The 286602-nt window shown below is 52.7% G+C and overlaps 2 protein-coding genes across 2 annotated transcripts in view; one reads left to right on the top strand and one right to left on the bottom strand.

Moving 5' to 3' along the window:
- The first annotated feature begins 71812 nt into the window (after positions 1–71812).
- On the top strand, positions 71813–214904 carry ppp1r16a (protein phosphatase 1, regulatory subunit 16A). The gene is made up of 11 exons (XM_072507943.1): positions 71813–71999; positions 129476–130657; positions 143217–143287; positions 144096–144241; positions 145492–145595; positions 146872–146996; positions 160333–160458; positions 163645–163720; positions 190163–190292; positions 209080–209251; positions 211749–214904. Exons 2-11 carry the CDS (start codon positions 130411–130413, stop codon positions 212214–212216), a joined length of 1665 nt encoding a protein of 554 aa, XP_072364044.1. The 5' UTR covers positions 71813–71999; positions 129476–130410; the 3' UTR covers positions 212217–214904.
- A 45130-nt stretch (positions 214905–260034) lies between these two features.
- Positions 260035–286602, bottom strand: part of wdr97 (WD repeat domain 97) — a 229449-nt gene continuing 202881 nt past the window's right edge. The window contains exons 23-24 of the mRNA XM_072507945.1: positions 270675–270730; positions 260035–260418 (exon numbers count right to left, since the gene is read on the bottom strand). Of these exons, the coding sequence (XP_072364046.1) occupies positions 260216–260418; positions 270675–270730 (259 nt within the window). The 3' untranslated portion in view covers positions 260035–260215. The remainder of the gene's footprint in view (positions 260419–270674; positions 270731–286602) is intronic.

The following is a 286602-nucleotide window of genomic DNA, read 5'->3' on the forward strand; positions in this document are numbered from 1 at the left end:
AGGTCTGGTTTGGGTGATGGTCAGTCCAGGTCTGGATTGGGCGATGGTCAATCCTGGTCTGGATGGGACGATGGTCAGTCCAGGTCTGGATTGGGCGATGGTCAGTCCAGATCTGGATTGGACGATGGTCAGTCCAGGTCTGGGTTGGGCGATGGTTAGTCCAGGTCTGGATTGGGCGATGGTCAGTCCTGGTCTGGATTGGACGATGGTCAGTCCAAGTCTTGGTTGGGCGATTGTCAGTCCAGGTCTGGATTGGGCGATGGTCAGTCGAGGTCTGGATTGAGCGTTGGTCAGTCCAGGTCTGGATTGTGTGATGGTCAGACCTGGTCTGGATTGGGCTATGGACAGTCCTGGTCTGGATTGGGCTATGGTCAGTCCAGGTCTGGGTTGGGCGATGGTCAGTCCAGGTCTGGATTGGGAGATGGTCAGTCCAGGTCTGGATTGGACGATGGTCAGTCCAGGTCTGGATTAGGGTGATGGTCATCCAGGTCTGGATTGGGTGACGGTCAGTCCAGGTCTGGATTGGACGATGGTCAGTCCAGATCTGGATTGGGCGATGGTCAGTCCAGATCCGGATTGGACAATGGTCAGTCCATGTCTGGATTGGGCGAAGATCAGTTCAGGTCTGGATTGGGCGATGGTCAGTCCAGGTCTGGTTTGGGCGATGGTCAGTCCCGGTCTGGATTGGGCGATGGTCAATCCTGGTCTGGATGGGACGATGGTCAGTCCAGGTCTGGATTGGGCGATGGTCAGTCCAGATCTGGATTGGACAATGGTCAGTCCAGGTCTGGGTTGGGCGATGGTCAGTCCAGGTCTGGATTGGGCGATGGTCAGTCCTGGTCTGGATTGGACGATGGTCAGTCCAGGTCTGGGTTGGGCGATTGTCAGTCCAGGTCTGGATTGGGCAATGGTCAGTCGAGGTCTGGATTGGGCGATGGTCAGTCCAGGTCTGGATTGGGTGATGGTCAGTCCAGGTCTGGATTGGACGATGGTCAGTCCAGGACTGGATTGGGCGATGGTCAGTTCTGGTCTGGATTTGGCGATGGTCAGTCCAGGTCTGGTTTGGGTGATGGTCAGTCCAGGTCTGGATTTGGCGATGGTCAATCCTAGTCTGGATGGGACGATGGTCAGTCCAGGTCTGGATTGGTCGATGGTCAGTCCAGATCTGGATTGGACGATAGTCAGTCCAGTTATTGGTTGGGCGATGGTCAGTCCAGGTCTGGATTGGGCGATGGTCAGTTCAGGTCTGGATTGGGCGATGGTCAGTCCAGGTCTGGTTTGGGTGATGGTCAGTCCAGGTCTGGATTGGGCGATGGTCAATCCTAGTCTGGATGGGACGATGGTCAGTCCAGGTCTGGATTGGTCGATGGTCAGTCCAGATCTGGATTGGACGATGGTCAGTCCAGGTCTGGGTTGGGCGATGGTCAGTCCAGGTCTGGATTGGGCGATGGTCAGTCCTGGTCTGGATTGGACAATGGTCAGTCCAGGTCTTGGTTGGGCGATTGTCAGTCCAGGTCTGGATTGGGCGATGGTCAGTTGAGGTCTGGATTGGGCGATGGTCAGTCCAGGTCTGGATTGTGTGATGGTCAGACCTGGTCTGGATTGGGCTATGGACAGTCCTGGTCTGGATTGGGCTATGGTCAGTCCAGTCCCAGATTGGGCGATGGTCAGTCCAGGTCTGGGTTGGGCGATCGTCAGTCCAGGTCTGGATTGGGCGATGGTCAGTCCTGGTCTGGATTGGACGATGGACAGTCCAGGTCTGGGTTGGGCGATTGTCAGTCCAGTTCTGGATTGGGCGATGGTCAGTCGAGGTCTGGATTGGGCGATGGTCAGTCCAGGTCTGGATTGGATGATGGTCAGTCCAGGTCTGGATTGGACGATGGTCAGTCCAGGTCTGGATTTGGCGATGGTCAGGCCAGGTCCGGATTGGACAATGGTCAGTCCAGGTTTGGATTGGGCGATGGTCAGTTCAGGTCTGGATTGGGCGATGGTCACTCCAGGTCTGGTTTGGGTGATGGTCAGTCCAGGTCTGGATTGGGCGATGGTCAATCCTAGACTGGATGGGACGATGGTCAGTCCAGGTCTGGATTGGTCGATGGTCAGTCCAGATCTGGATTGGACGATGGTCAGTCCAGGTCTGGGTTGGGCGATGGTCAGTCCAGGTCTGGATTGGGCGATGGTCAGTCCTGGTCTGGATTGGACGATGGTCAGTCCAGGTCTTGGTTGGGCGATTGTCAGTCCAGGTCTGGATTGGGCGATGGTCAGTCGAGGTCTGGATTGGGCGATGGTCAGTCCAGGTCTGGATTGTGTGATGGTCAGACCTGGTCTGGATTGGGCTATGGACAGTCCTGGTCTTGATTGGGCTATGGTCAGTCCAGTCCCAGATTGGGCGATGGTCAGTCCAGGTCTGGATTGGGAGATGGTCAGTCCAGGTCTGGATTGGGCGATGGTCAGTCCTGTTCTGGATTTGGCGATGGTCAGTCCAGGTCTTGGTTGGGCGATTGTCAGTCCAGGTCTGGATTGGGCGATGGTCAGTCGAGGTCTGGATTGGGCGATTGTCAGTCCAGGTCTGGATTGGGTGATGGTCAGTCCAGGTCTGGATTGGGCGATGGTCAGTCCAGGCCTGGATTGGGCGATGGTCAGTCCAAGTCTGGATTGGACGATTGTCAGTCCAGGTCTGGATTGGGCGACGGTCAGTCCAGGTCTGCGTTGGGCGATGGTCAGTCCAGGTCTGGATTGGACGATTGTCAGTCCAGGTCTGGATTGGGCGATGGTCAGTCCAGGCCTGGATTGGGCGATTGTCAGTCCCAGTCTGGATTGGACGATGGTCAGTCCAGGTCTGGATTGGGCGATGGTCAGTCCAGGTCTGGATTGGGTGATAGTCAGTCCAGGTCTGGATTGGGAGATGGTCAGTCCAGGTCTGGATTGGGCGTTGGTCAGTCCAGGTGTGGATTGTGAGATGGTCAGTCCAGGTCTGGATTGGGAGACGGTAAGTCCAGGTCTGGATTGGACGATGGTCAGTCCAGGTCTGGATTAGGGTGATGGTCATCCAGGTCTGGATTGGGTGATGGTCAGTCCAGGTCTGGATTGGACGATGGTCAGTCCAGGTCTGGATTGGGCGATGGTCAGTCCAGATTCGGATTGGACAATGGTCAGTCCAGGTCTGGATTGGGCGAAGATCAGTTCAGGTCTGGTTTGGGCGATGGTCAGTCCAGGTCTGGATTGGGTGATGGTCAATCCTGGTCTGGATGGGACGATGGTCAATCCTGGTCTGGACGGGACGATGGTCAGTCCAGGTCTGGATTGGGCGATGGTCAGTCCAGATCTGGATTGGACGATGGTCAGACCAGGTCTGGGTTGGGCGATGGTCAGTCCAGGTCTGGATTGGGCGATGGTCAGTCCTGGTCTGGATTGGACGATTGTCAGTCCAGGTCTGGATTGGGCGATGGTCAGTCCAGGCCTGGATTGGGCGATGGTTAGTCCAAGTCTGGATGGACGACGGTCAGTCCAGGTCTGGATTGGGCGATGGTCAGTCCAGGTCTGGATTCGGTGATGGTCAGTCCAGGTCTGGATTGGGAGATGGTCAGTCCAGGTCTGGATTGGGAGATGGTCAGTCCAGGTCTGGATTGGGAGATGGTCAGTCCAGGTCTGGATTGGGCGATGGTCCGTCCAGGTCTGGATTGGGCGATGGTCAATCCTAGACTGGATGGGACGATGGTCAGTCCAGGTCTGGATTGGTCGATGGTCAGTCCAGATCTGGATTGGACGATGGTCAGTCCAGGTCTGGGTTGGGCGATGGTCAGTCCAGGTCTGGATTGGGCGATGGTCAGTCCTGGTCTGGATTGGACGATGGTCAGTCCAGATCTGGATTGGACGATGGTCAGTCCAGGTCTGGGTTGGGCGATGGTCAGTCCAGGTCTGGATTGGGCGATGGTCAGTCCTGGTCTGGATTGGACGATGGTCAGTCCAGGTCTTGGTTGGGCGATTGTCAGTCCAGGTCTGGATTGGGCGATGGTCAGTCGAGGTCTGGATTGGGCGATGGTCAGTCCAGGTCTGGATTGTGTGATGGTCAGACCTGGTCTGGATTGGGCTATGGACAGTCCTGGTCTTGATTGGGCTATGGTCAGTCCAGTCCCAGATTGGGCGATGGTCAGTCCAGGTCTGGATTGGGCGATGGTCAGTCCAGGCCTGGATTGGGCGATGGTCAGTCCAAGTCTGGATTGGACGATTGTCAGTCCAGGTCTGGATTGGGCGACGGTCAGTCCAGGTCTGCGTTGGGCGATGGTCAGTCCAGGTCTGGATTGGACGATTGTCAGTCCAGGTCTGGATTGGGCGATGGTCAGTCCAGGCCTGGATTGGGCGATTGTCAGTCCCAGTCTGGATTGGACGACGGTCAGTCCAGGTCTGGATTGGGCGATGGTCAGTCCAGGTCTGGATTGGGTGATAGTCAGTCCAGGTCTGGATTGGGAGATGGTCAGTCCAGGTCTGGATTGGGCGTTGGTCAGTCCAGGTGTGGATTGTGAGATGGTCAGTCCAGGTCTGGATTGGGAGACGGTAAGTCCTGGTCTGGATTGGACGATGGTCAGTCCAGGTCTTGGTTGGGCGATTGTCAGTCCAGGTCTGGATTGGGCGATGGTCAGTCGAGGTCTGGATTGGGCGATGGTCAGTCCAGGTCTGGATTGTGTGATGGTCAGACCTGGTCTGGATTGGGCTATGGACAGTCCTGGTCTTGATTGGGCTATGGTCAGTCCAGTCCCAGATTGGGCGATGGTCAGTCCAGGTCTGGATTGGGAGATGGTCAGTCCAGGTCTGGATTGGGCGATGGTCAGTCCTGTTCTGGATTTGGCGATGGTCAGTCCAGGTCTTGGTTGGGCGATTGTCAGTCCAGGTCTGGATTGGGCGATGGTCAGTCGAGGTCTGGATTGGGCGATTGTCAGTCCAGGTCTGGATTGGGTGATGGTCAGTCCAGGTCTGGATTGGGCGATGGTCAGTCCAGGCCTGGATTGGGCGATGGTCAGTCCAAGTCTGGATTGGACGATTGTCAGTCCAGGTCTGGATTGGGCGACGGTCAGTCCAGGTCTGCGTTGGGCGATGGTCAGTCCAGGTCTGGATTGGACGATTGTCAGTCCAGGTCTGGATTGGGCGATGGTCAGTCCAGGCCTGGATTGGGCGATTGTCAGTCCCAGTCTGGATTGGACGATGGTCAGTCCAGGTCTGGATTGGGCGATGGTCAGTCCAGGTCTGGATTGGGTGATAGTCAGTCCAGGTCTGGATTGGGAGATGGTCAGTCCAGGTCTGGATTGGGCGTTGGTCAGTCCAGGTGTGGATTGTGAGATGGTCAGTCCAGGTCTGGATTGGGAGACGGTAAGTCCAGGTCTGGATTGGACGATGGTCAGTCCAGGTCTGGATTAGGGTGATGGTCATCCAGGTCTGGATTGGGTGATGGTCAGTCCAGGTCTGGATTGGACGATGGTCAGTCCAGGTCTGGATTGGGCGATGGTCAGTCCAGATTCGGATTGGACAATGGTCAGTCCAGGTCTGGATTGGGCGAAGATCAGTTCAGGTCTGGTTTGGGCGATGGTCAGTCCAGGTCTGGATTGGGTGATGGTCAATCCTGGTCTGGATGGGACGATGGTCAATCCTGGTCTGGACGGGACGATGGTCAGTCCAGGTCTGGATTGGGCGATGGTCAGTCCAGATCTGGATTGGACGATGGTCAGACCAGGTCTGGGTTGGGCGATGGTCAGTCCAGGTCTGGATTGGGCGATGGTCAGTCCTGGTCTGGATTGGACGATTGTCAGTCCAGGTCTGGATTGGGCGATGGTCAGTCCAGGCCTGGATTGGGCGATGGTTAGTCCAAGTCTGGATGGACGACGGTCAGTCCAGGTCTGGATTGGGCGATGGTCAGTCCAGGTCTGGATTCGGTGATGGTCAGTCCAGGTCTGGATTGGGAGATGGTCAGTCCAGGTCTGGATTGGGAGATGGTCAGTCCAGGTCTGGATTGGGAGATGGTCAGTCCAGGTCTGGATTGGGCGATGGTCCGTCCAGGTCTGGATTGGGCGATGGTCAATCCTAGACTGGATGGGACGATGGTCAGTCCAGGTCTGGATTCGTCGATGGTCAGTCCAGATCTGGATTGGACGATGGTCAGTCCAGGTCTGGGTTGGGCGATGGTCAGTCCAGGTCTGGATTGGGCGATGGTCAGTCCTGGTCTGGATTGGACGATGGTCAGTCCAGATCTGGATTGGACGATGGTCAGTCCAGGTCTGGGTTGGGCGATGGTCAGTCCAGGTCTGGATTGGGCGATGGTCAGTCCTGGTCTGGATTGGACGATGGTCAGTCCAGGTCTTGGTTGGGCGATTGTCAGTCCAGGTCTGGATTGGGCGATGGTCAGTCGAGGTCTGGATTGGGCGATGGTCAGTCCAGGTCTGGATTGTGTGATGGTCAGACCTGGTCTGGATTGGGCTATGGACAGTCCTGGTCTTGATTGGGCTATGGTCAGTCCAGTCCCAGATTGGGCGATGGTCAGTCCAGGTCTGGATTGGGCGATGGTCAGTCCAGGCCTGGATTGGGCGATGGTCAGTCCAAGTCTGGATTGGACGATTGTCAGTCCAGGTCTGGATTGGGCGACGGTCAGTCCAGGTCTGCGTTGGGCGATGGTCAGTCCAGGTCTGGATTGGACGATTGTCAGTCCAGGTCTGGATTGGGCGATGGTCAGTCCAGGCCTGGATTGGGCGATTGTCAGTCCCAGTCTGGATTGGACGACGGTCAGTCCAGGTCTGGATTGGGCGATGGTCAGTCCAGGTCTGGATTGGGTGATAGTCAGTCCAGGTCTGGATTGGGAGATGGTCAGTCCAGGTCTGGATTGGGCGTTGGTCAGTCCAGGTGTGGATTGTGAGATGGTCAGTCCAGGTCTGGATTGGGAGACGGTAAGTCCAGGTCTGGATTGGACGATGGTCAGTCCAGGTCTGGATTAGGGTGATGGTCATCCAGGTCTGGATTGGGTGATGGTCAGTCCAGGTCTGGATTGGACGATGGTCAGTCCAGGTCTGGATTGGGCGATGGTCAGTCCAGATCCGGATTGGACAATGGTCAGTCCAGGTCTGGATTGGGCGAAGATCAGTTCAGGTCTGGTTTGGGCGATGGTCAGTCCAGGTCTGGATTGGGTGATGGTCAATCCTGGTCTGGATGGGACGATGGTCAATCCTGGTCTGGACGGGACGATGGTCAGTCCAGGTCTGGATTGGGCGATGGTCAGTCCAGATCTGGATTGGACGATGGTCAGTCCAGGTCTGGGTTGGGCGATGGTCAGTCCAGGTCTGGATTGGGCGATGGTCAGTCCTGGTCTGGATTGGACGATTGTCAGTCCAGGTCTGGATTGGGCGATGGTCAGTCCAGGCCTGGATTGGGCGATGGTTAGTCCAAGTCTGGATTGGACGACGGTCAGTCCAGGTCTGGATTGGGCGATGGTCAGTCCAGGTCTGGATTCGGTGATGGTCAGTCCAGGTCTGGATTGGGAGATGGTCAGTCCAGGTCTGGATTGGGAGATGGTCAGTCCAGGTCTGGATTGGGAGATGGTCAGTCCAGGTCTGGATTGGGCGATGGTCCGTCCAGGTGTGGATTGTGAGATGGTCAGTCCAGGTCTGGATTGGGCGACGGTCAGTCCAGGTCTGGATTGGGAGATGGTCAGTCCAGGTCTGGATTGGGCGATGGTCCGTCCAGGTGTGGATTGTGAGATGGTCAGTCCAGGTCTGGATTGGGCGATGGTCAGTCCAGGTCTGGATTGGGAGACGGTCAGTCCAGGTCTGGATTGGACGATGGTCAGTCCAGGTCTGGATTGGGGTGATGGTCATCCAGGTCTGGATTGGGTGATGGTCAGTCCAGGTCTGGATTGGACGATGGTCAGTCCAGGTCTGGATTGGGCGATGGTCAGTCCTGATCCGGATTGGACAATGGTCAGTCCAGGTCTGGATTGGGCGAAGATCAGTTCGGGTCTGGATTGGGCGATGGTCAGTCCAGGTCTGGTTTGGGCAATGGTCAGTCCAGGTCTGGATTGGGCGATGGTCAGTCCTGGTCTGGATTGGACGATGGACAGTCCAGGTCTGGGTTGGGCGATTGTCAGTCCAGTTCTGGATTGGGCGATGGTCAGACGAGGTCTGGATTGGGCGATGGTCAGTCCAGGTCTGGATTGGATGATGGTCAGTCCAGGTCTGGATTGGACGATGGTCAGTCCAGGTCTGGATTTGGCGATGGTCAGGCCAGATACGGATTGGACAATGGTCAGTCCAGGTTTGGATTGGGCGATGGTCAGTTCAGGTCTGGATTGGGCGATGGTCAGTCCAGGTCTGGTTTGGGTGATGGTCAGTCCAGGTCTGGATTGGGCGATGGTCAATCCTAGACTGGATGGGACGATGGTCAGTCCAGGTCTGGATTGGTCGATGGTCAGTCCAGATCTGGATTGGACGATGGTCAGTCCAGGTCTGGGTTGGGCGATGGTCAGTCCAGGTCTGGATTGGGCGATGGTCAGTCCTGGTCTGGATTGGACGATGGTCAGTCCAGGTCTTGGTTGGGCGATTGTCAGTCCAGGTCTGGATTAGGCGATGGTCAGTCGAGGTCTGGATTGGGCGATGGTCAGTCCAGGTCTGGATTGTGTGATGGTCAGACCTGGTCTGGATTGGGCTATGGACAGTCCTGGTCTTGATTGGGCTATGGTCAGTCCAGTCCCAGATTGGGCGATGGTCAGTCCAGGTCTGGATTGGGAGATGGTCAGTCCAGGTCTGGATTGGGCGATGGTCAGTCCTGTTCTGGATTTGGCGATGGTCAGTCCAGGTGTGGATTGGGCGATGGTCAGTCGAGGTCTGGATTGGGCGACGGTCAGTCCAGGTCTGGATTGGGTGATGGTCAGTCCAGGTCTGGATTGGGCGATGGTCAGTCCAGGCCTGGATTGGGCGATGGTCAGTCCAAGTCTGGATTGGACGACGGTCAGCCCAGGTCTGCGTTGGGCGATGGTCAGTCCAGGTCTGGATTGGACGATTGTCAGTCCAGGTCTGGATTGGGCGATGGTCAGTCCAGGCCTGGATTGGGCGATTGTCAGTCCCAGTCTGGATTGGACGACGGTCAGTCCAGGTCTGGATTGGGCGATGGTCAGTCCAGGTCTGGATTGGGTAATAGTCAGTCCAGGTCTGGATTGGGAGATGGTCAGTCCAGGTCTGGATTGGGCGATGGTCAGTCCAGGTGTGGTTGTGAGATGGTCAGTCCAGGTCTGGATTGGGAGACGGTAAGTCCAGGTCTGGATTGGACGATGGTCAGTCCAGGTCTGGATTAGGGTGATGGTCATCCAGGTCTGGATTGGGTGATGGTCAGTCCAGGTCTGGATTGGACGATGGTCAGTCCAGGTCTGGATTGGGCGATGGTCGGTCCAGATCCGGATTGGACAATGGTCAGTCCAGGTCTGGATTGGGCGAAGATCAGTTCAGGTCTGGTTTGGGCGATGATCAGTCCAGGTCTGGATTGGGTGATGGTCAATCCTGGTCTGGATGGGACGATGGTCAATCCTGGTCTGGATTGGACGATGGTCAGTCCAGGTCTTGGTTGGGCGATTGTCAGTCCAGGTCTGGATTGGGCGATGGTCAGTCGAGGTCTGGATTGGGCGATGGTCAGTCCAGGTCTGGATTGTGTGATGGTCAGACCTGGTCTGGATTGGGCGATGGTCAATCTGGTCTGGATGGGACGATGGACAGTCCAGGTCTGGGTTGGGCGATTGTCAGTCCAGTTCTGGATTGGGCGATGGTCAGTCGAGGTCTGGATTGGGCGATGGTCAGTCCAGGTCTGGATTGGATGATGGTCAGTCCAGGTCTGGATTGGACGATGGTCAGTCCAGGTCTGGATTTGGCGATGGTCAGGCCAGATCCGGATTGGACAATGGTCAGTCCAGGTCTGGATTGAGCGATGGTCAGTCGAGGTCTGGATTGGGCGTTGGTCAGTTCAGGTCTGGATTGGGCGATGGTCAGTCCAGGTCTGGTTTGGGTGATGGTCAGTCCAGGTCTGGATTGGGCGATGGTCAATCCTGGTCTGGATGGGACGATGGTCAGTCCAGGTCTGGATTGGGCGATGGTCAGTCCAGATCTGGATTGGACGATGGTCAGTCCAGGTCTGGGTTGGGCGATGGTCAGTCCAGGTCTGGATTGGGCGATGGTCAGTCCTGGTCTGGATTGGACGATGGTCAGTCCAAGTCTTGGTTGGGCGATTGTCAGTCCAGGTCTGGATTGGGCGATGGTCAGTCGAGGTCTGGATTGAGCGTTGGTCAGTCCAGGTCTGGATTGTGTGATGGTCAGACCTGGTCTGGATTGGGCTATGGACAGTCCTGGTCTGGATTGGGCTATGGTCAGTCCAGGTCTGGGTTGGGCGATGGTCAGTCCAGGTCTGGATTGGGAGATGGTCAGTCCAGGTCTGGATTGGACGATGGTCAGTCCAGGTCTGGATTAGGGTGATGGTCATCCAGGTCTGGATTGGGTGACGGTCAGTCCAGGTCTGGATTGGACGATGGTCAGTCCAGGTCTGGATTGGGCGATGGTCAGTCCAGATCCGGATTGGACAATGGTCAGTCCATGTCTGGATTGGGCGAAGATCAGTTCAGGTCTGGATTGGGCGATGGTCAGTCCAGGTCTGGTTTGGGCGATGGTCAGTCCCGGTCTGGATTGGGCGATGGTCAATCCTGGTCTGGATGGGACGATGGTCAGTCCAGGTCTGGATTGGGCGATGGTCAGTCCAGATCTGGATTGGACAATGGTCAGTCCAGGTCTGGGTTGGGCGATGGTCAGTCCAGGTCTGGATTGGGCGATGGTCAGTCCTGGTCTGGATTGGACGATGGTCAGTCCAGGTCTGGGTTGGGCGATTGTCAGTCCAGGTCTGGATTGGGCAATGGTCAGTCGAGGTCTGGATTGGGCGATGGTCAGTCCAGGTCTGGATTGGGTGATGGTCAGTCCAGGTCTGGATTGGACGATAGTCAGTCCAGGACTGGATTGGGCGATGGTCAGTTCTGGTCTGGATTGGGCAATGGTCAGTCCAGGTCTGGTTTGGGTGATGGTCAGTCCAGGTCTGGATTTGGCGATGGTCAATCCTAGTCTGGATGGGACGATGGTCAGTCCAGGTCTGGATTGGTCGATGGTCAGTCCAGATCTGGATTGGACGATGGTCAGTCCAGTTCTTGGTTGGGCGATGGTCAGTCCAGGTCTGGATTGGGCGATGGTCAGTTCAGGTCTGGATTGGGCGATGGTCAGTCCAGGTCTGGATTGGGTGATGGTCAGTCCAGGTCTGGATTGGGCGATGGTCAATCCTAGTCTGGATGGGACGATGGTCAGTCCAGGTCTGGATTGGTCGATGGTCAGTCCAGATCTGGATTGGACGATGGTCAGTCCAGGTCTGGGTTGGGCGATGGTCAGTCCAGGTCTGGATTGGGCGATGGTCAGTCCTGGTCTGGATTGGACAATGGTCAGTCCAGGTCTTGGTTGGGCGATTGTCAGTCCAGGTCTGGATTGGGCGATGGTCAGTCGCGGTCTGGATTGGGCGATGGTCAGTCCAGGTCTGGATTGTGTGATGGTCAGACCTGGTCTGGATTGGGCTATGGACAGTCCTGGTCTGGATTGGGCTATGGTCAGTCCAGTCCCAGATTGGGCGATGGTCAGTCCAGGTCTGGGTTGGGCGATCGTCAGTCCAGGTCTGGATTGGGCGATGGTCAGTCCTGGTCTGGATTGGACGATGGACAGTCCAGGTCTGGGTTGGGCGATTGTCAGTCCAGTTCTGGATTGGGCGATGGTCAGTCGAGGTCTGGATTGGGCGATGGTCAGTCCAGGTCTGGATTGGATGATGGTCAGTCCAGGTCTGGATTGGACGATGGTCAGTCCAGGTCTGGATTTGGCGATGGTCAGGCCAGATCCGGATTGGACAATGGTCAGTCCAGGTTTGGATTGGGCGATGGTCAGTTCAGGTCTGGATTGGGCGATGGTCAGTCCAGGTCTGGTTTGGGTGATGGTCAGTCCAGGTCTGGATTGGGCGATGGTCAATCCTAGACTGGATGGGACGATGGTCAGTCCAGGTCTGGATTGGTCGATGGTCAGTCCAGATCTGGATTGGACGATGGTCAGTCCAGGTCTGGGTTGGGCGATGGTCAGTCCAGGTCTGGATTGGGCGATGGTCAGTCCTGGTCTGGATTGGACGATGGTCAGTCCAGGTCTTGGTTGGGCGATTGTCAGTCCAGGTCTGGATTGGGCGATGGTCAGTCGAGGTCTGGATTGGGCGATGGTCAGTCCAGGTCTGGATTGTGTGATGGTCAGACCTGGTCTGGATTGGGCTATGGACAGTCCTGGTCTTGATTGGGCTATGGTCAGTCCAGTCCCAGATTGGGCGATGGTCAGTCCAGGTCTGGATTGGGAGATGGTCAGTCCAGGTCTGGATTGGGCGATGGTCAGTCCTGTTCTGGATTTGGCGATGGTCAGTCCAGGTCTTGGTTGGGCGATTGTCAGTCCAGGTCTGGATTGGGCGATGGTCAGTCGAGGTCTGGATTGGGCGATTGTCAGTCCAGGTCTGGATTGGGTGATGGTCAGTCCAGGTCTGGATTGGGCGATGGTCAGTCCAGGCCTGGATTGGGCGATGGTCAGTCCAAGTCTGGATTGGACGATTGTCAGTCCAGGTCTGGATTGGGCGACGGTCAGTCCAGGTCTGCGTTGGGCGATGGTCAGTCCAGGTCTGGATTGGACGATTGTCAGTCCAGGTCTGGATTGGGCGATGGTCAGTCCAGGCCTGGATTGGGCGATTGTCAGTCCCAGTCTGGATTGGACGATGGTCAGTCCAGGTCTGGATTGGGCGAGGGTCAGTCCAGGTCTGGATTGGGTGATAGTCAGTCCAGGTCTGGATTGGGAGATGGTCAGTCCAGGTCTGGATTGGGCGTTGGTCAGTCCAGGTGTGGATTGTGAGATGGTCAGTCCAGGTCTGGATTGGGAGACGGTAAGTCCAGGTCTGGATTGGACGATGGTCAGTCCAGGTCTGGATTAGGGTGATGGTCATCCAGGTCTGGATTGGGTGATGGTCAGTCCAGGTCTGGATTGGACGATGGTCAGTCCAGGTCTGGATTGGGCGATGGTCAGTCCAGATTCGGATTGGACAATGGTCAGTCCAGGTCTGGATTGGGCGAAGATCAGTTCAGGTCTGGTTTGGGCGATGGTCAGTCCAGGTCTGGATTGGGTGATGGTCAATCCTGGTCTGGATGGGACGATGGTCAATCCTGGTCTGGACGGGACGATGGTCAGTCCAGGTCTGGATTGGGCGATGGTCAGTCCAGATCTGGATTGGACGATGGTCAGTCCAGGTCTGGGTTGGGCGATGGTCAGTCCAGGTCTGGATTGGGCGATGGTCAGTCCTGGTCTGGATTGGACGATTGTCAGTCCAGGTCTGGATTGGGCGATGGTCAGTCCAGGCCTGGATTGGGCGATGGTTAGTCCAAGTCTGGATTGGACGACGGTCAGTCCAGGTCTGGATTGGGCGATGGTCAGTCCAGGTCTGGATTCGGTGATGGTCAGTCCAGGTCTGGATTGGGAGATGGTCAGTCCAGGTCTGGATTGGGAGATGGTCAGTCCAGGTCTGGATTGGGAGATGGTCAGTCCAGGTCTGGATTGGGCGATGGTCCGTCCAGGTGTGGATTGTGAGATGGTCAGTCCAGGTCTGGATTGGGCGACGGTCAGTCCAGGTCTGGATTGGGAGATGGTCAGTCCAGGTCTGGATTGGGCGATGGTCCGTCCAGGTGTGGATTGTGAGATGGTCAGTCCAGGTCTGGATTGGGCGATGGTCAGTCCAGGTCTGGATTGGGAGACGGTCAGTCCAGGTCTGGATTGGACGATGGTCAGTCCAGGTCTGGATTGGGGTGATGGTCATCCAGGTCTGGATTGGGTGATGGTCAGTCCAGGTCTGGATTGGACGATGGTCAGTCCAGGTCTGGATTGGGCGATGGTCAGTCCTGATCCGGATTGGACAATGGTCAGTCCAGGTCTGGATTGGGCGAAGATCAGTTCGGGTCTGGATTGGGCGATGGTCAGTCCAGGTCTGGTTTGGGCAATGGTCAGTCCAGGTCTGGATTGGGCGATGGTCAGTCCTGGTCTGGATTGGACGATGGACAGTCCAGGTCTGGGTTGGGCGATTGTCAGTCCAGTTCTGGATTGGGCGATGGTCAGACGAGGTCTGGATTGGGCGATGGTCAGTCCAGGTCTGGATTGGATGATGGTCAGTCCAGGTCTGGATTGGACGATGGTCAGTCCAGGTCTGGATTTGGCGATGGTCAGGCCAGATCCGGATTGGACAATGGTCAGTCCAGGTTTGGATTGGGCGATGGTCAGTTCAGGTCTGGATTGGGCGATGGTCAGTCCAGGTCTGGTTTGGGTGATGGTCAGTCCAGGTCTGGATTGGGCGATGGTCAATCCTAGACTGGATGGGACGATGGTCAGTCCAGGTCTGGATTGGTCGATGGTCAGTCCAGATCTGGATTGGACGATGGTCAGTCCAGGTCTGGGTTGGGCGATGGTCAGTCCAGGTCTGGATTGGGCGATGGTCAGTCCTGGTCTGGATTGGACGATGGTCAGTCCAGGTCTTGGTTGGGCGATTGTCAGTCCAGGTCTGGATTGGGCGATGGTCAGTCGAGGTCTGGATTGGGCGATGGTCAGTCCAGGTCTGGATTGTGTGATGGTCAGACCTGGTCTGGATTGGGCTATGGACAGTCCTGGTCTTGATTGGGCTATGGTCAGTCCAGTCCCAGATTGGGCGATGGTCAGTCCAGGTCTGGATTGGGCGATGGTCAGTCCAGGCCTGGATTGGGCGATGGTCAGTCCAAGTCTGGATTGGACGATTGTCAGTCCAGGTCTGGATTGGGCGACGGTCAGTCCAGGTCTGCGTTGGGCGATGGTCAGTCCAGGTCTGGATTGGACGATTGTCAGTCCAGGTCTGGATTGGGCGATGGTCAGTCCAGGCCTGGATTGGGCGATTGTCAGTCCCAGTCTGGATTGGACGACGGTCAGTCCAGGTCTGGATTGGGCGATGGTCAGTCCAGGTCTGGATTGGGTGATAGTCAGTCCAGGTCTGGATTGGGAGATGGTCAGTCCAGGTCTGGATTGGGCGTTGGTCAGTCCAGGTGTGGATTGTGAGATGGTCAGTCCAGGTCTGGATTGGGAGACGGTAAGTCCAGGTCTGGATTGGACGATGGTCAGTCCAGGTCTGGATTAGGGTGATGGTCATCCAGGTCTGGATTGGGTGATGGTCAGTCCAGGTCTGGATTGGACGATGGTCAGTCCAGGTCTGGATTGGGCGATGGTCAGTCCAGATCCGGATTGGACAATGGTCAGTCCAGGTCTGGATTGGGCGAAGATCAGTTCAGGTCTGGTTTGGGCGATGGTCAGTCCAGGTCTGGATTGGGTGATGGTCAATCCTGGTCTGGATGGGACGATGGTCAATCCTGGTCTGGACGGGACGATGGTCAGTCCAGGTCTGGATTGGGCGATGGTCAGTCCAGATCTGGATTGGACGATGGTCAGTCCAGGTCTGGGTTGGGCGATGGTCAGTCCAGGTCTGGATTGGGCGATGGTCAGTCCTGGTCTGGATTGGACGATTGTCAGTCCAGGTCTGGATTGGGCGATGGTCAGTCCAGGCCTGGATTGGGCGATGGTTAGTCCAAGTCTGGATTGGACGACGGTCAGTCCAGGTCTGGATTGGGCGATGGTCAGTCCAGGTCTGGATTCGGTGATGGTCAGTCCAGGTCTGGATTGGGAGATGGTCAGCCCAGGTCTGGATTGGGAGATGGTCAGTCCAGGTCTGGATTGGGAGATGGTCAGTCCAGGTCTGGATTGGGCGATGGTCCGTCCAGGTGTGGATTGTGAGATGGTCAGTCCAGGTCTGGATTGGGCGACGGTCAGTCCAGGTCTGGATTGGGAGATGGTCAGTCCAGGTCTGGATTGGGCGATGGTCCGTCCAGGTGTGGATTGTGAGATGGTCAGTCCAGGTCTGGATTGGGCGATGGTCAGTCCAGGTCTGGATTGGGAGACGGTCAGTCCAGGTCTGGATTGGACGATGGTCAGTCCAGGTCTGGATTGGGGTGATGGTCATCCAGGTCTGGATTGGGTGATGGTCAGTCCAGGTCTGGATTGGACGATGGTCAGTCCAGGTCTGGATTGGGCGATGGTCAGTCCTGATCCGGATTGGACAATGGTCAGTCCAGGTCTGGATTGGGCGAAGATCAGTTCGGGTCTGGATTGGGCGATGGTCAGTCCAGGTCTGGTTTGGGCAATGGTCAGTCCAGGTCTGGATTGGGCGATGGTCAGTCCTGGTCTGGATTGGACGATGGACAGTCCAGGTCTGGGTTGGGCGATTGTCAGTCCAGTTCTGGATTGGGCGATGGTCAGACGAGGTCTGGATTGGGCGATGGTCAGTCCAGGTCTGGATTGGATGATGGTCAGTCCAGGTCTGGATTGGACGATGGTCAGTCCAGGTCTGGATTTGGCGATGGTCAGGCCAGATCCGGATTGGACAATGGTCAGTCCAGGTTTGGATTGGGCGATGGTCAGTTCAGGTCTGGATTGGGCGATGGTCAGTCCAGGTCTGGTTTGGGTGATGGTCAGTCCAGGTCTGGATTGGGCGATGGTCAATCCTAGACTGGATGGGACGATGGTCAGTCCAGGTCTGGATTGGTCGATGGTCAGTCCAGATCTGGATTGGACGATGGTCAGTCCAGGTCTGGGTTGGGCGATGGTCAGTCCAGGTCTGGATTGGGCGATGGTCAGTCCTGGTCTGGATTGGACGATGGTCAGTCCAGGTCTTGGTTGGGCGATTGTCAGTCCAGGTCTGGATTGGGCGATGGTCAGTCGAGGTCTGGATTGGGCGATGGTCAGTCCAGGTCTGGATTGTGTGATGGTCAGACCTGGTCTGGATTGGGCTATGGACAGTCCTGGTCTTGATTGGGCTATGGTCAGTCCAGTCCCAGATTGGGCGATGGTCAGTCCAGGTCTGGATTGGGAGATGGTCAGTCCAGGTCTGGATTGGGCGATGGTCAGTCCTGTTCTGGATTTGGCGATGGTCAGTCCAGGTGTGGATTGGGCGATGGTCAGTCGAGGTCTGGATTGGGCGACGGTCAGTCCAGGTCTGGATTGGGTGATGGTCAGTCCAGGTCTGGATTGGGCGATGGTCAGTCCAGGCCTGGATTGGGCGATGGTCAGTCCAAGTCTGGATTGGACGACGGTCAGCCCAGGTCTGCGTTGGGCGATGGTCAGTCCAGGTCTGGATTGGACGATTGTCAGTCCAGGTCTGGATTGGGCGATGGTCAGTCCAGGCCTGGATTGGGCGATTGTCAGTCCCAGTCTGGATTGGACGACGGTCAGTCCAGGTCTGGATTGGGCGATGGTCAGTCCAGGTCTGGATTGGGTAATAGTCAGTCCAGGTCTGGATTGGGAGATGGTCAGTCCAGGTCTGGATTGGGCGATGGTCAGTCCAGGTGTGGTTGTGAGATGGTCAGTCCAGGTCTGGATTGGGAGACGGTAAGTCCAGGTCTGGATTGGACGATGGTCAGTCCAGGTCTGGATTAGGGTGATGGTCATCCAGGTCTGGATTGGGTGATGGTCAGTCCAGGTCTGGATTGGACGATGGTCAGTCCAGGTCTGGATTGGGCGATGGTCAGTCCAGATCCGGATTGGACAATGGTCAGTCCAGGTCTGGATTGGGCGAAGATCAGTTCAGGTCTGGTTTGGGCGATGATCAGTCCAGGTCTGGATTGGGTGATGGTCAATCCTGGTCTGGATGGGACGATGGTCAATCCTGGTCTGGATTGGACGATGGTCAGTCCAGGTCTTGGTTGGGCGATTGTCAGTCCAGGTCTGGATTGGGCGATGGTCAGTCGAGGTCTGGATTGGGCGATGGTCAGTCCAGGTCTGGATTGTGTGATGGTCAGACCTGGTCTGGATTGGGCTATGGACAGTCCTGGTCTTGATTGGGCTATGGTCAGTCCAGTCCCAGATTGGGCGATGGTCAGTCCAGGTCTGGATTGGGAGATGGTCAGTCCAGGTCTGGATTGGGCGATGGTCAGTCCTGTTCTGGATTTGGCGATGGTCAGTCCAGGTCTTGGTTGGGCGATTGTCAGTCCAGGTCTGGATTGGGCGATGGTCAGTCGAGGTCTGGATTGGGCGATTGTCAGTCCAGGTCTGGATTGGGTGATGGTCAGTCCAGGTCTGGATTGGGTGATGGTCAGTCCAGGCCTGGATTGGGCGATGGTCAGTCCAAGTCTGGATTGGACGATTGTCAGTCCAGGTCTGGATTGGGCGATGGTCAGTCCAGGTCTGCGTTGGGCGATGGTCAGTCCAGGTCTGGATTGGACGATTGTCAGTCCAGGTCTGGATTGGGCGATGGTCAGTCCAGGCCTGGATTGGGCGATTGTCAGTCCCAGTCTGGATTGGACGACGGTCAGTCCAGGTCTGGATTGGGCGATGGTCAGTCCAGGTCTGGATTGGGTGATAGTCAGTCCAGGTCTGGATTGGGAGATGGTCAGTCCAGGTCTGGATTGGGCGTTGGTCAGTCCAGGTGTGGATTGTGAGATGGTCAGTCCAGGTCTGGATTGGGAGACGGTAAGTCCAGGTCTGGATTGGACGATGGTCAGTCCAGGTCTGGATTAGGGTGATGGTCATCCAGGTCTGGATTGGGTGATGGTCAGTCCAGGTCTGGATTGGACGATGGTCAGTCCAGGTCTGGATTGGGCGATGGTCAGTCCAGATCCGGATTGGACAATGGTCAGTCCAGGTCTGGATTGGGCGAAGATCAGTTCAGGTCTGGTTTGGGCGATGGTCAGTCCAGGTCTGGATTGGGTGATGGTCAATCCTGGTCTGGATGGGACGATGGTCAATCCTGGTCTGGATGGGACGATGGTCAGTCCAGGTCTGGATTGGGCGATGGTCAGTCCAGATCTGGATTGGACGATGGTCAGTCCAGGTCTGGGTTGGGCGATGGTCAGTCCAGGTCTGGATTGGGCGATGGTCAGTCCTGGTCTGGATTGGACGATTGTCAGTCCAGGTCTGGATTGGGCGATGGTCAGTCCAGGCCTGGATTGGGCGATGGTTAGTCCAAGTCTGGATTGGACGACGGTCAGTCCAGGTCTGGATTGGGCGATGGTCAGTCCAGGTCTGGATTCGGTGATGGTCAGTCCAGGTCTGGATTGGGAGATGGTCAGTCCAGGTCTGGATTGGGAGATGGTCAGTCCAGGTCTGGATTGGGAGATGGTCAGTCCAGGTCTGGATTGGGCGATGCTCAGTCCAGGTCTGGATTGGGCGACGGTCAGTCCAGGTCTGCGTTGGGCGATGGTCAGTCCAGGTCTGGATTGGACGATTGTCAGTCCAGGTCTGGATTGGGCGATGGTCAGTCCAGGCCTGGATTGGGCGATTGTCAGTCCCAGTCTGGATTGGACGACGGTCAGTCCAGGTCTGGATTGGGCGATGGTCAGTCCAGGTCTGGATTGGGTGATAGTCAGTCCAGGTCTGGATTGGGAGATGGTCAGTCCTGGTCTGGATTGGACGATTGTCAGTCCAGGTCTGGATTGGGCGATGGTCAGTCCAGGCCTGGATTGGGCGATGGTTAGTCCAAGTCTGGATTGGACGACGGTCAGTCCAGGTCTGGATTGGGCGATGGTCAGTCCAGGTCTGGATTCGGTGATGGACAGTCCAGGTCTGGATTGGGAGATGGTCAGTCCAGGTCTGGATTGGGAGATGGTCAGTCCAGGTCTGGATTGGGAGATGGTCAGTCCAGGTCTGGATTGGGCGATGGTCCGTCCAGGTGTGGATTGTGAGATGGTCAGTCCAGGTCTGGATTGGGCGACGGTCAGTCCAGGTCTGGATTGGGAGATGGTCAGTCCAGGTCTGGATTGGGCGATGGTCCGTCCAGGTGTGGATTGTGAGATGGTCAGTCCAGGTCTGGATTGGGCGATGGTCAGTCCAGGTCTGGATTGGGAGACGGTCAGTCCAGGTCTGGATTGGACGATGGTCAGTCCAGGTCTGGATTGGGGTGATGGTCATCCAGGTCTGGATTGGGTGATGGTCAGTCCAGGTCTGGATTGGATGATGGTCAGTCCAGGTCTGGATTGGGCGATGGTCAGTCCTGATCCGGATTGGACAATGGTCAGTCCAGGTCTGGATTGGGCGAAGATCAGTTCGGGTCTGGATTGGGCGATGGTCAGTCCAGGTCTGGTTTGGGCAATGGTCAGTCCAGGTCTGGATTGGGCGATGGTCAGTCCTGGTCTGGATTGGACGATGGACAGTCCAGGTCTGGGTTGGGCGATTGTCAGTCCAGTTCTGGATTGGGCGATGGTCAGACGAGGTCTGGATTGGGCGATGGTCAGTCCAGGTCTGGATTGGATGATGGTCAGTCCAGGTCTGGATTGGACGATGGTCAGTCCAGGTCTGGATTTGGCGATGGTCAGGCCAGATCCGGATTGGACAATGGTCAGTCCAGGTTTGGATTGGGCGATGGTCAGTTCAGGTCTGGATTGGGCGATGGTCAGTCCAGGTCTGGTTTGGGTGATGGTCAGTCCAGGTCTGGATTGGGCGATGGTCAATCCTAGACTGGATGGGACGATGGTCAGTCCAGGTCTGGATTGGTCGATGGTCAGTCCAGATCTGGATTGGACGATGGTCAGTCCAGGTCTGGGTTGGGCGATGGTCAGTCCAGGTCTGGATTGGGCGATGGTCAGTCCTGGTCTGGATTGGACGATGGTCAGTCCAGGTCTTGGTTGGGCGATTGTCAGTCCAGGTCTGGATTGGGCGATGGTCAGTCGAGGTCTGGATTGGGCGATGGTCAGTCCAGGTCTGGATTGTGTGATGGTCAGACCTGGTCTGGATTGGGCTATGGACAGTCCTGGTCTTGATTGGGCTATGGTCAGTCCAGTCCCAGATTGGGCGATGGTCAGTCCAGGTCTGGATTGGGAGATGGTCAGTCCAGGTCTGGATTGGGCGATGGTCAGTCCTGTTCTGGATTTGGCGATGGTCAGTCCAGGTGTGGATTGGGCGATGGTCAGTCGAGGTCTGGATTGGGCGACGGTCAGTCCAGGTCTGGATTGGGTGATGGTCAGTCCAGGTCTGGATTGGGCGATGGTCAGTCCAGGCCTGGATTGGGCGATGGTCAGTCCAAGTCTGGATTGGACGACGGTCAGCCCAGGTCTGCGTTGGGCGATGGTCAGTCCAGGTCTGGATTGGACGATTGTCAGTCCAGGTCTGGATTGGGCGATGGTCAGTCCAGGCCTGGATTGGGCGATTGTCAGTCCCAGTCTGGATTGGACGACGGTCAGTCCAGGTCTGGATTGGGCGATGGTCAGTCCAGGTCTGGATTGGGTAATAGTCAGTCCAGGTCTGGATTGGGAGATGGTCAGTCCAGGTCTGGATTGGGCGATGGTCAGTCCAGGTGTGGTTGTGAGATGGTCAGTCCAGGTCTGGATTGGGAGACGGTAAGTCCAGGTCTGGATTGGACGATGGTCAGTCCAGGTCTGGATTAGGGTGATGGTCATCCAGGTTTGGATTGGGTGATGGTCAGTCCAGGTCTGGATTGGACGATGGTCAGTCCAGGTCTGGATTGGGCGATGGTCAGTCCAGATCCGGATTGGACAATGGTCAGTCCAGGTCTGGATTGGGCGAAGATCAGTTCAGGTCTGGTTTGGGCGATGATCAGTCCAGGTCTGGATTGGGTGATGGTCAATCCTGGTCTGGATGGGACGATGGTCAATCCTGGTCTGGATTGGACGATGGTCAGTCCAGGTCTTGGTTGGGCGATTGTCAGTCCAGGTCTGGATTGGGCGATGGTCAGTCGAGGTCTGGATTGGGCGATGGTCAGTCCAGGTCTGGATTGTGTGATGGTCAGACCTGGTCTGGATTGGGCTATGGACAGTCCTGGTCTTGATTGGGCTTTGGTCAGTCCAGTCCCAGATTGGGCGATGGTCAGTCCAGGTCTGGATTGGGAGATGGTCAGTCCAGGTCTGGATTGGGCGATGGTCAGTCCTGTTCTGGATTTGGCGATGGTCAGTCCAGGTCTTGGTTGGGCGATTGTCAGTCCAGGTCTGGATTGGGCGATGGTCAGTCGAGGTCTGGATTGGGCGATTGTCAGTCCAGGTCTGGATTGGGTGATGGTCAGTCCAGGTCTGGATTGGGTGATGGTCAGTCCAGGCCTGGATTGGGCGATGGTCAGTCCAAGTCTGGATTGGACGATTGTCAGTCCAGGTCTGGATTGGGCGATGGTCAGTCCAGGTCTGCGTTGGGCGATGGTCAGTCCAGGTCTGGATTGGACGATTGTCAGTCCAGGTCTGGATTGGGCGATGGTCAGTCCAGGCCTGGATTGGGCGATTGTCAGTCCCAGTCTGGATTGGACGACGGTCAGTCCAGGTCTGGATTGGGCGATGGTCAGTCCAGGTCTGGATTGGGTGATAGTCAGTCCAGGTCTGGATTGGGAGTTGGTCAGTCCAGGTCTGGATTGGGCGTTGGTCAGTCCAGGTGTGGATTGTGAGATGGTCAGTCCAGGTCTGGATTGGGAGACGGTAAGTCCAGGTCTGGATTGGACGATGGTCAGTCCAGGTCTGGATTAGGGTGATGGTCATCCAGGTCTGGATTGGGTGATGGTCAGTCCAGGTCTGGATTGGACGATGGTCAGTCCAGGTCTGGATTGGGCGATGGTCAGTCCAGATCCGGATTGGACAATGGTCAGTCCAGGTCTGGATTGGGCGAAGATCAGTTCAGGTCTGGTTTGGGCGATGGTCAGTCCAGGTCTGGATTGGGTGATGGTCAATCCTGGTCTGGATGGGACGATGGTCAATCCTGGTCTGGATGGGACGATGGTCAGTCCAGGTCTGGATTGGGCGATGGTCAGTCCAGATCTGGATTGGACGATGGTCAGTCCAGGTCTGGGTTGGGCGATGGTCAGTCCAGGTCTGGATTGGGCGATGGTCAGTCCTGGTCTGGATTGGACGATTGTCAGTCCAGGTCTGGATTGGGCGATGGTCAGTCCAGGCCTGGATTGGGCGATGGTTAGTCCAAGTCTGGATTGGACGACGGTCAGTCCAGGTCTGGATTGGGCGATGGTCAGTCCAGGTCTGGATTCGGTGATGGTCAGTCCAGGTCTGGATTGGGAGATGGTCAGTCCAGGTCTGGATTGGGAGATGGTCAGTCCAGGTCTGGATTGGGAGATGGTCAGTCCAGGTCTGGATTGGGCGATGGTCCGTCCAGGTGTGGATTGTGAGATGGTCAGTCCAGGTCTGGATTGGGCGATGGTCAGTCCAGGTCTGGATTGGGAGACGGTCAGTCCAGGTCTGGATTGGACGATGGTCAGTCCAGGTCTGGATTGGGGTGATGGTCATCCAGGTCTGGATTGGGTGATGGTCAGTCCAGGTCTGGATTGGACGATGGTCAGTCCAGGTCTGGATTGGGCGATGGTCAGTCCTGATCCGGATTGGACAATGGTCAGTCCAGGTCTGGATTGGGCGAAGATCAGTTCGGGTCTGGATTGGGCGATGGTCAGTCCAGGTCTGGTTTGGGCAATGGTCAGTCCAGGTCTGGATTGGGCGATGGTCAGTCCTGGTCTGGGTTGGACGATGGACAGTCCAGGTCTGGGTTGGGCGATTGTCAGTCCAGTTCTGGATTGGGCGATGGTCAGACGAGGTCTGGATTGGGCGATGGTCAGTCCAGGTCTGGATTGGATGATGGTCAGTCCAGGTCTGGATTGGACGATGGTCAGTCCAGGTCTGGATTTGGCGATGGTCAGGCCAGATCCGGATTGGACAATGGTCAGTCCAGGTTTGGATTGGGCGATGGTCAGTTCAGGTCTGGATTGGGCGATGGTCAGTCCAGGTCTGGTTTGGGTGATGGTCAGTCCAGGTCTGGATTGGGCGATGGTCAATTCTAGACTGGATGGGACGATGGTCAGTCCAGGTCTGGATTGGTCGATGGTCAGTCCAGATCTGGATTGGACGATGGTCAGTCCAGGTCTGGGTTGGGCGATGGTCAGTCCAGGTCTGGATTGGGCGATGGTCAGTCCTGGTCTGGATTGGACGATGGTCAGTCCAGGTCTTGGTTGGGCGATTGTCAGTCCAGGTCTGGATTGGGCGATGGTCAGTCGAGGTCTGGATTGGGCGATGGTCAGTCCAGGTCTGGATTGTGTGATGGTCAGACCTGGTCTGGATTGGGCTATGGACAGTCCTGGTCTTGATTGGGCTATGGTCAGTCCAGTCCCAGATTGGGCGATGGTCAGTCCAGGTCTGGATTGGGAGATGGTCAGTCCAGGTCTGGATTGGGCGATGGTCAGTCCTGTTCTGGATTTGGCGAAGGTCAGTCCAGGTGTGGATTGGGCGATGGTCAGTCGAGGTCTGGATTGGGCGACGGTCAGTCCAGGTCTGGATTGGGTGATGGTCAGTCCAGGTCTGGATTGGGCGATGGTCAGTCCAGGCCTGGATTGGGCGATGGTCAGTCCAAGTCTGGATTGGACGACGGTCAGCCCAGGTCTGCGTTGGGCGATGGTCAGTCCAGGTCTGGATTGGACGATTGTCAGTCCAGGTCTGGATTGGGTGATGGTCAGTCCAGGCCTGGATTGGGCGATTGTCAGTCCCAGTCTGGATTGGACGACGGTCAGTCCAGGTCTGGATTGGGCGATGGTCAGTCCAGGTCTGGATTGGGTAATAGTCAGTCCAGGTCTGGATTGGGAGATGGTCAGTCCAGGTCTGGATTGGGCGATGGTCAGTCCAGGTGTGGTTGTGAGATGGTCAGTCCAGGTCTGGATTGGGAGACGGTAAGTCCAGGTCTGGATTGGACGATGGTCAGTCCAGGTCTGGATTAGGGTGATGGTCATCCAGGTCTGGATTGGGTGATGGTCAGTCCAGGTCTGGATTGGACGATGGTCAGTCCAGGTCTGGATTGGGCGATGGTCAGTCCAGATCCGGATTGGACAATGGTCAGTCCAGGTCTGGATTGGGCGAAGATCAGTTCAGGTCTGGTTTGTGCGATGATCAGTCCAGGTCTGGATTGGGTGATGGTCAATCCTGGTCTGGATGGGACGATGGTCAATCCTGGTCTGGATGGGACGATGGTCAGTCCAGGTCTGGATTGGGCGATGGTCAGTCCAGATCTGGATTGGACGATGGTCAGTCCAGGTCTGGGTTGGGCGATGGTCAGTCCAGGTCTGGATTGGGCGATGGTCAGTCCTGGTCTGGATTGGACGATTGTCAGTCCAGGTCTGGATTGGGCGATGGTCAGTCCAGGCCTGGATTGGGCGATGGTTAGTCCAAGTCTGGATTGGACGACGGTCAGTCCAGGTCTGGATTGGGCGATGGTCAGTCCAGGTCTGGATTGGGTGATGGTCAGTCCAGGTCTGGATTGGGAGATGGTCAGTCCAGGTCTGGATTGGGCGATGGTCCGTCCAGGTGTGGATTGTGAGATGGTCAGTCCAGGCCTGGATTGGGCGATGGTCAGTCCAGGTCTGGATTGGGAGACGGTCAGTCCAGGTCTTGATTGGACGATGGTCAGTCCAGGTCTGGATTGGGGTGATGGTCATCCAGGTCTGGATTGGGTGATGGTCAGTCCAGGTCTGGATTGGACGATGGTCAGTCCAGGTCTGGATTGGGCGATGGTCAGTCCTGATCCGGATTGGACAATGGTCAGTCCAGGTCTGGATTGGGCGAAGATCAGTTCGGGTCTGGATTGGGCGATGGTCAGTCCAGGACTGGTTTGGGCAATGGTCAGTCCAGGTCTGGATAGGGCGATGGTCAATCCTGGTCTGGATGGGACGATGGTCAGTCCAGGTCGGGATTCGACGATGGTCAGTCCAGGTCTGGATTGGGCGACGGTCAGTCCAGGTCTGGATTGGGTGATGGTCAGTCCAGGTCTGGATTGGGCGATGGTCAGTCCAGGCCTGGATTGGGCGATGGTCAGTCCAAGTCTGGATTGGACGACGGTCAGTCCAGGTCTGCGTTGGGCGATGGTCAGTCCAGGTCTGGATTGGACGATTGTCAGTCCAGGTCTGGATTGGGCGATGGTCAGTCCAGGCCTGGATTGGGCGATTGTCAGTCCCAGTCTGGATTGGACGACGGTCAGTCCAGGTCTGGATTGGGCGATGGTCAGTCCAGGTCTGGATTGGGTGATAGTCAGTCCAGGTCTGGATTGGGAGATGGTCAGTCCAGGTCTGGATTGGGCGATGGTCAGCCCAGGTGTGGATTGTGAGATGGTCAGTCCAGGTCTGGATTGGGAGACGGTAAGTCCAGGTCTGGATTGGACGATGGTCAGTCCAGGTCTGGATTAGGCTGATGGTCATCCAGGTCTGGATTGGGTGATGGTCAGTCCAGGTCTGGATTGGACGATGGTCAGTCCAGGTCTGGATTGGGCGATGGTCAGTCCAGATCCGGATTGGACAATGGTCAGTCCAGGTCTGGATTGGGCGAAGATCAGTTCAGGTCTGGTTTGGGCGATGGTCAGTCCAGGTCTGGATTGGGTGATGGTCAGTCCTGGTCTGGATGGGACGATGGTCAATCCTGGTCTGGATGGGACGATGGTCAGTCCAGGTCTGGATTGGGCGATGGTCAGTCCAGATCTGGATTGGACGATGGTCAGTCCAGGTCTGGGTTGGGCGATGGTCAGTCCAGGCCTGGATTGGGCGATGGTCAGTCCTGGTCTGGATTGGACGATTGTCAGTCCAGGTCTGGATTGGACGATTGTCAGTCCAGGTCTGGATTGGGCGATGGTCAGTCCAGGCCTGGATTGGGCGATGGTCAGTCCAGGTCTGGATTGGGCGATGGTCAGTCCAGGTCTGGATTGGACGATTGTCAGTCCAGGTCTGGATTGGGCGATGGTCAGTCCAGGCCTGGATTGGGCGATGGTCAGTCCAGGTCTGGATTGGGTAAAGGTCAGTCCAAGTCTGGATTGGACGACGGTCAGTCCAGGTCTGGATTGGGCGATGGTCAGTCCAGGTCTGGATTGGGTGATGGTCAGTCCAGGTCTTGATTGGGAGATGGTCAGTCCAGGTCTGGATTGGGCGATGGTCCGTCCAGGTGTGGATTGTGAGATGGTCAGTCCAGGTCTGGATTGGGCGATGGTCAGTCCAGGTCTGGATTGGGAGACGGTCAATCCAGGTCTGGATTGGACGATGGTCAGTCCAGGTCTGGATTGGGGTGATGGTCATCCAGGTCTGGATTGGGTGATGGTCAGTCCAGGTCTGGATTGGACGATGGTCAGTCCAGGTCTGGATTGGGCGATGGTCAGTCCTGATTCGATTTGGACAATGGTCAGTCCAGGTCTGGATTGGGCGAAGATCAGTTCGGGTCTGGATTGGGCGATGGTCAGTCCAGGTCTGGTTTCGGCAATGGTCAGTCCAGGTCTGGATTGGGCGATGGTCAATCCTGGTCTGGATGGGACGATGGCCAGTGCAGGTCTGGATTGGGCGATGGTCAGTCCAGATCTGGATTGGACGATGGTCAGTCCAGGTCTGGATTGGGCGATGGTCAGTCCTGGTCTGGATTGGACGATGGTCAGTTCAGGTCTTGGTTGGGCGATTGTCAGTCCAGGTCTGGATTGGGCGATGGTCAGTCGAGGTCTGGATTGGGCGATGGTCAGCCCAGGTCTGGATTGTGTGATGGACAGTCCTGGTTTGGATTGGGCTATGGTCAGTCCAGTCCCAGATTGGGCGATGGTCAGTCCAGGTCTGGATTGGGAGATGGTCAGTCCAGGTCTGGATTGGGCGATGGTCAGTCCTGTTCTGGATTTGGCGATGTCAGTCCAGGTCTGGATTGGACGATTGTCAGTCCAGGTCTGGATTGGGCGATGGTCAGTCCAGGTCTGGATTGGACGACGGTCAGTCCAGGTCTGGATTGGGCGATGGTCAGTCCAGGTCTGGATTGGGTGATGGTCAGTCCAGGTCTGGATTGGGAGATGGTCAGTCCAGGTCTGGATTGGGCAATGGTCAGTCCAGGTGTGGATTGTGAGATGGTCAGTCCAGGTCTGGATTGGGTGATGGTCAGTCCAGGTCTGGATTGGTAGATGGTCAGTCCAGGTCTGGATTGGACGATGGTCAGTCCAGGTCTGGATTAGGGTGATGGTCATCCAGGTCTGGATTGGGTGACGGTCAGTCCAGGTCTGGATTGGACGATGGTCAGTCCAGGTCTGGATTGGGCGATGGTCAGTCCAGATCCGGATTGGACAATGGTCAGTCCATGTCTGGATTGGGCGAAGATCAGTTCAGGTCTGGATTGGGCGATGGTCAGTCCAGGTCTGGTTTGGGCGATGGTCAGTCCCGGTCTGGATTGGGCGATGGTCAATCCTGGTCTGGATGGGACGATGGTCAGTCCAGGTCTGGATTGGGCGATGGTCAGTCCAGATCTGGATTGGACAATGGTCAGTCCAGGTCTGGGTTGGGCGATGGTCAGTCCAGGTCTGGATTGGGCGATGGTCAGTCCTGGTCTGGATTGGACGATGGTCAGTCCAGGTCTGGGTTGGGCGATTGTCAGTCCAGGTCTGGATTGTGCAATGGTCAGTCGATGTCTGGATTGGGCGATGGTCAGTCCAGGTCTGGATTGGGTGATGGTCAGTCCAGGTCTGGATTGGACGATGGTCAGTCCAGGACTGGATTGGGCGATGGTCAGTTCAGGTCTGGATTGGGCGATTGTCAGTCCAGGTCTGGTTTGGGTGATGGTCAGTCCAGGTCTGGATTTGGCGATGGTCAATCCTAGTCTGGATGGGACGATGGTCAGTCCAGGTCTGGATTGGTCGATGGTCAGTCCAGATCTGGATTGGACGATGGTCAGTCCAGTTCTGGGTTGGGCGATGGTCAGTCCAGGTCTGGATTGGTCGATGGTCAGTCCAGATCTGGATTGGACGATGGTCAGTCCAGGTCTGGGTTGGGCGATGGTCAGTCCAGGTCTGGATTGGGTGATGGTCAGTCCAGGTCTGGATTGGGCGATGGTCAATCCTAGTCTGGATGGGACGATGGTCAGTCCAGGTCTGGATTGGTCGATGGTCAGTCCAGATCTGGATTGGACGATGGTCAGTCCAGGTCTGGGTTGGGCGATGGTCAGTCCAGGTCTGGATTGGGCGATGGTCAGTCCTGGTCTGGATTGGACAATGGTCAGTCCAGGTCTTGGTTGGGCGATTGTCAGTCCAGGTCTGGATTGGGCGATGGTCAGTCGAGGTCTGGATTGGGCGATGGTCAGTCCAGGTCTGGATTGTGTGATGGTCAGACCTGGTCTGGATTGGGCTATGGACAGTCCTGGTCTGGATTGGGCTATGGTCAGTCCAGTCCCAGATTGGGCGATGGTCAGTCCAGGTCTGGGTTGGGCGATCGTCAGTCCAGGTCTGGATTGGGCGATGGTCAGTCCTGGTCTGGATTGGACGATGGACAGTCCAAGTCTGGGTTGGGCGATTGTCAGTCCAGTTCTGGATTGGGCGATGGTCAGTCGAGGTCTGGTTTGGGCGATGGTCAGTCCAGGTCTGGATTGGATGATGGTCAGTCCAGGTCTGGATTGGACGATGGTCAGTCCAGGTCTGGATTTGGCGACGGTCAGGCCAGATCTGGATTGGACAATGGTCAGTCCAGGTTTGGATTGGGCGATGGTCAGTTCAGGTCTGGATTGGGCGATGGTCAGTCCAGGTCTGGTTTGTGTGATGGTCAGTCCAGGTCTGGATTGGGCGATGGTCAATCCTAGACTGGATGGGACGATGGTCAGTCCAGGTCTGGATTGGTCGATGGTCAGTCCAGATCTGGATTGGACGATGGTCAGTCCAGGTCTGGGTTGGGCGATGGTCAGTCCAGGTCTGGATTGGGCGATGGTCAGTCCTGGTCTGGATTGGACGATGGTCAGTCCAGGTCTTGGTTGGGCGATTGTCAGTCCAGGTCTGGATTGGGCGATGGTCAGTCGAGGTCTGGATTGGGCGATGGTCAGTCCAGGTCTGGATTGTGTGATGGTCAGACCTGGTCTGGATTGGGCTATGGACAGTCCTGGTCTGGATTGGTCTATGGTCAGTCCAGTCCCAGATTGGGCGATGGTCAGTCCAGGTCTGGATTGGGAGATGGTCAGTCCAGGTCTGGATTGGGCGATGGTCAGTCCTGTTCTGGATTTGGCGATGGTCAGTCCAGGTCTTGGTTGGGCGATTGTCAGTCCAGGTCTGGATTGGGCGATGGTCAGTCCAGGTCTGGATTGGTCGATGGTCAGTCCAGATCTGGATTGGACGATGGTCAGTCCAGGTCTGGGTTGGGCGATGGTCAGTCCAGGTCTGGATTGGGCGATGGTCAGTCCTGGTCTGGATTGGACAATGGTCAGTCCAGGTCTTGGTTGGGCGATTGTCAGTCCAGGTCTGGATTGGGCGATGGTCAGTCGAGGTCTGGATTGGGCGATGGTCAGTCCAGGTCTGGATTGTGTGATGGTCAGACCTGGTCTGGATTGGGCTATGGACAGTCCTGGTCTGGATTGGGCTATGGTCAGTCCAGTCCCAGATTGGGCGATGGTCAGTCCAGGTCTGGGTTGGGCGATCGTCAGTCCAGGTCTGGATTGGGCGATGGTCAGTCCTGGTCTGGATTGGACGATGGACAGTCCAGGTCTGGGTTGGGCGATTGTCAGTCCAGTTCTGGATTGGGCGATGGTCAGTCGAGGTCTGGATTGGGCGATGGTCAGTCCAGGTCTGGATTGGATGATGGTCAGTCCAGGTCTGGATTGGACGATGGTCAGTCCAGGTATGGATTTGGCGATGGTCAGGCCAGATCCGGATTGGACAATGGTCAGTCCAGGTTTGGATTGGGCGATGGTCAGTTCAGGTCTGGATTGGGCGATGGTCAGTCCAGGTCTGGTTTGGGTGATGGTCAGTCCAGGTCTGGATTGGGCGATGGTCAATCCTAGACTGGATGGGACGATGGTCAGTCCAGGTCTGGATTGGGCGATGGTCAGTCCAGATCTGGATTGGACGATGGTCAGTCCAGGTCTGGGTTGGGCGATGGTCAGTCCAGGTCTGGATTGGGCGATGGTCAGTCCTGGTCTGGATTGGACGATGGTCAGTCCAGGTCTTGGTTGGGCGATTGTCAGTCCGGGTCTGGATTGGGCGATGGTCAGTCGAGGTCTGGATTGGGCGATGGTCAGTCCAGGTCTGGATTGTGTGATGGTCAGACCTGGTCTGGATTGGGCTATGGACAGTCCTCGTCTGGATTGGGCTATGGTCAGTCCAGTCCCAGATTGGGCGATGGTCAGTCCAGGTCTGGATTGGGAGATGGTCAGTTCAGGTCTGGATTGGCGATGGTCAGTCCTGTTCTGGATTTGGCGATGGTCAGTCCAGGTCTTGGTTGGGCGATTGTCAGTCCAGGTCTGGATTGGGCGATGGTCAGTCGAGGTCTGGATTGGGCGACGGTCAGTCCAGGTCTGGATTGGGTGATGGTCAGTCCAGGTCTGGATTGGGCGATGGTCAGTCCAGGCCTGGATTGGGCGATGGTCAGTCCAAGTCTGGATTGGACGACGGTCAGTCCAGGTCTGCGTTGGGCGATGGTCAGTCCAGGTCTGGATTGGACGATTGTCAGTCCAGGTCTGGATTGGGCGATGGTCAGTCCAGGCCTGGATTGGGCGATTCTCAGTCCAGGTCTGGATTGGGTGATAGTCAGTCCAGGTCTGGATTGGGAGATGGTCAGTCCAGGTCTGGATTGGACGACGGTCAGTCCAGGTCTGGATTGGGCGATGGTCAGTCCAGGTCTGGATTGGGTGATAGTCAGTCCAGGTCTGGATTGGGTGATAGTCAGTCCAGGTCTGGATTGGGAGATGGTCAGTCCAGGTCTGGATTGGGTGATAGTCAGTCCAGGTCTGGATTGGGAGATGGTCAGTCCAGGTCTGGATTGGACGATGGTCAGTCCAGGTCTGGATTGGGCGATGGTCAGTCCAGATCCGGATTGGACAATGGTCAGTCCAGGTCTGGATTGGGCGAAGATCAGTTCAGGTCTGGTTTGGTCGATGGTCAGTCCAGGTCTGGATTGGGCGATGGTCAATCCTGGTCTGGATGGGACGATGGTCAATCCTGGTCTGGATGGGACGATGGTCAGTCCAGGTCTGGATTGGGCGATGGTCAGTCCAGATCTGGATTGGACTATGGTCAGTCCAGGTCTGGGTTGGGCGATGGTCAGTCCAGGTCTGGATTGGGCGATGGTCAGTCCTGGTGTGGATTGGACGATCGTCAGTCCAGGTCTGGGTTGGCGATTGTCAGTCCAGGTCTTGATTGGGCGATGGTCAGTCGAGGTCTGGATTGGGCGTTGGTCAGTCCAGGTCTGGATTGCGTGATGGTCAGTCCTGGTCTGGATTGGGAGATGGTCAGTCCAGGTCTGGATTGGCGATGGTCAGTCCTGTTCTGGATTTGGCGATGGTCAGTCCAGGTCTTGGTTGGGCGATTGTCAGTCCAGGTCTGGATTGGGCGATGGTCAGTCGAGGTCTGGATTGGGCGACGGTCAGTCCAGGTCTGGATTGGGTGATGGTCAGTCCAGGTCTGGATTGGGCGATGGTCAGTCCAGGCCTGGATTGGGCGATGGTCAGTCCAAGTCTGGATTGGACGACGGTCAGTCCAGGTCTGCGTTGGGTGATGGTCAGTCCAGGTCTGGATTGGACGATTGTCAGTCCAGGTCTGGATTGGGCGATGGTCAGTCCAGGCCTGGATTGGGCGATTCTCAGTCCAGGTCTGGATTGGGTGATAGTCAGTCCAGGTCTGGATTGGGAGATGGTCAGTCCAGGTCTGGATTGGACGACGGTCAGTCCAGGTCTGGATTGGGCGATGGTCAGTCCAGGTCTGGATTGGGTGATAGTCAGTCCAGGTCTGGATTGGGTGATAGTCAGTCCAGGTCTGGATTGGGAGATGGTCAGTCCAGGTCTGGATTGGACGACGGTCAGTCCAGGTCTGGATTGGGCGATGGTCAGTCCAGGTCTGGATTGGGTGATAGTCAGTCCAGGTCTGGATTGGGTGATAGTCAGTCCAGGTCTGGATTGGGAGATGGTCAGTCCAGGTCTGGATTGGACGACGGTCAGTCCAAGTCTGGATTGGACGACGGTCAGTCCAGGTCTGGATTGGGCGATGGTCAGTCCAGGTCTGGATTGGGTGATAGTCAGTCCAGGTCTGGATTGGGAGATGGTCAGTCCAGGTCTGGATTGGGCGATGGTCAGTCCAGGTGTGGATTGTGAGATGGTCAGTCCATGTCTGGATTGGGAGACGGTAAGTCCAGGTCTGGATTGGACGATGGTCAGTCCAGGTCTGGATTGGGCGATGGTCAGTCCAGATCCGGATTGGACAATGGTCAGTCCAGGTCTGGATTGGGCGAAGATCAGTTCAGGTCTGGTTTGGGCGATGGTCAGTCCAGGTCTGGATTGGGCGATGGTCAATCCTGGTCTGGATGGGACGATGGTCAATCCTGGTCTGGATGGGACGATGGTCAGTCCAGGTCTGGATTGGGCGATGGTCAGTCCAGATCTGGATTGGACTATGGTCAGTCCAGGTCTGGGTTGGGCGATGGTCAGTCCAGGTCTGGATTGGGCGATGGTCAGTCCTGGTGTGGATTGGACGATCGTCAGTCCAGGTCTGGGTTGGCGATTGTCAGTCCAGGTCTTGATTGGGCGATGGTCAGTCGAGGTCTGGATTGGGCGTTGGTCAGTCCAGGTCTGGATTGCGTGATGGTCAGTCCTGGTCTGGATTGGGCTATGGACAATCCTGGTCTGGATTGGGCTATGCTCAGTCCAGTCCCAGACTGGGCGATGGTCAGTCCAGGTCTGGATTGGGAGATGGTCAGTCCAGGTCTGGATTGGGCGATGGTCAGTCCTGGTCTGGATTGGGCGATGGTCAGTCCAGGTCTGGATTGAGCGATGGTCAGTCGAGGTCTGGATTGGGCGTTGGTCAGTTCAGGTCTGGATTGGGCGATGGTCAGTCCAGGTCTGGTTGGGTGATGGTCAGTCCAGGTCTGGATTGGGCGATGGTCAATCCTGGTCTGGATGGGACGATGGTCAGTCCAGGTCTGGATTGGGCGATGGTCAGTCCAGATCTGGATTGGACGATGGTCAGTCCAGGTCTGGGTTGGGCGATGGTCAGTCCAGGTCTGGATTGGGCGATGGTCAGTCCTGGTCTGGATTGGACGATGGTCAGTCCAAGTCTTGGTTGGGCGATTGTCAGTCCAGATCCGGATTGGACAATGGTCAGTCCATGTCTGGATTGGGCGAAGATCAGTTCAGGTCTGGATTGGGCGATGGTCAGTCCAGGTCTGGTTTGGGCGATGGTCAGTCCCGGTCTGGATTGGGCGATGCTCAATCCTGGTCTGGATGGGACGATGGTCAGTCCAGGTCTGGATTGGGCGATGGTCAGTCCAGATCTGGATTGGACAATGGTCAGTCCAGGTCTGGGTTGGGCGATGGTCAGTCCAGGTCTGGATTGGGCGATGGTCAGTCCTGGTCTGGATTGGACGATGGTCAGTCCAGGTCTGGGATGGGCGATTGTCAGTCCAGGTCTGGATTGGGCAATGGTCAGTCGAGGTCTGGATTGGGCGATGGTCAGTCCAGGTCTGGATTGGGTGATGGTCAGTCCAGGTCTGGATTGGACGATGGTCAGTCCAGGACTGGATTGGGCGATGGTCAGTTCAGGTCTGGATTGGGCGATGGTCAGTCCAGGTCTGGTTTGGGTGATGGTCAGTCCAGGTCTGGATTTGGCGATGGTCAATCCTAGTCTGGATGGGACGATGGTCAGTCCAGGTCTGGATTGGTCGATGGTCAGTCCAGATCTGGATTGGACGATGGTCAGTCCAGTTCTGGGTTGGGCGATGGTCAGTCCAGGTCTGGATTGGGCGATGGTCAGTTCAGGTCTGGATTGGGCGATGGTCAGTCCAGGTCTGGTTTGGGTGATGGTCAGTCCAGGTCTGGATTGGGCGATGGTCAATCCTAGTCTGGATGGGACGATGGTCAGTCCAGGTCTGGATTGGTCGATGGTCAGTCCAGATCTGGATTGGACGATGGTCAGTCCAGGTCTGGGTTGGGCGATGGTCAGTCCAGGTCTGGATTGGGCGATGGTCAGTCCTGGTCTGGATTGGACAATGGTCAGTCCAGGTCTTGGTTGGGCGATTGTCAGTCCAGGTCTGGATTGGGCGATGGTCAGTCGAGGTCTGGATTGGGCGATGGTCTGTCCAGGTCTGGATTGTGTGATGGTCAGACCTGGTCTGGATTGGGCTATGGACAGTCCTGCTCTGGATTGGGCTATGGTCAGTCCAGTCCCAGATTGGGCGATGGTCAGTCCAGGTCTGGGTTGGGCGATCGTCAGTCCAGGTCTGGATTGGGCGATGGTCAGTCCTGGTCTGGATTGGACGATGGACAGTCCAGGTCTGGGTTGGGCGATTGTCAGTCCAGTTCTGGATTGGGCGATGGTCAGTCGAGGTCTGGATTGGGCGATGGTCAGTCCAGGTCTGGATTGGATGATGGTCAGTCCAGGTCTGGATTGGACGATGGTCAGTCCAGGTCTGGATTTGGCGATGGTCAGGCCAGATCCGGATTGGACAATGGTCAGTCCAGGTTTGGATTGGGCGATGGTCAGTTCAGGTCTGGATTGGGCGATGGTCAGTCCAGGTCTGGTTTGGGTGATGGTCAGTCCAGGTCTGGATTGGGCGATGGTCAATCTTAGACTGGATGGGACGATGGTCAGTCCAGGTCTGGATTGGTCGATGGTCAGTCCAGATCTGGATTGGACGATGGTCAGTCCAGGTCTGGGTTGGGCGATGGTCAGTCCAGGTCTGGATTGGACGATGGTCAGTCCTGGTCTGGATTGGACGATGGTCAGTCCAGGTCTTGGTTGGGCGATTGTCAGTCCAGGTCTGGATTGGGCGATGGTCAGTCGAGGTCTGGATTGGGCGATGGTCAGTCCAGGTCTGGATTGTGTGATGGTCAGACCTGGTCTGGATTGGGCTATGGACAGTCCTGGTCTGTATTGGGCTATGGTCAGTCCAGTCCCAGATTGGGCGATGGTCAGTCCAGGTCTGGATTGGGAGATGGTCAGTCCAGGTCTGGATTGGGCGATGGTCAGTCCTGTTCTGGATTTGGCGATGGTCAGTCCAGGTCTTGGTTGGGCGATTGTCAGTCCAGGTCTGGATTGGGCGATGGTCAGTCCAGGTCTGGATTGGTCGATGGTCAGTCCAGATCTGGATTGGACGATGGTCAGTCCAGGTCTGGGTTGGGCGATGCTCAGTCCAGGTCTGGATTGGGCGATGGTCAGTCCTGGTCTGGATTGGACAATGGTCAGTCCAGGTCTTGGTTGGGCGATTGTCAGTCCAGGTCTGGATTGGGCGATGGTCAGTCGAGGTCTGGATTGGGCGATGGTCAGTCCAGGTCTGGATTGTGTGATGGTCAGACCTGGTCTGGATTGGGCTATGGACAGTCCTGGTCTGGATTGGGCTATGGTCAGTCCAGTCCCAGATTGCGCGATGGTCAGTCCAGGTCTGGGTTGGGCGATCGTCAGTCCAGGTCTGGATTGGGCGATGGTCAGCCCTGGTCTGGATTGGACGATGGACAGTCCAGGTCTGGGTTGGGCGATTGTCAGTCCAGTTCTGGATTGGGCGATGGTCAGTCGAGGTCTGGATTGGGCGATGGTCAGTCCAGGTCTGGATTGGATGATGGTCAGTCCAGGTCTGGATTGGACGATGGTCAGTCCAGGTCTGGATTTGGCGATGGTCAGGCCAGATCCGGATTGGACAATGGTCAGTCCAGGTTTGGATTGGGCGATGGTCAGTTCAGGTCTGGATTGGGCGATGGTCAGTCCAGGTCTGGTTTGGGTGATGGTCAGTCCAGGTCTGGATTGGGCGATGGTCAATCCTAGACTGGATGGGACGATGGTCAGTCCAGGTCTGGATTGGTCGATGGTCAGTCCAGATCTGGATTGGACGATGGTCAGTCCAGGTCTGGGTTGGGCGATGGTCAGTCCAGGTCTGGATTGGGCGATGGTCAGTCCTGGTCTGGATTGGACGATGGTCAGTCCAGGTCTTGGTTGGGCGATTGTCAGTCCAGGTCTGGATTGGGCGATGGTCAGTCGAGGTCTGGATTGGGCGATGGTCAGTCCAGGTCTGGATTGTGTGATGGTCAGACCTGGTCTGGATTGGGCTATGGACAGTCCTGGTCTGGATTGGGCTATTGTCAGTCCAGTCCCAGATTGGGCGATGGTCAGTCCAGGTCTGGATTCGGAGATGGTCAGTCCAGGTCTGGATTGGGCGATGGTCAGTCCTGTTCTGGATTTGGCCATGGTCAGTCCAGGTCTTGGTTGGGCGATTGTCAGTCCAGGTCTGGATTGGGCGATGGTCAGTCGAGGTCTGGATTGGGCGACGGTCAGTCCAGGTCTGGATTGGGTGATGGTCAGTCCAGGCCTGGATTGGGCGATGGTCAGTCCAAGTCTGGATTGGACGACGGTCAGTCCAGGTCTGCGTTGGGCGATGGTCAGTCCAGGTCTGGATTGGACGATTGTCAGTCCAGGTCTGGATTGGGCGATGGTCAGTCCAGGCCTGGATTGGGCGATTGTCAGTCCAAGTCTGGATTGGACGACGGTCAGTCCAGGTCTGGATTGGGCGATGGTCAGTCCAGGTCTGGATTGGGTGATAGTCAGTCCAGGTCTGGATTGGGCGATGGTCAGTCCAGGTGTGGATTGTGAGTTGGTCAGTCCAGGTCTGGATTGGGAGACGGTAAGTCCAGGTCTGGATTGGACGATGGTCAGTCCAGGTCTGGATTAGGGTGATGGTCATCCAGGTCTGGATTGGGTGATGGTCAGTCCAGGTCTGGATTGGACGATGGTCAGTCCAGGTCTGGATTGGGCGATGGTCAGTCCAGATCCGGATTGGACAATGGTCAGTCCAGGTCTGGATTGGGCGAAGATCAGTTCAGGTCTGGTTTGGGCGATGGTCAGTCCAGGTCTGGATTGGGCGATGGTCAATCCTGGTCTGGATGGGACGATGGTCAATTCTGGTCTGGATGGGACGATGGTCAGTCCAGGTCTGGATTGGGCGATGGTCAGTCCAGGTCTGGGTTGGGCGATGGTCAGTCCAGGTCTGGATTGGGCGATGGTCAGTCCTGGTCTGGATTGGACGATCGTCAGTCCAGGTCTGGGTTGGCGATTGTCAGTCCAGGTCTTGATTGGGCGATGGTCAGTCGAGGTCTGGATTGGGCGTTGGTCAGTCCAGGTCTGGATTGCGTGATGGTCAGTCCTGGTCTGGATTGGGCTATGGACAGTCCTGGTCTGGATTGGGCTATGCTCAGTCCAGTCCCAGATTGGGCGATGGTCAGTCCAGGTCTGGATTGGGAGATGGTCAGTCCAGGTCTGGATTGGGCGATGGTCAGTCCTGGTCTGGATTGGGCGATGGTCAGTCCAGGTCTGGATTGAGCGATGGTCAGTCGAGGTCTGGATTGGGCGTTGGTCAGTTCAGGTCTGGATTGGGCGATGGTCAGTCCAGGTCTGGTTGGGTGATGGTCAGTCCAGGTCTGGATTGGGCGATGATCAATCCTGGTCTGGATGGGACGATGGTCAGTCCAGGTCTGGATTGGGCGATGGTCAGTCCAGGTCTGGATTGGACGATGGTCAGTCCAGGTCTGGATTGAGCGATGGTCAGTCCAGATCCGGATTGGACAATGGTCAGTCCAGGTCTGGATTGGGCGAAGATCAGTTCAGGTCTGCTTTGGGCGATGGTCAGTCCAGGTCTGGATTGGGCGATGGTCAATCCTGGTCTGGATGGGACGATGGTCAATCCTGGTCTGGATGGGACGATGGTCAGTCCAGGTCTGGATTGGGCGATGGTCAGTCCAGGTCTGGGTTGGGCGATGGTCAGTCCAGGTCTGGATTGGGCGATGGTCAGTCCTGGTCTTGATTGGACGATCGTCAGTCCAGGTCTGGGTTGGCGATTGTCAGTCCAGGTCTTGATTGGGCGATGGTCAGTCGAGGTCTGGATTGGGCGTTGGTCAGTCCAGGTCTGGATTGCGTGATGGTCAGTCCTGGTCTGGATTGGGCTATGGACAGTCCTGGTCTGGATTGGGCTATGCTCAGTCCAGTCCCAGATTGGGCGATGGTCAGTCCAGGTCTGGTTTGGGAGATGGTCAGTCCAGGTCTGGATTGGGCGATGGTCAGTCCTGGTCTGGATTGGGCGATGGTCAGTCCAGGTCTGGATTGAGCGATGGTCAGTCGAGGTCTGGATTGGGCGTTGGTCAGTTCAGGTCTGGATTGGGCGATGGTCAGTCCAGGTCTGGTTGGGTGATGGTCAGTCCAGGTCTGGATTGGGCGATGATCAATCCTGGTCTGGATGGGACGATGGTCAGTCCAGGTCTGGATTGGGCGATGGTCAGTCCAGATCTGGATTGGACGATGGTCAGTCCAGGTCTGGGTTGGGCGATGGTCAGTCCAGGTCTGGATTGGGCGATGGTCAGTCCTGGTCTGGATTGGACGATGGTCAGTCCAAGTCTTGGTTGGGCGATTGTCAGTCCAGGTCTGGATTGGGCGATGGTCAGTCGAGGTCTGGATTGGGCGATGGTCAGTCCAGGTCTGGATTGTGTGATGGTCATACCTGGTCTGGATTGGGCTATGGACAGTCCTGGTCTGGATTGGGCTATGGTCAGTCCAGTCCCAGATTGGGCGATGGTCAGTCCAGGTCTGGATTGGGAGATGGTCAGTCCAGGTCTGGATTGGGCGATGTTCAGTCCTGTTCTGGATTTGGCGATGGTCAGTCCAGGTCTGGATTGGGCGATGGTCAGTCCAGGCCTGGATTGGGCGATGGTCAGTCCAAGTCTGGATTGGGCGACGGTGAGTCCAGGTCTGCGTTGGGCGATGGTCAGTCCAGGTCTGGATTGGGCGATTGTCAGTCCAGGTCTGGATTGGGTGATGGTCAGTCCATGTCTGGATTGGGAGATGGTCAGTCCAGGTCTGGATTGGGCGATGGTCAGTCCAGGTCTGGATTGGGAGACGGTCAGTCCAGGTCTGGATTGGACGATGGTCAGTCCAGGTCTGGATTAGGGTGATGGTCATCTAGGTCTGGATTGGGTGATGGTCAGTCCAGGTCTGGATTGGGCGATGGTCAGTCCAGGTGTGGTTTGGGCAATGGTCAGTCCAGGTCTGGATTGGGCGATGGTCAGTCCAGGTCTTCATTGGGCGATGGTCAGTCGAGGTCTGGATTGGGCGATGGTCAGTCCTGGTCTGGATTGGACGATCATCAGTCCAGGTCTGGGTTGGGCGATTGTCAGTCCAGGTCTGGATTGGGCGATGGTCAGTCGAGGTCTGGATTGGGCGTTGGTCTGTCCAGGTCTTGATTGCGTGATGGTCAGTCCTGGTCTGGATTGGGCTATGGACAGTCCTGGTCTGGATTGGTCTATGCTCAGTCCAGTCCCAGATTGGGCGATGGTCAGTCCAGGTCTGGATTGGGAGATGGTCAGTCCAGGCCTGGATTGGGCGATGGTCAGTCCAAGTCTGGATTGGACGACGGTCAGTCCAGGTCTGGATTGGGCGATGGTCAGTCCAGGTCTGGATTGGGTGATGGTCAGTCCAGGTCTGGATTGGGAGATGGTCAGTCCAGGTCTGGATTGGGCAATGGTCAGTCCAAGTGTGGATTGTGAGATGGTCAGTCCAGGTCTGGATTGGGTGATGGTCAGTCCAGGTCTGGATTGGGAGATGGTCAGTCCAGGTCTGCATTCGGGTGATGGTCATCCAGGTCTGGATTGGTTGACGGTCAGTCCAGGTCTGGATTGGACGATGGTCAGTCCAGGTCTGGATTGGGCGATGGTCAGTCCAGATCCGGATTGGACAATGGTCAGTCCATGTCTGGATTGGGCGATGGTCAGTCCAGATCTGGATTGGACAATGGTCAGTACAGGTCTGGGTTGGGCGATGGTCAGTCCAGGTCTGGATTGGGCGATGGTCAGTCCAGGTCTGGATTTGGCAATCGTCAGGCCAGATCCGGATTGGACAATGGTCAGTCCAGGTTTGGATTGGGCGATGGTCAGTTCAGGTCTGGATTGGGCGATGGTCAGTCCAGGTCTGGTTTGGGTGATGGTCAGTCCAGGTCTGGATTGGGCGATGGTCAATCCTAGTCTGGATGGGACGATGGTCAGTCCAGGTCTGGATTGCTCGATGGTCAGTCCAGATCTGGATTGGACGATGGTCAGTCCAGGTCTGGGTTGGGCGATGGTCAGTCCAGGTCTGGATTGGGCGATGGTCAGTCCTGGTCTGGATTGGACGATGGTCAGTCCAGGTCTTGGTTGGGCGATTGTCAGTCCAGGTCTGGATTGGGCGATGGTCAGTCGAGGTCTGGATTGGGCGATGGTCAGTCCAGGTCTGGATTTACCAGGATGTTGCCTGGTATGGAGGAAAAAGATTTACCAGGATGTTGCCTGGTATGGAGGGAAAATCTTATGAGGAAAGGCTGACGGACTTGAGGTTGTTTTCGTTGGAGAGAAGAAGGTTAAGAGGAGACTTAATAGAGGCATACAAAATGATCAGGGAGTTGGATAGGGTGGACAGTGAGAGCCTTCTCCCGCGGATGGATATGGCTGGCACGAGGGGACATAACTTTAAACTGAGGGGTAATAGATATAGGACAGAGGTCAGAGGTAGGTTCTTTACGCAAAGAGTAGTGAGGCCGTGGAATGCCCTACCTGCTACAGTAGTGAACTCGCCAACATTGAGGGCATTTAAAAGTTTATTGGATAAACATATGGATGATAATGGCATAGTGTAGGTTAGATGGCTTTTGTTTCGGTGCAACATCGTGGGCCGAAGGGCCTGTACTGCGCTGTATTGTTCTATGTTCTATGTTCTATTGTGTGATGGTCAGACCTGGTCTGGATTGGGCTATGGACAGTCCTGGTCTTGATTGGGCTATGGTCAGTCCAGTCCCAGATTGGGCGATGGTCAGTCCAGGTCTGGGTTGGGCGATGGTCAGTCCAGGTCTGGATTGGGCGATGGTCAGTCCTGGTCTGGATTGGACGATGGTCAGTCCAGGTCTGGGTTGGGCGATTGTCAGTCCAGGTCTGGATTGGGCGATGGTCAGTCGAGGTCTGGATTGGGCGATGGTCAGTCCAGGTCTGGATTGGATGATGGTCAGTCCAGGTCTGGATTGGACAATGGTCAGTCCAGGTCTGGATTTGGCGATGGTCAGGCCAGATCCGGATTGGGTGATGGTCAGCCCAGGTCTGGATTGGACGATGGTCAGTTCAGGTCTGGATTGGGCGATGGTCAGTCCAGGTCTGGTTTGGGTGATGGTCAGTCCAGGTCTGGATTGGGCGATGGTCAATCCTAGTCTGGATGGGACGATGGTCAGTCCAGGTCTGGATTGGTCGATGGTCAGTCCAGATCTGGATTGGACGATGGTCAGTCCAGGTCTGGGTTGGGCGATGGTCAGTCCAGGTCTGGATTGGGCGATGGTCAGTCCTGGTCTGGATTGGACGATGGTCAGTCCAGGTCTTGGTTGGGCGATTGTCAGTCCAGGTCTGGATTGGGCGATGGTCAGTCGAGGTCTGGATTGGGCGATGGTCAGTCCAGGTCTGGATTGTGTGATGGTCAGACCTGGTCTGGATTGGGCTATGGACAGTCCTGGTCTGGATTGGGCTATGGTCAGTCCAGTCCCAGATTGGGCGATGGTCAGTCCAGGTCTGGATTGGGAGATGGTCAGTCCAGGTCTGGATTGGGCGATGGTCAGTCCTGTTCTGGATTTGGCGATGGTCAGTCCAGGTCTTGGTTGGGCGATTGTCAGTCCAGGTCTGGATTGGGCGATGGTCAGTCGAGGTCTGGATTGGGCGACGGTCAGTCCAGGTCTGGATTGGGTGATGGTCAGTCCAGGTCTGGATTGGGCGATGGTCAGTCCAGGCCTGGATTGGGCGATGGTCAGTCCAAGTCTGGATTGGACGACGGTCAGTCCAGGTCTGCGTTGGGCGATGGTCAGTCCAGGTCTGGATTGGACGATTGTCAGTCCAGGTCTGGATTGGGCGACGGTCAGTCCAGGTCTGGATTGGGTGATGGTCAGTCCAGGTCTGGATTGGGCGATGGTCAGTCCAGGCCTGGATTGGGCGATGGTCAGTCCAAGTCTGGATTGGACGACGGTCAGTCCAGGTCTGCGTTGGGCGATGGTCAGTCCAGGTCTGGATTGGGTGATAGTCAGTCCAGGTCTGGATTGGGAGATGGTCAGTCCAGGTCTGGATTGGGCGATGGTCAGTCCAGGTGTGGATTGTGAGATGGTCAGTCCAGGTCTGGATTGGGAGACGGTAAATCCAGGTCTGGATTGGACGATGGTCAGTCCAGGTCTGGATTAGGGTGATGGTCATCCAGGTCTGGATTGGGTGATGGTCAGTCCAGGTCTGGATTGGACGATGGTCAGTCCAGGTCTGGATTGGGCGATGGTCAGTCCAGATCCGGATTGGACAATGGTCAGTCCAGGTCTGGATTGGGCGAAGATCAGTTCAGGTCTGGTTTGGGCGATGGTCAGTCCAGGTCTGGATTGGGCGATGGTCAATCCTGGTCTGGATGGGACGATGGTCAATCCTGGTCTGGATGGGACGATGGTCAGTCCAGGTCTGGATTGGGCGATGGTCAGTCCAGATCTGGATTGGACGATGGTCAGTCCAGGTCTGGGTTGGGCGATGGTCAGTCCAGATGTGGATTGGGCGATGGTCAGTCCTGGTCTGGTTTGGGTGATGGTCAGTCCAGGTCTGGATTGGGCGATGGTCAATCCTAGTCTGGATGGGACGATGGTCAGTCCAGGTCTGGATTGGTCGATGGTCAGTCCAGATCTGGATTGGACGATGGTCAGTCCAGGTCTGGGTTGGGCGATGGTCAGTCCAGGTCTGGATTGGGCGATGGTCAGTCCTGGTCTGGATTGGACGATGGTCAGTCCAGGTCTTGGTTGGGCGATTGTCAGTCCAGGTCTGGATTGGGCGATGGTCAGTCGAGGTCTGGATTGGGCGATGGTCAGTCCAGGTCTGGATTTACCAGGATGTTGCCTGGTATGGAGGAAAAAGATTTACCAGGATGTTGCCTGGTATGGAGGGAAAATCTTATGAGGAAAGGCTGACGGACTTGAGGTTGTTTTCGTTGGAGAGAAGAAGGTTAAGAGGAGACTTAATAGAGGCATACAAAATGATCAGGGGGTTGGATAGGGTGGACAGTGAGAGCCTTCTCCCGCGGATGGATATGGCTGGCACGAGGGGACATAACTTTAAACTGAGGGGTAATAGATATAGGACAGAGGTCAGAGGTAGGTTCTTTACGCAAAGAGTAGTGAGGCCGTGGAATGCCCTACCTGCTACAGTAGTGAACTCGCCAACATTGAGGGCATTTAAAAGTTTATTGAATAAACATATGGATGATAATGGCATAGTGTAGGTTAGATGGCTTTTGTTTCGGTGCAACATCGTGGGCCGAAGGGCCTGTACTGCGCTGTATTGTTCTATGTTCTATGTTCTATTGTGTGATGGTCAGACCTGGTCTGGATTGGGCTATGGACAGTCCTGGTCTGGATTGGGCTATAGTCAGTCCAGTCCCAGATTGGGCGATGGTCAGTCCAGGTCTGGGTTGGGCGATGGTCAGTCCAGGTCTGGATTGGGCGATGGTCAGTCCTGGTCTGGATTGGACGATGGTCAGTCCAGGTCTGGGTTGGGCGATTGTCAGTCCAGGTCTGGATTGGGCGATGGTCAGTCGAGGTCTGGATTGGGCGATGGTCAGTCCAGGTCTGGATTGGATGATGGTCAGTCCAGGTCTGGATTGGACGATGGTCAGTCCAGGTCTGGATTTGGCGATGGTCAGGCCAGATCCGGATTGGGTGATGGTCAGTCCAGGTCTGGATTGGACGATGGTCAGTTCAGGTCTGGATTGGGCGATGGTCAGTCCAGGTCTGGTTTGGGTGATGGTCAGTCCAGGTCTGGATTGGGCGATGGTCAATCCTAGTCTGGATGGGACGATGGTCAGTCCAGGTCTGGATTGGTCGATGGTCAGTCCAGATCTGGATTGGACGATGGTCAGTCCAGGTCTGGGTTGGGCGATGGTCAGTCCAGGGCTCGATTGGGCGATGGTCAGTCCTGGTCTGGATTGGACGATGGTCAGCCCAGGTCTGGATTGGGCGATTGTCATTCCAGGTCTGGATTGGGCGATGGTCAGTCGAGGTCTGGATTGGGCGATGGTCAGTCCAGGTCTGGATTGTGTGATGGTCAGACCTGGTCTGGATTGGGCTATGGACAGTCCTGGTCTGGATTGGGCTATGGTCAGTCCAGTCCCAGATTGGGCGATGGTCAGTCCAGGTCTGGATTGGGAGATGGTCAGTCCAGGTCTGGATTGGGCGATGGTCAGTCCTGTTCTGGATTTGGCGATGGTCAGTCCAGGTCTTGGTTGGGCGATTGTCAGTCCAGGTCTGGATTGGGCGATGGTCAGTCGAGGTCTGGATTGGGCGACGGTCAGTCCAGGTCTGGATTTGGTGATGGTCAGTCCAGGTCTGGATTGGGCGATGGTCAGTCCAGGCCTGGATTGGGCGAAGGTCAGTCCAAGTCTGGATTGGACGACGGTCAGTCCAGGTCTGCGTTGGGCGATGGTCAGTCCAGGTCTGGATTGGACGATTGTCAGTCCAGGTCTGGATTGGGCGATGGTCAGTCCAGGCCTGGATTGGGCGATTGTCAGTCCAGGTCTGGATTGGACGATTGTCAGTCCAGGTCTGGATTGGGCGATGGTCAGTCCAGGTCTGGATTGGACGACGGTCAGTCCAGGTCTGGATTGGGCGATGGTCAGTCCAGGTCTGGATTGGGTGAAAGTCAGTCCAGGTCTGGATTGGGAGATGGTCAGTCCAGGTCTGGATTGGGCGATGGTCAGTCCAGGTGTGGATTGTGAGATGGTCAGTCCAGGTCTGGATTGGGAGACGGTAAGTCCAGGTCTGGATTGGACGATGGTCAGTCCAGGTCTGGATTAGGGTGATGGTCATCCAGGTCTGGATTGGGTGATGGTCAGTCCAGGTCTGGATTGGACGATGGTCAGTCCAGGTCTGGATTGGGCGATGGTCAGTCCAGATCCGGATTGGACAATGGTCAGTCCAGGTCTGGATTGGGCGAAGATCAGTTCAGGTCTGTTTTGGGCGATGGTCAGTCCAGGTCTGGATTGGGCGATGGTCAATCCTGGTCTGGATGGGACGATGGTCAATCCTGGTCTGGATGGGACGATGGTCTGTCCAGGTCTGGATTGGGCGATGGTCAGTCCAGATCTGGATTGGACGATGGTCAGTCCAGGTCTGGGTTGGGCGATGGTCAGTCCAGGTCTGGATTGGGCGATGGTCAGTCCTGGTCTGGATTGGACGATGGTCAGTCCAGATCTGGATTGGACGATGGTCAGTCCAGGTCTGGGTTGGGCGATGGTCAGTCCAGGTCTGGATTGGGCGATGGTCAGTCCAGGTCTGGGTTGGCGATTGTCAGTCCAGGTCTTGATTGGGCGATGGTCATTCGAGGTCTGGATTGGGCGTTGGTCAGTCCAGGTCTGGATTGCGTGATGGTCAGTCCTGGTCTGGATTGGGCTATGGACAGTCCTGGTCTGGATTGGGCTATGGTCAGTCCAGTCCCAGATTGGGCGATGGTCAGTCCAGGTCTGGATTGGGAGATGGTCAGTCCAGGTCTGGATTGGGCGATGGTCAGACCTGGTCTGGATTGGGCTATGGACAGTCCTGGTCTGGATTGGGCTATGGTCAGTCCAGTCCCAGATTGGGCGATGGTCAGTCCAGGTCTGGATTGGGAGATGGTCAGTCCAGGTCTGGATTGGGCGATGGTCAGACCTGGTCTGGATTGGGCTATGGACAGTCCTGGTCTGGATTGGGCTATGGTCAGTCCAGTCCCAGATTGGGCGATGGTCAGTCCAGGTCTGGATTGGGAGATGGTCAGTCCAGGTCTGGATTGGGCGATGGTCAGTCCTGTTCTGGATTTGGCGATGGTCAGTCCAGGTCTTGGTTGGGCGATTGTCAGTCCAGGTCTGGATTGGGCGATGGTCAGTCGAGGTCTGGATTGGGCGACGGTCAGTCCATGTCTGGATTGGGTGATGGTCAGTCCAGGTCTGGATTGGGCGATGGTCAGTCCAGGCCTGGATTGGGCGATGGTCAGTCCAAGTCTGCATTGGACGACGGTCAGTCCAGTTCTGCGTTGGGCGATGGTCAGTCCAGGTCTGGATTGGACGATTGTCAGTCCAGGTCTGGATTGGGCGATGGTCAGTCGAGGTCTGGATTGGGCGACGGTCAGTCCAGGTCTGGATTGGGTGATGGTCAGTCCAGGTCTGGATTGGGCGATGGTCAGTCCAGGCCTGGATTGGGCGATGCTCAGTCCAAGTCTGGATTGGACGACGGTCAGTCCAGGTCTGCGTTGGGCGATGGTCAGTCCAGGTCTGGATTGGACGATGGTCAGTCCAGGCCTGGATTGGGCGATTGTCAGTCCAAGTCTGGATTGGACGACGGTCAGTCCAGGTCTTGATTGGGCGATGGGCAGTCCAGGTCTGGATTGGGTGATAGTCAGTCCAGGTCTGGATTGGGAGATGGTCAGTCCAGGTCTGGATTGGGCAATGGTCAGTCCAGGTGTGGATTGTGAGATGGTCAGTCCAGGTCTGGATTGGGAGACGGTAAGTCCAGGTCTGGATTGGACGATGGTCAGTCCAGGTCTGGATTAGGGTGATGTTCATCCAGGTCTGGATTGGGTGATGGTCAGTCCAGGTCTGGATTGGACGATGGTCAGTCCAGGTCTGGATTGGGCGATGGTCAGTCCAGATCCGGATTGGACAATGGTCAGTCCAGATCTGGATTGGGCGAAGATCAGTTCAGGTCTGGTTTGGGCGATGGTCAGTCCAGGTCTGGATTGGGCGATGGTCAATCCTGGTCTGGATGGGACGATGGTCAATCCTGGTCTGGATGGGACGATGGTCCGTCCAGGTCTGGATTGGGCGATGGTCAGTCCAGATCTGGATTGGACGATGGTCAGTCCAGGTCTGGGTTGGGCGATGGTCAGTCCAGGTGTGGATTGGGCGATGGTCAGTCCTGGTCTGGATTGGATGATCGTCAGTCCAGGTCTGGGTTGGCGATTGTCAGTCCAGGTCTTGATTGGGCGATGGTCAGTCCAGGTCTGGATTGGGCGTTGGTCAGTCCAGGTCTGGATTGCGTGATGGTCAGTCCTGGTCTGGATTGGGCTATGGACAGTCCTGGTCTGGATTGGGCTATGCTCAGTCCAGTCCCAGATTGGGCGATGGTCAGTCCAGGTCTGGATTGGGAGATGGTCAGTCCAGGTCTGGATTGGGCGATGGTCAGTCCTGGTCTGGATTGGGCGATGGTCAGTCCAGGTCTGGATTGAGCGATGGTCAGTCGAGGTCTGGATTGGGCGTTGGTCAGTTCAGGTCTGGATTGGGCGATGGTCAGTCCAGGTCTGGTTCGGGTGATGGTCAGTCCAGGTCTGGATTGGGCGATGGTCAATCCTGGTCTGGATGGGACAATGGTCAGTCCAGGTCTGGATTGGGCGATGGTCAGTCCAGATGTGGATTGGACGATGGTCAGTCCAGGTCTGGGTTGGGCGATGGTCAGTCCAGGTCTGGATTGGGCGATGGTCAGTCCTGGTCTGGATTGGACGATGGTCAGTCCAAGTCTTGGTTGGGCGATTGTCAGTCCAGGTCTGGATTGGGCGATGGTCAGTCGAGGTCTGGATTGGGCGATGGTCAGTCCAGGTCTGGATTGTGTGATGGTCAGACCTGGTCTGGATTGGGCTATGGACAGTCCTGGTCTGGATTGGGCTATGGTCAGTCCAGTCCCAGATTGGGCGATGGTCAGTCCAGGTCTGGATTGGGCGATGATCAGTCCTGTTCTGGATTTGGCGATGGTCAGTCCAGGTCTGGATTGGGCGATGGTCAGTCCAGGCCTGGATTGGGCGATGGTCAGTCCAAGTCTGGATTGGACGACGGTCAGTCCAGGTCTGCGTTGGGCGATGGTCAGTCCAGGTCTGGATTGGACGATTGTCAGTCCAGGTCTGGATTGGGCGATGGTCAGTCCAGGCCTGGATTGGGCGATGGTTAGTCCAAGTCTGGATTGGACGACGGTCAGTCCAGGTCTGGATTGGGCGATGGTCTGTCCAGGTCTGGATTGGGTGATGGTCAGTCCAGGTCTGGATTGGGAGATGGTCAGTCCAGGACTGGATTGGGCGATGGTCAGTCCAGGTGTGGATTGTGAGATGGTCAGTCCAGGTCTGGATTGGGCGATGGTCAGTCCAGGTCTGGATTGGGAGACGGTCAGTCCAGGTCTGGATTGGACGATGGTCAGTCCAGGTCTGGATTAGGGTGATGGTCATCCAGGTCTGGATTGGGTGATGGTCAGTCCAGGTCTGGATTGGACGATGGTCAGTCCAGGTCTGGATTGGGCGATGGTCAGTCCTGATCCGGATTGGACAATGGTCAGTCCAGGTCTGGATTGGGCGAAGATCAGTTCGGGTCTGGATTGGGCGATGGTCAGTCCAGGTCTGGTTTGGGAAATGGTCAGTCCAGGTCTGGATTGGGCGATGGTCAATCCTGGTCTGGATGGGACGATGGTCAGTCCAGGTCTGGATTGGGCGATGGTCAGTCCAGATCTGGATTGGACGATGGTCAGTCCAGGTCTTGGTTGGGCGATGGTCAGTCCAGATCTGGATTGGGCGATGGTCAGTCCTGGTCTGGATTGGACGATCGTCAGTCCAGGTCTGGGTTGGGCGATTGTCAGTCCAGGTCTGGATTGGGCGATGGTCAGTCGAGGTCTGGATTGGGCGTTGGTCAGTCCAGGTCTTGATTGCGTGATGGTCAGTCCTGGTCTGGATTGGGCTATGGACATTCCTGGTCTGGATTGGGCTATGCTCAGTCCAGTCCCAGATTGGGCGATGGTCAGTCCAGGTCTGGATTGGGAGATGGTCAGTCCAGGTCTGGATTGGGCGATGGTCAGTCCTGGTCTGGATTGGGCGATGGTCAGTCCAGGTCTGCATTGGGCGATGGTCAGTCCAGGTCTGGATTCGACGATTGTCAGTCCAGGTCTGGATTGGGCGATGGTCAGTCCAGGTCTGGATTGGGCGATGGTCAGTCCAGGCCTGGATTGGGCGATGGTCAGTCCAAGTCTGGATTGGACGACGGTCAGTCAAGGTCTGGATTGGGCGATGGTCAGTCCAGGTCTGGGTTGGGAGATTGTCAGTCCAGGTCTGGATTGGGCAATGGTCAGTCCAGGTGTGGATTGTGAGATGGTTAGTCCAGGTCTGGATTGGGCGATGGTCAGTCCAGGTCTGGATTGGGAGACGGTCAGTCCAGGTCTGGTTTGGGAGAAGGTCAGTCCAGATCTGTATTGGCAGAAGGTCAGTCCTGGTCTGAATTGGGCGATGGTCAGTCCAGGTCTGGATTGGGTGATGGTCAGTCCAGGTCTGGATTGGGAGATTGTCAGTCCAGGTCTGGATTGGGCGATGGTCAGTCCAGGTCTGGATTGGGCGATGGTCAGTCCAGGTCTGGATTGGGTGATGGTCAGTCCAGGTCTGGATTGGGAGATTGTCAGTCCAGGTCTGGATTGGACGATGGTCAGTCCAGGTGTGGATTGTGAGATGGTCTGTCCAGGTCTGGATTGGGAGACGGTCAGTCCAGGTCTGTATTGGCAGAAGGTCAGTCCAGGTCTGGATTGGGAGACGGTCAGTCCAGATCTGTATTGGGAGAAGGTCAGTCCAGGTCTGGATTGGGCGATGGTCAGTCCAGGTCTGGATTGGGCGATGGTCAGTCCAGGTTTGGATTGGGCGATGGTCAGTCCAGGTCTGGATTGGGTGATGGTCAGTCCAGGTCTGGATTGGGGGACGGTCAGTCCATGTCTGGATTGGGCGAGGGTCAGTCCAGGTCTGGATTGGGAGACGGTCAGTCCAGGTCTGGATTGGGTGACGATCAATTCAGGTCTGGATTGGGTGATGGTCAGTCCAGGTCTGGATTGGGGGACGGTCAGTCCATGTCTGGATTGGGCGAGGGTCAGTCCAGGTCTGATTTGGATGATGGTCAGTCCAGGTCTGGATTGGGAGACGGTCAGTCCAGGTCTGGATTTGGCGATGGTCAGTCCAGGTCTGGATTTGGTGATGGTCAGTCCTGGTATTGATTGGGTGATGATCAGTCCAGGACTGGATTGGGAGATGATCAGTCCTGGTCTGGATTGAACGATGGTCAGTCCAGGTCTGGATTGGGCGATGGTCAGTCCAGGTCTGTATTGGACGATGGTCAGTCCACATCTGTATTGGGCGATGGTCAGCCCAGGTCTGGATTGGGAGACGGTCAGTCCAGGTCTGGATTTGGCGATGGTCAGTCCAGGTCTGGATTTGGTGATGGTCAGTCCTGGTATTGATTGGGAGAAGGTCAGTCCAGGTCTTGATTGGGAGACGGTCAGTCCAGGTCTGGATTGGGCGATGGTCAGTCCAGGTCTGGATTGGGCGACGGTCAGTCCAGGTCTGGATTGGGAGATGGTCAGTCCAGGTCTGGATTGGGAGAAGGTCAGTCCAGGTCTGGGTTGGGAGAAGGTCAGTCCAGGTCTGGATTGGGAGAAGGTCAGTCCAGGTCTGGGTTGGGAGAAGGTCAGTCCAGGTCTGGATTGGGAGACGGTCAGTCCAGGTCTGGATTGGGAGACGGTCAGTCCAGGTCTGGGTTGGGAGCCGGTCAGTCCAGGTCTGGATTGGGAGAAGGTCAGTCCAGGTCTGGGTTGGGAGAAGGTCAGTCCAGGTCTGGATTGGGCGATGGTCAGTCCAGGTCTGGATTAGGGTGATGGTCATCCAGGTCTGGATTGGGTGATGGTAAGTCCAGGTCTGGATTGGACGATGGTCAGTCCAGGTCTGGATTGGGCGATGGTCAGTCCTGATCCGGATTGGACAATGGTCAGTCCAGGTCTGGATTGGGCAAAGATCAGTTCGGGTCTGGATTGGGCGATGGTCAGTCCAGGTCTGGTTTGGGCAATGGTCAGTCCAGGTCTGGATTGGGCGATGGTCAATCCTGGTCTGGATGGGACGATGGTCAGTCCAGGTCTGGATTGGGCGATGGTCAGTCCAGATCTGGATTGGACGATGGTCAGTCCAGGTCTGGGTTGGGCGATGGTCAGTCCAGCTCTGGATTGGGCGATGGTCAGTCCTGGTCTGGATTGGACGATCGTCAGTCCAGGTCTGGGTTGGGCGATTGTCAGTCCAGGTCTGGATTGGGCGGTGGTCAGTCGAGGTCTGGATTGGGCGTTGGTCAGTCCAGGTCTTGATTGCGTGATGGTCAGTCCTGGTCTGGATTGGGCTATGGACAGTCCTGGTCTGGATTGGGCTATGCTCAGTCCAGTCCCAGATTGGGCGATGGTCAGTCCAGGTCTGGATTGGGAGATGGTCAGTCCAGGTCTGGATTGGGCGATGGTCAGTCCTGGTCTGGATTGGGCGATGGTCAGTCCAGGTCTTCATTGGGCGATGGTCAGTCCAGGTCTGGATTGGACGATTGTCAGTCCAGGTCTGGATTGGGCTATGGTCAGTCCAGGTCTGTATTGGACGATGGTCAGTCCACATCTGTATTGGGCGATGGTCAGCCCAGGTCTGGATTGGGAGACGGTCAGTCCAGGTCTGGATTTGGCGATGGTCAGTCCAGGTCTGGATTTGGTGATGGTCAGTCCTGGTATTGATTGGGTGATGATCAGTCCAGGACTGGATTGGAAGACGGTCAGTCCTGGTCTGGATTGAATGATGGTCTGTCCAGGTCTGGATTGGGCGTTGGTCAGTCCAGGTCTGGATTGGGAGACGGTCAGTCCAGGTCTGGATTGGGAGAAGGTCAGTCCAGGTCTGGGTTGGGAGAAGGTCAGTCCAGGTCTGGATTGGGAGACGGTCAGTCCAGGTTTGGATTGGGCGATGGTCAGTCCAGGTCTGGATTGGGCGACGGTCAGTCCAGGTCTGGATTGGGCGATGGTCAGTCCAGGTCTGGATTGGGCGACGGTCAGTCCAGGTCTGGATTGGGCGATGGTCAGTCCAGGTCTGGATTGGGAGACGGTCAGTCCAGGTCTGGATTGGGAGAAGGTCAGTCCAGGACTGGGTTGGGAGAAGGTCAGTCCAGGTCTGGATTGGGAGAAGGTCAGTCCAGGTCTGGGTTGGGAGAAGGTCAGTCCAGGTCTGGATTGGGAGACGGTCAGTCCAGGTCTGGATTGGGAGACGGTCAGTCCAGGTCTGGGTTGGGAGCCGGTCAGTCCAGATCTGTATTGGGAGAAGGTCAGTCAAGGTCTGGATTGGGCGATAGTCAGTCCAGGTCTGGATTGGATGATGGTCAGTCCAGGTCTGGATTAGGGTGATGGTCATCCAGGTCTGGATTGGGTGATGGTCAGTCCAGGTCTGGATTGGACGATGGTCAGTCCAGGTCTGCATTGGGCGATGGTCAGTCCTGATGCGAATTGGACAATGGTCAGTCCAGGTCTGGATTGGGCGAAGATCAGTTCGGGTCTGGATTGGGCGATGGTCAGTCCAGGTCTGGTTTGGGCAATGGTCAGTCCAGGTCTGGATTGGGCGATGGTCAGTCCAGATCTGGATTGGACGATGGTCAGTCCAGGTCTGGGTTGGGTGATGGTCAGTCCAGGTCTGGATTGGGCGATGGTCAGTCCTGGTCTGGATTGGACGATCGTCAGTCCAGGTCTGGGTTGGGCGATTGTCAGTCCAGGTCTGGATTGGGCGATGGTCAGTCGAGGTCTGGATTGGGCGTTGGTCAGTCCAGGTCTTGATTGCGTGATGGTCAGTCCTGGTCTGGATTGGGAGATTGTCAGTCCAGGTCTGGATTGGGCGATGGTCAGTCCTGGTCTGGATTGGACGATTGTCAGTCCAGGTCTGGATTGGGCGATGGTCAGTCCAGGCCTGGATTGGGCGATGGTCAGTCCAAGTCTGGATTGGACGACGGTCAGTCAAGGTCTGGATTGGGCGATGGTCAGTCCAGGTCTGGATTGGGTGATGGTCAGTCCAGGTCTGGGTTGGGAGATTGTCAGTCCAGGTCTGGATTGGGCAATGGTCAGTCCAGGTGTGGATTGTGAGATGGTCAGTCCAAGTCTGGATTGGGCGATGGTCAGTCCAAGTCTGGATTGGACGACGGTCAGTCCAGGTCTGGATTGGGCGATGGTTAGTCCAGGTCTGGATTGGGAGACGGTCAGTCCAGGTCTGGTTTGGGAGAAGGTCAGTCCAGGTCTGTATTGGCAGAAGGTCAGTCCAAGTCTGGGTTGGGAGACGGTCAGTCCAGATCTGGATTGGGCGATGGTCAGTCCAGGTCTGAATTGGGCGATGGTCAGTCCAGGTCTGAATTGGGCGATGGTCAGTCCAGGTCTGGATTGGGCGATGGTCAGTCCAGGTCTGGATTGGGTGATGGTCAGTCCAGGTCTGGATTGGGAGATTGTCAGTCCAGGTCTGGATTGGGCAATGGTCAGTCCTGGTCTGGATTGGACGATCGTCAGTCCAGGTCTGGGTTGGGCGATTGTCAGTTTAGGTCTGGATTGGGCGATGGTCAGTCGAGGTCTGGATTGGGCGTTGGTCAGTCCAGGTCTTGATTGCGTGATGGTCAGTCCTGGTCTGGATTGGGAGATTGTCAGTCCAGGTCTGGATTGGGCGATGGTCAGTCCTGGTCTGGATTGGACGATTGTCAGTCTAGGTCTGGATTGGGCGATGGTCAGTCCAGGCCTGGATTGGGCGATGGTCAGTCCAAGTCTGGATTGGACGACGGTCAGTCAAGGTCTGGATTGGGCGATGGTCAGTCCAGGTCTGGATTGGGTGATGGTCAGTCCAGGTCTGGGTTGGGAGATTGTCAGTCCAGGTCTGGATTGGGCAATGGTCAGTCCAGGTGTGGATTGTGAGATGGTCAGTCCAAGTCTGGATTGGGCGATGGTCAGTCCAAGTCTGGATTGGACGACGGTCAGTCCAGGTCTGGATTGGGCGATGGTTAGTCCAGGTCTGGATTGGGAGACGGTCAGTCCAGGTCTGGTTTGGGAGAAGGTCAGTCCAGGTCTGTATTGGCAGAAGGTCAGTCCAAGTCTGGGTTGGGAGACGGTCAGTCCAGATCTGGATTGGGCGATGGTCAGTCCAGGTCTGAATTGGGCGATGGTCAGTCCAGGTCTGAATTGGGCGATGGTCAGTCCAGGTCTGGATTGGGCGATGGTCAGTCCAGGTCTGGATTGGGTGATGGTCAGTCCAGGTCTGGATTGGGAGATTGTCAGTCCAGGTCTGGATTGGGCAATGGTCAGTCCAGGTCTGGATTGTGAGATGGTCTGTCCAGGTCTGGATTGGGAGACGGTCAGTCCAGGTCTGTATTGGCAGAAGGTCAGTCCAGGTCTGGGTTGGGAGACGGTCAGTCCAGTTCTGTATTGGGAGAAGGTCAGTCCAGGTCTGGATTGGGCGATGGTCAGTCCAGGTTTGGATTGGGCGATGGTCAGTCCAGGTCTGGATTCGGTGATGGTCAGTCCAGGTCTGGATTGGGGGACGGTCAGTCCATGTCTGGATTGGGCGAGGGTCAGTCCAGGTCTGGATTGGATGATGATCAGTCCAGGTCTGGATTGGGAGACGGTCAGTCCAGGTCTGGATTTGGCGATGGTCAGTCCTGGTATTGATTGGGTGATGATCAGTCCAGGACTGGATTGGGAGACGGTCAGTCCTGGTCTGGATTGAACGATGGTCAGTCCAGGTCTGGATTGGGCGATGGTCAGTCCAGGTCTGTATTGGACGATGGTCAGTCCACATCTGTATTGGGCGATGGTCAGCCCAGGTCTGGATTGGGAGACGGTCAGTCCAGGTCTGGATTTGGCGATGGTCAGTCCAGGTCTGGATTTGGTGATGGTCAGTCCTGGTATTGATTGGGTGATGATCAGTCCAGGACTGGATTGGGAGACGGTCAGTCCTGGTCTTGATTGAATGATGGTCTGTCCAGGTCTGGATTGGGCGTTGGTCAGTCCAGGTCTGGATTGGGAGATGGTCAGTCCAGGTCTGGATTGGGAGAAGGTCAGTCCAGGTCTGGGTTGGGAGAAGGTCAGTCCAGGTCTGGATTGGGCGTTGGTCAGTCCAGGTCTGGATTGGGCGATGGTCAGTCCAGGTCTGGATTGGGCGACGGTCAGTCCAGGTCTGGATTGGGCGATGGTCAGTCCAGGTCTGGATTGGGAGAAGGTCAGTCCAGGTCTGGGTTGGGAGAAGGTCAGTCCAGGTCGGGATTGGGTGACGGTCAGTGCAGGTCTGGATGGGAGACGGTCAGTCCAGGTCTGGATTGGGCGACGGTCAGTCCAGGTCTGGGTTGGGAGACGGTCAGTCCAGGTCGGGATTGGGTGACGGTCAGTGCAGGTCTGGATTGGGAGAAGGTCAGTCCAGGTCTGGGTTGGGAGACGGTCAGTCCAGGTCGGGATTGGGTGACGGTCAGTGCAGGTCTGGATTGGGAGACGGTCAGTCCAGGTCTCGATTGGGCGACGGTCAGTCCAGGTCTGGATTGGGCGAGGGTCAGTCCAGGTCTGGATTGGGAGACGGTAAGTCCAGGTCTGGATTTGGCGATGGTCAGTCCATGTCTGGATTGGACGATGGTCAGTCCAGGTCTGGATTGGGTGATGGTAAGTCCTGGTCTTGATTGGGTGATGATCAGTCCAGGTCTGGATTGGGCGATGGTCAGTCCAGGTCGGGATTGGACGATGGTCAGTCCAGGTCTGGATTGGGAGTTGGTCATTTCAGGTCTGGATTCGGAGATGGTCAGTCCGGGTCTGGTCTCTCCACATAGCCCTGTATCAATCCCAAACTAATCCCACTGCCCCACTCTCTCCCCATAGCCCTGTATCAATCCCAAACTAATCCCACTGCCCCGCGCTCTCCCCATAGCCCCGCATCAATCCCAAACTAATCCCACTGCCCCAATCTCTCCCCATCGCCCTGTATCAATCCCAAACTAATCCAATTTCCCCGCTCTCCCCCCATAGCCCTGTATCAATCTCAAACTAATCCCACTGTCCCGCGCTCTCCACATAGCCCTGTATGAATCCCAAACTAATCCCACTGCCCCGTTCGCTCTCCATTGCCCTGTATCAATCCCCAAACTAATCCCACTGCCCCGCTCTCTCCCCATAGCCCTGTATCAATCCCAAACTAATCCCACTGCCCCGCTCTCTCCCCATAGCCCTGTATCAATCCCAAACTAATCCCACTGCCCCGCTCTCTCCCCATAGCCCTGTATCAATCCCAAACTAATCCCACTGCCCCGCTCTCTCCCCATAGCCCTGTATCAATCCCAAACTAATCCCACTGCCCCGCTCTCTCCCCATAGCCCAGTATCAATCCCAAACTAATCCCACTGCCCCGTTTGCTCTCCATTGCCCTGTATCAATCCCAAACTAATCCCACTGCCCCGCTCTCTCCCCATAGCCCTGTATCAATCCCAAACTAATCCCACTGCCCCGTTCGCTCTCCCTTGCCCTGTATCAATCCCCAAATTTATCCCACTGCCCCGCTCTCTCCCCATAGCCCTGTATCAATCCCAATCTAATCCCACTGCCTCGCTCTCTCCTCATGGAACTGTATCAATCCCAAACTAATCCCACCGTCCAGCTCTCTTCCCATAGGCCTGTATCAATCCCAAATTAATCCCATTGACCCGCTCTCTCCCCATAGACCTGGATCAATCCCAAACTAGTTCCTCTACCTCGCTCTTTCCCCATAGCCCTGTATCAATCCAAACCTAATCCCACTGTCCCGCTCTCTCCCCATAGCACTGTATCAATCCCCAAACTAATCCCACTATTCCACTCTCTCCCCATAGCCCTGTATTAATTCCAAACTAATCGCACTACCCTGCTCTCTCCCCACATTCCTGTATCATTCCTAAACTAATCCCACTGCCATGCTCTCTCCCCATAGCCCTGTATCAATCCCAAACTAATCCCACTGCCCCGCTCTCTCCACGTAGCCCTGTATCAATCCCAAACTAATCCCACTGCCCCGCTCTCTCCACATAGCTCTGTATCAATCCCAAACTAATCCAACTGCCCCGTTCTCTCCACATAGCCCTGTATCAAACCCAAACTAGTCCCACTGTCCCGCTCTCTCCCCATAGCAGTGTATCAATCCCAAACTAATCCCACTGCCCCGCTCTCTCCCCATAGCCCTGTATCAATCCCCAAACTAATCCCACTGCCCTGCTCTCTCCACATAGCCTGTATCAATCCCAAACTAATCCAACTTCCCCGCTCTCTCCACAAAGCCCTGTATCAAACCCAAACTAATCCCAATGTCCCGCTCTCTCCCCATAGCACTGTATCAATCCCAAACTAATCCCACTGCCCCGCTCTCTCCCCATAGCCCTGTATCAATCCCAAACTAATCCCACTGCCCCGCTCTCTCCCCATAGCACTGTATCAATCCCAAAACTAATCCCACTGTATCGCTCTCTCCCCGTAGCCCTGTATCAATCCCAAACTAATTGCACTGTCCCGCGCTCTCCCCATAGCCCTGTATCAATCCCAAACTAATCCAACTGCCCCGCTCTCTCCCCATAGCCCTGTATTAATCCCAAACTAATCCCACTGCCCTGCTCTCTCCCCATAGCCCTGTATCAATCCCAAACTAATCCCACTGCCCCGCTCTCTACCCACAGCCCTGTATCAATCCCAAACTAATCCCATTGCCCCGCTCTCTCCCCATATTCCTGAATCAATCCCAAACTAATCCCACTGCCCCGCCCTCTCCCCATAGCCATGTATCAATCCGAAATTAATCCCACTGCTGCACTCACTCCCCATAGCCCTGTATCAATCCCCAAACTAACCCCACTGCCCCGCTCTCTCCCCATAGCACTGTATCAATCCCCAAACTAAACCCACTGCCCCACTCTCTCCCCATAGTCCTGTATCAATCCCAAACTAATCCCACTGCCCCGCTCTCACCCCATAGCCCTGTATCAATTCTAAACTAATTCCACTGCCCCGCTCTCTCCCCATAGCCCTGTATCTATCCCCAAACTAATCCCACTGCCCCGCTCTCTCCCCATAGCCCTGTATCAATCCCTAACTAATCCCACTGTCCCGCTCGCTCCCCATAGCCCTGTATCAATCCCAAACTAATCCCACTGCCCTGCTCTCTCCCCATTGCCCTCTATCAATCCCCAAACTATTCCCACTGCCTCGCTCTCACCCCATAGCCCTGTATCAATCCCCAAACTAATCCCACTGCCTCGCTCTCTCCCCATAGCCCTGTATCAATCCCTAGCTAATCCCCCTGTCCTGCTCGCTTTCCATAGCCCTGTATCAATCCCAAACTAATCCCACTGCCCTGCTCTCTCCCCATTGCCCTGTATCAATCCCCAAACTAATCCCACTGCCTCGCTCTCTCCCCATAGCCCTGTATTAATCCCAAACTAATCCCACTGCCCGCTCTCTCCCCATAGCCCTGTATCAATCCCCAAACTAATCCCACTGCCTCACTCTCTCCCCATAGCCCTGTATCAATCCCAAACTCATCCAACTGCCCCGTTCCCTCCACATAGCCCTGTATCAAACCCAAACTAATCCCATTGTCCCGCTCTCTCCCCATAGCAGTGTATCAATCCCAAACTAATCCCACTGCCCCGCTCTCTCCCCATAACCCTGTATCAATCCCAAACTAATCCCACTGCCCCGCTCTCTACCCATAGCCCTGTATCAATCTCAAACTAATCCCACTGCCCCGCTCTCTCCCCATAGCCCTGCACACATCCCAAACTAATCCCACTGCCCTGCTCTCTCCCCATAGCCCTGTATCAATCCCAAACTGATCCCACTGCCCCGCTCTCTCCACATAGCCCTGTATCAATTCCAAACTAATCCCACTGCCCCGCTCTCTCCACATAGCCCTGTATCAATTCCCAAACTAATCCCACTGCCCCGCTCTCTCCCCATAGCCCTGTATCAATCCCCAAACTAATCTCACTGCCCCGCTCTCTCCCCATAGCCCTGTGTCAATCCCAAACTAATTCCACTGCCCCACTCTCTCCGCATAGCCCTGTATCGATCCCAAACTAATCCCACTGCCCCGCTCTCTCCCCATAGCCCTGTATCAAACCGCAAACTAATCCCACTGCCCCGCTCTCTCCCCATAGCCCTGTATCAATTACAAACTAATCCCACTGCCCCGCTCTCTCCACATAGCCCTGTATCAATTCCAAACTAATCCCACTGCCCCGCTCTCTCCACATAGCCCTGTATCAACCCCAAACTAATTACACTACCCTGCTCTCTCCCCATAGCCCTGTATCAATCACAAACCAATTCCACTGCTCCACTCTCTCCCCATGGCACTGTATCAATCCCCAAACTAATCCCACTGTCCAGCTCTCTCCCCTTCGCCCTGTACCAATCCCAAACTAATCCCACTGCCCCGCTCTCTCCCCATAGCCCTGTATCAATCCCAAACCAATCCCACTGCCCCGTTCCCTCCCCTTAGCCCTGTATCAATCCCATACTAATCTCACTGCCCCACTCTCTCCCCATCGCCCTGTATCAATCTCAACCTAATCCCACTGCCCCACTCTCTCCCCATAGCCCTGTATCAATCCCCAAACTAATCCCACTGCCCCGCTCTCTCCCCATAGCACTGTCTCAATCCCAAACTAATCCCACTGCCCCGCTCTCTCCCCATAGCCCTGTATCAATACCAACCTAATCCCACTGCCCCGCTCTCTCCCCATAGCCCTGTATCAATCCCAACTAATCCCACTGCCCCGCTCTCTCCCCATAGCCCTGTATCAATTCCAAACTAATCCCACTGCCCCACTCTCTCCCCATAGCCCTGAATCAATCCCAATCAAATCCCACTGCCCCGCTCTCTCCACATAGCCCTGTATCAATCCCAAACTAATCCCACTGCCCCACTCTCTCCCCATAGCCCTGTATCAATCCCAAACTAATCCCACTGCCCCGCGCTCTCCCCATAGCCCCGTATCAATCCCAAACTAATCCCACTGCCCCACTCTCTCCCCATAGCCCTGTATCAATCCCAAACTAATCCAACTGCCCCGCTCTCCCCCCATAGCCCTGTATCAATCTCAAACTAATCGCACTGTCCCGCGCTCTCCACATACCCTGTATCAATCCCAAACTAATCCCACTGCCCCGCTCTCTCCCCATAGCCCTGGATCAATCCCAACTAATCCCACTGCCCCACTCTCTCCCCATAGCCCTGTATCAATCCCAAACTAATCCCACTGCCCCACTCTTTCGCCATAGCCCTGTATCAATCCCAAACTTATCCCATTGCACCGCTCTCCCCACATAGCCCTGTATCACTCCCAAACTAATCCCACTGTCCCGCGCTCCCCACATAGCCCTGTATCAATCCCAAACTAATCCCACTGCCCTGTTCACTCTCCATTGCCCTGTATCAATCCCAAACTAATCCCACTGCCCCGCTCTCTCCCCACAACCCTGTATCAATCCCCAAACTAATCCCACTGCCCCGCTCTCTCCCCATAGCCCTGTATCAGTCCCAAACTAATCCCACTGCCCCGCTCTCTCCCCATAGCCCTGTATCAATCCCAAACTAATCCCACTGCCCCGCTCTCTCCCCATAGCCCTGTATCAGTCCCAAACTAATCCCACTGCCCTGCTCTCTCCCCATAGCCCTGTATCAATCCCAAACTAATCCCACTGCCCCGCTCTCTCCCCATAGCCCTGTATCAATCCCACACTAATCCCACTGCCCCGCTCTCTCCCCATAGCCCAGTATCAATCCCAAACTAATCCCACTGCCCCGTTCGCTCTCCATTGCCCTGTATCAATCCCAAACTAATCCCACTGCCCCGCTCTCTCCCCATAGCCCTGTATCAATCCCAAACTAATCCCACTGCCCCGCTCTCTCCCCATAGCCCTGTATCAATCCCAATCTAATCCCACTGCCTCGCTCTCTCCCCATGGAACTGTATCAATCCCAAACTAATCCCACCGTCCAGCTCTCTCCCCATAGGCCTGTATCAATCCCAAATTAATCCCACTGCCCCGCTCTCTCCCCATAGACCTGGATCAATCCCAAACTAATCCAACTGCCCCGTTCTCTCCACATAGCCCTGTATCAAACCCAAACTAGTCCCACTGTCCCGCTCTCTCCCCATAGCAGTGTATCAATCCCAAACTAATCCCACTGCCCCGCTCTCTCCCCATAGCCCTGTATCAATCCCCAAACTAATCCCACTGCTCTGCTCTCTCCACATAGCCTGTATCAATCCCAAACTAATCCAACTTCCCCGCTCTCTCCACAAAGCCCTGTATCAAACCCAAACTAATCCCAATGTCCCGCTCTCTCCCCATAGCACTGTATCAATCCCAAACTAATCCCACTGCCCCGCTCTCTCCCCATAGCCCTGTATCAATCCCAAACTAATCCCACTGCCCCGCTCTCTCCCCATAGCACTGTATCAATCCCAAAACTAATCCCACTGTATCGCTCTCTCCCCGTAGCCCTGTATCAATCCCAAACTAATTGCACTGTCCCGCGCTCTCCCCATAGCCCTGTATCAATCCCAAACTAATCCAACTGCCCCGCTCTCTCCCCATAGCCCTGTATTAATCCCAAACTAATCCCACTTCCCTGCTCTCTCCCCATAGCCCTGTATCAATCCCAAACTAATCCCACTGCCCCGCTCTCTACCCACAGCCCTGTATCAATCCCAAACTAATCCCATTGCCCCGCTCTCTCCCCATAGTCCTGTATCAATCCCAAACTAATCCCACTGCCCCGCCCTCTCCCCATAGCCATGTATCAATCCGAAATTAATCCCACTGCTGCACTCACTCCCCATAGCCCTGTATCAATCCCCAAACTAATCCCACTGCCCCGCTCTCTCCCCATAGCACTGTATCAATCCCCAAACTAAACCCACTGCCCACTCTCTCCCCATAGTCCTGTATCAATCCCAAACTAATCCCACTGCCCCGCTCTCACCCCATAGCCCTGTATCAATTCTAAACTAATTCCACTGCCCCGCTCTCTCCCCATAGCCCTGTATCTATCCCCAAACTAATCCCACTGCCCCGCTCTCTCCCCATAGCCCTGTATCAATTCCTAACTAATCCCACTGTCCCGCTCGCTCCCCATAGCCCTGTATCAATCCCAAACTAATCCCACTGCCCTGCTCTCTCCCCATTGCCCTGTATCAATCCCCAAACTAATCCCACTGCCTCGCTCTCACCCCATAGCCCTGTATCAATCCCCAAACTAATCCCACTGCCTCGCTCTCTCCCCATAGCCCTGTATCAATCCCTAGCTAATCCCCCTGTCCTGCTCGCTTTCCATAGCCCTGTATCAATCCCCAAACTAATCCCACTGCCTCACTCTCTCCCCATAGCCCTGTATCAATCCCAAACTCATCCAACTGCCCCGTTCCCTCCACATAGCCCTGTATCAAACCCAAACTAATCCCATTGTCCCGCTCTCTCCCCATAGCAGTGTATCAATCCCAAACTAATCCCACTGCCCCGCTCTCTCCCCATAACCCTGTATCAATCCCAAACTAATCCCACTGCCCCGCTCTCTACCCATAGCCCTGTATCAATCTCAAACTAATCCCACTGCCCCGCTCTCTCCCCATAGCCCTGCACACATCCCAAACTAATCCCACTGCCCTGCTCTCTCCCCATAGCCCTGTATCAGTCCCAAACTGATCCCACTGCCCCGCTCTCTCCACATAGCCCTGTATCAATTCCAAACTAATCCCACTGCCCCGCTCTCTCCACATAGCCCTGTATCAATTCCCAAACTAATCCCACTGCCCCGCTCTCTCCCCATAGCACTGTATCAATCCCCAAACTAATCTCACTGCCCCGCTCTCTCCCCATAGCCCTGTGTCAATCCCAAACTAATTCCACTGCCCCACTCTCTCCGCATAGCCCTGTATCGATCCCAAACTAATCCCACTGCCCCGCTCTCTCCCCATAGCCCAGTATCAAACCGCAAACTAATCCCACTGCCCCGCTCTCTCCCCATAGCCCTGTATCAATTACAAACTAATCCCACTGCCCCGCTCTCTCCACATAGCCCTGTATCAATTCCAAACTAATCCCACTGCCCCGCTCTCTCCCCATAGCCCTGTATCAATCACAAACCAATTCCACTGCTCCACTCTCTCCCCATGGCACTGTATCAATCCCCAAACTAATCCCACTGTCCAGCTCTCTCCCCTTCGCCCTGTACCAATCCCAAACTAATCCCACTGCCCCGCTCTCTCCCCATAGCCCTGTATCAATCCCAAACCAATCCCACTGCCCCGTTCCCTCCCCTTAGCCCTGTATCAATCCCATACTAATCCCACTGCCCCACTCTCTCCCCATCGCCCTGTATCAATCTCAACCTAATCCCACTGCCCCACTCTCTCCCCATAGCCCTGTATCAATCCCCAAACTAATCCCACTGCCCCGCTCTCTCCCCATAGCCCTGTATCAATTCCAAACTAATCCCACTGCCCCACTCTCTCCCCATAGCCCTGTATCAATACCAACCTAATCCCACTGCCCCGCTCTCTCCCCATAGCCCTGTATCAATCCCAACTAATCCCACTGCCCCGCTCTCTCCCCATAGCCCTGTATCAATTCCAAACTAATCCCACTGCCCCACTCTCTCCCCATAGCCCTGAATCAATCCCAATCAAATCCCACTGCCCCGCTCTCTCCACATAGCCCTGTATCAATCCCAAACTAATCCCACTGCCCCACTCTCTCCCCATAGCCCTGTATCAATCCCAAACTAATCCCACTGCCCCGCGCTCTCCCCATAGCCCCGTATCAATCCCAAACTAATCCCACTGCCCCACTCTCTCCCCATAGCCCTGTATCAATCCCAAACTAATCCAACTGCCCCGCTCTCCCCCCATAGCCCTGTATCAATCTCAAACTAATCGCACTGTCTCGCGCTCTCCACATACCCTGTATCAATCCCAAACTAATCCCACTGCCCCGCTCTCTCCCCATAGCCCTGGATCAATCCCAACTAATCCCACTGCCCCACTCTCTCCCCATAGCCCTGTATCAATCCCAAACTAATCCCACTGCCCCACTCTTTCCCCATAGCCCTGTATCAATCCCAAACTTATCCCATTGCACCGCTCTCCCCACATAGCCCTGTATCACTCCCAAACTAATCCCACTGTCCCGCGCTCCCCACATAGCCCTGTATCAATCCCAAACTAATCCCACTGCCCTGTTCACTCTCCATTGCCCTGTATCAATCCCAAACTAATCCCACTGCCCCGCTCTCTCCCCACAGCCCTGTATCAATCCCCAAACTAATCCCACTGCCCCGCTCTCTCCCCATAGCCCTGTATCAGTCCCAAACTAATCCCACTGCCCCGCTCTCTCCCCATAGCCCTGTATCAATCCCAAACTAATCCCACTGCCCCGCTCTCTCCCCATAGCCCTGTATCAGTCCCAAACTAATCCCACTGCCCTGCTCTCTCCCCATAGCCCTGTATCAATCCCAAACTAATCCCACTGCCCCGCTCTCTCCCCATAGCCCTGTATCAATCCCAAACTAATCCCACTGCCCCGCTCTCTCCCCATAGCCCAGTATCAATCCCAAACTAATCCCACTGCCCCGTTCGCTCTCCATTGCCCTGTAACAATCCCAAACTAATCCCACTGCCCCGCTCTCTCCCCATAGCCCTGTATCAATCCCAAACTAATCCCACTGCCCCGCTCTCTCCCCATAGCCCTGTATCAATCCCAATCTAATCCCACTGCCTCGCTCTCTCCCCATGGAACTGTATCAATCCCAAACTAATCCCACCGTCCAGCTCTCTCCCCATAGGCCTGTATCAATCCCAAATTAATCCCACTGCCCCGCTCTCTCCCCATAGACCTGGATCAATCCCAAACTAATCCCACTGCCCCGCTCTTTCCCCATAGCCCTGTATCAATCCAAACCTAATCCCACTGTCCCGCTCTCTCCCAATAGCACTGTATCAATCCCCAAACTAATCCCACTATTCCACTCTCTCCCCATAGCCCTGTATTAATTCCAAACTAATCGCACTACCCTGCTCTCTCCCCACATCCCTGTATCAATCCTAAACTAATCCCACTGCCCCGCTCTCTCCCCATAGCCCTGTATCAATCCCAAACTAATCCCACTGCCCCGCTCTCTCCACATAGCCCTGTATCAATCCCAAACTAATCCCACTGCCCCGCTCTCTCCACATAGCCCTGTATCAATCCCAAACTAATCCAAATGCCCCGTTCTCTCCACATAGCCCTGTATCAAACCCAAACTAATCCCACTGTCCCGCTCTCTCCCCATATCAGTGTATCAATCCCAAACTAATCCCACTGCCCCGCTCTCCCCCATAGCCCTGTATCAATCCCAAAACTAATCCCACTGCCCCGCTCTCTCCACATAGCCCTGTATCAATCCCAAACTAATCCAACTGCCCCGCTCTCTCCACAAAGCCCTGTATCAAACCCAAACTAATCCCACTGCCCCGCTCTCCCCCATAGCCCTGTATCAATCCCAAAACTAATCCCACTGCCCCGCTCTCTCCACATAGCCCTGTATCAATCCCAAACTAATCCCACTGCCCCGTTCTCTCCACATAGCCCTGTATCAATCCCAAACTAATCCCACTGCCCCGCTCTCTCCCCATAGCCCTGTATCAAACCCAAACTAATCCCACTGCCCCGCTCTCTCCCCATAGCACTGTATCAATCCCAAACTAATCCCACTGCCCCGCTCTCTCCCCATAGCCCTGTATCAAACCCAAACTAATCCCACTGTCCCGCTCTCTCCCCATAGCACTGTATCAATCCCAAACTAATCCCACTGCCCTGCTCTCTCCCCATAGCCCTGTATCAATCCCAAACTAATCCCACTGCCCCACTCTCTCCCCATAGCACTGTATCAATCCCCAAGGTAATCCCACTGTACCGCTCTCTCCCCGTAGCCCTGTATCAATCCCAAACTAATTGCACTGTCCCGCGCTCCCCCATAGCCCTGTATCAATCCCAAACTAATCCCACTGCCCCGCTCTCTCCCCATAGCCCTGTATTAATCCCAAACTAATCCCACTGCCCTGCTCTCTCCCCATAGCCCTGAATCAATCCCAAACTAATCCCACTGCCCCGCTCTCTACCCACAGCCCTGTATCAATCCCAAACTAATCCCATTGCCCCGCTCTCTCCCCATAGCCCTGTACCAATCCCAAACTAATCCCACTGCCCCGCTCTCTCCCCATAGCCCTGTCTCAATCCCAAACTAATCACACTGCCCCGCTCTCTCCACATAGCCCTGAATCAATTCCAAACTAATCCCACTGCCCCGCTCTCTCCACATCGCCCTGTATCAATCCCAAACTAATCACGCTACCCCGCTCTCTCCCCATAGCCCTGTATCAATCTCAAACCAATTCCACTGCCCCACTCTCTCCCCATGGCACTGTATCAATCCCCAAACTAATTCCACTGTCCAGCTCTCTCCCCTTAACCCTGTATCAATCCCAAACTAATCCCACTGCCCCTCTCTCTCCCCATCGCCCTGTATCAATCCCAAAATAATCCCCCTGTCCCGCGCTCTCCCCATAGCCCTCTATCAATCCCGAAACTAATCCCACTGCCCCGCTCTCTCCCCATAGCCGTCTCAATCCCAAACTAATCCCACTGCCCCGCTCTCTCCCCATAGCCCTGTATCAATCCCAAACTAATCCCACTGCCCCGCTCTCACCCCATAGCCCTGTATCAATCCCAAACTCATTGCACTGTCCCGCGCTCTCCCCATAGCCCTGTATCAATCCCAAACTAATCCCACTGCCCCGCTCTCTCCCCATAGCCCTGTATTATTCCCAAACTAATCCCACTGCCCTGCTCTCTCCCCATAGCCCTGAATCAATCCCAAACTAATCCCACTGCCCCGCTCTCTACCCACAGCCCTGTATCAATACCAATCTAATCCCATTGCCCCGCTCTCTCCCCATAGCCCTGAATCAATCCCAAACTAATCACACTGCCCCGCTCTCTCCACATAGGCCTGAATCAATTCCAAACTAATCCCACTGCCCCGCTCTCTCCACATCGCCCTGTATCAATCCCAAACTAATCACGCTACCCCGCTCTCTCCCCATAGCCCTGTATCAATCTCAAACCAATTCCACTGCCCCACTCTCTCCCCATAACCCTGTATCAATCCCAAACTAATCCCACTGCCCCTCTCTCTCCCCATCGCCCTGTATCAATCCCAAAGTAATCCCCCTGTCCCGCGCTCTCCCCATAGCCCTCTATCAATCCCGAAACTAATCCCACTGCCCCGCTCTCTCCCCATAGCCGTCTCAATCCCAAACTAATCCCACTGCCCCGCTCTCTCCCCATAGCCCTGTATCAATCCCAAACTAATCCCACTGCCCCGCTCTCACCCCATAGCCCTGTATCAATCCTAAACTAATCCCACTGCCCCGCTCTCTCCCCATAGCCCTGTATCTATCCCCAAACTAATCCCACTGCCCCGCTCTCTCCCCATAGCCCTGTATCAATCCCTAACTAATCCCACTGTCCCGCTCGCTCCCCATAGCCCTCTATCAATCCCAAACTAATCCCACTGCCCTGCTCTCTCCCCATAGCCCTGTATCAATCCCCAAACTAATCCCACTGCCTCGCTCTCTCCTCATAGCCCTGTATCAATCCCCAAACTAATCCCACTGCCTCGCTCTCTCCCCATAGCCCTGTATCAATCCCTAGCTAATCCCCCTGTCCCGCTCGCTTTTCATAGCCCTGTATCAATCCCAAACGAATCCCACTGCCCTGCTCTCTCCCCATAGCCCTGTATCAATCCCCAAACTAATCCCACTGCCTCGCTCTCTCGCCATAGCCCTGTATTAATCCCAAACTAATCCCACTGCCCCGCTCTCTCCCCATAGCCCTGTATCAATCCCCAAACTAATCCCACTGCCTCACTCTCTCCCCATAGCCCTGTATCAATCCCAAACTAATCCCACAGACCCGCTCTCTCCCCATAGCCCTGTGTCAATCCCAAACTAATCCCACTGCCCCGCTCTCTACCCACAGCCCTGTATCAATACCAAACTAATCCCATTGCCCCGCTCTCTCCCCATAGCCCTGAATCAATCCCAAACTAATCACACTGCCCCGCTCTCTCCACATAGGCCTGAATCAATTCCAAACTAATCCCACTGCCCCGCTCTCTCCACATCGCCCTGTATCAATCCCAAACTAATCACGCTACCCCGCTCTCTCCCCATAGCCCTGTATCAATCTCAAACCAATTCCACTGCCCCACTCTCTCCCCATAACCCTGTATCAATCCCAAACTAATCCCACTGCCCCTCTCTCTCCCCATCGCCCTGTATCAATCCCAAAGTAATCCCCCTGTCCCGCGCTCTCCCCATAGCCCTCTATCAATCCCGAAACTAATCCCACTGCCCCGCTCTCTCCCCATAGCCGTCTCAATCCCAAACTAATCCCACTGCCCCGCTCTCTCCCCATAGCCCTGTATCAATCCCAAACTAATCCCACTGCCCCGCTCTCACCCCATAGCCCTGTATCAATCCTAAACTAATCCCACTGCCCCGCTCTCTCCCCATAGCCCTGTATCTATCCCCAAACTAATCCCACTGCCCCGCTCTCTCCCCATAGCCCTGTATCAATCCCTAACTAATCCCACTGTCCCGCTCGCTCCCCATAGCCCTCTATCAATCCCAAACTAATCCCACTGCCCTGCTCTCTCCCCATAGCCCTGTATCAATCCCCAAACTAATCCCACTGCCTCGCTCTCTCCTCATAGCCCTGTATCAATCCCCAAACTAATGCCACTGCCTCGCTCTCTCCCCATAGCCCTGTATCAATCCCTAGCTAATCCCCCTGTCCCGCTCGCTTTCCATAGCCCTGTATCAATCCCAAACGAATCCCACTGCCCTGCTCTCTCCCCATAGCCCTGTATCAATCCCCAAACTAATCCCACTGCCTCGCTCTCTCGCCATAGCCCTGTATTAATCCCAAACTAATCCCACTGCCCCGCTCTCTCCCCATAGCCCTGTATCAATCCCCAAACTAATCCCACTGCCTCACTCTCTCCCCATAGCCCTGTATCAATCCCAAACTAATCCCACAGACCCGCTCTCTCCCCATAGCCCTGTGTCAATCCCAAACTAATCCCACTGCCCCGCTCTCTCCCCATAGCCCTGTATCAATCCCAAACTAATCCCACTGCCCCGCTCTCTCCCCATAGCCCTGTATCAATCCCAAACTAATCCACTAACTTTAAGGGGAACAATCTAAATTCCTCAAGGTCTGCAGTCGCTTTTTCTAGTCCCATTTAACCCCTTGTTTTGCACAATTCGGTCAGGATTATACTTTACTCTGGTTGTGTGCAATCTTGTGAAAATAAGTCCTCCCCCAAAACCTCGAGCAGGCTATGTGCACACAAGCAGGTAATGTTTGCCACCGAGAGGCCAATTGAACACATTGTTACAGGAGGTTGTCAGGCTGAGTGACCAGGCAGTGTTTACATTACAGCTGCAATGTCATCCAGAGTGGGATCAGCTGCCTGGGCTGAATTAAAGTTTGAAAAGGTGCCTGGGGACTGAGGTTCATGTTTGAGTGTGCTGCCTTGACACTGTGTGCTGCTATTTATTTTCACGGTTCAGCATCCCTGTTGCTGTCCCCCTGAGGGAGTTAATCAGAAGCATCAGACCACATCCTCCCTGCGCCCTCCCTGTCAGCGCCTCCTTACCATCTGTTTTTTCATTTATAAATCTAGTGTACCCAATTCATTTTTTCCAATTACGGGGCAATTTAGTGTGGCCAATCCACCTACCCTGTGTCATGATATCCACATCAGTATATCATGGTGCAATCACACACACACTGACGGACAGGCAGTTGGACCAACCAACATACACACATCGCAGCCAATCACCAGTGAGAGCACACGCACTATAAAACAGGGAACACCACAGTTCCCGCTCATTCTAGCAGGAGGTAGCTCAGAGCACAGAGCTCACAGCGTGCCACTCAGACATAGTCCATGTGCTGAGTGCCTCACTAGGATAGTGATAGGGCTGGGTCCACAGGTTAGCTGGTGAAGCACGTACCCAAGCCAGCAGTTAGTTGTAACCGGTGTTAAGATAATAAAACAGAGTTGTACCATCTACAGCCGTATTGGATCATTTGTGCATCGGAACACCCAACACAGCACCCTGCACATCTTTGGGTCGTGGGGGTGAAACCCACGCAAACACGGGGAGAATGTGCAAACTCCACACGGGGCCTGCGGGTGCTGCGGTTTCCTGCCGCAGGCCGGGGACGGACAGGTTGGGGTTATGGGGATAGGGTGAGGGGCCAGGGGGGGTGCGGACTGGATGGGCTGAATGGCTTCCTACCGCACTGTTGGGCTCCTTTGGCCCAGTTGGAGGGAGCAGCTCCCATGTGACCGGCCCGAGCCATTGTGACGGTGCTGGGGGCGGGCCCGGCGGGCGTTGCTAGGTGACAGCGTGGGGGCTGGGCCAGGGCCAGTGGTGGTGGGGGGGGCCAGTGGTGGTGGGGGAGCCAGGGGCCAGGCCGGGCGGAGGTGGGGCCAGGAGCAGCGGGGCGGGGCCAGCAAGGGGCGGGGCCATGCGCCCTCGGGGGGCGGGGCCAGGACCTGCAGGGCCAGGGCTGGCGGGGGGTGGGGCCAGGGCGAACGGAGTTGGGGCCAAGAGCAGCAGGGCGGGGCCAGCAAGGGGCGGTGCCAGGCCCGGCGGGGGGCGGGGCCAGGAGCAGCAGGGCGGGGCCAGCAAGATGTGGGGCCAGGGGGCGGGGCCAGGGGCCGCCGGGGGGCGGGGCTAGAGGCTCCAACATGGCGGCGGTCGCCAGGCGACGGGAGTGAGGGAGGCCCGGCGGCGCTGCCGATTCTCAGCCTGACCCAGCCCGTCTCTGCCCCTCACCCAGTCCCCGCCCCGCTGCCCACACAGCCGCCGGCGGATGGCGGCTCCGCTCCCGGCCCGGATCCCCAGCGGAGCGCGGTGAGTATCAGAGGCGGCGGTCGGATCAGTAGCCCCCCCCCCCCCCCCCCCGGGATCAGGAGCCCCCCCCCCCCGGGATCAGGAGCCCCCCCCCCCCCCCCCGGGATCAGGAGCCCCCCCCCGGGATCAGGAGCCCCCCCCCCCCGGGATCAGGAGCCCCCCCCCCCCCCCCGGGATCAGGAGCCCCCCCTCCCCCGGGGATCAGGAGCCCCCTCCCCCGGGGATCAGGAGCACCCCCCCCCGGGGATCAGGAGCCCCCCCCCGGGATCAGGCCCCCCCCACCCCCGGGATCAGGAGCCCCCCCCCCCGCCCCGGGATCAGGGCCCCCCCCCCCCGGGATCAGGCCCCCCCCCCCCGGGATCAGGGCCCCCCCCCCCCGGGATCAGGGCCCCTCCCCCCGGGATCAGGCCCCCCCCCCCCCGGATCAGGCCCCCCCCCCCCCCGGGATCAGGCCCCCCCCCCCCCCCCCCCCCGGGATCAGGCCCCCCCGGGAACAGGAGCTTCCCCCCCCGGGATCAGGAGTAACCCCCCCCCCCCGGGATCAGGAGGCCCCCCCCCCCCCCCCCGGGATCAGGGCCCCACCCCCCGGTATCAGGGCCCAACCCTGGGATCAGGAGCCCCCCCCCCCCCCCGGATCAGGAGCCCCGCCCTGGGATCAGGAGCCCCCCCCCCGGATCAGGAGCCCCCCCCCCCCCCGGGATCAGGAGCCCCCCCCGGATCAGGCCCCCCCCCCCCCCCCCGGGATCAGGCCCCCCCCCCGGGATCAGGAGTAACCCCCCCGGGATCAGGCCCCCCCGGGAACAGGAGCTTCCCCCCCCGGGATCAGGAGTAACCCCCCCCCCCCGGGATCAGGACCCCACCCCCCGGTATCAGGGCCCAACCCTGGGATCAGGAGCCCCCCCTGGGATCAGAAGCCCCCCCCCGGGATCAGGAGCCCCCCCCCCCCCCTGGGATCAGGAGCCCCCCCCCCGGGATCAGGGCCCCACCCTGGGATCAGGAGCCCCCCCCCCCCCGGGATCAGGAGCCCCCCCCCCCCTGGGATCAGGAGCCCCCCCCGGGATCAGGAGCGCCCCCCCCCCTGGGATCAGGAGCCCCCCCCTGGGATCAGGAGCCCTCCCCCGGGATCAGGAGCCCCCCCCCCCGGGATCAGGAGCCCCCACCCCCCCCGGGATCAAGAGCCACCCCCCGGGATCAGGAGCCCCCCCCCCCCCCAGGATCAGGAGCGCCCCCCCCCTGGGATCAGGGCCCCCCCCTGGGTTCATGGCACCCCCCCGGGATCAGGAACACCCCTCCCTGGGATCAGGAGCCCCCCCCCCCCCGGGATCAGGAGCCCCCCCACCCCGGGATCAGGAACCCCCCCCCCCTGGATCAGGGCCCCCCCCCCCGGGATCAGGAGCCCCCCCCCCCCCGGGATCAGGAGCCCCCCCCCCCCGGGATCAGGAGCCCCCCCCCGTGGGATCAGGAGCCCCCCCCCGGGATCAGGGCCCCCCCTCCTGGGATAAGGAACCCCCCCCCTGGGATAAGGAACCCCCCCCTGGGATCAGGAGCCCCCCCCCCCGGGATCAGGCCACACACCCCCCGGATCAGGCCCCACCCCCCCTGGGATCAGGGGCCCCCCCCTTGGGATCAGGAGCCCCTCCCCCTGGGATCAGGAGCCCCCCCCGGGATCAGGGCCCCCCCCCTGGGATAAGGGCCCCCCCCCCCCTAGGGTCAGGAGCCCCCCCCCGGGATCAGGGCCCCCCCCCCCCCTGGGATCAGGAGCCCCCCCCCCCTGGGATCAGGAGCCCCCCCCCCCCGGGATCAGGGCCCCTCCCCCGGGATCAGGGCCCCCCCCCCCCCTCGGATCAGGGCCCCCCCCCCCGGGATCAGGAGCCTCCCCCCCCCCTGGGATCAGGAGCCCCCTCGGGATCATCTGGGGACATTGAGCCTCTTGGAGGGGGATATCGGAAGTCAGGGTGTATTGAGGGGCCGGCGGTATTGAAGGGTCAGGGGGGTATTGAGGGGTCGGTGGGGTATTGGGTCAGGGAGGTATTGAGGGGTCAGGGTGTATTGAGGGGTCAGGGGGGTATTGAGGGGTCAGGGGGTTATTGAGGGGTCTGGGGAGTATTGAGGGGTCGGGGGGGGTATTGAGGGGTCGGGGGGTATTGAGGGGTCTGGGGAGTATTGAGGGGTCTGGGGAGTATTGAGGGGTCAGGGGGGTATTGAGGGGTCTGGGGAGTATTGAGGGGTCGTGGGGAGTATTGAGGGGTCTGGGGAATATTGGGTCTGTGAGAGTATTGAGGAGTCGGGGTGTGTTGAGGGGTTTGGGGGGTATTGAGGGGTCTAGGGTGTGTTGGGTCTGGGGGGTATTGAGGGGTCTTGGGGGATATCAAGGTGTCTGCGAGTTTATCGATGGTCCGGGGGGGGGGGGGGGGAGGAGATTATTGATGGTCTGGTTTTATTGGTGGGCTATTGAGGGGTCCTGGTGGGAATTGAGGGATCTGGGGGTTTATTGAGGGTCTGGGGGGTTATCTGAGGTCTAGTGTATTGAGGGGGCTGGGGGTTTATTGAGGGGTCTTGGGTTTATTGAGGGGGCTGGGGGTTTATTGGGGGTATGGGGGTTTATTGAGGGGTATGGGGGGTATTGAGGGGTCTGGGGGTTTATCAGGAAGTATTGAGGGTTCTGGGAGGGATTGAAGGTTCTGGGGGGTTTTATGTGGTCTTGGGGGGGCATTGAGGGGTCTGGGGGTGTTCGGGGGTCGGGGGGGGTGTTTGGCAGTCGGGGGATTATTGAGGGATCTTGGGGATTACTGAGTGGTCTGAGGGTTTATTGTATTGAGGGGTCTGGGGGGCATTGATGGTTCTGGGTTTTTTTTGGGGGGGGTCTGGGGTTTTATTGTGGGTGTATCCAGAATTGGAGATAGCGAGGCGATATTGGGGGTATATTAGGGCGGTGTGCATCAAGGTGGACTTGGCGGGCATCAAGGAGGGTCTGGGTGACGTTGAGGGAGCCTGGGGAGTATCAAGGGTCTGGCAGTATTGAGCTCCTGGGGGTACCGAGGGGGTCTGGGGTATTGGGGTGTACCAGGGTCTGGTGGTATTGAGCCGCTGGGGGATATTGTGGGGTCTGGGGGCTATCGGAGGTTGGGGGTGTTGAACCTCTGGGGGTATCGGGTTAGATTGCCACCGCTATCTTTTTTGTTCTATTGTTTATAATCAACCCCCAATAACCCCCCCATATATCTTTGACCAGTCACACAGGATTACTGCAATAACCCCCCCATATATCTTTGACCAGTCACACAGGATTACTGCAATAATCCCCCATATATCTTTGACCAGTCACACAGGATTACTGCAATAACCCCCCCATATACCTTTGACCAGTCACACAGGATTACTGCAATAACCCCCCCATATATCTTTGACCAGTCACACAGGATTACTGCAATAACCCCCCCATATATCTTTGACCAGTCACACAGGATTACTGCAATAATCCCCCATATATCTTTGACCAGTCACACAGGATTACTGCAATAATCCCCCCATATATCTTTGACCAGTCACACAGGATTACTGCAATAATCCCCCCATATATCTTTGACCAGTCACACAGGATTACTGTAATGGGTAATTGTACAGTTAGAGCTATTTTTTCTTATGTGGCTGAGCATTAAATTGACTAAATTCTGTTGCGTTTTGGACCATTTTAAACATTAAAGATAATATGCAAAGTTGCTATATAAATGTATAATTGAATGATGTCCACGTGAAGGCACATTGAACTCTGACTGTAATCATTAATATATTTAACAGAATTTGAAGATAGTTGAACCATTGAATCATATTTGTACCTTGTACACTGTGATGATCATATTACTGTAATCATTAAAGCAATCTTACTGTAATGGTGTCAGTGACCTAACTTGCTGCACTGAATTCTCTTTGCCTCCTTGCTGCCGGGCATTTTTTTTGAGTATAAACTTATTTGTCCTTATTTTTAAAGGAGTGTTATCTGGAGGAAATTATTTGTTTGGGGAGTTCTCTGTGGGGAGAAATGGAAGTGTTGCAATGGGAAGAGTTGGGATCTGTTTGAGCAGGGTGCTGCTGGAAGGAAGTGCAGTTGAGGCTACAATCAGACCAAGATCCTGCTGTGATCTTGTGGAATGGCAGAGGTTGAGGGGCCGACTGGCTTGTTCCTGCTCCTGCTGTGTGTTCACAAAGGGCAGCACCCTTGGGATGAAACCTGTGCACGTCATCAGGGAACGGCCTCTGCGTGAGGAATTTGGAGAACCTCAAGGGGCTGTTTTTGTCTGAGGTAGAAGTCCTTGGCGAAGTTACGCCAACATGGGTTTGGACAGAGTTTGAAGATCTTTTCTCTCCATGAAACTGAACCGGTCATTCTGCAACATTTTGCCAACATTTCAGAAAGTGTTTTGATTGAGTATATAAGGAGAAAGTGTTTCCAGTGGCAGGAAGGTCAGTAACCAGAGGAACACAAATTGAAGAGAATTGGGAAAAGAAGCAGCCGGGGGGGAGATGAGAATGTTTGTTTACACAGCCATCTGGCACGCTCGGTGAAGCAGATTCAATAATAACTTTCTGGAAAGGAATTGGATAGGCACATGGAAAGGAGACAGTGTAAGAAAGGATGACGTGGATAGTCTGTGGCACAGGCACAACGCGGAGGCTGATTTTAATAGGATAAGGCAGGATCTGGCTAAAGTAGACGGGGAGCACAGCCACTTGTAGGAAACTCCACATCAGATCAATGGGAGTCATTCCAAAAGAGAGAGAGAGAGTACAGGGCCAATGTGGCACAGTGGTTAACACTGCTGCCTCACAGCGGCAGGGACCCAGGTTCGATTCCCCGCTGGGTCACTGTCTGTGCGGAGTCTGCACGTCCTCCCCGTGTCTGCGTGGGTTTCCTCCAGGTGCTCCGGTTTCCTCCCACAGTCCAAAGATGTGCAGGTTAGGTGGAGTGGCCATGATAAATTTCCCCGTTGTGTCTAGGGATGTGCACGTTAGGTAATGGGGTTACAGGGATAGGGGGAGTGGGGAAAGGGTTGGTGCAGACCCGATGGGCCAAATGGCCTCCTCCTGCACTCTAGGGATTCTATGATTCTTCGATTTAAGGTAATGGGCAGGAGATTCAGGGGGGATTTGAAGGCAACGTTTTCTCCCAGAGGGGGGTCAGACTTGGAACCCGCTGCCTGAGAGGGTGGTAGAACCTTCACAACATTTAAGAAACATTTAGATGAACACATGGCTCTTCTACGGAGGGTAGTTATTAGTGAACCACCGCTGGGGGGGTCAGGAGTCAAATGTAGGCCAGACCGGGTAAGGACGGCAGATTTCCCCTTCCCTAAAGGACATTAGTGAGCCAGATGGGTTTCATGTCACGTTTTCCCAAGACCAGCTTTGCATTTCCAGATTTTTCTTCGAATTCCCGAGTTTCTGTGGCGGGATTTGAACTCCCATTCTCTGGATTATTCATTCTGTAATGTGAGCACTACACTGCGATGCCCACAATCTGGTTTAAGGGTTAGCTGCAGCAGTTCTTGTGTTTCGAATGTAATAATAGCCCAGGACATGTTCTGTGCTCTGGAGGCATGCAGTCCAGAGTGATTTTGCGATTGTGAGATCAGGTTCCTGTTAATACTAATGACATTTTCTGGGTCAGTGTGTTAGATTTCACCTGAATCCTTGACTCGGATAAAGTGCCTCGCTCTCACTCAAATCTTACGGTTGGGTTGTGCTGATGTTTAACTGAACCGGGTAAACTGTTGTACTTTCATCAGTCGTAAACTGCAAAGTGTGTCTTTTATTTTTAAAATGAAGAAACGCAAGGTCCAAAGTCCCTCTCGCTGGTTTGGACAGTGCTGCGGACTTTCTGATACTTGTATCAAGATAAAAGTTGAATTTTGTTGAGCTTCTTTCCCCAGGAAGACATTGGGAGGAACTTTACCACAACTCAGTCACACAAAGATCTGTTTCCCAAACTCTGCCGGAATACCCAATCTCTGGAGACTCCCAACTCCCGTGCTGTCCTCTTGGGGTGATGTTGCAGTTTATGCAAGTGGCCATTATTCTACATGATCTTTGATGTGGAAGGTCAGTGACAGCAGCCCTGAGTCCGTCGTCCCCCTCCAGCCATCAGAAGCAGGAGAGATTCTGGCTAATGCCCCCTCTGTGAGCAGGCTCTTTATTTTGGGGTGAACCCTCTGTCCTCCGGCTCACCGGTTTCCTATCCCCCTCTCCTGATTTCATTATCTTCTACCTTTTGCTTTACTTCTGATTCCTGAAGCATAATTTCTCAGCGAGAAGCCATTCAGCCCATCATGTCTGTGCCAGCCTCGGTCAATGGTCAATACCATTGTCTTCCTCTCTGGACAGCTGCTCCACTCTGTTCCCTTCCTGGATGTACCTCCGATCTCTCTATTTATCTTTTCCATTAAGACTGGACCCAACCCACTTCTGGGCCAGCTCCTTCCTAACCCAGTACTGGTGCCAGTGTCCTACAGAATGGAACTCCTCTTTCCCCACGCCCAGTCCTGTGCTTCTCTCTCTAATCTCTTTATCCCTACAGTCATTTGCTCTGGAGAAAGCACAGGGAAGAGGATGTTGCCCAAATAGAGCAGATGTAACTGTCAGGAAACTGGTCGGAGGCGAGGCCTAATGAACGGATTAGGTCGGGTGAATGTGGAGAAATTGTTCCACTTGTGGGTAGGCCCAGAACAAGGCCTCACAAAAAAACCAGGGATGAGAAGGGATTTCTTCAGAGAGCGATATGAATGTTGAACTTTGCTCCTTCTGTGTTTTCAGGAGAGCATTGGCGGCACGATAGCACAGTGGTTAGCACGGTTGCTTCACAATGCCCGGGTTCGATCCCCGGCTTGGGTCACTGTCTGTGCGGAGTCTGCACGTTCTCCCCGTGGGTTTCCTCCGGGTGCTCCGGTTTCCTCCCAAAAGACGTGCTGTTAGGTGAATTGGACATTCTGACATCTCCCTCTGTGTACCCGAACAGGCGCCGGAATGTGGCGACGAGGGGATTTTCACAGTAACTTCATTGCAGTGTTAATGTAAACCTACTTGTGACAATAATAAAGATTATTATGTATTTAAGGAATACTTGATGTTTTATACGAGAGAGAAAGAATAGAGGGTATTAGAAGCAGAATGGGAGGGAGGCTTGTGTAGAATATAAACAACAATGTAAACCATTTGGACTGGGTAGTTAAAAAAAATTCTATTAATTCCCGGGATGTGATTAAGCGAAGCTTTTATTGTGTATCGGGGGACTGGAAGTTCCGGTGGTGACATGTCGGGGGAAGTCGCACGTAAGGTAGCTCCCGCTTGAGCCTCGGAGTGGAGAGCTGTTTGCAATAGGATGTCAAAAAACCCAAGAAGGTATATTGGGAAGAAGGGTGCAAATGTTAGTCCTCCGGCGGAGTCTAGCAAGGTGCGGAGTCCTTTGGCAGGGAAGATGGCGGACACAGGCTGATCGGCGGGGCCGCACCTATTATAGTGGAGGAGGAGGATCGGGAAGGGAGTGCTGGAGGCTGAGGAGGTTCGGACAGCGATTGGAAAAATGCAGGCTGGTAAGGTACGGGGCCAGATGGGTTCCCGGTGGAATTTTCTAAAACGTTTGCTGACCGGCTGGTAGTGTTGTTGGTGGAGATGTTTGAGGATTCAGTAGCACAGGGTCTCAGACACGATGATGCAGGCGTCCATTTCGCTTATCTTAAAGAAAGATAAGGACCTGGTGGTGTGCAGGTCATACTAACGGATTTCCTTACTGAATGTGGACTCTAGGATCTTAGCCAAGGTACTGCCCCATAGGTTGGGGGAGTACCTCCCTCAGGTTGTTGGGGAAGATCAGACAGGGTTTGTCCTCTAATGTGCGTTGGCTGTTAAATGTGGTACTGTCCCCGTTGGCAGGAGGGGAACAGGAGGTTATTGTCTCTTTAGATGCAGAGAAGGCTTTTGATGAGGTAGAATGGGGCTATTTGTTTGCGTTGTTGGACGGGTTTGGGATCGGGCCCAAATTGTGGCATAGGTTCGGTTACTATATAAGGCTGGTGCCTCGACGATCAGCATAAGTTTGAGACATTTTCAGCTACACAGGAGAATGATACCCCTGTGTCCCTCTCTTTTTCACGTTGGCGATTGAGCCTTTGGCCATCACTTTGAGGAATTTGGATCAGTGGAGGGGATAGTGAGGGGGGTAGGTGCAGATGTCCCTGCACGCTGATGATCTTCTGTATGTCACGGACACAGTCCCCCACAATGGGGGACGCAATGGTGTTGGTGAAGCGGTTTGCGGCTTTTTCAGGGTATATATAAATTGGGAGAAAAGTGAGTGTTTTTCGGTCCCTCCGCCGGGGAAGGGAACCAATCTGGGGGGGGATTCGGTTCCGGTTAACGGGCACTCATTTCAGATATTTCGGGTGCATAGCTTGGCATTGGGCCCGGCTTCGTAAGTTGAATTTTCCGAGCCTGGTGAGTAGGCCGACTTACAGAGATGGGCTAGCTTACCGCTGTCTGGCGGGTCGAGTTCAATTGGTATTCAGTATTCTGCCGAGGTTTCTGTTCCTATCCCAGTGTTTGGCAGTTTTCCTACCGAAAGTGGTCTTTGTGGAGAGATTGGTTTTGTCCTTCATTTGGGCAGGCAAGGGAGGAAGGATTCGGAAAATGTTCTCCAGAGGGACTGGCAATCAGGGGGTTTGGCCTTGCCGAATTTGATATATACTATTGGGCAGCGAATTCGGAGAAGGTATGAGGCTGGTGTGGGGGTCAGGAGCAGTTTGGGTGCAGGTGGAGTCAGCTTCGTGTAGGAGGTTGTGGCCGTGGGCATTGGTGACAGCCTCGCTTCCGTTCTCCCCTCCGAAAGTATTTGGGTGACCCGGTGGCGGTCTCCACATTGAGGATATGGAGGCAATTTCGGTAGCACTTTCAATTCGAGGCAGTCTCGAAGTTGGTGCTGATTTGTGAGAACCATATGTTTGAGCTGGCATGGGTTAGATGCCAAATTCCGAGGGTGGGAGGACAAGGGGGTGAGGGGGGCGATTTGCGAGCTTGGACGAGTTGCCGGAGACATTCGGGTTCTCGCAGCCAGAAACCTTTAGGTATTTTCAGGTTTGTGATTTCACGAGGAAGGTTTTCCCGGTGGAACAGCCATCGTTGTTGCTGGAGAGGGTGTTGTCACTTGCGGGATCGGAGGAGGGGCGTACCATAGGGATTTATGGGAGGATATGGCATCGCTGAAGGGGTTAAGACCAAGTGGGAGGTGGAGTTGGGGGTAGTATTGGATGATGGGTGTGGTGTGAGGTGCTGCGGAGTGTGTGAGACTTGGGCTAATACAGTTGAAGGTAGTGCACAGGACGCTCCTTTCCAGGTCCAGGATGGGTAGGTTGTTTGCGGGTGTGGAAGGTGGGTGTGAGCAGTGTGGGAGGGTTCTGGTCGTGTCCTACGCCTGTCAGATTCTGGGTCTCCCTCTTTGGCACCATGTCGGCGATTCTGCAAGTTGAAATGGAGCCTGGCAGAGCTGCAGGCTCCTTTTATTTGTTTTACTGTTGTAATGATCAAAAATGCTGAATAAAAATCTTTTGCAAAACAAATGTATTGCCCATCCCGAGCTGCCGTTGTGAAGGGGTTGCTGATGGTATGTAGCAACACACCAGTTCACGTTTCAATTGGAGACCCTTTGTTCGAGGAGTTGCTAATTTACAATTGGTTAAAGTTGTGGACTAAGTATTAGAAGAAAGAGTTTCTAACAATGTAAAGGAACATTTCCATTGAGTCATTTAATTGTCTGATCAATGATGACAAACAGTGCCACACCCTGGCTTAGCTCCCTCCGTTGTTGTTGACAGTGCAGACTCGTCACACACTCAGGAGTTGTGATGCGCCCAGTCAGGGGGCAGGCTCACCTGGAGACCAAACTGAAGCTCTCACCCCAGCAGTGTCCTTCCTCATCTCTGTCCAGGTAGGAGGCAGATCTTCAGGAGCTCTGCTCCAAAAGGGTGGTTTTCACTCGAGTGCAAGCTTTCTCAGCTTGTGTTTTCAGACCTCCATTGCCGTGTCATCTGACAGTGTGCGTGTTTGCACTGGCCTGGAGCTGCCTGCTCGCACACAGGTAGAGAGCGAGAGCCACAAATTGGAACAGGTGCTGCAGCGTTCTCCCAATGACCTGGCCAATCCCTCAACAAGCACCACTAAAAATCCCCATTGCCGTTTGCAGGACCTCGAGGTGCACAAATTGGCTCCCTAAATGACTACACTTGAGATACCTCGAGGCGTCACAGTGCCACTGCTGCCTCGTAGCTTCAGGATCCTGGGTTCAGTTCCGGCCTCAGGTGACTGTGTGAAGGTTGCACTTTCTCCCCGTGTCTACGTTAGGTGGATTGGCCATGATAAATTACCCCTTAGTGTCCAAAAGGTTAGGAGGGGTTACTGGGTTACGGAGATGTGGTGGAGGCGTGGTCTTAACTAGGGTGATCTTTCCAAGGGCCAGTGCAGACTCGATGGGCCAAATGGCCTCCTTCTGCACTGTAAATTCTATGATTCTAATATTTAATTAAACAACAAACCGGATAGTTGTGGCAATAGATTGATCTGCCATTCATTGACTCATGCTGATGGAGCTGTGACGATAAACATAGAGCAAGACACCAAAAAGAAAATGCTGCAAAATCTCAGCAGGTCAGGCAGCATCTGTCGGGAGAGAAAAGTCTTTTCCCTCCCTCCAGATGCTGCCAGACCTGCTGAGATTTTCCAGCCTTTTCTTTTTGGTTTCAGATTCCAGCATCCGCAGTAATTTGCTTTTATGCACAGAGCAAGTCTGGACATAATATTATCAACAACCTCCGACCACTAGGTGGCAGTGTAAACCCACCACATGACCCTGTGGCTGGGAGTAGGTCGTGCTAGGGCAGTGTTCTTCAAACTTTTTTTACCAACCGGCCGACCTTCGGGACCCAACCCGGCCGACCTTTGCGACCCACGCTGGCTGACCTTCGCGACCCACGCTGGCTGACCTTCGCGACCCACGCTGGCTGACCTTCGCGACCCACGCTGGCTGACCTTCGCGACCCACGGCGGTCGGCTGCGCGACCCACCGTTTTCTCTTACCTTGTTTGCTGCTGACAAAAATGGAGGAAATGGTTTTGGGTCCCTTTGGCCCTCATACATGCTCCTCCAATGGAACCTGTTGGACGAAGGTGAAGTCTCCCTCTGTCCAAAGTTCGGCATTTTTTTCTTGTAAAATTTTATCAAATAAAAATTAAATGAATAAAATAAATGAATAAAACCCCCCTGAACTTGTAAAACAAAAAGCTGCGACCGTTTTTAAAAAACCGGCCGCACTGCGCATGCCCGCACACGCGTGCGCAGTGTGGCCGCATGTTGTTTACATGTTCATGGCCATTTTGAAGGCCGCTTGCAGCCGCCGTTATTAACAGCCGGCTGTTGCGGGCGGATTTGCGCGATCGGGAGCGCCACGATGGACGGCTCCGCGGCCCTCCTGACAACCGCCCGCGACCCAGCCGCGGGTCGCGCCCCCGAGTTTGACGATGCCTGTGCTAGGGGTTAGACATATTTTGCAGTAGCTCTACAATAGTTAATTAGTGTTGGTAGTTTATTATATTATTTATCTTCATTATCTTTAGCACGCAGTTGTCTCATAATAAATTATTTAAGCTAGGTGTTCTGTAGTTCATCATTCACTTTGGCCAGACTACAGAACATGACAACCGTGGATCAGTAAAGGTATATACACGGATGAGCACTTGAAATGCCATAACAGTCAAGGCTATGGACCTAGTGCTGGAAAGTGGGATTAGTGTAGTTTGTCGTTGCAGGCTCAATGGGCCAAAGCACCAGCTGTGAACTGTGTGATTGACTCTATGACTCGATCCTGGACAAGGGATGATATGATTTTCAATTGTATTAGTGGAGTGAGCAGTTCTTCAGAGAGAGGAGAGCTTCTCTTGTGTGTCTGGAAGGGTGCAGCGAGCGATCAGCACTGGCTGGAAGCCTGTTGTCGTGGGAATCTTTAAGCTGGTGAGTTAGGATGGAAACACCTGGCGGCATTTGCTTTCTCCGAGTTCAGGCTTGTGTGCAGAAGCAGAGTACTCCTCGATGATAATCTTTATTAGTGTCACAAATAGGCTTACATTAACACTGCAATGAAGTTACTGTGAAAATCCCCTAATCGCCACATTCCGGCGCCTGTTCGGGGAGGCTGGTACGGGAATTGAACCCGTGCTGCTGGCCTGCCTTGGTCTACTTTCAAAGCCAGCGATTTAGCCCAGTGTGCTAAACCAGCCCCTGTACTGCGCTGTAATGTTCTATGTTCTAACCTAACTTGCAACCTAACTTCATATACCCACCTTTGCCCCATATCCCTTAATACCTTTCACTGGCAAGAATCTATCAATTTCAAATTCAGATTTGACCTAACATCAACTGCTGTTTGCCCCCCAAACCAACACGAAGTGTCCTCACAGGACACTGAGTTCAATCAAACTGCTAGGACTGGTTAATCCATGCTCGCCTTGCCTATATTTTGTTAAAGATGTCAATGACAGTGGTTAGCACTGCTGCCTCTCAGCACCAGGGACCCCGGTTCAATTCTGGCCTCGGGTGTCTGTGTGGAGTCTGCACGTTCTCCCTGTGTCTGCGTGGGTTTCCTCTGGGTGCTCCGGTTTCCTCCCACAGTCCAAAGATGTGCAGGTTAGGTGGATTGTCCGTGCTAAATTGTCCCTTAGTGTCCAGAGATTAGGTGGCGTTATAGGGAAGGGGCGGGGGAGTGGGCCCAGGGAGCGTGATGTTATGGAGGGTCAGTGTAGACTCGACGGGCCGAATGGCCACCTCCTACACTGTGGGGATTGTATGATATGTGTTGTATGGAGGCTGCATTCCTTTAATCACTGCATCAATACCTGGCACTCCTTCCTAAACCCCATGGACAGCAGGCGTTCACCTTGACTGGGTTGAATTCCGCTCAATGTGAAGGACAGCTGCCCTCACCTCTGTGCCTGGGCTGTACGGCTGCGGTAAGGCCTGGAGACGTGGTTCTGGCAGAACCTCAATGTGTCCCTGAGCAGGGTAATGGTGAGTGGGTGTCATTTAGTGACTCCTCCTGTGGCCTGACTGATAATTGGGAGGGTGGTAATTAGCTAAGTTTCTTTGGGCGGCATGGTAGCACAGTGGTTAGCACTGTTGCTTCACAGCGCCAGGGTCCCAGGTTCAATTCCTGGCTTGGGTCACTGTCTGTGCGGAGTCTGCACGTTCTCCCCGTGTGTGCGTGGGTTTCCTCCGGGTGCTCCGGTTTCCTCCCACAGTCCAAAGGTGTGCAGGGTAGGTGGATTGGCCACGCTAAATTGCCCCTTAGTGTCCAAATAGGTTAGGTGGAGTAACTGGGTTACGGGCATAGGGTAGAGGTGTGGGCTTAAGCAGGGTGTTCTTTCCAAGGGCCAATACAGCCTCGATGGGCCGAATGGCCTCCTTCTGCACTGTAAATTCTATGATTTGTGGGTGGGACAGAATAATTTTCCTGACTGGGAATATTTTAGGTGCATTGGTGCAGCAAGGCCGGAAGTCTTTCAGCACCAACACTGGGCACTTATCAGGCATGGTAACAAGCAGCTGCTTCAGAACGTCAACTCAAATGAATCCAGTTTTGGAGCTTCGGAAAGTGGCTCCCCCACTTGGGAAGAGTTTAGCCGAGCGTATAGCTGTGCCGTGAATGAGGAGTCTCTGTGAAGGACAGAACCCAAACAACACCTAAAGGATAGGAAGGAAACATAAATGTTTAGAGGTTACATTGGACTTTTCCCTTGATTTCCCCTCTTGCTTCATACACAGTGAGCGACTATGAAGTGCAGGATTCGGGTCCAGACCCAGTGACAGTACTCCGTAATACAACCCATTAAAGTACTCCCCAGAGTGACCCAGCAATGCTTGGGGCTCTGATCCCACACACAAAGCCTTATCGTTGATTCTGCCTGCTGCTTATGCAGTAGTTGGGCTGATTCCCTCAGGAATCTACTGTGCTAACACTTGCTGTGGTGGATTTAGAGGATTTGACACTGCCTCTGGGGGATTTATCCATGCAGAAGAATACGTAAGTGGATTACAAAGTCAATATGAGATAGGCTTGTCTTTTTAAAATAATGAAAACCTATTGTTTGTCATCAGAAATGTCAAATGTTGGACGGCGTGGGGGCGCAGTGGCTAGCACTGCTGCCTCACGGTGCTGTGGACCCGGGTTTGATCCCAGCCCCGAGACACTGTCTGTGTGGAGTTTGCACATTCTCCCCGTGTCTGCACGGGTCTCACTCCCACAACCCAAAGATGTGCAGGTTAGGTGGTTTGTCCACACGAAATTGCCCCTTAATTGGGGAAAAAAATAATTGGGTGTTCTAAATTTGTAAAAAAAAAGAAATCTCAAATGTAGCTTCAATAATATCGAGTGCAAATAAAACACAACTTGATTGTGAATGTAAATGGTGAGGATGATGGAGTGCTGGGCAGAAATGAGGCAGATTGCACCACTCTGTCCTTCGAACATTCTTCACGGACCAAATGTCACCAGTTTATGGTGCTCGTCTTGGGCAATCAGCGAGTGATGTGACAGGGAGCTGGTCTTTTTTTTAATTCATTTACATGATGTGGGCGACTGGTTGGACCCAGCATTTATTGCCCATCCCTAGTTGCCCTTCAGAAGGTGGTGGTGAGCTGCCTTCTTGAACCGCTGCAGGCCCTGAGGTGTGCATGCACCCACTGTGCTATTAGGGAGGGAGTTCCAGGATTTTGCCCCAGCGACAATGAAGGAATGATGATACATTTCCAAGTCAGGGCAGTGGTGATGGTGTTCCCAGGTATCTGCTGCTCTTGTCCTTCTAAACTAAAGATTTGGTCACTGACTTCAGGAAGCAAAGTGGCTTCCACACCCCTGACTGCATCAATGGTGCCGAGGTGAAGCCCAATGACCAGCTCTTTAGTTTTGCTGACATTGAGGGAGAGATTGTTGTCATTACACCACTCCACTGGGTTCTCTATCTCCCTCCTGTATTCGGACTCATCGTTGTCGAGAGTCGACCCACTACGGTTGTGTCATCAGCAAACTTGTAGATGGAATTGGAACCAAATTTTGCCACGCAGTTGTGTGTGTACAGGGAGTAGAGTAGGGGGCTAAGTACGCAGCCTTGCGGGACGACGGTATTGAGAACTATCGTGGAGGAGGTTTTGTTGTTGATCCTTACTGATTGTGGTCTATGGATCAGGAAGTCGAGGATCCAGTTGCAGAGGGAGGAGCCAAGTCCTAGGTTTTGGAGTTTTGATATGAGTTTGGCCGGGATTATGGGAAGGAGGCCATTCAGCCCATCGAGTCTGCACCGGTCGTTGAAAAGAGCACCCCACTTATGCCCATGCCTCCACCCATCCCCGTAACCCAGTAACCCCACCTAATCTATTGGACATTAAGGGGCAATTTATCACGGCCAATCCACCTAACCTGCACATCTTTGCACTGTGGGAGGAAACCGGAGCACCCGGAGGAAACCCACGCAGACACGGGGAGAAAGTGCAAACTCCACACAGACACCTGAGGCCAGAATTGAAGCCAGGTCCCTGGAGCTGTGAGGCAGCAGTGCTAACCACTGCGTCACTGTGCTGCCCATGATCGGTTTTTATGACAATCGACCTTTAATTCCAGATGTTTTTAATGAGATTTTATTAAATTCCACTGTGGTGGGATTCGTATCAGAGCATTACCCTGGAGTTCCCGTCCAGATGCAGTACCACCCATGCCGTCCCTACCTGTGCAGGTAATTTGATTAGCTGTTTAACTCGTTTTGGATCGCTGTCTCTAGTTGTGACAGCAAACACAAGAATTTCTCCCAAACATTTTTGGTAATACCATGAATCATATAATTTGTTTATAATTAATATTATATTGGTCTATAATTCAATTCATTTTCGTATGTTTACATTCACACAGTGAGCCTGTGTATTTGTGGCTTTACTAAGATAACCTTTATCACTCTTATTTAAATCCAGGAGATTGGTTTGTTCCTTTGTTTGATCTCCGTGTAGACCATTTCCTCCCCAAAGATGAAAATGTGTCAGCGAGATGTGACTGCGTTAAATGGACTGTGCTCTCTGGATAAGGGGGGGTTTATCGCACTGGACGTCCTTTCATTTGTTACTCTCGACCGACTATTCCAACACCCCCCTGGCCAGTCTCCCATCTTCCACCCACCATAAACTTAATCGCAATAAAAAACAAAGAATTATTGCTTCTCACAAGTGCCCGACACTGATTGAGGAAGAAATATTGACCAGGGTCACAGCCAGAACTCTCCTGCTATTTTTCAAAATGGCACCTGGAGGACTGTGTAAAGTCTTGTTCCCCTTACCTTGGCGGAGATATTATTGCCATCGAGGGAGTGCTACTTGTTCCGAGGATGGCAGGACTGTCCTATGAAGAGAGATTGTGGAAACTGGGCCTTAATTCTGTAGAGTTTTGAAGAATGAGAGGTGAAACCTACAAAATACAACGGGATGAACAGGGTAGATGCGGGGAAGATGTTTCCCCTGAATGGGCAGACAAGAACCAGGGAACACAATTTCAAAATAAGGAGGATACCACTTCGGACCGAGAGGTGAGGAGACGTGTTTTTACTCTGTGAATCTTCAGAATTCCCGACCGCAGAGAGCTCTGGAAGCTCAATAATTGAGAATGTTTAAAGCAGCGATTGTCAGATTTCTAAATGCCAATAACATGAAGGGACGTGGCGATAGTGTGGGGAAAATGGCATTGAAGTGCATGATCAGCATGATGGTATTGGATGGCGGACTGAATGGCCTCCTCCTGTTCCGATAGGATCTTTGACATCCACCTGAGCAAATAGATAAAGCCTCGATTTGACACCTCACCTGAAAGTTTGCACCTTCGACAGTGCAGCTCTCCCTGAGTACTACACTGGATTTTTGTGCTTGGGTACTGGAGTGGGACTTGAACCTGACACCTCGTGACGCGGACGAGAGTGCAACCAGCTGAGCCACAGCTTCCTAACTCACACCAAATCCAGCTCGTCTATCACTCCCCTACCTGCTTCCCCAGAGCAACACATTCAGTTGAAAAATTCTCATCGCCATTTTCAGATTTAGATTACGATTTATTGTCACGTGTACCGAGGTACAGTGAAAAGTATTGTTCTATGTGAAATACATAAATACACAATGTAAATTGGCAGCTTTGACAAAGGGTCATCTGAACTCGAAACGTTAGCTGCCAGACTTGCTGAGATTTTCCAGCATTTTCTCTTTGGTTTCAGATTCCAGCATCCGCAGTAATTTGCTTTTATAGACATCCAGTGAAGCACACGCAGTAGAGATGATGTGTGAAGAGATCAGTTCAGTCCATAAGACAGCCATTCATGGGTCTGGTAACAGCGGGGAAGAAGCTGTTTTTGAATCTGTTAGTGCGTGTTCCCAGACTTTTGTATCTCCTGCCCAATGCAAGAGGTTGGAAGAGTGAATAACCCAGGTGGGAGATGTTACCCGCTTTCCCCAGGCAGCGGGAGGTGCAGACAGAGTCGATGGATGGGAGGCGGGTTCGTGTGATGGACTGGGCGGTGTTCACGACTCTCTGAAGTTTCTTGCGGTCCTGGGCCGAGCAGTTGCCATACCAGGCTGTGATGCAGCCCGATAGGATGCTTTCTATGGTGCATCTGTAAAAGTTGGTAAGAGTCAATGTGGACATGCCGAATTTCCTTAGTTTCCTGAGGAAGCATAGGCGCTGTTGTGCTTTCTTGGTCGGAGTGTCGACATGGGTGGACCAGGACTGATTGTTAGTGATGTGCACAGCTAGGAATTTGAAGCTGTCAATTCTTCCAATCTCTGTAATTTCCTCAACCCTTCAAGACTTCTGTGTTGAGCCTCTTGCACAGCCTCAATTTTAATAATTGCACCATACAGCGTTGTGCCTTCAGATGCCTAGACTCTATTTTCTTTAGAATTCTCTCGCTGCACAGCTCTTTCATGCTTTAAGATGCTCTTTAACTAAGCTTTTGGTCCCCTGTCCTGATGTCTCCTTCCGTGGTTCTGTGGGGAGTTTTGTCTGACTACCAGTCAAGCACCATGGCTATTAGAATTGCTATGTAAATAAATGCAAGTTGTTGGCTTATTATTGGGTGGACTTGTTTTCTGAGCAGTAATTCCATTGGTTGAGATGATTGTACGGTCGTTTTAAAAATTCTTTCATGCGATGTGGGCGATGCTGGCCTTGCCAATCCTTAATTACCCTTGAACAATCTCGGAGGGCAATCAAGAGAGTCAACCACTTTGCTGTGGGTCTGTCACATGGAGGCCAGACTGGGTAAGGACGGCAGATTTCCTTCCCTAAAGGACATTAGTGACCCAGCTGGGTTTTTACAACAATTGACAACATTTACCGAGACAAGCTATTTATTCCAGAGTTTATTAATGAAAGATAAATCTCCCCGGCTGCTGTGGTGGGATTGGAACCCACGTCCCCAGAGCATTAGCCTGGGTCTGCGGATTGCTAGTCCAGTGACATTACCACCTCCCCACCGTGCCGCTCGCTATACAATGGTGCTGAAACCTGGCCTTTTTCACTTGTGTTACACGTTATTTTATTAGTGGTTACTAAGGAAGACAAAGTGAACCTCAAAGTAAAATACACAGTTACACGCTCATCTCTGATTTTCAGTAAACAGTTTACCAGTAGCAGTGACCCGGTTAAACAGTTTACCAGTAGCAGCGACCCGGTTAAACAGTTTACTAGTAACAGTGACCCGGTTAAACAGTTTACCGGTAGCAGCGACCTGGTTAAACAGTTTACCAGTCGCAGTGACCTGGTTAAACAGTCTACCAGTAGCAGCGACCTGGTTAAACAGTCTACCAGTAGCAGTGACCTGGTTAAACAGTTTACCAGTAGCCATGACCTGGTTAAATGGTTTACCAGTAGCCGTGATCTGTTTAACCGGTTTACCAGTAACAGGGATCTGGTTAAATAGTTGACCAGGAACAGGTATCTGGTTAAATAGTTGACCAGTAACAGCTACCTGATTAAATGGTTTACCAATAACAGCGATCTGGTTAAACGGTTTACCAGTAACTGCAACCTGGTTAAACCGTTTACCCATAGCAGGAACCTGGTTAAACAGTTTACCAGTAACAGCGACCCGGTTAAACAGTTTACCAGTAACAGTGACCTGGTTAAACAGTCTACCAGTAGCAGCGACCCGGTTAAACAGTTTACCAGTAGCAGCGACCTGGTTAAACAGTTTACCTGTAGCAGCGACCTGGTTAAACAGTTTACTAGTAACAGTGACCCGGTTAAACAGTTTACCGGTAGCAGCGACCTGGTTAAACAGTTTACCAGTAGCAGCGACCCGGTTAAACAGTTTACCAGTAGCAGCGACCCGGTTAAACAGTTTACCAATATCAGCGACCTGGTTAAACGTTTTACCAGCAACAGTGAGCGACCTGGTTAAATAGTTTACCTATAGCAGCGACCTGGTTAAGGGCAGCACCATTGCTGATTTCCCCATGCTGTCCTCGGTCAGTTTGACAATGGGTTAATTTTCACAGGCCTTCACTGTGCAAATATCCATCCAGTTCACACAATGGTGTCCATTACTAGTTTAACAAATCCAAAATATAATGTGGCTGATTACGGAATGAGAGTAACTGATTTCACTCAGTCTTATCTCAATGGTTTACCGTCTGGCTCACAGTAAATCCAATGATGTATGTTGGTTTCCATGCACTTATATACAGTCTGTTAATAATAAACTAGCACCTCACACTTTAAAAAAAAATCCCCGTTGTGGTTTGAATCAGCTTGCTGAACGCATGACTGGTGTGTGCGGCTGCTCTGGTGGGACTGATTTTAAGGAACCAAGGATGATCTTGCTTTTTGGATGCCACTGCTGGTAAGATTCCACATTGAGATATTATCCCAGCTTTGGGTGGGAGTTATGATGCCTATTTCGGTCCAGGTCTGTACAGCTCTGAGTGATCGCCACATATTAGCACTGTGATCCGTCACATCATCCTGGGCCCCTCAGTCAGTGTGATCAGAGTAGGATGTCATCTTTACTTACCTGGGATTCTGTTGCCTTCACAACTGGCTGATTAGTGTCAAGAATGCCACTTGTTTTTAAACTAGTCCACTTCAGTTGACCTCCGTGTAAGTTGCAGTCAGTTCAGAGGTTACGTTCTAAATCGCAGCTCACTGTTCAACAGATCAGTGAATCTGGGAGGGACAGAGAGCCCAGATGAAAACCAAGATTGTGTGACTAAAATATTTGTCAAAGAAATGGATTGCGCTCATTTTTGTAACGTGGCTTTGGGCCCAGCCGTGCCTGTTATTCCAGGGAAGGTTGGGGTGGGTAACTAGCTGTATGATGAATGGAAAATGTCATTGAGCACGATTCTCAGGCAAGATTGCTCTGTGTGGTAGTGAGTGGGAGCTGCCACCAGCTTCCCAGTGAGGCCAGCAACGCTATTCAATGTTAATTGGTCCCCTTAACAAGGCCTCACAGCCTTCACGCCGCAAATGAAGGCTCGCCAGCGCCCCCCCCCCCTCCCCGTGAACAACGTCGAGCAGCACTTAAACAGCACTTGCACAGCCAACCCACTCTGCTTGTAGCCATGGCACCAAGACGACCGGCCCCAAGATTCGGAGACACAGACCTGGGGAGGCTCCGAAGTGCGGTTGAGGCCAGGAAGGGTGACCTGTTCCCACGAGGGCCCCGGAGGATGAACAACAGGGCAGCCAGTGTCACCTGGGATGAAGTGGCAGCGGCTGTCAGCTCACTCCATCTGCACCCCCTCTAACTCACCCATCACATCCTCCACTCCGCCACCAATGTGAGCACAGGCGTGTCTAACGATGCCCTCTCTGCAGGAGAAGCTCTCCTACAATCGTCGTGGGAGGGCCCAGACCGACGGAGCAGTGCCAGCCATAAGAATCCTCACCACATCCGAGGAACGGGCCCTGGAGGTTACGGAGGTTGCCGAGGACAGAGCGGTCACCAAAGCAGAGGACGGTGCACACCACAGAGGTGATAATCCACAGGCCCCACCCAGAGGCACTGTCACACGTGAGTTGTTAATGCCATACAGACTGACCCATCCCACTCACTGACCACATGTTCATTCCCCCGCAGGTCCTGCAGCCGCTGGCGCCGGCCTATGGGGTGACCCCCTCCCCTGCCCCAGGTGGAGGCAGTAATGCCCGGGCGAGACGGCAGTCGGAGGGCTGCTGGATCCCCGGAACCAGCTGGGTCCCAGTCAGGTGCTGAGCCTGTGGAAGTGGGTTACCCGGAGCTGATGGAGACGTTAGAGAGCAGCCGGGACAGCCAGAGGGAGATGTCAGTGATACTCCAGCAGGTCCATAGCCGATCGGAGGAGCCCCAGAGGCTACGGCCGCCGGAGATATTGCCAGCAATGCGTGGCACTGAGGCCAACACTGCTAGGGTGGCGACCGCAGTGGCAAGCCTGGTGCACGTCGACAGCAGCATGAGTGAAGGTGTCCAAGGCCTGGCCCAGTTGATGACGGCCATGGCTGAGTGTTTCAACGGAATGTCTGCCTCGGTGGGGTTGTAACTCAGTACCAGGCCGACCTTGATGAGGTTCTGCGGGACATGACCAGCTTTATTAATTGTGCCAGTGCAAATCAGGATGCAAAGCCCATGTGTGTTAAATGCAGGGAAGTACTGGCAAATGAAAGTTTAAAGCCTCAAATCTTCAAAGGCATTTGAAGACTAAACATGGCAGGTTCGAGGACAACCTCTTGATTTTTTTCAAAGGATGTAGCGAGAACTTAAATCATCAGCTGAAGTCCTTAGCAGAAATGTAACATTGAATGACAAAGCACGTGAGATCGTGAGGACCAAGCAGGCTCACCTGTCGCATAGAAGGTAAGCGATAATGGTTGGTGGCTAAGGTCGGCGGCTTGGGTCCCAAAGGTCGGCCGGCACGGGTCCCGAAGGTCGGCCGGCACGGGTCCCGAAGGTCGGCCGGCGCGGGTCCCGAAGGTCGGCTGGCGTGGATCCCGAAGGTCGGCCAGCTCAAGTCCCGAAGGTCGGCTGGCGTGGATCCCGAAGGTCGGCCAGCTCAAGTCCCGAAGGTCGGCTGGCGTGGATCCCGAAGGTCGGCCGGCGCTGGTCCTGAAGGTCGGCCGGCGCAGGTCCCGAAGGTCGGTCGGCGCCGGTCCCGAAGGTCGGCTGGCGCTGGTCCCGAAGGTCGGCCGGCGCTGGTCCTGAAGGTCGGCCGGCGCAGGTCCCGAAGGTCGGTCGGCGCCGGTCCCGAAGGTCGGCCGGCGCAGGTCCCGAAGGTCGGTCGGCGCCGGTCCCGAAGGTCGGCTGGCGCTGGTCCCGAAGGTCGGCCGGCGCTGGTCCTGAAGGTCGGCCGGCGCTGGTCCTGAAGGTCGGCCGGCGCAGGTCCCGAAGGTCGGCCGGCGCGTGTCCTGAAGGTCGGCCGGCGCGTGTCCTGAAGGTCGGCCGGCGCTGGTCCCGAAGGTCGGCCGGCGCTGGTCCCGAAGGTCGGCCGGCGCTGGTCCTGAAGGTCGGCCGGCGCGTGTCCTGAAGGTCGGCCGGCGCGTGTCCTGAAGGTCGGCCGGCGCAGGTCCCGAAGGTCGGCCGGCGCTGGTCCTGAAGGTCGGCCGGCGCGTGTCCTGAAGGTCGGCCGGCGCGTGTCCTGAAGGTCGGCCGGCGCAGGTCCCGAAGGTCGGCCGGCGCAGGTCCCGAAGGTCGGCCGGCGCGTGTCCTGAAGGTCGGCCGGCGCGTGTCCTGAAGGTCGGCCGGCGCGTGTCCTGAAGGTCGGCCGGCGCTGGTCCCGAAGGTCGGCCGGCGCAGGTCCCGAAGGTCGGCCCGCGTGGGTTGCGAAGGTCGGCCGGCGCGTGTCCCGAAGGTCGGCCGGAGCGGGTCCCGAAGGTCGGCCGGCGCGGGTCCCGAAGGTCGGCCGGAGCGGGTCCCGAAGGTCGGCCGGCGCGGGTCCCGAAGGTCGGCCGGAGCGGGTCCCGAAGGTCGGCCGGCGCAGGTCCCGAAGGTCGGCCGGCGCTGGTCCTGAAGGTCGGCCGGCGCAGGTCCCGAAGGTCGGCCCGCGTGGGTTGCGAAGGTCGGCCGGCGCTGGTCCCGAAGGTCGGCCGGCGCGTGTCCCGAAGGTCGGCCGGCGCAGGTCCCGAAGGTCGGCCGGCGCAGGTCCCGAAGGTCGGCCGGCGCGTGTCCCGAAGGTCGGCCGGCGCAGGTCCCGAAGGTCGGCCGGCGCTGGTCCCGAAGGTCGGCCGGCGCTGGTCCCGAAGGTCAGCCGGCGCGGGTCCCGAAGGTCGGCCGGCGCGGGTCCCGAAGGTCGGCCGGCGCGAGTCCCAAATGTCGGCGCGAGTCCCGAAGGTCGGCCGGCACGAGTCCCGAAGGTCGGCCGGTTGGTAAAAGTGGGTCCCGGGGAAAAGACATTTGAAAAACACTCTTAAAGAAGGTCCCAGGTTCGATCCCGGCTCTGGGCCACTGTCCGTGTGGAGTTTGCACATTCTCCCCGTGTTTGCGTGGGTTTCGCCCCCACAACCCAAAGATGTGCAGGGTAGGTGGATTGGCCACGCTAAATTGCCCCTTAATTGGAAAAAATTAATTGGGTACTCTAAATTTTAAAAAGTCAGTTGTGGGCCAGACCAGATAAGGACGGCATGATAGCACAGTGGTTAGCACAGTTGCTTCACAGCTCCAGGGTCTCCGGTTCGATTCCCAGCTTGGGTCACTGTCTGTGCGGAGTCTGCACGTTCTCCCCGTGTCTGCGTGGGTTTCCTCCGGGTGCTCCGGTTTCCTCCCTCAGTCTAAAGATGTGCTGGTTATTGGATTGGCTACGCTAAATTGCCCTTAGTGTCCAAAATGGTTGGGTGCAGTTACTGGGTTACGGGGATAGGGTGGAGGTGTGGGATTAAGTAGCTGGTCTTTCAAGGCCGATGTCGTGGCCTTCGCCTCTCTGATTGCACGGTTGCGGATTTTGCTGGAGTGGCGGTCGGCATCGCCACCGGGGGTAGCGGCTTGGCTGGGTGACCTGCACGACTTCCTGCGGTTAGAGAAGATAAAGGGGCTCAGCAGTGGGGTTTGAGAAATGTTTGTGAACGTTTGAGGAGCTGTTCGTCACGGGGGGTTGAGAGGTGGGGGGGAGGTGGAGGAGGGGGTGGGAGGTGAAAAAGGGGGAAAATCTGTACAATTGCTGGGAAGTATGTTTCCCAGGGTGTTTAATCGTTGTAACCTGCTTTGATACATAAAATACATTTAAAAAAAGTCGGGTGCTCTTTCCAAGGGCCGGTGCAGACCCGATGGGCCGAATGGCCTCCTACACTGTAAATCCTATACTGTAAAGTGAATCAGATGGGTTTTGACAATGGTTTTGTGGTCAGAATTCGACTTTTAATTCCAGATTTGCTGTGGTGGGCCCAGGACATTAGCCTGGCTCTCCGTATTGGTCCAGTGTCCTGAGCGCCATGCCACCATCTCCCCTTGCAATTTCCCGACTGCCCCCCCTCTATCCTGTTCTCCAGCGAAGACCGATGCAAAGTACTCGATCAGTATTTCAAACCCTGTTTTCACAGGAGGATCTCTTGCAGCCTGATCGCACTCGTCCTTATCGTGACCACCTCACGTTACCCATTATAAAAGGGAGCACTGTTGGATTTAATCGATTCTCTTACACATCATTTCTTTTCCTGTTCTTCTGTCCACTTCCATTGCCAGGTAGCATTAACCTAAATAACCCCCCCCTACTTAATCCCACACCTCCACCCTATTCCCATAACAAATGACACATCCTGAAAATGTAACAGCAAGAATGGTGGTGGGGCACCGGGCTTTTTGTTTATTTACTACATTGTCACACATGCAGAGTAGCTGGAAGTTGATCTTGGTAAAATCAGGGAAGGCAACCTTATCCGCCTCCGAGCCTAACACCTTAGGTTTGAGAAAATGCTCCTGATCTTCTTCTTCTTCTTCTTCTTCTTCGACTTGGAATGTCGTCTTTTGGGGTTGTAATAGAGCAGGTAGACGCGTGCTGGCCCCGGGGAACGAAGGCTGGCTTCTCGTGTTGTTTGTGGATCTTGGGGAGAAATGCAAGTCTCCTTGTCGGATCTGTAGGTCGGGCTCTTGTACCTCCTGAAGCACAGTTGCACCATTGTGTTGAGTGGCTTTGACTGATCCTTGTGTTGATGTTGGCACTTCTTTTTTCTTCTTCGTTGCTTTTTCCTGCGAGGTTTGCAGGATTTGTTACCCCCTCGGCGTGCCATGGTTAGGTTGCACTCCCTTCTTCACCCTGCTTGCGTCCCCTTCACCCTGCTTGCTGTGTCTGGACACGAGCAGTGCCTGGCAGTGCAATGACACAGCGCATTGTGATGAGCTCCTTGTGAGGTAGTGATACCCCAGTGACCATCACAGTGCCTTATTAGGGCATGCAGCTACCTCACCTGTAGTGCGGTGTGACAGGTAGGAAGGGGCAAGTGTAATTTTGCCGTACTTGGCCAACATCTCAATGATACAATCATAGAATTGACAGTGCAGAAGGAGGCCATTCGGCCCACCGAGTCTGCACCGGCCCTTGGAAAGAGCACCCCTACTCAAGCCCACACCTCCACCCCATCCCCATAACCCAGTAACCCCATCTCACCTTTTTGGACACTAAGGGGCAATTTATCATGGCCAACCCACCTAACCTGCACATCTTTGGATTGTGGGAAGAAACCAGAGCACCCGGAGGAAACCCACGCACACACGGGGAGAACGTGCAGACTCCGCACAGTCACCCAAGCCGGGAATCGAACCCGGGACCCTGGCGCGGTGAAGCAACAGTGCTAACCACTGTGCTACCGTGCCGCCCAATGGGAGCCTGCCTTCCTTGCTGAGGTGGGCAGTGTTGGATATGTCGTTCTGTCAGGGCGGGGATGCTTCAGAGTAGATCAGGGCTCTGTCCTTGCATCTGAATGCAAACTTCCACCATCGGATTTGCAACTGAGCAACCTCCTGCATAGCCAAGGGCTAATTACTCATCAGCAAATGCAGCACCAATCCCAGGGCCCGCATCTACTCGACATTACTTTATATTTCTCAAAATTAAATTTCACCTGTCAGCTGTCCAGCCTGTCTACATTATTCTGATTCGATGACTATTCTCACAGTTCAAAATACTTTCAAATTCTGTGTCAACTGAAAATGTTAAGACTGCGCCCCGTGCATCAAAGATATTAACATGTATCAGGAAACGCCAACCCCTGGGGAAGCGCATTCCACCAGCCCAAAAAACAGCTGGTCACCCGCCGCAACTCTGTCACTCGGCCACCTTTGTATCCATTTTATTACTGTCCACTTCGTTCGTAAATAACAGGGTCTTTCCACTCACTAGCGTGCCACCTTGGCCTGTGGGTGTGTACTCTCTGGACCGAGAGTTCGACGTCCGGCGAGAGAGGGCTAAAAAAGGGGTGAAGGTTCAGAAAGAAGAGTCTGAATAGGGGCCAGGGTTCATCGAGGGGGCTGAACAAAGGAGGCAAGGGTTCAGCAAGGGGCGGGTTACAGCCTGTGGACATTCAAAGCCCATGTTCGGGGACTGCACTGAGGTGGTGGTGGGGAAGAACGAGAGGGGGCTGTAAAGTCAGAGGAATATCAAGTGCACAGAAAGGTGGGAGAGATTGACAGTATCAGAGTAGGAAATAGTAAGGGGGGCACAGCATAAAGGGGAAGTAATTGCTCTAACTACAGGTACAGTGCATGTATGTGAATGGCACGGAGTATGGTGTATAAGATTTGTGAGCTCCAGGCACATACAGCCACGTGGATATGTGATGTGGCGGTAACTGACTTGGCTCAAAGAAGGGCCGGAGTATGTTGCAACCATGGATACAAGGTGTTGATTGAGGGAAGCATTGATGTGTTGGAGAAGGAGGATATCCCAGAGTGGGTCAAGGATAGAATCTTATTTGGTTAGAGCCAAGGAACAACAAAGGTGCAGTTACATGGTTTGGTGTAGTCCAGTGTTCTTCAAACTTTTTTTCCGAGGACCCATTTTTACCAACCGGCCAACCTTCGGGACCAACCCGGCCGACCTTCGCGACCCACGCCGTCCGACCTGCGCGGCCCACGCCGTCCGACCTGCGCGGCCCGCGCCGTCCGACCTGCGCGGCCCGCGCCGTCCGACCTGCGCGACCCACGCCGTCCGACCTGCGCGACCCACGCCGTCCGACCTGCGCGGCCCACGCCGTCCGACCTGCGCGGCCCACGCCGTCCGACCTGCGCGGCCCACGCCGTCCGACCTGCGCGGCCCACGCCGTCCGACCTGCGCGGCCCACGCCGTCCGACCTGCGCGGCCCACGCCGTCCGACCTGCGCGGCCCACGCCGTCCGACCTGCGCGGCCCACGCCGTCCGACCTGCGCGGCCCACGCAGTCCGACCTGCGCGGCCCACACCGTCCGACCTGCGCGGCCCACGCCGTCCGACCTGCGCGGCCCGCGCCGTCCGACCTGCGCGGCCCGCGCCGTCCGACCTGCGCGGCCCGCGCCGTCCGACCTGCGCGGCCCGCGCCTTCCGACCTGCGCGGCCCACGCCGTCCGACCTGCGCGGCCCACGCCGTCCGACCTGCGCGGCCCGCGCCGTCCGACCTGCGCGGCCCGCGCCGTCCGACCTGCGCGACCCACGCCGTCCGACCTGCGCAACCCACGCCGTCCATCCTGCGCGACCCGCGCCGTGCGACCTGCGCGGCCCACGCCGTCCGACCTGCACGGCCCGCGCCGTCCGACCTGCGCGGCCCGCGCCTTCCGACCTGCGCGACCCGCCATTTTCTCTTACCTTGTTTGTTGCTGACAAAAATGGAGGAAATGGTTTTGGGTCCCTTTGGCCCCCCTGAACTTGGAAAAAAAAGGCTGCGACCATATACACTGCGCCAATGATCCGGCACGCATGCGCAGTGCGGCCAAATTTGTTTTATCTGTTCCTGGCCATTTTGAAGGCCGTTCGCAGCCGGATTAAAAGCCGGCTGCTGCGGCTGTTGATCGTGGATTTGCGAGATCGGGAGCGCCACGACGGACGGCTCCACGACCCTCCCGACACCCGCCCGCGACCCACCCGCGAGTCGCGCCCCCGGGTTTGACAATGCCTGGTGTAGTCTATTGGCCACCAACTGGTGGCGAGGATGCAGAGGAACAAAATTTGCGAGGAAATGACAGATTATTATAGATTTAATTATAGAACGGGTATTGCAAAGAACTTTCATTGTCCGAATATAGTCTGGGATAGAAGCAATGTAAAGGGGCAGAGGGGCAAGTGCTCCTCGTGTGTTCTGAAGAATTTACTATAGCAGAATGTTTCAATTCCGACAAGTGGAGTCAATAATGGACCTGGTCCTTGGGATTGAGGTGGGCCGCGGGAACAGTGTCATTAGCAGAGCTTGGAGAGGACAGTGATCACTGTATCAGACGTTAGGATTTGTTCTGGAAAAGAACAATGATCAATCTAGAGTAAGAACAATGGACTGCATTTAAAAAAGAGAGTTCAAAGTGCAGTCATGGTATATTCCCACAAAGGTAGGGCAAAGATAATGAAAGAAACCGAGATTAAGGTGAAGCAGAAAGAGCTTGTGATCGAAGGCAGCTGGATAATATTTTTTTGTTTAATATTTCCAATTAAGGGGCAAGTTAGCATGGCCACTCCACCTACCCAGCACCCGGAGGAAACTCGCGCAGACATGGGGAGAACGTGTAGACTCCACACAGACAGTGACCCAGCCGGGAATCGAACCTGGGACCCTGGAGCTGTGAAGCCACAGTGCTAACTACTGTGCCACCGTGCCGCCCTAATATGCTTCTTCGTACCAAAATGGACAATTCCACATTTTCCCACGGTGATTGATTGATTTATTGTCACATGTACCGAAGTACAGTGAAAAGTACTTTTCTGCGGCCAAGGGAATGTACACAATACGTACACAGTAGATAAAAAGAATAATCGGCAAAGTACATCGACAAATTGTGATTGGTTACAGTGCAGAACAAGGGGCCAAACAAAGCAAATACATGAGCAAGAGCAGCATAGGGCGTCGTGAATAGTGTTCTTACAGGGAACAGATCAGACCGAGGGGGAGTCGTTGAGGAGTCTCGTAGCTGTGGGGAAGAAGCTGTTCGTATGTCTGGATGTGCGAGTCTTCAGACTTCTGTATCTTCTGCCCAATGGAAGGGTCTGGAAGAAGGCAATGCCTGGGTGGGAGGGGTTTCTGACAGTGTACTCTATTTGAAAGATGTTTGCCCATTTATTTTTGTTTAATTTTTCCAACTAAGGGGCAATTTAACGTGGCCAATCCACCTACCCTGCACATCTTTGGGTTGTAGGGGTGAGACCCACGCAGACACGGGGAGAATGTGCAAACTCCACACAGACTGTGACCCGGGGCTAGAATCGAACCCAGATCCTGGGTGCTGTGAGGCAGCAGTGCTAACCACTACGCCACCATGCCACTTTTTTGCTGGCTCACTTGACCTATCTATATCTTTTTGCAGCCTCCTTCTGTCCTCTTCACGACTTGCATTCCTTCCTTTCTTTGCATCATTAGCAAATTTAACAATCAGACCTTTAATTCCTTCTGCTCAGTCATTCATATAAATTATATACAGTTCAGGCCCCAGCACTGATCCCTGTGGCACTCCACTCATTACATCCTGCCAACCAGAAAAATTACCCATTTCTGCCTATTCTCTGCTTCATGTTAGCCAGCCAATCTGCCATCTATACCAAAACGTTGCTCGCTGGAACATGAGCTTTAATTTTCCGCAATAACCTTTAATGTGGCACTTTAACAAATTCCTTCAGGAAGTCTCATCCACAGGTTCCCCTTTATCCACACCACCTGTTACTTCCTCAAAGAACTCGAATAAGTTAATTAAACAGGATTTCCCTTTCACAAAACCATGTTGACTCTGCCTGTTTTCTTGAGCTTATCCAAGTGCCCTGTAAGTTCATTAATAATAGCTTCTCATGTTTCCCCTACGTTACTTTTGCTTTCACTAACTTCCTTTTTTTAAATATATATTTTTATTAGAGTTTTTCCATTTTTACAAATAATGCAACGTATCCTCAGGAATGGCGCAGCACAGCATGGCTGCCTCAGCATATAGAAATCCAGAACCGCAACACAGTAGGTTCAGCTTAATCATTAACCTTGGTGCCTCGTATGCACCAATGGATAAACTAGAGAATGAGGGAGAAGCGGATAAGGCCATGAAAACTTGGAAAATGGTGCACACTTTGCCATGTAGCGATTGTTCGCACAGCCAATAGCGCGCATCGAAACATCTCCCCCCAACTCCAATCATACCAGAAGCATCAAGAGCACATATGATGGCCTTTTCTCGGGTACAGTGAGAAGTCTTACAACACCAGGTTAAAGTTTATTTGGAAACACTAGCTTTCGGAACATAGCTCCTTCATCAGTTGAGTGAAGAGGTAGGTTACACAAACACATATGAAATATCTGGACAAAGCCAATGATGTAAGACGATACTTTGAATGCGAGTCTTTGCAGGTAATTAAGTCTTTGCAGCTTAACTTCGGTAGTAGGAAAGATGCTGGAATCTATCAACAAGGAAGAAATAGCGAGGCATCTGGATGAAAATTGTCCCATTGGGCAGACGCAGCATGGGTTCATAAAGGGCAGGTCGTGCCTAACTAATTTAGTGGAATTTTTTGAGGACATTACCAGAGCGGTAGATAACAGGGAGCCAATGGATGTGGTATATCTGGATTTCCAGAAAGCTTTTGACAAGGTGCCACACAAAAGGTTGCTGCATAAGATAAAGATGCATGGCATTAAGGGGAAAGTAGTAGCATGGGTAGAGGATTGGTTAATTAATAGAAAGCAAAGAGTGGGGATTAATGGGCGTTTCTCTGGTTGGCAATCAGTAGCTAGTGGTGTCCCTCAGGGATCAGTGTTGGGCCCACAATTGTTCACAATTTACATAGATGATTTGGAGTTGAGGACCAAGTGTAATGTGTCCAAGTTTGCAGACGACACTAAGATAAGTGGTAAAGCAAAAAGTGCAGAGGATACCGGAAGTCTGCAGAGGGATTTGGATAGGTTAAGTGAATTTGGCTAGGGTCTGGCAGATGGAATACAATGTTGACAAATGTGAGGTTATCCATTTTGGTAGGAATAACAGCAAAAGGGATTATTATTTAAATGATGAAATATTAAAACATGCTGCTGTGCAAAGAGACCTGGGTGTGCTAGTGCATGAGTCGCAAAAAGTAGGTTTACAGGTGCAACAGGTGATTAAGAAGGCAAATGGAGTTTTGTCCTTCATTGCTAGAGGGATGGAGTTTAAGACTAGGGAGGTTATGCTGCAATTGTATAAGGTGTTAGTGAGGCCACCTGGAGTATTGTGTTCAGTTTTGGTCTCCTTACCTGAGCAAGGACGTACTGGCGCTGGAGGGTGTGCAGAGGAGATTCACTAGGTTAATCCCAGAGCTGAAGGGGTTGGATTACGAGGAGAGGTTGAGTAGACTGCGACTGTACTCGTTGGAATTTAGAAGGATATGGGGGGATCTTATAGAAACATATAAAATTATGAAGGGAATAGATAGGATAGATGCGGGCAGGTTGTTTCCACTGGCGGGTGAAAGCAGAACTAGGGGGCATAGCCTCAAAATAAGGGGAAGTAGATTTAGGAGTGAGCTTAGGAGGAACTTCTTCACCCAAAGGGTTGTGAATCTATGGAATTCCTTGCCCACTGAAGCAGTTGAGGCTCCTTCATTAAATATTTTAAAGATAAAGATAGATAGTCTTTTGAACAATAAAGGGATTTAAGGATTATGGTGTTTGGGCCGGAAAGTGGAGCTGAGTCCACAAAAGATCAGCCATGATCTCATTGAATGGCGGAGCAGGCTCGAGGGGCCAGATGGCCTACTCCTGCTCCTAGTTCTTATATTCTTATCCCCTCCCCTCAGGATCTTGTATGTCTCAATGCGATCACCTCTCATTCCTCTAAACTCCAAAGGTCAATCTTCACAGGATAAACTCTTCATCCCGGGAATGATCCAGTGAACCTTCTCTGAAGGTTCTCTAAGGGCAGCACGGTAGCATTGTGGATAGCACAATTGCTTCACAGCTCCAGGGTCCCAGGTTCGATTCCGGCTTGGGTCACTGTCTGTGCGGAGTCTGAACATCCTCCCCGTGTGTGCGTGGGTTTCCTCCGGGTGCTCCGGTTTCCTCCCACAGTCCAAAGATGTGCAGGTTAGGTGGATTGGCCATGATAAATTGCCCTTAGTGTCCAAAATTGCCCTTGGTGTTGGGTGGAGGTGTTGAGTTTGGGTAGGGTGCTCTTTCCAAGAGCCGGTGCGGACTCAGGGGGCCGAATGGCCTCCTTCTGCACTGTAAATTCAATGATAATCTATGATTAATCTAGGACAAAGGTTCGGCACAACATCGTGGGCTGAAGGGCCTGTTCTGTGCTGTATTTTCTATGTTCTATGAACTGCTTTGAACGCAACCCTTCTTCAAATAAGGCAACCAAAACTGTGCACACTGCCCCAGATGTGATCACCCCGAGACCCTGTACAGCTGCAGTGAGACCTCCCCAATATTCCATTCCCCTCGTAATAACAAACACCAACATTCCATCTGCCTCCCTCAACACTTGCTGTAGCTGCCGACTCACTTTATATGATTCATGGACCAGGACACACACGTCCCTCTGCTCCTCCGATTTTCTTTGTTGCAAAAAAAAAAAAACTTTATTCAGAAAATATCTGAAAGAACATTACCCACAGCAAGTCTGCAACATTATGAGGGGCAGGGACAGAGTGGATAGTCAGAAGCCTTTTCCCAGGGTAGAAGAGTCAATTGCTAGGGGGCGTAGGTTTAAGGTTTAAAGGAGATGTACGAGGCAGGCTTGGATTGACCATTTGCCAGCTTCCAATCCAGGGGGCTGAGAGGAGAAGAAATTATTTCACTCAAAGGGTTGTGAATGTTTGCTATTCTCTCTCCAGGAGAGTATTGGATGCTCCATCATCAAATAGATATAAAAGGCTGGGTTTGACAGATTGCTGGTGGCTCGGGAATTAAGAGATGGGGGGGTGCAGGAGAAAGCCCGTGATCTGCGTGATAGTATTGAACGAGCCAGCTATGAGTGACAGCAGGAGCAGAGATGCTTATCAAACACCTATTGAAGAGTGACGAGAAAAGCCTCACCTCTGAGGTGTGATGGTGGAGGGGAGGAATGGAACTGGGTACTGGGAGGGGAGAATTCTGATGGGGCAGCACGATAGCATAGTGGCTAGCACAATTGCTTCACAGCTCCAGTGTCCCAGGTTCAATTCCCGGCTTGGGTCACTGTCTGTGCGGAGTCTGCATGTCCTCCCCGTGTGTGCGTGGGTTTCCTCCGGGTGCTCCGGTTTCCTCCCACAGTCCAAAGATGTGCAGGTTAGGTGGATTGGCCATGTTAAATTGCCCTTAGTGTCCAAAATTGCCCATAGTGTTGGGTGGGGTTACTGGGTTATGGGGATAGGGTGGAGGTGTGGGCTTGGGTAGGGTGCTCTTTCCAAGGGCCAGTGCAGACTCGATGGGCCGAATGGCCTCCTTCTGCACTGTAAATTCTATGATCCACCCATGGCAGCCACACTCGAGGTGACCGCCTCCGTGCCTCACATTTGCATCTCCGGGACGTCTGGCTATTTGGATGGTGAAGCTGTTCACTTTGTTTCTGAGTCCCACGTCGGGCGTGTGGGCATTCGGGATGTGAGCATTCGGGACATGGCCTCCCCGCAGTTTCTGAATCTCCTACTCTTGAGACCCTCACCCTGAACCTGGGCTTGTTACCAGGAAGAAGCAGGATTGGGAGGTTGGAATCCAGAATTGCGGCAGGTCAGAAACCTTCCCATTCTGATCCCTGGAATCTGTGGGGATGCCGCACGCTCAGTGCTGTTCAGAAAGGAGTTCCAGGATTTGTACCCAGAAGGGCAGCATAGCCATTGCTGCTTCGAAGAAGCTGAACGTGCTGACACTCCGTGTGTTCTAACAGTGCGACATTTAAAAAATAGTCCACCAAAGCACTTTGCAAAATGGACCTCATTGCAGTCGCGCCAGTGTTGCAATGTAGAAAATTAGGTCGCCGGTTTGCACAAAGCAAGTTCACAGGCAGCAGTGTGATATAGCGCGGCACGGTAGCAGGGTGGTTAGCACTGTTGCTTCACAGGGCCAGGATCCCAGGTTCGATTCCCGGCTTGGATCACTGTCTGTGCGGAGTCTGCGTGTTCTCTCCGTGTGTGCGTGGATTTCCTCCGGGTGCTCCGTTTCCTCTCAAGTCCCGAAAGACGTGCTGTTGGGTGAATTGGACATTCTGAATTCTCCCTCAGTGTACCCGAACAGGCACCGGAATGTGGCGACTAGGGGATTTTCACAGTAACTTCATTGCAGTGTTAATGTAAGCCTACTTGTGACAATAATAAAGATTATTGATAACCAGAGAATCTGTTTTTTGTGATGTTGGTTGGGTGATTGGTATTGGCCTGGGGACACCGGGGAGAACTTGCCTTCGTGCGTGACTGTGGCCATTCCTCCTGTTATACTCCCACTCTGGTTCGTTCTGTGACAGTGAGGGTTTTAAACTAGCCTGTGTGATGATGTAAAACCTCACCTTGATCCAGATTAGCTGTAAGCAATGACAGCACAATGTGTAGCACAATACCTACTACAATGAAGTTACCACCCTGCTTTAGTGAGGAAGTTAAATGTTGACCGTGCAAACATTCTCAGAGGGAAAGCATTTTCATAGTTATACCCTTGACAAGGAGGAATGTGGAACTGTACACATATACTTTCCAGATGTGCATTTAGTCTGAAGATTAGTTCTGAGTTATTGAACGCAAGAACCAGAGACAGGAAGCATACCACACCCGTGAAGTATATTGGTTTTAGTGTTAGAGTCAAGTCATTTAGTTCTGCAGCTTTTTTTTTGCCCAACACACTGACAGAACCGAGTGACCACAACATGTATAGTTGCCATGCTTTGCTGTTACTTGACCATACCACTTTAATTTGACATTTCCCAGTGCAGGATCGGATTCGGACATCGTCTGTCCTATAGATTGTAGCAGTACTGTTTGAAGTACAGTTTCTGCGTTGTGCACTGTCGAGTCAGATGTTGCTGCCTCTGGTAATGTCGCCTCCAGACCTTCCTCCCGTGGCGCTTGAAGCTATTGGTCACTCTCTGATGCGACATGGCTCAGTTTCCCTACTTTCTGACCACTGGGCCGTGCCTGGTGAACTCCTGAAGCAGCAGATTGTGATGAACGTCTTGTGAGGTACTGATATCCAAATGACCAACACCATACTGCCTTATTAGGGTACGCAGCCTACAGTGCAGTGTGACCCACAGTAACTGTGTTTGTGTGTGCTTTCCTTTGGGAGCTTGTGGATATGCGGTTCAATCAGGAGAGGGGTGTGCCATTGTCGGTCAGGATTCTGTCCTTGTCTGTGCACACACAAACAGCAAGGGGCCCACAACTTGAGGCTTTCCGTTTAGTTTCCTCCTCTGTTCCCAGCGTTCTCAAGCCAATTACCCAAGGGCTGAGACCAGCAAACATATCATGAAACCCAGGGCCAGCAGCATTTAACAATAATTGTTTGTGGGATGTTGCTAGCAAGGCCCGGATTTGATTTATTGCCGAATTATCCAATAGGAAAGCTGCGCGATGCACTCCCTGATCAGAGGAGAGGGTGAGATTTACTTTCCGAGTCCAGTTGACGGAGTGACTTGGCCCCTGGACATGACCGTCACTATGTTTTGATATTTCAAGACGAGTTGTAAAAGTCCGATCTTTTTACATTATCTTACCCGGAATCCATTTAGTGTATGCGTACCAGTGCCCGTCCATTTACCCCATTCCATTTTAAACCTTCTTTATCTCATCTCTCTTTATTTGTGTTAGTCATATTCCTTCGTCTAGTTTGTCCTTTACTCTCTTCCTGATTCTTTTTTTGTTGTTTGTTGGCTTTCCATCATTTGGTACATTCTCTACTCCCTACCCTGTCCCACCATCACTATTCCCCCATGTTGTTAGTTTAAAGTCTTTTCTATGTTGTAAGTTCCGGCACGGAGTACAAGAACTCAATCCCTCCATTTCCAGATCTTTTCCAGCCATTTTCTTCAGACCTCTCAGTCTTGACTGCAACAAATCTGTCTTTTCCCCCAAATTCTAGATTGCCTTTCCACTCTCTGCCTCCTCACTTTGGACAGCTTCCTGCAGCATCGTGCCATGGTCAATATTCCCACTGCCCTTCGCGTGCTGTCTTCCTCCTTATTCTCAAAGCTGTCCAGTACTTTGTACCCATTGGAGAAATGCAGTATCTGCCAGGCGAGTCGAGACTTGCAGATAGTTCGTTACAAGACAATCTTCATCTTTATTAGACTGTATCAATTTTAGAGAAATATCTGAGCATGTTCATTAGCCGATATAGATTATTACACCTTCATTCGGGTTGCCCAGAGAGCTCTTATGGGAGTGTCTGAAGTGTGCCCAGTTTGTGGGCAGCACGGTAGCACAGTGGGTAGCACAGTTGCTTCACAGCTCCAAGGTCCCACGTTCGATTCCCCGCTGGGTCCCTGTCTGCAGAGTCTGCACGTTCTCCCCGCGTCTGCATGGGTTTCCTCCGGGTGCTCCGGTTTCCTCCCACCGTCCAAAGATGTGCAGGTTAGGTGGATTGGCCGTGCTAAATTGCCCTTGGTGTCCAAAAAAGGAGAGGTGGGGTTAGTCGGTTATGGGTATAGGGTGGAGGCGTGCACTTATGTAGGGTGATCTTTCCAAGGGCCAGTGCAAACTCAATGGGCCGAATGATCTCCTTCTGCACTGGAAATTCAATGATCTATGTATTGTTTGGACAGATTTGTAATGAGGACTGATTCATTGACCTTGCTCCATTAGTTATCTCGTAGGGTCAGGTCATGATTTAGACTTCTCCTTTCATGTGTGTTCCAGTTGTGGCTACTCACTGCCTTTGTGAGATTTGAGCGTCCTTCAATACCTGATGGGTTTGAAGGGGACAGGGTGACAGAGATGGCCAGGCTGTGAGGGCATTTCCAATTCTGTGTTATCAGAGCTGCTGGTAGTGGTCCCAGTGCGTATTTAACAATACATCAGAGAACATGGCCCATTATGTCCTTTATACGTCCACTCTATGTATGGCCTTTGAGAGCGGCAATAGGGAGTTTGCACTAGTCTGCTAGTCTACCCCAGATTAGCAATAACCAATGACAGCAAAATGTTCAGCATTTTACCTGTTATAATAAAGAATTATCATAGAGTATTCACTCGAAGGGGAACGCCCAACAGTACAATTATATCTTCCAGTCTTGCACAGTCTCGAGGGGAAAGTCTGAACTATTTAACAGTAGGGTGAAGATACTGGGGTGGGGGGAATAAAAATATCAGACAAAAAGTACACTGGTTTTAGTACGGTATTTCTGTCGCTGGTTACACTGACTGAGACGGTGGACAGTATTGCATTTGCTTGCTCTGAGTACCACTTTAAATTTGATCATCCCAGTAAAGGGGCAGACTTGGAGGCCGTATCTTCTATCGGGGGTGCTGTTTCCTCCCGAAGCAGGTTTGCCGTGTGGAGTGCAGTGGCGTCAGCACTTGCTTATTCTTGCGCCGTCTTCTGCGCCCCCGCCAGCGGCGTTTCTTGGCACAGTGCCCCCTTCGCCGTGGCATGGCCTAGTTGCTCTTTACTTTGCTGAACTGTGCCTTGGTAGTCACAGTGCTCAGTGATGCGATATACAAAAGATTGTGATGGGCACCTCATGAGGTGTTGGCAGCTAAATGACCAACATCATGCTGCATGTTATGATGTGCAGCCGCCTTGCCTCACCTTGTGACGGGCCGCATCTAGTTTCCTTGGGCTCTGAGATCATGTGTTCTTTAAGTTCATTCATGGGATGTGCGCTGGGCCAGCATTCATTGCCCATCCCTAATTGCCCTGGAGGGGGCAGTTTAGAGTCAACCACATTGCTGTGGGTCTGTCACATGTAGGCCAGACCGGGTAAGGACGGCAGATTTCCTTCCCTAAAGGACATTAGGGAAGGATACAAAGATCTGTAGAGGGACAGGGAGTGGTGAGGAAGCAGGCGGGCTGCAGAAGGACTTGGACAGGCTGGGAGAGTGGGCAATGAAGTGGCAGATGGAATGTGGAAAAGTGTGAGGTTGGGCAGCACGGTAGCACAGTGGTTAGCACTGTGGCTTCACAGCGCCAGGGTCCCAGGTTCGATTCCCCGCTGGGTCACTGTCTGTGCGGAGTCTGCACGTTCTCCCGTGTCTGCGTGGGTTTCCTCCTGGTGCTCCCGTTTCCTCCCACAGTCCAAAGACGTGCAGGTTAGGTGGATTGGCCATGATAAATTGCCCTTAGTGACCAAAAAGGATAGGAAGGGTTATTGGGTGACGGGGATAGGGTGGATGTGAGGGCTTAAGTGGGTCGGTGCAGACTCGATGGGCCGAATGGCCTCCTTCTGCACTGTATGTTCTATGTATGAAGGAGGAATGGAGGCATGGACTATTTTCTTAATTTAAGGTAGTCCACCGGGCACACGGGACAGCGGCTAGGATGAGTAAGTTTTTCTGGGTAGAGGACAGGTGTGCGAGGTGCGCGGGAAGCCCAGCAAATCATGTCCCCATGTTCTGGGCATGCCCGAAGCTTAGAGGGTTTGGGCAGGGTTTTGCTCAGGCAACGTCCACGGTGCTAAAAACACGGGTGGTGCCGAGTCCGGAGGTGGCGATCTTCGGAGTGCCGGAAGATCCGGGAGTTCAGGGGGCGAAAGAGGCCGACGTCCTGGCCTTTGCCTCCCTGGTAGCCCGGAGACGGATCTTGTCATTGGGGAGGGACTCGAAGCCCCCGAGTGTAGAGACCTGGGTTAGTGACATGGCTGGGTTTCTCAGTCTCAAGAAAATGAAGTTTGCCGTAAGAGGGTCAAAGGTCGGGTTCACCCGGACGTGGCAGCCGTTCGGCGACTTTCTCGGGGAAAATTAAAATGTCAGCAGAAGCAGCAATCCGGCGGGGGGGGGGGGGGGGGGGGGGGGTTTGGTTGAGGTGTGTGAAGATTGGGCGGGGGGGGGGGGGGAATGTTTATTTTCCCATGTTCATGTCATTGTTTATGTTACTGTTAGAAACATTTTCAAATAACTTAATAAAATATTATTTTTAAAAAAACATCATCCCCACTTTGAACCATCTTCATTTGAGGCAGGCAGGACAGTGGGTATCTTTCGAGTGGATTTTATAGAGTTTATAGAATTTAGATCATTGGAAATGAGGAGCAGTGGTATTGTTGGTGACGAGTAAACCAGAGCCCCAGGGCAATACTCTGGTTCGAATCCAGCCACGGCAGATGGTGAAATTTGAATTCAATACAAATATGGAATTAAAAGTCTAATGATGACCAGGAAACCATTATCAATTGCCCTAAAAACCCATCTGGCTCACCATAAGACACAGGAGCAGAATTAGGCCACTCGGCCCATCGAGTCTGCTCCACCATTCAATCATGGCTGATATTTTCTCATCCCCATTCTCCTGCCTTCTCCCCATAACCCCTGATCCCCTTATTAATCAAGAACCTATCTATCTCTGTCTTAAAGTCAGTGATTTGGCCTCCACAGCCTTCTGCGGCAAAGAGTTCCACCGATTTACCACCCTCTGGCTGAAGAAATTCCTCCTCATCTGTTTTAAAAGATCGTCCCTTTAGTTTGAGATTGTGTCCTCTGCTTCTAGCTTTTCCTTCTGGTAGTGTGGTGACCAGAATTGGCACAGTATTCCAAATATGGTCTAAACAACGTTCTATATAATTGTAACATAATTTTCGAGTTTTAATACTCGATACCCTGTCCATGAAGGCAAGCATGCCACATGCTTTTTTTTAAACCACCGTTTCCACCTGTGCTGCCACTTTTAAGGATCTGTGGACCTGCACGCCCAGATCTCTGTGTCTCTCTGCTCCTGATGGTTCTGCCATTTATTTTATAGCTCCCACCTGAATTGGATCTCCCAAAATGCATCACCTCGCATTTGTCCGGGTTAAATTCCATCTGCCATTTCTCTGTCCAATTTTACAGCCTATCTACATCCTGTTGTATTCTCTGACAATCTTCATCACTACCCGCACTCCTGCAATCTTAGTATCATCCGCAAACTTGCCAACCAGACCCGCTACGTTTTCCTCCAAGTCATTTATATATATTACAAAGAGCAGAGGTCCCAGAACTGATCCCTGCGGAACACCACAAGTTACAAACACCCTTCCACTGCTACCCTCTGTCTTCTATGGCCAAGCCAGTTCTGGATCCTTCCAGCTAGTTCACCCCTGACCCCAGGTGATCTAATCTTTTGCACCAGCCTGCCATGAGGGACCTTATCAAATGCTTTACTAAAGTCCATGTAGGCAACATCCACAGCCCTTCCCTCATCAATCATTTTTGTTACCTCCTCAAAAAATTCAATCAAATTAGTGAGACATGACCTCCCTCGTACAAAACCATGCTGTCTGTTACTAATAAGACCTGGGGCGAAATTCTCCCGAAACGGCGCGATGTCCGCCGACTGGCGCCCAAAACGGGCTCCGCATCTTTGGGGGCCGAGCCCCAACATTGAGGGGCTAGGCCGACGCCGGAGGAATTTCCGCCCCGCCAGCTGGCGGAAACGGCCTTTGTTGCCCCGCCAGCTGGCGCGGAAATGACATGTCGGGGCGGCACATGCGCGGGAGCGTCAGCAGCCGCTGAAAGTTTCCCGCGCATGCGCAGTGGAGTGAGTCTCTTCTGCCTCCGCCATTGTGGCGACCGTGGCGGAGGCGGAAGGGAAGGAGTGCCCCCATGGCACAGGCCTGCCCGCGGATCGGTGGGCCCCGATCGCGGGCCAGGCCACCGTGGGGGCAGCCCCCGGGGCCAGATCGCCCCGCGCCCCCCCCCCAGGATCCCGGAGCCCGCCCACGCCGCCTTGTCCCACCGGTAAATAGGTGTTTTAATTTACGCCGGCGGGACAGGCAATTTATCGGTGGGACTTCGGCCCATGCGGGCCGGAGAATCGAGCGGGAGGGCCCGCCAACCGGCGCGGCGCGATTCCCGCCCCCGCCGAATATCCGGTGCCGGAGACTTCGGCAACCGGCGGGGGCGGGATTCACGCCAGTCCCCGGCGATTCTCCAACCCGGCGGGGGGTTGGAGAATGACGCCCCTGATGTGGAGATGCCGGCGTTGGACTGGGGTGAGCACAGTAAGAAGTCTTACAACACCAGGTTAAAGCCCAACAGGTTTGTTTCGATGTCACTAGCTTTCGGAGCGCTGCTCCTTCCTCAGGTGAATGAAGAGGTATGTTCCAGAAACATACCTCTGGGACATACCTCTTCATTCACCTGAGGAAGGAGCAGCGCTCCGAAATCTAGTGACATCGAAACAAACCTGTTGGACTTTAACCTGGTGTTGTAAGACTTCGTACTAATAAGACCATTCACTTCCAAATGTGCATAGATATTATCTCCGAGAATCTTTTCCAACAATTTCACTATCACTGACGACAAGCTCACTGGCCTATAATTACCCGGATTATCCTTGCAACACTTCTTAAATGAGATGGGGAAATTAACAGGATTGAAGGCGGATAAGTCTCCAGGGCCTGATAAACTTCATCCCAGAGTACTTGAGTGGTCCTAGAAATAGTAGATCCATTGGTGGTCATTCTCCAAAATTCTTTGGACTCTGGAATAGTTCCTACAGATTGCAGGGTAGAGAATGTTAACCCCGCTATTCAAAAAGGGAGGTAGAGAGAAAACGGAACTGTGGACCAGTGAGTCTAACGTCGGTAGTAGGGAAGATGCTAGAGTTAGTTATCAAGGATTTCCTAGCACAGCATTTGGAAAGCAGTGGTGTAATCAGACAAAGTCAGTATGGATTTACGAAATGGAAATCATGCAGGACAAATTCACCAGAATTCTTTGAAGCTGTAACTAGTAGAGTTGACCAGGGAGAACCGGTGGATATGAACAAATGAAATGAAAATTGCTTATTGTCACAAGTATAGGCTTCAAATTAAGTTACTGTGAAATGCCCCTAGTCGCCACATTCCGGCGCCTGTTCGGGGAGGCTGTTACGGGCTGTTACAAAGAATGAAGAACAAAGAAAAGTACAGCACAGGAACAGGCCCTTCAGCCCTCCAAGCCTGTGCCGACCATGCTGCCGTCTAAACTACAATCTTCTACACTTCCTGGGTCCGTATCCCTCTATTCCCATCCTATTCATGTATTTGTCAAGATGCCCCTTAAATGTCACTATCGTCCCTGCTTCCACCACCACCTCCGGTAGCGAGTTCCAGGCACCCACTACCCTCTGTGTAAAAAAACTTGCCTCGTATATCTACTCTAAACCTTGCCCCTCTCACCTTAAACCTATGCCCTTGAGTAATTGACCCCTCTACCCTGGGGAAAAGCCTCTGACTATCCACTCTGTCTGTGCCCCTCATAATTTTGTAGACCTCTATCAGGTCGCCCCTCAACCTCCGTCGTTCCAGTGAGAACAAACCGAGTTTATTCAACCTCTCCTCATAGATAATGCCCTCCATACCAGGCAACATCCTGGTAAATCTCTTCTGTACCCTCTCTAAAGCCGCCACATCCTTCTGGTAGTGTGGCGACCAGAATTGAACACTATACTCCAAGTGTGGCCTAACTAAGGTTCTATACAGCTGCAACATGACTTGCCAATTTTTATATTCAATGCCCCGGCCAAGGAAGGCAAGCATGCCGTATGCTTTCTTGACTGCTGTCTCCACCTGTGTTGCCCCTTTCAGTGACCTGTGGACCTGTACTCCTAGATTTCTCTGACTGTCAATACTCTTGAGGGTTCTACCATTCACTGTATATTCCCTACCTGCATTAGACCTTCCAAAATGCATTACCTCACATTTGTCCGGATTAAACTCCATCTGCCATCTCTCCGCCCAAGTCTCCAAACGATCTAAATCCTGCTGTATCCTCTGACAGTCCTCATCGCTATCCGCAATTCCACCAACCTTTGTGTCGTCTGCAAACTTACTAGTCAAACCAGTTACATTTTCCTCCAAATCATTTATATATACTACGAACAGCAAAGGTCCCAGCTCACCCCTGATCCCTGCGGAACACCACTGGTCACAGCCCTCCAATTAGAAAAGCATCCTTCCATTGCTACTCTCTACCTTCTATGACCTAGCCAGTTCTGTATCCACCTTGCCAGCTCACCCCTGATCCCGTGTGACGTCACCTTTTGTACCAGTCTGCCATGAGGGACATAGAACATAGAACAATACAGCGCAGTACAGGCCCTTCGGCCCACGATGTTGCACCGAAACAAAAGCCATCTAACCTACACTATGCCATTATCATCCATATGTTTATCCAATAAACTTTTAAATGCCCTCAATGTTGGCGAGTTCACTACTGTAGCAGGTAGGGCATTCCACGGCCTCACTACTCTTTGCGTAAAGAACCTACCTCTGACCTCTGTCCTATATCTATTACCCCTCAGTTTAAAGTTATGTCCCCTCGTGCCAGCCATATCCATCCGCGGGAGAAGGCTCTCACTGCCCACCCTATACAACCCCCTGATCATTTTGTATGCCTCTATTAAGTCTCCTCTTAACCTTCTTCTTTCCAACGAAAACAACCTCAAGTCCATCAGCCTTTCCTCATAAGATTTTCCCTCCATACCAGGCAACATCCTGGTAAATCTCCTCTGCACCCGCTCCAAAGCCTCCACGTCCTTCCTATAATGCGGTGACCAGAACTGTACGCAATACTCCAAATGCGGCCGTACCAGAGTTCTGTACAGCTGCAACATGACCTCCCGACTCCGGAACTCAATCCCTCTACCAATAAAGGCCAACACTCCATAGGCCTTCTTCACAACCCTATCAACCTGGGTGGCAACTTTCAGGGATCTATGTACATGGACACCTAGATCCCTCTGCTCATCCACACTTTCAAGAACTTTACCATTAGCCAAATATTCCGCATTCCTGTTATTCCTTCCAAAGTGAATCACCTCACACTTCTCTACATTAAACTCCATTTGCCACCTCTCAGCCCAGCTCTGCAGCTTATCTATATCCCTCTGTAACCTGCTACATCCTTCCGCACTATCGACAACACCACCGACTTTAGTATCGTCTGCAAATTTACTCACCCACCCTTCTGCGCCTTCCTCTAGGTCATTGATAAAAATGACAAACAGCAACGGCCCCAGAACAGATCCTTGTGGTACTCCACTTGTGACTGTACTCCATTCTGAACATTTCTCATCAACCACCACCCTCTGTCTTCTTTCAGCTAGCCAATTTCTGATCCACATCTCTAAATCACCCTCAATCCCCAGCCTCCGTATTTTTTGCAATAGCCTACCGTGGGGAACCTTATCAAACGCTTTGCTGAAATCCAAAACTTGTCAAAGGCCCTACTGAAGTCCATATAGATAACATCCACTGCCCTACCTGCATCAATCATCTTTGTAACCTCCTCGAAAAACTCTATCAAGTTAGTGAGACACGACCTCCCCTTCACAAAACCATGCTGCCTCTCACTAATACGTCCATTTGCTTCCAAATGGGAGTAGATCCTGTTTCGAAGAATTCTCTCCAGTAATTTCCCTACCACTGATGTAAGGCTCACCGGCCTTTAGTTCCCTGGATTATCCTTGCTACCCTTCTTAAACAGAGGAACACTATTGGCTATTCTCCAGTCCTCCGGGACATGCACAGGAGGTTGCACATTCTTCATGTGCTTGCCTGGTTTTCACCCCTACAACCCAACAATGTGCAGGGTAGGTGGATTGGCCATGCTAAATTGTCCCTTAATTAGAAAAAATGAATTGAGCACTCTAAATTTATTTAAAAAAAAGAGATGGATAGAAAGCTGTTTCGCAGACAGGAAGCAAAAAATTGGAATAAATGGGTCTTTTTCTGATTGGCAGGCAGTGACTAGTGGGGTACTGCAGTGATCTGTTCACATTATATATTAATGATTTGAACCAGGGAACTCAATGTATTATCTCCAAATTTGCAGGTGGTACAAAGTTGGGTGGGATGGTGAGCTGTGAGGAGGATACAGAGATGCTTCAGCGGGATTTGGACAGGCTGAGTGAGTGGGCACATGTACGGCTGATACAGTGTAATGTGGATAAATGTGAGGTTATCCGCTTCGGTAGCAAAAATAGGAAGGCAGATTATTATTTGAGTGGGTGTAAATTGAGAGAGGCGGATACTCAGCGAGACCTTGGTGTCCTCGTGCATCAGTCGCTGAAAGTCAGCGCACAGGTACTGCGGCAGTAAAGAAAGCAAATGGTATGTTGGCCTTCATAGCGAGAGGATTTGAGTCGAGGATAAGAGATGTTTCACTGCAATGGTATCGGGCATTGGTGAGGCCACACCTGGAGTATTGTGTGCTGTTCTGGTGTCCTTATCTGAGGAAGGATGTTCTTGTTATGGAGGGAGTGCAGCCGACTCCTGGGAGGGCGGGACTGTCATATGAGGAGAGACTAAGTCAGTTTGGATTATATTGATTGGAGTTTAGAAGAGTGAGAGGGGATCTCATAGAAACTGACAAAATTCTAACAGGATTCGACAGGGTAGATTCAGAAAGATGGTGGGGGAGTCCAGAATTAGGGGTCATAGTTTGAGGATAAGGGGTAAACCTTTTAGGACTGAGGTGAGGAGAAATATCTTCACCCAGAGAGCGGTGAATCTGTGGAATTCACTGCCCCAGGGAGTAGTTGAGGTCAAAGCATTGTGTAATTGTGTAGCGCAACAATCTCTCCCTCAATGCCAGCAAAACTAAAGAGCTGGTAATTGACTTCAGGAAGCAAAGTACTGTACACACCCCTGTCAGCATCAACGGGGCCGAGGTGGAGATGGTTAGCAGTTTCAAATTCCTAGGGGTGCACATCTCCAAAAATCTGTCCTGGTCCACCCACGTCGACGCTACCACCAAGAAAGCACAACAGCGCCTATACTTCCTCAGGAAACTAAGGAAATTCGGCATGTCCACATTGACTCTTACCAACTTTTACAGATGCACCATAGAAAGCATCCTAACGGGCTGCATCACAGCCTGGTATGGCAACTGCTCGGCCCAGGACCGCAAGAAACTTCAGAGAGTCGTGAACACCGCCCAGTCCATCACACGAACCTGCCTCCCATCCATTGACTCCATCTACACCTCCCGCTGCCTGGGGAAAGCGGGCAGCATAATCAAAGACCCCTCCCACCCGGCTTACTCACTCTTCCAACTTCTTCCATCGGGCAGGAGATACAGAAGTCTGAGAACACGCACGAACAGACTCAAAAAACAGCTTCTTCCCCACTGTCACCAGACTCCTAAATGACCCTCTTATGGACTGACCTCATTAACACTACACCCTATATGCTTCATCCGATGCCAGTGCTTATGTAGTTACATTGTGTATGCTGTGTTGCCTTATTACGTATTTTCTTTTATTTCCTTTTCTTCCCATGTATTTAATGATCTGTTGAGCTGCTCGCAGAAAAATACTTTTCACTGAACCTCGGTACACGTGACAATAAACAAATCCAATCCAATCCAATCCAATAATTTCAAGAAGGAATTAGATCTAGCTTTGGGGCTAAAATGGTCAAGGGATATGGGGCAAAGACAGGATCAGGGTATTGAACTTGATGATCAGCCATGATCATAATGAATGGCGGAGCAGGCTCGAGGGGCCGAATGGCCTCCTCCTGCTCCCATTCTCTTATTTATGTTTCTATGAATATTTTTGGATTGCAATTCGTAATCAAGTCTGTTCCATGCCTCTTTGACTGCAGTTATAAATCTGGTGAGAATAAACCTTTTTATTATTTGGACTTTAGCTACTGTATCATACTGAAATCAAGCCACGATCAGAGCAATTCTGTTGGGCACAGTCCAACCTTTATCTGCACATTCTCTTCCAGCTGGTACTGACTTCTTACTCCGTTTTGTCAAACTTTGTTCTCTCTCTGCTTGTTCCTGGTTTCATGAGCACAGTACACTTCAATGTACCAATGGTGAAATCTCCAATTCAGCTGACAGGTAAAGAAATACCGTGAGGTTTTGCTTTGGTCAAATCGACGAGGCATCAAAAGTTAAACAAGCAGTATCACATTGAGTTAGTATCCATGTTGTTCAACACAGAAAAGCTTCCTTATCTGATCCAGAGAGTGGTTGTGAAGAAATATTCAATGCCCCTTGTCTGAGGAGATAAGGAGGTTCCTCTCCTGTGCTATCTTGTCTTGACACTGAACACAAAAATTCTTACAGCCTGGGCTGTTTATAATGTTTTCCTTGGAGTGTGCTGCACACGTCACATCACTTTGGGTGACTTGTCGTGCTAAAATAATTGAAGTTTAAGGAGTCATTTGGTAGTGAAAGAAATGAAAATGAAATTCTCTTATTGTCACAAGTAGGCTTCAATGAAGTTACTGTGAAAAGCCCCTAGTCGCCACATTCCGGCGCCTGTTCGGGGAATTGAACCGTGCTGCTGGTCTGCCTTGGTCTGCTTTCAAAGCCAGCGATTTAGCCCTGTGCTAAACATCCCCTACAGTGGAGAGTATTGCTGAAAAAATACACATGCTGTTGAAGCTTTTCATATTGCACTCACCAGGACAGAATCTTAACAGTAAAGGGAAACAACAATTTCTACTCCATGAGGAGAGAATGCTGGTTGTTTGGCAAGTGGACTCTGGTCGAGGCATTGCCATGAAGAATGCAGCATGGAACAGTTAACTGCTCAGCCTTGTTTAAATTCAAACTGTACAGGTCAACCCTGACTAGTTAAGGCACCAGATAGATGGTGTTGCTGTGGGATCACCTCTAGGCCCAGCTCACGCCAACATCTTTGTCGGTCTCCATGAGAAACAGATCTTCAATGGAATGATAGCCATCTTCATACCCCTTGCAAATTTACGATACGTGGATGATACGTTTGGTATATTTGAATCAGCTGTTGGATATAAGAATTTCCTTACACGAGTTAATAGGCTTCCTCCTGCACTCAACATCACCTGTGAAATGGAGCTGTCACTAGAGCTCCCTTTCCTTAACGTATGAGTTGAGAAATCTCCTTCTGGGTTCTCTACCACCCCACCACAAGCCTACCTTCACTGCACAATATAAGTGTTGGGATGCCTATCGTCCCACGTTCCACCCTTGTAAATAGGGCCCAAGCCATTTGCTCACTGTGCAGGTCTGATGTTGAAATAGGGCGTATCAGAGTCACTCTGCGAGTTAATGGCTACCTGATCAGATCATTGCTCACTATATATTGTATACCGAACTGGCCTAAAGCCACCGCTTCCTAAAAAGCGTCCAGTCTACCTTGCGTGTCTCCAAGATTAGAGTAACAGGTGAAGCTAACACTCTGCAAATCTGCAGTAGCAACACGAGTGGTATTCACCACTCACCGAATGCTGCTGTCTGCCACACCAAATTAATAACTGGGTATGTGAATTTCAGTGCTCGTGTAATACCAAGTGTTTCCGTACCAAATACTGGCAGATAGTGTCAAATAGCGTGTCCCTGCGGCTGTTCGCAACAGGACTGTACCCCATCCAGCCCGTGCTTGCAACACTCACAACACATTAGATTTGACTCTGCAATTGGACAACTACTGCTAAACGATCCTGTGCGCTAATAACTACACAAAAAAACAATTTAAGATTGTCAGTCGGCCTCGCAATATGGTTCACTTACACATGCTAGAAGCCATATATATTCACACACAGGACCCCTTCCTTCACAGATGGAAGGAACCTGTCCCCACACTGCACCTTTTTCATATAAATAAAAACCTGGGGGACAGCCATTCCCTGGTTCATTCCTCAGGGCAATGCCTTGACCAGAATCGACCTGCCCACTTTTAATTTGAACAAAGCTGGACAGTTAACAGTTCCATGCTGCCTTCTCCATGGCAACGCATCAGCCAATCAGAGTGAACTTGCCAATCCGCACTCTCTTTCCCGAACAGGATAAATTGTTGTTCCTCTTTACTGTTGGATTTATCGCGAACTGTCCTGATTTGTTTCCTGCAAGTTACCAAGTTCCAGCCTTGCTGACACAGTTTTCTCTCTCTTGGACAATCATGCACTCTGATATTTGTCAAGCTGGCAGTCTGTGTTTTCCATCCAAATTACAAAGACATGAGGGAGGAGCTGGCCAGAGTTGATTGGAAGGGGAGCCTCGCAGGGAAGACGACGGAACAGCAATGGCAAGCACGATTTTCGAGTCTACTGTGGCTTCACAGCTCCAGGGTCCCAGGTTCGATTCCCAGCTTGGGTCACTGTCTGTGCGGGGTCTGCACGTTCTCCCCGTGTCTGTGTGGGTTTCCTCCGGGTGCTCCGTTTCCTCTCAAGTCCCGAAAGACGTGCTGTTGGGTGAATTGGACATTCTGAATTCTCCCTCAGTGTACCCGAACAGGCGCCGGAATGTGGCGACTAGGGGATTTTCACAGTAACTTCATTGCAGTGTTAATGTAAGCCTACTTGTGACACTAATAAAGATTATTATTATAAAATTCTTAATATGTTGATCTAAGAAACAGTCCCGAATGAACCCTATGTCCATATCCTCCAGGATATCATTGCCAGTTTGATTTGTCCAATCTATACGAAGATTGAAATCATTATTTCACTACCTTTCTTACAAACCTGATTCCCCTGGGGAAGGAGCAGCGCTCCGAAAGCTAGTGATTCGAAACAAACCTGTTGGACTTTAACCTTGTGTTGTAAGACTTCTTACTGTGCTCACCCCAGTCCAACGCAGGCATCTCCACATCATTTCTTACAAACAACAATTATTTCTTGATATAGACTCTGTCCTATCACAGGGCTATAAACCTCTCCTACCTGTGACTTCTTACCGTTGCTATTTCTTCTCTCCACAGAAGTTGATATCTGGATCTTCCAAATCAGGATCATTTCTCACGACATTTATTATCTTTTCCTGTCCGAGCTACCTCACCTCCTTTACCTTCCTGTTCTTCTGAGATGTCAAATCCTTGTGCATCTTCAGGTCCCAGCCATCACAGAATTTACAGTGCTGAAGGAGGCCATTTGGCCCATCGAGTCTGCACCGGCTCTTGGAAAGAGCACCCTACCCAAGGTCAACACCTCCACCCGATCCCCATAACCCAGTAACCCCACCCAACACTAAGGGCAAATTTGGACACTAAGGGCAATTTAGCTCGGCCAATCCACCTAACCTGCACATCTTTGGACTGTGGGAGGAAACCGGAGCACCCGGAGGAAACCCACGCACACACAGGGAGGACGTGCAGACTCCGCACAGATAGTCACCCGAGCCGGAATCGAACCTGGGACCCTGGAGCTGTGAAGCAATTGTGCTAGCCACAATGCTAGCGTGCTGCTCACTGTGAAGCCATGGCTGTGTAATAGCTATTATATCACCCATCCTGTGAGGATGCTGTGTGCGTTCAGATAGAGGTACCTTAATTTTGTCTTTTTAACATTTGTTTTCCTACTCTGACCATATTTCTTGTGCATTCTTATGTTTCTATGGCCTGTCCCTTCCTGTCACATTTAGTTATCATTACCTGCGTAGCTACCCTGCATTTTTGCTTTGTCCTTTCTCCCTGCTCCCCCCGTTTAGTTTAAAGCCCTCTCTGCAGCCCTGGCTTTGTGACTTGTCAGAATCCTGATCCCAGCACAATTCAGATGGAGACCTCCCCAATGGTGCAACTCCCCCTTTCCCTGTACTGACACCAGTGCCCCGTGAATCAAAACCCACATCAATCTTTGAGCCACACACTCAACTCTCTGATCTTATTTACTCTTTCAGGTGGCACGCTGGCACAGTGGTCAGCACTGCGGCCTCACAGCGCCAGGGACTGGGTGCAATTCTGACCTCGGGTGACTATCTGTGCGGAGTCTGCACGTTCTCCCCGTGTCTGCGTGGGTTTCCTCCGGGTGCTCCGGTTTCCTCCCACATTCCAAAGATGTGCTGTTAGGTGGATTGGCCATGATAAATTGCCCTTAGTGTCCAAATGGTTGGGTGGGGTTACTGGGTTACAGGGATAGGGTGGAGGTGTGGGCTTGGACAGGGTGCTCTTTCGAAGGGCCATTGTAGACTCAATGGGCCGAATGGCCTCCTTTTGCACTGTAAATTCTATGACCCTTGTGGCTGTGGTAGTAATCCAGTTAATACACATTAACTTTGCCTCTCTGTCTGTTTCTCAAGCTATCTGACCTCTGTCTTTCTTGAGCACGCCTGCTGCTGCTGTCTCGAGTAACGGTTCTATGTTAACAGCCCTGCGCCACCAAGTTTATAATACTTCTGGAATTCCCTGGATATTTTAAATTGTGGTTCTGAAGCAAGTGCAGCAAGGTAGCACAAGTGGCTGGCACTGTGGCTTCACAGCGCCAGGGTCCCAGGTTCGATTCCCCGCTGGGTCACTGTCTGTGCGGAGTCTGCACGTTCTCCCCGTGTCTGTGTGGGTTTCCTCCGGGTGCTCCGGTTTCCTCCCATAGTCCAAAGACGTGCTGGTCCGGTGGATTGGCCAGGATAAATTGCCCTTCGTGTCCAAAAAGGGTAGATTGGGTTAGGGGGATAGGTTGATGTGTGAGGGCTTAGGTGGGTCGGTGCAGACTTGATGGGCCGAATGGCCTCCTTCTGCACTCTATGTTCTATGTTCAAGTGAAGGATTGCTGCCAATGCATAGACTTTTACGATGTTGGGAAGCTGCAAAGTGTTTTACAGATGTCTCGATACTGGTGTAACATGCAATATGAGACATACAGCAAGCTCACACAAACTGACAATGTAATTTGCTGTAGTGAGGTAGATTGAGGGATAAAGGTTGGTCAGGACATCTGCGTCATAATAGTCCAAAGTAACTTGTGCCCAATTGAAAGGGCAGACGGGGCCTCATCCTAAAGATAGCAGCTGCAACGGTGCAGCCCTCCCTCAATACTGCACTGGAGTGTCCGTCTGGGATTGATCTCAGTCTCTGGACTTGGAGGTGGGATTGCTACCCACTATTCCAGTGCTGATTGTCACCCGGAAAACCACATTGTCTTTCTCTGTTGTATTGCATTTTCTGACAAATCTTCCCCTGAAACCTCACTGCATCATTCCTTTCATTTACATCCCAATATTCTCATCGATTTGGGTCATTCCGTTTGAGGACCCTGTTCCCAGGTCTCTGAACAGCCTCTCCATCAACCCTGGGACTCAATTCTTCTCTATTTCCTGCTCCCGAACCTTCCATTTTTGTTCTCGCTGCCTTCCTGAAGCCGTTTTCTTTTGTGGTGCCCTGGACCGGTTGCAGTTCAGCTGCTTGCTGTGTGCAGGTTACTTGACGATGAAATACCTGCCCTTGTGCCCCGAGACACAGGCGGAGACACTCCCTCCTCCCGGTAAGTACATTGTGGAATCCCTGGCTGATATTCCCCCCTCCCCGCTGTGTGCAAGGAGAAGATTCTTCCTGGACCCTCTCCTGTCATTTCAGCGGAAGCGGTGATGGGTTTGTGTGTAAACAATATTAAAGTGTTGATCTGTTGCTGTTGAAATGATCCAGTCTGCAAACAGGCTGCAGCTACACACACTTGCCTGGAGTTAAATACTGCAGCCACTCAACCGTTCTCCTTCATTCCCCCTCTCATTGTCAAAATCCAAATTCATAGCCGTGCTGCCTCACGGCGCCGGGGTCCCGGGTTCGATCCCGGCTCTGGGTCACTGTCTGTGTGGAGTTTGCACATTATCCCCGTGTCTACGTGGGTTTCGCCCCCACAACCCAAAGATGTGCAGGGGAGGTGGATTGGCCGCGCTAAATTGCCCCTTCATTGGAAAAAATGAATTGGGTACTCTGAAATTGAAAAACAAAATCCAAATTCAGCTCCCCACCATCACAATGCCTCACACCTCTCCACCTTCCCCACCTACGTAGGGACATCAGAAGAAACAGCAGGAGTAGGCTATTCGGCATCATGAGCCAGCACAGCCAGTTGATAAGCTCTTGGCTGATCTGATCTTGGCGACAACTCCACTTCGCTGCCTGTCCCCCTTGCCTTCCTTGTCTGTCAATAGTCTGTCGACCTCCAGCCAGCCATCACACCTCTGTGGAAGAGAATTCCAAAGATTCACAACCGTCTGGGAGAAGGCATTCCCCCTCATCTCCCTGTTTTAAACGGGAGACCTCCTCACTCTCAAACTCCAATCGCTCGTATGTCAGCAGGCTGGTTAATTGGCCCCACCTCCTCTCCCAAAGCTTTTAAATGTCATGATGTCTCATATTTTGGTCCTTCGAGCTTTTCCGTGTGACAGCTTACTCTCGGTTATTACTCTCCGTTTAGAGCTGCTTAATGGGTCATTTTCTGTCTGCTCCAGACCTCCCAATCCTGCTCGTGACCTTTGATCGGCTAGTGCGTTTCCTTGCAGTGCTGAGCTGCATCCCTCGTGTTCCTGATTATGACCGAATGTCGGGATTTCTGAGCTATTTCCAATCCTCCTGCCTCTGGGAGACCCTGGTTTACTTTCGTAAAGCTTTCATCAAAAGTACTTAGTAGGGTTTTGAAAAGGAATGTTTCGCATTCCTGTGTTGGGCGATAATAACGTTACTGAAAAACCCTTAAGGCAAGGGTCTTTACTTGTTGCGCTGCGCTTTTTAAATGCTTGTTAATTGTGGAAAGTTTCTGTATATGACACGGGAAATGAGGGGATAGCGAGCAGTGTGTGGCGGGATCAGCATTGAAAACTGCTCGTATTCCTGCGGTGCTATGGTGGCAGGGTTAGCAAGCCAGCAGCAGACCCTTCAGTACCAGCTCACCCACCGTTCCATCTAAGAGAATGATTATTTTAACATATCCCATAGGCGCTGTGCCAGAGAGAGTGTTTGAGGACATCTCCTAATGGAAAAATACACAAACCTTGAAGGAGAGAAGGTGGGTTCAATCAGGGGGAAAGCAGGACCGTGGCTGACTCTGGATTACAGAATGTGTTCTTTGACGGGGCTGTGAGGTAGGCTTTACCACAGGCTGATTGGCCGATGGTATGTGTGGTTGGATCATTATGGAAACATTTTCTTCAGGTGTTGACGTGCCATGGCGGGGTTCCCAAGCCCAAGGTATCCAGGAAACGCTGCTTCCATTTCTACTTCAGGCTTATTTGCAGGTTTGTTCTGTTCAAATGTCACATTCCTGAATGCCCGTCCTGTCATTGATGCTTGTCGGAAGCTCCTGAGTTCACTCCGGTAAGGAAATCCGCCGTCCTTACCCGGCCTGGCCTACATGTGACCGCGGACACTCTGAAATGGCCCAGCGTGGCATCAGCCCCTCTCCACCCTCCTGGCAACCAAGGGAAGCCAACCGTGCCGGTGAAAATCCTGAGAAATCATTTTTAAAATACCGTAATGGAAGTGTATCAGGAGGTATAGCCACAATAATGAAAACAGGAGGCTCCATGGTAGGCGAGGAGGCCTCAGTGTCGCGCCTGTCCTCACTTCATCCTTCACTATTCCTCTCTATTCTCTATGAGACAATTGTTCCATGTCTTTTACAACTATCGGTGTGAACTGGAACCAGTTTCCTGTTTCTTTCGATATTCCTGCTTCACTTTTTAACGAATTCTTGAGGTTTCTCCTGTAGTTGAGAGTTGGGGAAACTTGCTCGAGCCGGGTCTGTGTTCTGAAATTGCGTCACTCTCCGAAATTCGATGATGGGGGTCAGAGCCCAGTTGGCCGATCTCATCTGCTTGCGACTACAGTTGAGGTAAATGGTCTCAGCACCCCTCCAGGAGACTCATTGGTCCAGGGTACCTGTTCCAGTCCTGTGTTCAGCAGCCTGCTGGAACTGGCTGTGAAGCGAATAGTGGATAGGGACTTAAAGGATTCTAGGTATTTATAGAGCTGAACCCCAGCACCAATTCGATAGACCAAATAGCCACTTTTTATTTTATTCGCTCATGGGACGTGGGCGTCGCTGGGCCAGCGTTTATTGCCCATCCCCGAGGGTTTTAAGAGTCAGCCACATTGCTGTGGGTCTGGAGTCACATGGAGGCCAGACCGGGTAAGGACGGCAGATTTCCTTCCCTAAAGCACATTAGTGACCCAGCTGGGTTTGGATTTGTTTATTGTCACGTGTACCGAGGTACAGTGAAACGTATTGTTCTGCGTACTGTCCACAGACAGATCATTCCATACATGAAAAAACATAGGATGTACATAAATACACAATGTAAATACACAAACACAGACATCGGGTGAAGCATACAGGAGTGTAGTACTGCGTGCAGCGGGTTAGGCCTGTTGCCTCACGGTGCTGAGGTCCCGGGTTCGATCCCGGCTCTGGGTCACTGTCCGTGTGGAGTTTGCACATTCTCCCCGTGTTTGCGTGGGTTTCGCCCCCACAACCCAACGATATGCAGGTAGGTGGATTGGCCACGCTAAATTGCCCCTTCATTGGAAATAAAAATGAATTAGGTACTCTAAATTTATTTAAAAAGACGTTTAAAAAAAAAAGGAGTGTAATACTGCTCAGTGGAGAAGATGTGTGAAGAGATCAGTTCAGCCCATAAGGGGGTCATTTAGGAGTCTGGTAACAGCGGAGAAGAAGCTGTTTTTGAGTCTGTTCGTGCGTGTTCTCAGACTTCTGTATCTCCTGCCCGATGGAAGAAGTTGGAAGAGTGAGTAAGCCGGGTGGGAGGGATCTTTGATTATGCTGCCCGCTTTCCCCAGGCAGCGGGAGGTGTAGATGGAGTCAATGGATGGGAGGCGGGTTCGTGTGATGGACTGGGCGGTGTTCACGACTCTCTGAAGTTTCTTGCGGTCCTGGGCCGAGCAGTTGCCATACCAGACTGTGATGCAGCCCGATAGGATGCTTTCTATGGTGCATCTGTAAAAGTTGGTAACATGTTGAAAAAAAGTTGTGGACATGCCGAATTTCCTTAGTTTCCTGAGGAGGTATAGGCGCTGTTGTGCTTTCTTGGTGGTAGCGTCGACGTGGGTGGACCAGGACAGATTGTTGGTGATGTGCATCCCTAGGAATTTGAAACTGTTAACCATCTCCACCTCGGCCCCGTTGATGCTGTGTATGATTTAGTTTTGCTGGCATTGAGGGAGAGATTGTTGTCGCTGCACCACTCCACGAGGTGAAAATGAAAATCGCTTATTGTCACAAGTAGGCTTCAAATGAAGTTACTGTGAAAAGCCCCTAGTCGCCACATTCCGGCGCCTGTTCGGGGAGGCTGTTACGGGAATTGAACCGTAATTGCCTTGGTCTGCTTTCAAAGCCAGTGATTTAGCCCAGTGAGCTAAACAGCCCCTATATCCCTCCTGCATTCGTCTCATCGTTGTTCGAGATCCGGCCCACTATGGTCGTGTCAGCTGCAAACTTGTAAATGGAGTTGGAACCAAATTTTGCCACGCAGTCGTGTGTAAAGGGAGTATAGTAGGGGGCTAAGTACGCAGCCTTGCGGGGCGCCGGTATTGAGGACTATCGTGGAGGAGGTGTTGTTGTTTGTCCTGACTGATTGTGGTCTGTGGGTCAGGAAGTCGAGGATCTAGTTGCAGAGGGAGGAGCCAAGCCCTAGGTTTTGGAGTTTGGATGCGAGATTGGCTGGGATTATGGTGTTGAAGGCGGAGCTGTAGTCAGTGAATAGGAGTCTGACGTAGGAGTCGAGATGCTCCTGGGATGAGTGTAGACTTTTAATCCATATTGAATTCAAATTTCACCATCTACCATGGCCGGATTCGAACCCAGGTCCCCAGAGCACAACTCTGGGCCTGTGGATTACTAGTCCAGCGACAATACCGCTACGCCACCGGCTCCCCTGCTGGCTGCACTGTTCGAAGTACCCCTCCAGCTGAGGTGGTCTGGAGGGTTGCAGGTTTTGTACGTTTGGTCTTTGTGTTCCTTGGAGTTTGGAAGGTTGACGGACCACCTGATTAAAGTGTTTCAAAATGGTCAGGGAATTGAGTGAAGTTGCTGAAAGCTATTTCCTCTGGTGGGAGGCGGGGAAACATACCCTTCAGATTTGACCACTGCGGGATGTACTGTTGGGAAGCACGTCTTCACACAGCGGAAACCTGGAATTCTCAAATCAACTGAAAGTTTCAAGAGTGAGATTGGTGAGATTTTAGTTGTGTGGGATTGTCAGGTGATGTGGAACAGAGGCAAGGGGGGGGGGGGGGCGGGGGGGGCGTCACAGATCAGCTGCGGTCTGATTGAATGGAGCTGGCTGAAGGGGCTGAATGGCCAGCTTCTGTTCCACCGTCTGTTCCAGCGTGCCCAGGTCATGCGAGAACCAGTATGGCACTGATGGGGTTAATTCGAAAGCTCCCCGACCGCATTGTTTGATAGCTGCGTGTATTGCACAACAAAGCCTTTATTGACGGCTTCATGTTTTTTCATTCTCCCTCAGCTCCTTGATGTCCTGACTGTCGGAAGATGAACTGAAGCCTGCAGTCGGGTGCTGGGCGACGCAGCCGTGTGTGTCACATTTACTGTCTGATTCAAACCCGACTGGCTCCCAACTTTGGGCTTGGTTGACAGGAAGGTGTAATCGGAGGAGGCGATGTTTACAGAGATCTTCGCTGCAACTCCCCGGAAGGTAGATTCTCACCTGGAAATTATCTTCTGAGGGGTCAGGGTGGGGGCAGGGAACTTACCTCGCCGGTCCCCGAGGAGGATTAAGGCTGTTGGAGGTAGACCTGTGACAAACAACCTATCAAATCATCCTGGTGGCAATATTCTCCCTGGGCCATATAGGAGGAGACCCTGAATCCTGGGGGAGAAATTGCCTTCGAGGACACCCATTCCCCACATCCTACAGTGTGGAGTCTCCGCAACTATTAACAAACTCAACGTAACCCTGCCCTGGTCTGCACTTAACGTTCTCGTCCTAGTTTCAACACTTCTGACTGGAATCCATTGTGTGAAAAACGCCTTCCTAAATGCATCCTAACTACCGCTCCACCACTTGTTTATAAGCACGGATGCCGAGGAGGAATATTTCTTGCCTCTGACTGATACCTGAAAACAACAGCGATGTTTACAGTGTCGCTGCACTTGCTCTCGGTTTGACGTGGAATACCTGAGCGAATAATCTTCAGAGTTGCTTTTGTGAACTCCTATTCGATACCCATAAGGACACAGACTGAGGAGCCAGATAATGGTTAAATATCAACCCTGACCTCGGCTTCAGAAAGGGTATCGCAGCATAGAAGCTGCATCCAGCACCAGTATAGCAAGGTGTCGTTCTGTCTTTTCTTGTCCCCCTACCCTGAGAGACAACAGAGCATTCCACTCGGGTCTCTCCCATAGCTACCGGGCCCCCTGGCTTTGGGTTGTGTAGCCATGGCCGAGCACAGTGAACTCCTGGCGGAGCTGCCGCTCGTCGGGCGAATGACCACTCAGGAACGGCTCAAGCACGCTCACAAGCGCCGTGCGCAGCAGCTGAAGAAGTGGGCACAGTTTGAGAAGGACACACAGGGGAAAAAGGCGAAGCTGGACAAAAGGAGGAGCAACAGGGGCCTGAAGAGGATTCGATTCTCCGACAACGTCAGACTGCTGGAGGCAGCATCTCGGAACGATGTGGAGGAAGGTAAGGGCCCGTTTGTGTGTTGCTGGGGTTTTTGGAGGGGGGGGGGGGCCTGATTGGGGAAGGGTCCTTCTTCTGACCCTGGTCTCCTTTTGGCCAAAGATGTGCAGTTTTGGTGAGGTTCCTCCGAAAGAGCTCTCGACCTAGGGCCACTACCCCCGCACTATCCCCGGAACCCCACCTAACCTTTGGACAGCAATTTAGAATGGCCGATCCAGCCAACCTCCACAGCTTTGGACTGTGGGAGGAAACCGGAGACCCCGGAGAAATCCACGCAGACACGGGGAGAACATGCAAACTCCACACAGTCACCCGAGGTCAGAATTGAACCCGAGTCCCTGGTGCTGTGAGGCGGGAGCGCTAACGACTGTGACACGGGCCTCTGGATTACTGGTCCAGTGACACCCAATACACCACTGTCTCCCAATGAGTCCCTTCTTTTCTCTCTTTGTGTGCCTCTCTCACTCAGTTTCTCTCTCTTTCTCCCTCTCTCTGTATCTGCATGTGTGTGGGTGGGTCTTACTCGCACTGTGAATAACCCTCTCCCTCTCCCCGCCTCTGAGTGGCCCTCCTCTGCCCCCGCCTCACCTCGGTCTGGCCCAACCCTGTCTGGCCCGCCCCCAGGCCCTGTGTGTAGTCACCCTGTGTGTGTGTGTCACCCTGTGTGTGTGTGTGTGTGTGTGTGTGTGTGTGTGTCACCCAGTGTGTGTGTGTGTGTCTGTGTGTGTGTGTGTCACCCTGTGTGTGTGTGTGTCTGTGTGTGTGTGTCACCCTGTGTGTGTGTGTGTGTCACCCTGTGTGTGTGTGTGTGCCTGTGTGTGTGTCACCCTGTGTGTGTGTGTGTGTGTCACCCTGTGTGTGTGTGTGTGTGTCACCCTGTGTGTGTGTGTCACCCTGTGTGTGTGTGTGTGTGTGTCACCCTATGTGTGTGTGTCACCCTGTGTGTGTGTGTGTGCCTGTGTGTGTGTCACCCTGTGTGTGTGTGTGTGTCACCCTGTGTGTGTGTGTCACCCTGTGTGTGTGTGTGTATGTGTGTGTCACCCTGTGTGTGTGTGTCACCCTGTGTGTGTGTGTGTCTGTGTGTGTGTGTCACCCTGTGTGTGTGTGTAGGCACTCTGTGTGTGTGTGTGTGTGTGTCACCCTGTGTGTGTCACTCTGTGTGTGTGTGTGTGTGTGTGTGTGTGTGTCACCCTGTGTGTGTGTGTCACCCTGTGTGTGTGTGTGTGTGTGTGTGTGTGTGTGTGTCACCCTGTGTGTGTGTGTGTCACCCTGTGTGTGTGTGTGTGTCACCCTTTGTGTGTGTGTCACCGTGTGTGTAGGCACTCTGTGTGTGTGTGTGTGTGTGTGTCGTCACCCTGTGTGTGTGTGTCACCCTGTGTGTGTGTGTGTAGGCACTCTGTGTGTGTGTAGTCACCCTGTATGTGTGTGTGTAGGCACTCTGTGTGTGTGTGTGTGTCACCCTGTGTGTGTCACCCTGTGTGTGTGTGTGTGTGTGTGTGTCACCCTGTGTGTGTGTGTCACCGTGTGTGTGTGTGTTTGTGTGTGTCACCGTGTGTGTAGGCACTCTGTGTGTGTGTGTGTAGTCACCCTGTGTGTGTGTGTCACCCTGTGTGTGTGTGTGTCACCCTGTGTGTGTGTGTGTAGGCACTCTGTGTGTGTGTAGTCACCCTGTATGTGTGTGTGTAGGCACTCTGTGTGTGTGTGTGTGTCACCCTGTGTGTGTCACCCTGTGTGTGTGTGTCACCCTGTGTGTGTGTGTAGGCACTCTGTGTGTGTGTGTGTGTGTGTGTGTGTGTGTGTGTGTGTGTGTGTGTGTCACCCTGTGTGTGTCACCCTGTGTGTGTCACCCTGTGTGTGTCACCCTGTGTGTGTGTGTCACCCTGTGTGTGTGTGTCACCCTGTGTGTGTGTGTAGGCACTCTGTGTGTGTGTGTGTGTGTGTGTGTGTGTGTGTGTGTAGTCACCCTGTATGCGTGTGTGCGTCACACTGTGTGTGTGTGTGTCACCCTGTGTGTGTGTCACCCGGTGTGTGTGTGTCACCCTGTGTGTGTGTGTAGGCACTCTGTGTGTGTGTGTGTGTGTGTAGTCGCCCTGTGTGTGTGTGTCACCCTGTGTGTGTGTGTGTGTGTGTAGTTGCCCTGTGTGTGTAGTTGCCCTGTGTGTGTAGTTGCCCTGTGTGTGTAGTCGCCCTGTGTGTGTAGTCACCCTGTATGTGTCGCCCTGTGTGTGTCGCCCTGTGTGTGTGTCGCCCTGTGTGTGTGTCGCCCTGTGTGTGTGTCGCCCTGTGTGTGTGTCGCCCTGTGTGTGTGTAATCGTCCTGTGTGTGTGTGTGTGTCGCCCTGTGAGTGTCGCCCTGTGTGTGTGTGTGTGGGGGTGTGTGTGTGTCGCCCTGTGAGTGTCGCCCTGTGTGTGTGTGTGTGTGGCCCTGTGTGTGTGGCCCTGTGTGTGTGGCCCTGTGTGTGTTGCCCTGTGTGTGTCACCGTGTGTGTAGGCACTCTGTGTGTGTGTGTGTAGTCACCCTGTGTGTGTCTGTCACCCTGTGTGTGTGTGTGTCACCCTGTGTGTGTGTGTGTAGGCACTCTGTGTGTGTGTAGGCACCCTGTATGTGTGTGTGTAGGCACTCTGTGTGTGTGTATGTGTGTGTGTCACCCTGTGTGTGTGTGTGTGTGTCACCCTGTGTGTGTGTGTGTCACCCTGTGTGTGTGTGTAGGCACTCTGTGTGTGTGTAGTCACCCTGTATGTGTGTGTGTAGGCACTCTGTGTGTGTGTGTGTGTGTGTGTGTGTGTGTGTGTGTGTGTGTGTCACCCTGTGTGTGTCACCCTGTGTGTTATCCTGTGTGTGTGTGTAGGCACTCTGTGTGTGTGTGTGTGTGTGTGTAGTCACCCTGTATGTGTGTGTGTGTCACACTGTGTGTGTGTGTGTCACCCTGTGTGTGTGTGTCACCCTGTGTGTGTGTGTGTAGGCACCCTGTGTGTGTGTGTGTGTAGTCGCCCTGTGTGTGTGTGTCACCCTGTGTGTGTGTGTGTGTGTGTGTGTGTGTAGTTGCCCTGTGTGTGTAGTTGCCCTGTGTGTGTAGTTGCCCTGTGTGTGTAGTCGCCCTGTGTGTGTAGTCGCCCTGTGTGTGTAGTCACCCTGTGTGTGTCGCCCTGTGTGTGTCGCCCTGTGTGTGTCGCCCTGTGTGTGTCGCCCTGTGTGTGTGTCGCCCTGTGTGTGTGTCGCCCTGTGTGTGTGTCGCCCTGTGTGTGTGTGTGTGTCGCCCTGTGTGTGTGTAATCGTCCTGTGTGTGTGTGTGTGTCGCCCTGTGAGTGTCGCCCTGTGTGGGTGTGTGTGTGTCGCCCTGTGAGTGTCGCCCTGTGTGTGTGTGTGTGTGTGTGTGTGTGGCCTTGTGTGTGTTGCCCTGTGAGTGTCGCCCTGTGTGTGTGTGTGTGTGTGTGTGTGTGTGTGTTTGTGTGGGTGTGTGTGTGTCGCCCTGTGAGTGTCGCCGTGTGTGTGTGTCGCCCTGTGTGTGTGTGTCGCCCTGTGTGTGTGTGTGTGGCCCTGTGTGTGTTGCCCTGTGAGTGTCGCCCTGTGTGTGTGTGTCGCCCTGTGAGTGTCGCCCTGTGAGTGTCGCCCTGTGAGTGTCGCCCTGTGTGTGTGTGTGTGTGTGTGGCCCTGTGTGTGTGGCCCTGTGTGTGTGGCCCTGTGTGTGTGGCCCTGTGTGTGTGGCCCTGTGTGTGTGGCCCTGTGTGTGTGGCCCTGTGTGTGTGGCCCTGTGTGTGTTGCCCTGTGAGTGTCGCCCTGTGTGTGTGTAGTCGCCCTGTGTGCTGTACCTGTCCTGGGAGTGTTTGATGGGGACAGTGTAGTGGGAGCTTTACTCTGTATCTAACCCCGTGCTGTACCTGTCCTGGGAGTGTTTGATGGGAACAGTGCAGAGGGAGCTTTACTCTGTATCTAACCCCGTGCTGTACCTGTCCTGGGAGTGTTTGATGGGGACAGTGTAGAGGGAGATTTACTCTATATCTAACCCCGTGCTGTACCTGTCCTGGGGGTGTTTGATGGGAACAGTGCAGAGGGAGCTTTACTCTGTGTCTAACCCCGTGCTGTACCTGTCCTGGGAGTGTTTGATGGGAACAGTGCAGAGGGAGATTTACTCTATATCTAACCCTGTGCTGTACCTGTCCTGGGAGTGTTTGATGGGGACAGTGTAGAGGGAGCTTTACTCTGTACCTAACCCCATGCTGTACCTGTCCTGGGAGTGTTTGATGGGGACAATGTAGAGGGAGCTTTACTCTGTATCTAACCCCGTGCTGTACCTGTCCTGGGAGTGTTGGATGGGGACAGTGTAGAGGGAGCTTTACTCTGTAACTAACACCGTGCTGTACCTGTCCTGGGAGTGTTTGATGGGGACAGTGTAGAGGGAGCTTTACTCTGTATCTAACCCCGTGCTGTACCTGTCCTGGGAGTGTTTGATGGGGACAGTGTAGAGGGAGCTTTACTCTGTATCTAACCCCGTGCTGTACCTGTCCTGGGAGTGTTTGATGGGGACAGTGTAGAGGGAGCTTTACTCTGTATCTAACCCCGTGCTGTACCTGTCCTGGGAGAGTTTGATGGGGACAGTGTAGACGGAGCTTTACTTTGTATCTAACCCCGTGCAGTACCATAGAACATAGAACATTACAGCGCAGTACAGGCCCTTCGGCCCTCAATGTTGCGCCGACCTGTGAAACCACTCTAAAGCCCATCTACACTATTCCCTTATCGTCCATATGTCTATCCAATGACCATTTGAATGCCCTTAGTGTTGGCGAGTCCACTACTGTTGCAGGCAGGGCATTCCACGCCCTTACTACTCTCTGAGTAAAGAACCTACCTCTGACATCTGTCTTATATCTATCTCCCCTCAATTTAAAGGTATGTCCCCTCGTGCTAGACATCACCATCCGAGGGAAAAGGCTCTCACTGTCCACCCTATCCAATCCTCTGATCATCTTGTATGTCTCAATTAAGTCACCTCTTACCAGTCCTGGGAGTGTTTGATGGGGAAGTTTAGAGGGAGCTTTACTCTGTATCTAACCCCGTGCTGTACCTGTCCAGGGAGTGTTTGATGGGGACAGTGCAGAGGGAGCTTTACTCTGTATCTAACCCCGTGCTGTACCTGTCCTGGGAGTGTTTGATGGGGACAGTGTAGAGGGAGCTTTACTCTGTATCTAATCCCGTGCTGTACCTGTCCTGGGAGTGTTTGATGGGGACAGTGTAGAGGGAGCTTTACTCTGTATCTATCACCGTGCTGCACCTGTCCTGGGAGTGTTTGATGGGGACAGTGTAGAGGGAGCTTTACTCTGTATCTAACCCTGTGCTGTACCTGTCCTGGGAGTGTTTGATGGGGACAGTGTAGAGGGAGCTTTACTCTGTATCTAACCCCGTGCTGTACCTGTCCTGGGAGTGTTTGATGGGGACAGTGTAGACGGAGCTTTACTTTGTATCTAACCCCGTGCTGTACCATAGAACATAGAACATTACAGCGCAGTACAGGCCCTTCGGCCCTCAATGTTGCACCGACCTGTGAAACCACTCTAAAGCCCATCTACACTATTCCCTTATCGTCCATATGTCTATCCAATGACCATTTGAATGCCCTTAGTGTTGGCGAGACCACTACTGTTGCAGGCAGGGCATTCCACTCCCTTACTACTCTCTGAGTAAAGAACCTACCTCTGATATCTGTCTTATATCTATCTCCCCTCAATTTAAAGGTATGTCCCCTCGTGCTAGACATCACCATCCGAGGGAAAAGGCTCTCACTGTCCACCCTATCCAATCCTCTGATCATCTTGTATGTCTCAATTAAGTCACCTCTTACCAGTCCTGGGAGTGTTTGATGGGGAAGTTTAGAGGGAGCTTTACTCTGTATCTAACCCCGTGCTGTACCAGTACTGGGAATGTTTGATGGGGACAGTGTTGAGGGAGCTTTACTCTGTATCTAACCCCGTGCTGTACCTGTCCTGGGAGTGTTTGATGGGGACAGTGTAGAGGGAGCTTTACTCTGTATCTAACCCCGTGCCGTACCTGTCCTGGGAGTGTTTGATGGGGTCATTGTAGAAGGAGCTTTACTTTGTATCTAACCCCGTGCTGTACCTGTCCTGGGAGTGTTTGATGGGGACAGTATAGAGGGAGCTTTACTCTGTATCTAACCCCGTGCTGTACCTGTCCTGGGAGTGTTTGATGGGGACAGTGTAGAGGGAGCTTTACTCTGTATCTAACCCCGTGCTGTACCTGTCCTGGGAGTGTTTGATGGGATCAGTGTAGAGGGTGCTTTACTCTGTATCTAACCCCGTGCTAAACCTATCCTGGGAGTGTTTGATGGGGACAGTGTAGAGGGAGCTTTACTCTATATCTAACCCCGTGCTGTACCTGTCCTGGGAGTGTTTGATGGGGACAGTGTAGAGGGAGATTTACTCTATATCTAACCCCGTGCTCTACCTGTCCTGGGAGTGTTTGATGGGGACGGTGTAGAGGGAGCTTTACTCTGTATCTAACCCCGTGCTGTACCTGTCCTGGGAGTGTTTGATGGGGACAGTGTAGAGGGAGATTTACTCTATATCTAACCCCGTGCTGTACCTGTCCTGGGAGTGTTTGATGGGGACAGTGGAGAGGGAGCTTTACTCTGTATCTAACCCCGTGCTGTCCCTGTCCTGGGAGTGTTTGATGGGGACAGTGTAGAGGGAGATTTACTCTATATCTAACCCTGTGCTGTACCTGTCCTGGGAGTGTTTGATGGGGACAGTGTGGAGGGAGCTTTACTCTGTATCTAACCCCATGCTGTACTTGTCCTGGGAGTGTTTGATGGGGACAGTGTAGAGCGAGCTTTACTCTGTATCTAACCCCCTGCTGTACCTGTCCTTGGAGTGTTTGATGGGGACAATGTAGAGGGAGCTTTACTCTGTATCTAACCACGTGCTGTACCTGTCCTGGGTGTGTTTGATGGGGACAGTGTAGAGGGAGCTTTACTCTGTACCTAACCCCGTGCTGTACCTGTCCTGGGAGTGTTTGATGGGGACAGTGTAGAGGGAGCTTTACTCTGTATCTAACCCCGTGCTGTACCTGTCCGGTGAGTGTTTGATGGGGTCATTGTAGAGGGAGCTTTACTTTGTATCTAACCCCGTGCTGTACCTGTCCTGGGAGTGTTTGATGGGATCAGTGTAGAGGGTGCTTTACTCTGTATCTAACCCCGTGCTAAACCTATCCTGGGAGTGTTTGATGGGGACAGTGTAGAGGGAGCTTTACTCTATATCTAACCCCGTGCTGTACCTGTCCTGGGAGTGTTTGATGGGGACAGTGTAGAGGGAGATTTACTCTATATCTAACCCCGTGCTGTACCTGTCCTGGGAGTGTTTGATGGGGACAGTGTAGAGGGAGCTTTACTCTGTATCTAACCCCGTGCTGTCCCTGTCCTGGGAGTGTTTGATGGGGACAGTGTAGAGGGAGATTTACTCTATATCTAACCCTGTGCTGTACCTGTCCTGGGAGTGTTTGATGGGGACAGTGTGGAGGGAGCTTTACTCTGTATCTAACCCCATGCTGTACTTGTCCTCGGAGTGTTTGATGGGGACAGTGTAGAGCGAGCTTTACTCTGTATCTAACCCCCTGCTGTACCTGTCCTTGGAGTGTTTGATGGGGACAATGTAGAGGGAGCTTTACTCTGTATCTAACCACGTGCTGTACCTGTCCTGGGTGTGTTTGATGGGGACAGTGTAGAGGGAGCTTTACTCTGTACCTAACCCCGTGCTGTACCTGTCCTGGGAGTGTTTGATGGGGACAATGTAGAGGGAGCTTTACTCTGTATCTAACCCCGTGCTGTACCTGTCCTGGGAGTGTTGGATGGGGACAGTGTAGAGGGAGCTTTACTCTGTAACTAACACCGTGCTGTACCTGTCCTGGGAGTGTTTGATGGGCACAGTGTAGAGGGAGCTTTACTCTGTATCTAACCCCGTGCTGTACCTGTCCTGGGAGTGTTTGATGGGGACAGTGTAGAGGGAGCTTTACTCTGTATCAAACCCCGTGCTGTACCTGTCCTGGGAGTGTTTGATGGGGACAGTGTAGAGGGAGCTTTACTCTGTATCTATCCCCGTGCTGTACCTGTCCTGGGAGTGTTTGATGGGGACAGTGTAGAGGGAGCTTTCCTCTGTATCTAACCCCGTGCTGTACCTGTCCTGGGAGTGTTGGATGGGGACAGTGTAGACGGAGCTTTACTTTGTATCTAACCCCGTGCAGTACCATAGAACATAGAACATTACAGCGCAGTACAGGCCCTTCGGCCCTCAATGTTGCACCGACCTGTGAAACCACTCTAAAGCCCATCTACACTATTCCCTTATCGTCCATATGTCTATCCAATGACCATTTGAATGCCCTTAGTGTTGGCGAGTCCACTACTGTTGGAGGCAGGGCATTCCACGCCCTTACTACTCTCTGAGTAAAGAACCTACCTCTGATATCTGTCTTATATCTATCTCCCCTCAATTTAAAGGTATGTCCCCTCGTGCTAGACATCACCATCCGAGGGAAAAGGCTCTCACTGTCCACCCTATCCAATCCTCTGATCATCTTGTATGTCTCAATTAAGTCACCTCTTACCAGTCCTGGGAGTGTTTGATGGGGAAGTTTAGAGGGAGCTTTACTCTGTATCTAACCCCGTGCTGTACCTGTCCAGGGAGTGTTTGATGGGGACAGTGCAGAGGGAGCTTTAGTCTGTATCTAACCCCGTGCTGTACCTGTCCTGGGAGTGTTTGATGGGGACAGTGTAGAGGGAGCTTTACTCTGTATCTAACCCCGTGCTGTACCTGTCCTGGGAGTGTTTGATGGGGACAGTGTAGACGGAGCTTTACTCTGTATCTAACCCCGTGCTGTACCTGTCCTGGGAGTGTTTGATGGGGACAGTATAGAGGGAGCTTTACTCTGTATCTAACCCCATGCTGTACCTGTCCTGGGAGTGTTTGATGGGGACAGTGTAGAGGGAGCTTTACTCTGTATCTAACCCCGTGCTGTACCTGTCCTGGGAGTGTTTGATGGGGACAGTGTAGACGGAGCTTTACTTTGTATCTAACTCCGTGCTGTACCATAGAACATAGAACATTACAACGCAGTACAGGCCCTTCGGCCCTCAATGTTGCACCGACCTGTGAAACCACTCTAAAGCCCATCTACACTATTCCCTTATCGTCCATATGTCTATCCAATGACCATTTGAATGCCCTTAGTGTTGGCGAGTCCACTACTGTTGCAGGCAGGGCATTCCACGCCCTTACTACTCTCTGAGTAAAGAACCTACCTCTGATATCTGTCTTATATCTATCTCCCCTCAATTTAAAGGTATGTCCCCTCGTGCTAGACATCACCATCCGAGGGAAAAGGCTCTCACTGTCCACCCTATCCAATCCTCTGATCATCTTGTATGTCTCAATTAAGTCACCTCTTACCAGTCCTGGGAGTGTTTGATGGGGAAGTTTAGAGGGAGCTTTACTCTGTATCTAACCCCGTGCTGTACCTGTCCTGGGAGTGTTTGATGGGGACAGTGCAGAGGGAGCTTTACTCCTGTATCTAACCCCGTGCTGTACCTGTCCTGGGAGTGTTTGATGGGATCAGTGTAGAGGGAGCTTTACTCTGTATCTAACCCCGTGCTAAACCTATCCTGGGAGTGTTTGATGGGGACAGTGTAGAGGGAGATTTACTCTATATCTAACCCCGTGCTGTACCTGTCCTGGGAGTGTTTGATGGGGACAGTGTAGAGGGAGCTTTACTCTATATCTAACCCTGTGCTGTACCTGTCCTGGGAGTGTTTGATGGGGACAGTGTAGAGGGAGCTTTACTCTGTACCTTACCCCGTGCTGTACCTGTCCTGGGAGTGTTTGATGGGGACAATGTAGAGGGAGCTTTACTCTGTATCTAACCCCGTGCTGTACCTGTCCTGGGAGTGTTGGATGGGGACAGTGTAGAGGGAGCTTTACTCTGTAACTAACACCGTGCTGTACCTGTCCTGGGAGTGTTTGATGGGGACAGTGTAGAGGGAGCTTTACTCTGTATCTAACCCCGTGCTGTACCTGTCCTGGGAGTGTTTGATGGGGACAGTGTAGAGGGAGCTTTACTCTGTATCTAACCCCGTGCTGTACCTGTCCTGGGAGTGTTTGATGGGGACAGTGTCGAGGGAGCTTTACTCTGTATCTAACCCCGTGCTGTCCCTGTCCTGGGTGTGTTTGATGGGGACAGTGTAGAGGAAGCTTTACTCTGTAACCCCGTGCTGTACCTGTCCTGGAGGTGTTTGATGGGGACAGTGTAGAGGGAGCTTTACTCTGTATCTAACCCCGTGCTGTACCTGTCCTAGGGGTATTTGATGGGGACAGTGTAGAGTGAGCTTTACTCTGTATCTAACCCCGTGCTGTACCTGTCCTGGGAGTGTTTGATGGGGACAGTGTAGAGGGAGCTTTACTCTGTATCTAACCCCGTGCTGTACCTGTCCTAGGGGTATTTGATGGGGACAGTGTAGTGGGAGCTTTACTCTGTATCTATCCCCGTGCTGCACCTGTCCTGGGAGTGTTTGATGGGGACAGTGTAGAGGGAGCTTTACTCTGTATCTAACCCCGTGCTGTACCTGTCCTGGGAGTGTTTGATGGGGACAGTGTAGACGGAGCTTTACTTTGTATCTAACCCCGTGCTGTACCATAGAACATAGAACATTACAGCGCAGTACAGGCCCTTCGGCCCTCAATGTTGCACCGACCTGTGAAACCACTCTAAAGCCCATCTACACTATTCCCTTATCGTCCATATGTCTATCCAATGACCATTTTAATGCCCTTAGTGTTGGCGAGACCACTACTGTTGCAGGCAGGGCATTCCACTCCCTTACTACTCTCTGAGTAAAGAACCTACCTCTGATATCTGTCTTATATCTATCTCCCCTCAATTTAAAGGTATGTCCCCTCGTGCTAGACATCACCATCCGAGGGGAAAGGTTCTCACTGTCCACCCTATCCAATCCTCTGATCATCTTGTATGTCTCAATTAAGTCACCTCTTACCAGTCCTGGGAGTGTTTGATGGGGAAGTTTAGAGGGAGCTTTACTCTGTATCTAACCCCGTGCTGTACCAGTACTGGGAATGTTTGATGGGGACAGTGTTGAGGGAGCTTTACTCTGTATCTAACCCCGTGCTGTACCTGTCCTGGGAGTGTTTGATGGGGACAGTGTAGAGGGAGCTTTACTCTGTATCTAACCCCGTGCTGTACCTGTCCAGGGAGTGTTTGATGGGGTCATTGTAGAGGGAGCTTTACTTTGTATCTAACCCCGTGCTGTACCTGTCCTGGGAGTGTTTGATGGGATCAGTGTAGAGGGAGCTTTACTCTGTATCTAACCCCGTGCTAAACCTATCCTGGGAGTGTTTGATGGGGACAGTGTAGAGGGAGCTTTACTCTATATCTAACCCCGTGCTGTACCTGTCCTGGGAGTGTTTGATGGGGACAGTGTAGAGGGAGATTTACTCTATATGTAACCCCGTGCTGTACCTGTCCTGGGAGTGTTTGATGGGGACAGTGTAGAGGGAGCTTTACTCTGTATCTAACCCCGTGCTGTACCTGTCCTGGGAGTGTTTCATGGGGACAGTGTAGAGGGAGAATTACTCTATATCTAACCCTGTGCTGTACCTGTCCTGGGAGTGTTTGATGGGGACAGTGTAGAGGGAGCTTTACTCTGTATCTAACCCCATGCTGTACCTGTCCTGGGAGTGTTTGATGGGGACAGTGTAGAGGGAGCTTACTCTGTATCTAACCCCGTGCTGTACCTGTCCTGGGAGTGTTTGATGGTGACAGTGTAGAGGGAGATTTACTCTATATCTAACCCTGTGCTGTACCTGTCCTGGGAGTGTTTGATGGGGACAGTGTAGAGGGAGCTTTACTCTGTATCTAACCCCATGCTGTACTTGTCCTGGGAGTGTTTGATGGGGACAGTGTAGAGCGAGCTTTACTCTGTATCTAACCCCCTGCTGTACCTGTCCTTGGAGTGTTTGATGGGGACAATGTAGAGGGAGCTTTACTCTGTATCGAACCACGTGCTGTACCTGTCCTGGGTGTGTTTGATGGGGACAGTGTAGAGGGAGCTTTACTCTGTACCTAACCCCGTGCTGTACCTGTCCTGGGAGTGTTTGATGGGGACAATATAGAGGGAGCTTTCCTCTGTATCTAACCCCGTGCTGTACCTGTCCTGGGAGTGTTGGATGGGGACAGTGTAGAGGGAGCTTTACTCTGTAACTAACACCGTGCTGTACCTGTCCTGGGAGTGTTTGATGGGATCAGTGTAGAGGGAGCTTTACTCTGTATCTAACCCCGTGCTGTGCCTGTCCTGGGTGTGTTTGATGGGGACAGTGTAGAGGGAGCTTTACTCTGTATCTAACCCCGTGCTGTACCTGTCCTGGGAGTGTTTGATGGGGACAGTGTAGAGGGAGATTTACTAACATTGCTCATGTTGGTGTTGTTCAATCTGTTTTGGTTCAATGGCCACCTGTGTTCGTGACAATTGATTTTGCTTTACTTACAGTGCGGCAATTATTGGAGAGTGGCGTAGTCCCAGACTTGTATAATGAAGATGGTTTGACGGCTCTGCATCAGGTGAGTGAGGTTTTGGATAGTATGAATGGACAGGGTGCCGCTGCCAATGTGCTATGTTTGTGTGTCATTAGTCTGTGAACTTGCTGCTGGCAATAGTTTGCACAGTGTTGGGGGGTCCTCCCTCCTGTAACATTGGACAGCTTTTCATTGTTGTACCTCTTTACTAGAATGAGAATTAAATTCTCAATTCAGTGATCTATGTGGCATCAATACCGGGGAACAACCTAGTTTCGGGCCTGACTCTTGCGGTCCAGGAAGGAGCCATTCAGCCCATCCTGCATGTTCTAGCTCTTTCAAGCAACTTCTCTCCCAGTTTTTTCCTTTTCACATGTTGCCCACAGCCCCTCAATTCGAGGGTGGCCTCTGCTCAGACACATGAGTTTGCTGCCCTGGGCATTGACGTGAGTGAATAGGGCTTGTTCCTGGCCTGCAGGCCCTTCGACAGGATGCCGATGTGGCCGTGCGACCTGGAGCACACAATTTCATTGCTTTTCTTTTGTTTTCCGTTGCCGCCTGGCTTTGTCACCGTGACTCGAGGCGCGATGCGCAAGTTGTCGCCATTTTGAACGATTGGTAACGAGCTCCTCCCAGTCCTCGCTGTCACAGCTGCTGCCTTGCTTGGGAGAGTTTCGCAATGTCTTTGAAGCATTTTCATCGCCCTCCCCGTAATGTTGCCCCCCCCCCGCCCCACGGGTATAATGCAGAGTTTGGGCTGCTGAGGGAGCGGGTTTTAGATGCTGACCACTCCTGGCCCTTAGTATGAACGAGCTTTTGCTGGGTCCTCACCGCCTCCTGCCTTGTTTTGCAGTGCTGTATCGACGACTATGAAGAAATTGTCAAGTTGCTGCTTGAAGCGAAGGCCGATGTGAATGCGTGCGACAGTGAGCTGTGGACACCACTACACGCAGCTGCCACCTGTGGACATCTACACCTCGTGCAACAACTGATTCAACAGTTACGTACTGAGTCTCCCCCACTCCACCATCGAGTCACAGCAGCCAAACAATGTCCGGATAATATGGGTGGGGGTTTGGGTGGGCAGTGTAACTCAGTACCTCCCCTCACCGCGTCCTGCGTTGCTGTTTGATTATGTTCGTCTTGCCTGTCCTCCCGGTGCCTCAGCCATTCTCTCTGTACCGTGCCAGGTGCTGCATGTGAGCAGGGAACCGTTTACCATCACAGCGGAGCCCAGTCCTCTCAACCGGACATCTCAACCTTGCTTATCATTCAAGGGCTGTGGGCGTCGCTGGCTGGGCCGGGCCAGCATTTGTCGCCCATCCCTAACTGCCCTTGACTGGAGTTTGGTTGCTCCGTCATTTCAGTGGGGGGGGGGGGGCAGTGAAGAGTCAACCCCATCGCTGTGTGGGCCTGGAGTCACATGTAGGCCACACCGGGTAAGGACGACAGATTTCCCCTTCCCTCAAGGATATTAGTGACCCAGATGGGGTTATATGGGCAGCACGGTAGCATAGTGGGCAGCGTGGTAGCATTGTGGATAGCACAATTGCTTCACAGCTCCAGGGTCCCAGGTTCGATTCCCGGCTTGGGTCACTGTCTGTGCGGAGTCTGCACGTCCTCCCCGTGTGTGCGTGGGTTTCCTCCGGGTGCTCCGGATTCCTCCCACAGTCCAAAGATGTGCAGGTTAGGTGGATTGGCCATGATAAATTGCCCTTAGTGTCCAAAATTGCCCTTAGTGATGGGTGGGGTTACTGGGTTATGGGGATAGGGTGGAGGTGTGGACCTTGGGTAGGGTGCTCTTTCCAAGAGCCGGTGCAGACTGGATGGGTCGAATGGCCTCCTTCTGCACTGTAAATTCTATGATATGACAACCGATGATAGTTTAATGGTCGTCATGACTGAGATTAGCTTTACATTCCAGATGTTTCAATTGAGCTTACTTCCACCAGCTGCCATGGTGGGATTTGAGTCTGTGTCCCCAGACAATAGACTTTGGGTTACTTGTCACTGTGCAGTCCCCCTCCCCAATACTGCAGTCATTGGCACTGGAGAGTGAAATATGTCCTGATTTTCCTCCCTTTAGCCCAGTCCAGGAGGACCTGAGGCCATGTGTTAAACCTCCCTCATTGGTTTCAGATTTCTAATGCACTCTGTGATTTGGGTGACAATTGAGGGTGTTGGTTGCTGTCCAGTGGAATGTGTGAAGTTCCCCGTATGAGACTCACGATGATGGTTTCCCTTTACAGTGGTGCTAATCTCATGGCTGTCAATGCTGACGGGAACATGCCTTATGACTTGTGTGAGGACGATGTCACCTTGGACTACATCGAGAGCACAATGGCCCAACAAGGTGTGTATGTTTATTTGGGGATGGGTAAAGTTGCTGGGGTATGATCGCACAGGGCTGAACTTGAGTCATGAGATCGTCACGCCATTCAGCCCCTCTGATTGTGGCCTTAACTCTACTTTCCTGTACAACCCCCAAATCCTTTGGCACTCGTGAACAAAAATCTATCTCTGTCTTAAATATATTCCGCACGCATGAGGGGGCTGGTTTAACACAGTGGGCTAAATAGCTGGCTTGTAACGCAGAACAAGGCCAGCAGCGCGGGTTCAATTCCCGTACCGGCCTCCCTGAACAGGTGCCGGAATGTGGCGACTAGGGCCTTTTTTCACAGTAACTTCATTGAAGCCTAATTGTGACAATAAACAATTATTATTATAACCGGGACCTGGGATTCATGTCGCATTACATTCACCCCCCACCATCTGACCTGGGCTTTGGAAATCCTACCAACTGTCCTGGCTTGAGACAATTCACACCTCTTTAACCTGGGGTTACCCCTATCTCCAGTCACACCGTCTGGACCTGTAAAGCCTTAATTACCTGCAAAGACTCGCATTGAAAGTATCGTCTTGCATCGTTGACTTTGTCTCTATACGTGTTCCTGGAACCCACCTCTTCATTCACCTGGGGAAGGAGCAGTGCTCCGAAAGCTAGTGATTCGAAACAAACCTGTTGGACTTTAACCTGGTGTTGTAAGACTTCTTACTGTGCTCACCCCAGTCCGACGCCAGCATCTCCACATCTTAAATATATTAAAATGACCTAGCCCCAGCTATCTGGGGAAGAGAATTCCACAGACTAATGATCCTTGGGGGAAGAACTTCTCTTCTTAAACTCTACCCCTAATGCACTTCTCGCCAACAAACGGAGACGTCCCCCATTGCACCCTATCCACATCGCTCACAACCCTATATGTTTCAATAAGGTCACCTCTCATTCTTCTAAACTCCAGTGGGTATCGGCCCAACCTGCTGAACCTTTCATCCTAACACAGCGAACCTTCTCTTCCAATGCAGGTACATCCTTCCTTAAGTAAGGGGCACAGAGAGCTCCAAGTGGACGGAGTGACCTCTGTGAATGGAAATAATCGCCAAGCCTCACTGTGACTCCTGGTGACACTTTTGTCTCTCTCGAGCGCATGGGTTTGAGCCCCCCCACCGCTGATAGCGCACAATATAACCGGGGTACCTCCGCACAGTTCAACACTCCAATCCCAGGAATTCCCCGGGGCACCTTCCTTCATTTTTTAAAGTGATTGAAGTATTTTGGTTCCTATCAGATATCACTCAGGAAAAAATTGACGAATCTCGAATGGCCACAGAGAAGTGGATGATTGAAGACATCAGGCAGCTGCTGGAGAGCGACTCAGAACTGAATCGTCAGAATGATGTGGGCACTTGTCTGGTACGACCCTGCTTATCTCTACTCTCCCTGAGGGTTAGCACATAACCCCCCCCCCCCCCCTTCCTGTGGTTCCTGCCACTTGTCTGCACCATTCTGTCATCACCTCTTCCCCAAAGGTGCTGCTTTTCCCCTGGGTTCACTCAGCACCCCTGTACCTGAGCATCACTGACGATTGGTTGTCCATCCCTGGCCTGCACCTTGAGGTAAACCTCCTTGAATTGCTGCAGTCTGTGTGGGGAGGTGCTCCCACAGCACTGTCAGTGGGCAGCTGGCTTTACTGTCTGTACTGACCGGGGGGAGTGCAGTTAGCAATCCAAAACCTTGTCATATGACTGGAGTCCCATGTAGCGAGGGTTAGGATAGCCGATTTCTTTCCCTGGACATTAGTGAAACCTGGTGCATTTTTTAGACAAACTGGCAGCTCTGTAGTCACTTGTACTGAGACCAGAATTTATTATTCCTGGTTTATTCCAGATTGTTCGCTGGGGTGAAAGGGTGGTCCTGGGATGAGAGGCTGGGTAAACTGTGTCTATATTCTCAGGACTTTACAAGAATGCGACGTGATCTCATTCAAACCTACAAAACTCTGAGTGTGTTTGACAGGGTGAACGCTGAGAGACTGTTCCCCCTAGTCGGGGAATCTAAAAGCGGGCACAGACTCAGGATAAGGGGGCCCAATCATTTCCACAAGACCCATAAGCCTTAGGAGCAGAATTAGACGACTCGGCCCATCAAGTCTGCTCTGCCATTAAATCATGGCTGATATTTTACCCATCCCCGTTCTCTCCATAACCCCTGATCCTCTTATTAATCAAGAACCTATCTATCTCTGTCTTAAAGACACTCAGTGATTTGGCCTCCACAGCCTTCTGCGGCAAAGAGTTCCACAGATTCACCACCCTCTGGCTGAAGAAATTCCTCCTCATCTCTGTTTAGAAGGATGGTCCCTTTAGTCTGAGATGGTGTCCTCTGCTTCTAGTTTTTCCTACAAGTGGAAACATCCTCTCCACATCCACTCTATCCAGGCCTTGCAGTATCCTGTAAGTTTCAATACGATTCCCTCTCATCCTTCTAAACTCCAACGAGTACAGACCCAGAGTCCTCAACCGTTCCTCATACGACAAGTTCTTCATTCCAGGGATTATTCTTGTGACCCTCCTCTGGACCCTTTCCAAGGCCAGCGCATCCTTCCTTAGATACGGGGCCCAAAACTACAATAATCCAAATGGGGTCTGACCAGAGCCTTATACAGCCTCAGAAGAACATCCCTGGCCTTGTATTCTAGCCCTCTTGACATGAATGCTAACATTGCATTTGCCTTCTTAACTGCCGACTGAACCATGAACAAGGCACTCCCAAGTCCCTTTGTGCTTCCGATTTCCTAAGCATCTCCCCGTCTTGGACTGAGATGAGGAGAAATTACTTCACTTGGGAATGCTCCATCGTTGAATATATTTAAGTCTAGGATGGACAGATGTTTGGTGTCTCGAGGGATATTGGGTGGGCGGGGGGGGGCCGGGGGGCGGGGGGGGGGGGGGGGGCGGTGGTCAGGAAAGTGGCCACAATCAGATCAGCAATGATCCTACTGACTGGCAGAGCAGGCTCGATGGGCTGAGTGGTCTCCTCCTGTTTAATCTGCCCACGTGTTACCTGTCTCAACGTAACTCTGCTTCTCCAAATGCTGTGATGGCATTTGAACTCCTGTTCTCTTTACTGCGATGCCCACTCTATGTAAGTGTAGGCAGACTGTGCTAGGGTACTCACAGCTAAACTCCATCCTGTCCCAACTGGGACGCTGAACAGTGGAAAATTGGCCACTCCACGGGCCAACGGCACTCAGCTACTGCCCCGTCCGAGTCTTCAGGCAGGGGCACGGTCCATGGGAAAGTGTTCTTTAATTTCATCAAAGGCAAATTGCTGTTATTGCCCACTCAAGATTGGCAACACCATTTTGTGTTTGTATTTTTGAATGTACAAATGTTTAAGAATGAGTAGAATTACAGGGAGAATGGCACCAATTAACTTGTTCAGTTGGAGAGCTGGCGCAAACATGATGGGCTAAACATGCCCCTGCAATGTAACAATTCTGTGATTGTGATCTAAAAATACCTCGCAGCATTTCACGTGGAGGAGGAGAGGGTGAGGAATGGAAGCTGCGAACCCAGAGGAGAGGTGCGGAGGGCTGATTGGAAGTTGAGTCTTCAAGCTGTTTGGGAGGGCGGTCTTCAAAGAACTGCACCTGTAGTATGGCTGTAACATGGGAGAAATGTCCGAAGGCCTTTCACATGAACATTAGCAAGGAAAAGGTTCACTGAGCTACTTTGGGAGATATAAGGGCAGGTTAACATAAGCGGCAAATGATAGACAGAGCTAAGCGATCCCACAACCAACGGATCAGATCTAAACTCCTGTCACGTCCAGTCGTGAATGGTGGTGGACAGTTAAACGACTCACTGGAGGAGGAGACTCCGCAAATATCCCCATCCTCACTGATGGAGGAGCCCAGCACGTATGTGCAAAAGGTAAGACTGAGGCATTCGCAACAATCTTCAGCCAGAAGTGCCGAGTGGATGATCTATCTCGGTCTCCTCCGGAGGGCCCCAGCATCACAGATGTCAGTCTTCCGCCAATACAATTCACTCCACGTGATATCAAGAAACGTCTGAAGGTGCTGAATACTGCAAAGGCTATGGGCCCTGACAATATCCTGGCAAAACACAATAGTAAAGGGGACAAGGATGTCAGGCAGGCTTTCAGGGAGCTAGGATGGAAGCTCAGAACTAGAACAAACAGAGTTGTTATCTCTGGGTTGTTGCCCGTGCCACGTGATAGTGAGATGAGGAATAGGGAGAGAGAGCATTTAAACACGTGGCTACAGGGATGGTGCAGGCGGGAGGGATTCAGATTTCTGGATAACTGGGGCTCTTTCTGGGGAAGGTGGGACCTCTACAGACAGGATGGTCTGCATCTGAATCTGAGGGGCACAAATATCCTGAGGTGGGGGGAGATTTGTTAGTGCTCTTTGGGGGGGTTTAAACTAATGCAGCAGGGGCATGGGAACCTGGATTGTAGTTTTAGGGTAAGGGAGAATGAGAGTATAGAGGTCAGGAGCACAGATTCGACGTCGCAGGAGGGGGCCAGTGTTCAGGTAGGTGGTTTGAAGTGTGTCTATTTCAATGCCAGGAGTATACGAAATAAGGTAGGGGAACTGGCAGCATGGGTTGGTACCTGGGACTTCGATGTTGTGGCCATTTCGGAGACATGGACAGAGCAGGGACAGGAATGGATGTTGCAGGTTCCGCGGTTTAGGTGTTTTAGTAAGCTCAGAGAAGGAGGCAAAAGAGGGGGAGGTGTGGCGCTGCTAATCAAGAACAGTATTACGGTGGCGGAGAGGATGCTAGATGGGGACTCATCTTCCGAGATAGTATGGGCTAAGGTTAGAAACAGGAAAGGAGAGGTCACCCTGTTGGGAGTTTTCTATAGGCGTCCAAATAGTTCTAGGGATGTAGAGGAAAGGATGGCGAGGATGATCCTGGATAAGAGCGAAAGTAACAGGGTAGTTATTATGGGAGACTTTAACTTTCCAAATATTGACTGGAAAAGATATAGTTCGAGTACATTAGATGGGTCGTTTTTTGTACAGTGTGTGCAGGAAGGTTTCCTAACACAATATGTTGACAGGCCAACAAGAGGCGAGGCCACGTTGGATTTGGTTTTGGGTAATGAACCAGGCCAGGTGTTGGATTTGGAGGTAGGAGAGCACTTTGGGGACAGTGACCACAATTCGGTGACGTTTACGTTAGTGATGGAAAGGGATAAGTATACACCGCAGGGCAAGAGTTATAGCTGGGGGAAGGGCAATTATGATGCCATTAGGCATGACTTGGGGGGGATAAGGTGCAGCAGTAGGCTGCAAGTGATGGGCACACTGGATAAGTGGAGCTTGTTCAAGGATCAGCTACTGCGTGTTCTTGATAAGTATGTACCGGTCAGGCAGGGAGGAAGGCGTAGAGCGAGGGAACCGTGGTTTACCAAAGAAGTGGAATCTCTTGTTAAGAGGAAGAAGGAGGCCTCTGTGAAGATGAGGTGTGAAGTTTCAGTTGGGGCGATGGATAGTTACAAGGTAGCGAGGAAGGATCTAAAGAGAGAGTTAAGACGAGCAAGGAGGGGCCATGAGAAGTATTTGGCAGGTAGGATCAAGGAAAACCCAAAAGCTTTCTATAGGTATGTCAGGAATAAGCGAATGACTAGGGAAAGAGTAGGACCAGTCAAGGACAGGGATGGGAAGTTGTGTGTGGAGTCTGAAGAGATAGGAGAGATACTAAATGAATATTTTTCGTCAGTATTCACTCAGGAAAAGAATAATGTTGTGGAGGAGAATGCTGAGACCCAGGCTATTAGAATAGATGGCATTGAGGTACGTAGGGAAGAGGTGTTGGCAATTCTGGACAGGCTGAAAATAGATAAGTCCCCGGGGCCTGATGGGATTTATCCTAGGATTCTCTGGGAGGCCAGGGAAGAGATTGCTGGACCTTTGGCTTTGATTTTTATGTCGTCATTGGCTACAGGAATAGTGCCAGAGGACTGGAGGATAGCAAATGTGGTCCCTTTGTTCAAAAAGGGGAGCAGAGACAACCCCGGCAACTATAGTCCGGTGAGCCTCACGTCTGTCGTGGGTAAAGTCTTGGAGGGCATTATAAGAGACAAGATTTATAATCATCTAGATAGGAATAATATGATCAGGGATAGTCAGCATGGCTTTGTGAAGGGTAGGTCATGCCTCACAAACCTTATCGAGTTCTTTGAGAAGGTGACTGAACAGGTAGACGAGGGTAGAGCAGTTGATGTGGTGTATATGGATTTCAGTAAAGCGTTTGATAAGGTTCCCCACGGTAGGCTATTGCAGAAAATACGGAGGCTGGGGATTGAGGGAGATTTAGAGATGTGGATCAGAAATTGGCTAGCTGAAAGAAGACAGAGGGTGGTGGTTGATGGGAAATGTTCAGAATGGAGTTCAGTTACAAGTTGCGTACCGCAAGGATCTGTTCTGGGGCCGTTGCTGTTTGTCATTTTTATCAATGACCTAGAGGAAGGCGCAGAAGGGTGGGTGAGTAAATTTGCAGACGATACTAAAGTCGGTGGTGTTGTTGACAGTGTGGAAGGATGTAGCAGGTTACAGAGGGATATAGATAAGCTGCAGAGCTGGGCTGAGAGGTGGCAAATGGAGTTTAATGTAGAGAAGTGTGAGGTGATTCACTTTGGAAGGAATAACAAGAATGCGGAATATTTGGCTAATGGTAAAGTTCTTGGAAGTGTGGATGAGCAGAGGGATCTAGGTGTCCATGTACATAGATCCCTGAAAGTTGCCACCCAGGTTGATAGGGTTGTGAAGAAGGCCTATGGAGTGTTGGCCTTTATTGGTAGAGGGATTGAGTTCCGGAGTCAGGAGGTCATGTTGCAGCTGTACAGAACTCTGGTACGGCCGCATTTGGAGTATTGCGTACAGTTCTGGTCACCGCATTATAGGAAGGCTTTGGAGTGGGTGCAGAGGAGATTTACCAGGATGTTACCTGGTATGGAGGGAAAATCTTATGAGGAAAGGCTGATGGACTTGAGGTTGTTGTCATTGGAGAGAACAAGGTTAAGAGGAGACTTAATAGAGGCATACAAAATGATCAGGGGGTTAGATAGGGTGGACAGTGAGAGCCTTCTCCCGCGGATGGAAATGGCTGGCACGAGGGGACATAGCTTTAAACTGAGGGGTAATAGATATAGGACAGAGGTCAGAGGTAGGTTCTTTACGCAAAGAGTGGTGAGGCCGTGGAATGCCCGACCTGCAACAGTAGTGAACTCGCCAACACTGAGGGCATTTAAAAGTTTATTGGATAAACATATGGATGATAATGGCATAGTGTAGGTTAGATGGCTTTTGTTTCGGTGCAACTTTGTGGGCCGAAGGGCCTGTACTGCGCTGTATCGTTCTATGTTCTATGTACTGAAGACTTGTGCTCCAGAACTTGCCGCACCCCGTGCCAAGCTGTTCCAGTACAGCTACAACATTGGCATCTACCCGACAATGTGAAAAATTGTCCAGGTTTGTCCTGTACACAAGAAACAGGACAAATCCAGCCCAGCAAATTACCGCCCTATCAGTCCACTCTCCATCATCGGCAAAGTGACGGAAAGTGTAATTAACAGTGTTATCAAGCGGCACTGACTCAGCAATAACCTGCTCACGGGCGCTCAGTTCGGGTTCTGCCAGGGTCACTCAGCTCCTGATCTTATTACAGCCTTGGCTCAAACATGGAGAAACGAGCTGAACTGGTGAGGTGAGAGTGACTGCCCTCGAGATCAAGGCAGCATTTGACTGAGCATGGCATCAAGGAGCCCTGACAAAACTGTGGTCGTTGGGAATCGGGAAGAAAACGCCCCACTGGCTAGAATCAGACCTGGCACAAAGGAAGAGTGGTTGTGTGAGACCAATCACCTTAGTCCCGGGACATCACCGCTGGTGTTCCTCAGGGTACTGTCCTAGGTCCAACCATCTTCAGCGACCTTCCTTCGACCATAAGGTCAGAAGTGATGATGTTCACTGATGAGTGTTCAGCACCATTCTTCAGACACTGAAGCAGTCCATGTCCAAATGCAGCAAGAGCTGAATGATATTCATTGATGAGTGACAAGTTACATTCGTGCCACACAAGTGCCAGGCAATGACCATCTCCTACAAGAGAGGATCTAACCACCGCCCCTTGACATTCAATGGCATTACCATCACTGAACCCCCCACAATCAACATCCTGGAGGTTACCATTGATCAGAAACTGATCTGGACCCAGCCACATAAATACTGTGGCTACCAGGGCAGGTCAAAGGCTGGAAATCCTGCGGCCACCTGATTCGCTAAAGCCTGTTGTTGCTCTTCTTAGCCTTAGTTTTATTAGCTCTAATTCTCACCTTTGCTCACGAGTCGCCAGGTATCTTTCTGATACTGCCACGTGGTTCAAGTCCAAGTAATGATTAATAATGCAGCACAGCGCTTAGTAAAGGTTAAATCAACGATCATTTATTATATACAGCAATAAATACTTATACAATAATCCTACTTCTAGACTACTACCTACCACTAAAGGCCAATACTTAACTTTGGTGATGGCCCACCAGGTCAGGGAAACGAATGGTCTATCGAATTGGGTCTGGCCTGCGGGATTCAAAAGGCTGGTATAAGTCGATAGTCTGGAGCACCTATCTGGTAGCGATCGCTGGAGTAAGACTTACTTGTTTCTTCGTCGAAGGGTCTCGAAGGTTGCGAGCAGGAAGAGAAGGGTCGATCTGAACTTGGCCCCTATTTTTATAGTCCCTAGGGGCTTCCTGCCTCTCGGGCGGACCTCGTACCTGGTTCCAAGTGATTGGTCTTGGTCCCAATCACTTGGTTCGATATGCTCCAATAATGGGGCGATTCCTTGATTGGGGGGTGGTCGTCCACCTTTCTTTGTCTCAGCCACTGCTGGCGCCGAAAAGTCTGGATCGGCTTTCAATTGCTAATTTGTAGCAATTGTTCCCGGGGATGGCTGCTTAGTATGCAGATGGCTGGGTTGTTGTGCTGTTAATGGCTGCAGGTATCGGTGTGGGCCGACTTCCCCAGAGCCGAATACACTGTTTTGCCTGCAGCTGTCCGTTTGAGTCCTGTTGGCTGATTTTCCCATCAGCCTCTTTCGTTCGCCATTTTAGATCGGGGTTTGACCATTCTAATCGGGAATCAGCCATTTTAGGTGGCTACACTGTCCACCATCGACAAGGCACAAGTCAGGAATGTAATAGAATACTCTCCGCTTGCCTGGATGAGGGTAGCTCCAACAACACACAAATTCAACATCATTACACCCTGTACTATGTAGGGGGCATCACGGTAGCACAATGGTTAGCACTGTCGCTTCACATCTCCAGGGACCCGGGGTTGATTCCCCACTGGGTCACTGTCTGTGCAGAGTCTGCACAGTGTCTGCGTGGGTTTCCTCCGGGTGCTCCGGTTCCCTCCCACAGTCCAAAGATGTGCAGGTTAGGTGGAATGGCCACGCTAAATTGCCCCTTAGTGTCAAAAAAGATTGGGGTTACTGGGTTACGGGGATAGAGTAGAGGCGTGGAGTGCTCTTTCCAATGGCCGGTGCGGACTCGATAGGCCGAGGAAATTCTATGAGTCTATGTGCAAGATAGGTTGCAGAAACGCGCCAAACCTCATTTGAAAGCATCCCCCCGCCCAAACCTGTGATTTTGATCTAGAAGGACAAGGGAAGTATGTGCATATTAACACCACCACCTGCAACTTCCCCTCCAACCACACACCATCCTGACTTGGAATCACATTGCTGTTTCTTCACTGTCATTAGGTCAATATCCTGGAACTTCCCGAACAATACCTGGACCACATGTACTGCAGCGTTCAACTGCAGCATTGGTAGATTACCAACTCCTTCCTGACGGCAGTTAAGGATGGTCACTAAATATTGACCTTGCTAGAGATGCCCAACCCCCATTGTTACGGCTCTTTATTCCCGTAACAGCCTCCCTGAACAGACGCCGGAATGTGGCGACTGGGGCTTTTCACAGTAACTTCATTGAAGCCTACTTGGGACAATAAGCGATTTCCATTTTCATTTCATTTCATTTTTTTCTGTAGAAACCAATAATACCTTAATGAAATAAAGAAATTAGGCCACACTTGGAGTATAGTGTTCAATTCTGGTCGCCACACTACCAGAAGGATGTGGAGGCTTTAGAGAGGGTGCAGAAGAGATTTACCAGAATGTTGCCTGGTATGGAGGGCATTAGCTATGAGGAGAGGTTGAATAAACTCGGTTTGTTCTCACCGGAACGACGGAGGTTGAGGGGAGACCTGATAGAGGTATACAAAATTATGAGGGGCATAGACAGAGTGGATAGTCAGAGGCTTTTCCCCAGGGTAGAGGGGTCAATTACCAGGGGGCATAGGTTTAAGGTGCGAGGGGCAAGGTTTAGAGTAGATGTACGAGGCTTGGAGGGCCGAAAGGCCTGTTCCTGTACTGTACTTTTCTTTGTTCTTTGTTGAAATCCAAAGTCCTAGTCCTTTACTGAAAGAATGAAGCTGTGTGTCCCCATGGTTTAAATCTGAAGAATTTATACATTACATGAGCCAAACAATACAAACATTAAATACTATCTTAGATAATCGGCAATACTGTAAAATCCAAAATCAACATTCGTAAATCATGAATTAGCAGTGAACACTGAAGGTAAAAAATATTCATTTCGGGCCTCCCCTACATCCTCAGACTCTAGGCACAAGTTCCCTCCACTATCCCTGATCGGCCCTACTCTCACTCTGATCATCCTCTTATTTCTCACATAAGTGTAGAACGCCTTGGGGTTTTCCCTAATCCTTCCCGCCAGGGCTTTTTCATGCCCCCTTCTAGCTCTCCTTGTCCATTTTTAAGTTCCTTCCTGGCTACCTTGTAACCCTCGAGAGCTGTGCCAGATCATTTCTTCCTCAACCTTACGTAAGCTTGATTCTTCCTCTTGACTAGAAGCTCCACTTCTCTCGTCATCCAAGGCTCCTTCACCTTTCCATTCCTTCCTCATCTCAGTGGGACAAAACTATCCCGCACTCGCAGCAAGTGCTCCTTAAACAACCCCCACATTACTGTTGTGCATTTCCCTGAGAACATCTGTTCCCACTTTATGCTCCTCAGCTCTTATCTTATAGCAGTATAATTTCCCCTCCCCCAATTAAATACCTTCCCATACTGTGTGTTGCTATCCCTCTCCATGACTATGGTAAAGGTCAAGGAGTTGTGGTCACTGTCACCGAAATGATCTCCCACCGAGACATCTGACACCTGGCCTGGTTCGTTGCCGAGCACCAAATCCAATATGGCCTCCCCCCTAGTCGGCCTATCTACACATTGAGTCAGGAATCCTTCCTGTACACACCTGACAAAATCTGCTCCATCCAAACCATTTCCACTAAGGAGGTTCCAGTCAATATTAGGGAAGTTGAAGTTACCCATGGCAACAACTCTGTTATTTCTGCACCTTTCCAAGATCTGCCGCCCAATCTGTTCCTCTATCTCTCTGCTGCTATTGGGGGGGGGGGTCTGTAGCAAACTCCCAATAAAGTGACTGCTCCTTTCTTGTTTGACTTCCACCCATACTGACTCAGTAGACAAACCCTCCTCAACTACCTCCTTTTCTGCAGCTGTGATGCACTCCCTAATTAACAGGGCCACTCCCCCTCCACTTTTACCACCCTCCCTATTCTTCTTAGAACATCTAAAGCCCGGAACATCTAACAACCATTCCTGCCCCTGTGAAATCCATGTCTCCGTAATGGCCACAACATCGTAGTTCCAAGTACTGATCCACGCTCTAAGATCATCTCCTTTATTCCTGACACTCCTTGCATTGAAACAGACACACTTTAACCCATTCCACTGAGTGCAACTTTGCCCTATCAACTGTCCATCTTTCCTCACAGACTTGCTGCATACCATTTCTGCCTGTTCAACAGCTACCCTGGCCCCTGATCCATAGCTCTGGTTCCCATCCCCCTGCCAAACTAGTTGAAACCCTCCCGAAGAGCTCTAACAAACCTCCCGCCCAGGATATTGGTGCCCTTCCAGTTTAGGTGCAACCCGTCCTTCATGGACAGGTCCCACCTTCCCCAGCAGGTATCCCAATGATCCACATATCTGAAGCCTTCCCTCCTGCACCAGCCCTGTAGCCACGTGTTCGGCTGCACTCGCTCTCGGTTCCTTGCCTCACTTGAATGTGGCACCGGTAGCAATCCTGAGATTAATACTCTGCTCGTCCTGTTCTTTAGCTTCCAACCTAACTCCCTAAAATCATTTTTTAGATCCTGATCCTTTTTCTTAGCTATGTTGTTGGTGCCTATGTGCGCCATGACTTCTAGTTGCTCCCCCTCCCCCTTAAGAATCCTGTAGACTCGATCCGAGACATCCCTGGCCCTGGCACCCGGGAGGCAACATACCTTCCGGGAGTCTCGCTCGCGACCACAGAATCTCCTATCCATTATTATATATATATATATATATATATATATATATGTCATTGCATTCAGTCAGCCAGTCCTGCAGCACTCTTCAGCATGAGGAATTTCAGCCCTTCCTCATCTCGGAGCCAGCCTGGCCCCCCAGTCGACATCAGGCACAACCAACCTGATGTTCCATGGGCATGGTCTTCACCTAAAGAGCACATGTCTGTGGAACCTGCTCAGTTCCATCTGGCAGATAGAGATCCACAAACCTATTTTAAGTTTATGGATCTTGTTACAATTCCAGACAGGCCCCAATATTTGCTCGGTTACCGGATAGAAGCCTCAATACTTTTTTCAAATTTGTAAAACTGGGAGGAAAGGATACTTTATCCCAGGAGTGACTCCACACAAAAACAGGGATATGGTATCTTAAAACAAACATTTTATTAACACAGTACAATAGTACCTCGAGGTCAAAGAAATATAGCTTACTATTGCCACTTAAACAATGCTTGACAATAAAAGGAAACATTTTAACTCCTGACTCATGGAGTCGTAGATGTTTACAGCATGGAAACAGGCCCTTCGGCCCAGCTTGTCCATGCTTCCCAGTTTCTATCACTGAGCTAGTCCCACTTGCCCACATTTGGCCCGTATCCTTCTATACTTACCCTGCCCAACTGCTTTTTAAAGGAAAAAATTGCACCCGCCTCTACCACTGCCTCTGGCAGCTCGTTCCAGACACTCACCACCCTCTGTGTGAAGAAATTTCCCCTCTGGTCTCTTTTGTATCTCTCACCTTAAACCTGTGCCCTCTAGTTCTAGACTCCTCTACCTTTGGGGAAAGATGGTGACTATCTACCTTATCGATGCCCCTCATTATTTTATAGACCTCTATAAGATCACCCCTGAGCCTCCTCTACTCCAGGGAAAAAAGTCCCAGCCTATCCAGCCTCTCCTTATAACTCAGACCATCAAGTCCTGGTAGCATCCTCGTAAATCTCTTCTGCACTCTTTCTAGTTTAACAATATCCTTTCTATAAAAGGGTGACCAGAACTGAACACAGTATTCCATGTGTGGCCTTACTAATGTCTTGTACAACTTCAACAAGACGTCCCAACTCCTGTATTCAATATTCTGACCAATAAAACCTAGCATGCTGAATGCCTTCTTCACCACCCTGTCCACCTGCGACTCCACCTTCAAGGAGCTATGGACCTGTACTCCTAGATCTCTTTGTTCTGTAACTCGCTCCAGCTCCCATTAACTGAGTAGGTCCTGCCCTGATTTGATCGACCAAAATGCCTCATCTCACATTCATCCAAATTAAACTCCATCTGCCGTTCATCGGCCCACTGGCCCAATTGGTCAAGATCCTGTTATAATCTTATATAAACGTCTTCACTATCCGCTATACTACAAATCTTGGTGTCATCTACAAACTTACAAACCATGCTTCCTGCAGATTCTTGCCTTTGTCAGACTACTGCTTAACCTGACGGCCTTTTGCAGAAGTGTTCAGCTCACAGCCAAGAACTAAACCCAAATTGACTGCCACCAACCTGGCCCCTCCCATTACTACATCACCTTTAGCCCACTCAAATCCCATGACCTAATTACTTAAGTTTAAACACGATGCCTCTAATTATCTCGTCCCCAGAACTCATCGTAACCCCCATTAGACCTCCTTTTGGACCTTGGCATGGTTTGAAATGGCGATGATCTCGCTTTTACGGCCTCTTAATTTCACCATCCGCAGCCACAGTATATGTTTTCCTTTAAACCAGGATTTTAAAAAATATTACTGCAGCAGATATATACATATATATAAAAAATATATACACTCTTCTTCACCCTGCCTGTACTGGACCTCTGAAATCATCAACTGCTACTGCCCAGCTTGGACTAATCTATGGCCGTTTATACCTTTCATTTGCCCGAGAAGTTTTTGATTCATCAGAAGCCGGGAGAGTCAGTTTCTACATTCTCCGTTAGGGTCTGACTCAAAAAAACTTTGAAAGCACAAAATCATGACACTGTGAAGGAATATAAAATGCTTACTCTGCATATTAAGATTTCAGCCAATGAAAGAGGTGAACAATTCAATGTAAAGTTTTCCAATGAAATGTTTTGTGAAGCATTTTGAGTAATATGTCCCTTTCAATAGAGTATTCAGTTGCTGGCTTTACAGTGACTGATTCTCGTTATAAATGTCGACGCCAGAATTTTAAACGGTCGGTTCGACATGTACGTGACAGAGGAAGATTGAGATGACAGCGTCTGTGTTACTTTGTTCTGTTGTTCAGCTCCACATCGCTGCAGCGAATGGCTTCACAGAAGCTGCAGAACTGTTACTGGGTCACAAAGCGAAAGTGGATGTGAAAGATGGTGATGGCTGGGAGCCACTACACGCTGCAGCATGCTGGGGACAGGCGAGTGCATTTCACTGCAGTCAAACAGATTGCCATCACTTCAGTACACTGCTGTGTATTAGCACTGGGTGGTCAGGTCCTGTATTGGAGGGGGGGTGGGGGAGCCGTGCCCTGTAATCGGCGATGGGGGTGGGGGAGCCATGCCCTGTAATCGGTGGTGGGGGGGTGGGGACCTGAATTGGGGGGGGCGGGGTTGCCCTGAATTGGTGGTGGGGGACATGGAGAGTGGGGGCACCCTGAATCGGTGGGAAGGGAGGGGGCACCTTGGGAAGTGTGCGCTGAACAGGTTATCAGGTGGGGAGGAGGTTGTTCTGTATCCCGGTGCCAGTGTGGGGAGGGTCCGGTGTAGGGAGGGGTCTGTTCTGTACCTGGGGGTCGGTGTGGGGAGGGGTCTGTTCCCTATCTGGGGGTGGGTGTGGGGAGGGGCTGGTGTAGGGAGGGGTCTGTTCTGTATCTGGGGGTCGGGGTGGGGAGGGGTCTGTTCCCTATCTGGGGGTGGGGGTGGGGAGGGGTCTGTTCCCTATCTGGGGGTGGGGGTGGGGAGGGGTCTGTTCTCTATCTGGGGGTCGGTGTGCGGAGGGGTCTGTCCTGTATCTGGGGGTCGGTGTGGGGAGGGGTCTGTTCTCTACCTGGGGATGGGTATGGGAGGGGTCTGTTCTCTATCTGGGGGTCGGTGTGGGGAGGGGTCTGTTCCCTATCTGGGGGTGGGTGTGGGGAGGGGTCTGTTCTCTCTCTGGGGGTCGCTGTGGGGAGGGGCTGGTGTAGGGAGGGGTCTGTTCTGTATCTGGGGGTCGGGGTGGGGAGGGGTCTGTTCCCTATCTGGGGTGGGGGTGGGGAGGGGTCTGTTCCCTATCTGGGGGTGGGGGTGGGGAGGGGTCTGTTCTCTATCTGGGGGTCGGTGTGCGGAGGGGTCTGTCCTGTATCTGGGGGTCGGTGTGGGGAGGGGTCTGTTCTCTACCTGGGGATGGGTATGGGAGGGGTCTGTTCTCTATCTGGGGGTCGGTGTGGGGAGGGGTCTGTTCCCTATCTGGGGGTGGGTGTGGGGAGGGGTCTGTTCTCTCTCTGGGGGTCGCTGTGGGGAGGGGTCTGTTCTCTATCTGGGGGTCGGTGTGGGGAGGGGTCTGTTCTCTCTCTGGGGGTCGCTGTGGGGAGGGGTCTGTTCTCTATCTGGGGTCGGTGTGGGGAGGGGTCTGTTCTGTATCTGGGGGTCGGTGTGGGGAGGGGTCTGTTCTCTCTCTGGGGGTCGCTGTGGGGACGGATCTGTTCTCTATCTGGGGGTCGGTGTGGGCAGGGGCCTGTTCTCTACCTGGGGGTGGGTGTGGGAGGGGTCTGTTCTCTATCTGGGGGTCGGTGTGGGGAGGGGTCAGCGTGGGGAGGGGTCTGTTCTGTATCTGGGGGGCCGGTGTGGGGAGGGGCCGGTGTGGGGAGGGATTTGTTCTGTATCTGTGGCCGGTGTGGGGAGGGGCCTGTGTGGGGAGGGGTCTGTTCTCTATCTGGGGGTGGGTGTGGGGAGGGGCCGGTGTGGGGAGGGATTTGTTCTGTATCTGGGGCCAGTGTGGGGAGGGGCCGGTGTGGGGAGGGATTTGTTCTGTATCTGGGGGTCGGTGTGGGGAGGGGTCTGTTCTCTCTCTGGGGGTCGCTGTGGGGACGGATCTGTTCTCTATCTGGGGGTCGGTGTGGGGAGGGGTCTGTTCTGTATCTGGGAGTCGGTGTGGGCAGGGGCCTGTTCTCTACCTGGGGGTGGGTGTGGGAGGGGTCTGTTCTCTATCTGGGGGTCGGTGTGGGGAGGGGTCAGCGTGGGGAGGGGTCTGTTCTGTATCTGGGGGGCCGGTGTGGGGAGGGATTTGTTCTGTATCTGTGGCCGGTGTGGGGAGCGGCCTGTGTGGGGAGGGGTCTGTTCTCTATCTGGGGGTGGGTGTGGGGAGGGGCCGGTGTGGGGAGGGATTTGTTCTGTATCTGGGGCCGGTGTGGGGAGGGGCCGGTGTGGGGAGGGATTTGTTCTGTATCTGGGGCCGGTGTGGGGAGGGGCCGGTGATGGGAGGGGCCGATGTGGGGAGGGGCCGGTGTGGAGAGGGGTCGGTGTGGGGAGGGGTTGTAGGGAGGATGAAGCTACGATGTAACTATCCCATTGTAGTTATGAACACAATGTTCTCTGTTTTCTATCTGGGGGTCGGTGTGGGGAGGGGTCTGTTCTGTATCTGGGTGTCGGTGTGGGGAGGGGTCTGTTCTGTATCTGGGTGTCGGTGTGGGGAGGGGTCTGTTCTGTATCTGGGGGTCGGTGTGGGGTGGGGTCTGTTCTGTATCTGGGGGTCGGTGTGGGGAGGGGTCTGTTCTGTATCTGGGAGTCGGTGTGGGCAGGGGCCTGTTCTCTACCTGGGGATGGGTATGGGACGGATCTGTTCTCTATCTGGGGGTCGGTGTGGGGAGGGGTCTGTTCTGTATCTGGGAGTCGGTGTGGGCAGGGGCCTGTTCTCTACCTGGGGATGGGTATGGGAGGGGTCTGTTCTCTATCTGGGGGTCGGTGTGGGGAGGGGTCTGTTCTGTATCTGGGGGTCGGTGTGGGGAGGGGTCTGTTCTCTATCTGGGAGTCGGTGTGGGGAGGGGTTGTAGGGAGGATGAAGCTACGATGTAACTCCCATTGTAGTTATGAACACAATGTTCTCTGTTCTCTATCTGGGGGTCGGTGTGGGGAGGGGTCTGTTCTGTATCTGGGGGTCGGTGTGGGGAGGGGTCTGTTCTCTATCTGGGAGTCGGTGTGGGGAGGGGTCTGTTCTCTATCTGGGGGTCGGTGTGGGGAGGGGTCTGTTCTGTATCTGGGAGTCGGTGTGGGCAGGGGCCTGTTCTCTATCTGGGGGTCGGTGTGGGGAGGGGTCAGCATGGGGAGGGATTTGTTCTGTATCTGGGGCCGGTGTGGGGAGGGGCCGGTGTGGGGAGGGGCCGGTGTGGGGAGGGGTCTGTTCTCTATCTGGGGGTGGGTGTGGGGAGGGATTTGTTCTGTATCTGGGGCCGGTGTGGGGAGGGGCCGGTGTGGGGAGGGGCCCGTGTGGGGAGGGGCCCGTGTGGGGAGGGGCCCGTGTGGGGAGGGGCCGGTGTGGAGAGGGGCCGGTGTGGGGAGGGGTTGTAGGGAGGATGAAGCTACGATGTAACTATCCCATTGTAGTTATGAACACCTTTTGACTGTTACAGGTTCACATAGTGGAACTGCTTGTGGTTCATGGAGCCAATCTGAATGCCCGATCCTTCTTGGACGAGACTCCAATAGGTATGGCACACACTGAGAACCTGCCACTATATTTGCAGCTGACCGAGTATTATATACACTTCCAAAACGGTTCTCCGTACACCACTAACTCTGTATACACCACACAGTTACCTACTTGCTCTTCTGATCACTTATGCTCATTCAACTTGAAATTAGCAAATGTGACACCACTGTTTAAAAAAGGAGGTAGGCAGAAAGTGGGTCATTCTAGGCCAGTGAGCTTAACTTCGGTAGTAGGGAAGATGCTGGAATCTATCGTCAAGGAAGAAATAGCGAGGCATCTGGATGGAAATTGTCCCATTGGGCAGACGCAGCATGGGTTCATAAAGGGCAGATCGTGCCTAACTAATTTAGTGGAATTTTTTGAGGACATCACCAGTGCAGTAGATAACAGGGAGCCAATGGATGTGGTATATCTGGATTTCCAGAAAGCCTTTAACAAGGTGCCACACAAAAGGTTGCTGCATGAGATGAAGATGCATGGCATTAAGGGTAAAGTAGTAGCATGGATAGAGGATTGGTTAATTAATAGAAAGCAAAGAGTGGGGATTAATGGGTGTTTCTCTGGTTGGCAATCAGTAGCTAATGGTGTCCCTCAGGGATCAGTGTTGGGCCCACAACTGTTCACAATTTACATAGATGATTTGGAGTTGGGGACCAAGGGCAATGTGTCCAAGTTTGCAGACGACACTAAGATGAGTGGTAAAGCAAAAAGTGCAGAGGATACTGGAAGTCTGCAGAGGGATTTGGATAGGCTAAGTGAATGGGCTAGGGTCTGGCAGATGGAATACAATGTTGAAAAATGTGAGGTTATCTATTTTGGTTGTAATAACAGCAAAAGGGATTATTATTTAAATGATAAAATATTAAAACATGCTGCTGTGCAGAGAGACCTGGGTGTGCTAGTGCATGAGTCGCAAAAAGTTGGTTTACAAGTGTAACAGGTGATTAAGAAGATGAATGGAATTTTGTCCTTCATTGCTAGAGGGATGGAGTTTAAGACGAGGGAGGTTATGCTGCAATTGTATAAGGTGTTAGTGAGGCAACACCTGGAGTATTGTGTTCAGTTTTGGTCTCCTTACTTGAGAAAGGACGTACTGCGCTGGAGGGTGTGCAGAGGAGATTCACTAGGTTAATCCCAGAGCTGAAGGGGTTGGATTACAAGGAGAGGTTGAGTAGACTGGGACTGTACTCGTTGGAATTTAGAACGATGAGGGAGGATCTTCAGAAACATATAGAATTATGAAGGGAATAGATAGGATAGATGCGGGCAGGTTGTTTCCACTGGCGGGTGAAAGCAGAACTAGGGGGCATAGCCTCAAAATAAGGAGAAGTAGATTTAGGACTGGGTTTAGGAGGAACTTCTTCACCCAAAGGGTTGTGAATCTACGGAATTCCTTGCCCAGTGGAGCAGTAGAGGCTCCTTCATTGAATGTTTTTAAGATAAAGATAGATAGCTTTTTGAAGAATAAAGGGATTAAGGGTTATGGTGTTCAGGCCGGAAAGTGAGCTGAGTCCACAAAAGATCAGCCATGATCTCATTGAATGGTGGAGCAGGCTCGAGGGGCCAGATGGCCTACTCCTGCTCCTAGTTCTTATGTTCTAACTTCATATGCCACTGATTAGCCCAGCTGAAACCGCTGTCACCAATCACATTGTGAGATTTTGGCTCTGAGGAGCCCTGTGTTGAAACAATAGAGCTGAAATATTCATTTATCAAACAATATTCCTGTACATGGAATCATAGTCTGTCCTAGGCCCAGCTATCTTCAGCTGCTTCATCAACGATCTCCCTTCCATCATAAGGTCAGAAGTGAGGATGTTTGCGATCCGCAATGTTCAGCACCATGTGACTCCTCAGATAATGAAGCAGTCTGTGTCCAAATGCAGCAAAACCTGGGCAATATCCAGGCTTGGGCTGACAAGTTACATTTGTGCCATACGAGTGCCAGGCAATGACCATCTCCGACAAGAGAGGATCGAACCATCGCCCCTAGATATTCAAAAGCGAAAGCAACAGGGTAGTTGTTATGGGTGACTTTAACTTTCCAAATATTGACTGGCAACGCTATAGTTCGAGTACTTTAGATGGGTCTGTTTTTGTCCAATGTGTGCAGGAGGGTTTCCTGACACAGTATGTAGATAGGCCAACGAGAGGCGAGGCCATATTGGATTTGGTACTGGGTAATGAACCAGGACAGGTGTTAGATTTGGAGGTAGGTGAGCACTGTGGTGATAGTGACCACAATTCGATTACGTTTACTTTAGTGATGGAAAGGGATAGGTATATACCGCAGGGCAAAAGTTATATCTGGGGGAAAGGCAATTATGATGCGATGAGGCTAAACTTAGGATGCATCGGATGGAGAGGAAAGCTGCAGGGAATGGGCACAATGGAAATGTGGAGCTTGTTCAAGGAACAGCTACTGCGTGTCCTTGATAAGTATGTACCTGTCAGGCAGGGAGGAAGTGGTCGAGTGAGGGAACCGTGGTTTACTAAAGCAGTCGAAACACTTGTCAAGAGGAAGAAGGAGACTTATGTAAAGATGAGACATGAAGGTTCAGTTAGGGCGCTCGAGAGTTACAAGTTAGTTAGGAAGGACCTAAAGAGAGAGCTAAGAAGAGCCAGGAGGGGACATGAGAAGTCTTTGGCAGGTAGGATCGAGGATAACCCTAAAGCTTTCTATAGATATGTCAGGAATAAAAGAATGACTAGGGTAAGAGTAGGGCCAGTCAAGGACAGTAGTGGGAAGTTGAGCTTGCAGTCTGAGGAGATAGGAGAGGTGTTAAATGAATATTTTTCATCAGTATTCACACAGGAAAAAGACAATGTTGTCAAGGAGAATACTGAGATTCGGGCTACTAGACTAGAAGGGCTTGAGGTTCATAAGGTTAGCAATTCTGGAAAATGTGAAAATAGATAAGTCCCCTGGGCTGGGTGGGACTTATCCTAGGATTCTCTGGGAAGCTAGGGAGGAGATTGCTGAGCCTTTGGCTTTGATATTTAAGTCATCTTTGTCTACAGGAATAGTGCCAGAAGACTGGAGGATAGCAAATGTTGTCCCCTTGTTCAAGAAGGGGAGTAGAGATAACCCCGGTAACTATAGACCAATGAGTCTTACTTCTGTTGTGGGAAAAATCTTGGAAAGGTATATAAGAGATAGGATGTATAATCATCTGGAAAGGAATAATTTGATTGGAGATAGTCAACACGGTTTTGTGAAGGGTAAGTCGTGCCTCACAAACCTTAATGAGTTCTTTGAGAAGGTGACCAAACAGTTGGATGAGGGTAAAGCAGTTGATGTGGTGTATATGGATTTCAGTAAAGCTTTTGATAAGGTTCCCCATGGTAGGCTACTGCAGAAAATACGGAGGCATGGGATTTGGGGTGATTTAGCAGTTTGGATCAGAAATTGGCTAGCTGGAAGAAGACAAAGGGTGGTGGTTGATGGGAAATGTTCGTCCAGTTACTAGTGGTGCACCACAAGGATCTGTTTTGGGGCCACTGCTGTTTGTCATTTTTATAAATGACCTGGAGGAGGGCGTAGAAGGATGGGTGAATAAATTTGCATATGACACTAAAGTCGGTGGAGATGTGGACAGTGCGGAAGGATGTTCCAAGTTACAGAGGGACATGGATAAGCTGCAGCGCTGGGCTGAGAGGTGGCAAATGGAGTTTAATGCAGAAAAGTGTGAGGTGATTCATTTTGGAAGGAACAACAGGAAGACTGAGTACTGGGCTAATGGTAAGATTCTTGGCAGTGTGGATGAGCAGAGAGATCTCAGTGTCTACGTACATAGATCCCTGAAAGTTGCCACCCAGGTTGAGAGGGTTGTTAAGGCGTACGGTGTAGAAGAAGAAGAAAAATACAGCACAGAACAGGCCCTTCGGCCCACGATCTTGTGCCGAACCTTTGTCCTAGATTAATCATAGATTATCATAGAATTTACAGTGCAGAGGGAGGCCATTCGGCCCATTGAGTCTGCACCTGCGCTTGGAAAGAGCACCCTACCCAAAGTCAACACCTCCACCCAACACTAAGGGCAATTTTGGACACTAAGGGCAATTTATCATGGCCAATCCACCTAACCTGCACATCTTTGGACTGTGGGAGGAAACCGGAGCACCCGGAGGAAACCAACGCAGACACGGGGAGGATGTGCAGACTCCGCACAGACAGTGACCCAAGCCGGAATCGAACCTGGGACCCTGGAGTTGTGAAGCAATTGTGCTATCCACAATGCTACCGTGCTGCTCTTAAGAACAAATAAATCTACACTATATCATTTTACCGTAATCCATGTACCTATCCAATAGCTGCTTGAAGGTCCCTAATGTTTCCGACTCAACTACTTCCACAGGCAGTGCATTCCATGCCCCCACTACTCTCTGGGTAAAGAACCTACCTCTGACATCCCCCCTATATCTTCCACCATTCACCTTAAATTTATGTCCCCTTGTAATGGTTTGTTCCACCCGGGGGAAAAGTCTCTGACTGTCTACTCTATCTATTCCCCTGATCATCTTATAAACCTCTTATCAAGTCGCCCCTCATCCTTCTCCGTTCTAATGAGTAAAGGCCTAGCACCCTCAACCTTTCCTCGTGAGACCTACTCTCCATTCCAGGCAACATCCTGGTAAATCTCCTTTACACCTTTTCCAAAGCTTCCACATCCTTCCTAAAATGAGGCGACCAGAACTGTACACAGTACTCCAAATGTGGCCTTACCAAAGTTTTGTACAGCTGCATCATCACCTCACGGCTCTTAAATTCAATCCCTCTGTTAATGAACGCGAGCACACCATAGGCCTTCTTTACAGCTCTATCCACTTGAGTGGCAACTTTCAAAGATGTATGAACATAGACCCCAAGATCTCTCTGCTCCTCCACATTGCCAAGAACTCTACCGTTAACCCTGTATTCCACATTCATATTTGTCCTTCCAAAATGGACAACCTCACACTTTTCAGGGTTAAACTCCATCTGCCACTTCTCAGCCCAGCTCTGCATCCTATCTATGTCTCTTTGCAGCCGACAACAGCCCTCCTCACTATCCACAACTCCACCAATCTTCGTATCATCTGCAAATTTACTGACCCACCCTTCAACTCCCTCATTCAAGTCATTAATGAAAATCACAAACAGCAGAGGACCCAGAACTGATCCCTGCGGTACGCCACTGGTAACTGGGATCGAGGCTGAATATTTGCCATCCACCACCACTCTCTGACTTCTATCAGTTAGCCAGTTCGTTATCCAACTGGCCAAATTTCCCACTATCCCATGCCTCTTTACTTTCTGCAGAAGTTTACCATGGGAACCTTATCAAATGCCTTACTAAAATCCATGTACACTACATCTACTGCTTTACCTTCATCCACATGCTTGGTCACCTCCTCAAAGAATTCAATAAGATTTGTAAGGCAAGACCTACCCCTCACAAATCCGTGCTGACTATCCCTAATCAAGCAGTGTCTTTCCAGATGCTCAGAAATCCCATCCTTCAGTACCCTTTCCATTACTTTGCCTACCACCGAAGTAAGACTAACTGGCATGTAATTCCCAGGGTTATCCCTCGTTCCTTTGTTGAACAGGCACGACATTCGCCACTCTCCAATCCCCTGGTACCACCCCTGTTGACAGTGAGGACGAAAAGATCATTGCCAACGGCTCTGCAATTTCATCTCTTGCTTCCCATAGAATCCTTGGATATATCCCGTCAGACCCGGGGACTTGTCTATCCTCAAGTTTTTCAAAATGCCCAACACATCTTCCTTCCTAACAAGTATTTCCTCAAGCTTACCAGTCTGTTTCACACTGTCCTCTCCAACAATATGGCCCCTCTCATTTGTAAATACAGAAGAAAAGTACTCGTTCAAGACCTCTCCTATCTCTTCAGACTCAATACACAATCTCCCGCTACTGTCCTTGATCGGACCTACCCTCGCTCTAGTCATTCTCATATTTCTCACATATGTGTAAAAAGCCTTGGGGTTTTCCTTGATCCTACCCGCCAAAGATTGTTCATGCCCTCTCTTAGCTCTCCTAATCCCTTTCTTCAGTTCCCTCCTGGCTATCTTGTATCCCTCCAACGCCCTGTCTGAACCTTGTTTCCTCAGCCTTACATAAGTCTCCTTTTTCCTCTTAACAAGACATTCAACGTCTCTTGTCAACCATGGTTCCCTCACTCAACCACCTCTTCCCTGCCTGACAAGGACATACATATCAAGGACACGTAGTACCTGTTCCTTGAACAAGTTCCACATTTCACTTGTGTCCTTCCCTGACAGCCTATGTTCCCAACTTATGCACATCAATTCTTGTCTGACAACATCGTATTTACCCTTCCCCCAATTGTAAACTTTGCCCTGTTGCACGCACCTATCCCTCTCCATTACTAAAGTGAAAGTCACAGAATTGTGGTCACTATCTCCAAAATGCTCCCCCACTAACAAATCTATCACTTGCCCTGGTTCATTACCAAGTACTAAATCCAATATTGCCCCTCCTCTGGTCGGACAATCTACATACTGTGTTAGAAAAGCTTCCTGGACACACTGCACAAACACCACCCCATCAAAACTATTTGATCTAAAGAGTTTCCACTCAATGTTTGGGAAATTAAAGTCACCCATGACTACTACCCTATGACTTCTGCACCTTTCCAAAATCTGTTTCCCAATACTATTGGGGGGCCTATAGAAAACTCCTAACAAGGTGACTGCTCCTTTCCTATTTCTGACTTCAACCCATACTACCTCAGTAAGCTGATACTCCTCGAACTGCCTTTCTGCAGCTGTTATACTCGTTTATTACCTCCACACCCCTTTTCCTACCTATGTCGTTGGTACCAATGTGCACCACGACTTCTGGTTGCTCCCCCTCCCCCTTAAGGATCCTGAAGACACGATCCGAGACATCCCTGGCCCTGACACCCCTGGCCCTGACACCCGGGGGGCAACATACCTTCCAGGAGTCTCGCTCGCGACCACAGAATCTCCTATCTATTCCCCTAACCATTAAATCTCCTACAACTATTGCTTTTCTATTCTCCCCCCTTCCCTTCTGAGCCCCAGAGTCAGACTCAGTGCCAGAGACCTGGCCGCTCGGGTGTGTTAGCTTTTATTGGTAGGGGGATTGAGTTTAGGAGCCATGAGGTCATGTTGCAGCTATACAACACTCTGGTGCGGCCGCATTTGGAGTATTGCGTGCAATTCTGGTCGCTGCATTATAGGAAGGATGTGGAAGCATTGGAAAGGGTGCAGAGGAGATTTACCAGAATGTTGCCTGGTATGGAGGGAAGATCTTATGAGGAAAGGCTGAGGGACTTGAGGCTGTTTTCGTTAGAGAGAAGAAGGTTAAGAGGTGACTTAATTGAGGCATACAAGATGATCAGAGGATTGGATAGGGTGGACAGTGAGAGCCTTTTTCCTCGGATGGTGATGTCTCGCACGAGGGGACATACCTTTAAATTGAGGGGAGATAGATATAAGACAGATGTCAGAGGTAGGTTCTTTACTCAGAGAGTAGTAAGGGCGTGGAATGCCCTGCCTGCAACAGTAGTGGATTCGCCAACACTAAGGATATTCAAATGGTCATTGGATAGACATATGGACGATGAGGGAATAGTGTAGATGGGCTTTAGAGTGGTTTCACAGGTCGGCGCAACATCGAGGGCCGAAGGGCCTATACTGCGCTGTAATGATCTCTGTTCAATGGCATTACCATCGCTGAATCCCCCACAATCAACATCCTGGGGGGTTACCATTGATCAGAAGCTGAACTGAACCAGCCACATTAATACTGTGGCTACCAGGGCAGGTCAAAGTCTCGGAATCCTACAGCGAGTAACTCACCTCCTGACCCCCCAAAGCCTGTCCGCCATCTACAAGGCACAAGTCAGGAGAGTAATAGAATACTCTCCACTTGCCTGGATGAATTCAGCTCCAACACCACTCAAGAAGCTCAACACCATTCAGGACAAAGCAGCCCGATGGATTGCTCTCCCTTCCACAAACATTCAAACTCTCCACCACCGGCGAACAGTGGCAGCCGTGTGTACCATCTACAGCATGCATTGCAGTGACTCGCCAAGGTTCCTGAGGCAGCACCTTCTAAACCCACAACCACCACCATCTAGAAGGACAAGGACAGCAGATACCTGGGGACCCCACCACCTGGAGGCTCCCCTCCAAGTCACTCACCGTCCTGACTTGGAAATATATCGCCGTTCCTTCACTGTCGCTGGGGCAACATCCTGGAACTCCCTCCCTAACAGCACAGTGGGAGTACCTACACCTCAGGGACTGCAGCGGTTCAAGAAGGCAACTCACCACCACCCTCTGAAGGGCAACTAGGGATGGGCAATAAATGCTGGCCTGACCAGCGACACGCACATCCCGTCAATGAATATAGAAAAAAGAATGGCCTCCTCTGATGCTGTAAGCATTCAGCCTATCGTGTCTCTGCAAATGGAATTCCGCTCATCCCGCTCCCAACGTTTCCCTATAATCCTGCAAATGTACTCCATTTGAGACTGATCCAATTGCTTGTTGAAAGCCTCGATTGAACCTGCTTCTGCCATACTCGGGCTGCGTGAATCTCAACCACTCGCTGCGTGAAAAAGCTTCTCTTGTCTCCATTGTTTCTTTTACTCATTACCTCAAAACTGCTCCCTCGTTTTAAAAAAAATTTTGTGACTGAAGAAATGTTTCATTCTATCAAAATAAACAACAAACTAAACGACAGATACCTGAAGGCACAATGCATGAACAGCACAAACAATAATTAACAACCCCACTGAACCAATCTTTTGTTATGGGCCAGGGACTAGAGAACCCCAAAGTGTATCATGGAGTTCACCGGACCCACAACCTTTAATAGATTGTGGTATGGGGAGCACACGGCCCACTCTACAGGTGTGGGACAGCAGAAATGGAAAAGTATTTTTTAAAACAAAACAATGTTTATTCTATGAACTCAAGTTAACCTTTTTAAAACATACAGTGAACATCTTAGCAACCATCAATTCAAATACAACCCCCAAAGAATACAACACTAAGTAATCCTTTCAGCTTTCCTTTTAACATCCATAAGACTCAAAACACCTTTTACCAGAAGCACATCAGGTTAAAGTCACTACTGTTATTAGTTTTAAATCACCAGGATCGATTTACAGTCTTTAGGTTACAGAGAGAGACTCTAATACACCTTCTGGCTGTGACTGCTGCTGTCCAGCTCTGAAAACTAAACTAAAACATACCCTGCAGCAAACAGCCTAAAACGAAAGTAAAAAGCTGACAGACAGCCCAGCTCCACCCACTCTCTGACATCACTGCAGTAGTAAACACCCATTTCTTAAAGGTACTCTCACTACAGATATTTATATACACACCCATTTATAAACACCCATTTCTTAAAGGTACTCTCACATGACACTTTCAACATATAACTAAAAACAAACCCCCCCCCCGCCCCCACCAACAGCTGACGGTGACTCACTCTCTGAAACAGCAAATGAATGGCTGCCACCTCGAGATGAACCCTCCTGCCGACCCTCTCCTGGTGTAATTGACCCTCTCTAGACGTAGCAACTCCATTAGGTCACCCAACCAGGCCGAGGCACTGGGCGGAGGCGGAGATCTCCGCCCCAGCAAAACCCCGGGCTATCGAAGAAGCAAAGGCGAGGACACCCGCCTTCACCCCGTCTGCAGCACCGGCGAGCCCCAAACCCCGGAAATGGCCACCAGCGGGCAAGGCCCCAGCTCGATACCAAGAATCCCTGACGTGGTGTTAAAGAAGGAGACCCAGAAGCTTACAAGTTTAGGTCACAACCAAGACATGCGGGTATGATTCGCCAGCCTCTCCCGGGGTCGAGGTCCGCACCTATCGTCCACCCCCGAGAAAAATACTTTCATTCTCGCCGTGGTCAGGTGCGCCCTGTACACCGCCTTGAACTGAATCGAGCTGAGCTTCGCACAGGAGAACATAGAGTCAACCCTCACTCCACCCCCGCATCAAAACAGCTCACCAGCCCACCTCCTCTTCACCTCATCCAGCGGAGCCTGCCCCGCTGACAGGATCGAGCCATAAATGTCCGAAAGCTTTCCCTCGCCCATCTCGGCCAGAGATGAGATCCTATTCAGGAGGGAGGCGAAGGTGCCAAGGGAGATGAAGAGATCTGCTTACCCAAGAAGTCGCAAACCTGGAAATACCTGAATAAATTAGTCCTCGGGAGTTGGAATTTGTCCAACAGCTCCTGAAGCCCGACAAACCTGCCCCCCACAAACAGGTCCCCAAACCCCTCCAGCCCCTCCTCCCCACATGACTCGAACCTCGAGTCTAAACCCGCTGGCACAAAGAGATGATTCCTACAAATAGGGGCTGACGCGGACATGGAGCCGAGCTTAAAATGTTGTCTAAACTGCCCCCAAATCCTCAGCATGGGAACCACTACTGGACTCGAGGTAGATTTTGCAGGGGCAACGGACTCGAGGCAGTTACCAAGGCCCCAGGCTGCAACCACGACAAGAGCTCAACTCAATGTGGAATTCGCATCCTTGAGTCACCCCAGTACGTTTTCAATATTAGCCGCCCAGTAATGAAATAACAAATTAGGCAAAGCTAGGCCACACGACTGTGTCTGTCTGTCTGTCTCTCTCTGTACAAACACCCAGCGAATCCTTGGGGTCTTGCCCACCCAGCTGAAAGAAGCTATCGCTTTGCTGATTCTAGCAAAGAGAGATTTGGGAGAAAAATGGGGAGACTGGAACAGAAATAAAAACCTCGGGAGGACATTCATTTTAACAGACTGACCCAAGGCCAGGAGAGATTATCCCATTTCTGCAAGATTTAACCCCATTCACCAGACTAGCGAGGTCCGCTTTCCCAGATAACAGAAGGTAGATCGCGCAATGCGAAAAGGCAGCATCCCCCAGATCAGCTCCCCTCTCTGGGGGTTCGCCAGGAAGTATTTGCTCATACCCACATTCAACTTATACCCCAAGAAGGAGCCAAAACTCCTAAGTAGCTTCATTATATCATCCAAGGTGGAAACTAGGTCCGCGATATAAAGAAGCAGAGCATCTGTGTACAAGGATGCCCTATACTCCCTCCATCCCCGCTTCCCTCCATCCCCGCTTCCCTCCATCCCCGCTTCCCTCCATCCCCGCTTCCCTCCGCCCCCGCTTCCCTCCATCCCCGCTTCCCTCCATCCCCGCTTCCCTCCATCCCCGCTTCCCTCCATCCCCGCTTCCCTCCGTCCCCGCTTCCCTCCGCCCCCGCTTCCCTCCACCCCCGCTTCCCTCCATCCCCGCTTCCCTCCGTCCCCGCTTCCCTCCATCCCCGCTTCCCTCCGCCCCCGCTTCCCTCCATCCCCGCTTCCCTCCATCCCCGCTTCCCTCCATCCCCGCTTCCCTCCGTCCCCGCTTCCCTCCATCCCCGCTTCCCTCCATCCCCGCTTCCCTCCGTCCCCGCTTCCCTCCATCCCCGCTTCCCTCCATCCCCGCTTCCCTCCATCCCCGCTTCCCTCCATCCCCGCTTCCCTCCACCCCCGCTTCCCTCCATCCCCGCTTCCCTCCATCCCCGCTTCCCTCCGCCCCCGCTTCCCTCCATCCCCGCTTCCCTCCACCCCCGCTTCCCTCCGTCCCCGCTTCCCTCCATCCCCGCTTCCCTCCATCCCCGCTTCCCTCCATCCCCGCTTCCCTCCATCCCCGCTTCCCTCCATCCCCGCTTCCCTCCATCCCCGCTTCCCTCCATCCCCGCTTCCCTCCATCCCCGCTTCCCTCCATCCCCGCTTCCCTCCATCCCCGCTTCCCTCCATCCCCGCTTCCCTCCACCCCCGCTTCCCTCCACCCCCGCTTCCCTCCGTCCCCGCTTCCCTCCGTCCCCGCTTCCCTCCATCCCCGCTTCCCTCCATCCCCGCTTCCCTCCGCCCCCGCTTCCCTCCATCCCCGCTTCCCTCCATCCCCGCTTCCCTCCATCCCCGCTTCCAACCTGGGAAGATCTGAACGCTTTGGCCACTGGTTCGATTGCCAAAGCAAAACCGAAGCGGCGACAATGGTGCCTCGTATCCCCCATTCAACGGAAAGTAACCCAAACTCGAGGCATTTGTGCGAAGTCTTACAGGGGGAGCCCTGTACAAAAGACAAAGGGTCCAAACGCCAGTTACTCGGCTGCAACTCCAGAGTGCAGGCAAACGGCCAAGAAAGACACCAGGCCTGAGCATTGGGAGCTGTTACGAATTCAGCAAAGAAGGACCAAGGGATTGATTAAGAAGGGTCAAATAGAGTGCAAGCTTGAGAGGAACATCAAAAATGACACTTAAGTGTTTCTGAGTAGGTGAAAAGAAAAAGATTATCCAAGTCTTACAGTCAGAAACAGGGGAGTATGTAACAGGAGACAAAAAAATGGCTGAGCAACTAAACCCATTCTTTGGTTCTGTCTTCACAAATGAGGACACGAGGGGCAACGCAGTGGTTAGCACTACTGGTTCACAGCACCGAGGACCTGGGTTCGATCCCGGCCCCGGGTCACTGTCCGTGTGGAGTTTGCGCATTCTCCCCGTGTCTGCGTGGGTCTCACCCCCACAACCCAAAGGTGTGCATGGATTAGCCACGCTAAAGTGCTGTTTAGCACAGGGCTAAATCGCTGACTTTTAAAGCAGACCAAGGCAGGCCAGCAGCACGGTTCGATTCCCGTACCAGCCTCCCCAAACAGGTGCCGGAATGTGGCGACTCGGGGCTTTTCACAGTAACTTCATTTGAAGCCTACTTGTGACAATAAGCAATTTTCTTTTTTTTTTTCAATTGAGCCTTAATTGGAAAACAAATAATGGAGGACTCTAAATTTATTAAAAGAAACAAATGAGGACACAAATAAGACACCAGAAATGTTGGGGAAAGCAGGGATTAGTGAGAGGGAGGAACTGAAGGTGATCAATATCAGTATACATTTTGGATTGGATTGGATTTGTTTTGGGGAAATTGATGGGATTGGAGGCTGATAAATCCCCAGGGCCTGATAATCTACATCCCAGGATACTGAATGGGGGGGCTCTAGAAATAGAGGATGCATTGGTGGTCATCTTCCAGGATTCTATAGACTGCGGAACAGTTTCTGCAGATTGGAGGGGGGCTAATGTAACTCCACTATTTAAAAAGGAGTTCGAGAAGAAGCAGGGAATTATAGACCAGTCAGCCTGGTGTCAGTCGTGGGGAAAATTCTAGAATCCATTATAAAAGATTTTATAGCAGAGCACTTATACCGCATGGATCAGTGCTAGGAACCCAGATATTCAAAATATATATATTATAATCTTTATTGTCACAAGTAGGCTTACATTAACACTGCAATGAAGTTACTATTAAAAGCCCCTAGTCTCCACACTCCGGCGCCTGTTCAGGTACACAGAGGGAGAATTCAGAATGTCCAATTCACCTAACAGCCCGTCTTTCGGGACTCGGAGGAAACCAGAGCACCCGGAGGAAACCCACGCAGACACGAGGAGAACGTGCAGACTCTGCACAGACAGTGACCCAAGCCGGGAATCAAACCTGGGACCCTGGCGCTGTGAAGCAACAGTTCTAACCACAGTGCTACCGTGCCTTCCACTAAATCATAATGATTTAGATAAGGGAACAAAATGTAATGTCACCACATTTGCAGGTGACACCAAGTTGGGTGGGAGGGTGAGCTGTGAGGAGGATACAGAGATCCTTCAGCATGATTTGGACAAGTTGAGTGAGTGGGCCAATGAATGGCAGATGCAGTTTAATTTGGATAAATGTGAGGTTATCCACTTTGGTAGCAAAAATAAGAAGGCAGACTATTATCTGAATGGCCATAAATTAGGAGAGGGGAACATGCAACGAGACCTGGGTGTCCTCGTACTCCAGTCACTGAAGGTAAGCCTGCAGGTGCAGCTGGCGGTGAAGAAGGCTAATGGTATGTTGGCCTTCATAGCGAGAGGTTTCGAGTATAGAAGCAGGGATGTCTTGCTGCAATTGTACAGTGCCTTGGTGAGGCCACACTTGGAGTATTGTGGGCAGTTTTGGTCTCCTTCTCTGAGGAAGGATGTTCTTGCTCTGGAGGGAGTGCAGCGAAGGTTTACCAGGCTGATTCCTGGGATGGTGGGCCTGACGTATGAGGAGAGATTGACGAGGTTGGGATTGTTCTCGCTGGAGTTCCAAAGAATGAGGGGGGATCTCATAGAAACCTATAAAATTCTAACAGGACTGGACAGGGTAGTTGCAGGAAGGATGTTCCCGATGGTGGGGATGTCCAGAACCAGGGGTCACAGTCTGAGGGTACGGGGGAGACCATTGAGACAGAGATGAGGAGAAATTTCTTCACCCAGAGAGTGGTCGGCCTGTGGAAATCACTACCACAGGAAGTAGTTGAGCCCAAAACATTGTATGTTTTCAGGAAGCAGTTAGATTTGGCACTTAGGATGACAGGGCGCAAAGGATATGGAGGGAAAGCGGGATTAGGCTTTTGAATTGAATGATCAGCCATGATCCTGATGAATGGCGGAGCAGGCTCGAAGGGCTGAATAGCCTCCTCCTATTTTCTATGTACATCTCAAAGATGGAATCCACCAAGCTCTGCTGCTCCACCTTCCCAATCCTTTATTGTGTGACCTCTCGGAAATTATCTCCACCCCCCCCCCCCCCCCCCCCCCCCCAACCCCGAATGACCGACGTAAGGGCCTCCCACAACGTTAGAGGTGAGACAGACTCACTCTCGTTAGACGTAATGTACTCCCCAATGGCAGAGGACATGCCCTCGTGAAAGTCTTTGTCTGCCAACAACACCGTGTCCAATCTCCACAGCTGCTCCCACACCTTGATGGGAGCCCGATGTCGTGGTCTTCCCGGTTGTAATCTCAGTGATCCTTCACCCTCTTCAGGACTCGCTCCGCCTCCTGATAACTATGGAACCTCATGATGACTGCCCATGGTAGCTAGCCGGAATGGGGCTTCTACCTGAGTAACCGGTGGGTTCAATCCAGTTCGGGAGGGGACATCGATCCACCATCTTCCCAAACATCTGTGAGACATAGTCTGTCGGTTTGGGGCAATCTCTCCCTCTGGCAGCCCCAAGATTCTAAGGTTCAGCCTCCTGGATCGATTCTCCAGATAACCATCTTGGCCCTCAGTGCTTTATTAACGCTGGCCAACATCGCCACCTCAGCCTCCAAGGAGACAATCTGGTGGCTCTGCTTCGAGAGAGCCGCCTGCACGCCCTGTAGCACTGCGCCACGCGCCTTTACCATCTCATCGGTCTTTGCCAGCGCCAGCCGAATGGGAGCCAGGGCCATTTCTATTGATTTGTAGGGGTCCTCGGAGGTAGCCCACCGCTGTTTGTGGAATTCCGCTGCCAAGATGCCGGAAAGCATCTCGTCCGTTAGTGGAGTGGCTAGAATCGCGGCAGCGGCCTCCGCCATTTACTCAGCAGGAGACCCTCGAGAGGCTTCCGAATTCTTCACCGACTCCTTCCTTGACCTGGACCTTCTGGGCATTTCTCTGATATGGGAACCTTATCCCATCGGTTTAGTCAAGTTTTAACCTAAACATCCGCCAAACAGGGCTAAAAATGAAGTACGCTAGCGGGAGCCGCCTCATGAACAACTACGCCCTACGTGCCGCCACCGGAAGTCCTCGTGCCCTCTCGATCTTGCTGCTTCCAAATACGAGAACCGTTTCTCCCTAGCTCCTCTGTCCAGATCCCTTATGGTCTCGAGCATCTCTATCAAATCTTCTCTCAACTTCTTCTAACCCCATGGAAAATCGTCCCGACCCCTCCAATCTTTCTTCATAACTGACATCCCTCATCCATGGAACTAAGAACCATTCTCCAGAATCTTTTCCGCTCTCTCTCTCCCGCTAGTGCCATCACATCCTCCCTCAAGTGGGGCGTCCGGAACTGGATACAAAACTCCAGTTGAGGCCGGACCAGTGATTTACTCATCATAACTCACTTCCTTTTCATACTCTGTGTCTCTATCAAGTGCAGGATGCTACCCGGTTTACTGAACGCGCTCGCAACCTATGCTGCCAGCGTTGATGATTTATGCACCTCTGCTCAATGGTTCCAATGCCTCTATATCTTTCCCAGTAGTCTGCAGTGTGTAGACTATACTGTGCAATGCAATGGCCCCCCCACCTGTTTCTTAGTTCTAACCAAATGCATTACGTCCTTGACCGCAATGGCAGCAGCAACACATTTATATCTTTCCCGAGCAGCTGCTGTCTGGGAATATTTCGAGCCCAGTCATCCCTCTATTGTTTGAGCCAGGTCCCTGTTATTAAGACAACAACCACGGCTATCTGTGTTTGCAACTCACCTGCCTCACTGGCCACAACCCATCCATTCACATACACGGACCTCATTACACTATCGCACTCCCTCTTACACCAGCCACATTAATACATTACTATCTCTTATTCCAGTACGAGCTGTCTCCCTCCAATTTTTTTTCCAGTAAGAAGTCTTACAACACCAGGTTAAAGCCCAACAGGTTCGTTTCAAATCACTAGCTTTCGGAGCACTGCTCCTTCCTCAGGTGAATTAAACCATTCACCTGAGGAAGGAGCAGTGCTCCGAAAGCTAGTGATTCGAAACAAACCTGTTGGACTTTAACCTGGTGTTGTCAGACTTCTTACTGTGCTCACCCCAGTCCAACGCCGGCAACTCCACATCATTTTTTTTCCTCTCTACTATCACCTCCTGTTTCGAGAAACCCTCTATGTCGTTTAAACCCTCCTCAATAGCACAAACAGTTCCACTTCTGTTCACTTCCGCGTTTTTAAAAAGTCAGTACGTAAAAGGTTTAATTCAAGTTGTCAGCCATGGGGGTTAAAATGATTGTTTAAAGTAAAGCACATGTTCACAACAAGAAGCTCGACACCATCCAGGACAAAGCAGCCCCGCGCGATTGCTCCCCCTCCCACAAACATTCACTCCCTCCACCAGTGGCAGCCGTGTGTACCATCTACACGATGCAGCAACTCACCAAGGTTCCTCAGACAGCACCTCCCAAACCCACGACCGCTCCCATCTAGAAGGACAAGAGCAGCAGATACCTGGGAACCCCACCGCCTGGAGGTTCCCCTCCAAGTCACTCACCATCCTGACTTGGAAATATATCGCCGTTCCTTCACTGTCGCTGGGACAACATCCTGGAACTCCCTCCCTAACAGCACAGTGGGTGTACCTACACCATATAGACTGCAGCCATTCAAGAAGGCAGCTCACCACCACCTTCTCAAGGGCAACTCGGGATGGGCAATAAATGCTGGTCTAGCCGCCGACTCCCACATCCCATGAAAGAGTGAAAAAAATGTTATCCTCTTAAACCTCTGGATAACTCTTTCAAAGAACAATACAGCACAGGAACAGGCCCTTCGGCCCTCCAAGCCTGTATCGGTCATGATGCCAACCTTGGCCAAACCCTCAGCACTTCCTTGTGCCGTATCCCTCTATACCCGTCCTATCCCTGTGTTTGTCAAGATGTCTTTCTAACACCGTTAATGTATCTGCTTCCACAACCTCCCCTGGCAACGCGTTCCAGGCACTCACCACCCTCTGCGTAAAAAACCTGCCTCGCACATCTTCTATAAACTTTGCCCCACGGACCTTAAACCGATGCCCCCTGGTGACTGACCCCTCCACCCTGGGAAAGAGTGCCTGCCCATCCACTCTATCCATGCCCCTCATAATCTTGTCGACCTCTATCAGGTCACCCCTTAACCTCCATCTTTCTAATGAAAACAGTCCGAGTCTATTCAGTCTCTGCACACAGCTAACACCCTCCAGACCAGGCACCATCCTGGTAAACCTCCTCTGAACCCTCTCCAAAGCCTCCACATCCTTCTGGTAGTGTGGCGACCAGAATTGTGCACAATATTTCAAGTGCGGCCTTACCAAGGTTCTATACAACTGCAGCATGACTTGCCAGTTTTTATACTCAATGCCCCATCCAATGAAGACAAGCATTCCGTCTGCTTTCTCGACTACCTTGTCCACTTGTGTTGCCACTTTCAAAGATTTTTCGAGGAGGTCACAAAGATGGTTGATGCAGATAGGGCAGTGGATGTTATCTATATGGACTTCAGTAGGGCCTTTGACAAGGTCCCTCATGGTAGACTGGTACAAAAGGTGAAGTCACACAGGATCAGGGGTGAGCTGGGACCTTTGCTGTTTGTAGTATATATAAATGATTTGGAGGAAAATGTAACTGGTCTGATTAGTAAGTTTGCAGACGACACAAAGGTTGGTGGAATTGCGGATAGCGATGAGGACTGTCAGAGGATACAGCAGGATTTAGATTGTTTGGAGACTTGGGCGGAGAGATGGCAGATGGTGTTTAATCCGGACAAATGTGAGGTAATGCATTTTGGAAGGTCTAATGCAGGTAGGGAATATACAGTGAATGGTAGAACCCTCAAGAGTATTGAAAGTCAGAGAGATCTAAGTGTACAGGTCCACAGGTCATTGAAAGGGGCAATACAGGTGGCGAAGGTAGTCGAGAAGGCATACGGCGGACTTCCGGTGGCGGCTATGAGGGAGTAAGTCGCATACTTGGTGGCTCCCGCTCTGGCCGGGCTTTTGGACCTTTTTCCCCGACTTTTTCGTGGCTTTGAGTTCTGATTTTGAAAGTGAGGGCATTTAAGTACTGGATCCACACAGCGGTGCATGGAACGGAGCACCCCAAGGGATCGTAAGGGAAGAAATAGAAGGATAAGCAAGGGCTGGATAGAAGTGGCTGCTGAAGCTGACATGGCCGAGGTACGGACCCCTGCTGCGATGGCCCAGCCATCGATGGAGGAGCTGATGCAGGTCATCCAAGAGGGCTTTGCCAGACCGAAACAAGATTGTCTCGACCCAATAAAGGAGTCGGTCGATCGGATGGACCGTAGGCTGGATGCCCAGGACCGGACGATCCAGAAGTTGGAGAAAGTGCTGGCGGACCAGGAGGAACACCAAATGGTGGAGGAGCTGGAGGTGGGGTTGCTGAAGGATCAGCAGAAAAGGTGGACGAGCTGGAGAACAGTGCGCGCCGGCAGAACTTAAGAATTGTCGGTCTCCCTGAGGGGGCTGATGCTGGCGCTTTTGTGGCGAATATGTTCCAGAAGCTTCTGGGGGAGGGGGCTTTTCCCCGACCGTTGGAGGTGGACAGGGCGTACAGGGCGTTGGCGAGGAAGCCACGGCCGGGGGACCCCCCAAGGGCGATGGTGGTTCGGTTGCACAGATTTTTGGATAAAGAGTGTGTCCTCCAGGGAGCCAAACGTACCAGGAGCTGCAAGTGGGACAACAGCATTAAGCGCGTCTATCAGGACCCGAGTGTGGAGGCGGCCAGAACGAGGGCAGGCTTCAGGCAAGTGAAGGAGATCCTGTTCAAGAAGAAAGTGAAGTTCGGGCTCCTCTATCCGGTGCGCCTCTGGGTCACTCATGAGGACCAGCACCATTACTTCGAGTCGCCCGAAGAGGCGATGGATTTTGTCAAGAAGAAGGGTCTGGCGCAGAACTGAGAACGTTTTGGACTTCAGCGGCGGTATCTTTCTCTTTTGTTTGAACGATGTGTATATGACTTGATTGTTGCCTTTCTTTTGTCTTTGAAGATGGGGGGAGTAAAAGATATTCGGTTTTTGTTGGGTTTTTCAGTGTTTTGATGGGGATGGTTGGTGGGGGCCTTTTTTAAATTTTGTATTACTTTAAATTGTATTATTGAGGGGTTTTCTTGTGGGGGTCTCGGGCTGTCTCCTATGGTAATTAGGAGATTGTTCGGTTTTGGTTTGATGCGAGAAGCAGATTTGATGGGCGGGGGAAGGGGAGTAGGGAACAATAGGTGGGAGACATTGTGGCGCCGGAGGCGAGGGTCACCAGGCTAGCTGGGTGAGCTAGTCCACAGAAGCACAGTGGGGGGTGTATTGGTTCAATACGGGGCAGGGGTTGGGTTATAGGGTGATGTTGCTAGGGGGGATGGGGGGGGGGGGAGTTACTCTAGTGATGAGGGAGGGACCTGGGTTCGGGGACGGAGAGGAGGTTGCGGGTGGGGGCTACCTGGAGGTGGGCAGATGGCAGCCCGGCGCATGGGTGGGGGGCGGGCCCCGAAAAGGGGGTGGCTGATCGGCGGGGGGGGGGGGGGCGCGGTGCCCCCCAACCAGGCTGATCACTTGGAACGCTAGAGGGCTGAATGGGCCGGTCAAGAGGGCACGTGTGTTCGCGCACCTGAGGGCTCTGAAGGCGAACGTGGTGATGTTGCAGGAGACACACCTGAGAGTGGCAGATCAAGTTAGGCTGAGGAAGGGCTGGGTCAGTCAGGTCTTCCATTCGGGGCTGGATACCAAGACGAGAGGGGTGGCAATTTTAATCAATAAGTGGGTGAAATTCTAGGCGGGCAGTATAGTCTTGGACGGGGGGGGGGGGTGCGTTATGTTATGGTGAGCGGTAAGCTGGAGGGGAGGAAGGTGGTATTGGTTAATGTCTGTGCGCCGAACTGGGCCGATGTTGATTTCATGCGGAGGGTGCTGGGGAAGATACCGGATCTGGACTCGCACAAGCTGGTGATGGGGGGGGGGGATTTTAATACGTTTATCGACCCCCGGCCTGGACCGGTCGTGATCGAAAACGCGGAGGGTGCCAGCGATGGCAAAGGAGCTGATAGGCTTCATGGAGCAGATGGGGGGGGGAGTGACCCATGGAGGTTCAGGCAGCTGACGGCGAGGGAGTTTTCTTTCTACTCGCATGTACACAGAGTGTATTCCCGGATCAATTTTTTCAGTTTGAGTAGGGATGTGCTGGCGGGGGTGGTGGACACTGGGTACTCGGCCATCACTGTCTCGGACCATGCCCCACACTGGGTGGAACTACAGGCCAGTGAGGAGAGCTTCCAACGCCCGCAGTGGCGATTGGACGTGGGCTTGTTGGCGGACGAGGTGGTGTGCGAGAGAGTAGGGAAGTGCATGCAGGACTACCTGCAGCTCAGCGACACGGGAAGTCTCAGCAGCGGTGGTCTGGGAGGCGCTGAAGGCAGTGGTGAGAGGGGAATTGATTTCAATCCGAGCTCAGAGGGACAGGACGGACAGGGCAGAGACGGACCGACTGATCAAGGAGATCCTAGGGTAGAAAGGAGGTATGCGGTGACCCCAGGGGCGGAACTGTTGAGGGAGCGCTGGAGGCTGCAGGCTGAGTTTGGGGTGCTGTCCACGGGCAAGGCGATGGAGCAGCTTAGAAAGGCGAGGGGGACGCTGTATGAATATGGAGAGAAGGCCAGCAGAATGCTGGCACAGCAGTTGAGGAAGAGGGAGGCGGCCGGGGGAATTGATAAGGTGGTCGATGGAGATGGGAACCTGGTAGGGGACTTGGCCGGGCTAAACAGGATGTTTAGGGACTTTTATAGCAGACTCTATCGCTCGGAACCCCCCACGGGGCCCGAGAAGATTAAACGCTTTCTGGACGGGCTGACCTTCCCAAGGGTGGGTAGGGAGCTGGTGGGCGAGTTGGGGGCTCCGATTAGGGCCGAAGAAATATCTGAGGGCTTGTAGGCGCTGCAGTCGGGTAAACCTCCGGGGCCAGACGGGATCCCGGTGGAATTTTACATGAAATTTTCGGGGATATTCGGGCCGTTGCTGGTTAAGGTTTTTAATGAGGCGAGGGGTAGAGGGGTACTGCCCCCGACGATGTCACAGGCCACCACCTCGTTAATATTGAAGTGGGACAAGAACCCGGAGCTATGTGGGTCCTATAGGCTGATCTTGTTGCTTAATGTGGACGCTAAGCTGCTGGCCAAGGTGTTGGCCTCCAGGATTGAAGATTATGAGCCGGAGGTGATTATGGAGGACCAAACTGGATTTGTCAAGAGTAGGCAGTTGGTAGCCAATATAAGGAGGCTGCTTAATGTGATTATGATGCCCCCGGAGAGAAGGGAAGTTGAGGTCGTTGTGGCCATGGACGCAGAGAAGGCGTTTGACCGGGTAGAGTGGGACTATCTATGGGAGGTGCTGGGACGGTTTGGGTTTGGTAGGGGCTTTATCGACTGGGTCAGGCTGTTGTACCAGGCTCCGGAGGCTAGTGTAACAACGAATAAGACGACCTCGGACTATTTTAGGCTGCACCGGGGACAAGACAGGGATGTCGCCTCTCCCCACTGCTGTTTGCGTTAGCCATAGAGCCGCTGGCAATTGCTCTGAGAGCTTCTAGAGGCTGGAAAGGGCTGGTTGGGTGGTGGGGGGGGGGGAAGAGTATAGGGTGTTGCTGTATGCGGATGACTTACTCCTAAATGTAGCAGATCCAGGGGCAGGGATGAGGGAGATTATGGCGATTCTGGGGGAATCCAGCCGGATTTCGGGATACAAATTGAATATGACGAAGACGGAGATGTTTGGAGTCCAGGCGAGGGGTCAGGAGGGTCGGCTGGGGGAGGTACCGTTCATGTTAGTGGGAGACAATTTTAGATATCTGGGGATACAAGTGGCGCGCGACTGGGGCCGGTTACACAAGTTGAACTTGTCCCAGCTGGTTGAGCAGATGAGGGGCGAGTTTCGGAGATGGGATGTGCTCCCGCTGTCACTGGCGGGGAGGGTGCAGACGGTTAAGATGTCGATATTGCCGAGAGTTTTATTTGTGTTCCAATGTCTCCCGATTTTCATCCCCGCGGTCCTTTTTTAAGAGAATCAACGAAATCATTTTGGGCTTTGTTTGGGCGGGTAAGTCCCCGCGGGTGGAAAAGGTGATGCTCGAGAGGAATCGGGGGGGGGGGGGGGCTGGCCCTGCCAAATGTTAGCAATTATTACTGGGCGGCCAATATTGCGATGATGAGGAAGTGGGTGGTGGGGACGGGGGTGGTTTGGGAGCGGATGGAGGCAGCCTCATGCAGGGGCACCAGCTTGGGGGTGCTGATAACGGCACCGTTGCCGTTCCCGCCGGAAAGATATTCTACCAGTCCCATGGTGGTGGCGGCCCTGAGGATCTGGGGTCAGTGGAGGAGGTACGTTGGTGCAGTGGGTGCATCGGTTTGGTCCCCAGTATGTGACAACCATCAGTTCACTGGGAGCCTAGATGGGGGATTTCGGGTATGGCAAAGGGCGGGAATTGAGAAGATGTGGGACCTGTTTCTGGAAGGGAGCTTCCCCAGCTTGAGGGCGCTGGAGGAGAAGTTTGGGTTGGCAGCAGGGAATGACTTCAGATATCTTCAGGTGCGGGACTTTCTGCGCAGGCAGGTGCCATCCTTCCCACTCCTGCCACTAAGAGGGATTCAAGATAGGGTAGTGTCTAGGGAATGGATGGGGGAAGGGGAGCGTTTCAGACATCTACAAAGAATTAATGGGGGCGGAGGAGATGCATATAGAGGAGCTGAAGCGTAAGTGGGAGGAGGAACTGGGGGGTGAGGTGGAAGACGGCCTATGGGCGGTGGCACTGAGCAGGGTCAACACGACCGCTACATGCGCAAGGCTCAGCCTGATCTAATTTAAGGTGGTGACCGGGCGCACATGACAGCGGCCTGGATGAGTAGATTTTTTGGGGTGGAAGACAAGTGTGTCAGGTGTGCGGGTGGACCAGCGATTGTCATGTCCAGGGCATTGAAGACAAGGGTGGAAATGAGTCCAGGGGTAGCGATCTTTGAGGTGTTGGAGGACCCGGGTGTTCAGGAGGAGAGAGACGCAGATGTTCAGGCCTTTTCCTCCTTGGTAGCCTGGCGATGGATATTACTGGCTTGGAGGGAGTCTAGGCCTCCGAAGTCAGAGGCCTGGTTAACCGACATGGCGAGCTTTCTCGGCCTGGAAAAGATCAAGTTGGCCTCGAGAGGGTCGGTGTCAGGGTTCGCCCGGAGCTGGCAACCATTCATTAACTTCCTTGCGGAGAATTAATCGTCAGCGGGGTTAGGGTAGTATAGAGTAGGGGGTTAAATAGGCGGGCCTTGGAGGGATGCATGTCGGCGGTTGCTTTTTGATTACTGTTCTTTATACTCTATTGTTTTTGTACTGTGGTTGTTATGCCAAAAATACCTCATTAAAAATTGTTTTTTTATAAAAAAAGAAGGCATACGGCATGCTTGCCTTCATTGGCCGGGGCATTGAGTATAAGAATTGGCAAGTCATGTTGCAGCTGTATAGAACCTTAGTTAGGCCACACTTGGAGTATAGTGTTCAATTCTGGTCGCCACACTACCAGAAGGATGTGGAGGCTTTAGAGAGGGTGCAGAAGAGATTTACCAGGATGTTGCCTGGTATGGAGGGCATTAGCTATGAGGAGCGGTTGAATAAACTCGGTTTGTTCTCACTGGAACGAAGGAGGTTGAGGGGAGACCTGATAGAGGTATACAAAATTATGAGGGGCATAGACAGAGTGGATAGTCAGAGGCTTTTCCCCAGGGTAGACTGGTCAATTACTAGGGGGCATAGGTTTAAGGTGAGAGGGGCAAGGTTTAGAGTAGATGTACGAGGCAAGTTCTTTACACAGAGGGTAGTGGGTGCCTGGAACTCGCTACCGGAGGAGGTGGTGGGAGCAGGGACGATAGTGACATTTAAGGGGCATCTTGACAAATACATGAATAGGATGGGAATAGAGGGATACGGACCCAGGAAGTGTAGAAGATTGTAGTTTAGTCGGGCAGCATGGTCGGCGCAGGCTTGGAGGGCCGAAGGGCCTGTTCCTGTGCTGTACATTTCTTTGTTCTTTGTATATTTCCCCTCTATGTTAGACCTACCAAAATGCATTACCTCACATTTGTCCGGATTAAACTCCATTTGCCATTTCTCTGCCCAAGTCTCCAACCTATCTATGTCCTGCTGTATCCTCTGACAATCCTCCACACTATCTGCCACTCCACCAACCTCGCTGTCATCCACAAACATACGAATCATTTTCCTCCAAATCGTCGATGTACACTACAAGCAATAGAGTTCCCTCTGGATCTGTGTGAATGTTCTCATTCTGTACCCCTCGAAATTTACCGCCCTTGCCCCCAGCTCAATAAGTTCATAAGATATAAGAGTACAATTAGGCCATTCGGCCCATCGAATCTGCTCCACTATTCTATGATGGCTGATATGTTCCCCATCCGCTACCTACAATGTTACAGACCAAGAGCTGGATTGCAAAATCAGCCAGAGCATCTCCTCCCGAGAACACATGACCTAGCAGCAGGAGTCGGCAATTTAGCCTCCCGAGCCTAACACCCTCAATGTGATCCTATCCTGGCCTCAACTCCACCGTCCTGCCCGTTCTCCATAACCCTTCAACCCATTACCAATTAAACATCTGTCTAACTCCTCCTAAAATTTACTCACTGTCCCAGCATGCACCACACTCTGGGGTAGCGAATTCCACCGATTCACAACCCTTTGGGAGAAGTAGTTTCTCCTCAAATCGGTTTTAAATTTGCTACCTCTTATTCTAAGATTATGATAATTCCCCACAAGAGGAAACATCTGCTCCACGTCCACTGTATCCATACCGTTTACCATCGTGTATACCTCAATTTGATCTCCCCTCATTCTTCTGAACTCTAAAGAGTATCGACCTAAACTGTTCAATCTCTCCTCGTACAACAAACCCCATCTCTGGAATCAACCTAATGAACCTCCTCTGAACAGCCTCCAATTTCACTACGTCTTTCCTCAAATAAGGGGACCAAAGCTAATAATAATAATAATAACCTTTTATTGAAGTTACTGTGAAAAGCCCCTAGTCGCCACATTCCGCTGCCTGTTCGGGGAGGCCGGTACGGGTATTGAACCCACGCTGCTGGCCTTGTTCTGCATCACAAACCAACTGTCTAACTAAACCAGCCCTAAACTGCACAGTGCTCCAGGTGCGGTCGCACCAATGCCTTGTACAGCTGCAACAACACTTCCTTACCTTTACGCTCTATTCCTTTAGCTACAAATGCCAACATTCCATTCACTTTCTTTATTACCCCTGTACTTGCAACGCTAGTTTTCAGTGACTCATGCACAAGTACACCCAGATCCCTCTGCACCGGAGCTCCCCGAAGTCTCTCCCCACTTAGATAATAAGTTACCTTTTCCATTTTATTGGCTAAAACAGATGACCTCACACTTATCCACGTTAAACTCCATCTGCCACATGTTGGCCCAGTCTCCTGAACTAGATTCTGGACGCAAATACTGCACAATCTGGAAAACTGGAATGAAAACACAAACCAGAGTTAACCTTTCTGTCACCTCGGTTTCTGTTCAGAGAGCGAGAGAGTTCTGATAAAAGGTCATCAAACTGGGACAGATGTTTCCCGATCTGGTGATCGTTGCCAGTATTGTTGTTTACTGAGGGAGGGATGCTGTCTCTCGACTTCACTCCGATATTGTGCAGTTGCTACTCGACTGTCCAAAGAGGCGAGCCTTACGCTGCCCTCCCGTTAAATTGACCACCTCAGTGTGTCTGTCACCCTCACTCAGTCATTGCCTCGATTTTACAGATGTGTGTGGGGATGACGAAGTTCGAGGAAAGATGCTGGAACTGAAGCACAAATGCGACGCAATCATTAAATCGCACGACAGGCACAGGACAGCCTTACAGAGACGGACGTCCAGCACGGGGAGCAGAGGGTGAGTGACAGTCTGAGGGATCCAGTACGGGGAGCAGAGGGTGAGTGACAGTGTCAGGGATCCAGTACGGGGAGCAGAGGGTGAGTGACAGTGTCAGGGATCCAGTACGGGGAGCAGAGGGTGAGTGACAGTGTCAGGGATCCAGTACGGGGAGCAGAGGGTGAGTGACAGTGTCAGGGATCCAGTACGGGGAGCAGAGGGTGAGTGACAGTCTGAGGGATCCAGTACTGGGGGCAGAGGTTAAGTGACAGTCTGAGGGATCCAGTACAGGGAGCAGAGGGTGAGTGACAGTGTCAGGGATCCAGTACGGGGAGCAGAGGGTGAGTGACAGTGTCAGGGATCCAGTACGGGGAGCAGAGGGTGAGTGACAGTGTCAGGGATCCAGTACGGGGAGCAGAGGGTGAGTGACAGTCTGAGGGATCCAGTACTGGGGGCAGAGGTTAAGTGACAGTCTGAGGGATCCAGTACGGGGAGCAGAGGGTGAGTGACAGTCTGAGGGATCCAGTACGGGGAGCAGAGGGTGAGTGACAGTCTGAGGGATCCAGTACGGGGAGCAGAGGGTGAGTGACAGTCTGAGGGATCCAGTACGGGGAGCAGAGGGTGAGTGACAGTCTGAGGGATCCAGTACGGGGAGCAGAGGGTGAGTGATAGTCTGAGGGATCCAGTACGGGGAGCAGAGGGTGAGTGACAGTGTCGGGGATCCAGCACGGGGAGCAGAGGGTGAGGGACAGTCTGAGGGATCCAGTACAGGGAGCAGAGGGTGAGGGACAGTCTGAGAGATCCAGTACGGGGAGCAGAGGGTGAGTGACAGTCTGAGGGATCCAGTACGGGGAGCCGAGGGTGAGTGACAGACTGAGGGATCCAGTATGGGGAGCAGAGCGTGAGGAACAGTCTGAGAGATCCAGTACGGGGAGCAGAGGGTGAGTGACAGTCTGAGGGATCCAGTACGGGGAGCAGAGGGTGAGTGACAGTCTGAGGGATCCAGTACGGGGAGCAGAGGGTGAGTGACAGTGTCGGGGATCCAGTACGGGGAGCAGAGGGTGAGTGACAGTGTCGGGGATCCAGTACAGGGAGCAGAGGGTGAGGGTCAGTCTGAGGAATCCAGTACAGGGAGCAGAGGGTGAGTGACAGTCTGAGGGATCCAGTATGAGGAGCAGAGGGTGAGTGACAGTCTGAGGGATCCAGTACGGGGAGCAGAGGGTGAGTGACAGTGTTGGGGATCCAGTACGGGGAGCAGAGGATGAGTGACAGACTGAGGGATCCAGTACGGGGAGCAGAGGATGAGTGACAGTCTGAGGGATCCAGTACTGGGAGCAGAGGGTGAGTGACAGTCTGAGGGATCCAGTACGGGGAGCAGAGGGTGAGTGACAGTGTTGGGGATCCAGTACTGGGAGCAGAGGGTGAGGGTCAGTCTGAGGGATCCAGTACGGAGAGCAGAGGGTGAGTGACAGTCTGAGGGATCCAGTACGGGGAGCAGAGGGTGAGGGACAGTCTGAGGGATCTAGTACGGGGAGCAGAGGGTGAGTGACAGTGTCGGGGATCCAGTACGGGGAGCAGAGGGTGAGTGACAGTCTGAGGGATCCAGTACGGGAAGCAGAGGGTGAGTGACAGTGTCGGGGATCCAGTACGGGGAGCAGAGGGTGAGTGACAGACTGAGGGATCCAGTACGGGGAGCAGAGGGTGAGTGACAGTCTGAGGGATCCAGTACGGGGAGCAGAGGGTGAGTGACAGTGTTCGGGGATCCAGTACGAGGAGCAGAGGGTGAGTGACAGTCTGAGGGATCCAGTACAGGGAGCAGAGGGTGAGTGACAGTGTCGGGGATCCAGTACGGGGAGCAGAGGATGAGTGACAGACTTAGGGATCCAGTACGGGGAGCAGAGGGTGAGGGTCAGTCTGAGGGATCCAGTACGGGGAGCAGAGGGTGAGTGATAGTATGAGGGATCCAGTACTGGGAGCAGAGGGTGAGTGACAGTCTGAGGGATCCAGCACGGGGAGCAGAGGGTGAGTGACAGTGTTGGGGATCCAGTACTGGGGGCAGAGGGTGAGGGTCAGTCTGAGGGATCCAGTATGGGGAGCAGAGGGTGAGGGACAGTCTGAGGGATCCAGTACGGGGAGCAGAGGGCGAGGGACAGTCTGAGGGATCCAGTACGGGGAGCAGAGGGTGAATGACAGCCTGAGGGATCCAGTACTGGGAGCAGAGGGCGAGGGTCAGTCTGAGGGATCCAGTACGGGGAGCAGAGGGTGAGGGACAGTCTGAGGGATCCAGTACGGGGAGCATAGGGTGAGGGACAGTCTGAGGGATCCAGTACGGGGAGCAGAGGGTGAGGGTCAGTCTGAGGGATCCAGTACAGGGAGCAGAGGGTGAGTGACAGTGTCGGGGATCCAGTACGGGGAGCAGAGGGTGAGGGACAGTCTGAGGGATCCAGTACGGGGAGCAGAGGGTGAGTGACAGTGTCGGGGATCCAGTACTGGGAGCAGAGGGTGAGGGTCAGTCTGAGGGATCCAGTACGGAGAGCAGAGGGTGAGTGACAGTCTGAGGGATCCAGTACGGGGAGCAGAGGGTGAGGGACAGTCTGAGGGATCCAGTACGGGGAGCAGAGGGTGAGCGACAGTCTGAGGGATCCAGTACGGGAAGCAGAGGGTGAGTGACAGTGTTGGGGATCCAGTACGGGGAGCAGAGGGAGAGGGACAGTCTGAGGGATCCAGTACGGGGAGCAGAGGGTGAGTGACAGTGTTCGGGGATCCAGTACGAGGAGCAGAGGGTGAGTGACAGTCTGAGGGATCCAGTACGGGGAGCAGAGGGTGAGTGACAGTGTCGGGGATCCAGTACGGGGAGCAGAGGATGAGTGACAGACTGAGGGATCCAGTACGGGGAGCAGAGGGTGAGGGTCAGTCTGAGGGATCCAGTACGGGGAGCAGAGGGTGAGTGATAGTATGAGGGATCCAGTACCGGGAGCAGAGGGTGAGTGACAGTCTGAGGGAGCCAGTACGGGGAGCAGAGGGTGAGTGACAGTGTTGGGGATCCAGTACTGGGGGCAGAGGGTGAGGGTCAGTCTGAGGGATCCAGTACGGGGAGCAGAGGGTGAGGGACAGTCTGAGGGATCCAGTACGGGGAGCAGAGGGTGAGGGACAGTGTCGGGGATCCAGCACGGGGAGTAGAGGGTGAGGGTCAGTCTGAGGGATCCAGTGCGGGGAGCAGAGGGTGAGGGACAGTCTGAGGGATCCAGTACAGAGAGCAGAGGGTGAGTGACAGTCTGAGGGATCCAGTACGGGGAGCAGAGGGTGAGTGACAGTCTGACGGATCCAGTACGGGGAGCAGAGGGTGAGTGACAGTCTGAGGGATCCAGTACGGGGAGCAGAGGGAGAGGGACAGTCTGAGGGATCCAGTACGGGGAGCAGAGGGTGAGTGACAGTCTGAGGGATCCAGTACGGGGTGCAGAGGGAGAGGGACAGTCTGAGGGATCCAGTACAGGGAGCAGAGGGTGAGTGACAGTCTGAGGGATCCAGTACGGGGAGCAGAGGGTGAGTGACAGTCTGAGGGATCCAGTACAGGGAGCAGAGGGTGAGTGACAGTCTGAGGGATCCAGTACGGGGAGCAGAGGGTGAGTGACAGTCTGAGGGATCCAGTACGGGGAGCAGAGGGTGAGGGACAGTGTCGGGGATCCAGTACGGGGAGCAGAGGGTGAGGGTCAGTCTGAGGGATCCAGTACGGAGAGCAGAGGGTGAGTGACAGTCTGAGGGATCCAGTACGGGGAGCAGAGGGTGAGGGACAGTCTGAGGGATCCAGTACGGGGAGCAGAGGGTGAGCGACAGTCTGAGGGATCCAGTACGGGAAGCAGAGGGTGAGTGACAGTGTCGGGGATCCAGTACGGGGAGCAGAGGGAGAGGGACAGTCTGAGGGATCCAGTACGGGGAGCAGAGGGTGAGTGACAGTGTTCGGGGATCCAGTACGAGGAGCAGAGGGTGAGTGACAGTCTGAGGGATCCAGTACGGGGAGCAGAGGGTGAGTGACAGTGTCGGGGATCCAGTACGGGGAGCAGAGGATGAGTGACAGACTGAGGGATCCAGTACGGGGAGCAGAGGGTGAGGGTCAGTCTGAGGGATCCAGTACGGGGAGCAGAGGGTGAGTGATAGTATGAGGGATCCAGTACTGGGAGCAGAGGGTGAGTGACAGTCTGAGGGATCCAGTACGGGGAGCAGAGGGTGAGGGACAGTGTCGGGGATCCAGCACGGGGAGTAGAGGGTGAGGGTCAGTCTGAGGGATCCAGTGCGGGGAGCAGAGGGTGAGGGACAGTCTGAGGGATCCAGTACAGAGAGCAGAGGGTGAGTGACAGTCTGAGGGATCCAGTACGGGGAGCAGAGGGTGAGTGACAGTCTGACGGATCCAGTACGGGGAGCAGAGGGTGAGTGACAGTCTGAGGGATCCAGTACGGGGAGCAGAGGGTGAGGGTCAGTCTGAGGGATCCAGTACGGGGAGCAGAGGGTGAGGGACAGTCTGAGGGATCCAGTACGGGGAGCAGAGGGTGAGGGACAGTCTGAGGGATCCAGTACGGGGAGCAGAGGGTGAATGACAGCCTGAGGGATCCAGTACTGGGAGCAGAGGGTGAGGGTCAGTCTGAGGGATCCAGTACGGGGAGCAGAGGGTGAGGGACAGTCTGAGGGATCCAGTACGGGGAGCATAGGGTGAGGGACAGTGTCGGGGATCCAGTACGGGGAGCAGAGGGTGAGGGTCAGTCTGAGGGATCCAGTACAGGGAGCAGAGGGTGAGTGACAGTGTCGGGGATCCAGTACGGGGAGCAGAGGGTGAGGGACAGTCTGAGGGATCCAGTACGGGGAGCAGAGGGTGAGTGACAGTGTTGGGGATCCAGTACTGGGAGCAGAGGGTGAGGGTCAGTCTGAGGGATCCAGTACGGAGAGCAGAGGGTGAGTGACAGTCTGAGGGATCCAGTACGGGGAGCAGAGGGTGAGAGACAGTCTGAGGGATCCAGTACGGGGAGCAGAGGGTGAGCGACAGTCTGAGGGATCCAGTACGGGAAGCAGAGGGTGAGTGACAGTGTTGGGGATCCAGTACGGGGAGCAGAGGGTGAGTGATAGTATGAGGGATCCAGTACCGGGAGCAGAGGGTGAGTGACAGTCTGAGGGAGCCAGTACGGGGAGCAGAGGGTGAGTGACAGTGTTGGGGATCCAGTACTGGGGGCAGAGGGTGAGGGTCAGTCTGAGGGATCCAGTACGGGGAGCAGAGGGTGAGGGACAGTCTGAGGGATCCAGTACGGGGAGCAGAGGGTGAGGGACAGTGTCGGGGATCCAGCACGGGGAGTAGAGGGTGAGGGTCAGTCTGAGGGATCCAGTGCGGGGAGCAGAGGGTGAGGGACAGTCTGAGGGATCCAGTACAGAGAGCAGAGGGTGAGTGACAGTCTGAGGGATCCAGTACGGGGAGCAGAGGGTGAGTGACAGTCTGAGGGATCCAGTACGGGGAGCAGAGGGTGAGGGACAGTCTGAGGGATCCAGCACGGGGAGCAGAGGGTGAGTGACAGTGTTGGGGATCCAGTACTGGGGGCAGAGGGTGAGGGTCAGTCTGAGGGATCCAGTATGGGGAGCAGAGGGTGAGGGACAGTCTGAGGGATCCAGTACGGGGAGCAGAGGGCGAGGGACAGTCTGAGGGATCCAGTACGGGGAGCAGAGGGTGAATGACAGCCTGAGGGATCCAGTACTGGGAGCAGAGGGTGAGGGTCAGTCTGAGGGATCCAGTACGGGGAGCAGAGGGTGAGGGACAGTCTGAGGGATCCAGTACGGGGAGCATAGGGTGAGGGACAGTGTCGGGGATCCAGTACGGGGAGCAGAGGGTGAGGGTCAGTCTGAGGGATCCAGTACAGGGAGCAGAGGGTGAGTGACAGTGTCGGGGATCCAGTACGGGGAGCAGAGGGTGAGGGACAGTCTGAGGGATCCAGTACGGGGAGCAGAGGGTGAGTGACAGTGTCGGGGATCCAGTACTGGGAGCAGAGGGTGAGGGTCAGTCTGAGGGATCCAGTACGGAGAGCAGAGGGTGAGTGACAGTCTGAGGGATCCAGTACGGGGAGCAGAGGGTGAGGGACAGTCTGAGGGATCCAGTACGGGGAGCAGAGGGTGAGCGACAGTCTGAGGGATCCAGTACGGGAAGCAGAGGGTGAGTGACAGTGTTGGGGATCCAGTACGGGGAGCAGAGGGAGAGGGACAGTCTGAGGGATCCAGTACGGGGAGCAGAGGGTGAGTGACAGTGTTCGGGGATCCAGTACGAGGAGCAGAGGGTGTGTGACAGTCTGAGGGATCCAGTACGGGGAGCAGAGGGTGAGTGACAGTGTCGGGGATCCAGTACGGGGAGCAGAGGATGAGTGACAGACTGAGGGATCCAGTACGGGGAGCAGAGGGTGAGGGTCAGTCTGAGGGATCCAGTACGGGGAGCAGAGGGTGAGTGATAGTATGAGGGATCCAGTACCGGGAGCAGAGGGTGAGTGACAGTCTGAGGGAGCCAGTACGGGGAGCAGTGGGTGAGTGACAGTGTTGGGGATCCAGTACTGGGGGCAGAGGGTGAGGGTCAGTCTGAGGGATCCAGTACGGGGAGCAGAGGGTGAGGGACAGTCTGAGGGATCCAGTACGGGGAGCAGAGGGTGAGGGACAGTGTCGGGGATCCAGCACGGGGAGTAGAGGGTGAGGGTCAGTCTGAGGGATCCAGTGCGGGGAGCAGAGGGTGAGGGACAGTCTGAGGGATCCAGTACAGAGAGCAGAGGGTGAGTGACAGTCTGAGGGATCCAGTACGGGGAGCAGAGGGTGAGTGACAGTCTGACGGATCCAGTACGGGGAGCAGAGGGTGAGTGACAGTCTGAGGGATCCAGTACGGGGAGCAGAGGGAGAGGGACAGTCTGAGGGATCCAGTACGGGGAGCAGAGGGTGAGGGTCAGTCTGAGGGATCCAGTACAGGGAGCAGAGGGTGAGTGACAGTGTCGGGGATCCAGTACGGGGAGCAGAGGGTGAGGGACAGTCTGAGGGATCCAGTACGGGGAGCAGAGGGTGAGTGACAGTGTCGGGGATCCAGTACTGGGAGCAGAGGGTGAGGGTCAGTCTGAGGGATCCAGTACGGAGAGCAGAGGGTGAGTGACAGTCTGAGGGATCCAGTACGGGGAGCAGAGGGTGAGGGACAGTCTGAGGGATCCAGTACGGGGAGCAGAGGGTGAGCGACAGTCTGAGGGATCCAGTACGGGAAGCAGAGGGTGAGTGACAGTGTTGGGGATCCAGTACGGGGAGCAGAGGGAGAGGGACAGTCTGAGGGATCCAGTACGGGGAGCAGAGGGTGAGTGACAGTGTTCGGGGATCCAGTACGAGGAGCAGAGGGTGAGTGACAGTCTGAGGGATCCAGTACGGGGAGCAGAGGGTGAGTGACAGTGTCGGGGATCCAGTACGGGGAGCAGAGGATGAGTGACAGACTGAGGGATCCAGTACGGGGAGCAGAGGGTGAGGGTCAGTCTGAGGGATCCAGTACGGGGAGCAGAGGGTGAGTGATAGTATGAGGGATCCAGTACCGGGAGCAGAGGGTGAGTGACAGTCTGAGGGAGCCAGTACGGGGAGCAGAGGGTGAGTGACAGTGTTGGGGATCCAGTACTGGGGGCAGAGGGTGAGGGTCAGTCTGAGGGATCCAGTACGGGGAGCAGAGGGTGAGGGACAGTCTGAGGGATCCAGTACGGGGAGCAGAGGGTGCGGGACAGTGTCGGGGATCCAGCACGGGGAGTAGAGGGTGAGGGTCAGTCTGAGGGATCCAGTGCGGGGAGCAGAGGGTGAGGGACAGTCTGAGGGATCCAGTACAGAGAGCAGAGGGTGAGTGACAGTCTGAGGGATCCAGTACGGGGAGCAGAGGGTGAGTGACAGTCTGACGGATCCAGTACGGGGAGCAGAGGGTGAGTGACAGTCTGAGGGATCCAGTACGGGGAGCAGAGGGAGAGGGACAGTCTGAGGGATCCAGTACGGGGAGCAGAGGGTGAGTGACAGTCTGAGGGATCCAGTACGGGGTGCAGAGGGAGAGGGACAGTCTGAGGGATCCAGTACAGGGAGCAGAGGGTGAGTGACAGTCTGAGGGATCCAGTACGGGGAGCAGAGGGTGAGTGACAGTCTGAGGGATCCAGTACAGGGAGCAGAGGGTGAGTGACAGTCTGAGGGATCCAGTACGGGGAGCAGAGGGTGAGTGACAGTCTGAGGGATCCAGTACGGGGAGCAGAGGGTGAGGGACAGTGTCGGGGATCCAGTACGGGGAGCAGAGGGTGAGGGTCAGTCTGAGGGATCCAGTACGGAGAGCAGAGGGTGAGTGACAGTCTGAGGGATCCAGTACGGGGAGCAGAGGGTGAGGGACAGTCTGAGGGATCCAGTACGGGGAGCAGAGGGTGAGCGACAGTCTGAGGGATCCAGTACGGGAAGCAGAGGGTGAGTGACAGTGTCGGGGATCCAGTACGGGGAGCAGAGGGAGAGGGACAGTCTGAGGGATCCAGTACGGGGAGCAGAGGGTGAGTGACAGTGTTCGGGGATCCAGTACGAGGAGCAGAGGGTGAGTGACAGTCTGAGGGATCCAGTACGGGGAGCAGAGGGTGAGTGACAGTGTCGGGGATCCAGTACGGGGAGCAGAGGATGAGTGACAGACTGAGGGATCCAGTACGGGGAGCAGAGGGTGAGGGTCAGTCTGAGGGATCCAGTACGGGGAGCAGAGGGTGAGTGATAGTATGAGGGATCCAGTACTGGGAGCAGAGGGTGAGTGACAGTCTGAGGGATCCAGTACGGGGAGCAGAGGGTGAGTGACAGTGTTGGGGATCCAGTACTGGGGGCAGAGGGTGAGGGTCAGTCTGAGGGATCCAGTACGGGGAGCAGAGGGTGAGGGACAGTCTGAGGGATCCAGTACGGGGAGCAGAGGGTGAATGACAGTCTGAGGGATCCAGTACGGGGAGCAGAGGGTGAGGGACAGTCTGAGGGATCCAGTACGGGGAGCAGAGGGTGAATGACAGTCTGAGGGATCCAGTACGGGGAGCAGAGGGTGAGGGACAGTCTGAGGGATCCAGTACAGGGAGCAGAGGGTGAGGGACAGTGTCGGGGATCCAGCACGGGGAGTAGAGGGTGAGGGTCAGTCTGAGGGATCCAGTGCGGGGAGCAGAGGGTGAGGGACAGTCTGAGGGATCCAGTACAGAGAGCAGAGGGTGAGTGACAGTCTGAGGGATCCAGTACGGGGAGCAGAGGGTGAGTGACAGTCTGACGGATCCAGTACGGGGAGCAGAGGGTGAGTGACAGTCTGAGGGATCCAGTACGGGGAGCAGAGGGTGAGGGTCAGTCTGAGGGATCCAGTACGGGGAGCAGAGGGTGAGGGACAGTCTGAGGGATCCAGTACGGGGAGCAGAGGGTGAGGGACAGTCTGAGGGATCCAGTACGGGGAGCAGAGGGTGAATGACAGCCTGAGGGATCCAGTACTGGGAGCAGAGGGTGAGGGTCAGTCTGAGGGATCCAGTACGGGGAGCAGAGGGTGAGGGACAGTCTGAGGGATCCAGTACGGGGAGCATAGGGTGAGGGACAGTGTCGGGGATCCAGTACGGGGAGCAGAGGGTGAGGGTCAGTCTGAGGGATCCAGTACAGGGAGCAGAGGGTGAGTGACAGTGTCGGGGATCCAGTACGGGGAGCAGAGGGTGAGGGACAGTCTGAGGGATCCAGTACGGGGAGCAGAGGGTGAGTGACAGTGTTGGGGATCCAGTACTGGGAGCAGAGGGTGAGGGTCAGTCTGAGGGATCCAGTACGGAGAGCAGAGGGTGAGTGACAGTCTGAGGGATCCAGTACGGGGAGCAGAGGGTGAGAGACAGTCTGAGGGATCCAGTACGGGGAGCAGAGGGTGAGCGACAGTCTGAGGGATCCAGTACGGGAAGCAGAGGGTGAGTGACAGTGTTGGGGATCCAGTACGGGGAGCAGAGGGTGAGTGATAGTATGAGGGATCCAGTACCGGGAGCAGAGGGTGAGTGACAGTCTGAGGGAGCCAGTACGGGGAGCAGAGGGTGAGTGACAGTGTTGGGGATCCAGTACTGGGGGCAGAGGGTGAGGGTCAGTCTGAGGGATCCAGTACGGGGAGCAGAGGGTGAGGGACAGTCTGAGGGATCCAGTACGGGGAGCAGAGGGTGAGGGACAGTGTCGGGGATCCAGCACGGGGAGTAGAGGGTGAGGGTCAGTCTGAGGGATCCAGTGCGGGGAGCAGAGGGTGAGGGACAGTCTGAGGGATCCAGTACAGAGAGCAGAGGGTGAGTGACAGTCTGAGGGATCCAGTACGGGGAGCAGAGGGTGAGTGACAGTCTGAGGGATCCAGTACGGGGAGCAGAGGGTGAGGGACAGTCTGAGGGATCCAGCACGGGGAGCAGAGGGTGAGTGACAGTGTTGGGGATCCAGTACTGGGGGCAGAGGGTGAGGGTCAGTCTGAGGGATCCAGTATGGGGAGCAGAGGGTGAGGGACAGTCTGAGGGATCCAGTACGGGGAGCAGAGGGCGAGGGACAGTCTGAGGGATCCAGTACGGGGAGCAGAGGGTGAATGACAGCCTGAGGGATCCAGTACTGGGAGCAGAGGGTGAGGGTCAGTCTGAGGGATCCAGTACGGGGAGCAGAGGGTGAGGGACAGTCTGAGGGATCCAGTACGGGGAGCATAGGGTGAGGGACAGTGTCGGGGATCCAGTACGGGGAGCAGAGGGTGAGGGTCAGTCTGAGGGATCCAGTACAGGGAGCAGAGGGTGAGTGACAGTGTCGGGGATCCAGTACGGGGAGCAGAGGGTGAGGGACAGTCTGAGGGATCCAGTACGGGGAGCAGAGGGTGAGTGACAGTGTCGGGGATCCAGTACTGGGAGCAGAGGGTGAGGGTCAGTCTGAGGGATCCAGTACGGAGAGCAGAGGGTGAGTGACAGTCTGAGGGATCCAGTACGGGGAGCAGAGGGAGAGGGACAGTCTGAGGGATCCAGTACGGGGAGCAGAGGGTGAGCGACAGTCTGAGGGATCCAGTACGGGAAGCAGAGGGTGTGTGACAGTCTGAGGGATCCAGTACGGGGAGCAGAGGGTGAGTGACAGTGTCGGGGATCCAGTACGGGGAGCAGAGGATGAGTGACAGACTGAGGGATCCAGTACGGGGAGCAGAGGGTGAGGGTCAGTCTGAGGGATCCAGTACGGGGAGCAGAGGGTGAGTGATAGTATGAGGGATCCAGTACCGGGAGCAGAGGGTGAGTGACAGTCTGAGGGAGCCAGTACGGGGAGCAGAGGGTGAGTGACAGTGTTGGGGATCCAGTACTGGGGGCAGAGGGTGAGGGTCAGTCTGAGGGATCCAGTACGGGGAGCAGAGGGTGAGGGACAGTCTGAGGGATCCAGTACGGGGAGCAGAGGGTGAGGGACAGTGTCGGGGATCCAGCACGGGGAGTAGAGGGTGAGGGTCAGTCTGAGGGATCCAGTGCGGGGAGCAGAGGGTGAGGGACAGTCTGAGGGATCCAGTACAGAGAGCAGAGGGTGAGTGACAGTCTGAGGGATCCAGTACGGGGAGCAGAGGGTGAGTGACAGTCTGACGGATCCAGTACGGGGAGCAGAGGGTGAGTGACAGTCTGAGGGATCCAGTACGGGGAGCAGAGGGAGAGGGACAGTCTGAGGGATCCAGTACGGGGAGCAGAGGGTGAGTGACAGTCTGAGGGATCCAGTACGGGGTGCAGAGGGAGAGGGACAGTCTGAGGGATCCAGTACAGGGAGCAGAGGGTGAGTGACAGTCTGAGGGATCCAGTACGGGGAGCAGAGGATGAGTGACAGTCTGAGGGATCCAGTACAGGGAGCAGAGGGTGAGTGACAGTCTGAGGGATCCAGTACGGGGAGCAGAGGGTGAGTGACAGTCTGAGGGATCCAGTACGGGGAGCAGAGGGTGAGGGACAGTGTCGGGGATCCAGTACGGGGAGCAGAGGGTGAGGGTCAGTCTGAGGGATCCAGTACGGAGAGCAGAGGGTGAGTGACAGTCTGAGGGATCCAGTACGGGGAGCAGAGGGTGAGGGACAGTCTGAGGGATCCAGTACGGGGAGCAGAGGGTGAGCGACAGTCTGAGGGATCCAGTACGGGAAGCAGAGGGTGAGTGACAGTGTCGGGGATCCAGTACGGGGAGCAGAGGGAGAGGGACAGTCTGAGGGATCCAGTACGGGGAGCAGAGGGTGAGTGACAGTGTTCGGGGATCCAGTACGAGGAGCAGAGGGTGAGTGACAGTCTGAGGGATCCAGTACGGGGAGCAGAGGGTGAGTGACAGTGTCGGGGATCCAGTACGGGGAGCAGAGGATGAGTGACAGACTGAGGGATCCAGTACGGGGAGCAGAGGGTGAGGGTCAGTCTGAGGGATCCAGTACGGGGAGCAGAGGGTGAGTGATAGTATGAGGGATCCAGTACTGGGAGCAGAGGGTGAGTGACAGTCTGAGGGATCCAGTACGGGGAGCAGAGGGTGAGTGACAGTGTTGGGGATCCAGTACTGGGGGCAGAGGGTGAGGGTCAGTCTGAGGGATCCAGTACGGGGAGCAGAGGGTGAGGGACAGTCTGAGGGATCCAGTACGGGGAGCAGAGGGTGAATGACAGTCTGAGGGATCCAGTACGGGGAGCAGAGGGTGAGGGACAGTCTGAGGGATCCAGTACGGGGAGCAGAGGGTGAATGACAGTCTGAGGGATCCAGTACGGGGAGCAGAGGGTGAGGGACAGTCTGAGGGATCCAGTACAGGGAGCAGAGGGTGAGGGACAGTGTCGGGGATCCAGCACGGGGAGTAGAGGGTGAGGGTCAGTCTGAGGGATCCAGTGCGGGGAGCAGAGGGTGAGGGACAGTCTGAGGGATCCAGTACAGAGAGCAGAGGGTGAGTGACAGTCTGAGGGATCCAGTACGGGGAGCAGAGGGTGAGTGACAGTCTGACGGATCCAGTACGGGGAGCAGAGGGTGAGTGACAGTCTGAGGGATCCAGTACGGGGAGCAGAGGGTGAGGGTCAGTCTGAGGGATCCAGTACGGGGAGCAGAGGGTGAGGGACAGTCTGAGGGATCCAGTACGGGGAGCAGAGGGTGAGGGACAGTCTGAGGGATCCAGTACGGGGAGCAGAGGGTGAATGACAGCCTGAGGGATCCAGTACTGGGAGCAGAGGGTGAGGGTCAGTCTGAGGGATCCAGTACGGGGAGCAGAGGGTGAGGGACAGTCTGAGGGATCCAGTACGGGGAGCATAGGGTGAGGGACAGTGTCGGGGATCCAGTACGGGGAGCAGAGGGTGAGGGTCAGTCTGAGGGATCCAGTACAGGGAGCAGAGGGTGAGTGACAGTGTCGGGGATCCAGTACGGGGAGCAGAGGGTGAGGGACAGTCTGAGGGATCCCGTACGGGGAGCAGAGGGTGAGTGACAGTGTTGGGGATCCAGTACTGGGAGCAGAGGGTGAGGGTCAGTCTGAGGGATCCAGTACGGAGAGCAGAGGGTGAGTGACAGTCTGAGGGATCCAGTACGGGGAGCAGAGGGTGAGGGACAGTCTGAGGGATCCAGTACGGGGAGCAGAGGGTGAGCGACAGTCTGAGGGATCCAGTACGGGAAGCAGAGGGTGAGTGACAGTGTTGGGGATCCAGTACGGGGAGCAGAGGGAGAGGGACAGTCTGAGGGATCCAGTACGGGGAGCAGAGGGTGAGTGACAGTGTTCGGGGATCCAGTACGAGGAGCAGAGGGTGAGTGACAGTCTGAGGGATCCAGTACGGGGAGCAGAGGGTGAGTGACAGTGTCGGGGATCCAGTACGGGGAGCAGAGGATGAGTGACAGACTGAGGGATCCAGTACGGGGAGCAGAGGGTGAGGGTCAGTCTGAGGGATCCAGTACGGGGAGCAGAGGGTGAGTGATAGTATGAGGGATCCAGTACCGGGAGCAGAGGGTGAGTGACAGTCTGAGGGAGCCAGTACGGGGAGCAGAGGGTGAGTGACAGTGTTGGGGATCCAGTACTGGGGGCAGAGGGTGAGGGTCAGTCTGAGGGATCCAGTACGGGGAGCAGAGGGTGAGGGACAGTCTGAGGGATCCAGTACGGGGAGCAGAGGGTGAGGGACAGTGTCGGGGATCCAGCACGGGGAGTAGAGGGTGAGGGTCAGTCTGAGGGATCCAGTGCGGGGAGCAGAGGGTGAGGGACAGTCTGAGGGATCCAGTACAGAGAGCAGAGGGTGAGTGACAGTCTGAGGGATCCAGTACGGGGAGCAGAGGGTGAGTGACAGTCTGACGGATCCAGTACGGGGAGCAGAGGGTGAGTGACAGTCTGAGGGATCCAGTACGGGGAGCAGAGGGTGAGGGTCAGTCTGAGGGACCCAGTACGGGGAGCAGAGGGTGAGTGACAGTCTGAGGGATCCAGTACGGGGAGCAGAGGGAGAGGGACAGTCTGAGGGATCCAGTACGGGGAGCAGAGGGTGAGTGACAGTCTGAGGGATCCAGTACGGGGTGCAGAGGGAGAGGGACAGTCTGAGGGATCCAGTACAGGGAGCAGAGGGTGAGTGACAGTCTGAGGGATCCAGTACGGGGAGCAGAGGGTGAGTGACAGTCTGAGGGATCCAGTACAGGGAGCAGAGGGTGAGTGACAGTCTGAGGGATCCAGTACGGGGAGCAGAGGGTGAGTGACAGTCTGAGGGATCCAGTACGGGGAGCAGAGGGTGAGGGACAGTGTCGGGGATCCAGTACGGGGAGCAGAGGGTGAGGGTCAGTCTGAGGGATACAGTACGGGGAGCAGAGGGTGAGTGACAGTGTCGGGGATCCCAGTACGGGGAGCAGAGGGTGAGGGACAGTCTGAGGGATCCAGTACGGGGAGCAGAGGGTGAGTGACAGTGTCGGGGATCCAGTACTGGGAGCAGAGGGTGAGGGTCAGTCTGAGGGATCCAGTACGGAGAGCAGAGGGTGAGTGACAGTCTGAGGGATCCAGTACGGGGAGCAGAGGGTGAGGGACAGTCTGAGGGATCCAGTACGGGGAGCAGAGGGTGAGCGACAGTCTGAGGGATCCAGTACGGGAAGCAGAGGGTGAGTGACAGTGTCGGGGATCCAGTACGGGGAGCAGAGGGAGAGGGACAGTCTGAGGGATCCAGTACGGGGAGCAGAGGGTGAGTGACAGTGTTCGGGGATCCAGTACGAGGAGCAGAGGGTGAGTGACAGTCTGAGGGATCCAGTACGGGGAGCAGAGGGTGAGTGACAGTGTCGGGGATCCAGTACGGGGAGCAGAGGATGAGTGACAGACTGAGGGATCCAGTACGGGGAGCAGAGGGTGAGGGTCAGTCTGAGGGATCCAGTACGGGGAGCAGAGGGTGAGTGATAGTATGAGGGATCCAGTACTGGGAGCAGAGGGTGAGTGACAGTCTGAGGGATCCAGTACGGGGAGCAGAGGGTGAGTGACAGTGTTGGGGATCCAGTACTGGGGGCAGAGGGTGAGGGTCAGTCTGGGGGATCCAGTACGGGGAGCAGAGGGTGAGGGACAGTCTGAGGGATCCAGTACGGGGAGCAGAGGGTGAATGACAGTCTGAGGGATCCAGTACGGGGAGCAGAGGGTGAGGGACAGTCTGAGGGATCCAGTACGGGGAGCAGAGGGTGAATGACAGTCTGAGGGATCCAGTACTGGGAGCAGAGGGTGAGGGTCAGTCTGAGGGATCCAGTACGGGGAGCAGAGGGTGAGGGACAGTCTGAGGGATCCAGTACAGGGAGCAGAGGGTGAGGGACAGTGTCGGGGATCCAGCACGGGGAGTAGAGGGTGAGGGTCAGTCTGAGGGATCCAGTGCGGGGAGCAGAGGGTGAGGGACAGTCTGAGGGATCCAGTACAGAGAGCAGAGGGTGAGTGACAGTCTGAGGGATCCAGTACGGGGAGCAGAGGGTGAGTGACAGTCTGACGGATCCAGTACGGGGAGCAGAGGGTGAGTGACAGTCTGAGGGATCCAGTACGGGGAGCAGAGGGTGAGGGTCAGTCTGAGGGATCCAGTACGGGGAGCAGAGGGTGAGTGACAGTCTGAGGGATCCAGTACGGGGAGCAGAGGGAGAGGGACAGTCTGAGGGATCCAGTACGGGGAGCAGAGGGTGAGTGACAGTCTGAGGGATCCAGTACGGGGTGCAGAGGGAGAGGGACAGTCTGAGGGATCCAGTACAGGGAGCAGAGGGTGAGTGACAGTCTGAGGGATCCAGTACGGGGAGCAGAGGGTGAGTGACAGTCTAAGGGATCCAGTACGGGGAGCAGAGGGTGAGTGACAGTCTGAGGGATCCAGTACGGGGAGCAGAGGGTGAGTGACAGTCTGAGGGATCCGGTACGGGAGCAGAGGGTGCGTGACAGTTTGAGGGATCCAGTACGGGGAGCAGAGGGTGAGGGACAGTGTTGGGGATCCAGTACAGGGAGCAGAGGGTGTGTGACAGTCTGAGGGATCCAGTACGGGGAGCAGAGGGTGAGGGAAAGTCTGAGGGATCCAGTACGGGGAGCAGAGGACGAGGGGCAATCTGAGGGATCCAGTACGGGGAGCAGAGGGTGAGTGAAAGTCTGAGGGATCCAGTACGGGGAGCAGAGGGTGAGTGACAGTCTGAGGGATCCAGTCCTGGGAGCAGAGGGTGAGGGACAGTCTGAGGGATCCAGTACGGAGAGCAGAGGGTGAGGGTCAGCCTGAGGGATCCAGTACGGGGAGCAGAGGGTGAGTGACAGTCTGAGGGATCCAGTACGGGGAGCAGAGGATGAGTGACAGACTGAGGGATCCAGTACGGGGAGCAGAGGGTGAGGGACAGTCTGAGGGATCCAGTACGAGGAGCAGAGTGCGAGGGACAGTCTGAGGGATCCAGTACGGGGAGCAGAGGGCGAGGGACAGTCTGAGGGATCCAGTACGGGGAGCAGAGGGTGAGTGACAGTCTGAGGGATCAAGTACGGGAGCAGTGGGTGAGGGACAGTCTGAGGGATCCAGTACGGGGAGCAGAGGGTGAGTGACAGTCTGAGGCATCCAGTACGGGGAGCAGAGGGTGAGTGACAGTCTGAGGGATCCAGTACGGGGAGCAGAGGGTGAGTGACAGTCTGAGGGATCCAGTACGGGGAGCAGAGGGTGAGTGACAGTCTGAGGGATCCAGTACTGGGAGCATGAGGGATCCAGTACTGGGAGCAGAGGGTTTGGGACAGTCTGAGGGATCCAGTACGGGGAGCAGAGGGTGAGTGACAGTCTGAGGAATCCAGTACGGGGAGCAGAGGGCGAGTGACAGTCTGTGGTATCCAATACAGGCTGATACCCTGTGTACAGGCTGATACCCTGTGTACAGGCTGATACCCTGTGTACAGACGGCTGTCACTGATACCCTGTGTACTGGCTGATACCCTGTGTACAGGCTGATACCCTGTGTACAGGCTGATACCCTGTGTACAGGCTGATATCCTGTGTACAGGCTGCTGTTACTGATACCCTGTGTACAGACGGCTGTCACTGATACCCTGTGTACAGACTGATACCCTGTGTACTGGCTGATACCCTGTGTACAGGCTGCAGTCACTGTTACCCTGTGTACAGGCTGATACCCTGTGTACAGGCGGATACCCTGTGTACAGGCGGATACCCTGTGTACAGGCTGCAGTCACTGATACCCTGTGTACAGGCTGATACCCTGTGTACAGGCTGATACCCTGTGTACAGGCTGATACCCTGTGTACAGGCGGATACCCTGTGTACAGACGGCTGTCACTGATACCCTGTGTACAGGCTGACACCCTGTGTACAGGCTGATACCCTGTGTACAGGCTGATACCCTGTGTACAGGCTGATACCCTGTGTACAGGCTGATACCCTGTGTACAGGCTGCTGTCACTGATACCCTGTGTACAGGCTGATACCGTCTGTACAGGCTGCTGTCACTGATACCCTGTGTACAGGCTGATACCCTGTGTACAGGCTGATACCCTGTGTACAGGCTGCTGTCACTGATACCCTGTGTACAGGCTGATACCCTGTGTACAGGCTGCTGTCACTGATACCCTGTGTACAGGCTGATACCCTGTGTACAGGCTGATACCCTGTGTACAGGCGGCTGTCCCTGATACCCTGTGTACAGGCTGCAGTCACTGTTACCCTGTGTACAGGCTGATACCCTGTGTACTAGCTGCTGTCACTGATACCCTGTGTACAGGCTGATACCCTGTGTACAGGCTGATACCCTGTGTACAGGCGGATACCCTGTGTACAGACGGCTGTCACTGATACCCTGTGTACAGGCTGATACCCTGTGTACAGGCTGATACCCTGTGTACAGGCTGCAGTCACTGATACCCTGTGTACAGGCTGATACCTTGTGTACAGGCTGATACCCTGTGTACAGACGGCTGTCACTGATACCCTGTGTACAGGCTGATACCCTGTGTACAGGCTGATACCCTGTGTACAGGCTGATACCCTGTGTACAGGCTGATACCCTGTGTACAGGCTGATACCCTGTGTACAGGCCGATACCCTGTGTACAGGCCGATACCCTGTGTACAGGCTGATACCCTGTGTACAGACTGCAGTCACTGTTACCCTGTGTACAGGCTGATACCCTGTGTACAGGCTGATACCCTGTATACAGGCTGATATCAGCACCCTGGTGCAGAATGTGCTGAAACCCACGTGGTTCTAGCTGGGGTACTTCCCGGGCTGTATAAAAAGCTGCCGTGTCCGGGGCTTTCCGGGGAGCTGTCTGTACGGATTCAATCTGACCTGAAATTCCGATATTGTATCACGAATACTCTCTGCTTCACTGCACTCTCCTCTGCAATAACAGGAAGGTTGTGCGTAAGGTCAGCGTGACGGAGCGCCACAATATGTACCGGAAGGAGCACAAAGAGGAGGCCATCATCTGGCAACAAGTGGGCCGTAAGGAGGGTGACCCCGAGCTGCAGGATGAAGATGACGAGGACGCACTGACGGACTCCGAGCTCAAGCAGTGCGAATTGGTAAGTGCGCCACCCGACCTAGTCTGGAACAGCAGGGTACCCAGAGCACCATCTCCATGGAGAACAAGGCCTGGGCCTTGAGTCACATTGAACAGAGAACAGTCACAAAACCTGCTGATGTGTGCAGCATTGCTGATTATCGCTATATCTGGGATCGAGATTCTGGCTGCATTCGTCTCCTACACCACCCAACAGTGCAGAGGCCGCAGATCCTCCTGACTGTCCCAACTCCAAACATTCCCCAAGTGTAACAACCATTTGCCTGTCCTGCTTTGTTTAGTCTTCTGTCTTCACTGCCTGCGATGTAGCCTCCTGACCAATAAGGAGGCCAAACGCAGAGTGAGAGACCCCTTGGCGGAATACCTTATTCAGTCCACAAGCATCAGGCCCAGCTTCTGTTTGTCATTTTAATTCGCCAGCTTGCTCCCAGTCAGACCGTTCCATCTACCTCCACCAGCAGCAATGTTCCAGTTGTTCAGATTCCAGACCAGACCCCAATATCTGTTAGGATCTCGGACCAGATCCGAACATTTGTTAGGATCCCGGACAAGATCCCAACTCTCAGCGCACTCCCGTCCCCAGCTCTATCCCAAAGCCCTTTAATTAGTTTGTACTCTGGGATTCGTGACCCATTCAACAAAGAATACAGCACAGGATAGTCAGAGGCTTTTCCCCAGGGTAGAGGGGTCAATTACTCGGGGGCATAGGTTTAAGGTGAGAGGGGCAAGGTTTAGAGTAGATGTACGAGGCAAGTTTTTTACACAGAGGGTAGTGGGTGCCTGGAACTCACTACCGGAGGAGGTGGTGGAAGCAGGGACGATAGGGACATTTAAGGGGCATCTTGACAAATACATGAATAGGATGGGAATAGAGGGATACGGACCCAGGAAGTGTAGAAGATTGTAGTTTAGTCGGGCAGCATGGTCGGCACGGGCTTGGAGGGCCGAAGGGCCTGTTCCTGTGCTGTACTTTTCTTTGTTCTTTGTTCTAGGAACAGGCCCTTCGGCCCTCCAAGGCTATACTGGTCAGAATACCACCCTTGGCTGAAACCCTCAGTACTTCCTAGTACTGTATCCATCCTATCCGTTTATTTGTCAAGATGCCTTTTGAACACCGTTAATGTATCTGTTTCCCCTGGCCACGCGTTCCAGGCCCTCACCACCCTCGGTGTAAAAAGCCTGCCTCGCACATCTTCTATAAACTTTGCCCCACGGACCTTAAACCGATGCCCCCTGGTGACTGACCCCTCCACCCTGAGAAAGAGTGCCTGTCCATCCACTCTACCCAGGCCCCTCGTAATCTTGTCGACCTCTATCAGGTCACCCCTCGACCTCCGTCATTCTAATGAAAACAGTCCGAGTCTATTCAGTCTCTCCACATAGCTAACACCCTCCAGACCAGGCACCATCCTGGTAAACCTCCTCTGCGCCCTCTCCACAGCCTCCACATCCTTCTGGTAGTGTGGCGACCAGAGTTGAGAAAAAAAAAATGGAAATCACTTATTGTCACAAGTAGGCTTCAAATGAAGTTACTGTGAAGAGCCCCTAGTCGCCACATTCCAGCACCTGTTCGGGGAGGCTGTGACGGGAATTGTGCGCAATATTCCAAGTGCGGCCTTCCCATGGTTCTATACAGCTGCAGCATGACTTGCCAGTTTTTATACTCGATGCCCCGTCCAATGACGACAAGCATTCCGTCTGCTTTCTTGATTACCTTGTCCACTTGTGTTGCCACCTTCAAAGATCTGTGGACCTGCACGCCCAGATCTCTCTGACTTTCTATATTCCTAAGAGGTTTATCATTTACGGTATATTTTCCCCTCTATGTTAGACCCACCAAAATACATTGCCTCACATTTGTCCGGATTAAACTCCATTTGTCATTTCTCTGCCCAAGTCTCCAACCTATCTATGTCCTACTGTATCCTCTGACAATCCTCAACACTATCTGCCACTCCACCAACCTTGGTGTCATCCACAAACTTACTAATCAGACCAGCGACATTTTCCTCCAGATCGTTTATGTACACCACAAACAACAGAGGCCCCAGCACCGATCCCCGTGGAACACCACTAGTCACAACCTTCCATTCGGAAAAACACCCTTCTGCTGCTACCCTTTGCCTTCTGTAACCTTGCCAATCCTGCATCCATCTTACCACCTCACCTCTGATCCCGTGTGACTTCACCTTTTGTGCCAGTCTGCCATGAGGCACCTTGTCAAAGGCTTTACTGAAGTCCATGTAAACAACATCCACTGCCCTACCTGCATCAATCATCTTTGTCACCTCCTCAGAAAACTCAATCAAGTTAGTGAGGTACGGCCTCCCCTTCACAAAACCGTGCTGCCTCTCGCTAATGAGACAATTTATTTCCAAATGGGTATAAATCCTGGAGTAACAGCGGGATGGGAATGAGTCGACGATGCTCCGGAATGTTCTCAGTGACACGCCATCTTGATTTGTCAGCTGATACCGGTCCGATCCTTTCTGTTTCAGAGTGTTGCAGTCAAGGCGGTGAAAGTCGATGCCGATCCGGTTGAGGGGGGATGGGCCAGCGGTGAGCCGACTTTGCGGAACGGTTCCGCAGTTGCAGCCTCTGACTGGCTGCCGCCCGATTCTGCTCCAGAGCAGGATGCCAGGAAGCCGGATGGGAACTCGTCCTCCCAGCCGGCCTCCAGAGAGGAGCCGCCCTCCGACCTGAACAAGGACAAATCCCACCACACGTTGGCCGACCTGAAGAAGCAGCGAGCGGCCGCCAAGCTCCAGAGGCAAGTGCCCCCCGAGGAGTTCCCCGACGGAGAAGCAACCGACAGTAATCTGTCCCAACCCGTGACCCCAACTCAACCCCAACAGAACTCTGTCTTCTTCACTCCCGCCAGTGGAGATCCCCCTTTGGTTAAGTTCAAAGCGCCCGTGGAGGAGTCTCCCAGTGAGAAACCCAGGAGATGCTGTAAAATGATGTGAAACAGCAACGTTTCCCGAGCCACAGTGATGGGAACATGAGCTCGCGCGACAGGGGAGGACAATCTGTGACGAGAGGGACGTGGACAACCAGCGTTTCAGCTTCGCGTTTTGGGAGCCCCCTCTCTGAGGTCCATCACCTGCTTTAAGCTGCACCTCTCTGGTCTTCAAATACTGTCGCTCCTATTATTGTTTGTGTCTGGAGGGGAGGGGTTTGGGGGCTTAGTTTGTATAAAAACCCACCAGTCCCACACCCGTGTCAACACCAGCTGCTCACAACTACCAGAGCAAAGATAAATCCGGACAATGACCCTGGGACCAGAGGGCAGTGTCCAGTTTATGTACCTGAGCATGTAGTGTAGCAAACAATTCTGCAACTTCTCCAAATATCAACATCCTGACCTGATCCAAACTTCCACATTCGAACAGAGCTTCGGAGGCAGCTGTCGTCGTTTCACTCCTTCAGCTAAGTGAAGTCTAGGAACACTGCACCACCTCGCTCCTGTGCCTGGGTACAGGTTCCTGCCTTCAACAGAATGTGAGCAGCAAGTCACTGATTCACTGAGCCAGCACTCTGTCTTCACCAGCATTGCCCACTCCCTCAGCACAGTCAGCTCATTCTGCAAAGACATAGCAGCAGTAAAGGCCGTCAGACAGGATAAACCTTTCAACACTACAATCGGCCGACACTGATGGGATCCTCCTGCGTGAAACTGGGTTGGTGCCAATCCACAGGCGCGTGTGTCGGAGCTACAATATTCTCAGATCCAGCAACATGTTTGTAATCTCGCCGAGACGCTGCAACGCGGCTGGTGTATCAAAATAATGTCGGTTAGGTGGTGTAAAGACACTGTTTACAGGTTTATCCTTGATCCAATTCACTCTATACCTGCCCAGGGAGTGTTTGATGAGGACAGTGTAGAGGGAGATTTACTCTGTATCTAACCCTGTGCTGTACCTGTCCTGGGAGTGTTTGATGGGGACAGTGTAGAGGGAGCTTTACTCTGTATCTAACCCCGTGCTGTACCTGTCCTGGGAGTGTTTGATGGGGACAGTGTAGAGGGAGCTTTACTCTGTGTCTAACCCCGTGCTGTACCTGTCCTGGGAGTGTTTGATGGGGACAGTGTAGACGGAGCTTTACTCTGTATCTAACCCCGTGCTGTACCTGTCCTGGGAGAGTTTGATGGGGACAGTGTAGAGGGAGCTTTACTCTGTATCTAACCCCGTGCTGTACCTGTCCTGGGAGTGTTTGATGGGGACAGTGTAGAGGGAGCTTTACTCTGTATCTAACCCCGTGCTGTACCTGTCCTGGGAGAGTTTGATGGGGACAGTGTAGAGGGAGCTTTACCCTGTATCTAACCCCGTGCTGTACCTGTCCTGGGAGTGTTTGATGGGGACAGTGTAGAGGGAGCTTTACTCTGTGTCTAACCCCGTGCTGTACCTGTCCTGGGAGTGTTTGATGGGGACAGTGTAGAGGGAGCTTTACTCTGTCTCTAACCACGTGCTGTACCTGTCCTGGGAGTGTTTGATGGGGACAGTGCAGAGGGAGCTTTACTCTGAATCTAACCCCGTGCTGTACCTGTCCTGGGAGTGTTTGATGGGGGCAGTGTAGAGGGAGCTTTACTCTGTATCTAACCCCGTGCTGTACCTGTCCTGGGAGTGTTTGATGGGGACAGTGTAGAGGGAGCTTTACTCTGTATCTAACCCCGTGCTGTACCTGTGCTGGGAGTGTTTGATGGGGACAGTGTAGTGGGAGCTTTACTCTGTATCTAACCCCGTGCTGTACCAGTACTGGGAGTATTTGATGGGGACAATGGAGAGGGAGCTTTACTCTGTATCTAACCCCGTGCTGTACCTGTCCTGGGAGTGTTTGATGGGGACAGTGTAGAGGGAGCTTTGCTCTGTATCTAACCCCGTGCTGTACCTGTCCTGGGAGTGTTTGATGGGGACAGTGTAGAGGGAGCTTTACTCTGTATCTAACCCCGTGCTGTACCTGTGCTGGGAGTGTTTGATGGGGACAGTGTAGTGGGAGCTTTACTCTGTATCTAACCCCGTGCTGTACCAGTACTGGGAGTATTTGATGGGGACAATGGAGAGGGAGCTTTACTCTGTATCTAACCCCGTGCTGTACCTGTCCTGGGAGTGTTTGATGGGGACAGTGTAGAGGGAGCTTTGCTCTGTATCTAACCCCGTGCTGTACCTGTACTGGGAGTGTTTGATGGGGACAGTGTAGAGGGAGCTTTGCTCTGTATCTAACCCCGTGCTGTACCTGTCCCGGGAGTGTTTGATGGGGACAGTGTAGAGGGAGCATTACTCTGTATCTAACCCCGTGCTGTACCTGTCCAGGTAGAGTTTTATGGGGACAGTGTAGAGGGAGCTTTACTCTGTATCTAACCCCGTGCTGTACCTGTCCAGGGAGTGTTTTATGGGGACAGTGTAGAGGGAGCTTTACTCTGTATCTAACCCCGTGCTGTACCTGTCCTGGGAGTGTTTGATGGGGACAGTGTAGAGGGAGCTTTGCTCTGTATCTAACCCCGTGCTGTACCTGTCCTGGGAGTGTTTGATGAACTTTCTCTAGAATGATTCCAGCCCTATCACTGACTTCAATCCGTGATGAGCACAAAATGACTGTCTTAATTATTTTCAAAGAAAGAAAAATTAATAAATGTAATATATTCTGATACGGAAGAAGAGTTGTGTAAATTCTCTGTCGTTGGTGTTTGGGGCATAGTCTTGCCGAAAGTATTCACAAAGCATTTTGGAAGAAACGTGAGATTTCCATTGAAAAAGGTGAGTGTTGGTTGGATATTGTTACTGTGCACACAGGATAGGAGCAGAAGGAGGCCACTCGGCCGCTCGATCTGCTACCCCGTTCAGTCCGATCATGGCAGATCTGTTTCCGTTGAGTTCCACATTCCCATCTATCCCTGATATCTTATTACTCCCTCGCCAAAGATGAATCTATCTATCTCCGCCTTAAAATTCTTTGGTGACCCCCCCACCTCCACTACCTTCTGAGGCAGAGAGGTTTAAGTCTCACTGTCTTCTGAGAGAAAAAGATTCTCCTCATATCTGTCCCAAATTTTAAAACTGTGCCCCCTACATCGCGACTCACCCACAGGAGGAAACATCTTTGCCATGTCCAGACCGCTCAAGATCTTGTACATCGATCAAATAGCCCCTCGTTCGAAGCCCCAGGGGAAAGGGGCCTGTCTGTCCACCCTTCCTCTGACCTTGCACCATATGGAGACCAAACTGCACACCCCATTCAGGATGTAGTCTGATGAATTCCCTGGAAAACGGAAGCATAACATCCTTATTTTTCTGTTCAATTCCTCTTGTAATAAAGAACAAAGAAAAGCGCAGCACAGGAACAGGCCCCTTCGGCCCTCCAAGCCTGTGCCGATCACGATGCTCTCACTAAAAAAATACCTTCTGCCCTCACTCGGTCCGTATCCCCCTATTTCCTCCCTATTCATCGACCCATCCAGATGCCTCTTAAATGTTGCTAATGTGCCTGTTTCCACCACATCCTCTGGCAGTGCGTTCCAGGGATCCACCACTCTCTGTGTGGGAAAACTCACCCCGCACATCTCCCTTAAACTCCCCCCTCTCACTTTGAACCTGTGCCCTGTGTAATTGACACTTCCATCCTTGGAAAAAGCCTCTGACTATCCACTCTGTCTATGCCTCTCATAATTTTGTCGACCTCTATCAGGTCTCCCCTCAGTCTCCGCCTTTCCAGTGAAAACAATTCTATTTTATTCAACCTCTCCTCATAACCAACACCATCGAGACCAGGCAACATCCCGGTGAACCTTCTTTGCACTCTCTCCAAAGCTTTTGATAATGTGGTGACCAGAACTGCACGCAATACTCCAAATGCGGCCTAACCAGGGTTTTATACAGCTGCAACATGATTTCCCACCTCCTGTACTCCATGCCCCATCTGATGAAGGCAAGCATGCCATACACCTTCTTAATCACCCTGGGCACCTGTGTTGCCACTTTTAGGGAACTGTGGACCTGCACGCCCAGATCCCTCTGTATGTTAATGTTCCCAAGGGTTCTGCCATTTACAGTATAATTCATACCTAGATTTGATCCTCAAAATGCATCACCTCGCATTTGTCCGGATTAAACTCCATCTGCCATTCCTGTGCCCAAGTCTCCAATCTATCTATATCCTGTTGTATCCTCTGACAATCCTCGGCGCAATCAGCAACTCCGCCAATCTTCATGTCATCTGCAAACTTACTAATCAGACCACCCATGTTTTCCTCCATCTCACTTGTATATAACTACAAACAATAGTGGACCCAGCACTGATCCCTGCTGAACCCCACTAGCTACAGATCTCCATTCTGAAAAACACCCTTCCACCGTTACTCTCTGTCTTCTCTAACCGAGCCAGTTCTGTATCCATCTAACCAGCCCACCCCGAGTCCCATGTGATTTTAGTTTTTGTACCAGTCTGCCATGTGGGACCTTGTCAAACACCTTACTAAAGTCCATATAAACTCCATCCACAACCCTTCCCTCATCAATTTTCTTTGTCACCTCTTCAAAAAAAGTCAATTAAGTTGGTGAGACCTGACCTTCCACCGACAAAACCGTGCTGCCCGTCACTAACTAGTCCATTTCCTCCGGATGCGCATCGATCCTGTCCCTCAGCATCTTTTCCAAAAGCTTCCCCACTACTGATGTCAGGCTCACCGGCCTATAATTTGCTGGATTGTCCCTGCTTTTCTTAACCAAAGGATCAATATCGGCTATTCTCCAGTCCTCTAGAAACTCGCCTGTGGTCAAAGAGGATGTGATACCTGTTAAGGCCCCAGCTATTTCTCCCCTTGCCTCCAGCAGTAACCTGGGATAGATCCCATCCAGCCCTGGGGACTTGTCTACCTTAATGCAATTTAGGACATGCAACACTTCCTCCTTTGATATATTGACGTTCTCAAGAGCGTTCACACACCCATCCCTGACCTCAACATCCGGCATGTCCTTCTCCCTGGCGAATACCGATGCAAAGTACTCATTAAGGATTTCACCCACTTCCTGTGGCTCCACGCATAACTTCCCTCCATTGCCCTTGAGTGGGCTACTCTTTCTCTTGCTATTCTCTTGCTCCTAGTATATGCATAAAAAAGTTTGGGATTCTCTTTGACCATGTTTGCTAAAATGCCTCAACTGAGGAAGGAGCCGCACTCCGAAAGCTAGTGATTCGAAACAAACCTGTTGGACTTTAACCTGGTCTTGTAAGACTTCTTACTGTGTTTGCTAAAGGCATTTCATGGTCCCGTTTAGCCCTCCTAATTCCACATTTAAGTTCCTTCCTATTTTCACTGTACTCCTCAAGGGCTCCGTCAGTTTTTACCGGCCTGGACCTAGCGTCTGCCTCCTTTGGACTAAGCTTACAATTTCCCTCGTCATCCAGGGTTCCCAGATCCCGCCATTTCTAGTGGGGACATGCCCGCCCTGTGCTCCAATCAACTGGCCTTTAAAAGCCTCCCACATGTCAGACATGGATTTGCCCTCAAATAGCCGCTCCCAATCCACATTCCCCAGTTCCTGTCTAATTTGGATGCAATTGGCCCTCGCCCAATTAAGCTCCCTCACCCGCGGGCTGCTCTTGTCCTTATCCATGACTACCCAAAATCTTATGGAATTATGGTCGCTAAACCCAAAATGCTCAATCGCCTGTCCTGGCGCATTCCCCAGTAACAAGTCGAGTATGGTCCCTTCATTCCATGGATAACATCCCACCATTAGTGCAGACTCTAAGGGCCTCTTCTGCGCGGTAGTATTCTGTGATTAACCTTCTGAATTACTTGCTGCACCTGTTTGTGATTTTGTGATACCTGCACTAGACCATCCAGATCCCTCTGCACCTCCGAATTCTGCAGCTCTCTGTTCAAGTGATACTCTGCTGTTTTATTATTCATACCAAATTGAGTGACTTCACATTTTCCCCACATTATATCCCATCGGCCAGCTTTTGCCCACTCACTGGAGTGGCACAGTGGTTAGCACTGCTGCCTCACAGCTCCAGGGACCCGGGTTCGATTCCAACCTCGGGTGACTGTGCGGAGTCTGCACGTTCTCCCCGTGTGTGCGTGGGTTTCCTCCGGGTGCTCCGGTTTCCTCCCACAGTCCAAAGATGTTCAGGTCAGTGGATTGACCATGATAAATTGCCCTTAGTGTCCAAAAAGGTTAGGTGGGGTTACTGGGATAGGGTGGCGGCGTGGACTTAAGTAGGGGTGCTCTTTCCCAGGGCCGGTGCAGACTCAATGGTTCGAATGGCCTCCTTCTGCACTGTAAATTCTATAATTCACTCAACCTACCTATATCTGTCGGCAATCTTTTAAAAAAATATATTTAAAGTAACAAATGCTTTTTTTTCCAATTAAGGGGCAATTTAGCGTGGCCAATCCACCGACCCTTTGTGGGTTGTGGGTCGTGGGTGTGAAACCCATGCAGACATGGGGACAATGTGCAAACTCCACATGGACTGTGACCCAGAGCCGGGATCAAACCCGTTTCCTCGGTGCCATGAGGCAGCAGTGCTAACTTGCGCCACGTACCTATCTACAACCTCCTTATGTCCTCTTCACACCATACCTTCCTACCTATCTTTGCGTCATCTGCAAATTTAGCTGCCATGCCTCCCCCGCCCCTGCGCCTCCCCCCCCCCCCCTCCCCCTCATCTAAGTCATTGATATAAATTTAAAAGGTTGAGGTTCCAGCAGAGACCCCTGCAGGACTCCACTGGTCACGTCCTGGCACTCAGAAAAAGACCCATTTATACATACTCTCTGCTTTCTGCTAGCCAATCTGCCATCCAGGCTAAAGTGACACCCCCTCCACCATCAGCATTTATTTTCCACAATTACCTTTGATGTGACACCTTATCAAATTCCTTCTAGAAATCCAAGTACAGTGCGTCAACAGGCTCCCCTTTATCCACAGCGCATGTGACTCCTCAAGGAACTCCAATAAATTGGTTAAACATGATTTCCCTTTCACAAAACCATGCTGACTCTGCCCGATTATCTCCCAATTCCGTCTTATCTATTAACTTCCCATTGCCACTCTCTAGAGGACCAACACTTATCCTACTTTTTCTTTTTAAATACCTTTTTTTATTAAAAAAAAAGTATTTTTATTGGTTTGCACTTATAATAAAATTGTAAGGAACATTGCACAGTGATATACAGATATCTACAGCAGGAACATAGACAGGTTTGTATATAAGGGCAGCGTGTGTACACGGGGGGGACTGACTACGGGTCTCCCGTTGTTTGCTACCCCCTCTGTGTCGGGCCTACTTTGTATATGTCAACTCCTGGTATTAAAATCTACCAGCGGTCGTGTTTGGCGCCACCTTGCCGTACTTTTGGTGTGGTCGCATCCATGTATCTCTTCGTCCTTGGTATCCTCTGCCTTGCTTGCCCTGCGAGCTGATTGCTGTCCTTCCCACTTCTCCTGCCAACCCTCTTTCCCCCCACCCCCCACCGCTTTTCCTTTGTTCCGTTCCATTTATCCATCCCAGTTCTGGTCTCTTCACCCCCCCCCCCCCCATGCCATTAACGTAGTTGGTTACAAACAGGTCTAGGAACAGGCTGGTGAATTGCTTCCATGTGCTGTGGAAGTCTTCCTCCGATCCCCATGTGGAGAGTTTTACTTTTTCCAATGTGAGGAATTCCGCTAGGTCGGACATCCAGTCTGTGGCTTTGGGTGGGGTTACCTATCTCCAGCTGAGCCGGCGTCTCCAGCGGGCAATCAGGGAGGTGAAGGCTAAGGCATCTGCCCCTCTCCCTGGAAAGAGTTCTGGTTGTTCCGATACCCCGAAGACCGCCGCTAGCAGGCATGGCTCCACCCTCACTCCCATAACCTTGGACATGGCCTCGGAAAAGGCGGTCCAGTACTCGATCGGTCTGGGGCAAGATCAGAACCTGTGGGTGTGGTTGGTCGGGCCCCTCTGGCACAGTTCACATTTGTCCTCCACTTCCTACAAGAACCCGCTCATCCGTCAAGTGCGCCCTGTGCACGACTTTCAGTTGCGTTAAGCTCAGGTCTGCGCACGAGGAGGTGAAGTTTGCTCTATGCAGTGCTTTGCTCCAGATTCCTCACCCTGTCTCCATGCCTAACTCTTCTTCCCTTTCTTCATTGCCTCGTCCAGTGGTGACTACTAATACTAATACATGTGACAATAAATCAAATCAAATCAGGAGGAGAAAATAAGGACAAAAACAAAAGACAGAAAAGGGAATAAGAAAAGTGATAGACAGATAAACCAAGGGTTTATAAACCAGGGCCACAGTGAAATTTTTTGGGAGAGGTGCGAGTAATGTTAAAAAGACAAGCTTAAAGGCTTTTTGCCTTAACTCGCAGAGCACTCGCCATAAAGTGGATGCAAATAGATGTAAACGGGTATGATATAGTCAGGATTCCGGAGACATGGCTGCAGGGTGACCAGGGATGGGAGCTGAATCTCCAGGAGTACTCGGTGTTTAGGAAAGACAGACAAAAAGGAAAAGGCAGTGGGGTTGCATTTCTGCTTAAGGAGGGAATTATCCCAATAGCGAGGGGGAATATTAGCTCCAACAATGTGGAATCTGTACCCTGAGAAACAGCAAGGGACAAAAAACGTTAGTGGACGTCATATGTAGACCCCAAAATGCGGTGATATTGTTGGGAATGGAATTAAACAGGAAATCAGAGACACATGTGATAAAGGAACAACTAATTAGGGGTGATTTTAATCTGCAGATAGATTGGGAAAATCAAATTAGCCACAATACCATAGAGGAGAAATTCCTGGAGTGTTTGCGGGATGGTTTTCTGGATCAACTGGAGAACAGGCCATCCTAGATTGGGGACTGTGTAATGAGATCAGTATCATCTAGTTATGCACAACCCCTTGGGGAAGAGCGACCATAATATGATAGAATTTCTCATCAAGATGGAGAGTGAAGTAGTTGATTTTGAGACTAGGGTCTTGAATCTTAACAAAGGAAACTATGATAAAATAAGGCGTGAGTTGGCTATGATCAATTGAGGAAAGTTACTGAAAGGGATGACAGTGGATAGGCAATGGCAAACATTCAAAGAGTGCATGGAGGAACTGCAACAATTGTTTATTCCTGCCTGGCACAAAAGTAAAACAGGAAAGGTGGTCAATCCATGGCTTACAAAGGAAATTAGAGATAGTGTTCGATCCAAGGAAGTAGCATATAAATTGGCCAAGAGAAACAACAGGTCTGAGGATTGGGAGCTATTTAGAATTCAGCAAAGAAGGACCAAGGGATTGATTAAGAAGGAGAAATTAGAATACGAACGTAAGCTTGCAGGGAACATCAAAACTGACTAAAAGTTTCTATAGGTACGTGAAGAGAAAAAGATTGAAGATAAATGTAGGTCCCTTACAGTCAGGAACAGGGGAGTATATAATAGGGGACAAAGAAATGGCTGAGCAACTAAATACATACTTTGGTTTATGTCTTCACAAATGAGGACACAAATAAGATACCAGAAATGTTGGGGAATGCAGGGTTTAGTGAGACGGAGGAACTGAAGGTGATCAATATCAGTAGCAAAATGTGTTGGGGAAATTGATGGGATTGAAGGCTGATAAATCCCCAGGGCCTGATAATCTACATCCCAGGGTACTGAATGGGGGGCTCTAGAAATAGAGGATGCATTGGTGGTCATCTTCCAGGATTCTATAGACCGCGGAACAGTATCTGCAGATTGGGGATGGCTAATGTAACCCCATTATTTAAAAAGGGACGTTGAGAGAAAGCAGCAAATTATAGACCACGGAAGTCAGTAGTGGGGAAAATTCTAGAATCCATTATAAAAGATTTTATAGCAGAGCACTTAGAAAATAGTGGCAGGATTGGATAGAGAGGAAATCATGCTTGACAAATCTACTGGAATTCTTCGAGGATGTAACTGGTAGAGTTGACGAGGGGGAGCCAGTGGATGTGGTGTATTTGGACTTTCAGAAGGCTTTTGACAAAGTCCCGCATAAGAGATTAGCGTGTAAAATTAAAGTGCATGAGATTGGGGGTAGTGTATTGAGATGGATAGAAAACTGGTTGGCAGACAGGAAACAAAGAGTAGGAATTAACGGGTCTTTTTGAAATTGTCAGGCAGTGACTAATGGGGTACCGCAGGGATCGGTGCTGGGACCCCAGCTATTCACAATGCATATTAATGATTTAGATGAGGGAACAAAATGTCATATCTCCAAATTTGGAGATGACGCCAAGTTGGGTGGGAGGGTGAGCTGTGAGGAGGATACAGAGATCCTTCAGCATGATTTGGACAAGTTGAGTGAGTGGGCAAATGAATGGCAGATGCAGTTTAATTTGGATAAATGTGAGGTTATCCATTTTGGTAGCAAAAATAAGAAGGCAGACTATTATCTGAATGACCATAAATTAGGAGAGGGGAACATGCAACGAGACCTGGGTGTCCTCGTACTCCAGTCACTGAAGGTAAGCCTGCAGGTGCAGCAGGTGGTAAAGAAGGCAAATGGTATGTTGACCTTTATTGTGAGAGGGTTTGAGTACAGGAGCAAGGCGGCACCGTAGCACAGTGGTTAGCACTGTGGCTTCACAGCTCCAGTGTCCCAGGTTCGAATCCCGGCTTGGGTCACTACCTGTGCGGAGTCTGCACATTCTCCCCGTGTGTGCGTGGGTTTCCTCCGGGTGCTCCAGTTTCCTCCCACAGGCCAAAGATGTGCAGGTTAGGTGGATTGGCCATGATAAATTGCCCTTTGTGTTCAAAAAGGTTAGGTGGGTTTACGGGGATAGGGTGGAGGCGTGGGCTTAAGTAGGGTGGTCTTTCCAAGGGACGGTGCAGTTTCGATGGGCCAAATGGCCTCCTTCTGCACTGTATGTCCTACTGCAATTATACAGGGCCTTGATGAGGCCACACCTAGAATATTGTGAGCAGTTTTGGTCTCCTTATCTGAGGAAGGATGTTCTTGCTCTAGAGGGAGTACAGCGAAGGTTTACATTCATGGGCAGCATGGTAGCACAGTGGTTAGCACTGTGGCTACACAGCACCAGGGTCCCAGGTTCGATTCCCGGTTTGGGTCACTGTCTGTGCGGAGTCTGCATGTTCTCCCCGTGTCTGCGTGGGTTTCCTCCGGGTGCTCCGGTTTCCTCCCACAAGTCCCGAAAGACGTGCTGTTGGGTGAATTGGACATTCTGAATTCTCCCTCCGTGTACCCGAACAGGCACCAGAATGTGGCGACTAGGGGCTTTATTATCCCCTACAGTTTTTGTTTGCACTGAGTGCTGAATTTGGTGCATTTGAGTGCTATAGTGAGAGTTTGGTGACCGAGGGAGTATAAGGCTTCATTTTTATCTAAAGTCTAGTCTTTCTTTTATTTAGTTAATTAACTTAAAAGTTGCTGTTTGGTTTAGAAGAAGGCGAATTTTCAATCAGCTTTAAACAAAGCTTCTACTTGTAGGCACTTGCAGCTGGAGCTTGTTAATTAGTTAATTGGATTAGGCCAGTTTTCTGAGGCTAGATTCACAGTATAAAAGTGATCCCCTACAGTGCAGACTTTGTTTGCACTGAGTGCTGAATTTGGTGCATTTGAGTGCTATAGTGAGAGTTTGGTGACCGAGGGAGCATAAGGCTTCATTTTTATCTAAAGTCTAGTCTTTCTTTTATTTAGTTAATTAACTTAAAAGTTGCTGTTTGGTTTAGAAGAAGGTGAATTTTCAATCAGCTTTAAACAAAGCTTCTACTTGTAGGCACTTGCAGCTGGAGCTTGTTAATTAGTTAATTGGATTAGGCCAGTTTTCTGAGGCTAGATTCACAGTATAAAAGTGATCCCCTACAGTGCAGACTTTGTTTGCACTGAGTGCTGAATTTGGTGCATTTGAGTGCTATAGTGAGAGTTTGGTGACTGAGGGAGTTAGGTGAGGAGGGAGTAAGGTGCTCCTTTCATTTTGTTTCCTACATTTCCGCAAAGAGTGAGAAGGGAGCCAGGAGTTTACAGAGAGTGCAGCTGACTGGGAGCAGAGTCGGAGAGCGGAGATCCAGTTGGTCCACAGGGCAGCTATATTCTGTAAGGTAAGGGGATGGAGGCTAGGCCAGTTGCATGCTCCTCCTGTAGGATGTGGGTGGTGAGGGATACCACCGGTGTCCCCGCTGACTATACCTGTGGGAAGTGCACCCAACTCCAGCTCCTCAAAGACCGTGTTAGGGAACTGGAGCTGAAGCTGGATGAACTTCAGATCATCCGGGAGGCAGAGGGGGTGATTGAGAAGAGTTACAGGGAGGTAACCACACCCAAGGTACAGGACAAGAATAGCTAGGTTACAGTCAGGGAGAAAAAAACAAACAGGCAGACAGTGCAGGGATCCCTCGTGGCCGTTCCCCTTCAAAACAAGTATACCGTTTTGGATGCTGTTGGTGGGGATGACCTACCGGGGGAAGGCCCTAGCGGCCAGGTCTCTGGCACTGAGTCTGGCTCTGGGGCTCAGAAGGGAAGGGGGGAGAATAGAAAAGCAATAGTTGTAGGAGATTCAATGGTTAGGGGAATAGATAGGAGATTCTGTGGTCGCGAGCGAGACTCCTGGAAGGTATGTTGCCTCCCGGGTGCCAGGGCCAGGGATGTCTCGGATCGTGTCTTCAGGATCCTTAAGGGGGAGGGGGAGCAGCCAGAATTCGTGGTGCACATTGGTACCAACGACGTAGGTAGGAAAAGGGGTGCGGAGGTAATGAACAAGTTTAGGGAGTTAGGCTGGAAGTTAAAAGCCAGGACAGACAGAGTTGTCATCTCTAGTTTGTTGCCGGTTTCCTCCCACAGTCCAAAGATGTGCAGGTTAGGTGGATTGGCCATGATAAATTGCCCTTAGTGTCCAAAATTGCCCTTAGTGTTGGGTGGAGGTGTTGGGTTTGGGCAGGGTGCTCTTTCCAAGAGCCGGTGCAGACTCAATGGGCCGAATGGCCTCTTTCTGCACTGTAAATTCTATGATAGTCTATGATTAATCTAGGACAAAGGTTCGGCACAACATTGTGGGCCGAAGGGCCTGTTCTGTGCTGTATTTTTCTATGTTCTAGGTTATTATTATTACCAGACTGAATTCTGGGATGGCGGGACTGACATATGAGGAGAGATTGAGTCGGTTAGGATTGTATCCGCTCGAGTTCAGAATAATGAGGGGGGATCTCATAGAAACCTATAAAATTCTAACAGGACTGGACAGGGTAGATGCAGGAAGGATGATCCCGATGGTGGGGGTGTCCAGAACCAGGAGTCACAGTCTGAGGGTACGGGGGAGACTATTTAGGACAGAGATGAGGAGAAATTTCTTCACCCAGAGAGTGGTCAGTCTCTGGAATTCCCTACCACAGGAAGTAGTTGAGTCCAAAACATTGTAGGTTTTCACGAAGCAGTCAGATACAGCACTCAGGGTGAAGGGGGTCAAAGGATATGGGGAAAGCGGGATTAGACTATTGAGTTGGATGAATAGCCATGATCATAATGAATGGCGGAGCAGGCTCGATGGGCCGAATGGCCTCTGCCTGATCCTAATTTTTCTATGTTCGGAAGGGCCAGGCTTCCCATATTCCTCCTTCTCTGCAGGACGCTCTTGTGGATCCTCGGGTTGTTCACCACCCCCCTCCCCCCTGCCCCCCACCCCCCCCCCCCCCCAGCACACACACACACACACAAACGCCATGGTGAAGAAGTCCTTGGGGATGAAGATCGGGAGGGATCTGAAGAGGAAATGGGAGTGAGTCCCCGCCTCTGTCGGTCCCTCTTTACCTCTTTCATCAGGGTCCATTTGTGGATCTGTGTCCAGTGGTGAGTTATTTGGATCCCCCAGTATTGGAATTTTGTTTGAGCCGTGGTGGATTGGGCTAGCCCTCACTTCTGACACCCTCCCCCCCCCCCCCTCCCCCCCCCCCCCCCCCCCCCTGCGGGTTGACGGGAATATTTTGCTCTTGTTCAGGTTCCCGGGAAGGCTCCGAACTTCCCTCGCAGTTCTATTATTCCTCCCATGCTGGCGATTGGGTTTGAGATGTGGAAGAGACTCTGTGCTCTGTCTTCCTTCTGGAGCCTCTCCACCCCTTCGCTGATCCGAGACTGATCGTCTTAAAGGTATGTCTCCATTAGTATTTTGTGCAGAAGAACCCAGACTCTCTGGCACCCAAGAGATTAGAGGGGATCATTTCAATCGCTTGGCTGGGGGGGCCAATGGATTGGCCAGGGACAGTATTCTGCCCGGCAACTGACAGCAATTGGTTCCTGTCAGGTGGGGATTTTCGGAGAGAAGCCACCGGACCCTCGCGGTGGAAGCAGTTCTCTCTCTGCTCCGCTGCCTACCGTCTGGGGGCAGAAGCTTCAAGACCCCGAAAGAAGAAGTTCGCACTCTCTCTCGAATGCTGGCTGCCTGCTATTTCTGGGAGTCTACAGTGAAAAGCATTACAAGCAGAAAGAGAAGTTAACATCCATTTGAAATCCCAGACTGAAGAGGAAACTAACTGGAAGACATTCATCAGAAACAAAGCCCCATCGTTTTATTTTCATCATTATTTTACACCCCTCTTTCCCCTCGTTGTGTGCACATGTCGAGGGTAGGTCAAGTTCAGGTTAATTGTGTTTACATTTACAAACCTGGTGACTGTAATTACTGGACAGCCAAAGACAGGTATTTAAAAATAAAAGTTCATTTCACCGTGTTGTGATTCCACGTCAATTGGGGCTGGAATTGACTGCACGTTGGCCCCAGGTGTCATAACCATGTACATGGCTGTTCTTGGTCAATAAACCTTTAGTTCATTACTTGCCACATTGAGTCACCTTGCAATATTACACTGGCGATGAGGACAGACCAGACATGTCGTTGAAAGTCCGCAGTGCACAGTTGGAGGAGGAGGAAGTGCAAAAGAAAAAGGTACAAACTCCATTAAAGATGCCGCTATTCGGGGAAACTGGAATCATTAATCCCCAAAATCGAGAGATGGGGACAGTACATTGCGAGACTTGTACTTTGGTGGTAAACAAAAAAAGAACTGAGGTAAAGCAGAAGGTGATGCAGATCACAGTCTGCGGACCACAGACTTATGTCTGGTGAGGAGGTTGACACCAACCAAAGCTCCAGACACACAAACCTTCCACCAGTTGGTCAATTTTGGTTAAGATTCAGTATAGCCCCCGACACCACATTATCACACACAGATACAAATTCCAGTCTGCTGTTAGGGAGCCAGGAGTGTCAGCCTCTGGCTTCATGGTCACGCTTCCACAGCTCGATGATCACTGTGAGTTCGGGCCTGCGTTAGGGGACATGCTGAGAGATCGTTTGGTTTGTGGGATCAGTAATCTCAACATCCAAAAGGTACCTCTTGCTGAAACCAATATTTCACTCGAAAATGCAGTGGAGGCGGCCCAAGCGACGGAGTGCGCTGCAGAAGATGTTAGTGAGCTTCGAGGCGCGCAGAATGAGCTGAACTAGCTGTGGTGGAAAATGGCTGCTATTTTCCAAATGCAGGCGGAGCAGAAACTTTCAGCACCAGGGTCTGAGGCAGTGTGGAGGAGATCACTCCCAAGGGACAAGCTGGGACAAGGATGTTATCTCGAATCATAGAGTCGTAGATGTTTACAGCAGGGAAACAGACCCTTCGGCCCAGCTTGTCCATGCTAGTCCCACTTGACCGCATTTGGCCCGTATCCCTCTATACCCAGCCTGCCCATGTAACTGTCTAACTGCTTTTTAAAGTAAGAAGTCTTACAACACCAGGTTAAAGTCCAACAGGTTTGTTTTGAATCACTAGCTTTCGGAGCGCTGCTCCTTCCTCAGGTAAATGAAGAGATGGGTTCCAGAAAGATACATATAGACAAAGTCTCTCACTCTCTCTCTGTTTCTCACTCTTTCTCTCACACTCTCTCTGTGTCTCTCACTCTCCCCCTGTCAGTCTCTCTCTGTCTCTCACTCTCTCTCTGTCTCTCACTCCCTCTCTGTCAGTCTCTTTCTCTCTCTCGGTCTCTCACTCTCTGTGTCTCTCACACTCTGTGTCTCTCACACTCTCTCTCTCCCTCTCTGTCAGTCTTTCTCTCTTTGTCTCTCACTCTCTCTCTCTCACTCTCTGTCTCTCTCTCACCCTCTCTGTCTCTCTCTGTCTCTCACTCTCTCGCTCTCCCTTTCTGTCAGTCTCTCTCTGTCTCTCACTCTCTCTGTCTCTCACTCTCTCTCTCTGTCTCTCACTCTCTGTCAGTCTCGCTCTCGCTCTGTCTCACTCTCTGTGTCTCTCACACACTCTCTCTCTCTCTCCCTCTCTGTCAGTCTCTCTCTCTCTGTCTCTCACTCTCTCTCTCTGACTCAGTCTCTCTCCCTCTCTGTCAGTCTCTCACTCTCTGTCTCTCACTCTCTCTCTGTCTCTCTCTCTGTCTCTGACTCAGTCTCTCTCCCTCTCTGTCTCACTCTCTCTCTCTCTCACTTTCTCTCTCTCACTCTCTGTCTCTGACTCAGTCTCTCTCCCTCTCTGTCTCACTCTCTCTCTCTCTCACTTTCTCTCTCTCACTCTCTGTCTCTGACTCAGTCTCTCTCTCTCACTCTCTCTGTCTCTCTCTCAGTCTCTCCTACATTAGACTCCTATTTATTGACTACAGCTCCGCCTTCAACACCATAATCCCAGCCAAGCTCATATCAAACCTCCAAAACCTAGGACTTGGCTCCCCACTCTGCAACTGGATCCTCGATTTTCTGACCAACAGACCACAATCAGTAAGAATGAACAACAACACCTCCTCCACAATAGTCCTCAACACCGGCGCCCTGCAAGGCTGTGGACTTAGCCCCCTACTCTACTCCCTGTACACACACGACTGCATGGCAAAACTTGGTTCCAACTCCATCTACAAGTTTGCTGACGATACGACCATAGTGGGCCGGATCTCGAACAACGATGAGTCTGAATACAGGAGGGAGATAGAGAACCTAGTGGAGTGGTGTAGCGACAACAATCTCTCCCTCAATGCCAGCAAAACTAAAGAGCTGGTCATTGACTTCAGGAAGCAAAGTACTGTACACACCCCTGTCAGCATCAACGGGGCCGAGGTGGAGATGGTTAGCAGTTTCAAATTCCTAGGGGTGCACATCTCCAAAAATCTGTCCTGGTCCACCCACGTCGACGCTACCACCAAGAAAGCACAACAGCGCCTATACTTCCTCAGGAAACTAAGGAAATTCGGCATGTCCACATTGACTCTTACCAACTTTTACAGATGCACCATAGAAAGCATCCTATCGGGCTGCATCACAGCCTGGTATGGCAACTGCTCGGCCCAGGACCGCAAGAAACTTCAGAGAGTCGTGAACACCGCCCAGTCCATCACACAAACCCGCCTCCCATCCATCGACTCTGTCTACACCTCCCACTGCCTGGGGAAAGCGGGCAGCATAATCAAAGATCCTTCCCACCCGGCTTACCCACTCTTCCAACTTCTTCCATCGGGCAGGAGATACAGAAGTCTGAGAACACGCACGAACAGACTCAAAAACAGCTTCTTCCCCGCTGTTACCAGACTCCTAAATTACCCTCTTATGGACTGACCTCATTAACACTACACCCTGTATGCTTCACCCGATGCCAGTGCTTATGTAGTTACATTGTATATGTTGTGTTGCCCTATTATGTATTTTCTTTTATTCCCTTTTCTTCTCATGTACTTAATGATCTGTTGAGCTGCTCACAGAAAAATACTTTTCACTGTACCTCGGTACACATGACAATAAACAAATCCAATCCAATCCAATACAATCTCAGTCTCTCTCTCTCCCTTTCTGTCGGTCTCTCTCTCTGTGTCTCTCACTCGCTCTCTCTCTCTGTCTCTCTCTCTGTCTCTCACTCTCTGTCAGTCTCTCACTCTCTCTGTCTCTCTCTCTCTCAGTCTCTCACTCTCTCTCTCTCCCTCTCTGTCAGTCTCTCACTCTCTGTCTCTGGCTCAGTCTCTCTCTCTCACTCTCTCTGTCTCTCACTCTCTCTCTGTCTCTCTCTCTGTCTCTCACTCTTTCCCTCTCTGTCAGTCTCTCTCTCTCTTTGTCTCTCACTCTCTCTCTGTCTCTGACTCAGTCTCTCTCACTCTCTGTCTCTCTCTCTCAGTCTCTCACTCTCTCTCTCTCCCTCTCTGTCAGTCTCTCACTCTCTGTCTCTGGCTCAGTCTCTCTCTCTCTCACTCTCTCTGTCTCTTACTCTCTCTCTCTCTCTCTGTCTCTCACTCTCTCCCTCTCTGTCAGTCTCTCTCTCTCTCTGTCTCTCACTCTCTCCCTCTCTGTCAGTCTCTCTCTCTCTCTGTCTCTCACTCTCTCTCCCTCTCTGTCAGTCTCTCACTCTCTGTCTCTGGCTCAGTCTCACTCTCTGTCTCTCTGTATCTCTCTGTCCCTCACTCTCTCTGTCTCTCTCTCTATCTCTATCTCTCTCTCTGTCCCTCACTCTCTCTGTCAGTCTCTCTCTCTATCTCTCTCTCTGTCCCTCACTCTCTCTCTCTCTGTCTCTCACTCTCTGTCTCTTGATGTGTTAAGCAGGTGGGTTCGATGTGGACTGCACTCGATGCAGGGAAGTTAGAAACAGACGTCTAACACAGGAGAAGATCCAACACTGTTTTATTCAACTAGACAAACTGCTGTACATATTCAGCTGTGGGTCGACACTATACTGATCTGACTAGTGACCTTGTAGTAGCCTGACCAGACTTACTAGCTACCGCATGGTGTTTGTGCGACTAGCTCGCGGACTCTGACTGTCTCAGTGGCTGGGTCCCGAGAGAGCGGGAAACCTAGTGCCCTCTGGCTTTATAGTGGTGGTGTCCTGCCTGGTGATTGGCTGCACTGTGTTGTGTGCTTACTGGTCATCCTATGTGTCAATCGCTGCCTGTCTGCATCTCATTATATACATGAGTGGATATTATGGCATCTCTCACTCTCTGACTCAGTCTCTCTCTCTCTGTTTCTCTCTCTCCGTCTCTCTGTCTCTCGCTCTCTCTCCCTCTCTGTCAGTCTCTCTCTCTGTCTCTCACTCTCTGTCTCTGACTCAGTCTCTCTTTCTCACTCTCTCTCTGTCTCAAAAGACAGAGAGAGAGTGAGAGACAGAGAGAGAGAGATAAAGAAAAGTACAGCACAGGAACAGGCCCTTCGGCCCTCCAAGCCCGTGCCGACCATGCTGCCCGACTAAATACAATCTTCTAAAAGAACAGAGAAAAGTAGTGTCTATCTCTCTCTGTCTCTCACTCTCTCTCTCCCTCTCTGTCAGTCTCTCTCTCTCTCTCTCTGTCTCTCACTCTCTCTCTCTCTCTCACTCTCTCTCCCTCTCTCTGTCTCTCTCTCTCTCTGTCTGTCTCTCTCTCTATCTCTCTATCTCTCTCTCTGTCTCTCAGTCTCTCCATCTCTCTCGTCTCGCTGTCTGTCTCACACTCTCTGTCTCTCACTCTCTCTCTCTTTCTCTCTCTCTGTCTCTCACTCTCTCTCACACTCTGAGTCTCACACTCCCTGTGTCTCTCTCGCTCTCCCTCTCTGTCAGTCTCTCTCTCTCTCTCTCCCTCTCTCTGTCTCTGACTCAGTCTCTCTCATCCTCTCTGTCTCTCACTTTCTCTGCCTCTCACTCTCTCTGTCTCTCACTCTCTCGGTCTCTCACTCTCCCTCTCATGTTGTGTTGGGTGCTCTGGATACGTGGAACACATACAGGTCACCAACACTTGAAACAGTGCAACACTCTTTTATTGAGTCATTAACAGTTTAATATACTCTGACTGTGGGTTAACACGATACCAGCTTTAACTAAAGACCTTTGCCTTGTCCTAACCAGTCGATGCACTCAGCACATGGTGAATGTATGTGTTGCAGGCTGTGAGCTCTGTGCTCCTAGCTAGCTGCAGCTCGAATGAGCGGGAACTCTTATGCCCCCTGTCTTTATAGTGCGTGTGCTCTCACTGGTGATTGGCTGCGGTGTTGTGTATGTTGATTGGTCCCACTGTGTGTCCATCAGTGTGTGTCTGCACCATGATATACTGGTGTATATTATGACATCCCCCTTTTATAAAAGAATGTATATGTGTGGCAATAAATAGTATATAGAACAAAGAACAAAGAAAATTACAGCACAATAACAGGCCCTTCGGCCCTCCCAGCCTGCGCCGATCCAGATCCTTTATCTAAACCTGTCACCTATTTTCCAAGGATCTACTTCCCTCTGTTCCCCACCCGTTCATATATCTGTCTAGATGCATCTTAAATGATGCTATCGTGCCCGCCTCTACCACCTCCGCTGGCAAAGCGTTCCAGGCACCCACCACCCTCTGTGTAAAAAACTTTCCACGCACATCTCCCTTAAACTTTCCCCCTCTCACCTTGAAATCGTGACCCCTTGTAATTGACACCCCCACTCTTGGAAAAAGCTTGTTGCTATCCACCCTGTCCATACCTCTCATAATTTTGTAGACCTCAATCAGGTCCCCTGTCAACCTCCGTCTTTCCAACGAAAACAATCCTAATCTACTCAACCTTTCATCATAGCTAGCACCCTCCATACCAGGCAACATCCTGGTGAACCTCCTCTGCACCCTCTCTAAAGCATCCACATCCTTCTGGTGATGTGGTGACCAGAACTGCATGCAGTATTCCAAAGTCCTATACAACTGTAACATGACCTGCCCCGTCCGATGAAGGCAAGCATGCTGTATGCCTTCTTGACCACTCTATCGACCTGCGTTGCCACCTTCAGGGTACAATGGACCTGAACTCCCAGATCTCTCTGTACATCAATTTTCCCCAGGACTCTTCCATTGACCGTATAGTCCGCTCTTGAATTAGATCTTCCAAAATGCATCACCTCACATTTGCCTGGATTGAACTCCATCTGCCATTTCTCTGCCCAACTCTCCAATCTGCCTATATTTTGCTGTATTCTCTGACAGTCCTCCTCGCTATCTGCAACACCACCAATCTTATTATCATCTGCAAACTTGCTAATCAGACCACCTATACCTTCGTCCAGATCATTTATGTATATCACAAACCTTTCTCCATTTTGAGACACTCCCTTCCACCACTACTCTCTGTCTCCTGTTGCCCAGCCAGTTCTTTATCCATCTAGCTAGTACACCCTGAACCCCATACGACTTCGCTTTTTCCATCAACCTGCCATGGGAAACTTTATCAGACGCGTTACTGAAGTCCATGATAATGACATCTACAGCCCTTCCCTCATCAATTAACGTTGTCACTTCCTCAAAGAATTCTATTAGGTTTGTAAGACATGACCTTCCCTCCACAAAACCACGCTGCCTATCACTGATAAGTCTATTTTCTTCCAAATATGAATAGATCCTATCCCTCAGTATCTTCTCCAACAGTTTGCCTAATACTGACGTCAAGCTCACAGGTCTATAATTCCCTGGATTATCCCGAGATCAAACAAAGGCCCTCCAAGCCTGTGCCGACCATGCTGCCCGACTAAACTACAATCTTCTACACTTCCTGGGTCCATATCCATCTATTCCCATCCTATTCATGTATTTGTCAAGATGCCCCTTAAATGTCACTATCGTCCCGCTTCCACCACCTCCTCCGGTAGCGAGTTCCAGGCAACCACTACCCTCGGTGTAAAAAACTTGCCTCGTACATCTACTCTAAACCTTGCCCCTCGCACCTTAAACCTATGCCCCCTAGTAATTGACCCTTCTACCCTGGGGAAAAGCCTCTGACTATCCACTCTATCTATGCCCCTCATAATTTTGTAGACCTCGATCAGGTCGCCCCTCAACCTCCGTCGTTCCAGTGAGAACAAACCGAGTTTATTCAACTGCTCCTCATAGCTAATGCCCTCCATACCAGGCAACATTCTGGTAAATCTCTTCTGCACCCTCTCTAAGCCTCCACATCCTTCTGGTAGTGTGGCGACCAGAATTGAACACTATACTCCAAGTGTGGCCTAACTAAGGTTCTATACAGCTGCAACATGACTTGCCAATTCTTATACTCAATGCCCCGGCCAATGAAGGCAAGCATGCCGTATGCCTTCTTGACTACCTCCTCCACCTGTGTTGCCCCTTTCAGTGACCTGTGGACCTGCACTCCTAGATCTCTCTGACTTTCAATACTCTTGAGGGTTCTACCATTCACTGTATATTCCCTACCTGCATTAGACCTTCCAAAATGCATTACCTCACATTTGTCCGGATTAAACACCATCTGCCATCTCTCCGCCCAAGTCTCCAAACAATCTAAATCCTGCTGTATCCTCTGACAGTCCTCATCGCTATCTGCAATTCCACCAACCTTTGTGTCGTCTGCAAACCTACTAATCAGACCAGTTACATTTTCCTCCAAATCATTTATATATACTACAAACAGCAAAGGTCCCAGCACTGATCCCTGCAGAACACCACTGGTGCACCACTAATCAGACCAGTTACATTTTCCTCCAAATCATTTATATATACTACAAACAGCAAAGGTCCCAGCACTGATCCCTGCAGAACACCACTGGTCACAGCCCTCCAATTAGAAAAGCATCCTTCCATTGCTACTCTCTGCCTTCTATGACCTAGCCAGTTCTGTATCCACCTTGCCAGCTCACCCCTGATCCCGTGCGACTTCACCTTTTGTACCAGTCTGCCATGAGGCACCTTGTCAAAGGCCTTACTAAAGTCCATATAGACAACATCCACTGCCCTACCTGCATCAATCATCTTTGTGACCTCCTCGAAATACTCTATCAAGTTAATGAGACACAACCTCCCCTTCACAAAACCATGCTGCCTCTCACTAATACGTCCATTTGCTTCCAAATGGGAGTAGATCCTATCCCTCAGTATCTTCTCCAACAGTTTGCCTAATACTGACGTCAATCTCATGGGTCTATAATTCCCTGGATACCCTTCTTAAACAAAGGGACAGCATTAGCAATTCTCCAGTCCACCGGGACCTCACCCGTGCTCAAGGATGCTGCAAAGATATCTGTAAAGGCCCCAGCTATTTTGTCCCTCGCTTCCCTCAGTAACCTGGGAAAGATCCCATCCAGACCTGGGGACTTGTCCACCTTAATGCCTTTTAGAATACCCAAACTTCCCCCTTCCTTATGCCGACTTGACCTAGAGTATTTAAACATCCATCCTTAGCCTCGACATCCGTCATGTCCCTCTCCTTGGTGAATACCGATGCAAAGTACTCATTAAGAATCTCACCCATTTCCTCTGACTTTGAGTGGGCCAATCCTTTCTCTAGTTACCCTCTTGCTCCTTGTATACGAATAAAAGGCTTTGGGATTTTCCTTAACCCTGTTAGCCAAAGATATTTCATGACCCCTTTTAGCCCTCTTTATTGCGCGTTTGAGATTTGTCCTACTTTCCCGATATTCCTCCAAAGCTTCATCAGATTTAAGTCGCCTAGATCTTATGTATGCTTCCTTTTTCATCTTAGCTAGTCTCACAATTCCACCCATCATCCATGGTTCCCTAATCTTGCCATTTCTATCCCTGATTTTCACAGGGACGTGTCTGTCCTGCACTCTAATCAACCTTTCCTTAAAAGACTCCCACATTTCAAATGTGGATTTACCCTTAAAGAGCTGCTCCCAATCATCATTCCCTATCTCCTGCCGAATTTTGTTATACTTGGCCTTTCCCCAATTTAGCACTCTTTCTTTAGGACCACTGTCGTCTTTGTCCATGAGTATTCTAAAACTTACGGAGTTGTGATCGCTATTCCCAAAGTAATCACCAACTGAAACTTCAACCACCTGGCCGGGATCATTCCCCAATACCAGGTCCAGTATGGCCCCTTCCCAAGTTGGACTATTTACATACTGCTCTAAAAAACTCTCCTGGATGCTCTTTACAAATCCTGCTCTATCTACGCCTCCAACACTACATGAGTCCCATTCAATGATGGGGAAGTTAAATTCTCCCATCACGACCACCCTATTGCTCCTACATTTTTCTATAATCTGTCTACATATTTGTACCTCTACTTCACACTCGCTTTTGGGAGGCCTGTAGTAAAGTCCCAATAATGTTACTGCACCCTTCCTATTTCTTAGCTCTACCCATATTGCCTCAGTAAATGGTGAGAATGTCCCTGACTGACTACGTGTGTACGAAAGACATATTTACAGGACTATGTACACGAGAACTAAGCTATTTACGTGGGAAGGTCTGGTGCAGAAAAACAAACCAGGGAAACGATCAAACGGAAGAACAGAACAATTCAGAAAGTCTATAAGTCCACAAAGTTCACAAATTAAGTCTCTGAGGTGGGCGACGAATTCTGGTTGACCGCCTCAAGGGTTTGTCGGGAGCCGCCGGCTGAGGAGCGGGCTGGACTCCGTCAGAGTGAGGAGGATGCAGAGTGACCGGAATCTCTGCATAGTCCAGGTCATGGTCAGCTGGAGGGCGAGGCGACAGTGGAGGATCACGTAGCGAGCGTGGAACGAGACGAAGGGCGCGTCGATTGCGGCGCAGAATGGAACCATCCGGTAGACGAACCAGGAACAAGCGGGGGGCCACCTGCCGAAGGACCACAGCGGTCGCCGACCAGCCCCCGCCCGGAAGATGGACGCGGACGTTGTCATCTGGAGCCAGAGCAGGGAGATCAGCTGCACGGGAGTCATGAGCCGCCTTTGCTGTGCACGAGACAGCTGCATCCGGCGAAGGACCGGAACGTGGTCGAAGTCTGGGACATGATTGGACGGCACCGTCGTCCTCAGGGTGCAACTCATGAGCAATTCGGCTGGCATCAGGCCAGTGGACAGTGGGGCGGAGCGATAGGCCAGCAAGGCGAGGTAGAAATCGGACCCAGCATCGGCAGCCTTGCAGAGGAGCCGTTTGACTATGTGGACGCCCTTCTCCGCTTTGCTGTTGGATTGGGGGTACAGGGGACTGGATGTCACTAGGGCAAAATTGTACCGCCTGGCAAAGTTGGACCATTCCTGGCTTCCGACATACCCGTGAGTGGGATGCCGTGTCGAGCAAAGGTGTCCTTACAGGCACGGATGACTGCCGACAATGTGAGATCGTGCAGCCGTATCACCTCCGGGTAATTAGAAAAGTAGTCCACCATCAGGACATAGTCTCTACCCAGCGCGTGGAACAGGTCAATGCCCACCTTGGTCCAAGGTGACGTAACCAACTCAAGGGGCTGCAGGGTCTCACGTGGTTGGGCCGGCTGGAAGCGCTGACAAATGGGGCAGTTGAGCACTGTGTTGGCTATGTCCTCATTAATGCCGGGCCAGTACACTGCCTCTCGGGCCCGTCGGCGGCATGGGCGTCAACCTGGCAGACGAATCCCACTGGGTTACATGGAGTGTTGACTGCCCTGGAGAGAGCGTCAGCAATGAGGAGGTCTTTGCCTGGGGTGTATACCAGCTGGAAGCCATATCGCCAGAGCTTGAGAAGAATACGCTGGAGGCGAGGCGTCGTGTCGTTCAAGTCTTTCTGTATTATATTGACCAGCGGGCGATGGTCGGTCTCGACGGTGAATTGAGGAAGTCCGTACACGTAATCGTGAAACTTAACCACACCGGTCAGAAGTCCCAGGCACTCCTTTTCTATCGGCGCGTAGCAGTGTTCCGTGGGAGTCATGGCGCGTGACGCATATGCAACGGGGGCCCATGATGAGACCTCATCGCGTTGCAGGAGCACTGCCCCAATGCCAGATTGGCTGGCACCGGTCGAAATTTTGGTCTCTTTTGCTGGATCGAAGAAAGCTAAGACCGGGGCCGTGGTGAGTTTGGTTTTGAGTTGTCTCCATTCGCGCTCGTGGGCTGGGAGCCATTGGAAGTCTGTCGTCTTCCTGACCAGGTTCCTGAGAGCCGTGGTATGAGAGGCGAGGTTAGGGATGAGCTTCCCGAGGAAGTTGACCATGCCCAGAAATCGGAGGACCGCCTTCTTGTCCTCTGGCGTTTTCATGACTGTGATGGCAGCCACCTTGTCCGCATCCGGCTGCACATCCAACTGGGAGATGTGGTCCCCGAGGAACTTGAATTCTGTCTGACCAAAAGAGCATTTAGCCCTGTTGAAGCGTAGGCCCTGCTCACGTATGCGTTTGAATACGCGCTGGAGGCGACTGACATGCTCCTGCGGGGTGGTGGACCAAATGATTATGTCATCGACATAGACGCGAACACCTTCAACGCCTTCCATCATTTGTTCCATGATCCTATGGAACACTTCTGAAGCAGATATGATCCCAAACGGCATCCTGTTGTAACAATATCTGCCAAAGGGGGTATTGAATGTACACAGTTTCTGCTGGATTTGTCGAGCTGGATTTGCCAGAATCCTTTTGAGGCGTTGAGTTTGGTGAAGAGCTTGGCGCGAACTATCTCGCATGTGTCCTGAAAGGCAGACGTGTCATCAGTAGAGAGAGAGTGAACTCTCTGAACTAGGTTCAACAGCTTGCATGCCTGCGCGCCAAGCAGGGAGGCTTTCGAGGAGCCCACGATTTCAAAAGGAAGGATGGCTTTGCGTGACCTGTGCGTCACTTCAAGTTGGTACGAGCCGCTAGCAGCAATGGCAGTGCCATTGTAATCCAATAGCTGGCAGGTTGATGGGAGGATGGCTGGTTTGACACGAAGGCTTTGGAAGTCAGACAATCAATGAGATTGGCGGAGGCACCAGTGTCCAGGCGGAATCGATCCACTCATCGTCTGGATCGATGCTGTATACCGACAGCGGCTGGTGTCTTTGCTTCGGGGACAGCCTGTTTTTCGTTATGACACCGACTCAAAAAGGCGTCTTCGGGTCCTCGGTGTCACTGCTGTGAGGGAGGTCCGCATCGGACACGGTGACCGTGGGTTGAATTGCCCGGACATTCCTGCGAGGCTGGCTGAAGCGATATGAATTGGCAGGCTGAGCTGCTCGGCAGAAGACAGCATGGTGGCCAAGTCTGCCACATCTTAGGCATTGTCGAGATTTGGCAGGGCATTGCCGTTTTAGATGGACGGAGCCACAGTTGCCGCACGTCGTAGCGTCAGCACGTTCGCTGCGCCACCGCGCATGCGCGGTGCGGTAATGCATGGTGCGCGCCTGCGCATTACGTTCTTCGACGTCGCCGACCCCTCGTTTGGTGAGCACAAGCGCGGGAGTCCACGAAAAACATGCGAAATGGCCGCCCTCATCCAGGCTGAGGCCCTGGAGGTGTTCAATCACTTGGACCCTTTCCGCCTTGTGAGGACCTTGCCGCGCCGTTTCAGCCGCTTGAATGTGGGAGTACCGCCTCGTGGCGTTTTCGTGTAGAACACAGGTCTCGATGGTAATCGCTAGGGTGAGTTGCTTTACTTTGAGGAGCTGCTGGCGTAGGGGGTCCGACTGAACACCGAAAACGATCTGGTCGCGTATCAGGGAGTCGGAGGTGGGCCCGTAGCTGCAAGACTGCGCAAGGATGCGGAGGTGGGTGAGAAAGGATTGGAAAGGTTCATCCTTACCCTGCAAACGCTGCTGGAACACGTAGTGTTCTAAACTTTCATTCACCTCTACGCTGCAGTGAGTGTCAAACTTGAGGAGGACAGTCTTGAACTTTGTTTTATCTTCATCATCTGCAAAGGTGAGAGAGTTGAAAATGTGGATGGCATGGTCCCCGGCCGTGGAGAGGAGAAGAGCAATCTTTCTGGTGTCCGAAGCGCCCTCCCTGTCCATGGCTTCGAGGAAGAGCTGGAAGCGCTGTTTGAAAATCTTCCAGTTGGCCCCGAGGTTGCCGGCGATGCGGAGCGGCAGCGGCGGGCTGATGTTGTCCATATTGCAGGATGACGGAATGCTGGCGGAAGGCAGATCACTTGCATGTAGGTCTAAGAAGTGATAGTATCCCTCAACTCCTGGTATCATGTTGTGTTGGGTGCTCTGGATCTGTGGAACACATACAAGTCGCCAACACTTGAAATAGTGCAACACTCTTTTATTGAGTCATTAACAGTTTAACATACTCTCACTGTGGGTTAACACGATACTAGCTTTAACTAAAGACCTTTGCCTTGTCCTAACCAGTCGATGCACTCAGCACATGGTGAATGTCTGTGCTGCAGGCTGTGAGCTCTGTCCTTCTGAGAGGCTGCAGCTCGAATGAGCGGGAACTCTGATGCCCCCTGTCTTTATAGTGCGTGTGCTCTAACTGGTGATTGGCTGCGGCGTTGTGTGTGTTGATTGGTCCCACTGTGTGTCCATCAGTGTGTGTCTGCACCATGATATACTGGTGTATATTATGACATCTCACTCTCTCTCTCTGTCTCACACACTCCCACTCTCTCTCTCTGTCTCTCACTTTCTCTGTCTCTATACCTCTCTCTGTCTCTCACTCTCTGTCTCTCACTCTCTCTCTCTCTGCTCTGTCTCTCTCTCTGTCTCTCTGTGTCTCTCTTTCTCCCTCTCGGTCTCTCACTCTCTCTCTCGCTCTGTCTCACTCTCTCTCTCTCTGTCTCTCACTCTCTCTGTCTCTCACTCTGTCTCTCACTCTCTCTCTCTGTCTCTCTCTGTCTCTCTTTCTCCCTCTGTCTCTCACTCTCTCTGTCTCTCATTCTCTCTGTCTCTCTCTCTGTCTCTCTTTCTCCCTTTGTCTCTCTCTCTGTCTCTCATTCTCTCTGTCTCTCTCTCTCAGTCTCTCTCTCACTCTTTGTCTCTCTCTGTCTCTCACTCTCTCTGTGTCTCTCTCTCTGTCTCTCCCTCTCTCTCTCTCTGTCTCTGACTCTCTCTTTCCCTCTCTCTCTCTCTGCCTCTGTCTCTCTCTCTCACTCTCCCACCCTCTGTCTCACTCTCTCTCTCTCTCTTTTTCTCTCTCCCACTCTCTCTGCCTCGCCCACTCTCACTCCCACTCTCTCTGTCTCTCACTCTCTCTGTGTCTCTCACTCTCTCTCTGTCTCTTTCTCTCTCTCTCTGTCTTTCACTCTCTCTCCCACTCTCTCTCTCTCGCTCTCTGTCTCTCTCTCTCTCTGTCTCTCTTTCCCTCTCTCTCTGTCTCTCCCACTCTCTCACTCTCCCTCCCACACACTCACTCTCTCTGTGTCTCTCACGCTCTCTCTGTCCCTTTCTCTCTCTCTCTGTCTCCCACTCTCTCTCTCTCTCTGACCCTCTCTCTGTCTCTCTCTCTCTCTCTCTCTCTCACTCCCACTCTCTCTGTCTCTCACTCTCTCTGTGTCTCGCTCTCTCTCTCTGTCTCTTTCTCTCTCTGTCTCTCACTCTCTCTCTCACTCTCTCTCTATCCCTGTCCCTCTCTCTGTCTGTCTCTCTCACTCTCTCTCTCTATCCCTGTCCCTCTCTCTGTCTGTCTCTCTCACTCTCTCTCTCACTCTCTCTCTCTATCCCTGTCCCTCTGTCTGTCTCTCTCACTCTCTCTATCCCTGTGCCTCTCTCTGTCTGTCTCTCTCACTCTCTGTCTCTCTCTCTCTGTTGCAGTGATCTCTCTATGTGCATGTACAGAAGGGGTTAATGTGTAATCAGTAGCACCAGATGATCACTAGAGGGCCAGACCAACAGGGTTTAAAAGTAACCACATTGTGTGTGTCTCTCTCTTTTGGATGGACTGTGACCAGGACAGGAGTATCAGATTAGCTCAGATGGTTAGTGTAGTTACTGTAGTTAGACCTTGTCAACCTTATCACTAGTATCAATGTTAAAGTAAAGAACTCACGCAATTATTGTTATAGTTACTCAATAAACCTTTTGTTAACACTGGACGAGTTCGAGTCTTCTTCATCGAGATTCAGAAAACCTCATCAGCAACCAAGGTTTGAGTAACACATATTACACTCCGTAGTATATCAAAACACACAGAGAAGTGTAATAAAAGATAATACAGGAGCGTATTAAAAGACAGTCTCTCCCACTCTCGCGCTCTCTCTCTGTCTCTCTCTCACTCGCTCTTTCTCTCGCTCTCTCTGTCTCTCTCTCGCTCTCTGTCTCCCACTCCTTCTCTCACTCTCTCTCTCACACTCTCTCTATCTTTGCACAGCTTTGCACAGGTGAAGGAGACACATCCAGAGTGGGATTGGAGCTTGGTAATTTGGTGCAGCGAGGTAATTCGGTGCAGAGTGGGAGAAGGTGCTTTTTCCCTACCGTTTTGTTCTCTCTTTCTTCTGGCCTGTAACTTTTAATCTGCAGGGAGAGAACCAGGGAGCATCCTGGGAAGGTAAGTGATTTTTAGTATTATTTTTATTACCTTTTCAAATTGCGTGTGGGGGGGGGGGGCACTGAAGTTACATCACAGTAAAGCTGTGACCTGATTGGCTGGTTGGGAATCTGTTAAATTTGAAAAATAAATAATATTGCAAAAAAATCTAATTGATTAACTAGATAGTGGAGTAACTAAACTCCAGAGAGGGGGCAGCACGGTAGCCTTGTGGATAGCACAATTGCTTCACAGCTCCAGGGTCCCAGGTTCGATTCTGGCTTGAGTCACTGTCTGTGCGGAGTCTGCACATCCTCCCCGTGTGTGCGTGGGTTTCCTCCGGGTGCTCCGGTTTCCTCCCACAGTCCAAAGATGTGCGGGTTAGGTGGATTGGCCATGATAAATTGCCCTTAGTGTCCAAAATTGCCCATGGGGTTACTGGGTTATGGGGATAGGGTGGCGGTGTTGGCCTTGGGTGGGGTGCTCTTTCCAAGAACCGGTGCAGACTCGATGGGCTGAATGGCCTCCTTCTGCTCTGTGAATTCTATGATAAACCTGAGGGCAGAGATCGGTATTTAGCATTTAATTTGACAGTAAAAATCATCCAGCATCAGGGCCATATAGTTAATTGTAACTCAATCTAACAATAATTCAAGCGTTTATTTTAAATTAATTAACTAGTGCTTAAATGTCACTCAGCTGGGTGAAGTGCTGACCGTTCCGGTCGACTACATCTGCAGCAAGTGTAACCAATGGCAGCTCCTCACAGACAGCGTGGTTCGCTTGGAGCAGCAATCGGATGCACTTAGGAGCATGCAGGTGGCGGAAAGCGTCATAGATCGCAGTTATATAAATGCGATCACACCCAAGGTGCCGACAGAGAAATGGGTGACCACCAGAAAGGGCAGGCAGTCAGTGCAGGAATCCCCTGTGGTTGTCCCCCCTCTCGAACAGGTATACCCCTTTGGATACTGTCGGGGGGGTTTGCCTATCAGGGGAAAACAGCAGCAGCCAGAGCAGTGGCACCACGGCTGGCTCTGATGTTCAGCAGGGAGAGTCAAAGCGCAGAAGAGCAATAGTAATAGGGGACTCTATAGTCAGGGGCACAGATAGGCGCTTCTGTGGACGTGAAAGAGACTCCAGGATGGTATGTTGCCTCCCTGGTGCCAGGGTCCAGGATGTCTCCGAACGGGTAGCGGGCATCCTGAAGGGGGAGGGCAAACAGGCAGAGGTCATTGTACATATTGCTACTAACGGCATAGGCAGGAAGAGGCATGAGGTCCTGCAGCAGGAGTTCAGGGAGCTAGGCAGAAAGTTAAAAGACAGGACCTCTAGGGTTGTAATCTCGGGATTACTCCCTGTGCCACGTGCCAGTGAGGCTAGAAATAGGAAGATAGAGCAGCTAAACACGTGGCTAAACAGCTGGTGTAGGAGGGAGGGTTCCCGTTATCTGGACCACTGGGAGCTCTTCCGGGGCAGGTGTGACCTATATAAGGATGGGTTGCATCTAAACTGGAGCGCCATAAATATCCTGGCCGCGAGGTTTGCTAGTGTCACACGGGAGGGTTTAAACTAGTATGGCAGGGGAGTGGGCATGGGAGCAATAGGTCAGAAGGTTAGAGCATTGAGGGAGAACTAGGGAATAGGGACAGTGGGGCTCTGAGGCAGAGCAGACAGGGTGAAGTTGCTGAACACAGCGGGTCTGGTGGCCTGAAGTGCATATGTTTTAATGCAAGAAGTATTACGGGTAAGGCAGATGAACTTAGAGCTTGGATTAGTACTTGGAACTATGATGTTGTTGCCATTACAGAGACCTGGTTGAGGGAAGGACAGGATTGGCAGCTCAACGTTCCAGGATTTAGATGTTTCAGGCGGGATAGAGGGGGATGTAAAAGGGGAGGCGGAGTTGCGCTACTGGTTAGGGAGAATATCACAGCTGTACTGCGGGAGGACACCTCAGAGGGCAGTGAGGCTATATGGGTAGAGATCAGGAATAAGAAGAGTGCAGTCACAATGTTGGGGGTATACTACAGGCCTCCCAACAGCCAGCGGGAGATAGAGGAGCAGATAGGTAGACAGATTTTGGAAAGGAGTAAAAACAACAGGGTTGTGGTGATGGGAGACTTTAACTTCCCCAATATTGATTGGGACTCACTTAATGCTAGGGGCTTGGACGGGGCAAAGTTTGTAAGGAGCATCCAGGAGGGCTTCTTAAAACAATATGTAGATAGTCCAACTAGGGAAGGAGCTGTACTGGACCTGGTATTGGGGAATGAGCCCGGCCAGGTGGTAGAAGTTTCAGTAGGGGAGCATTTCGGGAACTGTGACCACAATTCAGGAAGTTTTAAAGTGCTGGTGGACAAGGATAAGAGTGGTCCTAGGGTGAATGTGCTAAATTGGGGAAAGGCTAATTATAACAATATTAGGCAGGAACTGAAGAACCTAGATTGGGGGCGGATGTTTGAGTGTAAATCAACATCTGACATGTGGGAGGCTTTCAAGTGTCAGTTGAAAGGAATTCAGGACCGGCATGTTCCTGTGAGGAAGAAGGATAAATACGGCAATTTTCGGGAACCTTGGATAACGAGAGATATTGTAGGCCTCGTCAAAAAGAAAAAGGAGGCATTTGTCAGGGCTAAAAGGCTGGGAACAGACGAAGCCTGTGTGGAATATAAGGAAAGTAGGAAGGAACTTAAGCAAGGAGTCAGGAGGGCTAGAAGGGGGTCACGAAAAGTCATTGGCAAATAGGGTTAAGAAAAATCCCAAGGCTTTTTACACGTACATAAAAAGCAAGAGGGTAGCCAGGGAAAGGGTGGGCCCACTGAAGGACAGGGGAGGGAATCTATGTGTGGAGCCAGAGGAAATGGGAGAGGTACTAAATGAATACTTTGCAACAGTATTCACCAAAGAAAAGGAATTGGTGGATGTTGAGTCTGGAGAAGGGTGTGTAGATAGCCTGGGTCACATTGAGATCCAAAAAGACGAGGTGTTGGGCGTCTTGAAAAATATTAAGGTGGATAAGTCCCCAGGGCATGATAGGATCTACCCCAGAATACTGAAGAGGCTAGAGAGGAAATTGCTGAGGCCTTGACCAAAATCTTTGGATCTTCACTGTCTTCAGGTGATGTCCCGGAGGACTGGAGAACAGCCAATGCTGTTCCTTTGTTTATAAAGGGTAGCAAGGATAATCCAAGGAACTACAGGCCGGTGAGCCTTACTTCAGTGGTAGGGAAATTACTGGAGAGAAGTCTTCGAGACAGGATCTACTCCCATTTGGAAGCAAATGGACGTATTAGTGAGAGGCAGCATGGTTTTGTAAAAGGGTGGTCATGTCTCACTAACTTGATAAGAGTTTTTCAAGGAGGCCACAAAGATGATTGATGCAGGTAGGGCAGTGGATGTTGTCCATATGGACTTCAGTAAGGCCTTTGACAAGGTCCCTCATGGTAGACTAGTACAAAAGGTGAAGTCACGCGGGATCAGGCGTGAGCTGACAAGACGGATACAGAACTGGCTAGGTCATAGAAGGTAGAGAGTAGCAATGGAAGGATGCTTTTCTAATTGGAGGGCTGTGACCAGTGGTGTTCTGCAGGGACCTTTGCTGTTCGTAGTATATATAAATGATTTGGAGGAAAATGTAACTGGTCTGATTAGTAAGTTTGCAGACGACACAAAGGTTGGTGGAATTGCGGATAGCGATGAGGACTGTCAGAGGATACAGCAGGATTTAGATCGATTGGAGACTTGGGCGGAGAGATGGCGGATGGAGTTTAATACGGATAATGTGAGGTAATGCATTTTGGAAGTTCTAATGCAGGTAGGGAATATACAGTGAATGGTAGAACCCTCAAGAGTATTGACAGTCAGAGAGATCTAGGTGTACAGGTCCACAGGTCACTGAAAGGGGCAACACAGGTGAAGGTAGTCAAGAAGGCATACGGCATGCTTGCCTTCATTGGCCGGGGCATTGAGTATAAGAATTGGCAAGTCATGTTGTAGCTGTATAGAACCTTAGTTAGGCCACACTTGGAGTATATTGTTGAATTCTGGTCGCCATACTACCAGAAGGATGTGGAGGCTTTAGAGAGGGTGCAGAAGAGATTTGCCAGAATGTTGCCTGGTATGGAGGGCATTAGCTGTGGGGATAGGTTGAATAAACTCAGTTTGTTCTCACTGGAACGACGGAGGTTGAGGGGCGACCTGATAGAGGTCTACAAAATTGTGAGGGGCATAGTCAGAGTGGATAGTCAGAGGCTTTTCCCCAGGGTCGAGGGGTCAATTACTAGGGGGCATAGGTTTAAGGTGCGAGGGGCAAGGTTTAGAGGAGATGTACGAGGCAATTTTTTACACAGAGGGTAGTGGGTGCCTGGAACCCGCTACCGGAGGAGGTGGTGGAAGCAGGGACGATAGTGACATTTAAGGGGCATCTTGACAAATACATGAATAGGATGGGAATAGAGGGATACGGACCCAGGAAGTGTAGACGATTTTAGTTTAGACAGGCAGCATGGTCGGCACAGGCTTGGAGGGCCGAAGGGCCTGTTCCTGTGCTGTACATTTCTTTGTTCTGTCTTTCTCACTCCCTCTCTCTCTGTCTCTCACTCTCTCTCTGTCTCACTCTGTGTGGTAGTCACCACTGTTGTATTATATTGTATATACTGCACTGCATACGAGGGTATTACGGTAAGGCTCCTGTACTACAGGTACGGAGGTAGATCCCTGCCTGCTGGCTCCGCCCAGTAGGCGGAGTATAAATGTGTGTGCTCTCCGAACTGCAGCCATTTCAGCAGCAGCTGTAGGAGGCCACACATCTCTGTGTAATAAAGCCTCGATTACTCTCTACTCTCGTCTCGTCGTAATTGATAGTGCATCAATTTATTACACAGAGATTTTACAAAGATGGACCTCCGCATCAAGCCGGATCGCCTGCAGCTGCATCCTCAAGCAGACAACGCCAAAAAGGACTTTGCACATTGGCTAGCTTGCTTTGAAGCGTACATCGGGTCTGCGACAGACCCAATCCCAGAAGCACAGAAGCTCCAGATTCCATACACGCGGCTGAGCTCCAATGTCTTTCAACTCATCCAGGACGCGCCTACCTATGCAGAGGCCATGGCGCTACTGAAGGAGAACTACGCTCAGCAGACCAACAAGCTCTACGCCAGGCACCTCCTGTCCACGCGGCACCAACTTCCCGGTGAGTCTGTGGAAGATTTCTGGTGTGCCCTGGTGAGAGGCTGTGACTGCCAGGCCGTTTCGGACGCTGAACATTCTAACCTGTTAATGAGAGACGTGTTCATTACGGGCGTAGGGTCGGCCTACATCTGCCAGCGCCTCTTAGAAGGGGCTACGCTTGACCTCGCGGCGACCAAGAAACTAGCGCTCTCGCTCACAGTCGCCTCACCTCACAGTATGCCCCCGACCGCACGGCCCACCCCTCCTGGGCATCGTGGACCCCGCCAGCAGCCATCCCATTGTGGACCACATCAGCGACCGCCCCCAGCCAACCCCACGCCTGCGCCACGCGGCAGCCAACCAACCCCGGGGGACCCAAGTGCTACTTCTGCGGACAGACACCCCCGGCAGCGCTGCCCGGCGCAGAGCGCGCTCTGCAAGGCCTGCGGCAAGAAAGACATTTCGCTGCAGTGTGCCAGGCCCGCTCAATCGCCGCTATTGTCCCTGCACCCCCCACGTGCGGCCAGTGGGCGCCGGCATTTTCCTCGCCTCAGACCACGTGCGGCCCGTGGGTGCCGCCATCTTGCTTGCCTCACAACCAATGGGCGGAGCCATCTTGCCTGCCCCAGAACACATGCGGCACGAGGGCGCCGCCATCTTGCCCGCCTCAGGACCCCTGCCTGTCGGGCACCTCAACGGGCCGCTCATCGCCTGCAACCGCCGACGACCTGCTGTGTCTCGCCTCCGTCACGATTGACCAGTCCCGACTACACAACCTCGCGACCGCGTCGACAAAGGTGAAGGTCGACGGGCATGAGATATCCTGCCTTCCGGAAGCACTGAGAGCTTCATCCACCCCGATACGGTCAGGCGCTGCTCCCTCGCGGTACACCCTGCTAACCAGAGAATCTCCCTGGCCTCCGGATCCCACTCCATGGCGATCCGGGGGTTCTGCATCGCCACCCTCGCCATCCAGGGCGTAGAGTTCAGTGGCTTCCGGCTCTACATCCTCCCCAACCTCTGCGCTGCCTTGCCTCCAATGCCGAACAGCTTCAACGATGGCTTGGGCCTCCTTTTCGACGGAGGAGTGCCGAATTTCGGAGGCATGGAGGGTGCGGGAAAAGAATGCCACGGGCCTGCCTGCCTGGTTGAGGGTGGCGGCCAGAGTGACGTCTGATGCATCGCTCTCGACTTGGAAGGGGAGCGTCTCGTCGACCGCGCGCATCGCGACCTTGGCGATGTCGGCCTTGATACGGTTGAAGGCTTGGTGAGCCTCAGCCATCAGTGGGAAAACGGTGGAGTGGATGAGGCCAGCAACAGACTCTGGAGAGCCCAAGTGGTAGTGGTGAAAACGGGGGAGAAACACGGGATGGTCATTGACTACAGTCAGACCATCAATCGGTGCTCCAACTCGACGCGTACCCCCTCCCACACATATCTGATATGGTTAATCAGATTGCACAGTACTGGGTCTTCTTGATAGTGGACCTGAAATCTGCCTACCACCAGCTCCCCATTCGCAAGGCGGACCGCCCGTACACCGTGTTTGAAGCAGACGGCCGCCTTTACCATTTCCTTTGAATTCCCTTCGGTGTCACTAACGGGGTCTCGGTCTTCCAACGGGAGATGGACCGAATGGTTGACCGGTACGGACTGCGGGCCACTTCCCCGTACCTGAATAACATCACCATCTGCGGCCACGACCAGCAGGACCACGACGCTAACTTTTCCAAATTTCTCCACACCGCCAAACTCCTCAACCTCACGTATAACAAGGAGAAGTGTGTGTTCAGCACGAACCGATTAGCCATCCTCGGCTATGTGGTTCAGGACGGAGTTCCAGGGCCCGACCCTGATCGCATGCACCCCCTCATGGATCTCCCCCTTCCCCACTGCCCCAAGGCATTCAAACAATGCCTGGGGTTTTTTCTCCTAATATGCCCAGTGGGTCCCTAACTATGCGGACAAGGCCCGTCCACTCATCCACTCCACCGGTTTCCCACTGACGGCTGAGGCTCACCAGGCCTTCAACCGTATCAAGGCCGACATCGCAAAGGCCGCGATGCACGCGGTCGACGAGACGCTACCCTTCCAAGTCGAGAGCGACGCACCAGACGTCGCTCTGGCCGCCACCCTCAACCAGGCAGGCAGGCCCGTAGCATTCTTTTCCCGCACCCTCCATGCCTCCGAAATTCGGCACTCCTCCATCGAAAAGGAGGCCCAAGCCATCGTTGAAGCTGTGCGGCATTGGAGGCATTACCTGGCTGGCAGGAGATTCACTCTCCGCACTGACCAACGGTCGGTAGCCTTCATGTTTAACAACACACAGCGGGGCAAGATCAAAAATGATAAGATCTTGCGGTGGAGGATCGTGCTCTCCACCTTTAATTACGAGATTTTGTATCGCCCCGGTAAGCTCAACGAGCCCCCCGATGCCCTGTCCTGAGGTACATGTGCCGGCGAATAAGTGGACCGACTCCGGACCCTGCACGACGATCTCTGTCACCCAGGGGTTACCCGCTTTTATCACTTCATTAAGGCCCGCAATCTGCCCTATTCCATCGAGGAAGTCAGGGCTGTCACCAGTGACTGCCAGGTCTGCGCGGAGTATAAACCGCACTTCAGCCAGCCATACCGTGTGCGCTGTAATTGACAATATGGAAAGATGTGTCATTTGAAACATGGACGTCTGGCAATATCTGATCTGGGAGAAACATATAGAATTTACAGTGCAGAAAGAGGCCAATCGGCCCATCGAGTCTGCACCGGCTCTTGGAAAGAGCACCCTACCCAAAGTCAACACCTCCACCCTATCCCCATACCCCAGTAACCCCACCCAACACTAAGGGCAATTTTGGACACTTTATCATGGCCTAACCTGCACATCTTTAGACTGTGGGAGGAAACCGGGAGCACCCGGAGGAAACCCACGCACACACGGGGAGCACGTGCAGACTCCGCACAGACAGTGACCCAAGCCGGAATCGAACCTGGGACCCTGGAGCTGTGAAACAATTGTGCTATCCACAAGGCTACCGTGCTGCCCCTGGACATGAGAGGATACAGGAAAAGATCCCACAAAGGGTTAACAGCAGCTGCCAGGGAAGGATTGTAAAATGCAGATATCCTTGGTCAAGCAGGCTTAGCAAACAAGACAAACAGGATTTTGAATGAAGCCAAAAACAATGGCTCACACCTTAATTGAAAGTAACTAACTTAGTAAGGATCTGGAAAAGAATGGATGAGTTCAGTTGAATTTTGTGATAATTCAAAGTGTGAAAATTTGCTAATACCAGGTAAATTAAAGAAAACTGGAGGCTCTCAGTCTACGAGAAACATAATTCAAAGCCAAAATCAAAGTCAAAATTGAGCTGAGGACACAATTGGAAAATAAAACTATAGAAATGACAGGAATTAAAAGTAACACCTCTTGAAACCAAAGCATTTTGATCATCACAAAGGAAACAATGTAATCAGATCTATGAGATGAAGTCATGTCAAAATGTATACTTAGTTGGATTAAAAGGTTTAGATCAAAGTTCCTTTTTACAATCAAAGAAAATAAGAGTTACTTTACAATAACATCAAAAAACTTAATTGTTAGAAAGCAAATATAAACCTCGAGACCAGGGCAGGAACACTGAGATCCAGATCCAGAACCAGAGCTCAGAGGGAGAGAGAGAGAAGCAGAGAAGGAACAAGCAGCTAGACTCAGATTACAATCAGCTCGGCCATGGGAAATGGACAGGACACAGCAGCCGAGCTAAAATAGCTGATACATCTAAAGAAGACCAGACTTTAAAGAAGATTGATTGTCAAGTTGGGCCTGAAGGTCCCTTCAACCAACCAGAAGGATCCAGAAGCAAGATCTTTTTACTTTTCTGTAAAGACAGTGATTGCATCTTTTAAAAAGAAAAAAATATATAATAATAAAATAACTTAAAAGTTTTAACCTGAAACAGTGGTTATTCCAAAGTCTACTTTACTTACTTAGCAATGCGGGACCCAGGATCGATGCTACTAAGTAGTAAGTAGATGAAATCTTCGGTGAAGATATGGGTTATACCGGGGGATAACTTGAAAATATAGTTTGACCTGAATAGCACCCACTGAAGCTTGCATCGGAGTCGGGGAGCGAGAATTCCTGATCACCATTTAGAATGTCGGCCCTTTTTGGTCTAGGGGGACTTCTAAGAATAGTGGTGAGTTTTCAAAAACAGCGCCTGGTGAAGGCCTCCCACCCCTTTGAACGTCTCAGCATGGACTTCAAAGGGCCCCTCCCCACCAACCGCAACACGTATTTTCTCAATGTGGTCGACGAATATTCCAGATTCCCCTTCGCCATCCCATGCCCACGTCTGCCACCGTCATCAAAGCCCTCAACACCATCTTCGCTCTGTTCGGTTTCCCCGCCTACGTCCACAGCGACAGGAGATCCTCATTCAAGAGCGATGAGCTGGGCCAGTACCTGCTCAACAGGGGCATTGCCTCGAGCAGGACGACCAGCTACAACCCCCGAGGAAACGGACAGGTGGAGCGGGAGAATGGGATGGTCTGGAAGGCCATCCAGCTGGCCCTACGGTCCAGAAATCTCCCGGCCTCACGCTGGCAGGAGGTCCTCCCCGACACACTTCACTCCATTCGGTCGCTCCTGTGCACGGTGACTAACGAAACCCCCAGTAAACGTCTCTTTGCCTTCCCCAGGAGGTCCACCTCCGGGGTTTCACTCCCAACGTGGCTGGTGATGTGTTGGGTGTTCTGGATCACATACAGGTCACCAACACTTGAAGTAGTGCAACACTATTTTATTAAAAGGTTAACTATTTAAACATACTTGAACTGTGGGTAAATACGATACTAGCTTTAACTAGCCTTGTCCTAACCGGTTGATGCACTCAGCACATGGTGAATGTCTGTGTTACAGGCTGTGAGCTCTGTGCTCCTAGCTAGCTGCTATTCGAATGAGCGGGAACTCTGATGTCCCCTGTCTTTATAGTGCGTGTGCTCTCACTGGTGATTGGCTGCAGTGTTGTGTATGTTGATTGGTCCCACTGTGTGTCCATCAGTGTGTGTGTCTGCACCATGATATACTGCTGTATATTATGACATCCCCCCCTTTTATATAAAAAAATGTGCCTGCGTGACAATAAACAGTGTATGGTGAATGTTCCTGACTACGTGTGTGCAAAATATTTACAGGACTATGTACATAAAACTAAGCTATTTACATGGGAAGGTGCCTGGTGCAGAAGAAACAGTGTGTCACACAAATAACGAGATGAACACTATATACAAACCACTTGAACGATTAAACGGAAGAACAGAACAGACCAGAGAGTCCATTAGTGCACAAGGTTCACAAATTAAGTCTTTGAGGTGGGCGACGAATTCTGGTTGATCGCCTCAAGGGTGGGTCAGGAGCCACCAGCTGAGGAATGGGCTGGACTGCGTCAGAGTGAGGAGGATGCAGAGTAACCGGAATCTCTGCATAGTCCAGGTCAGGGACAACAGGAGGGCGTGGCACTGGCGGAGGATCATGTAGCGAGCGCAGAACGAGACGAAGGGCACGTCGATTACGGCGCAGAATGGAGCCATCAGGCAGACGAACCAGGAATGAGCGGGGAGCCACCAGCCGAAGAACCACAGCAGTTGCAGACCAGTCACCATCCGGAAGATAGGTGAGGATGCTGTCATCTGGAGCCAGAGCAGGGAGATCAGCTGCACGGGAGTCATGAGCCGCCTTGTGCTGTGCACGAGACAGTTGCATTCGTTGAAGGACCGGAACGTGGTCGAGGTCTGAGACGTGGATGGACGGTATCGTCGTCCTCAGGGTGCGACCCATGAGCAGCTGGGCTGGCGACAGGCCAGTGGACAGTGGGGCGGAGCGATAGGCCAGCAGGGCGAGGTAGAAGTCGGATCCCGCATCGGCAGCCTTGCAGAGGAGCCGTTTGACTATGTGGACGCCCTTCTCCGCTTTGCCATTGGATTGGGGGTACAGGGGACTGGATGTCACATGCACAAAGTTGTACTTCCTGGCAAAGTTGGACCATTCCTGGCTTGCGAAGCAGGGGCCATTGTCCGACATCACAGTGAGTGGGATGCCGTGACGAGCAAAGGTGTCCTTACAGGCACGGATGACTGCAGACGATGTGATGTCGTGCAAACGTACCACCTCCGGGTAGTTTGAAAAATAGTCTACAATCAGAACATAGTCCCTGCCCAGCGCGTGGAACAGGTCGATGCTGACCTTGGACCAAGGTGACGTGACCAACTTATGGGGCTGTAGGATCTCACGTGGTTGGGCCGGCTGGAACCGCTGACAGGTGGGGCAGTTGAGCACTGTGTTGGCGATGTCGTCATTGATGCCGGGCCAGTACACTGCCTCTCGGGCCCGTCGGCGGCACTTCCTCACGCCAAGATGGCCCTCGTGTAGCTGTTCCAAGACGAGCTGGCGCATGCTGTGCGGGATAACAATGCGGTCCAGCTTCAGGAGGACAACATCGACTACCGTCAGATCGTCTCTGATGTTGTAGAACTGCGGGCATTGGCCCTTGAGCCACCCGTCTGTTAGGTGGCGCATGACACGCTGTAGCAGGGGGTCAGCCGCAGTCTCGCGGCGAATTTGGACGAGGAGTTCATCCGTGGCCGGTAGATTGGAGGCCACGAAGGCCACATGGGCATCAACCTGGCAGACGAATCCCGCTGCGTCACACGGGGTGTTGACTGCCCTGGACAGAGTGTTGGCTATGATCAGGTCTTTGCCCGGGGTGTATACGAGCTGGAAGTCGTATCGCCGGAGTTTGAGCAGAATGCGCTGGAGGCGAGGCGTCATGTCGTTCAAGTCTTTTTGTATTATAGTGACCAGCGGGCGATGGTCGGTCTCGACGGTGAATTGGGGAAGGCCATACACATAATCATGAAACTTGACGACACCGGTCAACAGGCCCAGGCACTCCTTTTCTATCTGCGCGTAGCGCTGTTCCGTTGGGGTTCATGGCGCGTGACGCATATGCAATGGGGGCCCATGATGAGGCCTCATCGCGTTGCAGGAGCACTGCCCCAGTGCCAGATTGGCTGACATTGGTCGAAATTTTTGTCTCTTTCGCTGGATCAAAAAAGGCCAATACCGGGGCCGTGGTAAGTTTGGTTATAGATTCTCTCCATTCGTGCTTGTGGGCAGGCAGCCATTGGAAGTCTGTCGTCTTCCTGATCAGGTTCCGGAGAGCTGTGGTATGAGAGGCGAGGTTAGGGATGAACTTCCCTAGGAAGTTGACCATGCCCAGAAATCGGAGGACCGCCTTCTTGTCCTCTGGCTTTTTCATGGCTGTGATGGCATCCACCTTGTCCGCATCCGGCTGCACATCCAACTGGGAGATGTGGTCCCCTAGGAACTTGAGTTCCATCTGACCGAAGGAGCATTTGGCTCTGTTGAGTCGTAGGCCCTGCTCCCGTATGAGTTTGAACACGCGCTGGAGGCGACTGATATGCTCCTGCGGGGTGGTGGACCAAATGATTATATCGTCGACATAGACTCGAACACCTTCAATGCCTTCCATCATTTGTTCCACCATGATCCTGTGGAACACTTCTGATGCCGATATGATACCAAACGGCATCTTGTTGTAACAATATCTGCCAAAAGGGGTGTTAAAGCTACAGTTTCCTGCTGGATCTGTCTAGTTGAATTTGCCAGAATCCTTTCGAGGCGTCAAGTTTGGTGAAGAGCTTGGCCCGAGCCATCTCGCATGTGATCTCTTCGGGCTTGGGGATTGGGTAATGCTCCCTCATAATGTTGCGATTCAGATCCTTTGGATTAATACAGATTCTGAGCTCGCCGGAGGGCTTTTTTACGCACACCATGGAACTGACCCAGTCGATTGGTTCCGTAACTCTGGAGATCACTCCTTGGTCTCGGAGGTCCTGCAGCTGCTGCTTGAGGTGGTCCTTGAGGGGTGCTGGGACTCTGCGAGGTGCGTGCACCAGAGGCGTGGCGTTCTGTTTGAGTATGATCTTGTACGTATATGGGAGCGTGCCCATGCCTTCGAAGACGTCACGGTGCTGGTCGATGATAGCGTTGAGTTGCGCCCTGAAGTAGGCATCCTGGAAGGCAGATGTGTCATCAGGAGAGAGAGAGTGAACTCTTTGAACGAGATTTAGCAGCTTGCACGCCTGTGTCCCAAGCAGAGAGTCCTTCGAGGAGCCCACGATCTCGAAAGGAAGGATGGCTTTTCGTGACTTGTGCGTCACTTCGAGGTGGCATGAGCCGGTAGCAGGAATGATGTTGCCATTATAGTCCAATAGCTGGCAGGCCGATGGAAGAATGGTTGGTTTGACACAAAGGCTTTGGAAAGCAGACCACGCAATGAGATTGGCGGAGGCACCAGTGTCCAGGTGGAATCGTATTTGGGACCGGTTGACCGTCAGGGTGGCACACCACTCATCGTCTGGATCGATGCTGTATACCGACAGCGGCTGGTGTCTTTGCTTCGGGGACACCCTGTTTTTCGCTACGACACCGACTCGAAAAGGCGCCTTCGGGTCCTCGGTGTCACTGCTGTGGGAGGTCCGCATCGGACTGGGTGGCCGTGGGTTGAATTGCCCGAACATTCCTGCGAGGCTGGCTGAAGCGATATGAATTGGAAGGCTGAGCTGCTCGACAGCAGGCAGCATAGTGGCCAAGTCTGCCACATCGTAGGCATTGTCGCGACGATGCGGGGCATTGCCGCTTTAAATGGGCGGAGCCACAGTTGCCGCACGTCGTGACATCAGCACGTTCGCTGCGCCACCACGCATGCGCGGTCATGCGTGGTGCGCGCCTGCGCATTACGTTCCTCCACGCGGTGTCCCCTCGTTTGGTGAGCACAAGCGCGGGAGTCCATGAAAAGCACGCGAAATGGCCGCCCTCATCCAGGCTGAGGCCCTGGAGGTGTTCAATCACTTGGACCCGTTCCGCCTCGTGGAGACCTTGCCGCGCCGTTTCAGCCGCTTGTATGTGGGAGTGCCGACTGGTGGCATTTTCATGTAGGACGCAGGTCTCGATGGCGGTCACTAGGGTGAGTTGCTTTACTTTGAGGAGCTGCTGACGTAAGGGGTCCGACTGAACACCAAAAACGATCTGGTCACGTATCATGGAGTCGGAGTGGGCCCGTAGCTGCAAAATTGCACAAGGATGCGGAGGTGTGTTAGAAAGGATTGGAAAGGTTCTTCCTACCCTGCAAACGCTGCTGGAACACGTAGCGTTCAAAACTTTCATTCACCTCTACGCTGCAGTGAGTGTCAAATTTGAGGAGAACCGTCTTGAACTTTGTCTTGTCTTCGTCACCTGCAAAGGTGAGAGAGTTGAAAATGTGGATGGCATGGTCCCCGGCTGTGGAGAGGAGAAGAGCGATCTTTCTGGTATCCGAGGCACCCTCCCTCTCCGTGTCTTCGAGGAAGAGCTGGGAGCACTGTTTGAAAATCTTCCATTTGGCCCCGAGGTTGCCGGCGATGCGGAGCGGCGGCGGCGGGCTGATGTTGTCCGTGTTGCAGGATGACGGAATGCTGGCGGAAGGCAGATCATTTGCAGGTAGGTATAAGAAGTGCTAGTGTGCAACCACTCCTGGTATCATGATGTGTTGGGTGTTCTGGATCACATACAGGTCACCAACACTTGAAGTAGGGCAACACTATTTTATTAAAAGATTAACTATTTAAACATACTTGAACTGTGGGTAAATACGATACAAGCTTTAACTAAAGACCTTTGCCTTGTCCTAACCAGTCGATACACTCAGCACATGGTGAATGTCTGTGTTGCAGGCTGTGAGCTCTGTGCTCCTAGCTAGCTGCTACTCGAATGAGCGGGAACTCTGATGTCCCCTGTCTTTATAGTGCGTGTGCTCTCACTGGTGATTGGCTGCGGTATTGAGTGTTGATTGGTCCCACTGTGTGTCCATCAGTGTGTGTCTGCACCATGATATACTGGTGTATATTATGACAGCTGGCAGCTCCAGGACCCGTTCTCCTCCACAAGCACGTGCGGCTCCACAAGGCGGACCCGTTGGTTGAGAGGGTCAGGTATTCCACGCAAACCCGCAGTACGCCTACGTAGCGTAACCCGACGGCCGCCAAGACACAGTCTCCCTCAGGGACCTGGCACCAGCTGGGTACCCCCCCCCTCTGCCCCGGCGCCACCCTCCCTTCCCCCAATGCACCCCACCACAGCCCCCGCTCCAGGACAATCCATCCTCCCCTTGGTCCCACCCGGGGATGAAGAGGATGTCGACACGCTCCCGGAGTCACCGACGACCGAGCCGACACCTGACCCGCCACCAGCACTGCGGCGCTCTCAACAACGAATCAAGGCGCCCAACCGTCTAAATTTGTAACCTCTGAAATTTTTATGACAATCTGTATGTAAATAGTTTTCCACCACCACCGCTGGACTCATTTTTAACAGGGGGTGAATGTGGTAGTCACCACTGTTGTATTATATTGTATATACTGCACTGCATACAAGGGTATTACGGTAAGGCCCCTGTACTACAGGTACGGGGGTAGATCCCTGCCTGCTGGCTCCGCCCAGTAGGCGGAGTATAACTGTGTGTGCTCTCCGAACTGCAGCCATTTCAGCAGCAGCTGTAGGAGGCCACACATCTCTGTGTAATAAAACCTTGATTACTCTCTACTCTTGTCATAATCGATAGTGCATCACTCTCTCTGTCTCTCTCTCAGTCTATCTCTCTCACTCCCTCTCTCGCTCTCTCTCTCTCTCCCATTCACTCTCTCTGTCTCTCTCACTCCCTCTGTCTCTCTCACTCCCTCTCTGTCTCTGTCTCAATCGCTCTGTCTCTCACTCTCTATCTTACTCTCTCTCACTCCCTCTTTGTCTCTCACTCTCTCTCGCTCTGTCTACCACTCAGTCTCTCTGTCTCTCTTTCTCTCCCACTCTCTCTCATTCCCTCTCTCTGTCTCTCTCTCTCTGTCTCACTCTCTCTCTGTCTCGCTCTCACTCTCTGTCTGTCTCTCCCTCTCTCTGACTCTCTCTCTGTTTCTCTCTCTCCCACTCTCTCCGTCTCTCTCTCTCTGTCTCCCACTCTCTGTCTCTCACTCTCTCTCTCTGTTTCCCTCTCTCTGTCTCACACTCTCCCTCTCTCTCTGTCTCACTCTCTCTCTCTGTCTCGCTCTCACTCTCGGTCTGTCTCTCCCTCTCTCTGTCTCTCTCTCTCCCACTCTCTCTGTCTGTCTGGCTGTCTCTCTCTCTCGGTCTCACACTCTCTCTCTCTCTCTCTACCACTCTCTCTCTGTCTCACACTCTCTGTCTCCCACTCTCTCTGTCTCTCTCTCTGTCTCTCTCTCTCTCACTCTCTGTCTCTCTCTCTGTCTCTCTCTCTCTCTCTCTCGCTCACTCTCTGTCTCTCTCTCTCACTCTCTGTCTCACTCTCTCTCTCTCTGTCTCTGTCTCACACTCTCCCTCTCTCTCCATCTCTCTCTGTCTCACACTCTCCCACTCTCTCTCTCACACTCTCCCACTCTCTCTCTCACTCTCCCACTCTCTCTCTCACTCTCTCTCTCACTCTCTCTCTCACTCTCTCTCTCACTCTCTCTCTCTGTCTCTGTCTCACACTCTCCCTCTCTCTCTCCCACTCTGTCTCACTCTCTCACTCTGTCTCTCTCTCTGTCTCACACTCTCTCACTCTCACTCTCTCTGGCTCCCATCCAGCTGTGGCTCACAGCTGTGAGCATCGACGTTTCTCCAAATTCCTCGGGCTGAATCCTCTTTCCACCATCACTCCCTCTCACTCTCTCCACAATCTGCAGTCCTCCCTTGCTGAGCCGCTCTGCAGACCAGCCTGAGTCAGGCCGGGTGTAGATTTCCTCGCCCACGTTTTGCCCTGTCCCGGGCCTGCCCAGGCTGTTTAGTTGTGGTGTTTAGTCACTTAGTCCTCGTGCTGGGATACGAGATGCTGCAGCCTGTGACGGTGCTGAAATAAAGCATGATTGGGCTTGCGCTATCTGCACCGGGGTAGGAAGACTGACGTTTAACCACGTGGACTCTATGGTCTCAGCTCCCTCCTCGGTGTCACTGTAAAGATATTGAGTAAATCTGTTATTGTTCACAGAATCCGATCTCTTTCCCCTGCCGTACCTCTAACCGGGGACCTGACCATGTGCATCTCATCAATACCGTCCCTTTATAATGTCCTTCAGGGAAGGAAATCTGCCGTCCTTGCCCGGTCTGGCCTCCATGTGACTCCAGACCCACAGCAATGTGGGTGACTTAACTGCCCCCTCCCGGGCAATTAGGGACGGGCAATAAATGCCGGCCCAGCCTGCGTCACCCACGTCCCATGAACGAATAAGAAAAAATACATCCTTCTAACCTGGACGGAGGCAGTGTGTGTGTGTGTGTGTGGGGGGGGAGCTGTTTGACTACAGGGGGCGTCACAGGCGTTAGTCACTGGGTGGTAATCAAGAGCAGTGACTTGGAATGTCTGCCAACCTCCAGTAGTGAATAAATAGGACGCACTGATCTCCCGATGAGCCATCAGAACATTTAATAATGTGCCAGTGTATTTGAATTCTGATACATTCTCTCCTTCCCTGAGTAATCGTCCTGAGGAAGATTTGGCCACCTGTAGAGAGTGCTGGCGATGATTCACCAGGGGCAGCAGCCCCATCGTCAGCTGGGTGCTGGGTTCGGGAGGACGGGGCAGGGCGGGGTCAGGCATAGTTTGCCACATGGGAACGCTCCAGGATGAAGTATTTCTGTGCTGAGTGGCGGAGGGTGATGAGGACCTGATCGAGTGGGTAGCGGTCAATGGGGGAGGGGAAGGGATTGAGGTTGATCTTCGGGAGAGCGAGTTTGATGACTCGACCGATGTCGAAGGACAGAGATCCCGGTGTGATGGGTGGCAGGTGGAACTCTGTGGAACAAACAGGAGATTAGGATTAGCGATGCAGACACAGAAGGTGCAGTACACATGCTAAAATATAAAATACACAAAGAGCAAACTGCAGTTATTTTGGTTAGTTAGTCCACAGACCAGTGGGAAAGATGTCGAGGAACAAATTACAAGGAATTACAGCAAGGTGCAAATGGGCCATGGACTGGGAGAGTGTCAGAATCCTCCCGTTTAAACCGTTTGTTTGCTGTTTTCCCTTTTCTTTTCTTTTTTGCTGTTGTAATTGTGACCAGTGGATGATTATGAAGATGTTTCTGGAAGGTGACCTGTGACCTTAAGGCAGTGTGCATGAAGCAGTCTGTAAGTCAAACAAGCAGAAAGGTGGCACAGTGGTGAGCACCACGGGCTCGAATCCCGGCCCCGGATCACTGTCGGTGCTGGGTGGTCCAGAGGGGGTATGTACGGGTGGGACGGGACTGTTGGGCTGTCAGTGGCCAGGCTCCTGGAGGTGATTTGATTGTCTCCTGCCCCGCTGCCCAGGCACACACATCGTGCGGCCTCTTGTGCCTGGCCAGGCTCCAGGTCCTGCCCATTCTGCCCCTCCTGCTCCAGCACGTCGCCCCTCTGAAGTGACACGTTGTGGAGGATGCAGCAGGCCACCATACTGGAGGGCCCCCCGCCAGAGCAGACCAGACACCTCAACTGCGCTGATGCACCTCTTAATGACGCTCCTGGTCGCGGCATGGATGTCGTTATAACGGTCCTCCATGTCGGCCAAGGCCTCTAGTTCAGCCACGACCACCTGTGTCCCAGGAGCCAGCCCCACACCCGGGGGGAGCGCCTCAAAGGTGTCGGGCACCATCGCGAGTGCCAGGACAAAGGCATCATGCACGCTGCCTGGATATCGGGCGCAGACAGGCACAATGTGGAGCCCGTGGCCACACTCCAGCTGCACATTGAGGGAGTGGAACCCCTTCCGATGGATGACGGGCACCCCCTCATGTGCCAGTGCCCACATGGGGACATGCGTCCCGTTGATCACCCCCTGCCCTGGGGCATGCCGGCGATTGCAGCAAATCCCACTGCCCGGGTGTCCTGGTGGGCACAGTCCATGTGGGAGGTGATGGATTGAGCCGCTCGCGACACAGAGTATCCGCCACGATTCGGACGCACCTGTATATGGAGATCTGGGAGCGCGCCTGGATAGAGCCCGTGGCAAAAACATTCAGGGTGACCGTCACGGTGACGGCCACTGGGAGGCGGTGTCCTCCCCCATATCCCTGCGGCTCCAGGTGCACTATGACCCGGCACAGGGGTCGCACGGCCTCCCTATCCAGCCATGGCTGCGGCAGACAGGTTCGCAAGGTGAGTACCCCCCGAACCCGACCAGGTACAACGGCTACCCGGTGGTCCTGGCCTGTATTGCAGTCCCTGCATGTCCCCCCCCCCACATCCTCGCCCCACCGCCATTAACTGGACAATCTCCCTGCCCATGCCGAGCGGGGTGTGGAACTTATTCCCTCCATCGCTGAGGCTCCGGAGCTTGGGCGCCCAACGTCCATCTCGATTTCCGGCTGGTGCAGGATTCTCCACCCACTCGTGATTCGCGTTTCCAGCTCACCGCCTTCCCCGTCAACAAGAACTCAAACTCCAGCTTCTTCATCTCCGCTAACCGCTCCGCCATTGAGTCAGCAGAGTATGGATGGTCCACCTCGTGGTTGGAATCCACCAACCTCTGCCTCTCTCTCCCACCCCCTCCCCCATCATCTGCTCCCACCTCCACCCAAGATGGACGTCGTCACCTCCCTCAAACCAGTACATCAACAAGGAAACCTTCATCGTCAGCAATCTACCCCTCCGCCCTCCTGCTCACTGCCCCACCCCCTCCCTCCGAGCACCAAACAAACACCGCACCCAACTCCAACAACCCCACCCCTCCTCCCCCATCACAAAGAAAACCCGAATCCCCCTCGGCTTGTTACTCAATGAATAAAGCAAGAGACACAAGGGCAGCACGGTAGCATTGTGGACAGCACAATTGCTTCACAGCTCCAGGGTCCCAGGTTCGATTCCGGCTTGGGTCACTGTCTGTGCGGAGTCTGCACGTTCTCCCCGTGTGTGCGTGGGTTTCCTCCGGGTGCTCCGGTTTCCTCCCACAGTCCAAAGATGTGCAGGTTAGGTGGATTGGCCATGATAAATTGCCCTTAGTGTCCAAAATTGCCCTTAGTGTTGGGTGGGGTTACTGGGTTATGGGGATAGGGTGGAGGTGTTGACCTTGGGTAGGGTGCTCTTTCCAAGAGCCGGTGCAGACTCGATGGGCCGAATGGCCTCCTTCTGCACTGTAAATTCTATTCTATGACAACCCCCCCTCCCCAAGATAACCAACCGCAGCTCTCTCTCCCTCTCTCCGTCCCCATTAACCAGTGTGACTGCTCGCAGGGTGACCCCCACCTGGGGAACAATCAAAGTTATAACCCAATGAATCAGCAAACAGCCCCCTACCCAAACCCAACTTCAATAACAAACCCACAACCACAGCCTGCACCCCCCCCAAACATTACCAAGAACTTCCAACATAGATTAATAAACATATAACACCAATAATCCAGAAAACAAAACAGAAAGCCAACAACGTCATTCAGTCCTGCCCCAGTCCAGTGCCTTTTTACAGAGTCATTCGCCTCCTCCGGCAAGTCAAAATAGTGACCCCTGTCTCTGATCATGCCCTGAATGGAATCACCATTCCAAACTGTGCTCTTTGTACAGAGCTGCCTTGGCCTTATTGAACCCAGTTCTGCCTCAGTGTCCTGATAGGTTCTGGCGGGATGCCCCCCCACCCCCATCTACATTCTCGACTGTCCTTCGCCCACCTCAGAATCTTTTCCTTATCTGAATACCTGCGGAGTTGGTCTACGATCTCCAGGCCTGGGCATCTATCGCAATGGCCGGTGGGCCTGGTCTACTTTGGGAGGGTTCATGAAGATCACTCCACCCCCCCCCCCTCCAACCAGCTTCCCAAACATCTTCACCATATATCTTCACCATATATCTTCACTGTGGCACTTGCGGTCCTCAAAGTTTGGCCGCTGTAGTGACTCTCCACGTCATTGGGCTTGGCCTTCAATATCTTCTGCCCCTCTGCCAATATCGCAACCTCTGTCTCCAAGGAGACGATCCAATCACTGTGCTCCGTGTCCATCTCCTCTCCCCACCTTCTGCATCGTCGAGCCCTGCGCCTCCAGCCACTGTTGGATTGGATTGGATTGGATTTGTTTATTGTCACGTGTACCGAGGTACAGTGAAAAGTATTTTTCTGCGAGCAGCTCAACAGATCATTAAGTACATGGGAAGAAAAGGGAATGAAAGAAAATACGTAATAGGGCAACACAACATATACAATGTAACTACATAAGCACTGGCATCGGATGAAGCATACAGGGTGTAGTGTTAATGAGGTCAGTCCATAAGAGGGTCATTTAGGAGTCTGGTGACAGTGGGGAAGAAGCTGTTTTTGAATCTGTTCGTGCGTGTTCTCAGACTTCTGTATCTCCTGCCCGATGGAAGAAGTTGGAAGAGTGAGTAAGCCGGGTGGGAGGGGTCTTTGATTATGCTGCCCGCTTTCCCCAGGCAGCGGGAGGTGTAGATGGAGTCAATGGATGGGAGGCAGGTTCGTGTGATGGACTGGGCGGTGTTCACGACTCTCTGAAGTTTCTTGCGGTCCTGGGCTGAGCAGTTGCCATACCAGGCTGTGATGCAGCCGGGTAGGATGCTTTCTATGGTGCATCTGTAAAAGTTGGTAAGAGTCAATGTGGACATGCCGAATTTCCTTAGTTTCCTGAGGAAGTATAGGCGCTGTTGTTGTGCTTTCTTGGTGGTAGCGTTGACGCGGGTGGACCAGGACAGAATTTTGGAGATGTGCACCCCTCTGAAGTGACAGGGCAGGGGCCTCCGCCATTTCCCCCCCTCCTGCGACACGAGGTCTTCCAGGCCAGTCGATGACTCCTTATTCGACTTGTTCCTCATATTACAACCTCCAGACATCAAACGCCAGAGGACCAACTAAACCTCTCAAACTATAGCACATTTCTTCCTAAACAACACTCAGTAAACAGGCAAAAAGGATTAAAGACCCAAGTCCCGAAGCAGGAGCCACCTTATGTCTGCCCATTCACCTCATGGTCGCCACTGGAAGTCCTGTTTTTTTTTAAGGGGGAGGTGTGATTAAAGTAAGAAATTGTCACATCTTATATTTTATATCTTTTGCAATAGTGTTATTTAAAGCTGGGTTCAAGTGCATAGGGACAATATGACTACTAGAACGGTGATTAAGGTGTTGTACAAGTGAGCTAATCATTGATTTGCAGGTGAAGTGTACTGCTAATAGATCTTGAAAACCATTTACTTGTTTACAGACAGATGGGTAATGGAATATTGTTTAGGTTTGAGGGAGCCCTGGGGAGTTGACGATTTATGAAGGGGATTGTGTTTGGCCCTGGCTAGCCAAGTCAAAGGACATCTTGTAAGAAGAGGCAAAAGAATGCCTTCTACTTCAGGTACAGATGGTGTAGTTTATGGGAGGAGACAGGTCTGTCTGAAGAGTCAGTAGGTCCTAGAAGTCTAATCTGAACAGAGGTGTTTCAGTTTGGCCCTGAAAGGTTCTCTCTCCAAAGGTTCTGCACAGAGAAAGGCAAGTAGAACTCTGCTAGTTAACTTCATTCATGAGTGGACAGCACAGCGGTTAGCACAGCTGCTTCACAGTGCCAGGGACCCGGGTTCAATTCCTGCCTCGGGTGGAGGCTGTGTGGAGTTTGCACTTTATTCCCGTGTCTGCGTGGGTTTCCTCCGGGTGCTCCGGTTTCCTCCCACAGTCCAAAGATGTGCAGGTTAGGTGCAGTTACGGGGATAGGGCGGGGGTGGGCCTGGGTAGGGTGCTCTTTTGGAGGGTTGATGGAGAATTGATGGGCTGAATCGCCTACTGCTGTACTGTAGACATTCTATGATTCTAGTGGTATTGGTTTGCTTAATTGGAATATAATGGCAGGTTCAGGAAGTAAGTTAAGGCTTCTTTTTTTACTTAAGACCATAAGACATAGGAGCAGAATTAGGCCACTCGGCCCATCGAGTCTGCTCCGCCATTCAATCATGGCTGATATTTTCTCACCCCCATTCTCCTGCCTTCTCCCCATGACCCCTGACCCCCATATTAATCAAGAACCCATCTATCTCTGTCTTAAAGACACTCAGTGATTTGGCCTCCACAGCCTTCTGCGGCAAAGCGTTTTTACATTTTAAACTGCAACACTGTCCCTTTGATGATAATGCGGTTAATTCTGGGATTGTTTTAACATAGAAGATTCTTCTTGGTCAGTGTTTTCACTCCTCTGGAGCGATAACATTTCCTCAGTTTTATAAATTGAAAATAGTTGGGTTCTCATCTGGGATCTTAACATTGTTCATTCCGAATGGCCTCCTTCTGCACTGTAGATTCTATGATTCTTTGCAGTGAACCTCCTTAGTTTTGTTGTACATAAGAACTAGGAGCAGGAGTAGGCCATCTGGCCCCTCGAGCCTGCTCCGCCATTCAATGAGATCATGGCTGATCTTTTGTGGACTCAGCTCCACTTTCCGGCCCGAACACCATAACCCTTAATCCCTTTATTCTTAAAAAAACTATCGATCTTTATCTTAAAAACATTTAATGAAGGAGCCTCTACTGCTTCACTGGGCAAGGAATTCCATAGATTCCTGAACTGAGCTGGGACCAGTGTTCTGGCGAAAAGAGTAAATAGGGTGGTCAATAGGACTTTAAACTAAAGATTGGGGGGGAAGGGAAAGTCAGGGAACCAAGAGGTGAAGTAATCAGTGGGAAGCGTAGCTGCTTAGGGATACAAAAAAGCACGAAAAGACAGAACTCAGGAGAGGTTACGATAGTCCCCACCCCACAATATATGATACAGTGTATGGAAAGGCTCAGTAAACCAAGGTCCACCACACTAAGAAAACAAAAAGGGACGGTCAATAGAGAATTAAAGGTGCTATATTTAAATGCGCGCAGTGCACGGAACAAGGTAGATGAGCTTGTGGCCCAGATTGTGACTGGCAGGTATGATGTGGTAGGCATCACAGAGACATGGTTGCAGGGGGTTCAGGACTGGCATTTAAATATCCAGGGATTCACAACCTATCGAAAAGACAGAGAGGTGGGCAGAGGGGGCGGGGTTGCCTTGTTAATTAGGAATGAAATTAAATCAATAGCACTAACCGACATAGGGTCAGATGATGTGGAGGCTGTGTGGGTAGAGTTGAGGAACCACAAAGGCAAAAAAAACATAATGGGAGTTATGTACAGGCCTCCTAACAGTGGTCAGGACCAGGGGCACAAGATGCACCACGAAATAGAAAGTGCATGTCAGAAAGGCAAGGTCACAGTGATCATGGGGGACTTCAATATGCAGGTAGACTGGGTAAATAATGCTGCCAGTGGACCCAAGGAAAGGGAATTCATTGAGTGTTTACAGGAGGGCTTTTTGGAACAGCTTGTGATGGAGCCCACAAGGGAACAGGCCATTCTGGACTTAGTGTTATGTAATGAGCCAGACTTGATTAAAGATCTTAAAGTAAGGGAACACTTAGGAGGCAGTGATCATAATATGGTAGAATTCAATCTCCAATTTGAAAGAAAGACGGTAGAATCAGATGTAAAGGTGTGACAGTTAAATAAAGGTAACTACAGGGGCATGAGGGAGGAACTGACGAAAATCGACTGGGAGCAGAGCCTAGTGGGAAAGACAGAACAGCAATGGCGGGAGTTTCTGGGAGTAATTGAGGACACAGTACAGAGGTTCATCCCAAAGAAAAGAAAAGAAAGGTTATCGGAGGGGGGATTAGGCAGCCATGGTTGACAAAGGAAGTTAGGGAATGCATCAAAGCAAAAGAGAAAGCCTATAATGTGGCAAAGAGTAGTGGGAAGTCAGAAGATTGGGAAGGCTACAAAAACAAACAGAGGATAACAAAGAGAGAAATAAGGAAAGAGAGGATCAAATATGAAGGTAGGCTAGCCAGTAACATTAGGAATGATAGTAAAAGTTTCTTTAAATACATTAAAAACAAACGGGAGGCAAAAGTTGACATTGGGCCGCTCCAAAATGACGCTGGTAATCTAGAGATGGGAGACAAGGAAATAGCTGAGGAACTAAATAAGTACTTTGCGTCAGTCTTCACAGTAGAAGACATGAGTAATATCCCAACAATTCAGGAGAGTCAGGGGGCAGAGTTGAATATGGTAGCCATCACAAAGGAGAAAATGCTAGAGAAACTAAGAGGTCTAAAAATTGATAAATCTCCGGGCCCAGATGGGCTACATCCTAGAGTTCTAAAGGAGATAGCTGAAGAAATAGTGGAGGCATTAGTTATGATCTTTCAAAAGTCAATGGAGTCAGGGAAAGTCCCAGAGGATTGGAAAATCGCTGTTGTATCCCCCCTGTTCAAGAAGGGAACATGGAAAAAGATGGAAAATTATAGGCCAATTAGCCTAACCTCGGTTGTTGGCAAGATTCTAGAATCCATTGTTAAGGATGAGATTTCTAAATTCTTGGAAGTGCAGGGTCGGATTAGGACAAGTCAACATGGAGTTAGTAAGGGGAGGTCGTGCCTGACAAACCTGTTAGAGTTCTTTGAAGAGATAACAAATAGGTTAGACCAAGGAGAGCCAATGGATGTTATCTATCTTGACTTCCAAAAGGCCTTTGATAAGGTGCCTCACGGGAGACTGCTGAGTAAAATAAGGGCCCATGGTATTCGAGGCAAGGTACTAACATGGATTGACGATTGGCTGTCAGGCAGAAGGCAGAGAGTTGGGATAAAAGGTTCTTTTTCGGAATGGCAACCGGTGACGAGTGGTGTCCCGCAGGGTTCAGTGTTGGGGCCACAGCTGTTCTCTTTATATATTAACGATCTAGATGATGGGACTGGGGGCATTCTGGCTAAGTTTGCCGATGATACAAAGATAGGTGGAGGGGCAGGTAGAATGGAGGAGGTGGGGAGGCTGCAGAAAGAATTAGACAGTTTAGGAGAATAGTCCAAAAAGTGGCTGGTGAAATTCAACGTGGGCAAGTGTGAGGTCTGGCACTTTGGAAAAAAGAATAGAGGCATGGATTATTTTCTAAACGGTGACAAAATTCATAATGCTGAAGTGTAAAGGGACTTGGGAGTCCTAGTCCAGGATTCTCTAAAGGTAAACTTGCAGGTTGAGTCCGTAATTAAGAAAGCAAATGCAATGTTGTCATTTATCTCAAGAGGCTTGGAATATAAAAGCAGGGATGTACTTCTGAAGCTTTATAAAGCATTAGTTAGGCCCCATTTAGAATACTATGAGCAATTTTGGGCCCCACACCTCAGGAAGGACATACTGGCACTGGAGCGGGTCCAGCGGAGATTCACACGGATGATCCCAGGAATGGTAGGCCTAACATACGATGAACGTCTGAGGATCCTGGGATTATATTCATTGGAGTTTGGGAGGTTCTGGGGAGATCTAATAGAAACTTACAAGATAATGAATGGCTTAGATAGGGCGGATGTAGGGAAGTTGTTTCCATTAGCAGGGGAGACTAGGACCCGGGGGCACAGCCTTAGAATAAAAGGGAGTCACTTTAGAACAGAGATGAGGAGAAATTTCTTCAGCCAGAGAGTGGTGGGTCTGTGCAATTCATTGCCACAGAGGGTGGTGGAGGCCGGGACGTTGAGTGTCTTTAAGACAGAAGTTGATAAATTCTTGATTTCTCGAGGAATTAAGGGCTATGGAGAGAGAGCGGGTAAATGGAGTTGAAATCAGCCATGATTGAATGGTGGAGTGGACTCGATGGGCCAAATGGCCTTACTTCCGCTCCTATGTCTTATGGTCTTATGGTCTTATTCACAACCCTTTGGGTGAAGAAGTTCCTCCTAAACTCAGTCCTAAATCTACTTCCCCTTATTTTGAGGCTATGCCCCCTAGTTCTGTTTTCACCCGCCAGTGGAAACAACCTGCCTGCATCTATCCTATCTATTCCCTTCATAAATTTATATGTTTCTATAAGATCCCCCCATATCCTTCTAAATTCCAACGAGTACAGTCCCAGTCTACTCAACCTCTCCTCGTAATCCAACCCCTTCAGCTCTGGGATTAACCTAATGAATCTCCTCTGCACACCCTCCAGTGCCAGTACGTCCTTTCTCAGGTAAGGAGACCAAAACTGAACACAATACTCCAGGTGTGGCCTCACTAACACCTTATACAATTGCAGCATAACCTCCCTAGTCTTAAACTCCTTCCCTCTAGCAATGAAGGACAAAACTCCCTTTCCCTACTTAATCAGCTGTTGCACCTGAAAACCAACTTTTTGCGACTCATGCACTAGCACACCCAGGTCTCTCTGCACAGCAGCATGTTTTAATATTTTATCATTTAAATAATAATCCCTTTTGCTGTTATTCCTACCAAAATGGATAACCTCACATTTGTCAACATTGTATTCCATCTGCCAGACCCTAGCCCATTCACTTAGCCTATCCAAATCCCTCTGCAGACTTCCGGTATCCTCTGCACTTTTTGCTTTACCACTTATCTTAGTGTCGTCTGCAAACTTGGACACATTGCCCTTGGTCCCCAACTCCAAATCATCTATGTAAATTGTGAACAATTGTGGCCCAACACTGATCCCTGAGGGACACCACTAGCTACTGATTGCCAACCAGAGAAACACCCATTAATCCCCACTCTTTGCTTTCTATTAATTAACCAATCCTCTATCCATGCTACTACTTTCCCCTTTATGCCATGCATCTTTATCTTATGCAGCAACCTTTTGTGTGGCACCTTGTTAAAGGCTTTCTGGAAATCCAGATATACTACATCCATTGGCTCCCCGTTATCTACCGCACTGGTAATGTCCTCAAAAAATTCCACTAAATTAGTTAGGCACGATCTGCCCTTTATGAACCCATGCTGCGTCTGCCCAATGGGACAATTTCCATCCAGATGCCTCGCTATTTCTTCCTTGAAGATAGATTCCAGCATCTTCCCTACTATCGAAGTTAAGCTCACTGGCCTACAATTACCCGCTTTATGCCTACCTCCTTTTTTAAACAGTGGTGTCACGTTTGCTAATTTCCAATCCGCCGGGACCACCCCAGAGTCGAGTGAATCACCAGTTTGCCCTTCTCTCAATGTCCACCAATTCGTATTTCCATTATTAAGGACTGGCTGTAAGAGAACCCAAACATCTCTCCCAACTTACTGTCAAATGATGTTTCTGTCACCGATGCCTCCCCCAGTCTCAGGATGGCTCGTTCCCTACACACAAGGCAAAACAATATAGTTAGTGAATGTACACAGAAGTCTAGATCTATGCTTGGGACAATCTCATTGGAACTGCCACAAGATGGAGCCAAGAATCAGCAGGAAGCATATTCATGAGTTCAACTACCGTGCAACGACTTTAACAGGGAGGTCTGCACTGGCAGAGGGTCAGTACTGAGGGAGTGCTGCACTGTCAGAGGGTCAGGACTGAGGGAGTGCTGCACTATCAGAGGGTCAGTACTGAGGGAGTTCTGCACTGTCAGAGAGTCAGTACTGAGGGAGCGCTGCACTGTCAGAGGGTCAGTACTGAGGGAGTGCTGCACTGTCAGAGGGTCAGTACTGAGGGAGTTCTGCACTGTCAGAGGGTCAGTACTGAGGGAGGTCTGCACTGTCAGAGGGTCAGGACTGAGGGAGTGCTGCACTGTCAGAGGGTCAGTACTGAGGGAGTTCTGCACTGTCAGAGGGTCAGTACTGAGGGAGGTCTGCACTGTCAGAGAGTCAGTACTGGGGGAGTGCCGCACTGTCAGAGGGTCAGGACTGAGGGAGTGCTGCACTGTCAGAGGGTCAGTGCTGAGGGAGTGCCGCACTGTCAGAGGGTCAGTACAGAGGGAGTGCTGCACTGACAGAGGGTCAGTACTGAGGGAGTGCTGCACTGTCAGAGGGTTAGTACTGAGGGAGTGCTGCACTGTCGGAGGGTCAGTGCTGAGGGAGTGCTGCACTGTCAGAGGGTCTGTACTGAGGCCGCTGCCATGTCTGAGGGTCAGTACTGAGGGAGTGCTGCAATGAGAGAGGGTGAGTACTAAGGGAGCGCTGCTCTGTCAGAGGGTTAGTACTGAGGGAGCGCTGCTCTGTCAGAGGGTCAGTACCGAGGAAGTGCTGCACTGACAGAGGGTCAGTACGAAGGGAGTGCCGCACTGTCAGAGGGTCAGTACTGAGGGAGTGCTGCACTGTCAGAGGGTCAGGACTGAGGGAGTGCTGCACTGTCAGAGGGTCAGGACTGAGGGAGTGCTGCACTGTCAGAGGGTCAGTACTGAGGGATTGCCGCACTGTCAGAGGGTCAGTACTGAGGGAGTGCCGCACTGTCAGAGGGTCAGTACTGAGGGAGTGCCGCACTGTCAGAGGGTCAGTACTGAGGGAGTGCTGCAGTGTCAGAGGGTCAGTACTGAGGGAGTGCCGCACTGTCAGAGGGTCAGTACTGAGGGAGTGCCGCACTGTTGGAGGATCAGTACTGAGGGAATGCTGCACTGTCAGAGGGTCAGAACTGAGGGAGTGCCGCACTGTCGGAAGGTCAGTACTGAGGGAGTGCTGCACTGTCAGAGGGTCAGTACTGAGGGAGTGCAGCACTGTCAGAGGGTCAGTACTGAGGGAGTTCCGCACTGTCGGAGGGTCAGTACTGAGGGAGTGCCGCACTGTTGGAGGGTCAGTACTGAGGGAGTGCTGCACTGTCAGAGGGTCAGTACTGAGGGAGTGCCGCACTGTCGGAGGGTCAGTACTGAGGGAGTGCTGCACTGTCAGAGGGTCAGTACTGAGGGAGTGCAGCACTGTCAGAGGGTCAGTACTGAGGGAGTGCAGCGCTGTCAGAGGGTCAGTACAAAGGGAGTGCCGCACTGTCAGAGAGTGAGAACTGAGGGAGTGCTGCACTGTCAGAGGGTCACTACTGAGGGAGCGCTGCTCTGTCAGAGGGTCAGTACTGAGGGAGTGCTGCACTGTCGGAGGGTCAGTACTGAGGGAGTGCTGCACTGTCAGAGGGTTAGTACTGAGGGAGTGCTGCACTGTCGGAGGGTCAGTACTGAGGGAGTGCTGCACTGTCAGAGGGTCTGTACTGAGGCCGCTGCCATGTCTGAGGGTCAGTACTGAGGGAGTGCTGCAATGAGAGAGGGTCAGTACTGAGGGAGTGCTGCACTGTCGGAGGGTCAGTACTGAGGGAGTGCTGCACTGTCAGAGGGTTAGTACTGAGGGAGTGCTGCACTGTCGGAGGGTCAGTACTGAGGGAGTGCTGCACTGTCAGAGGGTCTGTACTGAGGCCGCTGCCATGTCTGAGGGTCAGTACTGAGGGAGTGCTGCAATGAGAGAGGGTGAGTACTGAGGGAGCGCTGCTCTGTCAGAGGTTTAGTACTGAGGGAGCACTGCTCTGTCAGAGGGTCAGTACCGAGGAAGTGCTGCACTGACAGGGGGTCAGTACTAAGGGAGTGCCGCACTGTCAGAGGGTTAGTACTGAGGGAGTGCTGCACTGTCAGAGGGTGAGTACTGAGGGAATGCTGCACTGTCGTAGGGTCAGTACTGAGGGAGCGCTGCTCTGTCAGAGGGTCAGTACTGAGGGAGTGCTGCACTGACAGAGGGTCAGTACTGAGGGAGTGCTGCACTGACATAGGGTCAGTACTGAGGGAGTGCCGCACTGTCAGAGGGTCAGTACTGAGGGAGCGCTGCTCTGTCAGAGGGTCAGTACTGAGGGAGCGCTGCACTGACAGAGGGTCAGTACTGAGGGAGCGCTGCACTGTCAGGGTCAGTACTGAGGGCGTGCTGCATTGTCAGAGGGTCAGTACTGAGGGAGCGCAGCACTGTCAGGGTCAGTACTGGGGGAGTGCTGCACTGTCAGAGGGTCAGTACTGAGGGAGTGCTGCACTGTCAGAGGGTCAGTACTGAGGGAGTGCTGCACTGTCAGCGGGTCAGTACGGAGGGGGTGCCGCACTGTCAGAGGGTCAGTACTGAGGGAGTGCTGCACTGTCAGAGGGTCAGTACTGAGGGAGTGCCGCACTGTCAGAGGGTCAGTACTGAGGGAGTGCTGCACTGACAGAAGGTCAGTACTGAGGGAGTGCCCCACTGTCAGAGGGTCAGTACTGAGGGAGTGCTGCACTGCGGAGGGTCTGTACTGAGGGAGTGCCGCACTGTCAGAGGGTCAGTACTGAGGGAGTGCTGCACTGTCAGAGGGTCAGTACTTAGGGAGCGCTGCTCTGTCGGAGGGACAGTACTGAGGGAGTGCTGCACTGTCAGAGGGCGAGTACTGAGGTAGTGCTGCACTGTCGGAGGGTCAGTACTGAGGGAGTGCTGCACTGTCAGAGGGTTAGTCCTGAGGGAGTGCTGCACTGTCGGAGGGTCAGTACTGAGGGAGTGCTGCACTGTCCGAGGGTCAGTACTGAGGGAGTGCTGCACTGTCAGAGGGTCAGTACTGAGGGAGTGCTGCACTGTCAGAGGGTCAGTACTGAGGGAGTGCTGCACTGTCAGAGGGTCAGTACTGAGGGAGTGCTGCACTGTCAGAGGGTCAGTACTGAGGGAGCGCTGCACTGTCAGAGGGTCAGTACTGAGGGAGCGCTGCACTGTCAGGGTCAGTACTGAGGGCGTGCTGCATTGTCAGAGGGTCAGTACTGAGGGAGCGCAGCACTGTCAGGGTCAGTACTGAGGGAGTGCTGCACTGTCAGAGGGTCAGTACTGAGGGAGCACAGCACTGTCAGCGGGTCAGTACGGAGGGAGCGCCACACTGTCAGAGGGTCAGTACTGAGGGAGTGCTGCACTGTCAGAGGGTCAGTACTGAGGGAGTGCCGCACTGTCAGAGGGTCAGTACTGAGGGAGTGCTGCACTGACAGAAGGTCAGTACTGAGGGAGTGCCCCACTGTCAGAGGGTCAGTACTGAGGGAGTGCTGCACTGCGGAGGGTCTGTACTGAGGGAGTGCCGCACTGTCAGAGGGTCAGTACTGAGGGAGTGCTGCACTGTCAGAGGGTCAGTACTTAGGGAGCGCTGCTCTGTCGGAGGGACAGTACTGAGGGAGTGCTGCACTGTCAGAGGGCCAGTACTGAGGTAGTGCTGCACTGTCGGAGGGTCAGTACTGAGGGAGTGCTGCACTGTCAGAGGGTTAGTCCTGAGGGAGTGCTGCACTGTCGGAGGGTCAGTACTGAGGGAGTGCTGCACTGTCCGAGGGTCAGTACTGAGGGAGTGCTGCACTGTCAGAGGGTCAGTACTGAGGGAGTGCTGCACTGTCAGAGGGTCAGTACTGAGGGAGTGCTGCACTGTCAGAGGGTCAGTACTGAGGGAGTGCTGCACTGTCAGAGGGTCAGTACTGAGGGAGCGCTGCACTGTCAGAGGGTCAGTACTGAGAGAGTGCCGCACTGTCAGAGGGTCAGTACTGAGGGTGTGCTGCACTGTCAGAGGGTCAGTACTGAGGGAGTTCTGCACTGTCAGAGGGTCAGTACTGAGGGAATGCTGCACTGTCAGAGGGTCAATACTGAGGGAGTGCTGCACTGTCAGAGGGTCAGTATTGAGGTAGTGCTGCACTGTCGGAGGGTCAGTACTGAGGGAGTGCCGCACTGTCAGTTGGTCAGTACTGATTTAGCGCTGCACTGTCAGAGGGTCAGTACTGAGGTAGTGCTGCACTGTTGGAGGGTCAGTACTGAGGGAGTGCCGCACTGTCAGTGGGTCAGTACTGAGGTCGCGCTGCACTGTCGGAGGGTCAGTACTGAGGGAGTGCTGCACTGTCAGAGGGTTAGTCCTGAGGGAGTGCTGCACTGTCGGAGGGTCAGTACTGAGGGAGTGGTGCACTGTCAGAGGGTTAGTACTGAGGGAGTGCTGCACTGTCAGAGGGTCAGTACTGAGGGAGTGCTGCACTGGCCGATGGTCAGTACTGAGGGAGCGCTGCTCTGGCAGAGGGTCAGTACTGAGGGAGTGCTGCACTGTCAGAGGGTCAGTGCTGAGGGAGTGCTGCACTGGCCGATGGTCAGTACTGAGGGAGCGCTGCTCTGGCAGAGGGTCAGTACTGAGGGAGTGCCGCACTGTCAGAGGGTCAGTACTGAGGGAGTGCTGCAATGTTGGAGGGTCACTACTGAGTGAGTGCTGCACTGTCAGAGGGTCAGTCCTGAGGGAGCGCCGCGCTGTCAGAGGGTCAGTGCTGAGGGAGTGCCGCACTGTCAGAGGGTCAGTACTGAGGGAGTGCCGCACTGTCAGAGGGTCAATGCTGAGGGAGTGCCGCACTGTCAGAGGGTCAGTACTGAGTGAGTGCGGCACTGTCAGAGGGTCAGTACTGAGGTAGTGCTGCACTGTCAGAGGGACGGTACTGAGGTAGTGCTGCACTGTCAGAGGGTCAGTACTGAGGGAGTGCTGCACTGTCAGAGGGTCAGTACTGAGGGAGTGCAGCACTGTCAGAGGGTCAGTACTGAGGGAGTGCCGCACTGTCAGAGGGTCTGTACTGAGGGAGCGCTGCACTGTCAGAGGGTCAGTACTGAGGGAGTGCTGCACTGTCAGAGGGTCAGTACTGAAGGAGCGCTGCACTGTCAGAGGGTCAGTACTGAGAGAATGCTGCAGTGTCAGAGGGTCAGTACTGAGGGAATGCTGCACTGTCAGAGGGTCAGTACTGAGGGAGTGCTGCACTGTCAGAGGGTCAATACTGAGGGAGTACTGCACTGTCAGAGGGTCAGTACTGAGGGAGTGACGCACTGTCAGAGGGTCAGTACTGAGGGAGTGCCGCACTGTCAGAGGGTCAGTACTGAGGGAGTGCCGCACTCTCAGAGGGTCAGTACTGAGGGAGTGCTGCACTGTCAGGGTCAGTACTGAGGGAGTGCTGCACTGTCAGGGTCAGTACTGAGGGAGCGCTGCAGTGTCAGAGTGTCAGTACTGAGGGAGTGCTGCACTGTCAGGGTCAGTATTGAGGGAGTGCTGCACTGTCAGAGTGTCAGTACTGAGGGAGTGCTGCACTGTCAGAGGGCAGTACTGAGGGAGTACTGCACTGTCAGAGGGTCAGTACTGAGGGAGTGCTGCACTGTCAGAGGGCAGTACTGAGGGAGTGCCGCACTGTCAGAGGGTCAGTACTGAGGGAGTGCCGCACTGTCAGAGGGTCAGTACTGAGGGAGTGCCGCACTGTCAGAGGGTCAGTACTGAGGGAGTGCTGCACTGTCAGAGGGTCAGTACTGAGGGAGTGCTGCACTGTCAGAGGGTCAGTACTGAGGGAGTGCCGCACTGTCAGAGGGTCAGTACTGAGGGAGTGCCGCACTGTCAGTTGGTCAGTACTGATTTAGCGCTGCACTGTCAGAGGGTCAGTACTGAGGTAGTGCTGCACTGTTGGAGGGTCAGTACTGAGGGAGTGCCGCACTGTCAGTGGGTCAGTACTGAGGTCGCGCTGCACTGTCGGAGGGTCAGTACTGAGGGAGTGCTGCACTGTCAGAGGGTTAGTCCTGAGGGAGTGCTGCACTGTCGGAGGGTCAGTACTGAGGGAGTGGTGCACTGTCAGAGGGTTAGTACTGAGGGAGTGCTGCACTGTCAGAGGGTCAGTACTGAGGGAGTGCTGCACTGGCCGATGGTCAGTACTGAGGGAGCGCTGCTCTGGCAGAGGGTCAGTACTGAGGGAGTGCTGCACTGTCAGAGGGTCAGTGCTGAGGGAGTGCTGCACTGGCCGATGGTCAGTACTGAGGGAGCGCTGCTCTGGCAGAGGGTCAGTACTGAGGGAGTGCCGCACTGTCAGAGGGTCAGTACTGAGGGAGTGCTGCAATGTTGGAGGGTCACTACTGAGTGAGTGCTGCACTGTCAGAGGGTCAGTACTGAGGGAGTGCTGCACTGTCAGAGGGTCAGTGCTGAGGGAGTGCCGCACTGTCAGAGGGTCAGTGCTGAGGGAGTGCCGCACTGTCAGAGGGTCAGTACTGAGGGAGTGGTGCACTGTCAGAGGGTCAGTACTGAGAGAGTGCTGCACTGTCAGAGGGTCAGTACTGAGGGAGTGCTGCACTGTCGGAGGGTCAGTACTGAGGGAGTGCTGCACTGTCAGAGGGTCAGTAATGAAGGAGCGCCGCACTGTCAGAGGGTCAGTGCTGAGTGTGTGCCGCATTGTCAGAGTGTCAGTACTGAGGCAGTATTGCACTGTCAGAGGGTCAGTCCTGAGGGAGCGCCGCGCTGTCAGAGGGTCAGTGCTGAGGGAGTGCCGCACTGTCAGAGGGTCAGTACTGAGGGAGTGCCGCACTGTCAGAGGGTCAATGCTGAGGGAGTGCCGCACTGTCAGAGGGTCAGTACTGAGTGAGTGCGGCACTGTCAGAGGGTCAGTACTGAGGTAGTGCTGCACTGTCAGAGGGACGGTACTGAGGTAGTGCTGCACTGTCAGAGGGTCAGTACTGAGGGAGTGCTGCACTGTCAGAGGGTCAGTACTGAGGGAGTGCAGCACTGTCAGAGGGTCAGTACTGAGGGAGTGCCGCACTGTCAGAGGGTCTGTACTGAGGGAGCGCTGCACTGTCAGAGGGTCAGTACTGAGGGAGTGCTGCACTGTCAGAGGGTCAGTACTGAAGGAGCGCTGCACTGTCAGAGGGTCAGTACTGAGAGAATGCTGCAGTGTCAGAGGGTCAGTACTGAGGGAATGCTGCACTGTCAGAGGGTCAGTACTGAGGGAGTGCTGCACTGTCAGAGGGTCAATACTGAGGGAGTACTGCACTGTCAGAGGGTCAGTACTGAGGGAGTGCCGCACTGTCAGAGGGTCAGTACTGAGGGAGTGCCGCACTGTCAGAGGGTCAGTACTGAGGGAGTGCCGCACTCTCAGAGGGTCAGTACTGAGGGAGTGCTGCACTGTCAGGGTCAGTACTGAGGGAGTGCTGCACTGTCAGGGTCAGTACTGAGGGAGCGCTGCAGTGTCAGAGTGTCAGTACTGAGGGAGTGCTGCACTGTCAGGGTCAGTATTGAGGGAGTGCTGCACTGTCGGAGTGTCAGTACTGAGGGAGTGCTGCACTGTCAGAGGGCAGTACTGAGGGAGTACTGCACTGTCAGAGGGTCAGTACTGAGGGAGTGCTGCACTGTCAGAGGGCAGTACTGAGGGAGTGCCGCACTGTCAGAGGGTCAGTACTGAGGGAGTGCCGCACTGTCAGAGGGTCAGTACTGAGGGAGTGCCGCACTGTCAGAGGGTCAGTACTGAGGGAGTGCTGCACTGTCAGAGGGTCAGTACTGAGGGAGTGCTGCACTGTCAGAGGGTCAGTACTGAGGGAGTGCCGCACTGTCAGAGGGTCAGTACTGAGGGAGTGCTGCACTGTCAGAGGGTCAGTACTGATGAGATGTTAAACTTACTTTTTATTTTATTAATTTATGGGTTGTGGGTGTCACTGGCTGGGCCAGAATTTATTGCCCATCCCTAATTGCCCTTGAATTGTGGGGTTTTTAAGCCAATACCGAGGGCAGGTAACAGTCAGCCACATTGCTGGGGGTCTGGAGTCACATGTAGGCCATACCAGCGTAAGGACGGCAGATTTCCTTCCCTCAAGGACATTAGTGACCCAGATGCCTTTTTACAACAATTAACAATGATTAATAATTCACAATTAACAATGATTAATAATTCACAATTAACAATGATTAATAATTCACAATGAACAATTAGCAATGATTAATAATTAACAATGATTAATTATTCACAATTAACAATTAACAATGAACAATGATTAATAATTCACAATTCACAATAAACAATGATTAATAATTCACAATTAACAATGATTAATAATTCACAATTTACAATGATTAATAATTCACACTTAACAATGGTTTCATGGTCACCATTAGACTTTTAATCCCAGATTTTTGTTGTATTGAAATTCCACCATCTGCCCTGGTCCCTGGATCATTACCCTTGGTCTGGATCACTGATCCAGTGACAATCCCACACCCACAGTGCCGTTAGGGAGGGTGTCCCAGGATGTTGCCCCACAACAGTGAAGGAACGGCGATATATTTCCTGGGTGGTGAGTGACTTGGAGGGGAACCTCCAGGTGGAGGGGTTCCCAGGTGTCTACTGCTCTTGTCCATCTAGGTGGTAGTGGTCGTGTGTTTGGAAGGTGCTGTCTGAGGAACCTTGGTGAGTTACTGCAGTGCATCTTGTAGACGGTACACACGGCTGTCGCTGTGCGTCGGTGGTGGAGGGAGTGAAGGTTTGTGGAAAGGGGGAGCAATCAAGCGGGGCTGCTTTGTCCTGGGTGGTGTTGAACATTGTTGGAGCTGCACTCACCCAGGCAAGTGGAGAGTATTCCATCACACTCCTGACTTGTGCCTTGTAGATAATGGACAGGCTTTGGGGGGTCAGGAGGTGAGTTACTCGCCGTAGGATTCCTAGTCTTTGACCTGCCCTGGTAGCCACAGTATTAATGTGGCTGGTCCAGTTCAGTTTCTGATCAATGGTAACCCCCAGGATGTTGATTGTGGGGGATTCAGCAAACAGCTGGCTTGTAATGCAGAACAAGGCAGCAGCACGGTTCAATTCCCGTAACAGCCTCCCCAAACAGGCGCCAGAATGTGGCGACGAGGGGCTTTTCACAGTAACTTCATTGAAACCACCTTGTGACAATAAGCGATTATTATTAATATTGTGTGGCGCGAATGTAACTTGCCACTTGTCAGCCCAAGCTAGGATATTGTCCAGGTCTTGCTGCATTTGGACATGGACTGCTTCATTGGGCAGCACGGTAGCACAAGTGGATAGCACTGCGCCAGGGTCCCAGGTTCGATTCCCCGCTGGGTCACTGTCTGTGTGGAGTCTGCAAGTTCTCCCCGTGTCTGCGTGGGTTTCCTCCGGGTGCTCCGGTTTCCTCCCACAATCCAAAGGCGTGCAGGTTAGGTGGATTGGCCGTGGATTTGGCCCTTAGTGACCAAAAAAGATTAGGAGGGGTTATTGGGTTACGGGGATAGGGTGGAAGTGAGGGTTTAAGTGGGTCGGTGCAGACCCGATGGGCCGAATGGCCTCCTTCTGCATTGTATGTTCGATGATTATCTGAGGAGTCGCAAATGGTGCTGAACACTGTGCAGTCATCCGCAAACATTCCCACTTCTGACCTTATTTTCTTTCCCCATTTTTAAAAGAAATTTAAAGCACCCAATTTTTTTTCCAATTGTTGGGCAATTTAGCGTGGCCAATCCACCTACCCTGCACATCTTTGGGTTGTGGGGGTGAGACCCACGCAGACGCAGAATGTGCTAACTCCACACGGACAGTGACCCAGGGCTGGGATCGAACCTGGGACCTCAGCGCCGTGAGACCGCAGTGCTAACCACTGCGCCACCGTGCCGCCCTCATTCCTGACCTTACGATGGAAGAGAGGTCATTGCTGAAGCAACAAGATGTTGGGCCAGGACACGACCCTGAGGAACTCCTGCAGTGATGTCCTGGAGCTGAGATGATTGACCTCCAACCATCACTACCATCTTCCTTTGTGCCGGGAATGGCCCCAACCAGCGGAGAGATTCCCCCCTGATTCCCATTGACTCCAGCGTAGCTCGGGCTCCTTGATGCCACACTCGGTCAAACGCTGCCTTGATGTCAATTATTATTATTACTAAAATCTACTCAACCTCTCCTCATAACAAAATCCCCCCATTCCCGGGGTCAACCTAATGAACCTTCTCTTGACCCCCCCGATCCACATCACTGAAAGAGATGACCTGTTGACTGTCGCACTACTTTCAGTGTATGAGATCTTACTGAAATATGACACATGACAAATGATTACACTTCAAATTAAGCTGATTGATCAACCCCATTGGTTCTACAGTTTTAAACAAATTTAGAATACCCAATTATTTTTATCCCAATAAAGGGGTAATTTGGTTGCTTATAAAGCTTTTGAGGGTGTCTTTTTGTTTATGAATCGACTCTTCCTCCCCCTCATATGCAGACCATGTGCTGTTTGGCTCAGGCGAAGCAACCATTTGCCTGCAACAGGTTGTAATGGGGGTGAAGATTAAAGCAGGATGAGAGAATTGACGGGTCTGGAGCCTGGGGCCTGGTGCCTGTGGCCTGGGATCTGGGGCTGGGGGCCTGGAGCCAGGAGCCTGAGGCCTAGAGCCTGGAGCCTGGGACATGGAGCCTGGGACATGGGGCCTAGGGCCTGGAGCCTGTGGCCTGGGGCCTGGGGTCTGGTGCCTGAGGCCTGGGATCTGGGGCCTGGAGCCAGGAGCCTGGGGCCTAGAGCCTGGAGCCTGAGACATGAAGCCTGGGACATGGGGCCTAGGGCCTGGAGCCTGTGGCCTGGAGTCTGGGACATTATGGGCCGATTCTTCGCTCCCGCGCCGGTTGGGAGACTCGCCTGTGTCACCAAATTCTCCCGCGACGCCGGTCCGACGCCCTCCCGCGATTCACGGAAGCAGCCAGATCGGCACAATCGCGTTTTGCGTGGCGCGGTACAGTGAATCGCCCGAGACAGCCAAAATGGCGATTCACAGGTACCCCCGTGATTCTCAGTGCCGGATGGGACGAGCGGCCTGCCCAAAACGGCAGGTTCCCCCTGGCACCGTCCACACCTGGTCGCTGCCGGCGGGAACAGCGCGGGAACGCTGGGGGGGGGGGCGGCCTGCCGGAGGGGGGGGGGGGTATCCTGCACCGGGGAGGGCCTCAAATGGGGTCTGGCCCGCGATCGGTGCCCACCGATCGTCGGGCCGGCCTCTCTGAAGGAGGACCTCCTTTCTCCCGCAGCCCCACAAGATCCGTCAGACATCTTCTTGCGGGGCGGTCTCAGAGAGGACCGCAACCACGCGGCAACCATGCGCGGGTGACGGCAGTTATGCGGCGCGGCCGCGTCATGTATGCGGCGCCGCCTTTACGCGGCGCCAAGGCCTGGCGCGCGAAATGACGCAGCGCTGCTCCTAGCCCATTTTCGGGCCCTGAATCGGTCGGGATAGGGGCCGTTTCGCGCCGTTGTGAACCTCGACGCTGTTCACGACGGCGCAAACACTCTGCCTCCATTTTGGAGAATCCCACCCGGGGCCTGCGGCCTGGGGCCTGGAGCCTGGGACGGAGCCTGGAGCCTCAGGCGTGGGGCCTGGAGCCTGGGACGGAGCCTGGAGCCTGAGGCGTGGGGCCTGGAGCCTGGGACGGAGCCTGGAGCCTGAGGCGTGGGGCCTGGAGCCTGGGACGGAGCCTGGAGCCTGAGGCGTGGGGCCTGGAGCCTGGACCCAGGCATTGCATGATATAAAGGATCAGTATCACATCATCCTGTTACTAGAATGAAAATCCAGGGACTGGGTTATAAACACATTTTGGCGGTTTGTGAATTTCAAAATACCTGCAAAGAAAGAAGTTGGTCTCAGCAATGGTGACCATGACGTAGTTGGATCAAGGATAAAACTAAATCTGTTCAGTAATATATTGCTGTTGACAGTGGAAATGGCCTGCATTTCCTCAATGATCCAATCCCAGCCACGGGGAACATCTGCCCCCTGTCCTGAAAGATGACATTCCAGCGGCACATGGAAGTTTGTGGGATTTTCCACTGGCCTGACACTGGGAACAAAGGGACCTTGGTGTGTTTGTCTATAGATCTCTGAAGGCAGAAGGGCAGGTTAATAGGGAGGTGAAAAAGGCATACGGGACTCTCGCTTGTATCAATCGGGGCTTAGACTACAAAAGCAGGGAGGTCATGATGGAGCTGTGTACAACTTTGGTGAGGCCACAGCTGGAGCACTGTGTGCAGCTCTGGTCGCCACATTATCGGAAGGATGTGATTGCACTGGAGGGGGTGCAGAGCAGATTCACCAGGATGTTGCTGGGATGGAACATTTCAGTTATGAAGAGAGGTTGGAGAGGCTGGGGTTGTAGTCAGCAGAGACGACTGAGGGGCGACCTGATCGAGGTGGACAAGATTATGAGGGGCATGGACAGGGTGGATAGGGGAGCAGCTCTTCCCCTTAGTTGAAGGGTCAGTTACGAGGGGGACACAAGTTCAAGGTGAGGGGTGGGAGGTTCAGGGGGGATTTGAGGAAAAACCTTTTTACCCAGGGGGTGGTGAGGGTCTGGAACGCGCTGCCTGGGAGGGTGGTGAGGGTCTGGAACGCGCTGCCTGGGAGGGGGGTAGAGGCGGGTCTGGAACGCGCTGCCTGGGAGGGTGGTGACGGTCTGGAACGCGCTGCCTGGGAGGGTGGTGAGGGTCTGGAACGCGCTGCCTGGGAGGGTGGTGGCGGTCTGGAATGCGCTGCCTGGGAGGGTGGTGAGGGTCTGGAACGCGCTGCCTGGGAGGGGGGTAGAGGCGGGTCTGGAACGCGCTGCCTGGGAGGGTGGTGAGGGTCTGGAACGCGCTGCCTGGGAGGGGGGTAGAGGCGGGTCTGGAACGCGCTGCCTGGGAGGGTGGTGAGGGTCTGGAACGCGCTGCCTGGGAGGGGGGTAGAGGCGGGTCTGGAACGCGCTGCCTGGGAGGGTGGTGAGGGTCTGGAACGCGCTGCCTGGAGGGTGGTAGAGGCGGGTCTGGAACGCGCTGCCTGGGAGGGGGGTGAGGGTCTGGAACGCGCTGCCTGGGAGGGGGGTGAGGGTCTGGAACGCGCTGCCTGGGAGGGTGGTGAGGGTCTGGAATGCGCTGCCTGGGAGGGTGGTGAGGGTCTGGAACGCGCTGCCTGGGAGGGTGGTGAGGGTCTGGAACGCGCTGCCTGGGAGGGTGGTGAGGGTCTGGAACGCGCTGCCTGGGAGGGGGGGTGAGGGTCTGGAACGCGCTGCCTGGGAGGGTGGTGACGGTCTGGAACGCGCTGCCTGGGAGGGTGGTGAGGGTCTGGAACGCGCTGCCTGGGAGGGTGGTGAGGGTCTGGAACGCGCTGCCTGGGAGGGGGGTAGAGGCGGGTCTGGAACGCGCTGCCTGGGAGGGGGGTAGAGGCGGGTTACCTCACATCCTTTACAAAGTACCTGGGTGAGCACTTGGCACATCATAACATTCAGGGCTCTGGGCCAAGTGCTGGGAAATGGGATTAAGGGGCAGGTCACGCGTTTTCCATGCAGCAGTGCAGACTCGATAGGCCAAAGGGCCTCTTCTGTACTGTATTATTCTGTGATTCTGTGACTTTGCCATTCACCAGGATCCAGACTAGTTGCATGGCCTGGGGCCTGGACATGGGGCCTGGCCATGGGTCCTGGGGTCTGGGGTCTGGGCCTGGGGTCTGGGCCTGGGGCCTGGACATGGGACCTGGCCATGGGGCCTGGGGCCTGTGAATGGGGCCTGGGATCTGGTAATGAGGCCTGTGGTCTATGAACGAGGCCTGGGGTCTGGGAATGGGACCTGGGGTCTGGGAATGGGGCCAGGGGTCTGGGAATGGGGCCTGGGGTCTGGGATTGGGGCCTGGGGTCTGGGAATGGGGCCTGGAGTCTGGGAATGGGGCCTGGGGTCTGGGAATAGGGCCTGGGATCTGGGAATGGGGCCTGGAGTCTAGGAATGGGGTCTGGGATCTGGGAATGGGGCCTGGAGTCTTAGAATGGGCCTGGGGTCTGGGAATAGGGCCTGGAGTCTGGGAATGGGGTCTGGGAATGGGGCCTGCGATCTGGGAATGGGGCCTGGGAATGGGGCCCAGTGCCTGGCAATGGGTCTGGGGCCTGGGAATGGGGTCTGGGAATGGGGCCTGAGAATGGGGCCTGGGGTCTGGGAATGGGGTCTGGGAATGGGGCCTGGAGCCTGGGAATGGGGCCTGCGGTCTGGGAATGGGCCTGTCTGGCCTAGAAGTGGTGTGCCTCAGGGGTCTGTGCTGGGACCACAACTTTTTACAATATACATTAATGATCTGGAGGAAGGAACTGAAGGCACTGTTGCTAAGTTTGCAGATGATACAAAGATCTGTAGAGGGACAGGTAGTGTTGAGGAAGCAAGGGGGCTGCAGAAGGACTTGGACAGGCTCGGAGAGTGGGCAAAGAAGTGGCAGATGGAATGTGGAAAAGTGTGAGGTTGTGCACTTTGGAAGGAGGAATGGAGGCTTAGACTATTTTCTAAATGGGGAAATGCTTCGGAAATCAGAAGCACAAAGGGACTTGGGAGTCCTTGTTCACGATTCTCTTAAGGTTAACGTACAGGTTCAGTCGGCAGTTAGGAAGGCAAATGCAATGTTAGCATACATGGCGAGAGGGCTAGAGTACAAGACCAGGGATGTACTTCTGAGGCTGTATAAGGCTCTGGTCAGACCCCATTTGGAGTATTGTGAGCAGTTATGGGCCCCGTATCTAAGGAAGGATGTGCTGGCCTTGGAAAGGGTCCAGAGGAGGTTCACAAGAATGATCCCTGGAATGAAGAGCCTGTCGTATGAGGAACGGTTGAGGACTCTGGGTCTGTACTCGTTGGAGTTTAGAAGGATGAGGGGGTATCTTATTGAAACTTATCGGATACTGTGAGGCCCGGATAGAGTGGACGTGGAGAGGATATTTCCACTTGTAGGAAAAATTAGAAGCAGAGGACACCATCTCAGACAAAAGAGACGATCCTTTAAAACAGAGATGAGGAGGAATTTCTTTAGCCAAAGGGTGGTGAATCTGTGGAACTCTTTGCCGCAGAAGGCTGTGGAGGCCAAATCACTGAGTGTCTTTAAGACTGAGATAGATAGGTTCCTGATTAATAAGGGGATCAGGGGTTATGGGGAGAAGGCAGGAGAATGGGGATGAGAAAATATCAGCCATGATTGAATGGCGGAGCAGACTCGATGGGCCGAGTGGCCTAATTCTGCTCCTGTGTCTTATGGTCTTATGGGCCTGGGGTCTGGGAATGGGGCCTCTAGTCTGGGAATGGGGCCTCTAGTCTGGGAATGGGGCCTGGAGTCTGGGAATGTGGCCTGGGGTCTGGGAATGGGGCCTGGAGTCTGGGAATGGGGCCTGGGGTCTGGGAATGGGGCCTGGGGTCTGGGAATGGAGCCTGGAGTCTGGGAATGGGGCCTGGGGTCTGGGAATGGGGCCTGGAGTCTGGGAATGGGGCCTGGAGTCTGGGAATGGGGCCTGGGGTCTGGGAATGGAGCCTGGAGTCTGGGAATGGGGCCTGGGGTCTGGGAATGGGGCCTGGAACCTGGGAATGGGGCCTGGAGTCTGGGAATGGAGCCTGGAGTCTGGGACTGTGGCCTGGCATCTGGGAATGGGGCCTGGAACCTGGGAATGGGGCTTGGAGTCTGGGAATGGGGCCTGTGGTCTGGGAATAGGGCCTGT

Source organism: Scyliorhinus torazame, chromosome 6 (genome assembly GCF_047496885.1).
Source record: "Scyliorhinus torazame isolate Kashiwa2021f chromosome 6, sScyTor2.1, whole genome shotgun sequence".
NCBI classification, from domain to species: domain Eukaryota; kingdom Metazoa; phylum Chordata; class Chondrichthyes; order Carcharhiniformes; family Scyliorhinidae; genus Scyliorhinus; species Scyliorhinus torazame.

Coding starts and splice junctions, on each gene's coding strand:
- ppp1r16a (XM_072507943.1), top strand. CDS start 130,411: ATGGCCGAGCACAGTGAACTCCTGGCGGAGCTGCCGCTCGTCGGGCGA. Junction 190,293..209,079: donor TCCAGCACGGGGAGCAGAGG/GTGAGTGACAGT, acceptor CTGCAATAACAG/GAAGGTTGTGCGTAAGGTCA. Junction 209,252..211,748: donor AGCTCAAGCAGTGCGAATTG/GTAAGTGCGCCA, acceptor TTTCTGTTTCAG/AGTGTTGCAGTCAAGGCGGT.